Source organism: Xenopus laevis, chromosome 1S (assembly GCF_017654675.1).
Source record: "Xenopus laevis strain J_2021 chromosome 1S, Xenopus_laevis_v10.1, whole genome shotgun sequence".
Lineage (NCBI taxonomy): Eukaryota > Metazoa > Chordata > Amphibia > Anura > Pipidae > Xenopus > Xenopus laevis.
In genome coordinates this window covers 89,049,383-89,303,632 of record NC_054372.1, presented here as the reverse complement: position 1 = coordinate 89,303,632, position 254,250 = coordinate 89,049,383, and the positions used below count along the sequence as shown (strand labels likewise).

Genomic DNA, 254,250 nt, shown 5'->3' with positions numbered 1-254,250 from the left:
GGAGCTGAGGCAATAGCACATTTCTCACACAGAGCTGCAGGCATTAGGCATTTCTCACAGAGGAAAGGTCTCCATTAGGCATTTGCAGTATTCACACACATTCCCTCCTGGAAGTTGTCAGGAAAGCAGCTTCTACCCTACAGTCCCTCTTCACTGAGGTCCCTGACTGGAGGCAACACACAGAGCCTCTGGGAAGCTACTCCCTTACTGCAAATCCTTGTTGGAGCTTCAGCTGCTCTTTCTCTCTCACCTCTCTGCCTTTCTCTCCTAGAGAGACTATGACAAGTCTGCCCTAGTGCAACTATTCCTCATTCACGGGGTTACCTGGTCCCCGACTTCTTCTCCAAAGCACATGGGCCTTTATGGGCCTAGCTGTGCCCAGGCTCTCCTGAGCACACCCAGCTGGATCACCATCCACAGGCCAAAGAGGAAGTGGCCACTCCCTACACACACTATATAGCAGTGTAGCAGGGGAGTGTCATTGTCTCCTGGCAGATCACTCTAAGAAAAAAGGTGGGGGCCTTAAAGCTGCAGGGCAGATTACCCAGTAGGGGCCCCTACACTGACATAAGGTAATTCTTACAGATGCCCATAATCTACCATTATTACAATGTAAAAGCAAATAGTAAAAACATAACAGGAACACATCTAATTCTATTTTGGGAATAATATAACATATATAGGACTGATTTTAGCTGTGTGTTTCTGTTGTTTATTGTTTATCAATCATTAACATCTCTAATGGAAGTTGGCACAGGCATAAGATCTATTATCCAGAATGCTTGGGACCTGGGGTTTTACAGGTAAGTGTTTTTTTTTCCATAATTTGGATATTCTTATCTTAAATAAAACATTTCAAGATTATAAGGAACTGAATAAGGTTGAACTTGATGGATTTAACTATAGGATTGCTTCTCCACCAGTATGGATTTATGCAGCTTAGTTACCCTAAGATACAAGGTACTATTTTATTATTACAGAGAAAAAGGGAATAATGTAAAAAATTATTTTCTTAAATTGGACTCTAAGGGGGAAATTTACTAAAGAGCGAAGTGGCTAACACTGGCGAAAATTCGCCAGCATGGTGTCATTTCGGCACTTCGCCGATTTACTAGCGGTAGCTGGTGTAATTTCGCCAAGGAGATAGACTCTGGCGCAACTTTGCACTCTAACGACAGACAAATTTTCGGTCTGGTGAAAGAGCGTTACTACGCAAATTCACTACATTTTTGATTTTACTGACCGTTACCTCTATCGCCAGACTTGCCTTCGCCACCTCAGACCAGGCAAAGTGATAGACTGAAAAAGATCGTAAATTTTTTTTTTAGGGTACCCTCCTTCCCCCCTACATTTGCTAACATATGACACCTAAATGTGTAGGGCATTAAAACAACTTTATATAATTTTGTTAAGGTTCCCTGGCCTTGTGTAGTGTAATGTATTTGCTGCAGCATATACGGCCATTGTACTTTAACTGCACGCCGTATGCTAATTAGCCAACGTTAGCGTAACTTCGAACTGCTGAGCATAATTTCGCTGGCGTAATTTCGCCAGCATCCGGTACCCTTTGCGCAACTTCGGATCTTCGTGAATTAGCGTTGTCCAGGCGAATTTACGCCTGGCGAAGTGTTGCGATGTACACGAAGCCAGCGCTGGCGAATTTTCGCCGGTTAGTGAATTTGACTCAAAGGGAGATGTGTTCCCATAATTTGGAGCTTTCTGGATATCAGGTTTCCAGATAGGAAAGCCCATATCTGTATGTGAATCTGTCACATCCAACTACTTTAAATGCTTGCCCTACCCATACATCCTTATACCTGAAAAGTATCACATTATGATTTGTAGATGTTATGTTTCACTGTGTCATGTCAAGTGTGCAGGCTCCCTGCATGGATCATCAGCCAGAAGCATGCGCACTGGAAACCAGGGCCTGATCATCAGTTAAAAGGTGAAATATGACACCATAGTATATGGCATTACTGTACTCCTCTATACATTATTCTACTGACAGTGAAATGTTTAAATGTGAACAAGTCACAAAATAGTCACTGTTATCTAACATACCAGTAAATTGGAGGATAAGGACTAAACAGAAATCAGTCTCTGCAACCTGGTATCTGCTTTTTAAACAAAGATTTGTAGACTTTGACTTATTACTTGCACCAGGGTTGTTCCGGTTGTACCTGGGACCCACCAAGGAACTTCACCACAGGGACTAAAACTGCAAAATAAATGTGCTGGGAAATTGAATTACAGTGATGGAAACTCCTATATATTTTTTAAAGATTGTTTTTATTTCCATTTTTCAGATCATGTATTATAATAGTGGTGCGAAAATTTTACGCCGGTGAATTGTAGCCGCAGTTTTGCAAATTAATTTGCTTGCGGCAAAACACGGATATTCGCTGCAAATTTGTGTCTAGCATAATGTATTCACCCATCACTACAAGAGAGTTGTCAGTAATATGTTTGTACGGTGACTCTTGGGGGTAAGTAGTATGGATTTCCTCTTTCTTAGTATATTTATATATATTTATATAATAAATTGGTATGCTTCCATGAGGAGTGGGTATCCTTTTAGGATTTATTTTCTATAATGTTAGTTGAGCAAAATAAACTTCACTTTACACTACAGTATATTTATTATTTAAATGTTGTTTCCTTGAATCTTTCAGAATTACACAATAACACCAAGCAGGCAGGTGCCAAATTGTGTATCATCATCATCATTTATTTATATAGTGCCAACAAGATACACAGTGCTTTACCTTAGTTATAACAAACTGAACAAAAGGTGGATAACAAACAAGGGTTACAGAGTACAATAGGATTAGAGGGCCCTACAAATTATTTACAAACAAAAGGTTAGGGTACAATTGAGACATTAGGATTTTAGTTATTTTTGGATCAGCAATGATTGATTAATTAAGGTACATTGAATAAGCTTCTTTAAACAGGTGGGTCTTTAAGGAGCACTTGAAAGTTTGGAAAGAGAAGTGAGGTGAAGGTCAGAAGCAGAGCGAAGGTTTTTTGGAGATCAGAGATTAAATATAGGGAGGGGCTTCATTATTAAGGGCCTTGAATGTGTGTTAGTAGTTTGAATTTGATTCTAGAGGAAATTGGGAGCCAGTGAAGGGACATTCATTTGGGAACAGCTGATGTTGAGCGGTGAGACAGATGAATGAGTCTAGCAGCATCATTTAGAACAGATTGGAGTTGTGAAAGGCGACTTGTTGGAATACCTGCAAGGAGTAGGTTGCAGTAATCAAAGCGGGAGATGATGAGAGACTGAATTAGTTTTTTAGTTGATTCTAAACTGAGATATGGTTTTATTCGGGCAATGTTGCACAGTTGAATAAGAAAAGATTTTGCAAGTGTTTGAATGTGTGGCAGAAAAGACAGATGCGAGTTTAGGATAACTCCTAGGCAAAGTGCCTGTGTGGTAGAATGAAAGGTGGTGTTGTTTACTTCGAGTGATATCTGAGGGACAGGGGAAGATCTTGGAGGAAATATACTGAGTTCTGTTTTTGAAAGGTTCAGTTTTAGGTGGCGCTGTGACATCCAGGAGGAGACAGCAGAGAGACAGTCTGTAACTTGGGAAAGTACAGAATTAGAAAGATCAGGTATCAGATAGACAAGTAGAGTTGGGTGTCATCAGAATAAAGATGATACTGAAGTCCAAATGACTGAACATGTTTTCCTAGTGAAGTTGTATAGAGCGAGAACAGCAGGAGACCTAGAACAGAGCCTTGAGGAACTGCAACAGAGAGAGGGAACCTAGTAGAAGTAGAGTTAGAGAAGGCAACTTGAAAGGAATGGTCAGACAGATAAGATGTAAACCATGAAAAAGCAGTGTCACGAATGCCAGCTTAGTATGTCTAGGAGGAGTGTGTGGTAAACTGTGTCAAAGGCTGCAGAGAGATCTAGAAGGATGAGTATGGAAAAGTGACCTTTAGACTTTGCCAGTTGAAGATCATTGGTTACTTTGGTGAGTGCAGTTTCAGTTGAGTGTGTTGGGCGGAACCCAGATTGCAAGGGGTCAAGAAGGGAGTTGTGAGTGAGATGCTGGATCAGGCGTTTGTAAACTAGTCTTGGATGCGAATGGAAGAAAGGAGACCGTACGATAGTTAGCGGGAGAGCTGGGATCAAGGGAAGGTTTTTTTGAGGATAGAAGTGATTAGTGCTTGTTTGTATAAGGATGGAAAAGTACCAGTAGAGAGTGAAAGGTTGAATAGGTGGGTAAGTGCAGGAGAGAGTGTATCAGAGATTGGATAGAGGAGGTGAGAGTGTATGGGGTCAAGGGAGCAGGTTGTGGGTTTTGAGCAGGCTAGAAGTTTGCTAACTTCATTTAGTGTTGCAGGGGTGAAGGAGTGCAAAGTGGATGTGAGTGGACTGCACGTTAGTCTGAGATTGTTGTCAGATGGTATGCTCAGCCTAATGAGACTGATTTTTTCATTAAAGAAATAAACAAGTCTTTGGCAGTTACATTAATGGGTGGATGGGGGCATAGGAGTGAGTTAAATGTGGCAAACAGTCGCTGTGTTTTACAGGACAGAGTGGAGATTAAAGAAGAGAAGTTGTTCTTTAGCTAATGATAGAGCTTGATTGTAGCAGGAGAGCATGAATTTGAAGTGGATGAAGTCACGATCAGTTTGTGACTTTCTCCACCGTCGTTCAGCTGATCTACTACATCTTCAGAGGTACCGAGTTACACTAGTGTGCCAGGGTTGGGGTTTAGCTGGTCGGCTGGTAGAGGGAGCAAGGGAGTCAAGAGCTGTTGAAAGAGCTTTAGAGAGAAGCTGCCATATTGGGACAGGAAAGATTGTTAATATGAGAGATGGGTTGTACTGATACCGTTTATAATTGTTGTGGATCAAAGTATCACCCCAAAATCTTGTGTATGCATCAGAATGGGGGACACATGTCCATGTGCTGTGCCCTACACAATTTTAGAGTGTGAGGAGGGAAGGGGGAATGTGAGGAAGGCAGTGACATCTATTGTTGTTGAATGGAAAAGTGAAAGTAAATGACTGCCCCACTTCTATGCCTCAGGCGGTGCAGGTAATATTTGATTGACAGCTCAGATTTGTAAATACCTTTGTAACAGGTATTTATGCTTTAATGAAAAAAAATAATTTAGGCCCCATGTTTGATTTGCAAAGTATTTTTATTATACAGCTTTTTATTGCTTTTTTTATTGCATTCGTTTTTTTTCCCTGGGCTGGTGCCAATTTATTGTATACAGAACCAAGCAACAAGAGCTGCAGAGCGTCAGAGTATCTGGCTATGGGATATGCACTGCGCTGGGTCCTCTCTTTATAGGAGAGCAAAGGACAGAAAAGGACTGAAGGATAGAAAGTGCAGGTAAAGAGATCTTAAATAGAAAAGTTGTTATGAATAACATGAAATTTAAAGGTGAACTAAAACTATAATTTGCAATGCTGCACCATGGCACAGTGCAACACCACTCCTGTGTCAGCCAAATCTTCCTGCAGATCCTTTGCAGTCACATGAGGGATTCTCTTTGCCTTTCTGGCCAGCGTAGGAGCAACTCTCTCTGGAGGTCTCCTTGGTCTTCCAGATGTTTTGTTGGCTTCCACAATTCGACCTTCCTGTCATTTCTTGATGACATTACAGACAATTGCAAGCTGGAAGAAATATTTCTATAGCCTTCCCATGCTTTGATGGCATCAATTAACTTCATTTTCAGAGCTTAGTTACTTAGAGGAGCCCATGGTTTGAGTTACAGCCCAAAGTTTGGAGTATTGAAGAATTTATGATGCTCTGCTGTTCTCAACAGGTGACAACTCCTAAAGACCTAATTAGTTAATTAGGGTCAGGAACTTTGCAAAAACTGTGCTTATCACTGGGCACATGGAAGGGTGCCCTATGTTTTAAAGTTAGTGAAATAAAATTTAAAATTCATGTTGCTGTCTCAGCAGTTTTTATCTGTCTCCCAAGTTACCGCTATTAACGTAAGGTTCATCAGCCCACATGTCTCATCAGGCACCATATTTTACTCTTCATAACAGCGGCTACAGGTCAAAGCTAAGGTGGCCCTTTTCATGCTGCTATACTCCCAAGAAGTTTATTGCAAAGATAAAGATGTTTGGTATATTACATTTCCATAATACAACTGTTACTGCCCCCCAATATCACGCTCAGAAAGGGAATATGGGTCCTGGCTACTTCCATTTGCACTTACAGTGCATATAATAAAGGTGTTTTGACTCTACTATTGTGGTGCAGCCCATTATTACAGACTGTATTGACTTGAGCAGTCAGAAAAATTACCCCACACCATTCACTTAGTTGTATATTAAAGCACTATATATCATCGTGATTAACTTTTGACAAAATGGGAACATGAAAAAGCTGTTACATGTGTGAAATGATAAAAAAAAGTTCCCTAAATTTGTCAACATTTACATACATTTGTATTATTTGAGAATGTGCTGATAAATACCTAGAATAAAAAGAAAATCATAGATATACACTATGAACTCACTCTTTAGAAGCGGCCAAAGGGATAAATACCCTAAATAAAAGACCACTTTTTATTGTAATAAATGTATCTAAATATAAAACAGAGCTGCCTGACCACGTTCCTTGCCCCATTAAGTAGATTCTCCTAAAAGACCTAGTTATAGCATTATAGAAGGGTTTAATAACCACCAAACAAAATGTTTGTTATGCACCTGGCCTATTTAGTAAAGGGGTATTCTGCCCTAGTGGTTGACTTTCACTCTGCTTTTTAATTTTGACAACAAGGGATGACAGCTCAATGAAACCAACCATGGTGAAAAGAACTACCTCATTAGCTCTTGTGTTACCTCAGGGAATCTCAATTAATGCAATAACATCACAGTAAAAATGTTTAATCCACAGAAATTAAGGTGGAAGAATGAAAACCATGTCTGAACAAAACCATTTAATAGACCACGAGATAACAGAATAAAATAAGAATAAAAGTGTTTGTGGCAGCCAAAAGGAAGCATTCTCTTGCCCCAAATCCAGCATACATGAACATTTGCAAGCCACAGCCACCTACTGAGATGAATCTTTTCTCGGAAACAAAGTTAATTAACATCTTAATTGTAACAGATGAGAAGTAGAAGATGTCAATAATTGATAACTGTCACAAAAATGCATACATTGGAGTAAAGAGCTGAGCATTACAATGCTCTGACACTGCAGAGAGGTACTCAGGAGGTAATAGGTAAGGCGGGAAGCCTGGTGTATACCCATAGATGGCAGGAGAGAGTCTTGAAGCCATAATAACACAGTTTAATAAAAGAATAAACTTACAGTAACAGTGCATACCACAGTACATGTAGTGATGAAGAAAACAACAGGAATAGTAGTCAGAAACAGGCCAAGGTCAGAACCGGGGAATCCGCAGCAGTACAGAATTGAGTGGTGAGAGAATAGTCAAGGTCACAGGCTGAGTTCAAACACACCAAAACTCAGTACAAAACCAGGATTCGAAGAATAGTCAATACACAGGCAAAGGTCCACAAATGTAGGGATCAGGACACAGGAATACCAGGAAAACGCAATGACCAAGCGCCAGGCAAGGGCTTGGCTTATAATAATCAGTTAGGATACATATAACTTACATCTCGTGGCAAACGCGCGTTTCATCTTTACTCGCCTCTTATATCTTATAGCTAGATATTTGGTGAAATACATAACAAAGAGTTAAAAAATTTTAACACCTTACATGCTGCTTTTCAACCTTAGATATCCTGAAATTGCTATTATTAAAGTTGCTACTTGGTGCTAACAAATATGAATATACATCAGCAGATATGAATATACATCGACAGGAGATTAACGATTCACACTTCATGTGCTTAATTCATATTGTTAAATTCAATACGAGTGGTTAAAAACACTTTCATTAGACATTTGGTATCATATGAACTATAAAAATACTCCAAACTTACCCATTTAGGCCATTAGGCCAGAGGGTATTAAGTTCATACATCCACCTTAATTTTATCGATTTCACCCCCTCTAATTCCCAATGACACCTGTTCAATTCCAAACATCTTAATTTGTATTTCCACCATGCACATTTTTAAAATGTCTTGCCACTGCGCTTTTTTGTACTTCTCGATTTATGTCATTAACATGTTCTAGTACTCGCTTCCCTATAGTTCTAAATGTCTTCCCTACATATCTTAAAGGGCAACTGCACTCTATTACATAGATTACTGCAGTAGTTTGGCAATTAATAAACCTATTAATGTTGTATACTTTGCCATTTTGCAAATGTGTAAAATTATTACATTTTTCATATATTTGCAGCATTTGCAATGTCCACATTTGTGCATTCCTTTTGTTGGTTCTGGAAGCCATGTTAACCTTTGTCTTTGATTTTTATCGACAAAGTGGCTGCTAGTTAACTTGTCGGGAACATAGTTGAACAGTTCAGGACCAGCCCCAAGAGCCTCCAGTGGCTCACAAGGTAAATGCAACTGTCCCAGAACCGCACACCAGTGTTCAACCAATATCACAGTATAAACAATGAAAAATAATAAAAACAGATAAGGTTTCAGCAGAGGGTTTCTGTGAGACTAGAAAGGAGGAACTCCTCTACCTTGGTTATGCTTTTGTTTCCCATGCTTCTCATTTCCCATGCTTCTTATGCTCCATGAATATATAAAAGTCTGACACCATGTTTTAGTATAGAGGTTTTAGGCATCATTCCAGTGAAGGAAGACTTCTGGAAAAGATCATTATATCAGAGTTCCCTAAAGCAACAATCAGTGGCTACCCTTTATTTGCCATAAAGCCAGATGTTTTAAATGGGAAGACAAAAAAAGAAGAAAGTAGCAAAGGCACATGCCAGTATGGTGGTGTCTGTGGGACAAAAGGAAAAGACTAAAGGAAGTTATGTACTGTATATGCATTTGAAAAACATTCTACTATATATACATTTTTCAAAAAAGAAAAGCTTAAATGCTACCTATAAGATCAGTAATAGTTAATACTAAGTCAGGGCCAGAACTAGGGATAGGCAGAAGAGTCATGCGCCTAGGTGGGCACATGTACTAGATCTGGTCCAGATTTAGAGACACAAGTTGTGACTTAAACTGGACAGTTCCTATTGTTTTAGGCCCTAAGCCTACAATCAAATCACATTAAGTGCCTGTGCATAGCAGTTGGGAGAGCACCACCGTTAAGCAGGGTTGGACTGGGGTCCGGGGCCCACCGGGGTTGCTGTTGCAGGGCCCCACTCCGCAGCCACAGCCCCCTCCGCTGCTGTTGTACCCCCCTGTGTGCGCCGTGCAGCTCCGTGCATATGCACTTGCGTGTAAACGCTCAAGCGCACTGTGTTGGGACGGTCTCCAGCTGCAGGAAAAGGAAGCTCAGGATGTGGATCTGGGCCGGCGGGCCCACAAGAGCCTGGGGCCCACTGGGTTTTTTTTTCCTGGTGTCCCGACAAATTAATTAAACATGTTTAAAGATTTTTAGGATTCATGTAAATATAATTGCTATTGAAATCATTATGCCACTTATTATTGCCTCACTGCATGTTTTGAAAACTCAGACCAGTGAAACATTCTATTCGTAGTCAGCTCTAATCCACCCAAGACTCCAGTTCTAACAATGCCTTGCATTTTTCTGTGATTAACAGATCTGATACAAAGAATCACTGAAGCGTGGAGGAAGGTTTTACTGGAATAAGAGTCTTGGCAGGAGGAGAGCTAATTTCTGCTACATTGTTACATTAGTCAGGCAAATAGTGAAGAGAATAGCAAACGATAATCAATAGCAACACCAATAGTAATGACTTTCAAAATGTATTATTATTAAATATTGTTATTGATTAGTATTATTAGTGGTAGTAGTACATGTAGTAGTAGTGATTATAAGAATATAGTTTTTGTAGAGATCCCCTCTAATGATTTATCAATGCAGCACAAAAACAGGGTATGGTTTTACTGGCCTGTTTGGAGTTAAAGACAATACAGAACAACAACTCAGGTTGCACTCTTTGTTGTTGGTCAATTCAGATTGTACAGTTAAACATTCTGGGCAGGTACAAGAAGAACAATAGCCCCCTTAAAGCCAATGATTTTGCTGATCATCCACCTCTGATAAACCTATATTTGTGCTGAACTGATTCACTGAACAGCATGGTGTTCCATTTGGATATTACATATTATAGAACAAAGTCTTGCCCATGGTTTACAAAGCTTTTTTCAACCTGTCCTTTACAAAATAATAAACCCACTGTCTCACACATGCAGTAACTCGGTTAAAACAAAGAAAACTGCTTTTTTAGCCATCATAGTGACGGCAACTAAAAATAAATAAAATAGTGAATAAAATAAAAAAAAAAGAACAATTACAGTTGGGTTGGGTAACTATTTCCTGTAAGCAAAAGAAAAAAAGAACCCCAATTGCCTCCCACTCGTACCGCAGTTCCTCAGATATTACACTACTTATAAAGTATTTTGTGATTGCGTGAGGGCAATCGCTGAACGTTAAAAAAAATACTAATGTGCTTGGTTTGCACAAATTACAATTTATATTAAAGTGCCAGTGCTATAAGAATTAATTCAGTTAAATGTACTTAGACTTAAAGGTTGATAGATACTCAATACAATTAATGCTTTACACAAATAAATAACCTTTTACGCCAGTGTATTATCCAATACCTTATATTATCACCCACAATTAATCCAACCAGGAATTAATGAGAATAAAAATACTAAAGTGCTTTAAGTGCTAAAAGGTTTATTGTAAGGTCGCAATTACTAAAATTTCATAATTGCTTACAAATTAATTAGTTGTAAAGTGCTAAAAAGTGCCAAGTAATTAATGATCAATAATAAATAGTGTAGTTGATATAAAGAGGACCGCAGTTAATGGGATAAATAATTTAAAAACACAAATTGCTCAGGTTAAAAAGGTTTCAAGTAGGAAAATAGAAAATTGGAGAGGGTGGAGCTGTCCCAAAAGCTGCTACCTAAATTGTTTTCTATCCCTGGGACACCACAAAGATAAGGAGGCAGAATACCCGGGACTTGTGGTCTTGAGTTATTAACTAAATCCTGTTCTATAAGAGAGCTAAATAAGCCTAAAAAAACCACGAATCCACGGGCTCTTGTGAGCTTTAGCAACAGAGAAAGGAGATACCCGAGCACTAATTAGAAATAGATTTCTTTTCCCACCCCTTCTATTCCGTTTCCCAAGGACTGAGAATATTCTAAAAGTTATAAGTTAAAAGGATTCCAAACGCCGACGCGCGTTTCGCAGTGATAGCTTTATCAAGGCGTAATGAGAGCGTACCTCCAGCGTCGGGTTTAAATCACTTCCTTACGATGCGTCACTATAGGAAATATCGCGAGACTTAAACCCTATTCGCAACGGCCAGTGTATCTATCGCGAGGATTAGCTACAATGTGTTGTCATAGATACCATGTAGCGTATATGTAACGTTTAATGCTCAGAATCATAAACTTATTGCAACTATTTAACTTATATAACGCGAATCAAAGATATCACTGCCAGCATTCTTAATGACTCAGGAGGACTGTTCTTATTATATGAACCTATTATTATTAACCTATTGGCTTCCGATGAATTAAATCAATTAATGTACATATATATAAACTGTGATTATTTTAAAATATCATATTTATTAAGTATCAATTAAAACTGCATATTTTATAAAATATATTTATATATCATCAGAGCATCAGTTAAAAATAAACATGTTTCTTGGTTTCTAATAATTAAATGGATTATAATTGATTAAATAAATGATGTGAATAAATTATTTTCATTTATTCCTGTAGGGGATACTGTATTCATTCTGAAGATCCAAAAGCTCTCCCTTTTTAACAGAGCTTGTTCCAGGTTTCCTTTACGTATTCCCAATTCGACTTTCTCCAATGCCCAGAACTTCATAGTAGAGGGATCCTTGTTATGTAGTTTTTTAAAATGTTGAGCCACGGTGGAAATTGTTTTATCACTTTTGTTTTCGTTACCAGCGGTTCTAATTGTACTGCAATGCTGCTGCATTCTTGTTTTCAGCATTTGAGTGGTCATTCCTATGTATCGTTTGTTACACGGACATTCTATGCAGTATATTACGCCTTGGTTCGGCAATTTATATAGTAGTTGACATTATGAATAGTGCCGAAACGATCCTCGAAGTTGGTGATTTTAGACATCTTACTGCACATGTTGCAATTGCCACAGGGGAAGCACCCACAGTTTTTCTGCCTTTTATTTCGTGATATTTGGAAATGACTCCTGGTCAATAAGTCCCTCAAATTCGGACTTCTCTTGTAGCATATTGATGCACGTTTCTGTAATAATGTTCCAAGAGTATCGTCTTCCAGCAGTATAGGCCAATGTTTGTTCAAATAGTTTGTATCTGTGAGCTATCAGCATTGTACGTGGTTATGAATCGAACCGGATTGTTCGATTGCGGTATTTTATCTTTTGTTATTAATAAATTATTTCTATCTGTAACCAATGCTCTGTGGTATGCTTTTTTGACTATCTTGCCGGAATAACCCCTCTGTTTGAGTCTGGTTTTCAATTCAGTAGCCTGTTCTTTAAAATATTCTATTGTAGAACAGTTACGTTTGAGTCTTAAAAATTCACCAGTAGGAATCGATTTTTTTACAGAGTGAGGATGAAAGCTAGAGAAGTTTAGGAGTGAATTAGTAGCCGTGGCTTTTCTAAAATTCTTAGTCACCAAATTCCCTTCATGTGTGACTTCTATCTGTAAGTCCAAGAAGGAAACTGATTTCTCAGAAAGTTCCATGGTTAATCTGATGTTACGATCATTAGTATTCAATAAGGTGACAAATTCTATGGCCTCCTCCTTGGTGCCATCCCATATCACTAGTATATCATCGATATACCTAATCCATTTTAATATTTTGGATTGGTATAGTGGATTGATATTCTTCACGATAGTTTGTTCCCAATGCCCCAAAAAAAGATTAGCATATGAGGGAGCACATGATGTTCCCATGGCTGTCCCTTGTGTTTGAAGATAAAACTTATTATTGAATGTGAAGTAGTTATAGTTCAACACAAACTTCATGAGTTTACAAAGGAATTCTATCGTGGATTCATCCTCCCCCAGGTACTTGGTTAAAAAAAATCTCAGTGCCTCTATTCCCAGGTCATGTCTGATCGATGTATATAGAGATTCCACATCCATAGTCAAAAGTAGCACAGATTTGTTATTCGTTAACTTCTCTATCTGGGACAGAACATCTAAAGTGTCCCTAGCATATGACTCTAGATTCTCTACCATAGGTCGTATTCTCAGGTCTAGGTATTGGCTGGCCTTTTCAGTAAGATTTCCATTTCCCGAAACGATGGGTCTTCCTGGAGGGTTGGATATGTCCTTGTGGATCTTAGGGAGAAGGTATAGTGTGGCTATCCTCGGACTCTCTACTGTGAGAAATACTTTTTCTTTTTTGGATATTAAGTTATCTCTAAAGGCTTGTTGTAAAATCATATCATAGTTTGTTTTAAAACTGACCGAAGGGTCCCCCAATATTTCTTTATAGCTAGTGGAAGACAGTTGTTTCTCTGCTTCTTTTAAATACATGTCATTCGGCCACAGTACAATATTCCCACCTTTATCAGACGGTTTGATCTGTACATCATTCCACCCTTTCATATCTTTGATTGCTTTATATTCATCTCCTGATGTGTTATTCTCATAGATATGAGGTTGTAAATTGAGGATATCCTTGATAACCATATTGAGAAATATGCCTACATTAGGGCATATATTGGATGCTGGGGTGAATACAGATTTATTTTTTAATTTTGCTTTCCAATCATCAAGTGGAAGAACAAGATTATCATCTCCTATGTCCTCCGCCTGATTTTCCTGGAGTAATTCCTCCAGATCTTGTAACACTTTTAAATCCAAATCTGTAAACCCCTCTACTTCCTCACTTGAATCTCTCCCAAAGTATTTCTTCAAAAGTAATTTTCTAGCAAATAGATTGAGATCCTTAATAGTCTCAAAAATATCCAATTCGAAGCTAGGTGAGAATGATAAACCTTTACTTAATATATTTATATGTGCTGGTGTCAGAATATGATTGGACAAATTGATAACAGTTAATGATTGCTCTTCTTTTGGTAACTCCTGGTGGTTGAGTAATTTATTTTCGATTTCTCCCTCAGTTGGTTTTTTCCTTTCCCCCACGCTTGTTCTTTTATGGGGTAGTTCGTGGTTTGAGAGGTGTCTAGTAAGTTCCTCCCCTGTCCTAAAAAAATAGGATATTGGGAAGTATTGGGCCCCCCCTGGGGTTTGGGGCCTAAGAGGGAATTATCTGGACCCCTCAGATTGGTCCCAGGTGTATGGGAGATAGGGACAGGTTGGGACCCTATTTCAGGGATATTATCAGCATGGGTTATTTCCCTTCTTGGCCGTGGGGTTATTCTTTTAGTATAATGATTCTTATTTCTATGCGTCCATCTATATACTGAATTAGACGAATAATCTTTGATGTCTCTGGATAATTTTGTTTTTTTAGTGTCCAATAGCGATGTTTCGAACTGTTGTGTACCTTTCATTATGGAATCATATTTGGGTAACAATTCTACCTGGTTAGCCATTTTATCTATCTATGCTAGGGACACTTTAGATGTTCTGTCCCAGATAGAGAAGTTAACGAATAACAAATCTGTGCTACTTTTGACTATGGATGTGGAATCTCTATATACATCGATCAGACATGACCTGGGAATAGAGGCACTGAGATTTTTTTTAACCAAGTACCTGGGGGAGGATGAATCCACGATAGAATTCCTTTGTAAACTTATGAAGTTTGTGTTGAACTATAACTACTTCACATTCAATAATAAGTTTTATCTTCAAACACAAGGGACAGCCATGGGAACATCATGTGCTCCCTCATATGCTAATCTTTTTTTGGGGCATTGGGAACAAACTATCGTGAAGAATATCAATCCACTATACCAATCCAAAATATTAAAATGGATTAGGTATATCGATGATATACTAGTGATATGGGATGGCACCAAGGAGGAGGCCATAGAATTTGTCACCTTATTGAATACTAATGATCGTAACATCAGATTAACCATGGAACTTTCTGAGAAATCAGTTTCCTTCTTGGACTTACAGATAGAAGTCACACATGAAGGGAATTTGGTGACTAAGAATTTTAGAAAAGCCACGGCTACTAATTCACTCCTAAACTTCTCTAGCTTTCATCCTCACTCTGTAAAAAAATCGATTCCTACTGGTGAATTTTTAAGACTCAAACGTAACTGTTCTACAATAGAATATTTTAAAGAACAGGCTACTGAATTGAAAACCAGACTCAAACAGAGGGGTTATTCCGGCAAGATAGTCAAAAAAGCATACCACAGAGCATTGGTTACAGATAGAAATAATTTATTAATAACAAAAGATAAAATACCGCAATCGAACAATCCGGTTCGATTCATAACCACGTACAATGCTGATAGCTCACAGATACAAACTATTTTGAACAAACATTGGCCTATACTGCTGGAAGACGATACTCTTGGAACATTATTACAGAAACGTGCATCAATATGCTACAAGAGAAGTCCGAATTTGAGGGACTTATTGACCAGGAGTCATTTCCAAATATCACGAAATAAAAGGCAGAAAAACTGTGGGTGCTTCCCCTGTGGCAATTGCAACATGTGCAGTAAGATGTCTAAAATCACCAACTTCGAGGATCGTTTCGGCACTATTCATAATGTCAACTACTATATAAATTGCCGAACCCAAGGCGTAATATACTGCATAGAATGTCCGTGTAACAAACGATACATAGGAATGACCACTCAAATGCTGAAAACAAGAATGCAGCAGCATTGCAGTACAATTAGAACCGCTGGTAACGAAAACAAAAGTGATAAAACAATTTCCACCGTGGCTCAACATTTTAAAAAACTACATAACAAGGATCCCTCTACTATGAAGTTCTGGGCATTGGAGAAAGTCGAATTGGGAATACGTAAAGGAAACCTGGAACAAGCTCTGTTAAAAAGGGAGAGCTTTTGGATCTTCAGAATGAATACAGTATCCCCTACAGGAATAAATGAAAATAATTTATTCACATCATTTATTTAATCAATTATAATCCATTTAATTATTAGAAACCAAGAAACATGTTTATTTTTAACTGATGCTCTGATGATATATAAATATATTTTATAAAATATGCAGTTTTAATTGATACTTAATAAATATGATATTTTAAAATAATCACAGTTTATATATATGTACATTAATTGATTTAATTCATCGGAAGCCAATAGGTTAATAATAATAGGTTCATATAATAAGAACAGTCCTCCTGAGTCATTAAGAATGCTGGCAGTGATATCTTTGATTCGCGTTATATAAGTTAAATAGTTGCAATAAGTTTATGATTCTGAGCATTAAACGTTACATATACGCTACATGGTATCTATGACAACACATTGTAGCTAATCCTCGCGATAGATACACTGGCCGTTGCGAATAGGGTTTAAGTCTCGCGATATTTCCTATAGTGACGCATCGTAAGGAAGTGATTTAAACCCGACGCTGGAGGTACGCTCTCATTACGCCTTGATAAAGCTATCACTGCGAAACGCGCGTCGGCGTTTGGAATCCTTTTAACTTATAACTTTTAGAATATTCTCAGTCCTTGGGAAACGGAATAGAAGGGGTGGGAAAAGAAATCTATTTCTAATTAGTGCTCGGGTATCTCCTTTCTCTGTTGCTAAAGCTCACAAGAGCCCGTGGATTCGTGGTTTTTTTAGGCTTATTTAGCTCTCTTATAGAACAGGATTTAGTTAATAACTCAAGACCACAAGTCCCGGGTATTCTGCCTCCTTATCTTTGTGGTGTCCCAGGGATAGAAAACAATTTAGGTAGCAGCTTTTGGGACAGCTCCACCCTCTCCAATTTTCTATTTTCCTACTTGAAACCTTTTTAACCTGAGCAATTTGTGTTTTTAAATTATTTATCCCATTAACTGCGGTCCTCTTTATATCAACTACACTATTTATTATTGATCATTAATTACTTGGCACTTTTTAGCACTTTACAACTAATTAATTTGTAAGCAATTATGAAATTTTAGTAATTGCGACCTTACAATAAACCTTTTAGCACTTAAAGCACTTTAGTATTTTTATTCTCATTAATTCCTGGTTGGATTAATTGTGGGTGATAATATAAGGTATTGGATAATACACTGGCGTAAAAGGTTATTTATTTGTGTAAAGCATTAATTGTATTGAGTATCTATCAACCTTTAAGTCTAAGTACATTTAACTGAATTAATTCTTATAGCACTGGCACTTTAATATAAATTGTAATTTGTGCAAACCAAGCACATTAGTATTTTTTTTAACGTTCAGCGATTGCCCTCACGCAATCACAAAATACTTTATAAGTAGTGTAATATCTGAGGAACTGCGGTACGAGTGGGAGGCAATTGGGGTTCTTTTTTTCTTTTGCTTATAGAATTAATTTAAATCTCTGACTTAGGTCAGACCTCTGCCTCCGCCGTGGGTTAAATTCACTTTTGAAAGGATCACCTTGTTTTTGTATCTGTAACTATTTCCTGATCATGTGTAAAAGTGTGCTCCTGGTAGTTCTATAGCTATAGCTATTGTATGAAAGGAAGAAGCTAACAGGGCTCACTTTTTTTGAGTAGAAAGGTGGGAGAAGGTTATAGCCTGGGCGGAGTGGCCACCAACACCAATGGATGTCTCTCCCATTGTTCCATTAAAGGCATTGTGAACGATACTCTATGTTGGGTCTCCTTAGTATCTAAGAGATGTTATAGAGATTCTCCCTAAAGCTAACCCTAACAGGGTTCATGCTGAGCCACTACAGCCACTGTACTGGGCCACCCCAGGAAGGCCAACCCTATTAACTGGGCCATAAGGCAGCTCATCCTGTCTTTCCAATTCTGTATTGTCTTCACTTTTTCCATTGCTTGTAGTCCAACTCTTCTATCTGAATGGTATGGTGAGAACAATGACATCTTTGAGAAGAAGAATGCTGAGGCTCTGCTTCCACACAGGCCATATGCTCACCACGTTGACCTTATCCTTTATCAGTTTCAGAAACTGCAGCCATGAAGGACTAAATGACATAGAACCTCATCATGAAGGACTAAATAACATAGAACCTCACCAAAGTTTTTATCAGAAAGTCTACTTCTTTTTTGTCCAAATGAAGGATGGAGGGTTGAGACCATGCAGTGATTACTGGGGTCTTGGTAAAATTGCTTTAAAAATCACTACCCACTTCCTTTATTCCCTAAACTCACTGACAGATTAAAAGAAAGATTTTGTACAAGATAGATCTTCATGAAGCCAACAACCATATTCCTATTTGACAGGTAGATCAATGAAAGACTGCGCTTCATACCAGGGATGGTCATTATGAGTATTTGGTCATGCTATTGGGGTTATGTAATGCCCCTGCTGTTTTCCAGGATTTTATTAACTACATCTTCTGAGATTAAATCCTGTACCATACTCTATATAGATGATATCCTGGTGATCCTTTTGGTTCACAACACCAAAAGGGTGCCTGCAGAGGTCTCCTGCTTTATTAACAAAGGTTTCCTTAAACAAATTTAGGGCCCCTGCTTTACAGACCGTAATAGTTCTAGTTTTTCTCCACTGCCTGAACCCTTTTGGTGCCATGATATTCCCCTCTTTCCCGTAAATTAAGATATCAACAATAATTTCCATACAGAGAGTCATCAACATGCTGCCGCTGTAAGAGATTATATAGACCACCTAGATTCTCAAAGAGGATTGTAGATAAAACTAGATCCAGCAAAGCTTCAGGAAGCCATGACAAAAATCAGGATCCCCTATGTATTGAATAGGTGCAGGCATATTAGGTTCAATGCGGCTTAAAAATTGGTACTGGGGGCCTGATATTGAGGAACTGAACTGACATAAAGTTGACAGACTTGCAGAATATCCAGACAAGCTGTGATATTTTAAAGGATTGGCGAGAGGTACATTTGTTGAGCTCTCCAGCAGTTTGACAGGCAGTCAGAATGACTTCTGCAAGCAGCCTCAGATAAATCAATATTCCGCCCAAGCTTCTGACAATTTAGGTTATATTGATAGTGTGGTGATAGATGAGTATATAGAGACCAGAACCAGGGTCAGGAAAGTCAATAGGTGTTCACAAGACAAGACAGTCCAAGGCAGATAGAAAGTTTCAGAATCAAGGTCTAAATCCAGGGCAGAGAGCAAATGATAAAAAGTTTTGGCATAAGTCAGAGTCTGGTAGTCAGCCATAAGACATAAAAGGCTTAGTTTAGACATGTTCTGCTGTAAAAGAAGTCAGCTTGGGTTCAAAGAAATGTTAGGTTTGTCAATCTGAATGCAGCATGGTGTCAATAAACCAGCATATTTGGCAGGAGTGTTGCCATGCGTGGAGTGTCAATAATTATGACTGCTCCTGTAGGGGTTAATTTAATAAATGGAATTAAGTGTCAGGCTCTGCTGGGATTTGATCCTGGAATCTCGTGGTTGCTGACTGCTTGCCCTGACCACTGGGCCAAGAGAGCAGCCAGTGAATTCTCATTTGCTTTTCTGCTATGTCTCAAGTTTTTCACCTCAGCATCCTTATTGGTGGATTGGGGTCAGCCAATCAGGGCTGACCCTGCCTATAAGGCCAGCCCTCCTCACTGCCGGTGCCTGCGCATTGGTTAACATTGAGCAGTGGGGCATTGTCCCAAGCTATTGTTCCTGCTCTGTCTCATGTTCTGATTCTGCTCTTTCCCTGTTTTTGTCTTGTTCTCTTTTGGAATTTTATCCTGGACCTCTTGGTTGCTTGTCCTAACCATCGGGCCAAGAGAGCAGCCAGAGAGTTCTCACTTGCTCTTCTGCTTGGTCTCAGGCTTAGCTATTTCACCCTAGCATCCTTATTGGTGGATTAAGGTCAGCCAATCAGGGCTGTCCTTGCCCTATATAAGGCCAGCCCTCTTAAATTCTGGTGCCTGAGCATTGGTCAACATTGAGCACTGAGGCACCATCTCTAGCTCTTGTTCCTGTTCTGCCTCCTGTTCTACTCCCTGTTCTTATCTTGTTCTTGATTCACCCTTATCCTATACATGTCTTGCTCTGTCTATCCCTGGTCTTTACCCGCTCTGTCCTGCTCCTGTCAACACAGAATCAGCTCCTGCCTGAAGGACTCACCTCCTCTTTAGTGTCCACTACCTATCCATGACAATAAACAACTGGTAACATTTACTGGTTAGTTGTTTCTAAACAAACATCTGATTGGTTGCTATGGGTTACTAGACACGGGCAAAATTTTGAACTTTTTTACATTACCCCAAGAGCTATGGCTTTAGAAGAGAACGTTCCATTAGTTGCAGAAATCTAAAAATCATATTTTGAAAGATTTGCAAAGCTCACAGGGCTATTCATCTGACAATAAACAACTGGTAAAATTTACTGGTTAGTTGTTTCTAAACAAACATCTGATTGGTTGCAATGGGTTAATAGACACGGGCCAAATGTAGACCTTTTTTACATTACCCCAAGAGCTATGGCTTTAGAAGAGAATGTGCCATTAGTTGCAGAAATCTAAAAATCATATTTTGAAAGATTTGCAAAATCTATTCGTCCGAAAGTAAAAGTTCAGTTCAGATAACCATTAAAGTGTAATCTCAAAGCTAATTCATCTGTGACATCTGTAATTCATCCCCAACTCATTCAAATCCCTTAGTGCAGCTATTTCTGTAGTAGAGCCGGATACACAGTATATATATGCCCTTTTTTGATGAGTGTACTGTAAGAGGTTTTCTGCTTGCAACTGCATACTGCCAGTGAAAGAACCATTGTAGCACAAAATACTATTTTGCAGGTATGTAGAGAAAAGATGATCCCTTCTAAATATTTCCATCAGATTGAAAACTGGGACCCAACTGATGCAAAAATAAACCCCTGATCTAAGCCAGTCTGATATTGAAGCTTGTTTATACTTTATAAAAGTAAAACGAAAAAAAAGGAAGAAGATTGTGCACAGCATAAACATTACCACACATGCCTACACTACATATAGTGAATATCCATCAAAACATTGTGCCAAAGGGGGAAATAAAATGTGTTATTTTACAAAGGTTTATGTGTATTGCGTATTTTACATGAATGCAAAAATTATGGCCCGCTGGTTTAATTTTTTTTTTTTTAAATTCTGTGAAGCACAAACCCTGGTTTATGTTCTGGATTTTTTCCCATGATTATTTTTTTCCCCAAAAAGAAAACAACTTACCAGCTACATTGATAATCTACTATATAGTCATGGGGACTAACATGTAAGTTGCAATAGGACTTTGAGGGTGTATTTGATAGCATATAACAGAAAAGGTTTTAGAAAAAACTGGTTATATTGCTTATAAACAGTGATCAAATGTAATTTATGGTTCGGTACAGAGAGAACATATCTCTTATAATATTGAGCTGCTGCTGCCAATACATACAGTATTTATTTGCAGCTGCTAGACAAAGATACATAACCTTTACATGTAAATAACTTCTTTTCATTTTTTGTTGTTGCTGACCCCCACATATTCATTTATATGAATGTGTGACAATGCTGCATAATGCACTGCAGAATTATTTATTAAATGTGTGTTGGTGAAATACTAGATAGCTGCACAGAGGAACAGTAGGCATATGTTGTTACTTACTAAAGGTTGATTTCTTTTTTCTGGTGAGAAATTTAAAGGGGCAAAAAAATTTTGTAGAAAAAAAAATTAAATATTTTGTGATTTATTAAACTCCTATGCTAAAAGTCAGAATAAAAAATGACTCCATCTCAAACCTGCCAAGGTCATGTAGAAGTCAAAGGTAGATGTCCTGTTTACAATTGGAAGATATTATGATCTGTGTTGGGTTTCGTAAGATAATACAAAAAATATGTGGTTTTTGGTTGATAAAACAAATAAATATGAGTTTTTCGGAGTAATAAAAACAAAATATAAAATAGAATAGGTAAGAAAAACACACAATTGCCTAATTTAGGATATTTGAATTGTGGTTTTATTCTTCCCTCATTAAACATGGATTGTTTTACAGTTTACAGGTATTTCATATAATGTTCAAGTGCAAATGCAGTTTGCATGTACCCCAATCCAATAACTTGAGTTATAGCACTTAAGGTATATTAGATTTAAGTTATGTTGTGTAGTACACACTTCAGAAAGGCTGATGGTCAGAAGAGTACATCCATTGTCATCAAGTAAGGGTAGGACTACACGGACGTTTTCGGAGCGATCCGACGCACTGCAACAAAACGCCGGCGTTAAATTGCATGCAACGGAAATAAGGTAAGTGAATGCCTTGTCGGATGAAGCGACACGACAGTCGTGCCGCGTCAGATCAACGCTGCGACTTCATCCGGCATTTGACGCCAGCGTTTTGCCGAAGCACGTTAGTTCGTGCCGAAAACATCCGTGTAGTCCTACCCCAAAATGTAAAATTACATTTAAATATCTGCCTACTGTTGAAGCTGGAAGCAAGTGCCTTGGTTGTTACTCTATATAGCTACTCAGAATCTATGCTGTAGTAACTTGCAGCTTTGATTTTCATGGCAGAATTATATCACACTGGATCCAACTCACTCACATCAGACTTAGAAATCTAAGGACCCTGTACATCTGAGATCTGAAATTACATTTACGAAGCTGATTGTAAAGCAGTATGAAATTTGACTCTTTGTTTGTAGTGTGCACAAAGCGTATTTATGCACATGTTCTGCTTCTGACAAATAACAGAATAGTGGGCTATTATGCACCCAATATTAATGCTAAATATCTTTTATTAGCTACCATTATTTTTGCAAAATAGAGCCTGGATCCTACACACGTAAAACACAGTTGCAGAGGTTGAAAAAAGACACACATCCAATGTTTAACCTTTTGGACAAAAATAACCTGCTGAAATCTAATACATAAGCAAGTATAACTGCTTCAAGAAGCAGGGTGATGCTTTTCAGCTGGAGAGCTCATAACTATATTCTTGTATGATAGCTGGTCTCACTTTGCCTCCATTAGTCTTTCAGACAATTCCACAGCTCTAGTATACTTCTTGATAAAGACACAGTTTTACCTATACAGTGTAGCTCTATTAATATAATGTCAATTACTGAGGTTTTTCTGATTCTACAAGCTGAATGCTGAGGTCTCATCCTAAGATGTGAAAATGTTTTTTTTATAGTAAGAGCTGTGAAGTTGTGGCATTCTCACTCTGAGCTGGTTGTAATGGAAGATACATTAGATAGCTTCAAGAAAGGGTTGGATAGCTATTTAGCCATGAAAATGCATGATTACTGAAATTAACTTTTAGCTTAAAGTAGGTGACAGGACTGGTTCGAATGGAGTGAGGAGTGATATGTATCTTTTTTCAACCTCATCTACTATCTTTGTTATTAACACTATAGTGGTGACTTACTTACCACACCACCATTGCTGCCATTCCGCCTGGCAACCACAATGATGCTAGCATATAGGGATAAAATGGTACATTGCTGGTAAAAGGCATGGGGAACTGCTTCCAAAAGTTCACTTTATACACTACAGTGTTGTAAGTAAATAATATTATTATTTATTAGTAAACCATTTATTTTAAATGATTGGGAAGCTGTGAAAATTAACAGTGCAATACAATACAATTCAATACAATTCTGTTATTATGCTGAAGGATAAACACATGGTCATAATGGAAAAAAGCAACTACTGTGGAAAACTGATAGCTGTAATTTTCAGCTGCAGCCTAGTACCCATAGTACATTTTTAATTTAGAGCTTGCACAATGATTTAACAGATGCAAAGCCTTAAAAGAACATGCTTTATCTTCTATTACAACGCTTAACCCCTCCCTTAATAAACAGATGTAAACAAAAAATGTCAAGGTATCAAGCAATAATAGTTCAATAGATGGAAATTGCTATTTTGTTGCTAGTTGTGTACAGTTGTTGGAGCTACACGTCAATCTCAGCCTGTTATTGTCCCTGTGGCTACTGTCAGCCACTATTGTTTTTCCCCCAATCCCAATTCTTCATGTCTGCGTGCAATGCTCTACTCTTTCTTTATGTGCCAGTGTCACCTCCTTTCTTTCCTCCTCTTCTCCTTCTGTTTCCACATTTCAATGTCTCCTTCTGTACCCCACTTCATTTGGGCCAATGTACATCTCTCCCTTTCTCTCATCCCACATTAAATACTCTCCCCATCTAACATGTGCCAATGTCTTCTGCTCACAGTGACACTGTGTCTTTATACTTTTCTTCACCATATTTTCCATTTACTACCTCTTTACCTTTTCACCATGTTCCATTATTTCTCAGCATTCCAAACTCTCCATATGGAATTTTCTCCCATTCGCTTTCTTCTCAGATCTCTTCCCTTCTGTCTATCCTTGTTCACTTTAGGTGTCTGTTTCAATGGCACCCTAGCTGATCGCTACATTCATGCAGACAGGCCTTTTAACCATATACTGCCTGTCTTATCAGGCATATGTTGCGAATGGATTTGGGCTGATACAATTGGTGTCCGCGTTCCAATTCTATCTCATTAACAGTTACTAACTGCATATCTTCGCGCTCCTCAGCTAATTAACCCTTCGGGTAATTTACAAGACTGAATGCAGTGAATCCTCAATATGATGCTTCTCATATGATATTTGCAGTTCTGTACACAATCAATTTCCAAGCATCGGGGAGACACTACATAATTCAGCCACAATGTGCTCCTCCTGTTTGTAATTTTAATTATTTGATTTTCACCCTGGTGTCATTTTAATATATACCAATAAAGGTTAAGTTTTACCTTATGTTCATGGGACTTATGGAATAACAATTGGGATGGTGCAATCTAGGGGGCATTCTTTACTCTCTATAGAACCTTCATTACATATTACTTGACCCAGCACACCATTTTGTTTGCTGATAGGTGGAAGGTGCTTCTTACTCCATTTTCTTTGCTTGTTCACTTTAGTACAATCATTTTTACTTCCTTCTGCAAATTTCTTTCATATTTCATTTGATCTTGTTCTAATGGTATAAACTTTTTTTAAAAACTGTGCACCAAATTCAGTATGTTCAATTAAAATGGTGTTTATGTTTGGAATTAAACTAAACTCTTAATAGCGACAAAACATTTCAGAAGGTTCAGTTATAAAAGCAACAAGTTGATGGTTGATGCCTCAACAGTTACATTGCAATTAGTGTCAGACAGGCCTACTGGGATACCAGTAAAGCTGTCCCACCTAAGGCTGTTCCTGTGTGATTGGTTTTCACCTTGGCTGTTTTACTGACCATGTCCTTAGCTGCCTGCCAAGATTTGTTGCCTGTACTTTGGCTATACTTTTCCTTCCATTTTTGTCTGTACCTGATATTGGTTCTGCAGCAAACTACTTAGGGTTCCAATGTAACAGTATATTACGCCGCCATTACTAATGAGCAACCACAAAGCCATAAAATAGGCTACACACAAAAAGGTTTTTCACATTACTAGAACACTCACCAGAAAATAAATAAAAATTCATAGTAAGCAAAAGTGTTGAACCATAACTGCCTTTAATACTTATACTGTAGATTACATGATCATTATGCAAACAATGTACATCTGTTTGATGATAACATGCTATGTATAACTTTATTTATAAAATGCAACTAGGATATACAGCTCTGTACAATATAAAAAATGACAAACAGGAGAACAAGCATTATAATAAATAATAAGTATAAATATACAGCGATTAATTGGTTGGCTATGCAGGAGGAACCGTTAACTAGTAAATTATTATTCATTTTTACAGGCTACTTAACCCATAGAAAACAGGAATAGGTGGGACACAGCATTGGATAATTGAAGTGATATGTTCAATGAATTTTAAACACTGTGCCTAAATAATAAATAAATGAAAGAGTTTATCTGTATAAAGCGCTAGCTTACAACTACATATATTTGAAATAGACAACAAACGGTCTTATTGTTTAATTAATATTCTGTCACTCAGGGTGTTTGTTAACTATTTAAAGAACATTTACATAGAACATACATTTTTTTAACCTCATGATTAATATGGTTTATAATAACAAAACTGTTGTAAAGGAGTTCATACTTGCTGGTCTAACAGAAAATCCTGAAGTGAAATCTTTTCTGTTTGTTCTGTTATTTATTCTCTCACCTTGGTGGAAAATTCAGCCCTTATCTTAGTGATCACTTCAAATGAGAAATTGCACACTCCTATGTATATTTTTGTGGGCCAGTTATCATTTATTGACATCTGTTATTCCTCCTCCATCTCCATCAAGACACTAATCAACTTAATGTATAGGAAAAGGTCCATCTCTGTAGCTGGCTGTGCCCTGCAGTTGTTTACATATGCAGGACTGGGAGGAACTGAGTGTTACCTTCTGGCTGCTATGGCATATGACAGATATGTTGCCATTTGCCACCCACTAGCATTCTTAAAAATGATAAACAAGGAAACAATCCGTATACTACTTTTAGTTTCTTATGTAAGTGGCTTCCTGAACAGCTTTATTCATATTTTTATGTCATTTTTTCACCTTGACTTTTGTGAATCTGAACAACACATCAATCATTTCTACTGCGATATAATGGCACTAGTTAAGGTTTCCTGTGGAGAGACACAAATTAATGAAAAAATTATTTTTTACTTAGGTGGATTCATCGAAATTTCTTCTCTTGTTGTTATTGTTGTGTCGTATATTTTCATTATCATCGCTGTTCTGAGAATTCGTTCTTCTACTGGCCGCAAGAAAGCATTTTCCACTTTTACATGTCATCTCACGGTTGTATCACTGTTTTATGGGATTGTCATTTTTATGTACCTGAGACCTTCATCTTCCTACATCCCAGATCAGGATAAAGCAATTTCTGTCTTTTACACAATTATTATTCCCTTTCTTAATCCCTTGATATATAGTCTAAGGAATAAAGAAGTGAAAGATTGTGCAAGAAAATCACTTACATGTGTCACACGCAAGTGCTAAGAAGACTAGTTTTAATAAAATGTGCGTATTCAGTTTTAAAAGTCTTGTGTCTCATTACAAAAACACAATATTACAGCACACAATTTTCTTTCTTTACCTCCCACTCGTTTTCAACCCCTGCCCCCCATAATTGGAATATTTAGGATAAATGAAATGTATGGGTAGTACTAGAACCTAAAGCAATAACAAGGCAGTTAGCTATGGGCCCTTTGTCTGATTTGATGCTAGATAGCAAGCAGTAAATCAGAACATCCATATCTGCCAGTGAAAGCACAGGTGGTGATAAAGCATTCCAGTGTTGCATTGACTTAATAAAATAAATCTCTAAACATAATGAACTCAACTTGAAATTTGCAAGGTTTGTTGCAAGCATGGTTTGTATCAGAAGACTATCATTGAAGGTTAAAGAGATACTGACACCAGAATTTAAACACTTTTTACATCTATCATAATATTGCCTTTGAAAGCCACTTATAACCTTGCCATAAAGTATTTGCACAATGCTTTTACATTACCTGTCTGATGCCCCATGTTCCTGTATGAGGGATGCTGCCATATTTGTGCATTAGAAACTTTAACTGACAGGCTGAGATGGGACAGTCAGGTTGGCAAAACAGTCAGGTTTATAAACTTCAACTAACAATTACTTACATAAACAAACCTCTCAGCAAAAAAACAACATGACCTATAGGTAACTTTTAATGTACATTCATATTTTAAAAGTCGTTTTTTAGTGTCAGTGTCACTTTAAATACCATTACTCATTTAGAATCTACTTGTGCCTGCACTCATCAATACCAGTTATGCTTTGCAGAAAACACAGTGATGTATTGTGTTCAGGCATCTTTCATGTGCTGTCTAAATCAGGGCTTTTTAACTGGAGGTCCTTGGGCACAATATGTGTTTTTATGGTTTCCAGTATGCCCACCATCTCTATAAACGTGTTTTCTAGTTGAATAATTTATATAGCAAGCAAAGTTTGTTTTGTTCGACAAGCACAATACAATAGTATTTTAAAATATTTCTTAGAATGACAGGTTTCCATTAAAGTTACCAGGAGTGGCTTTTTCCCTAGCACCACAATGTAGCTGTGCTGTGTCTTGGAGCTCCCAGTGACGTCTGCATTTTGTAACTTCATCAGAATTCCGTCAATCTTGAAATGTATCAGCAGCTTTTGGATGTAATAGTTTGTATAGCTAAGGCCAAAATCCAGGCTACAATGATCTCAAGGGCCATGGGAATTAAATTTGTCCCAACAACTCCAATCTGTTATGTTTATGGTATCTGGGAGTCTATTTTTATCACACCATTTCTGTCTTCAGCATCCAATTTGGTCACCTGGAGGCGCTACATAAACAACTACCTGATTACATGAAACAGTTCACTGGAGGATTTTAAAAGCTTTATAGCTCTTCTTCTTATTATTATTATTATTAATAATAATAACTATAATTTACAGTTCACATATTGTTACAGAAGTAAACTTTTTAGGTCTCAATATCTATGTTGAAAATGTATGACATGGCTGTATAAGAAGGAAATTGAGTCTAATAGATATATTCAATTTACTAGCTGTCATCATAAACAAAGGTGAAAAAACATACCCATCTTCAGTTTGGTGAAATAAAAATAAATTGTTCGAAAAAAGAATATTACATTAAAATTGGGAATTATTGGAATAACAGTATAAGGCAAAGTGGTATGAGCTAATTTGATCAAAAAAGCGAGAGAATCAGTTAAAGGAAAACTATACTCCAAAAATGAATACTCAAGCAACAGATAGTTTATATCAAATTTAGGAATCTTACTAAACTGGAATATATATTAAAGTAACTATTGCCCTTTTACATTGTCTCTTGTCTTGAACCACCATTTCGTGATGGTCTGTCTGCTGCCACAGAGATCATCTGACCAGATATATTACAGCTCTAACTGTAAAAGGAAGAAGTGTGGAGGCAAAAGACAGAACTCTGTCTGTTAATTGGGTCATGTGACCTAACATGTATGGTATGTTTGTAAATATATATCCATTGACAGCACTCCCAGTTTTCATTAAAACCGCCTTCAATGTATGCAAATCTTTGCATAGCAGTACTGCAACATAGTGCCACGTTTCGAGTGGCAATCCACTCTTTATCAAGCATGTTTGTGTGCACTGTGAATCCTAGGATCCCAGAGGGCGGCCCTTGTTTTGTAAAATGGCAATGTTCTATTCATCATTACCCAATGGCACATAATAGTAAAAAAAACATATATTATAATGAAAATGGTTTATTTACATGAAGCAGGGTTTTACATATGAGCTTTTTTATGCAATATATATGTTTATAGACACCTACATTGTTGGGGGGATAGTTTCCCTTTAATAAGCCCTGCCCTGTCCACCTGTTGAACTTTAGTTTGGTGGGGGTCATGGACACCAGTGTTTATTTTTTTTAACATGTAATGGACCATGCCCTGTTTACCACTGAACTTAAGTTAGGCAGGGGAGCCTGGCCACCAATTTTTTTTTAAATTGTAGGGATCCATGTCCAATGTCCACCAGTGTTCCTTGGTTAGGTAGGGGGTCCTGGCCACCAACAGGTTTTTTTAATATATTAACGGGTAGGTGGCCCTGGCCAATAATTGTGCCAATGTATACAGTGGCAGGCTTAATAATCCTTTGGTCAAAAGTGTTTATTTACTGTTTTAGCACTCATGTCTGTGTGGCCTTTTCTATAGGGGTGGGGCCAGAATACTTTGTTATACAGGGCCCCATGATTTCTGATGGAGGCCCTGGATATGAAAGATGTTAATAGGGAATCAACCTCTGGTAATATTAAAGGAGAAGGAAAGCTACGGAGGCATTTTATTGCCAATAGATTAGCTGCAATAGTGCAAGTTAGAATGCTATATTTATTCTTGTTTTACCATACCTGAGTAGAAGCTCTCTGTATGTTTATGATAGCAGCTGCAGTATTAGCTTGGTGTGACATCACTTCCTGCCTGAGTCTCTCCCTGCTCACTTATAGATCTGGGTTCAGATTACAGCAGAGAATGGAGGGGGGGGGGAGAGGAGCAAACTGAGCATGCTCATGCCCGGGGCAAGTAGGTTTAAGCGGAAAGCAGGAAGTCTGATACAAAAGCCCATGTGTACACAATAGAAGGAAAGAAATGCAGTGTTTCTTTTGACAGAGGACTCAGGGTAGCATTACTTTTTTTATTTTTTACTGGTGTATTTATATAGACCTTTCTGATAAAGCTTACTTAGTTTTAAACTTTCCTTCTCCTTTAACTTGAACAAAATGACAGCATTATAAGCAAAACATAATAACATGGATATTCCACATAATATATAACTATATTCATAAAAATATATAAAACAGTATTATCAGCATATAAGGAACTATGAATACTGGCTGACTGGAAGAACACTCCAGGGGGCTGCTATATTTCCCACACAGTTATTGACAAAAGAATAATGACATTTTCTTAATAACAAGAGGCATTTTAGTGTAAATCAGAATGAGGCACATGACCTTTAGCAAGTCAGCCCATCAGTATTGACTGATTATTTGAAGAAGGACAGACGGGAGTTACATTTCAGAAACAAGCCACTGTAAAGAAGGTTCAATTAATTACACTACCTTTGAGGCATTATTTTATTATTTTATAACAATTTATCTGGTTTATATAATTTCATACTGGTGCCAGACTTCATTTGGGGGGGGCATTGCATTAACGCCGATAAGATTCATGCAGAAAATGGAGTTAAGCTTTTTCGTTAAAGGAAAACTATACCCTTGAATAATGTAGGTGTCTATAAAATATATTGCATAAAACAGCTCATATGTAAAACCCATCTTTATGTAAATATTCCAATTCCATAACAATATACTTCGTTGGTAGCACAGGTATGGGACCTGTTACCTGGAACCCGTTATCCAGAAAGCTTCAAATTACAGAAAGGCTCCCATAGACTCCAATATAATCAAATACTGTAATCCAAATTTTTAAAAATGATTTTCTTTTCTCTGTAATAAGGAAACCATTCCTTTAACTTGATCCAAAATAAGATATTATTAATTCACATGGCAAGCAAAACCAGCTTATTGGGTTTATTTAATGTCTACATGTTTTTTTAGCAGACTTAAGGTATGAAGATCCAAATTACAGAAGAATCTGTTATCCAGAAAACCCCAGGTTCCAAGCGAAACGTGTCAGATTCGCCCATCACTATTGTAAATAGGCCTCAGGTCCCTGGCTGGCCCTGGAGGTTGGTAACTTCTCCCAGACTGGATTCCTTCAGATGCACCACGCAGAGTCCAAGCATTTGAGGCAGAGTTGCAATTGGTGTCTGCAGCCCTGTCTCTTTTTGTCAGTTCTGCTGGCATTTCTCCCACTCGTCTTGTCACCTGCTTGCTGTCTGGTATGACGTCTCCTTAGCTCCAATGTAAGGCTGCCACCTTTTATGGAAAAAATACTGTCCTTCTTATATTTTTTAATAACATTGGTATAATGCATCACTTTTGCCAGGTGGCAGCCATACTACCATCTATGAAGACGCAGTGGGGTTCATTTATCCATACTGGGCAAATTTGCCCATGGGCAGTAACCCATGGCAATCAATCAAAGTGTTGCATTCATTGTTCTCCTTTCAGCTGTGTCAGGGCTCAGCAGAACAGCTCCGGGTTGAGCTGACGTCACCTCCTGAATCAGCCGGTGGCTCTGCGCCAGCGACTGTTGTTGGCGCGTGTGCTCAGGTGCGCGTCATGACGCAGGCGCACGTTCTGACGCAGGCGCGCGTCCTGACGCAAGCATGCGCCCTGAGGTTAAGAGGACGCTCAGGCCTAGGCTCAATGCGAGGTGATCGTCTCTACTGACACTAAGCGTTTTGACTTTGATGATTCTTCTGATTACGACCACGGCTTGTTCCTGACTACTCTTCTGATTACCCCTGGATTTTGTGACTGATACTTCTGATTCCGACCTCGGCTTCTCCTGACTACTCTACTCGTTTATTCCCTAACCGGCTCCAGCTTCCTGATTGTCTCTAGTGTATGACCCGGCTTGTTCCTGACTTCGTCTCTTCGTTTGCAGATAAGTGCTGAGTCCTTATTCACAAACTGTTATTTTCTGTGGGCTCTATCGGCACTCCTGCTATTCCTTATCTGGGACCGTCCTGTACCAACCCTCAGGGCGCAGCTCAGTGGGAAGCGTGGGGGAGGCTTATACCTTCAGACTCGCCCTGATACCTGACAAGTTGGCTTTAAATAGCTAAACACTGATTGGTTGCTATAGACAAATTTGCCCAGTGTTAATAAATGAGCCCCAGTGACTTCCATTAATGAGTCATTGAGGAGCAGGCACATGGAGTAAAATTATACTTACAGTGTGATCATCTCATTTTTGCACATAAATGCCCTCCTGTCAAGCTTTTGTAAATGTGATTGTTGCTCAGCTTCTTGTTCCCTCTTTTGTGTTCACACTCCAGGCAGCATCCTCTTCTCATTGATTTTATTCCAGCCAGCTTCCCTCTGGCTCTGTTGCAGATTTGATGGTTACTACAGGACGCAAACTTTCCCTGAACACACATTTAAAAATAAAACAGAGGCCTAATGCTTTTCTTGCAGTTCACTTGCACTTTCACAGAGGCTGACAAATTGTTAGAATCACCTGCAGGATTCTTAAACAGTTTGTAATTGAGTCACTTCCTACAGGATTGATTAGGTCCCTTCCTGAAAGATTTTCAAAACAGTTTGTAGTTAAATGACTTCTTTTGATGCAGTTGATGATCTACTACACTCTACATTGAAATATTATTTTTTTTAAAATACATATATTTACATCTATATACACAATACATATTACTGATATATTTGATCTTAAAGGAGAAGGAAAGGTTAAAATTAAGTAAGCTTTATCAGAAAGGTCTATATAAATACACCAGTAAAAAAAAAAAAGTAATGCTACTCTGAGTGCTCTGTCAAAAGAAACACTGCATTTCTCTCCTTCTATTGTGTACACATGGGCTTCTGTATCAGACTTCCTGTTTTCATCTTAAACCTCCAGGGCTAGGGCTTGAGCATGCCCAGTTAGCTCCTCTCCCCTCCCTCCTCTCCCCACAGCAGTAATCTGAGCCCAGAGCCATGAGCCAGCAGAGAGAGACTGGCAAAAATTTATTTAACACCAAGCTAATATGGCGGCTGCTATCCTAAGCAAACAGAGAACTTCTAAAGCTGTTTACCCAGGGATGGTAATACATTCTGCAGAATAAATAGAGTGTTATAGCTTGCACTATTGTGGCTAATCTATTGGCAATAAACTGCTTTGGTATCTTTCCTTCTCCTTTAAGAATTATTTTCTCTTGTCTGGGTTTATAGGCAGATTAGGAATCTTAAATAAGCAGCTCAATAACTGAGGTCTTAACCTGAAGAGAAAAAAAGGCACTTATAGTCAGAAAAGTATGCTAAGACCAGACTCCTACTACACAATTGGCCTTAAGTGACATTAAAAATAAAACTTAATAAAAGTATTCTATTTTTACAAAAATAAATATTATTGTATTTATAACTCAATTGTATGTAATAAACTCTATTAAAAACAAATCCATGTGATGGGTGTCATTCAGTTAGATACTGCTGTGTCAGTATTCCGATTGGAATACTTTTTGAATTAGCCAGGTAAGAATTATTCTTGTGCAGATTTCGCCATGATGAGTTTCCTAGAGATATGTCTATAAAAAAATGGAGGCATGCAGCAATAGATTGGAATTATTAAATGTTTTTGTAAAACAGATAAACTACAAATAAGAAATAGTGGTATTTTATTGCAGATATATTATCCCTAAATCAATGGCTCGGGCTTTTCAAATGAAAACGTAATTTTCCAAATAAAATGTGTGACAGTAAAGCCCTTTGTTTAGACTCAAGGTCTTTTGTCAATAAACTGTATTTTCACCAAAATATATGTCCAAATTTTCCTGAATAATGCCCAAGAAAACTTTTTCTATACCAATCAACTTTATACAGCCTTAATGAGAATTGAAAAATTCTTTATGTCTGTGTACGTACCCATTTGTGGCGTTCAGAAAAGGTATTGCCTATATATAATTTGGGGCAGATGTACTGAGTACTATAATAAACTCCCTTGGTTTTAAAAATATGTAATTGATAAACCTGACCTGTTACTGGTTTTACACTCCATCAGTGGATCTGTGTATTTAGGAGATTTCCATATATAACATTTGTTAGGGCCTTTTGTAGAAGTAATAATCTTATTCTAAGCTCTTGGTTCAGTATAATGACTATGAACTAAAGAGTCATGTAAACTTTCTCATTCCTTGCTGTTATCCCTGGTGATAATTTCTACCAAGTCACCCCTCAACACAATGTTTAGAAAATATAGATTTTATATCCTGCCACTGATTAATAAAAGAGACTATACACTAATGACTCCATCAGCAGTGTTTTCCTTTTTGTCCTGTTATCGTTCAATCTTGCTTTCATTAAGAGCTCCCTAGTTTAACCATTTATTGGGATAGCTCTGAATCTCCCATGTAAATTTTTCAGAGATTGCGGTTGTAAATTTTCAAGTAAAGTAATGTAGTAATGTATTAGTCAAGGTGGACTTTCCAAAAACACTAGAGCTTAAACTGGCCCCATCCAATTTCTCTAATAGTAAATCGAAAAACAGTAATTCACTTTGAAGGTGGATCTGAGTCCCAGATCAATGTTGTCATTATTGCAGTTATGGCTATATACAGGCCCGGATTTGTGAAGAGGCCACAAAGGCCCGGGCCTAGGGCACAATGTTGAATGCAGAGTTCCCGAACCCCATGGTGCATTTGTTTGCGTGTGCGGGGGGGGGGGGCAGGCCCTAGGACAGTGAGGCCTCAGGGTGTGGAAATCTGGCCCTGGCTATATATATATATATAGATATATATATATATATATATAAAACTGATCTAATTTCCAGCCCCGAAGACAACTGAATCACATGTGGGCAAATTTACTAAAGGGTGAGTCTTTGCCACTCCTCTACTGCTACCACTACACTAATTCACTAAAATGTGAAGTTATGTCTAAGCAGCTGAACGCTGGCGAAGTTTCACTAGCGTTAACTCGTCAGCGCCAGAATTTCATAGCAAACGTTTGCTAATGTTCATTACTGCGTAGCGAAACTTTTTTAGTACACTTGTGCTGGGGCAGGTATTGGAGCAGGTACATATAGTCGATATATGTCTTTATTAGAGATGTTGGTACAAAGGCTTAAAGTGGCCACTTATTATTAAGAATGTTCAAGGAAGCAAAATAAAGACAAAAGAGATCCTCTAATGCCCTAGACATGAGCCCACCCTAAATCAAATGTGGCATACCCCTCAAATGGTTAAAACAAAAATTTGTAATAGTTACACCTTTTAAACACAATCCTGCTTTAAAATATGAAAAAAATTCAGCATTTTTTTATCATTTTAATAACTTTTCAGCATACAGGATATGATGTCACTGACATAAGATTTAAGAGGGTGTAGCTTCATTTTACCAGGTCCAAGATAGCGAAGGAAACTCTGGCGAAAGAGGAAACGTTCTGTAAAATTTGCACTTTTAGTGAATTTGCGGAGTAACAATCATTCGCCTCAGTAAAAATTCACCTGGCGATAGGGCTAACTACGGTCTCTTTCGCTAGTGAATTGTCCTCTAGTAAATTGCCGATGTCCCTGCTGATGGGATTTCTGGCAAATTTTCGCTAGCGATGGCCCCTTTGCCCTTTAGTAAATCTGCCCCATGCACTGCCTAGTAATCCCATCAGGAGAGGACTGCAAATTTGCTGAATAGGATTTGCAAACCTTTTTGTTCAGATCCCACCAAGCTCCAATTAGATATCAAATGGAGAGACCTTTATTTTAATCCCATAATAGCAGCCCAAAAGACTTGTTGATTGAATGGGCAGCTAATATCAGAACACATTTTCTTCGGCACACCACTTACTTTCTTTCCATAGGGTGCATTCAACTCCTCCAGCTACTTCCAAGCCAATTTTTCATACAAGAATTCCCATAGGGAGGAAGCACACCAAACACTTGGCTTTGCCTTTTAGAACATTTTATTCCAGCAGAGTTGGCACAAGCTTTTGGGGTCAACCCCTTCCTCAGGTGCAGCTAATATCAGTCCATTTTTAGCCAGCTTTAGTCCTTTTAAAGGAGACTCTTTGGACATGTGTATGCCATTACATTAAATTATTTTACATACTTAAAAATGTGCTTAAAAAATATTTGTTTTAGGCTGCTTTATTGAAAAATTCCCCCAAAACTCGACTAGCCCCACCCATCTGTTTCACTTCTTGCCAGCTAAATTCTCAGACTGTGCAAGGGAGCCAGCAGCACTCAGCACTGTAGCATAAGAAACAATCAGAAGCTTGGTGGACCTAATAGAGAACTGAAGACTGTCTTTGCTTGCATGACTGCAGGGCTGTGATTGGCTATACCTCCCACTGTGCTTCTGGCAGGGACTGTTAAGACACACCCACTCCTTATTTAAAGCATGGACAGGGAATGTAGCAGATCTATAGGCAGCTTAAATAAAGGGGCAATTTTTAAAGAAAGTATTAATTTTTACAAGTATCAATGAACCTATTATTAATACCTTTGTTTACAAGAAACTTAGTAGTCTATATGCTAGGTTTTTAACTCTCTTGTATGAAAGGTAGGTGATCAATGTAACTGACACTTTTATTACACGTATGCCAGTAATTTAGCTGCCTCATATTGTGTATGAAAAAAATATTATTAAATCACAACTGATTGTGCTTAACAACTTTAAGCATGTTAGCTGCCTACTACAGGTCTTGTTGAAAGTATAGCAGTAGTGCAGCATCAGTATCAGATTGGCCTGCCAGGTTGCCGGGCCTTTTTTCTTTCTTCTTTAACTGGTACTAATTCACTTTAAAGGGGTTGTTCGCCTTTAAGTTAACTTTCAGTATGTTCAAGAATGGCCAATTCTAAGTAACTTTTCAATTGGTCTTCATTATTTATTTTTTATAGTTTTTGAATTATTTGCCTTTGTCTTCTGACACTTTTCAGTTTTCAAATCAGGGTCACAGACCCCATCTAAAAACAAATGCTTTGTAAGGCTACAAGTGTATTGTTAGATACTTTTTATTAATGGTCTTTCTATTCAGGCCTCTCCAATTCATATTCCAGTCTCCTATTCAAATAAATGCATGGTTGCTAGGTTAATTTGGACCCTAGCAACCAGATTGCTGAAATTACAAACTTGAGAGCTGGTGAATAAAAGGCTAAAGAACTAAAAAGCCACAAATAATAAAAAATTAAAACCACAGACAAATAGTCTCAGAATATCACTCCCTACATCAGTGGTCCCCAACCAGTAGCTTGCGAGCAACATGTTGCTCCCCAACCCCTTGGATGTTGCTCTCAGTGGCCTCAAAGCAGGTGCTTATTTTTTAATTCCTGGCTTGGAAGCAAGTTTTGGTTGCATGAAAACCAGATGTACTGCCAACCAGAACCTCATGTAGGCTGGCAGTCCACATAGGGGCTACCAATAGCCAATCACAGCCCTTATTTGGCACCACCCAGGAACATTTTTCATGCTTGTGTTGCTCCCCAACACTTTTTACATCTGAATGTTGCTCACGAGTGAAAAAGGTTGGGGACCCCTGCCCTACATCATACTAAAAGTTAACGCAGAGGTGAACAAACCCTTTAACTTTCTGACTTGCTTCAAATCAAGTTGCCTTGATCGAGACAAGAAGTGTTCGTGTTTCTTTCTCACGCCCAAAAAGCGCCATAATTCTCATGCATAGTCCACATGACAGGAGCCCACTGGACCCGGCCTCCATAAAAACATAATGCCGTATATAAAAATGAGCCGCGTTATAGAAAATTAGTTAACATCTACATGATGATACGCACTGATGACACTCATAACTCTTAGTTCTTGAAATCACTAAATGCATTCTCGATTCAGCCTAGTTTTGTGGTTGCTACGTATCCGTTACGTCACTTTAGGCACCTCCCATATTAAAGACCGGCTCTTCCTCTACCAACGATGTTCCATTTTCTGATCTGAACCAATAATAGTCTTTAAACCGCGCGTGAATGCCTGAGAATAATGCAGTGGAATAACAAATTACAGGCAGGCATCCAACCCGGTTGTCAATAGCAACTCATAGCTACTGCTGTCGTACCGACGCCATTACGTCACGTTGGCGCGCAAGCGCGTTCCTTCCTGTGCTGCTACGACTGACGTCATCTAGGACGGAGGGAGCTTGGTCGGAGGCAGTTCATATTTATTCTTTTTACCCGTGTTTGGTGGATATTACATAAGGGCTTCGTGGTAGTATCGAAGCCATAGGAGTCTAAACGCTTTATAGGGATTTAGAATTTGATCGGTTTCCTGTCTCTTCGGCCATTACAATGAGCGTGGAGGCGTACGGGCCCAGCTCGCAAACCCTCACCTTCTTGGATACAGAGGAGGCCGAGTTGCTCGGGGCCGACACTCAGGGCTCAGAGTTCGAGTTTACAGACTTCACGTTGCCGAGCCAGACACAAGGACAAAGCCAGAGCCAACTGGACGGTCAGGTGAGCGCTATGGTTGCTTCCGGGGGCGGGAATGTGCTTGTCAGGCCTCGCGTGTGTCGTTCCCACTGCCCGTTCCAGGCGGCATTATGCTAGTAGGATGGAGTCCACTCGAAATGTGCTACTCTCATAAACCCGATATGGCCGGTTTTCCGAACATTTTTCCACAATACGTCACATGTTCACGACTGTGTTATTGGTCTGGAAAACAGACTTAGTTTATTGAACTGCGAGCTGTCAGCTTTGATTGACTCTTAGCTTTACGCCTCGTGTCGTGACTTTCACATAGTGTAGTTTAACCATCTGTACCTGTGGGCATTTTGTACATTACTATACATAAGGAATCGTAGCTTATTGGAAAATCGAAACCACTGCTCTCCTTGCTGAACTTGCACATATTGTCTACTCCTTTCTCCCCTGATGGTACTGTTGCTTTCACGTCCTCAGCCCTAGGAGCTCTTTACATAGAAATAGATTGTATGCTTCTGCTGGGACAAGGTCTAATGTGAATGATGTATAATATCTGTGGGATACACAGTAGGATGTGGGATGATATTCAGTTCAATTGTTTTCAGATTGTTCCCCAAGAAATAAAGACCTTTTTCAAATCTTTTATTTTTTTTTAATTCCCCCCCCCAAAATCCAAGTTTAAAGGCGTTGTTCACCTTCAAACAACTAGTTGTTTTCTGATAGATCACAAGAAATAACCTTTTCCAATTCCTATCTATTTTCTATCTGTCACCGTTTTTCTAATATTAATTATTACATTTATAAAAGTGTATTTTTCACCTTCTAAAGCAGCTCTTGGAGGGGGGGTCGCCGACCCTGTAAACTGTTCTAAATGGATACATTTAGTTGATACATTTCTTATCTTTGTCCCTGCTGAGCAGAATCTCTGGATTTCATTAGAGGCAGCTGTTAGGGTCAGGCCACACTGGGCGTTTTGGGGAGATTTGGTCGCCTGGCGACTAATCACCTAGTTTTTGTGGCGCCAATCTCCCCAAACGCCTTCCCTCACTCTGCGCCGGCTAAAATGAAAAAACGCCGGTGCTAATCACACGCTGCGATTCGTATACCCAAAGTCGCCCAAACTCGCGTGTGATTAGTGCCGGCGTTTTTATATTTTTAGCCAGCCCAGTGAGGGATAAGCGTTTGGGGAGATTGGTCGCCGCAAAAACTAGGCGATTAGTCGCCAGGCAACCAAATCTCCCCAAAACGCCCAGTGTGGCCTGACCCTTAGAATTGATACAATAGTTGCTAATACTCCAGAGATGCTGCTGAGAAATGTATCAACTAAATTTTGCAAAATTTGTAACAGTTTAGAGTCTGCGCCTGAATTACTGAACTGATAGACTCAAACACCAGAGATATTCAACCAGAGATATTCAACTTCAAACAGATTTTGAAAAATAAAGTAATTTTGTATCAATTCTAACTGCTGCCTTTAATATAACACAGAGATTCTGCTCAGCAGGGACAAAGATAAGAAAAGTATCAACTAAATGTATCAATTTAGAACAGTTTACAGAGTCGATGACCTACCTCCCAGCTCTGCTTTAGAAGGTGAAAAATAAGCTTTACACTTGTATATTAGAAAAACAATCACACGTATATAATTGAAAATAACTTAAAAAGTATTTTTTTTCTGGGTAACTATCTGAAAGCAATTGGATTGAAAACGTATTGGAAGGTGAACAAACCCTTTAAAGGAGAACTAAACCCTAAAAATGAATATGGCTATACATGTCATATCTTATAGGCTGAACATATTGCACCAGCTTAAAATGTCAGCTTCTCAATAGCAGTAATGATCCAGGACTTCAAACTTGTTACTGGGGGTCACCATCTTGGAAAGTTTCTGCGACACTCGCATGCTCAGTGTGCGTTGAACAGCACAAATTATCAAGCTGAAAATTAGGTTGGCATGTAATATAAGATGATGCAACAAGGCTGATTATTTAATTCTGATGCTAATTGCACTGGTTTCTGTGCTGCCATGTAGTAATTGTCTGTATTGATTACTAATCAGCCTTGTTTAATAATATTTATATTATCAATATACAGCATATTGTGCATCTGTCATGTGCAGTGAATCAGAAGAGAAGATGATGGGGAGCTACTGGGGGGATCTTTAGGGGCACATATCTTTACTGCTAAAGGACTGTGGTTGCCTTGGGCTTGTACAGAAACCAAAATTATAATGTACAACATTTATAGCCTACTTCTTTAGTTAAGCTTTAGTTCTCTTTTAAAGAGGATGGTGTAAAATTGGGAAATCCTAAATCTAAAAAAATGAAACCTATGTAAGGCATAAATCTGATATTCAAAACCTTAATATATTGGTTAAAGTGAAATTTGGGCCAGAAAACGGCTGCCATATATGTTCCAGGTATCATTGCACAGCTGCAGCAGGTAATTTTTTTTTTTTTATTTGCGATCTTTGGCTTCTGGGAAACGACACTTAAAACACTATGCTTTTTACATAACATGCAACATATTTACTACACAGATGAGTGTATGTTTCATTTATGGCCAGACCAATATCACATTCCAAAATCAAGGTTATAATTGTGAAGTTTGTAACAACTTCTCTTCTGAAAAGTTTTTCCATTAGATGGTAAATCATTGTTTGAGGTATTTTCTTCTTTTCAGCCACAAGCAGTCATGGTTTAAGTTAACCTTTAAGCTGGCCATAGATGTTGAGATTTTTAAAAGATCCGATCTTCATCGTGAGACCACGATTATCTCGGAACGATCGTACGAATTGTCCATCAACTGAAAAAACCAATTTGCCAGGAAAACAAAGGGTAGCTACCTGCTTGGCCCTGCAAACATAGATAGATTGCACTGGGATGACAAAGATTTTTTTAACCTGGCCTATCAATTTTATGACAGATGTCGGCCGAAAAATCGTAAGCTGTTCGATCGTTCGAATCCCACTAACCACACGATAATTTCAAAGGATTGGTCGGACTTCGGTTGTTCGGCAAGATAAATCTTTGCGTCTATGGGGACCTTTAGTATGTTGTCGAATGGCCAATTCTTAGCAACTCTTGAATTTTTATTTCATTTTTGAATCTTCTGTCTCTTTCCAGCTTTTAAATGGTGGTCATTGAACTGCACATCACTAGACTGCTCTTTAGAAGTCTCAACAATTTAGTTTTTTTAGAAATCGTGTCAAATTATGTATAATTACATAACATGGTGCATATGACATGCCATAAAGTACAGTCAAGCATAAAAGAATTGGTGCACTCCCATAATGTTAAACCGTATAAGCACTTTTACCAGTGTAGAATGTAAAATAACATTCATCAGTAAAAGCAAACCCAATGAGTTTTCTTGGCTCCTTTTTAGTGCTGTAAGTTGCCTTAAAGCGATACTGACAAGTTCCTATAAAAATCGTAGGAACGTGTCAGTATCAAGTAATTTCTTCCCCCTGAAAAATTTTCCCTGAAAGTCCCCCTCAAAGCTGCTCCCACAGTCCCGCGAACCTTTGCGCAGCCGACCTGCTCACATTGCGCCGTCCCCAGCCCAGTGTCACTGAAACTGCACAGAAGGTCTTTTAGCAGTGTCGGAGTGTTGTGTCAAAGCAGGTTCGCAGGGCTGGGGGCGGCTTTGAGGAGGGCTTTCAGTTCAAATACTCCTGGTGCAGCAACTACCGTACTTGATACTGACACGTTCCCATGATTTTTATTGGAAAGTGTCCGTATCGCTTTAAGTGAAATGTGTGTTTTGGCATCTAAAGCTTTTGAATGACAACTACATCCTGAAGGCTCATGTGTGCTTGGGTTGATATTTATTCAGAGTACCGGAGTAGATGAATTCTAAGGTAAATACTGGCTTCTCTTAGCCTAAATCAGTAAACTGGCAAACATTGCTTATTTAATACTTTAAAATTGGACTGCAGTTTAAATATAAAAGAAAAAAATCTTTACCTGCTTTTTTTCCCCTTTACCTTTAAAATTTCCAGCTGTATAACCTTATACCCTAAGTAATGGTATGACCTCTGTTTATTATAAATGTATGCAAAGCACAACATAACATGCTGGCACTATATAAATAAATGACGATCAAATGGGAACCTGCAAAAAATTTAAATACGGTTTACAAAATGAAACGGTAGGGTGTGAGGGACCTCCTTGCTGTGCTTACAATCTAAGTAGCTGCAAACAATAAACACACTTGGTTGTTGTAAAGAATTCATTATGGCATAATCATTTAGGATTCAGAGAAAGTACACCCATAACGTTGGCTCTGTTGCTCTCAGCCTTTGTTTTTTTTATATTTGCAAGCAGAAATGAGCAGATCCTCTCTCTTCTGTAGCTCTGTGTATCTTCACTAAAAAGTACAGCTTCTGTCTAAATGCATGTATGGCACAAAAATGCCAGCTTTCACATTTTTCAGTCTATCTGGCTCATGTACCTTGGGTCGGGAAGAAGCTGTACTTTTCAGTGACACAGTACATTTATTCTCTTCAGTACACAGTACTGAATCCAGCCATTCCCAATGGTAGACTGGATAATACCACATCTAGAAAAGCGTAGCTTTGAACATCAATTCAAGCAGGTGTCTGACCATTATCCAGAAAGTTCTGAACTGGAAGGCCATCTCCAATGGAGTCCATTTTAAGCAAATACAAGTATGTGGTTCATTTTACAGAAACCTGTTATCCATAGAGTTCTGCATTTTAAATTGCACTTTTCTCTGTATTAATAAGTGTTTTGCATTTGATCATAACTAAGAAAAAAAATAATCCTTATTGGAGGCAAAACAATCGTATTGGGTTTAATTAACATTCAAAGAATTTTTAGCAGGCTTAAAGGGGTAGTTCACCTTTAAGTTAACTTTTAGTATGTTCTATAATTGACAATTCTAAGCAACTTTTCCATTGGTTGTCATTATTTATCTTTAAGGGTAAGTCCACACAAGGCGTTTTTGGGTGATTTGGTCGCCTGGCAACTAATCGCCTCATTTTTGCGGCGACCAATCTCCCCAAACGAGTCTCCTATTCATATTCCTGTCTCTTATTTATATCAACCTTTGTATGTAGAACAGCAAGTTTCACAGTCTGGTGCTGTTCTACATACAAAGGCTGTCGTGATATCAGTGGAAAGTGGCCACTGAGGAACGTGCACCAAGTCTCTACAGGAGAGATAATCGTTGTGCTGACTACTTTTCCAAGATTCTTATTTATATCAATGCATGGTTAATAAGGTAATTTGGACCCTCAAAACTTTATTGCTGAAATAACAAACTGGGGAGCTGCTCAATAAAAGTTTTAAAAAAAAAAAACACTCAAAAACCACAATAAAAAAGATTGCAAATTGTCTCAGAATATAGCTCTCTGCATCAGACTAAAAGTTAATTTAAAAGCGAACAAGCCCTTTAAGATATAGTGATCTAAGTTCCAGAAAAATCCATTATCCAGAAAAAAACCTAAGTCTGTTTTACTCTCTCACTGACCTCATCATGCAGATATCGTTGTTATTTGCAGGCTGTGATGAGTCATAAATTCAAGAAAAGAAAGTTACAAAAAAAGTTGTTTATATTAGGAATTACCTGTGACAGCACTAACAGGACAGTGAAACCCCAAATCACTCATTATAATCTCTAACATCACTAAGGGTAGGTTCTGCAGAGAGTGCCTCTGCCATTTTTGTTTGTCTCCCCAGTAGACATTTATGCTGCATAGAATTTCCTAGATGTTTTCTGTATTGCGCATGTGTATGTCTTGTCTGGCCCAGTGTGTTTGTTAAAGAAGACAGCTGGCCTGGGTTCCCAGGTTAGGGATTTGAGTCATCAGAAGATGCCTAAGAAATTGGCACACCCAGTAGTTTCATTATTATTTTGCTGACGGAAGAGCTGGTTTATACTGGTAGTCTTAGAATTATTCAGGGATCTCTAGTGGCATGGTGGCACTCCTATGTAATAAATATGCATACTATAAATACATATCGTTAAACATTAATGATTCAACCAGTCACACAAGGGGATCAAACCTCCATTTATCGGTACAAAATTGCTTTGTAGTTACTCAAATTTATGCCAATTAGTCATTCTCCCCCCCCCTTGCAAGCAAATGTAGTTTTCCCTATAATAATGTGAATCCATCCCAGTGAATATGTTGTTTAGATACTTAGAAAACATGCCTTCCAGTTTCTGTTCACTCTTAAACCACTAGTGGTCACTGAAACTACCATGGTGCTATATCTCTGCAGACCAAATTTAAATGCTTACCTACATGTATATTTGATGCTGCAGTCAAATGCCACTTAAGTGAATAAAGTCAAACAGCACTGGTGGTGAAGATATCCGGGACTTGGAGAAAGAGATGCGGAAAGATGCCCTAGCATTCGTACCACAACTTACTATCTCTAGTAGGGGCAGATACATACAGATCAAGTTCATTAATAGAGTGTACCTCCCCCCCACAAAGATTAGCTAAGTGTTACCACTAGAGTCTCGGACCAGTGCCTCAATGCTGTGGGTACCTTCCTCCGTGTCTTTTGGGAATTCCCAATAATACAGGGATTTTGAGAGAGAGATATTCAATTATGCTAAAACCGCCTTAGCACTTAATAATATAGTCATCCAGCCTCCCGTCTGGGTATCGCGGAAACACTACCACTGACATCCCCGGCTAAACTGTTACTCGCAATTGTTCTATTATGCAAAAAAGGCAATATTGCTACATTGGAAGTCCATGAAGCCACTTGCGTTGTACGTTTGGAAAAAACGTATTAATGACTCCTTACCCAAGCAGAAACTTGTGTATTAGTCCTGTGGATGACCTGATAAATTTGAAGCCCTCTGGGAAGTGACTGGAAGTGAATGTATCTCTTTAACAGTGACCCATACATTAGAAAGAAATGCATGTTGGATGCCACATTGATGTCTATGTAATGTTTCAACTTGGTAGCTTCCTCCCAGCTCACCTCGTTTTTTTCTTTTTTCCTTCCTCTCATAACTAAAGGGGCTATTGCCCCTCTGTATTGTTAAAATTTGAAATGCAAAATAAAATCTTACTAAAAAAAGAAATTTAAATTTAAAAACAAAATACATTGAAAATATATAACCATAAGATGCCTTGCAGTTGCATCAGCAACATGTTTAGTGTGTTAGTAGTTCATGTACAGATGTATAATGTAGATTTTGAATGTTTTTTTCAGTGAGCATCCTCAACCTAACATTCCAACTGCTAACCATTCACTGTCACTGTGAGTGTTAATGATAGCAGAAGCAAATGTTTTTAGATGTGAAATTTATGTTAAAGGGGATGTCAAAGCACAAAAATAAAATCCCATTTTTACTTTCGTTAATGAAAAATAAACCTATCTTCATTATACTTTACAAAATTTGTACAGTTTTTTTTAAAAAAAAAAACTGATTATATGCAGTGAAAAAGTGAAATTCCCCCTTTATTTTACTTTCTGTAACTGATAGGAAACTTTAGATGCTCCATAGCTGCTCTGCAAGGAAACGATCGTACTTTCAAATGGCAGGGAAGCCATGTGCAAGGTTATTTTATATTTTGTTTGCATAACCTGGCTAGCTTTAGCTAATCTTTATGCCAATCAACCCCTACACCTTCCTTCCCAGCCGTGTAAAACTTGGACCATTCTGTTTGTTTCCATGTAGAGCAGCTTGTGACCGTGTAGAGATTGTTATCCACAGCAGTCGAGCATGTCAAGGGAAGGAGGAATTTCACTGCATACAATCGGGTTTTTCATAAAAAACTACAGGTTTTTTTATTGAAGTATATCGGGGATAGGTTTTTTTTTTTTCACGAAAGGAAGTAAAAATAGGTTTTTACTTTTGTCTTTACATCCCCTTTAAGGCTGCAGGTGTAAGTAATTTCCCTGACCATACAAAATTATTCCATCATATTGATTCGAATTGTTTGATGTAGGAAAAAAGTAGAAGGTAGACAAAGCACATGACTGCTTTAAATCTTCCCTTCGCATTTGTTACATTTTTATCACTTTAGCATTTTCCTTTATTTATTTATTTTTAAAGCCTATCATTTCTGTACTTTAAAGTTTATGGTTGAACTTTTCTGCACTGCCCTAGGTAAACGGTCCTGATGGCATGCTTCAGAATGGCACAGTGGATGATGGTGTTGGCAAAACTAGCCAGTTGTTGGGTGAACTGAACTTTGAGGAAGACGAGGAAGACACCTATTATACCAAGGATCTTCCAGTGCATGCTTGCAGGTAAGCAACTTGAAGGGTGCTTCTTATGGTCAGTGCTGCGAAATAAGTTGGCGCTATATAAATACATGTTAATAATTGTTCAAGATCCCAGTGTTGCAAATTTTGTAAAGCAAGATATTATCTTTTCCACTGGTAATAAAGTGAATCGCTGGTAGTAAAACATGCAGTGCAATGTTTTTCTGAAGTCGCTTGAAGTTTCCTCTTGAGTTCTCTTTATATGTGTATAAATTATTATACACCTACATACTGGAAACAAACCTTGCTAGAGATGTCAAATCTAATTGCTGATTGGTTGCTATGGGCAACATCACTTCTGATGTTTGTCTCCAATGCTAATAAATATGCCCTGTCATTTTAACCTAATTTACACAGGTTAGGTGGCTAACGGTAAAAACAAAGCATGTGCATGTGCTGCGGGGGTTTAAAGGTGGTTTGTGGCAGAGGGTGGTCCCCCCAGTCCAACCCTGACTGCTACTAGTAGCTCCATGTGTCTTCACCCTATAGAGTGACTAAAGTTTATCAGAGCACAAGTCACATGACTGAGGGCACCTGGAAAACTAACAACATGTCTAGTTATGTCAGACTTAAAAATTAAATATTAAAAATAATAAATCTTTCCACTCTTTTGAAAAATGGATTTCAGTGCAGGTTTCTGCTGGAGCAATGCGATTAACTGATGCATCTATTAAAAAAAAACATTTCCCCATTAAACAATGCCTTTAAGCAAACGTGGGACTTAGTATAATCTTTTGTTACATAAATACCTCTATTAGAAGTGTTGCGAGCCCTCAGCCTCTTGTCGGGTAGCCAGTGTTAGATGAGCAGTGTTGTAGCATTGCTATGGTAGATTCACAAGGGCTGTGCTTTTCTCTGGCAGTGTGTCTGATTAGGGCCTACATTCATATCTATATAGACTCCTGCCCAAGGTACTTGAATGGACTCACATCTGCTGTGTGCAAGAATACTGGTGTGCACAACTCCTTCCTTTAGGTTTTTTCCCCCCAACTTTGTGCAGGTATATCATGGTGTTCAGTCATGAAGTTTAGTAAATCTGATTCTTTTGCAATATTTTAATTCAAAAGTATTTTTTATAGTCTTTTGTAATAAATACTTTCTCTCCTGTCAGCTATTGTGGTATCCATGATCCAGCCTGTGTTGTGTACTGCAACACCAGTAAGAAGTGGTTTTGCAATGGTCGAGGAAACACTTCTGGCAGGTATGTAATTGTCTGCATAATATTGTCTGCAAGTGGTATAAATGTGTAGATTTGTATCATACCACTATACAAAATATTCTTTTGCTTTCCCCTCCTCCCCACCCTCATTTTTCCTACCCGCACTACTGACAAAACACATGTCCCTCTTCTTACAAACTAAGGCATAGGCAGGAGAACATAATGTACAATGGTTTTTTAAACCTAATTAAAGAGGATTTAGTAAAAATGCCTGCAATTTGTAGTATATGCTTTCAGACACATGAATCATTTACACTAATAAATGTATCCATAGATAATTAAAAGTTACACATCTGCTTTATGCATGAGACTTTAACACTGCATTCAGAAACATGGAAAATTTAGTTTCAAAAGATGAGACAAAAAAGACATTTTTATTTTCTTTATGTTTAAAAACCCTGAACTTTTTAAACACTGCAAGATAAGCACATAGTTTTGAGTCTCCACAACAATGTATGTATTCTTTATTTTTGTTTTAGCCATATCGTAAACCATTTGGTCCGGGCTAAATGTAAGGAGGTAACGCTCCACAAAGATGGACCTTTGGGAGAAACCGTTCTGGAGTGTTACAACTGTGGGTGTCGTAATGTTTTTCTTCTTGGATTCATTCCTGCTAAAGCTGACTCTGTGGTTGTACTACTTTGTAGGTGAGTGAAACACTGTAACAGAATTGTCCAGTAAGAGTATATTTACTGATATATATTTACTCTGTGTATAACAACTGATCATAACAGCAGAAAGAATGTGTAATACTAGGTACGCAAGACTATATTGGGAACTGCCATGCTGGGATACTTTGCTTGTTTTGGGATCTATCTGTGGCACATAGAGTTTTTACTTTTTGTAAATTTCTAGGTGCTTGTTGAAGTCTTGTAGATAATCCACTTTTACAGGAAATTGTCATTACAATAATAATTTCAGTAATCTGTTTAAAAAATACCCTTTGATGAGAAGATAGAGGGCTGAACAAAAAAGTTATATGCTGATGATATGCTGATATTTTTGGCAGACCCGGCAGCTTCCTTAGCCAGACTCCTCCAAAAGGTAACCACTTGGGAAATTCTCCAGTTTGCTTATAAACTGGGAGAAATCCCATATATTCCCTCTGGATGCTGATTACTAAGAACCATCTACAATACTTGTGAACTAATCTGAATCATATAATTACCAAAATAACTAGTCAGATGAAGCATTTTTCCTTGCCGCAACTATTGTATTCATTTGCAAACTCCCCAGTTTATATACCCATGAAGGTGTTTTTCCCATTAGATTCTGACACTAAAACATTTGTTTGGTCAGCATTGCATCTCCCAAGCTTGCAAGGTGGGGTGGCTTTTCCAGACTGGTGATCCTAAAATTTAGCTTCCCAATTCCGGCATCTCTTACTGTGGATTAAACAATATAAATGATGCTTCTTACAATGCCCTCAGTACATGTTTGGGGTAGTGAGGCAGTGCCAGCACTGGTATTCGTATAAACTATAGATAACTTTACATGTCCACTTCCCATCATAGGAACTCTCTTTCGAGTATGGTATGCCCCACTAATAAAACTTGTCCAATATCAGGGGATCTCTCCAAATACTGTTGTCTGAGAATAAGATTCCTAATTCTAAAAACCCAGATCTGCAGAGCTTTTGGCATCCACAGGGGATGGAAACGGTTGATGATCTATATGTAGATGTTCTATTTAAAACTTTTGAACAAGTCAAAGATGACTGATGTAATGGGCAAAACTTGGCTACAATACTGCCAACTTAAGCATGCTGCCAAGGCTCCATGGACATCACCCCCTGTCTTGATATCGAAATCACCAGTGGAAAACATACTAGAATGCCTAACAAACTTTTATAGAACCCACCTGCTATCTTGGATTTATTCTACTTTACTTAAAAATAGAAAACAGTAGGTTACTTCAGAGGTAGATGGGAGCTCAGTGTACCGGAATTGGAACGAGGAATGGGGGGAAGCTTTGGCCTGTAGCTTGGTGTCCTTCAACATAAGGAGTAGATTTTCTCAAACCCTTATTTTGCACCAAGCATGTATTACCCTTGTCCAAATGTACAAGGCAAAAATAAGGCCAAACAACTGCTGTCCTAAGTGTTAATTGCCTGGTGCAGATTTTCTTCACTTGATGTGGACAGAGGTGTGTTGGTGGTCACTGCAGTCACCATGATACAAGTCTTCACATCTCCCAAGATATGCCTACTCCGCATTATTTCACATCTCACTAAATCACATTACATATTAAGTTCTCTGAGGGAATCGCTATGCCTAGCGTGTAAATACATTGCTCTCAAATGGCTTTTTGGGAACCCCCCCTACTATTGTAATGTGGGAAAACTCTTATGCGGGAGCACCTTACACTGGCCTGCTTATTGTATATTCAAAGGGATGCACCAAACAAATTAGATCTGGAATTGCAAGGCTGGATAGATGCTTTGTCTGGAGAATGTCCCTTCTTGAGAATACTATTTCATTGTGTACCCTGATACTATACACATGCTTTTTTGTATAACTCTGCTAAGAACTACACTGTAGACTTATTCAGTGGTCGAAGGCATTGTGAAATGATCACCCACATGTCTTTGTTTTATTTTTCTTTTGCAATTGTAGTTTATCTATTGTTATTTTGTTATTTTATATTTTGTAGTTTTGTTCTTTTAAAAAAAAAAAAAGACTTAAAAAATGCCCTTCATTTTTTTTCATTTTATGTTTTTTTTTTTTTGGGGGGTGGGGGGGCTCCTTCAGTCTAATGTAACTGCTGCACACAGCTGAAAAGTGGTCGTCTGTGATGGACAGAATCTTTTACTTACTATAAATTTTAATTTATGAAAAATGAAAATATATAAAATTATGGTAGATTTTTAGATAAGGAAGGGTTTTAAATATGTGTTTGTTTTAAATATGCAGACAACCTTGTGCCAGTCAAAGTAGCCTGAAGGATATCAATTGGGATAGCTCCCAGTGGCAACCGCTCATTCAAGATCGGTGCTTCCTTTCTTGGCTGGTAAAGATACCTTCTGAGCAGGAGCAACTGAGAGCCCGTCAAATTACAGCCCAACAAATCAACAAACTGGAGGAACTGTGGAAGGTGGGATATTTTAGACTCTTTTTAGTGCAATGTAGATTTAGACAAATTAGCTTCTTTTGCCTATTTATGCAAAAACAAAATTTCTATTAGGCTGAACTATAATGCTATTTATCAATTTATACTGTGAGGCGTCTTGCAACTATATTCTTTGCCTTTTTGTTCTGTTTCTAAACTGAAAGATTGTATCTAGTTTCTGAGCAATGCCTGCCATCCAGGCTCTCATACTCTAAATTGGAAAGATGGGGGAACAATGTATTAATTGATTTTCATAATTATTACTGTCAACAGGAAAACCCATCAGCTACTCTAGAAGACTTAGAAAAGCCTGGTGTCGATGAAGAACCACAGCATGTCTTGCTGAGATATGAAGATGCCTATCAGTACCAAAATATCTTTGGGCCACTTGTCAAACTTGAAGCTGATTATGACAAGAAGCTTAAGGAATCTCAGGTAAGGAACCTGCAAATGCACTCTTTTTTGAGCTACTTCTTGGAAACATGATATCATTTTTGCTAACATTTGTCCTTTTGCTATATCTTTTATTTAGTTTTGTTGTTTAATTATATTAAATTATATTTTTTGTCGCCAGCACCCTGCTTTCATCAGGTCCTGAAGATTCCATTTATTGAAAGTATTTGTGTCTCTTTCAACTCAATTCTTGAATATGTGTTAAGGGCCTAAAGAGGAAAAAATTTAATAACTTTTTGATTTTCCTTCCAAGGTGGTAAATATTTAGGGGTTAAGGGGTTGTCTGGCTGGCTTCTCAGTTCTGAACTGAACTCTTTGTCTGATGTTTGGACAGTGGCACTGAAATTTGTTTACCTACACTGTGGTGTTTAGTGAAATGTGAAAAACAGTATTGTAGTATGCAGTGTAGGAAATACTTGAACTTGCACCAGGTTTAATTTTTACATTTGTGTTATTTATTTTAGACCCAAGATAACATTACAGTGAGGTGGGACCTAGGGCTCAACAAGAAAAGAATTGCATACTTCACTTTGCCCAAGACTGATTCAGGTAATCCGTTTATTACTTATTTTCTCTCTTTTGATTCTATGTAAATATCACTGAAGTACTACAAATGTTACATTACACTTTATTACTTTGTTAATGAATACATCAAATTTTAAAAAAGTAAATTTTTAGAAATGTATTGCATTTGTTTAGGAGAAGGAAAGGTGAAATAACTGGCAGTTGCAAATTATAGTCACCCCCAGTGATCACAAAACTTAACTGACATCCCACGCTGGGGATCCTCTTGGCAGAAAACTGCACCAGCACAGTACTCGGGTGTGCTTCTGCAGTAGAGTGAAATAAATGGTGCCGGTTTTGGCTAACAGGAGCTCTGGCCCAGAATAACTAGTAAGTGATTTGAATCACTTGCCTAATATTTGACACCACCCAGTGATTTCACCTTTTCATCTCTTATAATGCATGCCTTAACAGTCTGCTTAGATAGTATTGCTGTTTTTTTTCTAATGTAAAAATCTTAACAATTTTCATATAATTTTCAGATATGCGCCTAATGCAAGGTGATGAGATTTGTTTGAGATACAAAGGAGATTTGGCACCTCTTTGGAAGGGCATTGGTCACGTTATTAAAGTTCCTGATAGTATCCTTTTTCATCTGTATGCGCTTACTTTTGGGAAAAAGACTAAAGCATAGAATAGGAACTAGATGTACCAAAACAATAAATTGCACATGTTAAAGCCACCTGTACTTAAGGGGTCCTCTACCCAAAAAGTAATTTTTTTAACATAATGACAGACGTGTAATCCTAAATAACTTTCCAATATACATTTATTAACAATTGTGTGTAAGGTTATTGATTGATTTAAGGCTATTTGTAAGTGTAACTGATATTTTAAAAGCCCCATACCATCTTTTCTTGTGCTGGGCTGTCCCTTGGTGCTTAAGCATCAAATGCAATGGCATTTAGGCTATTAAATGGTTTCTAAACTCAAGCAAATAATTCATGTCACCTTTTTTGCGTGCTTCTCTTGTTATTTACATTCATTTTCCATTTTCAGCAGTAGCCTGAGGACTAACTGTAGATACAGGGTCACTGATATATCTTAATTTCCAAAGACTGAATGAAGGATAATTCAATTTGTTCAGTCAAACTGTGTAGACCCAAATCGAAAATAATGAAAAATGTGTAAGGTCCTCGAGCTCTTTTTGTTGTGATCCCAGAAGTAGTAACTTCTTGGAACAGAAAATTACAAAATTAAGCCATGAACAAGTGATCTTGGTGTTTTTATTATTCCAGTGCATGTCTATGTTTTGTTTGAAGTCTTAACAGATATGTAGATTATGGTGATGAAATTGCCATTGAGTTGAGAAGTAGTGTTGGTGCACCAGTTGAAGTCACTCACAATTTCCAAGTTGACTTTGTTTGGAAATCAACCTCATTTGACAGGTATTTGTATTTTTTTATTTTGTTTTTACTTGTTTTGCTTTTTTTATTGCTTTGCCTCGAAAAATTCTCTTAAGTAAAACCGTTTTCATTTTAAAATGCTTGGGGGTTTTTGTTATTTGAGCAGTAACACCAGAACATGAAAGCGTTTTAAAGTAATTAAAATATAATTTCTGTTACCCTGCACTGGTAAACTTGTGTGTTTGCTTCAGAAACACTACTATAATTTATATATAAATAAGCTGCTGTGTAACAACACATTCCCTTTTTAATTTGTCACAATGCATGTGACACAGTTTAGGTTTTGGTCTGCTTCCAGTTAGTTGCATCTTCCCGTTACTGGGGGCATCTGACAATGTGCATCTATATTTATTTTACAACTAGAATGCAGAGTGCTTTGAAGACCTTTGCAGTGGATGAAACCTCAGTTTCAGGTTACATCTACCATAAGCTTTTGGGACATGAAGTTGAAGATGTGATTATAAAATGCCAGCTTCCAAAGAGATTTACAGCACAAGGGCTTCCTGATCTTAACCACTCACAGGTTAATATACTTTCTATTTCCAAAATACAGTTTCCAGTTTTAAGTATTATACTTACAATATAACATTACTTCTAGGTTTATGCGGTTAAGACCGTATTGCAGCGCCCACTTAGTCTTATTCAGGGCCCACCTGGAACTGGTAAAACTGTAACATCAGCCACCATTGTTTATCATCTGGCAAGGCAAGGAAATGGGTGAGTATGCAAACTATTTTTTTTAAAACTTAATGTAGCACAAGAATAGAGGGACATTAACTGATATTTTTTTGAATTCCCTTCTCTGGGAACATCTACTTTACCCTAATTGTGCATTTATGTATATGTGTGTGTTTTTATACATGTGTTTATGTAGTCATATGCATGCACATGTGAGTGTGTGTAGATATGTGTATGTATGTATGTTTATACAGGAGTGGGGTCCCTTATCTGGAAACGCATTATCCAGAAAGCTATACAATTACAGGAAGGCCATCTTCCATAGAACCTATTATAAGCAAATTATATTTTTCCATTTTTTTTTAAAAATGATTTCTCTTTTTCCTCTGTGATAATAAAACAGTACCTTTTTATTTTAAAATCTCTAAAAAGACACAGTAAGATTATTTTGCAACCAATATGGATCAATGCAGTGTAAGTATAAGGTACTGTTTTATTTGAAATTGGAAATAATTTTTAAAAATCTATTTGCTTAAAGAAAAAACTTTTTATTTTCAAATCGCAAAAAAGTCCCTGCACCAAGTCCCAAATGACATCCCTCTCTACCAACATTGAGTCGGATTTTCTTTCTAAGATAGAAGTTTAAATCTGCAGTGATAAAAAAAAAACTTCTTTATCTAGATTGATGCATAGCAGTTATGTATGTTAAGTTAGTTTGTGGTAATGTGCCAATACACTGAATTTGTGATACTGTGGAAATCTCTGTTGTATGGCTTGTGTTAATAGCTGACGCATGCATAACATTTATCCACTTCAGCATGTTTAAAATCTTCATTATTTTTATTTGATTAGACCTGTCCTGGTTTGTGCACCAAGCAACATTGCTGTAGACCAACTCACTGAAAAAATCCACCAAACAGGACTCAAAGTTGTTCGTCTCTGTGCGAAGAGCCGTGAAGCTATTGACTCACCTGTTTCTTTCTTGGCTTTGCACAACCAAATTCGCAATATGGAAAGGTAGGCTTCCTATATATTTTTATGATAAAATGTTTTTAATAAATGCTTTAATTTAATGTTTCCCATTAACATTTGTAATTTGTTCACCAAACATGAAATTTGGCTCTATCAAAAGTATACTTTTGAGCGGACATTTGTTTTTCTCACCAATATAAAATGTCAGAATTGTTTCACTCTTTTTTCTTAGTATGCCTGAGCTCCAGAAGTTGCAACAGTTGAAAGACGAGACTGGAGAGTTGTCCTCTGCTGATGAAAAGCGATATCGTGCCTTAAAAAGAACTGCTGAGAGAGAGCTACTTATGGTACTAAGAAATATGCATTTTTCATTATATATTATATAGGCCTATCTTTACTGTATATATCCAACTGTATTCTTAAACTGCTGATGTTGGTAGACAAAATTTACATTTTAACATGTTACACTTGCATTCTTCACATATATTTAAATATGATATTTGGTTACAAAACCAAATAAACTTCACCTCAAAAAACATTCTGTAAAACGTTAAGTCTCAGGTTAAAAAAATGTTTTTCCTTTGGCTAAATATAATTTAGATGTAAAACAATATATTGTTCTTTTAGCTTCATTATTTTGATATTGTTTGCTACAGCAAGCAAGTTTTTTACCTTTTAATTTGATTGGGGGCATGGTTAAATGGTCAGTCAAAAGATTTTACTTATATACTGCCTTTTCTATTCTAGAATGCAGATGTGATTTGCTGTACTTGTGTGGGTGCAGGTGACCCTAGACTTGCAAAGATGCAATTTCGCTCTATCTTGATTGATGAAAGCACTCAAGCCACTGAACCAGAGTGTATGGTACCAGTTGTTTTGGGAGCCAAACAGGTGTGTTGGTTTGTTCTTGTAAATCATTAAATTGTTAATTTTTTCACAAAAGTATGCCTATTCAGACATTTAGTATTTCTTAAAAAAAACTAATGGTAGGGATTAATTTATTCCCCCAACTAAAAAAAGTTTTTTTCCCCATCCTTGACATTGCCCCTGAAGTTCCTTCAGAATAAAATTGGGAGAAAACCTTAATTTACAGTTACTGGTTAAGTTTTGAAAAAAAGTTTCCTTATGATGCAGGCACCATAATGTGCCAAATAAATCAAAATCCATACAAATATGAAGACCAGTTAAAAAATAAGGATTGTGTAATACCTTTCCTTAGCATCTTATTAGTTTACTGGAACACCGTAAAATTTAATTCATCTGCCTGTGGTTGACTTTGGTCTTCCCATACATTTTTTTTGTATGCTGGTCGCATTGGGCACTGACCTGTTATTTGTCATTGAATCTGTACTAACATGGTGCTAACACCTGTGGCAATCATGGCACACATTGTTACAGCTTGTTACAGGACTTGTATACTTTACCAGCTTTCCCCATTCAAGACTATTCACAACACCAAATACTTTATACAAATTGACAGGCCTTGACTTGTATACTTTACCAGCTTTCCCCATTCAAGACTATTCACAACACCAAATACTTTATACAAATTGACAGGCCTTGGCACACCAGCACTAAAGTTGACACTTAGCATTACACCCAGGCTAAATCGTCTCTCCTAAGAGAGACACGAAATACAGCTTTAAGTGTACTACAGCTCACAAACGAGCTGATTTTCCTACATGTATGCAACTTTTTTTGTAAAACAACACATTTTTCATAAATTGTTTTAATTGAAGCCTTTTTGTTTCTCAGCTTATTCTTGTGGGTGATCACTGCCAGCTTGGCCCAGTTGTATACTTGTATACTTTACCAGCTTTCCCCATTCAAGACTATTCACAACACCAAATAATTTATACAAATTGACAGGCCTTGGCACACCAGCACTAAAGTTGACGCTTAGCATTACACCCAGGCTAAATCGTCTCTCCTAAGAGAGACACGAAATACAGCTTTAAGTGTACTACAGCTCACAAACCAGCTGATTTTCCTACATGTATGCAACTTTTTTTGTAAAACACATTTTTCATAAATTGTTTTAATTGAAGCCTTTTTGTTTCTCAGCTTATTCTTGTGGGTGATCACTGCCAGCTTGGCCCAGTTGTAATGTGCAAGAAAGCGGCAAAAGCAGGACTGTCTCAGTCTCTGTTTGAGAGACTTGTAGTTCTGGGCATCCGACCAATTCGCTTGCAGGTGCAGTACCGGATGCATCCTGCTCTAAGTGCATTTCCATCAAACATATTCTATGAAGGATCTCTTCAGAATGGTGTTACTGCAGGTAAATCATGCGAGAGAAAACATCATTTGCCTACCTGTGTTAAAAAGATGCGGGGGAAAAGAAAATTTTTTAAACGACAAGGAAACGCTTATTCACTGTGAGATGCCAACATGTTTGAAACTCCTCAGTATATTGAATAACAATTATTTTTCTGGGTCATTGATGAGGGCATAAAGTAGCACAGCATTTTACTTAACTTTTCCTAGACATCCCTAACAGAGTTAGACTATTTGATGAACCTAATATATTCCTAAAACTGTTTGGTGCATGTTTATGATCATTGTCCTCAGAGAAAACAAATCCTTGTCCAGATGGGATGACCTGATTTTGCTGTATACCATAGACTATATCTCTGGTCAGTTAAGTCATTCATCCAACTCCAATAGAAGTAAAAAAATTGCAGCTCACATATACTTCTGTCACCATATTTGATTGTAAATTGGATGCATGGTTCATTTTGACTTATCCGTAGACTTTACTCCAGTCTTTGACAGTGAAATTTAAATTTTGTGTAGATTATGCTAAACTTTTTTTCTCCCCATCCTTCTTTTTAGCGGACCGTGTTAAAAAAGGATTTGACTTTCAGTGGCCTCAGCCAGATAAACCAATGTTCTTTTATGTGACCCAAGGACAGGAAGAAATTGCCAGCTCTGGTACCTCTTACTTAAACAGGTAATAAGATCATATTCCCCAGGGTCAGGTGTAGGGTGGGACTGATTTACCAGATGCATCCATAAATAGCCCTAAAGCTGCACCTTCTTTAGTAACAAGTGCAACTCTGAGTCTTTTTTTCAGGCTGAGTGGCAGTTTATTGGTCTATATATGGGACCCACCAACAGGCCTGCCCCACTGATCTCTAATTGAAAATCAGCCTGACATAAATCTGGCAGGTTTATACTATGAACCGCTATAGTCATAACTGCAAAATCCAATCATTGGTACCAGATCCAATGACTGGATCAGCCCAATTTGGCTCTGTGTGAGGGTGGCCAAATTCAATTTGTCACCAAATGAGAGCATCTGGCAGCTCTATATCAAAAGATATACAGTATATATTTTAGTTAAAGATATTCATATAAAAAATGTAGCCGAACTTTCCATCTTTCTCTGATAGAACCGAAGCTGCTAATGTGGAGAAGATCACCACGAAGCTTCTTAAGGCAGGAGCTAAACCAGATCAAATTGGGATAATCACACCATATGAAGGCCAGCGCTCTTACCTGGTTCAATATATGCAGTTCAGTGGTTCCTTGCATACAAAACTCTACCAGGTAAAGTACTTTTAAGATAATACCAATAATTAAGCATAGTCCTTTGTCTTTATAGAACAAAATTGACAGCCCATCTGTTTGAAGTGCACAGTGATGGCATTCTTTGTTAGGACAGCATTCCTTTGTTTATCTCTTGGCATTCCAAACAGTAATGTGATATCCCATACATTTTGCATGAATTTTTCAGGGTTGGTTAAAGGGGAGAAAAACATGATGATTGGATGATATGACATGATATCACTTGCCTTAGTCTATATGGAGCTGGCATTTGGTAATTATGCATTTGATAAAGGAATCTATTACTGTACTCCAAAGATTGCATTGCAGTAAGTGATATAAATAAGAGGCAATAAGATAATAACAATGAGGCCCCATATAGCCTAGCCCTTTGAACCTCCTACTCCTAAAATTGCCAGCATCATTTTTCCATATAAACATTATAGTAAATTTGTTTCTTTGTTTTGCTTTATAGTTAAGTCCATGGTTTAATTGAACATATGTCTGCTAATGTGTAAAAAAAAAAAAAAAAAAGCAAGGAAATGTCCTTTCTTGGAAGAATTTAAGGTGACCGTTTAGCTAGTAAATGTGATCACTGAGAATCTTTTCTGTGTAAAGAAATATAATTTTCTACATTATGCATATTTTTGTAATCCCACTAGTAATTTTTTATTTATTTATTTTAAGGAGGTTGAAATTGCAAGTGTGGATGCTTTTCAGGGGCGTGAGAAAGACTTTATTATTCTTTCTTGTGTACGAGCCAATGAGCATCAGGGGATTGGATTCTTAAATGATCCCCGTCGTCTTAATGTGGCTTTAACCAGAGCAAGGTAACGACAGTACATTCATCTGGAGGCTTACTGTGATAGAGCCAGTTGTACTTATTTAACAGAATAGACTTTTTTTCCAAACACTTTCTATTTGTGACCGTTTTTCTAATATCGAAGTGTAACGTTTCATTTTTTCACCTTCTAAAGCAGCTATGGGAGTTGGGGGTCGCCAACTCTTTAACTGTTCTAAATTGATATATTTAGTTGATACATTTGTTATCTTTAGTTACAATAGTAAAACATTTTTATAGACTGCAAGGAAATGCTTTATTTATTGGCACCTTTTAAAATTGATCTTTGTGTACATAGTGACATGGGATTGAACTCAGCTGTTATCCAAACGAATGAAAATTATGAACTGATGCAACATGTCTGCCTATGTAAATAAATGATAATGACAATACAGTTGGGCTACAGGTTGAATTGTGTTGACGTTTTTTTGTTTGTATTTTTTCTTTTTATAGGTATGGGGTAATTATTGTTGGAAACCCCAAAGCTCTTTCAAAGCAGCCGTTGTGGAATCATCTCCTGAATTATTACAAGGAACAGAAAGTTCTTGTAGAGGGTCCTCTAAATAATCTAAGGGAGAGTCTCATGCAGTTCAGCAAACCTCGCAAACTTGTCAACACCATTAATCCAGTAAGTGTTACTATCTCCAGATATCCGCACTTCATCTCTTAGTATGGCTGTTAATCAATGAAATAAAATGTTGTATAGTGTCCTACTTCGTTGACTGTGATGCAAAGAGCCAAACATTAAGCAAGGCTGCTGTTTTTTAAAGTGCCGTGTTTGCAGAAGGAAAATTCGCAACTTTTAATAGGTGGCTTAGCCGGCTGGTCAGCAGAATGAATCATGTCAAAATCCTTTTAGTAATACGCAAGGTATAAATTATCTGGCATCTACTATTAAGCGGGGTGTCCGCCCTTTTGTATTGCATTTTTTTAATATAATATTTTTTAATATAAGTACAAAGGACCTACATGTTTGCTTGGCATGAGTATTTAATTTTATGAAACCTTTTCCTGAACTATCAAACATAACACTGTCATAACATATCACTGTCTTATTTTTTGCTTCCAGGGTGCCCGTTTCATGACAACTGCAATGTATGATGCTCGTGAAGCCATCATCCCTGGGTCTGTTTATGATCGAAGCAGTCAAGGTAAGACCCAAAATGTTATTTGAATTGGTCTTTCTCTTGCAGATATCTGTGGGACACAGGGACCATGGGGTTTAGCTTCTACCATCAGGAGGCAGGACACTAGAAGAAGATCTGACTCCGCCCACTTAAGATATACCCCCTACTCACCGCAGGGGAACTGTTTTTCTAGTGTCCTCAAGGAGACAGGATGTTAATCCAGTCAGGATTATTCTGCGGCCAGACCTTGTGTTTGGCACCAGGGGTTGTCCTCGAGTTCTCTGCTTAAGAGAATCTCCTTTTAGGCTTCCCCCTTCGTGGGATATCTGCACTGGGGCTAATAAGTCTCCTATGGAGCGAGCCACACAGCATTCAATGGCGTCATGCAACATGAGCCGCAGCTGTCCAGAGCAGAAGACTGAATGCGGACATCCGGAGATATAGTGGATGTCCAGGGTCTGTGAGTATTGGCGTTTACGCTGGAGCAATAATTAATGGCGTGTACTGGTGCCCTTGCCCCCCTCAACCTCTCCCCTGGTCGTCTAGCGTCTAAACCTGGGTTTACTTAACTTTCCGGAGTTGGCTGCAGTGAGTTCTGTTGGGCGCGTGGTGAAGTGCACACTAGGTTCGCGTTCTGTGAGACTGCGTTCCACTGCGGTTGGAAACATCCTAGCAGTGGTGCGGGACTCGTTCCATTGCTGTTAAGGCAAGCCGGTTCTACGCTGACACAGCAAGAGACAGGACAGGAGTTCTTTCACGGTCAGACACAGGGGCCAGGGGCTGGGAGAAGGTTCCGAGGGGGGCAGGCACAAGGGTCAGAGCTACCTCCAGAGTTTTTAAAGAAAAAATATATAAAAAATATATAAAAATTAAAAAAAAAAAAAAACAAACAAAAAAACATAACTAAAAAAAAAAAAACACAATTTTTCTTCATGGCGGATAAAAAGTCTGAGGGACCGTTTGCTAGGACCAGTCATGCTGCTTCTAAAGTTAGATATTTAGCATGCTCCAAGTGCCGCAAACGCCTACCAGCCGGTCATAAAGAGGCTTTATGCAGTAGCTGTGCTCCGCCTTCTTCGGCTGAGTGTTCACTGAGGGCTCAGGAACTGCAGGAAACTGCTGTTACAGACAATAGGGAGGATAATTCTCCTCCGCATACACCAACGACAGCCAGTGCTCAAACTCACATAGCCACTGACGTAGCCCCTCCTGCATGGGCAACCCAGTTATCTTCCGGCATTCCTAAATTAGCGGCATGCTTAGATAAACTTCTAGACAGACTGGATCAAGGTGCAGTGGAACCTAAGACCCGTGCTCACAAATGTGCAGTTCCTTCAACATCTCTGGAACTCAGTGAGGAAGAATCTATAGCTAATTCTCCTACAGCGGATGATTTTTCCCAAAGTGAAGAGGAAATATCAGATGACCTAGAGGATAATGAGGAGCCGACTAGATCCTCAGAATCTATAGACAAGTTAATTTTGTCGGTAATCAAGTGCTTGGATCCCAAGGAATCTGAGCTTTTGTCAGATTCTTCCCAGTTAATGTTTAAGCGTCAGAAAAAATCTGTACCAATTTTTCCTTCTCACCCACAACTAGACAACATTATTCAGTCCGAGTGGGAACAACCGGAGAAGAGATTTCAGGCTAATCGTCGTTTTCAAAGACTTTATCCATTTCCAAAAGAAAATACTGACAAATGGGGTTCTCCTCCATCAATAGATGCTCCGGTTTCTGGACTATCTAAGAATACAGCTCTGCCGGTTCCAGATGCATCGTCCTTCAAGGACTCTATGGACAAGAAGTTGGAAGGACTGTTGCGTGCCATTTTTTCCTCCTCGGGAGAATCCTTAAGGCCCATTTTTGCAACAGCATGGGTGAGCCGAGCTCTTCAAACTTGGATATCATCTTTGATGGATGACATTGCTTCAGGAAGACCTAGACAAGAACTTCTTGACATTACTTCACAAATTAAGGATGCATCCGATTATATTTGTGAGGCATCTCTTGATGCAGCCCAAGTCGTAGCTCGCACTTCAGCATTATCGGTGGCGGCACGCAGATCTTTATGGTTGAAGCTCTGGTCAGCAGATCTATCATCAAAGAAATCTCTTACCACTCTGCCATTTAAAGGAAAACTTCTGTTTGGGTCTGATTTGGATAAAATTATTAGTCAAGCCACAGGGGGCAAGAGCACGCTCCTTCCCCAAAATAAACCTCGGTCCACTTTTCGGAAAGGACGATTTTTTCGTTCCCCACGCTACACCAAGACTTCAAATTCCAGGGACTTCCAGTCACAGTCTTCATGAAACAAAAGTCGATTCCAGAATAAATTCAAGAGCAACTGGCAGAACAGACGCAACCAGTCTAAGCCGTCAGACAAGTCATCTTCAGCATGACTACCAAATCGATCTCAGTCTGCAACCTACAGTCGGGGCCAGGTTGCTTCACTTTTAAGAGGTTTGGCAAAGAACCACGCAGGATTCTTGGGTACAAAACATCGTATCCCGAGGGTATCAGCTGGAGTTTTCTTTCATCCCACCAGCTCGTTTTTTCATGTCAAGAGTGCCAATAGAACCACAAAAGAGACGAGCCTTTTTTGCAGTAGTACTCAATCTAGTACAAGAAAAAGTCATTGTTCCTGTTCCCCCAAAGGAAAGATTTCGAGGGTTCTACTCAAACCTCTTCATTGTGCCAAAAAAGGATGGCTCCTTCAGACCAGTATTAGACCTAAAAAAGCTCAATACATTCATTCGACCAGCTCATTTCAAGATGTAATCCCTACGTTCAGTTATTGCCAGTATGAGACCGAACGAGTTCATGGCCGCACTAGATATCCGGGACGCTTATCTTCATATCCCGATTTTCCAAGTCCATCAGAAATACTTGAGGTTTGCCTACCTAGGACTACACTTTCAATTCGTAGCACTACCATTCGGTCTAACCTCGGCACCACGGATCTTTACCAAGGTGATGGCAGTAGCGGCGGCATCTCTCAGAGTACAAGGGATATCCATTACGCCCTATCTGGACGACATTCTTCTGAAGGCGCCATCTCACCAAGAAGCACAGAACGATCTGGCCCAAGTAATACAATCGCTGACAAACTTAGGATGGATCATCAATACCACAAAGTCAAAATTAGTTCCCAGCCAAAAACTAAAGTTTCTAGGTATGATTTTCGACACAAAGAAACAAAGTTTATCTGCCGCCGGACAAGATAGAGAACATTTTATCGTTGGTACGACGTCTCACCAAGACTCCGAACACTTCTGCTCGGTTTGCCATGAGAGTGCTGGGATCCATGGTGGCTACGATAGAAGCGGTTCCCTTTGCGCAGTTCCATCTCAGGGAACTACAATGGAATATTTTAACACAGTGGAACCGAACAAATCTGTCTCAGAGAATAGTTCTACTTCCCAAGACCAAGGTGTCATTGACATGGTGGCTGAATTGCAACAACCTGTCCAAAGGGAGGAACCTTGCAGACCCTCAATGGCAGACCCTCACTACGGACGCCAGTCTAAAGGGCTGGGGGGCAGTGTTCGGCACACTCACAGCTCAAGGGATTTGGTCATCAGCAGAAACTCAACTGCCAATAAACATTCTAGAACTAAGAGCGGTGAGGAGGGCTCTCAGTTACTGGCAACAGATAATGAAGGGAATAGCCATCCGAGTTCAATCGGACAATGCGACAACGGTGGCTTACTTGAATCACCAAGGAGGTACTCGCAGTCGACAAGCACTCCAGGAAGTAAGCCAAATTCTGTCTTGGGCGGAAAAACACAATGCGACTCTATCCGCAATATACATTCCGGGCCTCGAAAATTGGGAAGCCGATTATCTGAGTCGACAGACATTGGATCCAGGAGAGTGGTCACTAAAGCAAGAAGTGTTCACCCTGATCACAGAAAGATGGGGAATTCCGGAAATAGATCTTATGGCATCAAGAGTAAACAGGAAGGTACAACAATTCATGTCTCGTTGCCGTGATCCTCTGGCCCTCGCAGTGGATGCCATGACGGCTCCATGGGAATTCCAACTAGGCTACGCATTTCCCCCTCTTCCTCTGCTACCCAGGTTAATTGGAAGAATTCAAAGAGAAAATCACACAGTGATTCTAATAGCACAACACTGGCCTCGACGAGCATGGTTTTCCGATCTGATAAATCTGACCAGAGAGGATCCATTGCCCTTACCGAATCTACCAGATCTACTATCTCAAGGCCCCATAGTACATCCCAACTCGAAGATGCTCAGTTTGACGGCATGGCTATTGAGACCCTAGTGCTTAAACGAAAGGGTTTTTCTTCAGAGGTAGTAAAGACCATGATAGCAGCAAGGAAACCAGTCTCGTCGAAGACTTACTACAGAGTTTGGCGTTATTTCAAAGATTGGTGTGTTCTAAAAGGAATACCTTTTGAGGACTGTTCAATTCCGGCCATTTTAGAATTCCTTCAAGTTGGGTTGAATAAGGGACTGTCTCCGGCATCATTAAGATCCCAAGTATCAGCACTTTCGGTTCTGTTTCAAAAGAAGCTGGCAGTTAATGCGGATATTCGAACATTCTTACAAGGAGCAACTCATATAGTTCCTCCATATAGAGATCCTCTTCCTCTGTGGGACCTTAATTTGGTGCTGTCGGCATTACAGGGTCCACCGTTTGAACCCTTGGCTTAGATTCCTATGGCGTGGCTTTCGTGGAAAGTGGCTTTTCTATTAGCTATTTCATCAGCGTGCAGAGTATCAGAACTGAGTGCATTATCATGTCAACCACCCTTCTTGACATTTCATCAGGATCGAGCAGTTCTACGCACCATTCCTTCGTTTGTACCCAAGGTCATATCAGATTTTCATATCAATCAAGACATCACAGTACCATCGTTCTGTCCTCATCCTAAATCAGCTAAGGAGACTGCCTTGCATGCCTTAGATCCTGTAAGAGCCATTAAGTTTTATCTAGACAGGACCAAGGAATTTCGTAAATCATCTTCATTGTTCATCATTCATTCAGGAATACGCAAAGGTTTTCCGGCATCTAAAACGTCCATATCCCGATGGATAAGAGAAACTATTAGACGCGCCTACGTGGCCAGAGGAAAAACTCCTCCAACACTCATCAGAGCCCATTCAACGAGAGGTATCAGCACTTCATGGGCCTTCAGGAATCACGCCTCAGCCGAACAAGTTTGCAGAGCCGCTACATGGTCCTCCATCCATTAATTTACAAAATTCTATAAATTTGAGGTCTTTGCGGCATCGGATGCATGCTTCGGTAGGAAGGTATTACAGGCCGCGGTAGTTTAAAGACTTCGGCCTCGCTTCCTCCCTCCCTAATAGTTGGGACAGCTTTGGTATGTCCCCATGGTCCCTGTGTCCCACAGATATCTGCAAGAGAAAAGGGGATTTTGTGTTACTCACCGTTAAATCCTTTTCTCTTCAGCAGTCTGTGGGACACAGGGCATCCCTCCCAGGAAGCGATTCCTCAGACTGTTATTCGCCATCAAGTGGTTGTTTATATATAGTTATGGAGTTCATTTTCCTTCTTGGTTAATTCAAAACTGAGTTCCCCTGCGGTGAGTAGGGGGTATAGCTTAAGGGGGCGGAGTCAGCTCTTCTTCTAGTGTCCTGCCTCCTGATGGTAGAAGCTAAACCCCATGGTCCCTGTGTCCCACAGACTGCTGAAGAGAAAAGGATTTAACGGTGAGTAACACAAAATCCCCTTTTCTCATCAGAGTATGAAATATTGCATTATATTTTATCATTTTAAGGAAATGTAAAGTATTTGATGCAAGTGAGGAAATTATTTTCTTCATACTTAAGGCATGTTTACTAAAGTGTGTATTGTTCAACTTCATGTCAATGCTTAGGTTTTTGAGTTGACCATGCACATTTACTTAAAATCATAATTTCATCATTGTTTATTTTCCTAGATGAGATGTTCCCAAAAATGTTTATTTCTCTTAAATCTATTTTGTTTATATTTCTTAAATTAATCACTCCTGTACCAACCACAATCTATTTTATCATCTTCTGTGGTACTCCCAACTAGTCTGTCTGAAGATTCCACTATTTCAATAATGAAATCTATAAATTGTAAGCAAGTTTCCAATATGTGCAGGCATGGGATAGATTAATCCAGTCATCTTGGGACCTTCCCCCCCCCCCCCCCCCGATAAGGGGTCTTTCCCGAGTTATCATACCTCTTAAGTCTGTTACAAATCATTTAGACTTTAAATAAACCCAGTAGGAGGTTTTGCCACCAATATGAATTTATGCAACATAGTTAGGGCCAAGGAAAAGGTTCTGTCTTGTTGTTACAGAGACAGGAAAGGAAATCATTACATTGAATAATTTGCTTATAATGGAGTCTATGAGAATCTGTACAAATTATTTGACCAGAGATGCAACATTTATGGGGCAAATACATTTTTTTTTTTTTTAAATGTTGTGCATTTATGAACAAATCATTTTTCTCGCCTCTAGGACGTCCCTCAAACATGTATTTTCAGACCCATGATCAGATTGGCATGATTGGCTCTGGACCTAGTCATGTTACTGCTATGAACATTCCGATACCATTCAATCTAGTTATGCCTCCAATGCCACCTCCTGGCTATTTTGGACAGGCAAATGGACCAGCTCCAGGTAAACTTCTTTGCTAGTGCAGTATGAAGTGTCTTTCTGCGTGTATATTTTGTTTTTAATTGTGTATCTACCAATGGGAAAAAACCTGAAAAGTAAAGGATCTATAAAAATGTAAAATACCTATTCCATTGAAATTAACAAATGAGTCACAAAAAACTATTCTTCCCTTACACAGAATAAATCCGAACACATCTCTGCACTTTGGGGTTATTTATCAAAGTCAGATTTTCTCTCAACATTTTCTGCTGCAAACTTTGATCAAATCCGCACGGGTTTGTTACACTTATTTATTATTACATTTTCCCGAAAATAATCAGTTTTTCAAGTTTTTTTTGGATTTTTCATCTGAAAACTCTGATTTCTTATGTTTTTTGCACAAACTCCGCGCACATCAAAAAATCATTGGGACTTCTCCCATTGACTTATATGCAACCTCGACAGGTCTGAGATGCCGGATTTTCTGATTCTGACTTTTCCATCCTCAGGGTTTAATAAATTCAGAAAAAAATCGTGATTTTTTTTAAAAGTCAAATTTTATAAAAATCCGTAATTTATTAAATACCCTCCTTTGTGTGATCAGCAGGCTATTTCTATTGTAGTTCTCAAAGCAATGGCTTCTTCCTAATGTGAAGGCTGGTTTATTGCAATAGACATGGCTCTGTATAACACAGGAACAGCGATTTCTCGACTTGTTATTCCTAGCCAGCTACTTTTTTTTTGTATGTTTACTGCCGCACACAAAATATACACAAGTTGTAGCCTCGTCGTTTAATTCTACTCCTAAATCATTTACTTTTGATGAATCTGTATTTTGGGCAAAAGCCAACTATATTAATCCCATATTAAAGAGGTTTGAAATTTAAAATCTTATTTCAAGTTTGTATAAAATCCATCTTTTGTAAACCTTGAAAACAGCAGGGCACCCTTTCTGTTCTGTAATCCACACAATGGAAGCAGAATGATGATTACATTCGTTTTGTTAGAATGCAATAATGTCAGTGTTGGCTTCTTAATATTTTTGTTCCCGCTAGGACGTGGTATGCCTAAAGGAAAGTCAACACGTGGTGGACGTCCGAAACAGCGAGGCATTGGGTTTCAGGGCATGAGTCAAGGAAATATGCCAAACAGTCAGGCCAGTCAAGATGTTGTGTCCCAACCATTCTCTCAAGGCCCTCTAACCCAGGGTTATATTTCCATGAGCCAGCCATCCCAGATGAGCCAGCCAGGACTCTCCCAGCCAGAGTTATCACAGGTATATTGGGAGGCCTTGCTTGAGAATAATAAAAAAAAAAAAAAACACAGGGGTCTGTGTGGGTGATATTGGCCATTTCCTGTATCATAGCAGAATCATAGATTTACAAATCTATATACTTAATAACACAAGTTAGTACTATCCAAATACAGCTTAAGGCATAGGCCTGTGGTAAATAGCCTTACTCACTTTAGAGGCAACTCATTTTTGCTCTTTATCCCTAAATCCTCAATATCAGACAAATAATTTAAAATGAGGAGTCCAACTTGCTCTACATTTATAAATTCTTTACCACCCAGACTGCCAATCCCCCAATGGTCAGTAAAAGGCTACAACATAATGCTGGGCACCTTTCCACTGCTGAAAATGAACTGCATTCATAGTTTGATGTGTTTTGCGTGACTTTTTGAGTATAGATATTATTATTTTTTTATATATTTTATTTGTTTTTAATCCTCAACATACTTAACTAACTTTGTACACTGATTTCAAATCTATTTTTTGGCTTCCCATTTTAGGATAGCTATCTTGGTGATGAATTTAAATCTCAGATCGATGTTGCATTATCACAAGACTCTACATACCAGGGAGAACGTGCGTATCAACATGGTGGTGTGACTGGGCTATCCCAGTACTAGCATGTAAGTAAATTGCTTGTCTAGGGTGTTTAAAGGGATTCTTAAAGGGATGATTTTTATGATGTAGTTTTTATTTCTAAATTAAAACTGTTTACACTGCAAATATTTCACTCTACAATATAAAATTTCACTTCTGAACCAACAAGTGTATTTTTTTTAGTTGTAAAATTGGTGTGTAGGCAGCCATCTCAGGTCATTTTGCCTGGTCATGTGCTTTCAGAAAGAGCCAGCACTTTAGGATGGAACTTCTTTCTGGCAGGCTGTTGTTTTTCCTACTCAATGTAACTGAATGTGTCCAGTGCTGGATTTACATAGTCTGCGCCCCCAAGGCTCACTGCCGTGTGTCGCCCCTGTCCCCTCCCCTTTATTCATGCAAATTTTCATCATCTGGACCGGAGCAATGGGGATTTCAAAAATGAAAGCATCCCCAGTGTTTTTGAACCAATGTGGATGTTGTTGGGCAGCATGCGCCCCCCTAAAATCCTGCCACACTAGGCCCGTGCCTAGGTGGCCTTTCCACAAATCCGGGCCTTAATGTGTCACAGTGGGACCTGGATTTTACTATTAAATGCTGTTCTTATATCTACCAGAGAGCTGTTATCTTATGTCAGGAATTATCTGATTACCTTCCCATTGTTCTGTTAGGCTGCTGGGGGGAAAGGGAGGGGTTGATATCACTCCAACTTGCAGTAAAGAGTGACTGAAGTTTATCAGAGCACAAGTCACATGACTAGTGGCAGTTGGCAAACTGACAATATTTCTAGCTCCATGTCGGATTTCAAAATTAAATATAAAAAAATCTGTTTGCTCTTTTGAGAAACTGATTCAGTGCAGAATTCTGCTGGAGCAGCATTAACAACTATTAAAAAAATGTTTTCCCATGACAGTATCCCTTTACGTGTTTAAATGCAAATAAATACATTCCCAGAACTAACTTGTTGCGTTATATGGCCGTGTGTCTTGATTCTCCTGCAAGGCACAGTAAATGTTTCTAAGGTTTGAGTCAGCCAGTATTGTATTAATATATATTTTGTGTTTTTCTTCCCAATGTAAAGGTTGAAGAAGAGCTAAGCCTGCGTGGAACTTAGTTCATCCACATTTTATTCTGAGTAATAAAAAAATAAACGGATACCTGTTTTCCACTGCTAAAACTGAAGCACCACTGTGAGAGCAACAGGAGAGAGAGGAACGAGAGAGGGACAAAAAACAAAAAATAACGAGAACGAGAAAGAAAGCGAGACCACTGCAAGCACACTGAGACGAGGAGAACGGCAGGAGAAGAGGCTGTACATCAGAGGAGCAAGTGCACCTCAAAGGGATGGGTAGTAAACTGGGAGAAGCTTAACATCAAGTTGCCCTGTTTAACGAGCGGCTGACTAAGCATTTGTACCCTCTTGGGCAGGTACAAGAGAGAAGCATATTTGCTCTTTTTCTCAATCAAGTGAGTTCTTTGGCACCATTTTATCAAAGCTGGAGGAAAACAATTTCTTATGTCAGAGTTGTTTTATCCTATAGACTCCAGTAGATGAGTCGTCTTTTTGTTTTAATGCAAACCGCATCCCTTCTAGATTGTTAAACATAAAGCATAAGATTACTGACACATGGAGAGGCCAACTTTGAGATGCAGGTTTGATTTTCAAACTGCCTTTGATTGTGAACAGGATGGTCAACTTTACACCCTTCTACTGAAAGGTTCTGTCACTACCCGATGGTTTACAGAAGTTTTCTAGTTATATGGAAGTGCTGGATTTTTTTTCTTAGTTTGTATCCGATTGCGGTGGACCTGAAAGTACTTCAAAGCATTGTGGTTTGTCAGTTAGGAATACTGCCACCTGCAGGGATGTTCAGTGTTAAGCAGCAGTAAATAACCTAATGACTAGCCTCTCTTTCCTAAAGCAGTGTAGCAGAGCAATGGAGTATGCAAACTCCCTTAAGGAGAGGGTTTTTTTCAGTGTTTTTCTGTATGCTTTGATTGGCTACTGTCTGGACTCTATGCCACAAAACAAATCTTTGTTTAGACAAATTCATGCTTGAAAAAGGGAATGGGATTCATCTGCCCTTCGGCCCCCACTTAACAGGAAAGCGACAAAAGTTAGCCTGCGATGAGCTCCCCTACCAGCAATGGATGTAGTAGTGGAAACTGGGGATTATATTGGTTTGAAAGTCAAGTTTTTCTCAATCACTTTTGCAACTGGTTGAAAAAATCAGAATGCAGGCAAAGTGGAAGGTGGCCCACAGTTAGTGTATGGTTGGAGGTATATTTTATTCTTTTCGTGAGGTCCTAAGTAAATGTGGCCTTGCACCATCGGGCAAGAAATGTACTAGCTATGCCATTCATTTCCAGCTCCCATGTTCTGTTCCAAAGGGACTAAGGGAAATCGACCCATTTTATAATTTCTACCTATAACAGAAGGAATTCTTACATACCTCTTGTCCTAAATTAAATGTTAAGTTCCATATAATTATTTTAATTCTCTTGAAGCACCCACAACATGAGTTAACTTTTCTTAAAATTTCAATCACACCCAATGTTTATATTTGAGCAGAATGTTGCAGTCAATATACTTATCTTGTTATATTAACTGTGCTTGAGTGTTTCCCTTTTGTAAGGCTTATTTCAAATGCCAGTGGCCTTCCTATGAAGGCAGGGTTTGCAGAAATACCAAAACTCTTTATATAGACCTCACTAGAGCTGCACTGCTTCGTCTTGTATTGGCTCCATTCTGTGCCACGAATACATGTAACTCTGGCCACCTTCCTTCCTGAGAGATGGATTTTTTTATTTATTATCATTGCCGAAGGGCTCTTTTAAAACATTTTGTTTTCCCGTTATTCCCCCCTCCAGTTAGATTTAGTAGATGCATATTTAGCTTCTGTATCCTTTGTGCAAATGCTGATTATGAGTAATATAACATTCTCCAATCTATTTCTCTGTCTGGAATGCTTCTGCAATTTTTTTTTATTTGTTTAGCAGTTGATTGTATGTTTTAATACCCCATAAACATTTGTGATTTGTCTTTTCCCCCTCAATCTCACCCCCACCATCATTTTGGTTTGTCTGAACTTGTTTTAAACCTTTGTCATGAATAAAATGATTAAGAAACAGTCCTTGCACTCAGTTTGGCTTATGGTTAAAAATAACTTATTATGAGTTTTAGAATACTAAGAAGACAATACAATCAATTGTCCATTCACAACGGTGTAGTAATAGAATAAAAAGGATGCAGTTACAGTATTTGTCCATGCATTGGTTGGTTAGTGCATTCCTTTATTGTTTAAAAAGTAACCTATACTTGTTTCCAGTAGTCCACATACCTACTAGCACTATTAGAAAGGTATTTGTCTTATACAGCATTATTTCTTAACAGAATAGGATATATCCCTTAAGCTTTAAAGAGAAGCAAAAACCGGACAGGGCATCCTGTGGTGAGTCCAAACTAGTAAAAAGCCCCAAAAAACCTTGTATATTGCACTTTGTACTTTCTCAGCTTCAACTAGACAATATCGATTGAAATGGTCTTTTTAGTTGATGTACAAATCATGCATTTAAATGATTTTCTTAATAAGCTTAAAATAACAAAAAGATCTTTGTCTATGGCCACCTTTAGATTTTTTTGGCCTCTAGGGGCTTGCCCCTGCATTTGAGTACCATTTTTATAAGAAACCTGACTGTATTCAGTGATATTTTCCCTTCATTTTCTGCTGTGTATAGGAATTGTAAGACTGTCCCTAACTGCTCTGCAGGGGGAGCCCCTGCCTTACTTGCCAGCCATGCAGAACTTGAGCAGCTTTGTTTGTTTACCTGTAGAGCAGTCGGCGACTGTGTAGATATTTGCATTGGATTTAATTTTTGCCCTTACATCCCCATTTACTGTTTCCAACTCCAGCTGCAGAGACAGATAAACTGGGATTCCATTTGGAGAACACTGGTTTTGCAGAGTTGGAGAAAGTTTGTATTCAACAATACAAAAACTATAAAATCCACATTAGATTAGATGACAACACAGGACAGGACAAGATGTTTAACACATTTACAAGATGGTGACCCCCTGTGGCCAACTTTCAAAGCATAAATCATTAAGCCTGAACATACACAACAACTTGATGGGCGTCTGAATTCCCATTCCTCCAAGACTGGGTCCACAACATTTTTTTTTACCAATAAGCCCCACACTCTGATATAAAGAAAATTGAGGATCAGCTCCATCATGAAAACAAGTCCTTTGTGCTTTTACATTAAATTTTTGGAATTTTGTTTATGGACTGCTTCATTAGTGACTTGTTTATTAATAATAATCATGTTGTAAAAATGAAAAAAAAAATGTTACTGGCAGACTATAGGGAGCTCCATTTGGCAGTACACATGGCCTTTATGCCTGCAAGTCAGGAATTCAACATCAGCACCTACTTTGAGGCTACTGGAAAACATGTGCTGCTCACAAGCCACTGATTGCTGATCCAGGAGATAGGTATGCTCATTTCCTTGTTTGTATAATTTGTTTCATCCAGACAAACAATATCTATTAGCAGAAGTTATCAGGAGGGGACAGTCTAAAATCCTGCTCCTTTTACATCCTGTCCACAAGTTAAATGACTCAGGACTGTCTATAGTTCTATATTTGAACAGAATGCAAATCACTAACACCCGTTTTGGAATCTCAGACTTTTCTTATAATTTCTTATTATGTTTACTATTTATTATATTATTACCTCTATTTCTATAAGAGGTTAATAAGACCTTATATTAAATAATTGTAAGTGGGGGGGCTCGTTTTTTTACAATGACCCTTTGTTTGTTACTACTTTATTATTGTTTTGCTGTACAGTGCTTTGCCCTCAAGGAGCTCTATACAAATAAAAAAAACACATTGTCTAGAGCAGTGATCCCCAACCAGTAGCTTGCGGGCAACATGTTGCTCTCAGTGGCCGCAAACCAGGTGCTTATTTTTGAATTCCAGGCTAGGTGTACTGCCAAACAGAACCTCTGTATGCTGCCAGCCCACATAGGGGCTATCAAATAGCCAATAACAGCCCTTATTTGGCACCCTAGGAAGTTTTTGCATGCCTGTGTTGCTCTCAACTCTTTATTTTTGAATACGGCTCAGCCTTACCAGAAGTATATGCAGTGATGCATATACTTCTGGTAAGGCTAGGGAATGTTTTGTTCCTATTGATTGGTCCATTTTAGCTCGCTGACAAAGCCATCAAAAACAGATAAGGCAGTTAACTTCAGAATGTGCAGTGTTTTTGGTGGTTGGCGGTGTTTAATGGAGGAACATTTTAGTTATAGCAAGCACTTAAAGTCAGGGTCTGGCTAAGAAGGTTAATTATAAAAAAATATTTACAAATGAAATATAAGTCAAATCAACCGGACTTGATGTATTTTTTTTTTCCTTTTGACTTATTACTATAGAATAGATATACCATGGCTTGGATGGATGAGAACCTCCACAGACTGAATTTTTGTTCTTGCAACATTTCTCCACACATTCTTGGTCTGGTGTCACTTAGTTACTTATGATTTATTCCTCACCTATTAATTATTCTTGGGTTAAGTGTTATAGGGTTATGAAATACATGCCTACTACTCCCATACCATGAGCCTACTGCTATCTTCTGATGCTTATTTTGCTGGTTTCTGAGTGGCCATGTATCAATAAACAGATTTACTAATCAGCCTTATATTGTGATCTTTATATATACTTTGATTAAAAAGTTGATTGGAGAGGGGAAAACATATAGGAATGATAGGCTGCTCAGCTACAATCATCTCAAATGCTTTAAAATGGCAACCAAAAACTAAAAGACTTGGAAGAAAATGGAAAACAACCTTTTCGAATAGATAGAATTGCTAATATGGCAAAGACTCAGGCAGTAATCAGCTCCAGGAAGATCAAAGAAAGTGTAAAGTTACCTGTGAGTACTGTTACAATTAGCCTATATTGTCAGTGGGTCCCTAAGCTCAGAAAGTGAAAGCAGCACAGAGCATGTCCAGTGAATCAGCAGAAAAGAAGATGGGGAGCTACTGGGGGGGTCTTTGTAGATCTTTATTGCTAAAGGGCTGTGGTTGCCTTGGGCTGGTACAGAAGCCCAAGATGTAATGTACAACGTTTTCTAACCTACTTATTTGATTCAGCTTTAGTTCTCATTTAAGGCAGCCCTGCCTTTTGTCCAATATCCCAAAGCATTTTAGAAACATGATTTCCTGTGTGCATAGCTATTACAGAATATCAATAAAAAAAGAATTGTACTAGAGAGTACTTATCACTTTTGAAATCTATTCATTTTCTGCTTTTAGAGATTTTCAAGATTAGCAGTTTTAGACCGTGTTATACTGCTAGGCAGGCTTAAGCTGAACAGTTCTTTTTGAAAGTTCAAAGTATCAGCGACCCAAACACAATCTATGCACTTCCTGGATTGTTAACCCAGGGGTTGCTAAATTCAGCCAAAAACCTGCTATTTGCAGTCTAAATGTGCAAATCAAGTATCTCAGAAAAGGCTAAAAATAAAATGAATGAATGTGAACAGCAAAAGTGTTCAGAGAAGCACCCTGAAGTTTGCCTCAATTTCTCTTCAAATTGCAAAAGAAATGTATCTTTTATTCTAAACTCAGCCAGAAGGTACCAATATGGATGTACTGTGATACTACAACTGAATTATTTCCTCATGGCCAGAACAAGATACAACATCCTTACAGAATCTTTTGATCCTGAATTTCATTACTCAAAATAAACACTATCAAATGAAAGTATATAAAGAACATTTAATCTGTTAGAGAACTTGATGAGTCTTACAGGTCTTTCTGGTAAGATCACAAGCAATGAATTCAGACTGGACCTGGGAATGGCGCAACAGACAACAAACACATTTACAGAAAGCGGAGCAAATCCAGCAGATGCGGTTACCAGATTTTTTTTTTTCCTGTATTGCATATGCGCTGCATACAATGGCAGGATCCAGGTTCTTTGCATTTGGCGGGTTTTCTTTAATATTCCACAGAACAAAATCAGATTGTAGAATAATCAGTTTAAACTATATATATATAACTATGTATCGACCAAAACTTTTCGCTTTACTGTGTTCGAAGTTGATAATCTAGAAAAAGAACAAGAAGTGATTATAAATATGATTGAATAGAAAAATAAAACAAATTAGAAGCACAGAGGTTTGGCTCTTTCCAGGCATATATTGGCAAAACAGAGGTCATGAGTTTTGTGCATGGTTAAACAAGGATATACATACAAACATTTCTCTGCATTTTTGTCTGTGGCCCAGAGATATGTACATGCTTTTATCTCCACTGCATCCATATCAACATCAAATACAGTGTATAAAATAACATGTACAGTGTTTATTGCTGCATAATTGGTTGGTGAGCTGCATAAATGCCACCATCTGAATGTGAATGAGTTACTCTACGTCTCTCTGGCACACAAAACAAAAAGAGCTTTGATAATACACCGATTTATAAATATTCCCCTTACATACTAGATCAGTGCTGTTCTACCTCTGTGGTACGGAGGGCAGGAATTTTTCTGGCCTATGTGGTGAACGCCAGATAATGGAAGCCAGGGTTGATCATGCCCTGTTTTGACAGGGAGCATAGGGCAGGCGAGTATGACACACACCCACACACAGGAAGCCTAAGGAAGGCAGAGTATGACACACACAGGGAGCATAGGGCAGACAGAGGGAGCATAGGGCAGGCGAGTATGACACACACCCACACACAGGAAGCCTAAGGAAGGCAGAGTATGACACACACAGGGAGCATAGGGCAGACAGAGGGAGCATAGGGAAGGCAGAGTATGGCACACACAGGGAGCATAGGGAAGGCAGAATACCGCAGGAGAAACAGGGAAACTTATCAGGACTATAAAATGAAGAGTATAGCACACACACAGGGAGCATAAGGAAAGAGTATAGCACACACACAGGGAGCATAGGGAAGGCAGAGTATAGCACACACACAGGGAGCATAGGGAAGGCAGAGTATGGCACACACAAGGAGTATAAGGAAGGCAGAGTATGACATACACAGGGAGCATAGGGCAGGCAGATTATGACACACACAGGGAGCATAGGGCAGGCAGAGTATGACACACACACACACACAGGGAGCATAGGGCAGGCAGAGTATGGCCCACACAGGGAGCATAGGGCAGGCAGAGTAAGGCCCACACAGGGAGAATAGGGCAGGCAGAGTAAGGCACACACGGAGCAGAGTATAGCACACACAGGGAGCTTAGGGCAGACACAGGAAGCATAGGGAAGGCAGAATACCGCAGGAGAAACGATGCATGTGCCCCTCCAGCAGTTTTTTTGAGATGTGAACAGGTGAACAATGTGGGCAGTTTCAGTCTGGGTCTCAGGTGTGAACAGTACAGGGCATTAGGGTTGTGAGGTGTTACAGGTGTGAATATGAGGTGTAAAAGGGGCAGTTAAACTGTATAGTGATACCTTTTAATATTTACACAAGGTAAGCAGTCACAGCAGCCACTCTTTCATGTGTGGGGCCACACAAGGGGGGGGGGGGGGTGATTGTGGGCCGCCAGTTGGACAGCACTCTACTAGATGATAAATGAAAAATGACACCCTATATTTGTAAACTGGTGTTGTGGACATAATTGATGGCCAGATATACAAAGGTTATCAAGTCCTGTTTTCCTTTTGGCATTTTATATGTTTAGACACAGACACTATATTTCTGCTTTCATAGTGTATCACATTTTCAGTAATACCGGTGGAAAGGAGGTTTTGTTGGAGCAGTGTAGGTTCCTTGTAAGTCAAACCCTTCCTACAAGATTCAGCTTGTTCGGACAGCAGTCAATCATAAAGCAAGACCTTGCAGCTGCTGTAGAGCAGAAGACTCGCTCGGAGTATCAATTAAGTGATTAAAATAGCTGGGGAGAGGGTCTAACATTAGGCACCGCCCAGTGATTGCGACTTTATATCTCCTTTAAGGGTATTATCTATCAAAACCCTTTAACTACATAGCCTGCTACATCAACATGTCAATTTGCAGCAAAACAGCTTCTGCACCTGCACAAATTCTTACCTACACAACAATAAAAAAAAGCTAAAATTTTAGGGTTTTTTGCCCTCTTCTATGTATCTTTAGTGCGTTAAACCAATGTAACGGCTCATTCAAAGATGTATAAAAATGTTAATCAAAACTGATTTTACCTCCATTCTGGGTGATATACCGCACCCATGGCAAGGCCTGGTACCCACTTTTCTCAATGATTTTCAAGTATCGAACCTATAATTTTATAAAATATTTAAAAAACGATTAAAACATTTAAGTATGATACATAATAAAATGCAAAGATATAAATGCACAATGCGTTTCATGCACATTCCTACCTGAATTCCAGAGGTTGTAAAATACGGAATCTCAAACTTCACACTGATAGGAGGTTTTCCTTCTTTGTCTTCTGCCTCAACACTTGGGAGGCCAAAGTGAGCTCTCATGAGATACTCCTTGCCACCCTATAAGAGTGCATACATGACAATGAGCACAAGACACGGGTAATTTACATCTGCAAGTGCAATTGTATGTTTTTTCCCCGCAATGCAGCATTTTTCCCCAGAATTCCAGCATCACTGAGGTTACATGTCCTGGCGCATCACATTTACCAAAATTAATTGCACACACATGCTTGGGATACTTTAGGCCCAAGTGTGCTGCACCTATTTACAAAGGGTGCAAAGGGAACCCTAGAGCAACTGCCTGGTAAGGAGGTGGCAGTAGCTTCAGGGTTCCCCTGTGTCAACAGGCACACCAGTGGTCCATTCAGAACAGAAGGTAGAAAATGCAGAATGCAAAGAGCATATTTTGACTCAAGTACTTTAAAGAATAGGGTTTATAGACAACTTCTGTTTGAAAGTTTATTCTTCAATTCAGGAGCTTTGGAGTCTTACCGGGAAGGACTTTATCGACCACACAATTTCACTATTTTCTGGAATCCATTTGACACTTCCTACTGTGGTCTTGAACTTGGGAGAATCGGCATCATTTGGCACAGGAATGTGAATCTCAACATTGTTGGCAGTAGATCTGCGCTTGAATTGACTTTTAGCCTATAGAAAGTGGTCACAATTATTGCATGCCACGTATAGGTGTGTAAAATGAAGTAACAGTGCTTAATAATTTGCAGCCATTAAGAATCTGGAGGCAAAATAAACCGGTAATGTCACTAGAGCCATCAAGAGTATACCTTATACATACAAGTCTGCTCGCATTACCAAACTAATATTGCTTTGCAGATTTCTAGAGAGAATAAACTGATCATCCTTGTAGTTCCCTAGCTGTGGGGTATGTAGAGACTCGTTCTGCATTAAAGATGAAATTTTTCACCTAGATTTGGAGGCACATTTATCAAAGGTAGAATTCTGAATCCATGCGAGTTTTCAAAAACTCCCCTAAACGTCCATAAATTTTCAAAATTCGATCGAAATTTGTATTTTGTAGGGATGTACCAAATCCACTATTTGGGATTTGGATGAATCCCCGAATCCTTGGTGAAAGATTCAGCCGAATATCAAACCGAATCCTAATTTGCATATGCAAATTGGGGGCAGGAAAGGAAAAAGTGGAAAAAATTATTCTTTTGTGACAAAAGTCACATGATTTCCCTACCCGCCCATAATTTACATATGCAAATTAAGTCTAGGATTTGGATTACGTCCGACCAGGCACGAATCCTGCTGAAAAAGGCTGAATCCTGGCCGAATCCCAAAAACCTGCCATTGGTTTTCCCCTGTATTAAGCACATTATTTCTGGAAATTTGAATGGTAAAGTGTCCCTTTAACCTTGTGGTTCCCCCACTGAGGATGCTTCCTTTTGGGGCACTTGGAGCAGTGACAAGTACAACCCAGAAGGCCAGTTAGGGTAAAAAAAAACAGGTATTTTTTATAAAGCCCAGTTTAAATGTCAAATGAGGATGAGATTTGAGGTGAATATTTATTTGCTGGCCTAAATATTCTTGGAACTATGAGGAGTGTTTCCTGATTCCGTACTTTTATGAGCTACCAGGTTTCCTAACCAAATGATTCACCTTCAAGGTGTATCCTGGCCAAATTCTGGACTGAAAAAGTTAAACCAGTGGAATGCATGATCATGTGACTATTTAGTAGACACCAGAAAACCATTCCTTGCGATTGCACATTGAATTCATTGGTTTACTTACAGCTTTTACAATTACACCCTATCAGCAGGAAGATATATTGTGCCCCATTTATGCACATAGCGACTAATTCAGATCAGATATTACAAACCTTTATCATGTATTCAACACGACTGTGGGAATGTTTTTCTATTACAGATTCAATCCAGATTAGAGGCTTAACCTAGAGACAAGAATACATTTCAAAATTATTAATGTTCAATGGTTTTAATTTTCACATTTGATTCTTCGCAAAAAGAATTAAAAAAATATAAAACAAATTCTTACAATAAATTTAACACTAAACCATTCAATAAGGGGAAGGGAAATTGTATTCTCCTGTGGGACTTTACAGCAATCAAGGCAGCCACTAAGTATGTCAGGCAGGGATGGACTGAGAATTAAATAGGCCCTGGCATTTCAGGTACACAGAGGCCCAATTAGCCCACACAGAGGCCCAAACAGCCTCCACCAGCCCACTAAATACTGACTTTCTATGGCACCTTATAGCAGCCCCTCTGGCATTTGCCAGAACCCACAGATTGCCAGTCCAGGCCTGATGTCAGGACAAAGAGTTACCATTGACCCATTGTCTCTAGCATGAGATCCAGCATCAGAGGCTGATCATTTACCTCTAGGCCAACCACTTCAAAATGCAAGTCTTACTCTTATAGCTCTATACAGCTGTACAGGTCAGAAAGCAAAATCACAGCTAACATACATGCCCTAGCTTGGCCAACTAACATGTTAATGTAAGGAGAGAAAGGCAAGACACTATTAAGTACACAGCAGCGCAATTGCCTTAGCAAAGGAGTTGAGAATCCAGTAGCAACATCATCAAATTGGTTGTCTGGGCAGCTGGAAACATATATAGACAGTATATTCAAATCTTGCCCAAAAAACAATGGCAATCCATTTGTAACATGTTAATTTGAAGATATACACATTTATAGTAGGTTTAAACTAAAAGGCTATGAGATGGACCAGTTGATGGAATGGATTCTGGTTGGTATAGAAATGGTTAATAAGGTCTGGTCAGAGTGACCGCATGGCAGTGAGATGGGGTATGGTCTCTAGAAATTGAGACAAAGGAAATATGTCACTTTCCAAGGAATGTATAAACCCTCTGACAAGCTGCAATATGAGACCAACTTCATTAGCACATATGTCTTCCATGAGGCTGAGGAAGGTCTTTTGTCCCTGGACAAGAAATCGGATATGACGTAAAGTGAATGGGTAGGGAGAAAAGCACTATATAGTGCAGGGAATTTGGAACATCTCTCTCTTTGGATCTGACCTCTTACAACACAGGACACTGCAACAATTCTAGTATTTGAGAACATTGCAGGTAAAGTTAGTGGGGCTCATTTATAAACACTGGACAAATTTGCACCTGGGCAGTAACCCATAGCAACCAATCAGTGAGTGGCTTTTTTCAGCCAGCTGCAGGTTGAGCAATGTAAGCAGGCCTCTGATTGGTTGCTATGGGTTACTGCCCAGGTGCAAATTTGCCCAGTGTTTATAAATGAGCCCCAGTATGCCTTAAGACTATTTGAATAAGTTGTGTCAGATGCGTTATCCAGTAATGTATTTATGGATGTTGTGTATTATGCCTTATTGAATAAAGTAGTGGTTGCAGAAAGCAAGAAGTGTGAACTCAGTACTAACACTTATTTTTGAGTTATATACATATGAATATTTAACAGTTATCAGTATCAATTCAAATAACATATAACTTCACTCACATGTGTGTTCAGACGGTAAGACATGAGCTCAAACTCCCCATCTGGAGGAATGAAGGAAATTGTCCTGTCATTTTCGAATCTTGACAGGCGTACACATTGGTGAAACTTGACATCTTCCAGTTCCACAGATTTGCTCTTTCCACCTAATGGGATTCAAAATTTAAAAAGTTATAGAGATCTAATAAATATGTACCGAATGTAGCCCAGAGCATGAAGGTAAACCATTTGTAAGATCACAGATGTAGTGTAGCCATGAACTGCAATGTATGCAATGTAATAATATATTTCTCAAGGCTTAAAAACAAAACTACCCAAATAACATTGACATTTGATCCTTGCTATTGCATATGTAGTTTCCTAAGCAAAGCAAGTTGTAGTGTTATATACACTGATTAGAATATGCAAAAAAGCTGTTTAATTAAATGCAACTGTAATACAACTATGAATAGTCTAAATATACCAGATATTAACAATAATTAAAATAGATTTAAAAAAAAAAAAAAAAAACTTACGCCCAGTATTGTCAAATAGAACTTTATCATTTAATCCAAGACGAAGTTCGGGCATTCCTGAAAGAAACACTCGCATTTTGATGGACCCTACTATCTCACTGCGTAACACGTTTCCATTTGCACTCACCTAGGAGGAAAAACAAAAGTTATTTTCTAACAAGGTCTAGAGCGGAGTGGTTTGCTAATGACAGTTTAAATAAATGGTTTAATGCCAGGCTACTTTGAAAACATAATGCTGGTAAATATTCACAAAGGTGCTTGTAACATAATGTAGAGAAAAGACACTTTTTGTATGATTTTTTTTTAATGTTTAATAGTATTTGTACAATGCAGACAATCTTTTCCGTTTCTGTGGCCTGAAATCACACCCACTAAAATCACACAGCCAAGACTTGTTAAATAGCACTAAATTCAAATGCAAATGGTTCTTATAAGTGTAGTACAGTGTGCATTACATTACATATGCCTTAAATAATTGATAGTATGGAGAATCCTTAATAGAGAATGCCTATAGATAATAAACTGTCCGTAAGATATTATCCTGTTTTAAAGGGATACACATAGATAAATAAAATAATGAGAGTCCAGAAAAGAAAATTAACTAAAATGTATACAAGATCTGTGAAGAAGAAACGCTCACGGAGACATGATGTCTAAATATATACGGATACCATGGAATAAACAGTCTGGTTACTTATTCACAGCAGAACAGCACAGAACAGGCATTGGGATTAGAATGAAGGTTTTTGGCAGGAAAGATAAGGAGCTTTAAAATTATTTGTACTGGCAGATTTAGCCATGAAGCACTGGATGAAGCACTGGATGAAGCACTGGATGAAGCACTGGATGCGTTTTTAGCAAGTGAGAAAATACACTGCTGCTTAACACGTTAAGTATTAGATTGGGAAGAAAACACATTTTGCCCCATGTGGGTAGTAAAAGGCATAAACAAGAATCAGTCTTTCTGAGAACATATTAATTTGAAGCTTTCTGCTCTATTTGGTCCCAGTATTTGAATATACAAAAACGATACTGATGTTCAATCTCATTTGCCTAGCCAGTAATGCACTTTTCAGCCAAAAAAAATTGGGAAATAAGCTACAGAAGAAGAAACCTAAATGCAAAAGGAACAATGCCAGTCTTCAAACTCGCAGACTTCTGTAATGAATACAAGAGACATGAGTGCTTGTATGCATTGCCACCAAATAGAAAAAGGAAGAATTGAAATGCAATAATCAAAAATGTAACGTAATTAAAAAGAAAAAAAATAAATAGTGAAGACCACTTAAAGAACACTAAGTTGAATAACCTTTAATACAGTCATATGAAAAAGTTTGGGAACCATTCTAAATTCTTTGGAGTTTTGTATATCATTAGCGGTGCTTTCAAAGTGGACCATTCGTCCATACAAAATCTGTCCAATTCAGTTAAATTTGATGGCTGCTGAGCATGGACAGCCTGCTTCAAACCATCCCATAGATTTTCGATGATATTCAAGTTGGGGGACTGTGACGACCATTCTTTTTACTTCTTCCTCTGCATAAATGCCTTTGTAGATTTCGAAGTGTGTTTAGGTCATTCTTTTGTTAGAATATCCAACCCATGCGTAACTTCAACTTTTTGACTGATGCTTGAACATTATACTGAAGAATTTGTTGATCTTGGGTTGAATTCATCCAACCCTCGACTTTAACAAGGGCCCCTGAACTAGCCACCCAGCCCCACAGCATGATAGAACCTGCACCAAATTTGACAGTAGGTGTTTTTCTTGGAATGTGGTGTTTTTCCGCCATGCAAAGCGCTTTTTGTTATGACCAAATAACTAAATTTTTGTCTCATCAGTCCAAAGCACTTTGTTCCAAAATGACAAAATGATGAGTGGCTTGTCTAAATGAGCTTTTGCCTACAACAAGCGACTGTTTGTGGCGTGAGTGCAGAAATGGCTTCTTTCTCATCACCCTGCCATATACATGTTCTTTGTGCAAATTGCGCTGAATTGTAGAACGATATACAGATACACCATCTGTATCAAGATGTTCTTGCAGGTCATTGTAGGTGATCTTTGTGTTGTCTGTAACCACTTACAATCCTCCGCATATGCCGCTCCGGTATTTTTCTTGGCCTGCCAGACCGGGGTTTTACAGCAACTGTGCCTGTGGCCTTCCATTTCCTGATTACACTCATTACAATTGAAACTGACAGTCTAAACATCTTATATAGCTTTTTGTAGCCTTTTCCTAAACAATCTTTGTTTTTAGATCTTTTGAGAGTTGCTTTGAGGATTCCATGCTGTCATTCTTCAGAGGAGAGGCAAACAGAAGCACAACTTGCAATTGGCCACAACTTGCAATTGTGTCATGATTGGACACACCTGCCTATGAAGTTCAAGTCTTTACGAGCTAATCCAATCAATTTGGTGTTTTCTTTTTTGTTGAAAGTGGAGTCAATTATTATGCAGGCTGAGAGGGGTTCCCAAACCTTTTCATATGACTTTACATACTAGAACCCATATGTAATAAAAAGGCACTAAGTTTACCCAGGAGCAGTAACCAACAGCAACTTAGAAGATGCATGTTTTAAAACAGGTGACCAGTAAATGCTACCTGTTGATTGGTTGCTATAGTTTACTGATCCGGAAGTATTTTATTACATAATCCCCTTATACGTTCCTATTTTTTTTGTACAGGTATGGGACCTGTTATTCAGAATGCTCTGGACCTGGGGTCTTCTGGCTAATTGATCTTTCTGTAATGTGGATCTTCATACTTTAAGTCTACTAGAAAATCCTTTAAACATTAAATAAATCCAATAGGCTGGTTTTGTTTCTAATAAGGATTAATTGTACAGGTATGGGACCGGTTATCCAGAATGCTCGGGACCTGGGGTTTTCCGGATAATGGAGCTTTCCGTAATTTGGGTCTTCATGCCTTAAGTCTACTAGAAATTCATTTAAACATTAAATAAACCCAATAGGCTGGTTTTGCTTCCAATAAGGATTAATTATATCTTAGTTGGGATCAAGTACAAGCTACTGTTTTATTATTATAGAGAAAAAGGAAATCATTTTTAAAAATTTGGATTATTTGGTTAAAATTGAGTCTATTATTCGGAGCTTTCTGGATATCGGGTTTCCGGATAAGGGATCCTATACCTGTATCTTAGTTTAGATCAAGTACAAGGCCTGGTTTTATTTTTACAGAGAAAAAGGAAAGAATTTTTTAAAATGTGGATTATTTGGATAAAATTACAGCCATTCAGTAATTCAGAGCTTTTGTATTCAAACAATAAAATCCCAACAGTAACTTGGATGAATAGAGAAGTGAATGAGCTGATTCAAGTTTAAATACAGCTCCGAGGTTTGTAATAATAGAATAATACAGATAATAACATTTGCAGTTTGTAATAATTGAAAAGAAATGTTTTACTTTGTAATATTTTCAGAATATAATCAGAAGAGATTAAGGGTTAGGATGGGGGTTGCACTAAAAACCTTTACTGGATACTGGATTTAGAGACTTACAAATGACTTTCTTTCTATTGTTATTCTATGGGTAGGCTATTACATTTTCTTTTACTTCTTCATGAAATACATTGACAATAACAAGATTAATATGATTTTAATAACATCAGGATAAATAACTACTGCTCAGTTTAAGGTGCAATTAAGTTGTTAGTTGCAAGTATAAAGTATAACTGAATTTACCAAAAGATTCACAGATTCTATGACATCCAGGAAAACTTCATTCTTCCTATATTTAATGCCTTCTGATCTCCACGATACAGCATTTGTTACTGTGGCAGGTGGACGGGGTGCTCCAGTTTCTAATTTATGACCTTCTTGAGTGATATACCTAGAAACATATATGTGTATACTGGTCAGTGGTAGAACGCTTTCTGAAACATTCAAAACATTCAAAACATTGAAATATTTGTTATTCTCAATAAGTCAACACTGTAGGGGTCATTTACTCTGATCCTGGACGCAAGTGCAAAAGTACTTGAGAGCACAAACACATGCCCCTTACTATTCAAAAAACTTTCTGTATGGGCTCTAGCAGTCCTCTGCACCTAGCTAGATTTGTGTGCTAGAATGGAAAGGTGCAGAGTGCAGCAATAATAGACAGATAGCATAGCTGTCCTTGTTTTAAACCTGTATTTGATTCAACATTAAATTTTTGGACTTTGTTTTACACTGACTTATACACACTTGAAAAAGGGCCCCTGGTGCCTGAAACCCAATAAAAGCTATTCGGCTATTCTGCACCTAGTGTGTGATTCCCAAGTTTACAAATGTACTACCAATACAATCAGGAGGCCAGGAACGGAGCTTCCAGGGAACCACCACTACTACCTATGAATCTTCTTGCATTTCTTGCAAAAGTCTAACAGCAGCTATTGAAAAGGAGGGCATGGCCCTAGCACACTTACACTTCTATTACCTAGCCTCCCAAGTCTATTACATACATTGGTGCTTTTCTCCTAACCCCTATAATCCTAACACCGCACTCCAACCATCCATCCTCCATTCAATAGAAGGCCTGAGAACTTACCCTTAAAGGCACCACTCAAATATGGCCAACTTACTGGACACCCTACTGACTCCACAGCTTTGAAAATACTGCACCACCCTTTGCCACTTCTCTCGCCCCAACTTAAGCCAACTCTCTCCTATACCATCTATGTGAACTACAAGATTTTGTTTACTGGCCATGGCTGGACTTTTAAAAAATTTCTAACCTTATACCTGGCTCTCAGTTCCCACACACCAAGAATTGCAAGAAATAGTCTCCGGCCAACAGGTGCAACTTTACAGATATCTCCAAATCAGGCACGCCTTTCCTGCGCAGTTCCATAATCTCTCTCCTACTGTGGCCATGATAGCTGTAGAAGGTACCCTCTAATCCCCATCCTCAGCCAAACTCTTATCTAGACTTTATAGAGGAATTATGGGAACAGTTAAGCCACCTTTTCCCCGAGCTTATCTCCTTTGGACAGAGGCCATTCCAGGACTTGAATATAATCAATGGGAGGAGGCCACAGACAATACCTATAACTTCCTAATCTCAATAAACTTTTCAAGCAGGGCCAATAAACAAAGTGACCAATATCCATAGTAGATATTTTTATCAGGATTGTCAGCCCACCATCATCTATCTGTGTGTGGCTAGTGTTCAGTGTGTTAAATATTGTTTAGACAGAAAAGCCCATAAAGACAGGAGGAGACAAATGAACAGAAAAAACTTCACTGGACACTTACTCTTGTAAAATTTTGCTGTCTGTGGTTTGAGGATAGCCAAAATCCATTAGCTCATCTAATAACTCGTATATAATTACAAAATTATCACGGATACTTTCCTCTTCTAACTCTTTAAAGTACTCAGAAAATACCTAAAAAAAAACAAAAACACAATAAATTTCTCTTTCTTCTTTATACACAGAAAGTTGAATTGATTTCTGTCCTAAAGTATGCCAGATTTAACATATATAAACAATTTATCATAACCAATTGAAGAATACAGAACATTATACAAAGTGTTAAATGAAGCTATGATTAGATACAAGGTTACACAAAACATCTCTTTCTTAGAATTATCTAACCTATATGTATCTTGTGCAACTAATAACTCAAACTGACAATAAAATGCTTTGCTGAAAATTAGATTGCAAACTGGCTTTACCCAGCATACAAATATTAGCATAAGGAGCCGTTGGTAAGGAGCTGATTTCAACAACTGTTTGCAGTTGGAGTAGTCACCTGCTTTGCAAACAATCTGCTAAGGAGCACACAAATTCAAGTACACCTTTAAAACAGTAATATTTATCACAGTACTTATGGGTATAAATTAGTACATTGGAGACCTGTTAGCTCTCAGAAAACTAAGTCCTAGCAATGTACTGAATTTAAGCATCCCATACAAATATAGGACACAATTATTTTGTATGATATAACATGTGTGTAGCATCTGCAATTATCAGAACTGATTGTTTTCCTAGAAGTTAGCACAGTGTGGTGGTATCTGTTTTCCTGTATTTCTAGCACCATCTAAAGGCATCAATAATTCTTTCCTTTTGCAGAATGTGTGATGGTTACTGATGTAAATGCTCCAAATACACACCTGGACTACTTTGTACAGAAAGGAGAATACCAACGATACACAGGCGTTCTTTTTAGACGTTGCAACAACTAAATAATGTTAAGGTGAATATAGCATAGAAATACAGATATACAAATGTTTCAGTAGTTTCAGGCTGCAACTATAACCCATAAAGGATATCCCAGAAGTGTTAGAAAACATTTTAATACAGTTATATTAGTATATTAATCTTGGGGGTAAACTTGTGGGTGGGTGTGTGAGGGGTAATTTATTATATTTTAATAAATCTCTTATTACATTAGGAGATCTCAAGCCTGAATAAAGCATCTCCTAATCTGTCATTCGGATTTCAAGTCACTTGCATACTGAGCAAGTGTCTGACTCCTGAATTATGAGACACTTGTTCAGTCTGTAAAAACATATACCCCATGGTGACTGCCTCCACATCTTCGAAGTAGTAGTATTCTATACCTATCTGGAATGTGAACAGATATAGTTTCTGTGGGGGAAACAAATGTTTAGCAATTGCTACCCTTTAGGTCCCCATAACAGAAGGTAGTACTCCTAAGGCCAGCGTTCTTTTCTTTAAAAACTCACTAGCTTGGGGTGCTTTCATGCACAGCACACCATTACCATTTTTTTCAGTGCTTCCTGGTATTCTCTGAGCTGGTTCAAGCTGGGCATATGTATAGTACAGTAATATATGAAAAAATGTACCGCACATGCACCTACTCAGGGGAATTCTTAGGGGTTCTGAAAAAAAAAAAGACAACAGCAGTATGCTCTATGTGAAAATACCCAAGGGAAATGCAAAAGAATAATCAGTAGTATAAATACAACTTGAGCAGGTATATTATAAGAAGTACTTTTATGATAATGAATGGTATAAATCACTTATTGTCTAAAATTCTTTGTGGAAATAAATGTTTTGATTGCAGTAAATTAACTGTGGAGTGGCACCAAAAATAAAGACGTGAACAATCAAATCAGATAGGATACGATATAGATTGTTGTGTTTAATCCACATGAACCGGACACCTCCATGGGCAAGTATTGGTGAGAGTGCTCCCTCTTCTTCCTTTTCCATCAAAATTGGCATAAAGTGCTCCACTTCTGACATGTCCACATCACCACGGTAATTCCGGCAAATGAGGACCTTTAAAACAAATAAAAATGGTGAATAAGACTCTACCTCCTGGGTTGGTCAGTATTTCTATTAAGGCCTACACCTATCTGTTGAACAGCCCTACAGATAAAAATAATGATGATAATATGGTCATCATATTACAGAGGGGTTACATAATACTTAACTGCTGCCCCACATGCTTTTGCTCTGGCTTTCTAGGTTCTATTAGCAAGTATGCTTCTTTCTATTAGATCAAAATAAAGATCCTTATTTATTCTACACTCCACTGATTACAAATTTAAAATTATGAAATAGTATTTGATTGTAAATCATTTTACGCAGTAGCATGGGGAAATTAGTGGATTAGGTTACTCTCTCCTCCACTGCTCAGTAGAGATTTGGCCATAAAAAAAGATTTCTCCTATTTAGCATTCTTTATGGATGCACATTTTTAGAAATGCTTGTTGTCCCATAATTACAATAATGTTGGAGGTATCTACTAGTCATGTGCGGGTCAGGGTTTCCCTGACTCGCACCCGACCTGCTAATACCCGTGCCCTCCCCCGCTTCCGGGGGTCCTTTTATAGATCCGCACCTCCCCGCCCCACTGATGACATCATAATGATATCACAAAAGAGGCAGGGTGAGCAGACGCGACACTATAAAACTGGAACCCGGAAGTCGGATGCCGGCATTTGAAGGTGACGGGCGGGGAGAGCAGGAGAAGAGCTCAGCCCGCCACCCGCGTGGAGCACTGCGAGGTCGGGTCGGCCCACACATCACTAGTATCTACATATACAATGTGCCCAGTTTTTGACTAACCACAAAATAAGGTAGAGGAAAATTACTAAATAGCCTTCATTTTGTGTGGTTTTAGAATTATTTAAATTTTTTGTTCTACGACTCTTCAGTTTGGAATTTCCAAAGCTTTTTTTGTTGCTAGGGCCCCATTTACCATAGCAACCAGACAGTAGTTAGGAAGATAAATAGGAGAAGAAATCTATCAAAGAATAAGTACAAGTATGTTATCCAGAATGCTCATGGCCTGGGGCATTCTGGATAAAGGATCTTTCTGTAATTTAGATCACTATACCTGTAAACATTAAACAAACCCAATAGTTTAATTGTTTTGCATTCAATAAGGATTAAAAATACCTTAGTTACAGGTTTGTTCAATGTATGGTTTTTTTATTACACAGAGAAAGGTGGTCAATTTTGAAAATTGGAATGAATTGTTTAAAATGGTGTCTGTTGGAGATGACCTTCCCTTAATTCAATCTTTCTGGATAAGGGGTTTCCAGATAAGGGGTTTCCAGATAAGGGCTCCCATAACTGTTTCAATAAGTAACAACTAACATAGCCTCTCACAGGTCATCAGTTATTTGGTTGACCAGGTCAAGTAGTTTTTTCTGTGCGCAGAGAATTGGTTTCTCCCTATAAATTCTCTGTGTGCACTGGCCTCAGAATTTATGTGTACCCGTATGGGTCTATGGCATAAACAAATTAATGAAAATAATGTAAATAGCCACACAAAAACAGCAATATATAGAACAACATATGTTTCCTTCTTTTTATTTTGGCCCAATAACAGCTTGCTTGCTAGAGTGGACAAAGTAAACTTTTACTCCATAAGCCACAGCAATATAGCCTTCTTTTGGGTCTGCCATCTACAATCAACGACATACAAAAAAAAAATAATTGTCCATTATACAGTTTAGGAAATTATAAAGATTGCAAATGAAAATAAAGAGAAAAATTGTAGATACTGAATTGTTAGATACCCTGCAGTACTGTTTTGTTCATTATTCCATAGGTTGTAATGTGTATGTGGTTTAATATTTTTTTTTTCAGTTGTTATTTCTGTTACACACACTGATCAGTTGAAGTAGTACAGGGCCTGGGTCTCTTGCAACTACACTTTGGACCAAGTTTTGTACTGAACAGTTAGTGGGAAATAAGGTGACATGTGGGGGAAGGGAGCAGAAAGGGTAAGAACACAAGGTTCAGTAGGCTGGTTACACACATAAATAAGTCTGTGTATTAAATTGTTAATTCTGTTTCAATGCTATAAGTCTTTCTGGTATGAGCAACAGAAACAGCAGCCAAACCTTAACATACTGTAAAAAAAAATTCAGCTGAGTTGCTCAAATGGTAAGCAGTACAGAGAGTCTTTTTCTCCCAGCCCTGAAAACACAATGGTCATATTGCTTGGAGCCAAGATTGGGACAAGACAGATGCTTTTTGTGCTTAAATGGGGTCAGAACTGTTGTGAAAACAACAGTTCTGCAAAAGCTCTACTTGCATAGTCAGCAGGCACTGTATTCAAACTGTGAGCCCCATACTGATGATGGTTTTTACAGGAAATAAGTAAGAGCAATATCTAGTATAGGTAATAAAAAAAAAAACTAAAAAAAATTGGACTTGTTGAGTAATCATTGAAGATGTTTCACTACTCATCTGAGCAGCTTTTTCAGTTACGGGTTTTCGCCCAGAATAACATACCTTTCTCCCTGCAGTCTGTTTTTCCTTTCTTACAAACAGCAGCTCATTAGCTACTTCCTTCCTTGGCTATACTAAAGCTCTGCCCCCTTTTCCTTTCTGAAATCTTTCTTTCTTTTACTAACATAGCCATAGAGAGAAAGGAAAAGGGGAGAAAAAGAACTCAGATAGGAAAGGGGGCAGAGCTTTAGGCTAGCCAAGGAAGTAACAAAGTTTTTTTTAATAGAGAAACGAAAGAAAAAAATGGAATGCCGGGAGAAAAAATATTTTTTCAGAAAACTTAAATTAGAAAAAAAGCATAAAAAGCCTTAAAATAAAAAAAAAATGTTACCAAGGCAACAAGGGCCATTAAGCTGTAGTCTACATAGTGCTTTATGCATGCTTATTTATGTATAGCTTAATAACATTACTGCTGAAAAGTAGTTCACCTTTTGACTAAGGGCAATTGGGCAGATTTCAGTCAGAAAACACTTGTGTTCACATTTCTAGTCAAAACCGACCCCATGGGTACCATACCAGCTGGATCTAATTCATACCTTGCACTACACACACACAATGGTGTGGGATATCTGCCAGCATTTTTACACAAGTAGGGAAAAACAGTGTGAGCCATTCTCCTTAAATGTAATCAGTGAACAGCATATTTGAAATAATTACACAACTGCCACTCTGGTTGTTAAAAGGTTAACAGTAATGCTGCAGCATCTCCTTAATCACTTAGGAATCCTTCTCCTCCTATATCCCCCTTAGACCACTCCCTCGGGAATTTACTTTGGCTGTTGGCTCATGAGCATGCTCAGTTCTTCTCAGCTCAGATTACTAAACACACCCTCCAGTCTAACAGCCAATGAAGAGATAGCTTTGCTGGTTCCCTTAGACACTCTGCTCTAGCTGTCTGATCCTATTTTTTTCTCCTAAGCACTTCTCTTGAGCTCAGCTTAACCATTACAGCGCTCAACCCCAGCAGATCTTTTTATCTACTTTTTAAGTCGGTTGTGCCTGTGTAAGCTTGCATTGCATGAACTTTACAGCATACATGTCCTGTTTGTAGATGTCAATGTTACTGATGATTTTATTCGTAGAAGTAAAATTTAATTCTTAAACTTAATACGTAAAGATACCCAGACTCTCCAGACACTCGAGGAGTATAATTACAATTTAGAAAAAGAAAACAAACCTTGTTTGTGACCGTATAAAATTCACCAAACCTCCTATACTTTGTACACACTTTCCCAGGTATATGTTTGTCACAGTTAAAATTGCCACTTTGTTCTAGTTTGTTTAGCAATTATGTGATTGTCTAACAAGTAACCTTTTCTGCTTCAGGTATCCAATTGATACTTTGTTACAGATCCCAAGGGTAAACTGATAGCATTTAGTTACATGGAATGTATAAAATAAACTATATTTGATGTACTTTTTTATGAAGAGTCTATTATAACCTACAAAACCGCAAACCCCACAGTCCTTAGAATAGAAAATAGATTAGTAAAAGAGTCTGTGGGACTGTGGGGTTTGTGGTTTTGTAGGTTATAATAGACTCTTCAAAGCAAATATAGGAAGGTAAAATTTGAGACCGCATCCCTGCAGTTCCTGTCCTTCTCCAGCTTTGTGGTGCTCATAGGGACCAGAAAAAACAATTAGCTAGATCTTGGGAGCAACTCCACCCTCTATACAATTTCACCTTTCTCTATCTTTATAGAAGGAGGAAATCCTGAGTGTATGCTTAAAGATCACAGGGAATTTATTAACTTTAAAACTACTAGAATCAACTAATTGCACAAGTCACTTTATATATTGTGCACTATTTATTTATATTCAAGTTTGGAATTAATTAACTGCATAACTCACTTTATAATTCATGAATTAGCCAATTGGTTTAATTGAGAAGTTTAGAGCAAACATATACGACTGCTAATTAATTGGAGAGTTTTACAGTACCGGTACTTGGAATTAATTAAATAAGGTGATTAAATCAGTATTAAGAATTAATTTTGAGTATTTTCAAGTGTTATCAATTGATTAAGGCGCAAATTTAAAATTGTTTTAGAATAAAAGAAACAACTAACTATTCGAGGAATTTTAAAACGTTTTATTTGAAATGGCACTTTATATTTATTTATTATATAGCTGGTTCTAGTTTAATTGAGTACATCAAGTAATATAGTTTATATTATACATTCCATGTAACTAAATGCTATCAGTTTACCCTTGGGATCTGTAACAAAGTATCAATTGGGTACCTGAAGCAGAAAAGGTTACTTGTTAGACAATCACATAATTGCTAAACAAACGGGAACAAAGTGACAATTTTAACTGTGACAAACATATACCTGGGAAAGTGTGTACAAAGCATAGAAGGTTTGGTGAATTTTATACGGTCACAAACAAGGTTTCTTTTTTTTTAAATGTTACTGATGATGTGTCAGAGGGAAAATGGCAGCCGGGTGAAAGCATGTATTTGCTTTAGGAAAATGTGATGGCGCTGGCAAATGGAGGGGGTATATGCAGTACAAATGATGTGGCTTGGGTAGGGAATATATGCCCAATTTATATACATGGAAGCAAATGTAGGCTTTACATGCCCTTTAAGAAAAACCATGCTACAGTTATGTGTCTTTTAAAAAATGGCCCAACAGGCATTACAAAAATATAAGCACATACATGTAGGTAAATAAATATGTAATTTTAAAATGTACGTTACACTGTTCATTTGTGGATTTAACTTAACCAGGTTTAAAAACCACCAAGCTTTAATTAATTTTCCAATAAGGGTGAAATCTCAGGGAGAATTTTGCTGCCATAGGTATGCCTGGAAGTCCATCTTATATAATATTCTTGAGACAGTGGCTGTATTACTGGTAAACTGATGTTTTCCAACATTTGTAACATTGCAATGAGTCTGGGCAGGGGCCTAGCCATACCTGGATCCCCAACAGGGGCATAATGAACAGAGGAAGCTGACCCTGCGGTTGCAGGGGGTCCAGGAGGTATAGGGGCCCCAGAAGGCCCTAAATAATTAGCAATTTCTACATATATTTGAAGAAGAAAAAAAAAGAGACAACCCCTGGTTACGTTGGGGGCCCTAAAATTAATTTGCAGTGGGGCCCAGTAACATATAGTCACACCACTGATCGCCAATAGAATATTAGAGGAAGCCTCTGGTTATTTGACTAATGAGTAATATTTCATGCCATGCTTGGCTGCTGACCTTCAGACTGTCCTCGAATATGTAGGTAAAGGTTTGGTATCCAAGTGATTTGCACACGGGGCACCTGCTGCTCTCACACACTCCCATTAGCTAATGAATGGCAGCCAAAGAAGCAGCATTCAGAGCATCTGGTACAGGGCGAGGGCGTACAAATCACCATGTAACACATTTATAGTAATCAGTTACAGGCAGTCAGTGCTGTAATCTTACCACACAAAGAAGAGACCCACCAGGCCCTGAATAAAGAATTCAGCGACCTCCGCGCGCACACACAACCTATTATCGCGTAATAATACATGCAGGTGCTTAGTTCCATATTGTCGCAACACAAATGTATATGTAGCGCTTCATTCAATCCGCCTTTCTCATACAGAACAAAAGCATTCCATTCCGCACCATAACGCTACACCATGGCCCTGCCAGCACCGGCTCATAGCGAACAGCTCTGCCCACCGCATTCATACTCTCCATCTCTCACCTTCCCCTTTAGGTCTAGCACATACACAGCGCTAGCCGACATCCTTGCGGCCGAAGATAGCCCTTCGAAGGCAAGCTAAAATGCTGGCCACTGGCCAAAGCTTCCTTATCCTCAGTTCTCTCACAATACCATCCCCGTTATCCACCTCAATAGCGGTCCGCTAAGGCAGGAAGCGCAATACAACTTCCGGTTAGCCCTGTCATTGCGACTTAACATTCCCCAACTAAGATGGCGGCTTCAGTAAACCAGAGGGGTCTGCCATGTTGTATGTTAGCTTATGCCCTGTACATTCCCTGCTTAAGAAATGTCTGCGACATGTTCAAAAAAATAATGTTTATTGTTATACAGACATTTTACAAATTCCTTAGATTGTAATGTAAACGTGCTCAGTAACTAAAACAAATCACATGTCACAGATTGCAAAGACCTGTATCTCTCTTCCTATGTGAAATTACAAAAGGCAGTTCCACTTAAGCGAATGGGGCTTGTGCTGAACATTCTGTTGTAATGAGGTATAAAACATATTCCTTGATAAGGAGGCACAGGACACATGGGGAAATTATGAATCTATTTCTTCATGTTTGGTCCTTGTGAGATAGATAATTTGACAGTTATTAGTGCACATATAACCCCTTTGCAGAATAGATTCCTGCTAACAAAACAGTCACAAAGATGGGTGAATGGAGAGTATTGTATGTGGTAATCTAATTATCTACATACGACCAAACATTGAGTAGTTTCAGTTTCCCTGTTTGTCCTGCTTAGCTCAAGAAATAACAGAAACCATAGATTTTACATGGTTAAAACACCTGGTGCAAAAGTATGTTTCCCACAAACCCTATTCATTGAACTCCTGTTGAACAAAGGAGTGTACTGTCCCTTTAATCGTTGTCACTGTGTATATTTATAATCATTTCTAAAATGTTTGCACCCTCTTTGTCCAGTTCTTGTACTTAGGGTTGCCACCTGGCTGGTATTTTACTGGCCTGGCCTGTAAAAATGTTGCTTGACACCAATGTTATTTATAGGGAAAACATAAAAATACAAGACGGCCCGGTATATTTTTCCAGAAAAGGTGGCAACCCTCTTGTACTGCAAAAGTTAACGTTCTGCATATATACAGTAGAACTGTTAAAAATACATACATTTGAATTGGCAAACACTTCTATTATGTAAACATAATTATTCACATAATTATGATTAACAAGCAGGGTTTGTTTTTAGTTGGAGTATCCTATCCTATATAATAAAGTTCAAGTGTCTCTGCGTCCAGTCCCTGTGTCCGTGGAATTGCGCTACTGCGCATGTGCCCCAGCAGTAGACCGCCTCCTGAAAGCTCTGCCAATCACATGTTCGGACACATACCGCATACCCTATCATCTGCCCTGTCGTCCAGTGGCATCGTAGATGACATTCCCCGGTCCCTGGCTGGACCACGTGGTGTGCGCGCTGCGGGTAACCAGGTAAGCGAGCGGCGGAGACACAGGATGCCGGGGGTGGGGGGAACCGGAGCTGACAGCGGTTGCCTTCCTGGGACAAAGACACAGGTAGGCACAATGAAGCTTTCTTTGCGTGGCGGCTTTCAGGCAGGCTCAGTGGTGATGCTGGAAAAGAATGTAACCTGGTATGCGACTGCTGAGCGCTCCCCACACACACACAGCAAGGGAAGCCGACGAGTAGCACAGCTGTATATAAGGGAGACGCTCATGGCTGTGTCACAGGAGATGCCACTCTCCAGTGGATTTTTTCAATACATTATGAATTTTGCATTTGACAAAACCCAGGTGCTGTTTGATGAGCCACTTGAACTTCACTGCTACATACAAGGTGGTGGAAAAGAGCTATAGAAATTCTTCTTTGGGATACAACTGGAAGTTGATAGATGTATTTCCAGCCTTCTTAACTACTTATCTGTTGTTAGGACATGATCACCTCAGCAGCTGCTGAAAGCTAACTAATTCCAGAGATCAAATAAGACAAGAAAGAATGTATTTGGTTGGTTTAAACTATGAAGGAATTGGTGCATAGAACTCTCCCTGAGTGTTTAATGCTGATAGGAAAGTTTGCTGAAGGAGGAATAAAGGGCTGGGCTGTTTCTGGCGTTTCCTTCTCTGTGGAAGATCCTTTATTGTCTCTTCATCCTATATCCTAAGTGTCTATGCGTCCAGTCCCTGTGTCCGTGGGATTGCGCTACTGCGCATGTGCCCCACGGACCGTCTCTGGCGAATGTTTGACTACATATGTTCTAGCACCCATTAATTTAACAGGCTTAATGTCTAGTGTTTAATATTTGCGCTACTGTGTTCAGTAGCACAGATTATATACATCAATGAAAACCCCCCATAACCCTGCCATATAAAACTACATTTAGTTATAATGAACAAAAATTTATATTCTAGAATGGGGGCAGAATTTTGTCTTTGCCCTTATAATTTTGTATGTGCAGATAACGATATAATACACAAAAGCCATGAATATCCTGTAAATTATATCCTTATAAACGGTGAGTTCTGATGTCATCAGTTATAAACGGTGAGTTCTGATGTCATTTCTGTCACATGACTCATTGAAATTTGTGTATTATAATAAATAAAGTACCCCAGTTGCAAAATATGAGGATATTAGAAGTTACCTCGGAGTTCCATGACCTGTATAAAAACACTCGGCCTTCGGCCTCGTGTTTTTATATGGTCATGAAACTCCTCGGTAACTTATAATATCCTTATATTTTACAAGAGGGGGTAATTTATTCACTATATAATGTATTTTTCAAATGCTTTGACAGATTTCCAGCTGGGCAGAATATACAGATCAGTGCTTATTCTTATCCAGACAGTCCTCTGCACACAAGAATTCCAAACAGAGTTGCCAGCTGGCCAGTATATTACTGACAGAGTTCATAATACACCAGTTGACAGTTAGGGGCCCATTTACTTAGCTCGAGTGAAGGAATAGAAGAAAAAATACTTTGAATTTCGAATGGTCGAATATGACTACTTCGACCATCGAATAGGCTACTTTGACCTTCGACTACGACTTGGACTTCGAATCGAACGACTCAAACTAAAAATCGTTCAACTATTCGACCATTCGATAGTCAAAGTACTGTCTCTTTAAAAAATACTTCGACCCCCTACTTCGACAAATAAAACCTACCGAGGCCAATATTAGCCTATGGGGAAGGTCCCCATAGGCTTTCTAACAATTTTCTGATCGAAGGAAAATCCTTCGATCAATGGATTAAAATCCTTCAAATCATTAGATTAGAAGGATTTAATCGTTCGATTTTTCCTTCGATCATTTGATCGTAGGAATTGCGGTAAATCCTTCAACTTTGATATTCGAAGTCGAAGGATTTACATTCGGCAGTCGAATATCGAGGGTTAATTAACCCTCGATATTCGACCCTATGCCTTGTGTGATTTCGGTTACATGTGTATGGAAGGGAGAGTGTATATGCACAAGTACCTTCATGCCCAAATGCTTGCAAATTTGCACCTTGCATGTGTGTTAATAAATGATTAATAATGATTATAAATGTGTTAATAATGATCCCGAGTGTACTTTTCACACTGGTAAAAATTAGACAATGCCAAACTTATGAATGGGGAAAAGAAAAGACATTTAGAAAGGCCAATATGTATTTTCTACAAAAATATCCAGAAATAGTGCTAGCCATAACCTTGCATTGTTAGAAAGATTTACTTTTTCCACTGGTGCATTAACCAACAGCAACTATGCAATAACCAGATTTGCTTGGGTTACTGCTATTAAAATAATGAAAGTGAAGTTATTGTAGGTGATTAAGTCATATGGGCATATACTGTATATTGCAGTGTTAACCATCATAACCTGCAGCATTTCAGATCCTCCTATTTGTCTGCTATATTTCTGTCACTTAGATTGTAAGCTCTACAGGGCTGAGACTGCCATCCTTCTGACTCTTTGACAATTAGCTCTTTATGACAGCTGCCTGCCTGAACCTGGAGAAATTTCTCTTGGCTAAAATGTATTTGTGTGCTCTTGGTAAATTGGTAACTATTCATTGGAAAAAGTTTACCTGTAGAAAACTTGTCAGTGTTCACCAATTCAGAGTATTTTCACTAATGCAAAGTTAATTCTTTAGAGTGGGGAATGTTTAATTTCTGGTGCCCCAAGGTTTGAAGATGGGCAAAATCACAAGTCAGTGAAGTCAGAAATGTGGTGCTGAGTATTGCATTTAGCAGATGGTAGTACTGTATACTGACAGAATGCATGGTTAGATGAGAGCAAGCTTCTCTAAAGCAAAGTGTTTTAAGAGATAATTTAAGGGCAGAAATATTGGGATAATGTTGGGTAGAACATGGGATGTAATTCTAGAGTAGGGGTGCACTCTTGAATGTGTGTATGTGAAGAGGTAGTGAGTGAGAAGATGAGAAGCAGATCAGTAAAAGAGAGACACAAGGAGTTTGGTGAGTAATTGAAGATAAGTTCAGAGATGTAGGGTGGAGCATAGCAAAGTTGTGAACTCCATTGGGTTATTAGTTTGAATTTACAGTGACAGTAGTTAATACACAACATGAGAGAGGGTAAATCAGCATTTTGGTGGCATCTTGAGTGATAATTTGTTTTTATTTACTGGCTATGAGGAGTAGAATTAAGAATAATTCCAAGGCCTAGAAGATGAAATGATAGTTAACTATAATATACACTTCTGAGATGTTATAGAAGTTGAACAGTGAATAGCACTATTTCTGTCTTAGTGGAAAGTGAAATTACATTATAAAATATCCATTAATATGGTATACTAATAGACTCATAAATGAGGAAGAACTAGATCATGATCTATAAGTAGGTATATACAGTAGACTAGCCTCTGATTCAGATTGAGGGCAACCAGATAGGAACAAAAGTACAATTTGCAGGTCAAACAACTTTTAGGAGACAACAGGCTCTGATATTCAGGAAAGCAGAATTAAAACAACATACAAATATCTTTTATTCAACATATGTCAGATACAGGAAGATAAGCATAAGGAAGACTGAAAAGAAAGTAAAGACCTATAGAGTGTAGGAATTTTAAATGCTGCAAAATCTTAAATAAGTTCGAAACATAAATTTGAAGAACTACTTCTGACCACTTGACAAAATTCTCCCGAGAGTGGCCAGTGCAGTGTAGTTACGTTACTGCCCCCCACATGATCTCACAGTTTATAGGAATAGGTGGAATTCTGATATTAAAGTTTCATTCTCTTGAATTCCTGTTAAATGCTACTTGCATAAAAATAATCTTTTTAAAAAAACAATACGTAAAAAAAACAAAATGTAGTTAAATTTCACAGTTTTTATGAAATTGATGTTCCTGTCTTGGTCAACTGACAAGGGCTCAATATAACAGTGATATAAACAAAAAAATTCACTTCTCTTGCCTGAGTGCTTCTTATTAAAAAGAGGATTTACTACCATTTGGAGAAGTTATAGCCAATCCTGTGTATACATAGAGAGTTGCAATTTGGGTACACTAATGCATCTTTATCATGCTTTTCATTATTTTCTTTTATATTTTCTTGTCCCATGCTCAATTCTTAACATTTTTTAAAAAATGAGTTTCAAATGGTGTCCTCTAATTAAGACTACTGTACATATTTCTATTGATATCACTTTTTTAGTCTCATTACACAGAATGAGTTTCAAATGGTGTGTTCTCTAATTAAGATATCACTTTTTTTTAGTCTATTATGATCTGCAAAACTTTAATTTTTTCTGTTGGATGACCAGATAAAGTATTATACTTTGATAAAAGCAGGAAGAGTTTATCACATCTGCAAGTCTTCAAAACCCTCAAAAATATACATGTGGACTAAAACCCATGTTTTTCCAAAAGAATATACCATTTTATTTCTCTGTTACACTGGTTTTTAAAATTTATGTCTTGAGTGAAAATATACCCTGTTTTTATCTTTCTACAGTACCTTGAATAGCACTTCCTATTGACTCCTATAGTAACCTGACAGGCTTTTAAGTGGCAAGATTTTTATTTTAAAAAATTCTCACACTTGGCTAAATCTTAAATATTCTTGGGTAAAAAAATTTTTTTCCCTTTTGAATTTAAATTAAAAACAAAAACAGTACGACATCCCAAACAAACAATTCTTATGCTACTTATAAATCAGACATTATGTGGAATCCAAAACCACTATTCAGACAAATCAATCCCTTGCATATTTTGAAAATATGTCACAGACATTCTTACCCTAATCACCCAATCTCATTACTATACTCTCATCTAGCGACCAACACCACAACCATACATGTCCAAATGAGAAGAGGATCTTAACATCAACATATCAGAAAAGACCTGGGCAAACATCTGGGACACGGCTAGGAGGACATCTACTTGTGCAGTCTCTAGTGAACGAGCATATAAAATTATTTTCCGGTGGTACTATACTTCCTCTCGCATTAGCAAACTCAGTGGCAATCCAAATCTCTCATCCTGCTTTAGGGGCTGTGGGGAAAGGGAATTGTTCATACACACATAGTGGACTTGTACAGTTGCCAAGAAATTCTAGAAGACAGTAGCAACCCTGCTCTCTGAGGTCCTACACTGCACCATACAAGCAACTCCTCACACATTCTCGCTAGGTATGAAAATAAGAGTCATACACTCAAAGCAGTCCCACAAACTAGCCACTCACATCCTTACAGCAGCAAGATCATTATTAGCAGCATTGGAAAAAAACACAAATACCAGGACTACAGACACTGATCAGAGCGATGGAATCGATTAGAGAGCATTTACTAGAGAGGAGCTATGAGGGAGAGCTGGAGTGGCTTCCGTGGACCCATCATCTGGAAAACTTGCAACAGGGAACCAATAACTTACCTTAGGATGCCCAATATAAAAAGCGTATCCCTTTTAGACAGGATCAGAATAGAACCGGTGCCTAAACTCTTAACCTAACCTCTATTTTTTCTTCCCCAATTTATCCTACTTTTCTATAAGTTTGACAAAAGAGCTAAACTGTGGTGTAATATGTTACCAATGGGTACAATACCTAATTCTAAATGTCTTAAGAATCCACTGTAGCAAATTGTGTCAATGTGACAAAATGACTATGTGATACGATTATATGTACCAAGTTATTAGTAGTACCAACTATTCTTTAAAAAAATCAATCTAAATTTTCAAGTGGAAAAAAAAAACAGTGATTTAATTGCTGTGATTTTCAGGAATCACCCAAACTTTTACTACTACAACATATGCCCAACAATGAATGATTTATGTGCAGAGCTGGGTACAGTTTACCTCATTTAGCTCATCTTCTTTTCTTCATCTTTTCTATTTTCTTGTACATTGCTAAGTTCATTTAAATAAAATATATACCTTTTCTTTATGAGAGTGAGTGACAAATAGTGAAGTACAATAATTAAAAGTTATTTTCCACCAATTAGATTACATAACTAAGGGGGTTATTTATCAAAGGTTGAATTTCAAATTATGTGAATTTCTTTAACTCTAATAAATTCGACGTACTCATTTATGAAAAAACTTGAACGTCTAACATTCGATCAAATAGCAACAACCGAAAAAATCTGAAAAAAACTCAACGTCAGGAAGGCTTTTAACAGGACCACTCCTGCCACAAAGCAAGGTGAGACCCTTGCCTCAGGCAGCATGGAGAGGCCAGTTACCAGGGGCGGAAAAATAACTATTTCCAGGGCTGAGGTGTGATAAATCTTACATACAAATTCAAGTTGGTGGTTTTAAATTCGAAATTATGAGTTTTGACCAAAAAATTACCAAAAAAAAAAAAAATTCAATCCTTAGTAAATCTAAGACTGTTATTTGAGAAAAAATAATGTAAATTATTTAAAAAAATGTATTTAGAAATAATAATACTAGCACATCTTATGCAAATTACAGTGGGAGGCTGGGGTTTTCTATTTCTGTAACTGAATTTGCACTACAAGATGCATGCTGGTGTTGGTGTGATGTTGGGTAGTATTCTAACAGATCTAAATTCCATCCGTTGTTATTATTGACTTTCACAAGAAAAAAGGGAAAAATAGTGTCCATTGGATGATTTGTAGCAATATTTGCTCATTATCTAGAATGCCTGAGGTTTTCAGGGTTTTTTTCTGTAACTTGGATAACCATCCCTAAAGTCTAATAAAAATATTGAAATATTAAATAAAACCAACAGGATTTTTTTTACTATTAATACTGATTTGCAGCTTAGTTAGGATCAATTACACTGTACTATTGAATTATTACAGAGAAAAGGAAATCCTATACCTGGATATAATTCATGAAACTAGACAGTAAAGCTTCAAATTGTATTTACACAGATAACTGAAACAGAGTGGTTTTATTACTTTTTATTTAATGGCTGTTATAATAAAATATTTTTACAGAGACAAAAAATGTCCAAATTAGTGCAAAACTGTTCCACATGCACTCAGGGAGCAGGGATGAAATAGAGGTTCTTTATGTACAGAAAAGGAGGAAATTAAGGGAATATTTGTGGCATCTCTCCATGAACACAACATGCCACAATAGAAAAAAAAATCACATGGGCTCCAATCCCTTGTGCAGTGTGTGAGGGACTGAAGTGGTTGCCTTTCCTACGCTGGGATGGAGGACTTGAGACTGTAAACTATTCAGTGCTGGATGATTTGGGCAGTTTCAGGGAAAGGCATATGTTAATATCTGGGCAGCCGGCAGTGTCTACTGCTCCATGTTGGCAGTTGGCATTTTTGTCCATAGCATTAAGACAGGCAAAAGGTGAATGGGTACTACCAAAAGCTCTGGAGGTTGGTTTTAGGTGGTTGTCATAGAAAACAAATACCCATGCAGCACCATTGCACAGAATAAGACACTGGTACAAGGGAATTCCTATTTACACAGCAGGTTGGGATGCAGGCAATTTTAAAGGATTAGTCTTTAAGGGGAACATGGTCTCTCAACATTACCACTGCTAGGGGACACTTAACCTCCCTACAATGTGACTCAAATAAGTAGTTAAGGCTCCTTCGATTACTGTGCTTGTGTGAACCAGCAGGGAGAACATTAACACAATGGCACATTTGAACGCAGCCCTTAATGTGTGTTTTTGTGTGCATGTGTATTTGTACAGAACATGAATCGGCACTGCTACAAAGGTGTAACAGAGCAATAGGCAGAGCCGTACACGTGCCTGTAAAGTGACAGGGATAAACACGTGTTTTCAATTCTAGCTCATCTATGTACAGTCTGGACCTGGGGTGCAAGGCAGTGAGTGGGATATTCTTAGGAAGTGGAGTAAGGTATTATTTATGCTCCACTCCCTAGCTCCCCTCCTCTGGAGAGCGGGTGTCAGATTTGAGTTTAACAAACTCTTTGGCCACCTCGTCATTGTTTCTCTGTGATAATATGCGCAAGATGGTCAGTCCTGTCTCATCCATATGAATGCGACGGCCAAGAGGGAGCCAACACGCACAGCTACCTCTCTGTGCCAGATCTTTCAGTTGCATGACAGCCATTCCCACTGTGCGGTCTTCCCGAGCAAAACAGTAGTCTTTCACACACACTTGTAGCTCATAACTCTCTGGACCAGTTTCATTACCCAGGGTACTGTAAAACATGAAGAGAATACAGAATCAATTAACCAAATACTTTTGGCTTGCTGTGAAGGGTAACTGACTAAGCACTGTGTAGGCACACCCCTTTAATGCTAGATTCCTTCTTTGTATCTTTTTCTGACCTGTTTCAAAACCACTTTTTCTCCTGTTTTCAATTCCCTGGTAAATGCCTTAATGTATTTGAGATAAAATAGCATTTTAACCAAATGACACATAACCCTGTCTGTAGGCACCTGGCTTTATGTAATACCTGTACACCTAGGGCAGATTTACCAAGGGTCGAATTTCGAAGAGCAAAAAACTTCAACCATCGAATTGCATTACTTCGATATTCGAAGTCGAAGTTTTTTTTAATCGAATTCGGCCATATTCGGTTGAAGTCAAATCGTTCGATCGTACAATGAAATCCTTCAGATCAAATGATTCGAACGATTTAATCGTTCGATCAAATTATTTTACTTCGACTTCTAAAAACTTCGACTTCTAGGAGGTCCCCATAGGTTATTCGGCAGGTTTAAGGTGGCGAAGTGTCGAAGTCAAAGTTTTTTTTAAAGAGACAGGACTTCGATTTTCGAAGTCAAACTTTTTTACTTCAAATCGAAGTTGAATTTAGGCCTATTCGATGGTCGAAGTACCCAAAAATTAGTTTGAAATTCGAAGTTTTTGAATTCGAATATTCACTTCGAATTCACTTCGACCCTTAGTAAATGTGCCCCCTAGTTTTCCATTATGCAATGTCTTTATCATAATTTCAAAACACAAATCCCCTGCTAATATGCATTTAAACAAATAATTGCTCATTCTGTTTGTTGGACCAGCCAACCAGTGAGATTGTAAACTCTTTGGAGAAGGGATTTCTTCGTCACAGTTTCTTGTTGGTGCTCTTATAGTTATACTTTCTGTAGTGTATCTATTTTTTTGTGCTGATTATGATTTATAAAAGGGGTGGTTCATCTCTAAGTTAACTTTTAGTATGTTATAGAATGGCCAGTTCTTAGCAACTCTTCACTTGTCTTCATTATTTTTATTTAGTTTTTCAATGATATTCCTTCTTCTTTTTCTGACTCTTCTCAGCTTTTAAATGGGGGTCATTGACCCCATCTAAAACCAAATGCTCTGTATGGCTACAAATGTGTTGTTATTGATACTTTTCTTTGCTCTTCTAACTTTTCAGGGCCCCTTCTACTCATATTCCAGTCTCTTACTCAAATCAATGCATGGTTGCTAGGGTAATTTGGACACTAGCAACCAGATTGCTGAAATTGCAAACTGGAGAGCTGCTGAATATACAGCTAACTAACTCAAAAAACACAAGTAATAAAATATAAAGAGTAATTTCAATTTGTCTCAGAATATCACGTTTTATATCATATTAGAAGTTAACTCTGCATTTTCTGTGGCACTATTTAAAAATGATAATACTTATAATGCATGTACAGGTATAGGGAAAATGTCTGGCCATTTATAGTGCAAGATATGACTTAGATTATACACACAATAGTATACTATGACTATAGTTCACTTACAATTGGAAGCTCTCGTTATATTTTGGGGCCCAGCTGTTATTCTTGGACTTGGTTGTAAATTTCCTTTTCTTGTCATTCAGATTCGGACCAATCATGTTTACCTCAATAAAGGGACGGAAAATCCCTGAGGTCTGCCATTTAAGGTCATTAGCCGCCACAACTGGAAGGGGGAAGATATTTTGACATAAGAACAAAATATGGAATCACATACTGTATAAGACCAATATGGAATATTTAATTTTTACATGGTTTGTTTTATCCATTCCCCTCCCAGCCTAGTTAATTTGGTTCTACCTGAATGCAGTCAAACTTCTCTTACCCTTTACGCTGATCTTGTGCTCTCCTGTTCCTGGGTGAGTAAATAATTCCACATGGATAGAAACTTCCCCAACAGAATCATCCACCCCAGATCCTAGTGAAAATAAACATCCAAAATTACAATGACAACTTAAAAACATAGATCACCCAATCATCTGAATGCAACTGATGGCAGGGTTTGGACTCCAGAATGGGATAAGGAATAGAATGCCAGCTACCACCAAAAATAATTGCTTCTAGTCTGTGAACATTGTTAAACCATTTTAACTCCTGCCAGCAGTAACAAGCATTGTGAGAGAGTATTGGGAAACCTGGGTTTTGCATAACACTGATTTTATGCAAGCTGAATTTAGGGAATGCTTTGGAGACCCTATCATATCTGCATGCACTTTGGGTGCAACATGCAGTGCATAATGTATCCTTCCATATTTTATTCCCAACAGAGAGAGAGAGGGGAAGAGAGAGAGAGAGAGAGAGAGAGAGAGAGATAGAGAGAGAGAGAACCCATAGATGTGCTTGCCAACACATCTTTGATGGATAGTAAGAAGCATGGCTATGAAGAGTCTGCCTCAAGTCTCATTTACTACAGTGCCTAGAAAAGGCTATGACATTTTCAGTTATTAATAATTATAATAAGACTGAGTATCTCTGCCATAACCAACCTTGCTGAGTGCAACTGAAAGAATAAAAATAAACAATCAATATCAGCAGCAATATTTAAATTGGGTGCATTCGGCTGTATTTCATGCTTTCTACAGGCAGAGGGTACTCTTGCTTAGTTGTGGGATCCATGAATATAGTCCCCATTCCATGGCTACCAAAGGGGCCCATGTAGCATGATCATAAGGCATATCTGGTAGCTTTAATGCTTCAGTCTCACTATGGCAGCTACTATATAAGAAGTTGTCTTGTCAGCACCAGATTTGTTGGTGCAACACAGGTAATGTATTGCGCCATATTAAAATGATAGTTAGACTCATTTACCTGAAACACACTGTCACAGAACACTCCAATATCTATGTTACAACAGCTCTTACCAGGGCATCAGAATAAAATTTGGAGAAACTGAGGATTTGTGATCTTGCAAAATAATATTTCAGGTAGGAGAAGAGAAAGAATTGATGTCAGCATTAAAAATTCTTATTTTTCAGACTCTGGTACTGGAAGCGTGTAATCTTTAAAAAAAAAACTCTCGCTATTATTAAAAATCATTAAACTGTAGTGCATGTTTAATAAATCGGTCTCACAAACAGTGTAGAACAGGAGTGCCCATACTATATTAATGAGTGGTTTACTTTTAGTGATGAGCAGGGGCGATTCGCCAATGAGGTGAGTTGTCGCCTCAGACGGCAGCACCCCACTAGGTACCAGGGGCAGCAAAAATGCTGCTCCTGGTACTTTAAGAGCAGAATTTTCAGTTTTCAAACCAGAAATTCAGCTCTTCTAGAGCAGAGAGCAGTTAGGCTCTCTGCACTAGCGTACTGGCCCTATCTGCCGTCCTTGTGGACCCCCCTGGACCCATCTCAGGCCCATTATGACCTACATCCATGAAAGCATTGTTAGCATTCTGTTCCAATGAAAACTTTACTGTTGTGTTGATTTATGAGCATGTGGGTATATTGCTAGGTTTAACTAACAACTTTTTATTATGTAACTTTAATAAAACTGTAATAAATATCTGAATGAAAAGCATGAAACAGGAAGGTGATTTAGACAAGTGTCTTTAGATCTACTCATCACCAGCTAAAGGTCTACTGGTAGATCCCTATCTACCTTTTGGTGTAGAATATTTTGTATTTTTGTTCAACCTGCAACTAAAACACTAATTCTGTGAGTTACTAACAGATTTTTACAGCTTAATCTCTGATTTATAAATGACATGGGTGAGCTGTTTGCAGCAGGCAAAACTGTTAGGTTGACGAAGCATCCTTAAAAACCATTTCACCCTTAAAAACCATTTCTATATTAAAAACATTTTTAAAAATAAAGACCTGCTTGAAAGAAGAATGATTAGGCACACACTACAGTTTAGTATTTTTCTTTAAATTGACAGCTCCATGTTGGCTGCCAAGTGAGACTGGAGTTTTAACATGCTAACCCCATTAAATTCTCATTGATCATAATGTGTTCCAAGCTTGAGTGGAGTTAAAGGAACTGTGATATGACAAGGAAGGGCATGCTCCTGGAATCCTTTGCTCCTGCGACATACCCTTTTCTGGATAAGTCTCTTCATTAAGTGTAAACCTAATACCTTTACCACCATGAACTGGGGTGGAAGGAAGAAGAGACAAAGAGAGAAAAGAGGGAACAAGTGTGAGGAAGGGGCAAGGGATGTCAGTTAGGAACGAGAATATACACATTTATATACATTAAGTTTACATTTTCATCATATATTAGCATCAAGCCCGGACGTTGTTTGTGCCTCTGTGTCCTTCAAATGCCAGGGCCTATTTTGACTTTCAGCTCGGACCTGATCATCATATCATAGTTCCTGTTATTGTACCCATCCAGTTATAACAACGTAAAGCAGCAGTAAATATCCTGGAAATATCCTTTTACAGTTGTAGAAAATAATACAAAAAATTCAAGATGAATACAGTAAATATTTACCTCACATATATACATCCTTTACAATTTTTATCTGAGTTTGCCGTTTTGTGTAAACACAGCTTTGTATGTAGCTCCATCCTACAACACTGGGCCAGATTCAATACAGTGAGAAGGGTTTATCACGTGAAAACTTATCTCACAGTTTATTGTGTAAAAAAGCTATTGAAGTCTATGGGAAAAAAATTTGGAAAGACTAGTTTTTTTGCTCCCCGAATTGAATCTTGTCCATGAGTTTAACATGATAAACCATGAGATAACTTTTTCTCAATGAATTGAATCTTGGACACATTTCTGTAGCTAGTTTGTGTCCTGACAAGAAAAGTGTTGTTTCCCTACAGTAAATGTAATTGTAAACAGCGAGTTCTGGGTACTATTCCATCAAGCACTGTGCCACTGTTCTGTCATTTTCCTTAGCTGTCCAGAATCAGGTAAAATTGGCACCTCAATGAATAACCCTTTCCTTGTCCTTAAAAGAGGTCCACTACCCAAATACATTTTTTGCACAGTGAAGTAAAATGTTATTCTAAGCAACTTTCTCATATATATTTATAACAAATGTTCACCGGTGCTAAAGTTATTTGTAAATGTTATTGTTATTAAAGGCATTATCTCTACAGTTGATTAAATTCTCGGCACTCCTGGCTTTGACTCCTTTGACCAAGTTTGCAAGCCAAAGACCGAGAAAAAAACTGACTCGTGTTACACTGTTTTGAGAGTCAGGCCCAGAGAACAGTTATAAACAAACACTGCTTTCAACTGCAATAATATTTAAAATTAATGTTAAAACCACTACAAATATTTCATGAATATATCTTTGAAAGTTGCTTAGAATTATATTTTCTTTATTATGCAAAAAATAGTTTTTAGAGGGAGGATAATGTTTAATGTATAGTGAAGGAAGCTTCAATATTAAACCACCTGCTATAAACAGCATGTTCTTCTGTTCCACATTTCTACTACTTGCCTGGCCTTTCTGCTATAATTCTATAAACATATTTACACAGCCCTATACAAAAAATTATATTACTAATAATCTAGCACTGTGCTAGTTCCACTTTGCACAAGTCATATTAGATAGAAAACAAGACCTCACCCTGAGCAGACTGTGTCTGGACAAAGGTTTTGATTAGCGTATCGGTTGCTTGTGTATAAAGAGAAAGTGCATAGCGTAGAGATTGTAGGTCTGGACTCTTCTCCAGGAAAGTCTTCTTGAGACCGACACCTCCAGCATGAAAATATTGCTGTCAAATATTAAAACCTCAAGTTTATATAAAACAAAACACATACAAAAATATAACAACTTGGACATAGTATCTGTTTTTTATGTAGCCACTTCGAATCTTAGGGGCAGGTTTATCAAGGGTCACATTTTTAAATAATGTGAGTTTTTTTGAAGTCCCATAACTTCTTAATTCGAATTAAAAAAGACCAATCCAAATTTATCAAAAAATCAAAGATTTTTTTTTTAGCCGAATAGGTCAGTTTTTGATCGAATAGGTCAGTTTTCAATCGAATTCGAATCATATGAATCAAAGTTTTTCCCCAAAAAAACCTTTGAATTTTCAAAGTCCACTTATTGACTCTAAATAGGTTCTAGGAGCTCCCCCATAGGCTAAAACAGATTTTAAATGGTGGATGGTCGACGTTGATTGTTTAAAGAGACAGTATATAATAAATTTAGATTTTCAAATTTTTTTTTCAAATTCAAATCGAATTTGGACTATTCCCTGGTCGAAGTACACATTAAAAATTAGCTCGAACTTCAAATTTTTTTAATTCGAATTTTCACTTCAACCTTTGATAAATCTGCCCCTTATAAATATAACACTCCAACCTTCAGCCTGCAATTCTGTTTTGCCCAACCAAATCAAGAATACAAATTTATTTCACATGAAACCACATTTGGTTCTAAAGTCATTTAGAAAGTGCAAAAAATGAAAGCAGTACTGTGGAGAGATAAAAACATTATAATAACTGGACAAATATACAAATATTGCAAGTTATTTCAGATATCTTTTACCAGTGGGTTAACTTGTTTCTTATGAACTTGACCCTTTATGATAGGGACTGAGGTGAATGTACTGGGACTGATGTGAGCATTCAATCTCTGCAAAGTGTAAATATGTCAGTGCTATGTAAATAAATGGTAATAACAGGAAGAGGTACATTCAGGGCCGGGCCAAGCCCCGCCCCCAGCGTGCGCACGCACACCATAACATAGGTGCAACTAAGGGGAAGCAGAGGGGCATTTTGGGGAAGGGGAGGGAGGGGCAGAGGAGGGAGGGACAGAGGAGGGAGGAAGGAAGGATTGGAGAGAGGGGGAGCAACAGAGGGGGTAGGCGAGAGCTGCAGAGGGGAGCGAATCCAGAGTAGGGGTAGGCAAAAGAATCTTGAACAGGCACCTGCCCATTGCCCCCCTATCATTGCGCCCTAGGCAGGTGCATCTTCTGCCTACCCCTAGTTCTGGCCCTGGGTACATTTTTCTAGAAGAGCAGAATTCTATTGATTTCTGTAAATGAATGTTCTGGTGACAGATGTTTTACCTTAATTGTATCAAGTGCAAGCTCCACCACTGCACACTGCTTAGGGGTGAGACTCTTGGCTTCTTCCCGCACCATGTGATCCTAAAATATAGATCTCCAAATTAGTACTTTTAGCATGCCTTACTACTCACACGACATAGGTTTAACTACATTTGCAAACCTTCATCATACCTTTAGTTTGGATAACTGGCCCAGTTCCTTGGCTGCATTAATGATAAGATGGGTTCCCTGTATTAAATAAAAGATATCACAAAATTGTTGCTATAATGTGTCTGTGGGAAGTATTCATATCCCTATAAGGAAAAACATGTTAGTAAGTGCTGCAACTAAAGAGTTCTGTAAGCTCATGCAACACCTCCTCCTAAATTATGTCTACCGCAGTGTACAGTTCGAGTGCTGTCCATCTTTTTACAACTAGTGGGATGATAATGTCTCATATATTGTGTTCAAGGCCAGATTAAATTTATGTCATACAGTGAAGTATGTGGAGCAGACTGAGGGCCAAAAAAAATCCTTTGGAGGACCACATCCAGCAAATGGGGTTCAGTTGGGCAGCCCTGACCTAAACTATATCTGCTTGAGCTTTCTCTAATACTGCTTGCTGTACCCTTTGCGGATCCCATTGCCCATACTGCTCCTACTCTTTAACATGGAAACATCTTCCTGTAAGAGAAGAAACATTTCCTAATGGAATAAATACTAAAATATAAATAAAATCTAAAATCTATTTTACATTATTTCCTAAACATGTATCCATCTCTGTATTGTAGGTTTTCTTCTTCCCATATCATTATAAAGCAGTGTTAGACAACTTGCTTTGCAGAACTACAATTCCCTGAGCCTTGCTCAGTCAGTAACTGGTTAATCATACTTCATGATTGAGGGCTGGAGTATATGAAATGGTGATGTCATATAAAGAAGTCAGTGAAGCTTTTAAGCAGACTGTGGGCAATAAAAATCCCTTTATTGCTGACATCTGCCCTTTAGGCCTTCAGTTGGACGACCCTGCTCTAATACTTCTGTTCCTCTTAATAATGTAGGTCACTTCTCTGGTGTATGTCTTTATATAAAACATACCATGCCAATTTTATTCTATAAACTTTGTTTGTTAAATCATTTTTGGTATAAATCAACTAACACTATATAAATATATTATGATGATGATGACAATGGCAATGTGTAAGCTTTAAAATATAGTAAAGACCTTTTGTAAGGCATTCCAACTTATGCAGTACAGTAACAGTTATGCTTCTAATCACTCTCTTTACATGTACAATTAAGCTGAGCAGCATCCCATGATTTCCAGAAATGAATTTTCTGTTCCATATAGTAGCTGTATGACAATTGCCAATTTTGCAGTTCTATGTTGTGGGAAGTCTACTGTTTCCATTCTAGTACTACACTGAATAAAAGCAACATTATATGCTGGTGCACAAAGAAGATATTTAGGGGACACCACAGAAAGGCAGAACTGAGAGTCAAAACTGTACATAGAACAGAGGGAGAAAGGCAGAAGAAGAAAGAAGAGCAAGTGCAGACAAACAAACAGACACACACAGTGTCCTTACATCTGCGTGGTACGGCAGCTTCACCCTGCTCTGGAGAGAGAATTGTGAGATTAACATATGAGTGTGGGTGTGAAATAAGAATTCATTGTTCATACACAGCACAAACAGAAAATACAAACTAAATACCTACATGCATACATACTGAAACCAGAGCACATACCATGACCACACAAGTCTAATCAACCAATAAACACTTTCCATTCATAAAACACTTTCCATTCATAAAACTTTAGTTCCTACACTTCAGATTTACTCATAAGCACCCCATCTACACTGCTATAACATACACACACACATATATAATACACAACAGCCAAGGATAACCTGTAAAATATATCCTTATAAAAGGTGCTTAGTGCTATTATCAGTAAGAGTTAGTGATGTCACTTCACCTGAACTCAACATATAAAAAAGATGTACCCTATTTTGTAAAATACAAACAATCAAGAGTCACTCTGGCCTTATGTTGTTATATTGTCATGGATATGGGATGCATTAATCCTGAAAAATAAATGAATGTTTACTTATAGAAAATCTTTACCAGGTGTCTATAAAAGTCTAACATTGTGCTTTTAGGGTACAAACAGACTAGCCTTAGTGATCAATAAACTGGACTTTTACAGGCACTTCAGCTAACATGTCGCTTAAGGGCAATCTATGTATTTGAGATATTAGAAAGACTTAAAGAATGGTTTTCAACTGGAAATCCTATCAGCACAATTAATTCTGCAGTGATTCCGTGGTTGTAAAAGTGTTCTGGAAAAAGTAAAAAATGCTCTGTAGATTTCCGAAACTTGCAATTCTCGTTTCCTGCCCATCTGGTGTCCCTCTGCAATCTGACAATGCCTGGGTACACATTTACCTTCTCTATTCCCTTGCCATGTTTTCTCAGCAGCGTCCCCTGCAGAAACATGTCAGAGTTGGTCACTAATTGGGACAACACATACATACTGAGTGTCAGTAAGTGTATTGCAAAGTATGTATGTGATATGAGACTATGGGCATTTGTTGAATATTAGGAATATGGAATGTGTGAGTGAACAGGCACTATTGGTAGTAGAAGTGCTTTGCTAACAGCAGGATTTCACTTTTAACAATATTAGCATGCTTCCTATTGTGTAGAAAATAGAATATTCACCAATACTAGGTTTGAACACTGATAACGAGAGTTCACGCAAGACAACGCAATAAGCAAGTGACACAGACATTGTGTGTATTTGAGAAGCACAAGGAGACATGAGGAGCACAAGGACCACAGTCAGGCTGGATAACTTGTTATTTTTTTTATTAAAGGTAAATTTTATTGTATTAACGTGTGGATAATTTGAAGAAACGCTCTAGAAAAATAGGGCTTTGTTTAAACCTTTCTATTGATACAACATACGTAAATTGTCTAGTACATTTAGGTAAGGGGATGTATTTTTAAACAGTTTCCTCACAGGACACAGAGTATTTTACCAGAATTACAGCAATTAAGGCAGGCATCATGGTATTGGGAGTTGACTTATCAAGGGTCACAAGGAATTTCCACAAAAAATTTAACCAGGCTCTCCAGACTACAGATCAGGATCCAGCATCAGTGGCAGATCACTTGACATTTAGGTCAACCTCTCCTTACATAGCATAAGATCACTTTGTATTAAAGGAACAGAAATACCAACATATCAAGGGATTTTAAAAAAATTAATATAAAATATAAATATAACAATTAATATTAAATACAATGCACTGTTGCTCTGCATCAGTAAAAGTTATGTGTTTGCTTTAGAAAGACTACTGTAGTTTATATGAGAAGGCTGTTTTGTAACCACCAGGGGCAGCCATTTAAGCTGAAAAAGGAGAAAAGGAACAAGGTACTTAGCGGATAACATATAAGCTCTTTAAAGGAATACAATGGTATTTTGCAGAGTGCATCTGTTATCAGCTATGTAACCTGAGCCTTGAATGGCTGCCCCCATGGCTACACAGCTGCTTGTTTATATAAACTATGGTAGAGTTTTTGAAGCAAATACACCAGCTTTACCAGTGCAAGGAAAAACTTTACTTTTTTAGTGTTACTGTTCCTTCAAACGGATACTGTCATGGGAAAAAAATTTTTTTTCAAAATGAATCAATTAATAGTGCGGCTCCAGCAGAATTCTGCACTGAAATCCATTTCTCAAAAGAGCAAACAGATTTTTTTATAATCAATTTTGAAATCTCACATGGGGCTAGACATTTTGTCAATTTCCCAGCTGCCCCAAGTCATGTGACTTGTGCTCTGATAAACTTCAATCACTCTTTACTGCTGTACTGCAAGTTGGAGTGATATCACCTCCTCCCTTTCCCACCCCCAGCAGTCAAACAAAAGAACAATGGGAAGGTAACCAGATAACAGCTCCCTAACACAAGATAACAGCTGCCTGGTAGATCTAAGAACAACACTCAATAGTAAAAACCCATGTCCCACTGAGACACATTCAGTTACATTGAGAAGGAAAAACAGCAGCCTGCCAGAAAGCATTTCTCTCCTAAAGTGCAGGCACAAGTCACATGACCAGGGGCAGCTGGGACATTGACAAAATGTCTAGCCCCATGTCAGATTTCAAAATTGAATATAAAAAAATCTGTTTGCTCTTTTGAGAAATGGATTTCAGTGCATAATTCTGCTGGAGTAGCACTATTAACTGATGCGTTTTGAAAAAAACATGTTTTTTTATGACAGGATCCCTTTAACCTTATGACTGTGCTAATTATGTGCGTCACCACTCTAGTTTTTTGCAGGTGCCTCTCTGACCTCTGCCAAAGTTTCATCCCAGCAATACACTTACTTCATTTAGCTTTGTGCTGCTTATGGTGAAACCACATCATAGCAAACGCGAGGGTCTTCTCTGGCAACGTTACTGAATTTCAAAAATATTACTCTGATTTTCTACACTGAAACTGGCAGATCAATACATTCCCTATTCACGCCAGTTGGTTGGCTGATACTATGCTATTATGCTTTTCTATCACAAGAAGCACAATCCACATTTGGGGTGCTTTGGGGAATTTCCAAATGGTATCACTCGAATACTGTACAATGTCTGTAAAGAAATGCACAGCAGTTTGTGTGTATATATATATACATATATATACATATGCATCTATATTTTTTGGATTTTTCTATTTATGGCATCTGTGGATAGCACCTGGGTCAGCTAACGTTGAAGGTGTGCTGGATGAAATTGGGACTATAGTTTATATATATATATATATATATATATATATATATATATATATATATATATATATATATATATATATATATATATATATATATATATATATATATATATATAATTCTCAAATGAGTATCCGCACTCCAAGGCAATAAGGATAAGGAGGGGTGCACGGTAATTTTAGCATACATCAATAGTTTCCAAACCAGCACTCCCTTTTGGTGAAAAAGTATAATCTTTTATTGTGATGGAATAAGATACCATGTCACAATAAAAGATTATACTTTTTCACCAAAAGGGAGTGCTGGTTTGGAAACTATTGATATATGATATATATATATATATATATATATATATATATATATATATATATATATATATATATATATATATATATATATATATATATATATATATATATATTAGAGAGTCGGGAAAAATGACTGCTCCAGCTCGCCACTGTTCGCCTTGGCCAGGTGCTCTGTCAACAGTGTCCCCACTGTAAATACATCGAAACACTCCACAGGCAGACAGCACTTCTGGACATTATTTATTTTAGTAAACTGCAGCAGTTTACGCAAATAAATATTGTCCAGATGTGCCGTCTGCCTGTGGAGTGTTTCGATATATATATATATATATATATATATATATATATATATATATATATATATATATATATATATATATATATAGGATAATAACTATACCTCCGGAATATTAGACTCAAATCATAATCTGCTGTGCATTGCAGCTCCTAGCATTCCCAGCCAGTTCCTAACAGCTGGAACGATACAAATTTACCTGTTCAAACTTATACCACCAGCAAACCAAAAACATAAATTATTACAGCTGCAACACATACCATAACTAATATATGGGTTTGTTTTAAGCCTGAGCAACACAAAGGGGAAGGTGTGGGGGATACGCAAAAAATGGAATCAACAAGTGTTAGAGCTACAAGGTATAGCAACACATATAGAAGCACTGAAAAGATAAAACATGTATAAACCAGCTGAAACAGACATGGGGTAAGACCAGAGCAAAGGGAATGCCAACAGGGCACAAAAGAAGGGACAGTAGAAGCTTCACAGTTGACAAACGACTAGCCAAATTAAGGCTAAACAGGAAAACATTATATCTACTTACTATCATCTGCAAGAGTGGCAAGCAGAAGGGAAAGGAAAGTAGTCAGACATTCATTACAGGCATTTCCATATAGCTAAGAGTAATACAACCAATTTGGCTTTGTGCATCTGCTTTGCTGTTCTTTTCTGCATAAATAAGGTTTTCTTCTTTGAAATATAATACCGTAAGTAAATGAATCTATCAATCTGCATATTTTTTTCCTTGACAAGGTCTATACTGTGACCTCTCTGACACTGCTGAAAGAGACACTTAAATACACCCTACGTATTGTACAAAAACAAACCAAAAACTGGAAATCCATTGTAATTAAATATAAGAAATCTTAAATATACCTGTATATCTATGTATATTAAGATCTTTATTATGCACTAGCTCTAATATGCCATACATACTTAACTAGAATATCTCTAGTTTCTGCTTATTCAGCTCATATGACTCATATTTCCATACACAAGGTATCACTTCTAATAATTAACAAGCTTTGTCATCAGTTGGGCTTATTGTCCAATTATATGTGTGGATCTGTTTTTGTAATTTATTCTCATCAATTCAATATTTTAGATATCAACTGTCAGATAAATAATTCTAGATAAGAGTGTTAAGAAAGATGCAAACATTAAGGGGCAAATTTACTTAAGTTAAATCCTTCGACTTCGAATATCGAAATCGAAGGCTTTAGCGCTATTCGTTCGATCGATTTTAATCCATCGATTGAACGATTTTTGTTCGACCAAAAAATACTTAGAAAGCCTATCGGGACCTTCCCTATAGGCTAACATTGACTTCAGTAGCTTTTAAGTGGCGAACTAGGGGGTCGAAGTTTTTTCTTAAAGAGACAGTACTTCGAATATCGAATGGTGGAATAGTCGAACGATTTTTAGTTCAAATCGTTCGAGTCGAAGTTGTTATCGAAGTTCGAAGTAGCCCATTCGATGGTCGAAGTAGCCAAAAAAAACCATTGGAAATTCAAAGTGTTTTTTCCTCTATTCCTTCACTCAAGCTAAGTAAATGGGCCCCTAAAACATTCTTTAAGATAGCATGTACAAAATGTTAACATTTGCAAACAGATCTGAAGTCTAAAGGTCAAAGAGGGGACTTTATTATTTATAAATTATTAAAATTAAAAGTCTTTTAAAAATGAATTATTTAGGTAGGAAACAAATTAATATAAAGGCAGGATCTTTATGGTAACAAGGAAAACAATATTTTAGGTGACAGTCTAAAAAAATTCAGGCTCATTCTGAATTTATACAAGAAACACAGAAAGAAATTGCCAGCGCTCGATCTAACTCACGCTGTGGCATTGACCAGCTACTATACTCTGCCTGCGCTTGGTCTAACCCACATTCTGGAGTTGACCAGCTGCTATAAACGATAAAAAGCCAATATTTGTACACAAAAGAAAGAAAAAATTTGCCAGCACACAGTTTGCCTTTAAAAATAATTATTACAAAAAAGGGTGTTAGTACCACACTTTGCCCAAAATATGTAAGATCACGTGCCATGTCAAGGCCCCTCATTGTACGCGAGTCCTACACTATGTGAGCATTATACGTTTGTAGTGCATTTAAAATGAAGTCCCCCAGCGACCAATGTGACTGAGTAGTAAGACCATTGTGCTTTTACCCTTAGTTCAGGAGCTCTAGTGGGAAAGCTCTGAGCTTTTAAGCCCCAGCCAACAAACATACACCTGTGTCACATTGTCTACTGGGGGAATTGGTTTTAAATGCACTACAAATTTAAAATGCTAATAGTGTAGGAAGGTAATTATTCACAGGTGTATGTTTGTTGGCTGGTGCTTAAAAGCTCCCTCCTTTCCCACTAGAGCTCCTGAGCTAAGGGTAATTGCACAGTGGTCTTACTACTCAGTCACATTGGTTGCTGGGGGACTTGATTTTAAATATATAAATACATGTTATTGATGATAATAATAATAATAATAATAATAATAATAATAATAATAATAATAAATTCACTACAAACTTATAATGCTCACATAGTGTAGGACTCAAGTTCAATGAGGGGCCTTGACGTGGCACGTGAGCTTACATATTTTGGCCAAAGCGTGGTACTAACATCTCATTTTTTTGGTAATTATTTCAAAAGGCAAACTGTGCACTGGCAAATTTTCTCTTTCTCATTCTGAATTTATGTTTTAAGTTGTTACAGGAGATCGATTTATTATATTATTATTATTATATATTATTATTTAAACAATATGGTTGGTTATTTACTAAAATCCTAAAATTCTCACTATTTTCTTAAAACCTCCTGACTACATTTTTATCAATAAATTTACTCGAATAAAAAATTGAGGTTTTTTTTTAAAGAAAAAATTGTGTTTTTCCCCTTTAAAACTCTGATCAGAAAAAAAACGGATATTAGTAAATAACCCCCATAAAATGCTGAACAATAAAGAGCATAAATAGTAGCAAATGAATGAGGGATTCTTGTTAAGTAATATATAAAACACACAAAGAAAACCAGGGTACATTCCTTGGCATAAAGATGGATTTTTTTATCATAAAATCTTTACATCCGTAATAAGGTGATATTTAATTAAAATTTTATTATCCTAGAAGTTTTGCTGTTTTTGGTGAGATTAAAATATTCAAAAGCAAAAGTAACTAAACATTTGCCCCAAGGCAATACAAGGTCCCAATACCACCTAAAATTTAATAAGACAAACCACCTGCCTAAATAGGCCCTAAGTTTGAATTGCACTTATAGGGACAGCATCAAGTTGCTTATTGAACGAGAACTTCAGAGTGGGGGCACCAAAAAAGCAACCACCATGTTTCCCTTACCAATGAAACAATCTCACAGAAAAAAATGGTTGTTAGACATGACCTTTTTCTGTAGTGTATCGGTAATTACCACTAACTGAAGTTAAAAATCTAGAACACATGGGATAGTATGCTGGAACCAAGTTTGCCTGTATAAGGGCCCTGGATTATAGTACAGAGGTTTAAAATGATTGGACGTCAGAATATACAGCTATGGGATCCCCTATCTCTTTCTCTGTAATACTAAAACATTACCTTGTATGGTTTCGAGAGCACAGATGCAACTACAAAAAAGCTTGTAACAAAAATATAAATCAAGATTGATCTGCTTTATACAAATATTTCTATATACTGTATTACCTCTTAAAAGAAAGTACCATATGTTATATGTTTTGTTATTTATTTATTATTTCATTTGACTGAACCTTCTAAAATCTTGAAAAGTGCTCTTTAAAGGGCTAGTTCACCCAAATGTAACAGTATGATATAGGCCAGGAGTGTCCTTACTTGACTAATGTGAGGTCTACGTTTAGTGATGTTGTCCCATTATGATCTACATCCATAAACGCATTGTTAGCATTCTGTCCCATTGAAAATATTATTTAAACATTATATTGATTTATGAGAAAATGTATATTGCTGTATTTAACAAACAACTATTTCTCATGTAACCTTAACAAAATAAATATCTGAATGGAAAGCATGAATAGGAGGGTGATTTAGACCAGCTGTTTGTTGAAATTTACTGATCATCAGCTAAAGGTCTACTGGTAGATCCCAATCTACCTTTTGGGCACCCCTAATATAGGCTTTTAGGTATTTTAGGGTATTTGCCGTTGGTCATCACTTTATTTTTTTGAGCTTTCTTAATTTTTAAACAATGTTTGCAGCTCTATGGTTTGGCAAACAGGTAACAGATTGGAAGCTAAAGTGTAAAATTAAAAAATAACATAAAATAAAGACCAGAAAGGCCAATGTAGGATATTATAACTTTAAAAAAGTTAATGTTCTCTTAAAGTTGGCTTTTGCTATAGATTCAAATCTGGCTTGTCTTTGATTTGATTGCACCTTTCACATTCTCATCATCCATTATGATTGATTCGATATACAATTATTACATATTCTTTGTGTTTACAAAGACTTTTAGCATAAAATATTCTTATATACAGAGAAACAAAATATTCACCATGCAAAGCATGCACACACTAATATTACACAGACTATAAACAGTAGTACAGATTTATAACTATTACATAGTTTGTTGATGATTATTCTGGTTTTGTAAGTAATTGCTACTAGAAGTTCCTAAACCTGACTGTTATGTCAACCTGGATGGACAACTGCTGCACAAATATGGCAGCCCCCTCATAGAGGAATATGGTGGTAAGAAAGGTAAAAGCATCAGGCAAATATTTTTATGGCAAATTATAAATAGCATGCAAGCACAATGTTATGATAGAATAAAAAAAGTTTATTTTAGTATCTCTTTAACATATTGTAGTTAGTGACATATTTCCTTGGTAAATTGTTGCATTTTTCCTGTGTTTTTTTTTAAAACATTTATTAAAGCTTCCCTACAGTCTAAAAGTTTGCACTACTGTTCTAGAATTCAAAAGATTTTTTTCATTTGGGGGGGGGGAATTAATCCCCATACAGATCTATAGGAAATTCCTGCAGCATAGTATTTTTTCTTCTCACTTAGGAAAGAATGCTAGGGAATGATATAATATAATAAAATAAAATAAAATTTGCTGATAACTAAAAATGTATCTTTCACTGGTGAAATAGAGGAATAGCGAAAATAATTTCCCCCCCAACTTTTGATAAATAGTCCTCTTAATCTTTATAACTCTGTATATTTCTATTTATCTATTGCAAACATTTACCTGTTTGTATTGTAATTGTATTGTAAAAATGTACAGTGCTGTGTATACAAGTAGCTATATATATATATATATATATATATATATACACACACACACACACACACACAAATATACATACAGTTGGTTTTTAAACCAGCCCTGTTCTGTTTTCAGAAAATCTATACAGTTCAATTCAATGGGTACAACTGTATCTCACCTTAAACAAAAAGGTATTGTTCATCCCACGGGTTAATCTGTGTTAGTATCCCAAACGATAAATCGAATAAATTTGTGTATTTGTGGGATAAATCCAGGCAGTCAATTGAAGCTGCAACATTTTTTATTGGGGAAGTGTTCCACACGACATGTTTCGGTCTATGCCCTTTATCAAGTGTGTGCTCAATAAAGAATTACCCAATAAAGAATTTTCAGCTTCAATTGACTGCCTGGATTTTTCCCACAAATACGCAAATTTATTAGATTCAGAAAATCTATACCTGGATATCTTTATGTTTCTTACAGATTAAACTGTTTACTTAAAGTTTTGGCAGTGAAGCAGGCACTCATTTAGGAAGAATAACATTTGCTTCAGTATAATATGTACAGTCAGTTTCAATATACAAAGTTCCAGCTGGCAATATATTTATAAAGTCACTAGTTATTAGAGGGGGAAAATATTTGCAAGAGCTTTTTCTAAATTATTATCACTTGCCTGGCACCTCGGGTATTAAATAGCAACCATATATGTCCTGATAATTACTGTCTTGGTTTCTTTGCAATCAGTCTCAGTTACTTATAAAATCTGGCCAAATGGCAAATGGAAATTGTGGAGTATCTTTTTCTGTCTGCTTGACTACAAATTAGAAAATACTGCCAGGAAGATACTGTATTTTCTCACTACTTACTAGGTGCTGTTAATAAGATTCATATGTCAGTAATGCTATTGCACATCCTTAAAAAAGTAAATGGCAGAATATTAATATTCTCAGTTCAAAATAAAAAAATCTGCAGATTATACTCACTGTCTGGTCTGTCAGTGGTGGAAGGACAATAGTTTTCTCCATTGTATTCACCACAAGCTTCCAGAGTTCCTTCAGCACACGCTTCAGGACTGTCTTTTCACAGATCTTGGCAAACAGTGTCAGGCTAAATTGTAAAAACAAATAGATATAAAAAATAGATATTAATAGACTAAACAATGTAGTTTAACATTTAGTAATAATTTTTTTCTCATTTTCATATATAAATGTATGTTTAAAGGGATTATGTCATGATTTTTATGGTGCAGTTTATTATTTATAAATTACACTGCAAATAATTCACTCTACAATACAGTATAACATTAGTTGTAATATTTGTCTGTAGGCAGCCATCTCAGGTCATTTTGCCTGGTCATGTGCTTTCAGAAAGAGCCAGCACAGAACTGTTTTTAGGCAGGCTATTGTTTCTCCTACTCAATGTAACAGAAGGTGCAGTGGGACATGGATTTTTACTATTGAGTGTTGTTCTTATATCTACCAGGGAGCTGTTATCTGGTTACCTTCCCATTGTTCTGATGATGGGGGGAGGGGAGAAGGGAGAGGAGGTGATATAACTCCAACTTGCAGTGCAGCAGTAAAGTGTGATTGAAGTTTATGAGAGCACAAGTAACATGACTTGGGGCAACTGGGAAACTGACAATATGTCTAGCCCCATGTCAGATTTCAAAATTAAATATAAAAAAAAAGTTTCCTCTTTTGAAAAATGTATTTCAGTGCAGAAGTCTGCTGGAACAACACTGATGCATATTGAAAAAACATGTTTTCCCATGACAGTCTCCCTTTAAAATATATTGGTGAATAAGATACACATGTTTGCATTATTGGTAGTTATGTGTTTATGTGAATATTTTCTCCCAATCCTCCTTGCTGCTCACAACAATAAATCTTAAAACATCTTCGTATGCTCTCTTTCTATACATATATCAAATATCTCTTTCTAAAGGTGGCCATAGACGCACAGATATCATCATACGAAACAATTTTTCGTACTTTATTTGGTGAGTGTTTGGTGGGAAACAAGCCGACTGATATCAGCAGAAGACTTGAATATCGGTCGGCTCGTCGATCGGGCTGGACGGAAAAGCAGTAAATGCTGGTACAAACAGTGATTTTTTCTTCAGAGTCTGTTTTTATTTAATCGAGGTTTCAATCCACCTCTGGGACCTTACTTGCTGTCCAGAGGATCCAGGATAGGCTGCAACACATTATCTGCATCCTGAGCCACACTGCTGCAGTTACTGGCTGGTACATTTCCGGTTCCTTTCACCTGGCTCAGGATGTCACCCATCTGCTTCACACATTCCTCGATTTGTTGCTGAAAACTATAACAAAAAAAAATTCCTTAGGTCAAAAATTTGAATTTTACATTCAAACCTTAGTAAATCTGCCCCTAAATAATAACTTGAATAATAATAATTTGAATGGTAAATTTTTGATTTTTTGGGTCAAAACTCACAAATTAATTTGAATTCGAATGTGAGATTTAACACACCTCAACCCAAAAAAACAGTTCTAATTCGGCTATTCTCCACCTAATGGCAGAGGTCCCTTGTACTATTAGGGGCAGATTTATCAAGGGTCGAAGTGAATTCGAGGGAATTTTCGAAGTAAAACAATTCGAAGTAATTTTTTGGATACTTCAACCATCGAATAGGATACTACGACTTCGACTTCGATTTGAAGTAAAATAGTTTGAATATTCGACCATTCGATAATCAAAGTACTGTCTCTTTAAAAAAAACTTCGACTTCAATACTTTGCCAAATTAAACCTGCTGAAGTGCTATGTTAGCCTATGGGGACCTTCTGGAGCAGTTTTCTAAGTTTTTTGAAGTCGAAGAAAATCGTAGAAAATCACTGAATTCCTTTGAATCGATTCGAAGGATTGAATCGTTTGATCGAACAATTTTACTTCGACCACAAATGGCCAAATTCGATGAAAAAAAACTTCGACTTCGATATTTCCAACTTCGAAATTCGACCCTTGATAAATCTGCCCCTTGATGTTAATAGTAGTGATGTGCCAAATGTTTGCCAAGTTCTGCCTCGAAAATGATGCCCCATAGAATCTAATGGTAGGAAAAAAAATTGTAGTGCATCAAAAAAAATGTTGTGCATCAAAAAAATTTGACACACAAAAGTTGCTTTTTTTTCAGAAGAAAACAGGATTTGAGTTTGATTCCAGTTTTTGGGTCAGGATATTCATTCAAATGTTTTCATAAATAACATACCATTCGGATTATGAATAAAATCAAATTTATTAGAGTTTTAAAAAAATTCACATTACTCTAAAATTCGACCTTAGATAAATAATACCCTAAATAAGAAGTTGTGTTCTGTAATAAACTATTCCTCATTGTCACTAGGAGCAAATATTGACACTCCTATTTCCTTCTAACTGTAGTAAAATGAAATGTTGTTTTACTTAAATTTAAAATAGCTATGCCTCACTTACCTGGTGGTAAACACTCTGCTTAGCTCATCTAGAACATTGTTGAGTTTCACCTGCAGTTCTTTCAGAATTTCACTGGTTTCTGCATCCAACTGGACACACATTAGCAAATAAATTGGGGGGAAAACAAAACAGTATTAAAATTATGTCTAAAAATCATATGAAATGTGTGCAGAAGGCACATTATCCACATACCCTAAGGGGCAGATTTATTAAAGGAAAACTATACCCCCCTGAACAAAGTAGCTCTCTATAAAAAGATATTGCATAAAACAACTCAGGTGTAAAACCCTGCTTCATTTAATAAACCATTTTCATAATAATATACTTTTTGCCAATTTAAAAAATCAGGACCACCCCTGGTATCGTAGAATTCACGGTGCACACAAACATACCATACATGTTAGGTCACACGAGCCAATTAAAAAGAGTTCTGTCTTTTGCTTCCACACTTGTCCTGTTACAGTTAGAGTTGCATTATTAATGGTCCGGTGATCTCTGAGGCAGCCCAGAGACCATCACGAAATGGTGGTTCAAGGCAAAAGATTTAAAAGGGCAATATTTACTTAAATATATATTCCAGTTTGGTAAGATTCATTAATATGTCTCTTAATATGATATAAACTATCTGTTGCTTAAGTTTTTTATTTTGGGGGTAAAGTTTTCCTTTAAGGGTCGAAATTGAAAATTCAAATTAGATTTTCAAGATTTATCATACTTTTTCCCTTTAAGAATTCAAATTCGACTATCGCCACCTAAAACCTGCCAAAATTACTGTTTAGTCAATGGGAGAGGTCCAGGGATGTTTGCAGCCTTCCTGACATTCAAGTTTTTTCCGGAGAAAAAACATGAATCGAGTTTGATCGAATTTGAATTGAATTTGATTCAAGTTTTCGGGTAGTTTAAATTCGTCCGAGTTTCAATAATTCCATTTTATTAATAAAATTTGAATTTATGGGAGTTTAAAAAACGCACATGAATGGGAAATTCGACCCTTGATAAATGTGCCTCCCCATGTGTATTTAGGTGGCACAGAGTGGTGTTATGCCAGCAGAGAAACACTTCAAGCCATAGGCCTTTTCCCCAACAATTTAACCAAATCTGTTTTTTGTCACTGTCTCAAAATAGAAAGTAGAAAAATGAAGCAATACAGAAAAAACTTACATCCTTTCCACCCATTGCTTCGAACATTTTTTCCAGTTGCACTCGAAGTTGTTGGATGTTGTTCATAAGAATACAGGGCTGGAGAATACATAAGAATACAGGGCATATTTAATGAAAGTTTTAACTTGTGGATTTACATTTAGGCCTAATATCATATATGATGTTTTATTGATGAAATTTCCTTTGTATGACAAAGGAAATATTGTATGAAAAAGGAAATTATTAAAGAAATAGCAAAGCCACACAGGCAAGTTCCTTCACAGATGTAAATGAGAATAAAGCTTATCCTGTTGTCTTTTGTGAGATGTTTACTATGGTACATGGGAAACAAGAGATTATTATTAGTAACACAATCATTAACCTAAATAGTAAGGTTTACAGATTTTCAAAGCAAAATCTAGTGACACATAAGGGTGTGTGTAGCACGTACTTTGTGACTACTCCCTTTTTAACCTTACCCATTTATTGTCATAGTAAAACAAGGTTTAACATTATTTATATTTTAATTATATATATTATTAAAGTACCACTTTCTCCTCTTTTTTCTCTTTGGAGCAATGAGATGCAAAGTCTTTGGAAATAATTTCAGCATACTGCAGCAGGATATTACCGATCGTCTGCAGAGAAAAATGATAAAAGAATGAAAAAATTGTGTGTTATTGGAAATAAATATCAAGATAACTTTCTGGGAACTATATAGCATGGTCCCTGAGAATCTACAAGCCTTTTTGTAATCTATCTGCACAATACTATAAATGTTAGTTCACAGGAATTTAAATGCATCAAGAATGTAAAAAACCTGTATCTCTTATTCTGCAAATTTCTTTATGGTCTATACAGTTTTGGAAAAATGAGGCTGTATTTCTAGCTTCCTTAGTAACTACAATTGCTGAATCAATAACTTATGCTGTACAAAAATTTGTGTTAGATAAATGAACTTGTATATGTGTCGGTAGCGCACACTACTATTTAGAATTATAGAAGCTTACAAAGCCATGTACGGCGGTGCGTAAGATAGATATAATTAGTTGCAACAACAAAACATTTTTAAAGATCTTATTTTCCGCACGCTGTAGATTACTTCTAATCTATGGTGTGGATCTTTAAAAATTTTTTGTTGCTAGATAAATGAACCAAAATAGTACCATAACGATTGGAATGCATAAGACAAGGTGATTTAAGGACACAATACCTTGGCAAATCTGCGCATGTAATGCCCCACAATTTGTGGGTCTGGACACTCCAACTTCTTAATGATCTCAAAGCTCTGGTTAAGCTGTGAGAATACATCTACTACAGAGCAGGAGAACAGGGCATGTTCAGAGGTCTGCTGGAACTGTAAGAGATTAAAGGAACAACTTTATATTTAATACATATTTATGAAATGCCTTTCTAAGGCTGGTGCATAAAAACCATAAGGCGGGGAAACTTTAATTTCATAGATGTAGAAAATCTAGTGAAAAACATTTTTTTTTACTTTATAACTCTGGAATAAATAATGCATGTAAATATAAATCTCCTGGAAATAAATTTAAATAAACTAAAGTACGTTAATCTTTCTTAAACCTTAAATATTTTTAAGGTGGACATTTGAAAGGTACAAAATTGTACAACTATTATAGTCAAACAAATTTCCTTCTGTCTTCTGAGCCTCAATCAACTTTTTAAAGCCACAAGGAAAAGACTAAAATACTAAAAAAGTAAATGCTCCTCTTTCTCTTTAAATTGAGAAGGAGACTCAATGGATGCTTCTTTGTTTAATAAAATCACAAATACATATCTGAAATGAGAGAAAATAATATACTGGTGATTAAATGTTATGGCCTTACCCCATCCTTTTTATCTCTCTCAAGAGCTCCATGCAGGAAATCCCTAGAGACCTCTTCATTCTCATCCAGCCACTGAATTACAAAAGGCTCAAACCAACTGTAAGATACAAAAAAAGGAAAGGCCATTATGGGATTCTCCTGTAAAATCTTTGTTTCATTTAACCCATTATTAATTTATCTACAAAAAAAAATCAAAAGTTGTTCCAAGTTAGTTTGCAACACAAAGAGGTCACTCACGCAGGATATTCTGGAACCTTGCTCTTAAAATATGGTAGCTCAGTTACATATTCATTGTACAGCCACTTGACCTTGAAATGCAAGTTCATGTAGTCAGCACTCTTACACAGGCGGTGTTTGTCATGTTCTATACAAAAGAAGACAGGTGAGTGCAACCCATTATCTATATGCATGCCACTTTAAAATTGAGCTGACCAGTTCCAAACATGAAACAAGGAAAAAATTAAAACAAGGGTGATGTAAAAATAAAATGGCTATTGCAGCTCTCAGAGGTTAGTTACCTTCCATGGCATATTTCATGTCTTGAGCAAAGAGACTCCACATGACCTCAGCGCTAATCTTACCAACGTTAAGCTCCTGAGGAAACCTACGATAGAGTGATACAAATAACAAAGATGTGTGTATGAAAATAAATCAAAACTAAAAATGGCATTAAGAATTTAGGTTATTCCTCTGTTTTGGCCATTCTGTATTTCTTAAACTCTGTGTACCAACTAATCAACAAAAATACTCACTGGTTTAGACAAGGTGTATATGAGTTCTTATCTTCCTCTATGATAGACACAATCAATGTTATTAGTTTGGACCAAAAATCTAGGTTCTTGATACTTGGCCCCTGTTCTTCTGGGGGTACCTCCCCTTTTTTAGCCTGCCGGGGAAAGTAAGACCAAGATATGAATATTATCAACAGTAGCACTTACATAATTAATAATAATTAATGCTAACAGCACACCAAAGGGAAACAAGGGAAAGTTGTGCTCACCACTAATTTTTAAAACCATTAAAAATTAGTGGTGAGCACAACTTTCCCTTGTTTGTTATAGTTATACAGGAGAAGTGACCAGCTCCATGTTGTAGCTCCCACCCCTCCCAGCTATAGTCAGGTGATCCCACTGGTGTCTAATAAAAGGGCAACCAAGTTTGGGGTTTTACTTTGAAAGCAGCTAGTAAGTTGCAGGTAAAACTTAGTCCCTTTGTAAAATGTATAATGAAGCAATAGAATTCTTAATGAATCAGATGAAAATTGAACATAAGACTGGCCAGATATGGGATGACTTTGACGTAGTTGGCCAGCTTAAATATATTGCAATATATGGACAAACAATCCCTGTTTTGTTTAAAGGGTAAGGCATTTTTCAGTAGCAGTATGCACAAAATGTCTCTGTCTTAAATATATTGATAATGGGTTGAGTGCAGAGGACTCTTGTATTTGTCTATATGTATTTTGTGGTCACAGCCTCATTGCACCCCCGCCTAATGGTTTTAAAAATTAGTGGTGAGTACAACTTTCCCTTGTTTTTATATATATATATATATATATATATATATATATATATATATATATATATATATATATATCTCAGTATTCAGAAGCTTATATTTTGTTACAGAAGTGACAAAACTCAGGTAGATTTAGAAAGCTCAGGTTGTCTTGAAAAAAAAACAATATATATTTTTACTAGGTAAATATTTCCCCCAGGGGATACCCTGGGGACAGGGCACAAAATTTTCAAAAACCGCCTGGAGTTGAGTGCAAATGAAATGCAAAATTCTGATGACACTTAAAGGGTTAATACATATTTCCTTCAATACAAAACAGAGATAAACACATTTGCTGGAATTTGAAAACACATATGCGTCGAGTTTTAGTCTACATTTTCTGAAGAAAATAAAAGTAATAATAAACATTTACATAGTAAAAAAATGTACGACTTACAGGGTCACTTTGATATTCCCGACTATAAAGTTCATGGCAGTTGTTAAAGATATATTCATAGGTTGAGTTCAGACATGCCTTCACACAATCCTTAACCACCTGGCTGGCTCGTGGCGGGCTCTGTAGCTCTTGCACCTGTATGGAATGAAATAGACAATGGATTAATGAGTGAAAAGAAATATGTCTGAAAACTTAAGAAAAGTAGGAGTAGTAAGCATGAGAAAGACAACTTAAATATTTGCAAATTCATTCTGGTAGCAGACCAGCCTTAAAGTGATACTGACACAAAAAATTTTTATTTCAAAATATTAATCTACATTAAAAGTTACCTAGAGGTCACTTTTTGCTAATAGTTTTGAAAGTAATTGTCACTGGAAGTTAAACCTGACTGTTTTGCCAACCTGACTATTCCTTCGTAACCTGTCAGTTAAAGTTTCTAATGCTAACAGACTACTGCTGCACAAATATGGCAGCCCCCTTAGAGGAACATGGGGGTAAGAAAGGTAATGTAAAATCATCAGGCAAATACTTTTATGGCAAAATTATAAATAGCATTTAAAGACAATGTTATGATAGATAATAAAAAGGGTTATTTTCTGATGACGGTATCTCTTTAAAGGGGTGATTCACCTTTAAATAACTTTTAGAATCGCCAATTCTAAGCAGCTTTTCAATTGGTCTTCAGTATTTAGTTTCTATAGTTTTTTTAATTATTTGCCTCCTTTTTCTGACTATTTCTAGCTTTCTAATGGGGGTCACTGACCCCATCTAAAAAAACAAATGCTCCATAAGACAATTTTTTTGCTATTTTTTATTACTCATCTTTCTATTCAGGCCCTCAAGTCTTTTAGGTAAATCAATGGACGGTTGCTATGGTAATTTGGGCCCTAGTAACCAGACTGCTGGAATTGGAAACTGCTGAATAAAAAGCCTAATAACTCAAAAAACACAAATAATGAAAAATGAAAACCAAATGCAATTTGTCTCAGAATATTGCTCCCTACATCATGTTTAAAGTTAACTTAACCCCTTTAAGCCTTTTTCTTGTGATGATAGATATATAACTGAGCAATTCCTAGCAGCGAAAGTTATAGCTTATTGTTACCCTAAGCTGATTTGAGAAATTACACATACCACATTCTACTGTGCCTGCTGCCCCTTTTTGAAACATTTCCACAGTCTCTATGACTCTCACCTTCATCCGGAAGAACGTAATGCTTGTTAGTAAATCTACAGTAGACTTGAGATCTTGGAGTCTCTCAGGGCTGCTGGCAGGGAAGTTGTTCTACAAAACACAAGTAGACAGCAATATAGGAGTAATCTAAACTTCTAAGCTCCTGAACTAGCTACCCAGAAATTAATACAGTGCAACAACTAGAAGGCATGTACATTACATGCTTATTTACTGCATCCATGCAGTGGGACAGACTATTGCTTTGTGAACTCCTGTTTTTTACTCCTTTTTTTCCTTACCCGGTACATGGACAGGTCAATGCGCAAAGAGTTGTGCAACTGGTCAAGCAGCTTAACGAATCTCTCCTTCTGTTAAATAAAATACAAATTAAATGTTTAATCAGTATCTTTGCCAGCTCAGCATCATTATAAAGCATTATGAATCAACACAAGAGTAAAGATAAGTGGTGCTATGATATACAGAACACATTGCTGCTTATTTACTTCAGACGTCTAGAATTGAGCTTACCCCAAAGTTTGAAGCAGAGAATCGGTCTGAGGCAGACACATTATTAGTTGATGCAGTTGTGTGTGCATAGTAAGCATTAATGTTGGCAAGGAGGGTACTCATTACAGCTGGTACTCCAGGACACATGTATTTAGATGAAAGGCAGGCGAAATGCCTAAATAAAAACAGAGGAAAACCATTAGAGACAAAAAAAAACCTCCAACAATTTGTGAAATTGTGAGAAACATATTTTTAATTTTAGACCCAGTTTTAAAGAAATCTTTCCAGATGTATCCCCTATGTTTTAATTCCAGAGTTTGTAAAGTACCATACCTAGAAGATATTAAGATATTTAGCCCAACTTTGAAACTTCAAGTTTAAAATGATGCATATACACCTCTGTTCAGCATTGTTGTAATTGCATGTGCTAGTCATATTGTTTATAACAAAAATCAATTTTTAAAATTTAAAGAAGGTTACATTTTCAACACAAGGCATATTTATTTTGTTGATGTTGAACACAGGTGTATTTTTGCCCTTTAATTCCTATACTATTGACTCCCTTAAATTCAGTTTCCACTGTTCCTCACGTCATGGCCTGGTATATGGACTCCACTCCATATCTCATTGCAAATTCATCCACAATTTCTTGGGCTGTCTCATCAAAATAAACTTTCCAGGCGTCGTCTCCTTTTGCATCTGGGATCTTGACAACACCATTATTCTGCACATCCGTCAGGTAATGGAACAGATTCTGAGAAAAATATAGTGTGAAATAAGATAGAGATAACATTTTGATCATTGTATGGCATTCCACTGCTTTGAGTATACACAAATAGGGATGTCGCGGACTGTTCGCCCGCGAACTAATTCGCGCGAACATCGACTGTTCGCGTCCGCCGAATGTTCGCCTTAGCTGGCGCTTATTTTTGACCTCTCACCCCAGACCAGCAGATACATGGCAGCCAATCAGGAAGCTCTCCCTCCTGGACCACCCCCACACCCCCTGGACCACTCCCCTTCCATATATAAACTGAAGCCCTGCAGCGTTTTTTCATTCTGCCTGTGTGTGCTTGGAAGAGCTAGTGTAGGGAGAGAGCTGTTGAGTGATTTGAGGGACAGTTGATAGTAACTTTGCTGGCTAGTAATCTACTTGATACTGCTCTGTATTGTAGGGACAGAACTCTGCAGGGATTTGAGGGACATTTTAGGTTAGGTAGCTTTGCTGGCTAGTAATCTACCTTCTACTACAGTGCTCTGTATGTAGCTGCTGTGGGCAGCTGTCCTGCTGCTGATCTCTCATCTGCTGACTGCTGCCTGTAACCCAATAGTCCTTGTAAGGACTGATTTTATTTTCTTTTTTGTTTTTTTTACTTTGCTACTGTAAGAGCCCAGTGCTATTAGTCTAGCTGTGTTGGGGAGTGGGACTGGTGTGCTGCTCCTCCTAGTAGTTCACCACTACCAGCACCAACCAGAGTCAAAATTGTTACAAATATCTTATTTGCACCTGTTAGCTGTTCTGAGCTCTCTGCCAAAAGCTAATTAAGTTAGAAACTGTTTTTTTTCTGGCTGTTCAGTTCAGAGAAAAGAGGGACTGGTGTGCTGCTCCTCCTAGTAGTTCACCACTACCAGCACCAACCAGAGTCAAAATTGTTACAAAGTATTTTATTTGCACCTGTAAGCTGTTCTGAGCTCTCTGCCAAAAGCTAATTAAGTTAGAAACTGTTTTTTTTTCCTGGCTGTTCAGTTCAGAGAAAAGAGGGACTGGTGTGCTGCTCCTCCTAGTAGTTCACCACTACCAGCACCAACCAGAGTCAAAATTGTTACAAAGTATCTTATTTGCACCTGTTAGCTGTTCTGAGCTCTCTGCCAAAAGCTAATTAAGTTAGAAACTGTTTTTTTTCTGGCTGTTCAGTTCAGAGAAAAGAGGGACTTTCCAGTACAAAAGAGGGACAGGGGGTTGAGTGGTCAAAAGAGGGACAGTTGGGAGGTATGCAAGTGCCACCTAGCTGTGTGAGCTTTTTCACATTCTGTCTAAATAACAATAATAATTCCGTGTCCGTAAACATCACCTGAGTGATGTTTTTACAGCAGCAATAATATATTCTGTACCCACTACTGTATACGTTGCCCTTGCAGGCATTGTTTGCCCAGTCTTTAACCAAGTGCCACCTAGCTGTGTGAGCTTTTTCACATTCCGTGTCCAGAAACATCACCTGAGTGACGTAGTGTGATTTCTGCCCTTTACAGCACAAAACGCAGCGCTGTGTCAACAATGTATTTTTCAGATACATTTTTGCCCTTGATCCCCCTCTGGCATGCCACTGTCCAGGTCGTTGCACCCTTTAAACAACTTTAAAATCATTTTTCTGGCCAGCTTTTAAAATTCGTCTTCCCATTGAAGTCTATGGGGTTCGCGACGTTCGCGAACCGTTCGCATTTTTGACGCAAGTTCGCGAACATTTTTTCCGCCGTTCGCTACATCCCTATACACAAAACAAGATCTTTCTTTTGTTGAATTAAGATCCTTCTTTAATAGCCAGTTTTTGTGGAAAACTGCATACTGGGTAGGTCTAGAAACCTGATCTAGTGTTCTTCTAACGACTTACCTCATGTAGACATGTGTATTGTACATGATATGGAGCCACCTTTTCCTCTCCCTTTATTTCCACACTTATATGAAGGCGGATGGCCCCAGAGACAGCAGATTTATCCGTTCGCTTATCTAGAAAGAAAGCATATGTGAAAATGAAGAAAGGGGGGCCATTTATGAGTGCTTGAGCCTTTCGATGCTGAACTTTTTCTTATTCAAGAAAACCTGCTAGGGGAAGAATACCTCAACTAACAAGGTTTTTTTCCTGAACTCACTCAGGGTTTCTGTAATGACTGCTCAGTCTTTTAGAGTCTGAGCAACATAAACTGGCTGATTAAGATTTTTTTAACCTACCCAAGTTATACCACACATCCATCTCTCCGCTAAGTGTCCGGACCTCAATAATTGTTTGCCCGAGGAAGTCATCTGATTCCCTTTTAAATCTTTGCTTCACACGAGATTTAATATCATCATCTTCATCCCACACACGAACTTTAATACGGTCTGAAGAGTTGTGACATTCGCTGAGAAAGATAATAAAATAATCATATCATCCCCTTAATAGAACTTTTTACATTCTCTTCATATAACATCAGTGTTGGACTGGTGCCGCAATGGCCCACTGGGGCTGCAACTTGATGCCCCCCCCAGCTTGAGGTACACACCTCCCACCCCCGAGCAAGCATGTGCATCCAGGCATCGCATAATATTCGCCTCCTTACAGCAATCCATTAAATGGGCTGTGCAGGTAGGGGTGTGGGCCTGGGTTGGCTGGGTTCTATGAGGGCCGGGACCCAGCCAGGCCCAGTCCAACCCTGTATGACACACTCTAAGATAAAATCTTGAATCCATTAGCATTAATTTTAGTGGGAACCAATACAATAATATTCCTCCCCAAGTCTCACCAATCCCCACAACACGCACAAGTGAAAATTCTCTTCCCAGACAGGATTAAGGTTTCCATAGATTGTTTTGGTTCTTTTCTTGGTTTTCCCAACTTGAACAGTAACATATGGGTCACTGGAGCCTGTCTTATCTTTGGCCTGTAGACCCTGTGCACATACAACTGAAAAAAAACAATAACAGCACAATGTAAAATATAAAATAATATACATATGATACACTTCTATGATTTCCTTCTACCTCTTTTGTTTCCTATACTCGATGTATACTGTAGGCATCTACTTCATTCCCCCCTGTACATATATAGCTCCTCCTCTTTGTATCAACCATCATAATACCAGCTCTTAACACTTACCAGTTATGCTAATCTTTGCTGACCATTTGGAGGTCCCATCCAGCACACTCTGTTTCACAGCCTTTATCTGCTGAGCATGTGTGGCCTTTAATACTCCAAATACTTCCTGAATCAGCTCAAATATTTCTGGCTTGTTCCTCTCCCGGATCTTCATACGATCCTTCAAGACCATAATAATATTCTGAGTCCGGTCTTCTGCGCCATGTTTCGAGCTCTTCTCTGCTGCTCCTGAGGTGGGCATTAATCATGATTGTTTTAGTGAATAATTTTATATCATTTAGCTATACTGAAAACACACTTGCCTGTACTGAACAAGTTTAATGAAGCCCAGCAATTTTAAGTAGATTCTCCAAGTTCTCTCAAATTTGGATACTTGTATTATATTTTGTCTGAGCCTCATTCACACACTTGGACTATCTTGTGTTAAAATACTGAAGGCTTCAGCCTATGGTCTGTCCAGTTAATGTAATATCTCTTTGAGAAGATTGACAGTTTTTTCATTTATTGGCAGGGAAAAGCCCCTTGATCTATAAGGTTTATCATATTTAATTTTAAATAATAATTTTCTACTGCTGTTAGAGCTCTGGTTAAACGTATACAGAATACCGTGTATATAATAATATGGGACAGGTGGCACTTTTATTATTATTTTATTATTAACATGTATTTATATAGCGCCAACATATTACGTAGCACTGTACGCTTGGGGAATACTGATGATTTTGGTGTCATTCCAAAATATATAATTGTTTGTAGATTTATAGATGATTATGTACAGTATATGTGTGTCCAATTTTAGTGTTATGGTTGACAATTGACACACATATTTGTCTATGTTAGACACAGTTGTAATATATGTGATACTGTCATTTACTTGATGTAAACAGAGGGCAGTCTTATAAAAGGTCCAAAGTTTGCTATAGTTCTAGTCACATGTCTTAATTTTATATAGGTTAGGAAATGGAAAATGGAATGAAATGGAATATATCAGGAAATGGATAGGAACCAATCACTTAAAGGAGAAGGAAAGGCATTTTTGCTTGGGGGTGCCAAAAGTTAGATTGTATTGTATTTACTTACCTGACAACCCTGGGCGGGTGCTCCTATCAGCAGAAAACTGCACCAGCCCAGGGTTATACCAGTGAGCACCACAGATCGATCATCTTCCTGCTTCTTCTTTCTTCAAATTTTCCAGGGCAGACGCATGTGCAGTAGAACGAAGTAGCCAGCTCTGTCGTTAAAGTTCGGCTTTTCGCTCTACTAAATAGGAGTACTGGCCTGGGGTATCAGGTAAGTAAACTCAATTACTTTGGGGTGCCTAACTTTTGGCACCCCCAAGTATAACATGCCTTTCCTTCTCCTTTAAAGAAGCATGCAAATCAGTAAAACAACAGCATGCACAGCTACAATTGGTACAATTTACATCATAGTTCTTACTTTGAAGACAATCTGCATTTAGCAGGTCCTGACATTTCTCATGACACTTGACACCACACTCTGTGCAACGCATGCCCTGACGAGCAATTCCCCACAGAAGCCCTTCACATTCATAACAATAGGTAGGAGTTGTGGCAGTCCAAACTTCAAAGTTGTGAGGAGTAGTGCTGGATATTGGGTATATCAAAGCTTGCAGGGTCTTTTTAAAAACATGGTTTTTCTGAAAGTTAGACAAATTAATGTCATTACTGTTCTTTAGCGTTAGCTTTACTTAGCTTCAATGTGTGGCATATTATTCATGTACTTACTAGCTCTTCATTGTTTAAGGTGCTTGAAGCAAGAGCAGAAGTAATCCCAGCCTTCCGTGACTGAACCAAAGACTAAGGAGAGAGGAGAGATTAAAACCAACAAGGCATATACAGTAAATGCCTATATTTGAAATATAAAAGCAATAAATAATGAATCAACTTAAACATTTGCCTGCAGGAGAAGGTCATGGGCAAGCTGAATACACCTCGATTGACATAACCCAGCATTTTTGTATCTTCAATTTCTAGTTTTAAAAGAAAAATACTACAACTCAAGACTAATCAATGCTGTTTTTTTTTTCTTACTGATTGGATCTTTCAGGAATAGAAGTTTTCTGCCTTTTTGTTGTGATGAATATTGGCCTATTTTTTTTTTTTTGCTTGGAGACACGAGGTGCATGCAAAATGCAGATCTACAGATCTGGCCTGTCTCTATGCAGAGCACATGCCACTGTTTTTGGGTCCTGCTGTATTGCATGTCCAGCTGCCCACTACTAAATTTAAAATAACTAACCCTAGACCACCCATATAATGTTGTTAATCTCTCAAAATCTTTTTGTTATATTTCTCATGTGCCACAGCTACAATGCAATTTAACCTGCAACATGTATATATCATTATATGCACATTTAGGAGCCTCTTAGTACCTCAAGAACATCATGTCTTGTATACGCTGAAGTAAGAACTTCAAAGATTCATCCCTCCTATACACACATGGCTTAATAAAAAAAATAAAGAGGCAAGAGGGATGCTAAATACCAAGAAATGTATTACTAGCCATAATAGCATCATATGTAGCCCTTTGTATCAAGGCTGTTTCTACATATGTAATGTAGGACACTATGTTTGCCCAAGTGCAGTAACCCATAGTCATGAATAAGATGTTTGCTTTTAAACAGGTGACCAGTAAATACTACCTTCTGATTGGTTGTTATATTTATTCTTTTGTGAACATTTATATGCATTTTCATTTTAACAGTAATTGTTGGGAGTGCAGGGAAAATGGCTACAAAGATATCCTCTACTTACCATTGCCTTGGAACATTAAAGGAAGCATTAAAGGGAACAGAATGATTAGAAAATTTTCATCAATAAGATTTATGCAATTAATATCTTTATCTTTGAAAACATATATCTCCAGTAACAAATAGTAAGTGGTAAAGTAACAATGCAGATGTATGAAAAGGTAACTTTCCCCATCCATTTAGAAAGCTACATTCCATTCATTGAATTGGTACACTATAGGAAGCAGGGAGAATCTTCACCAATAAGGGAAGAAGGAATGATCAGAAATGGGTATGTTGATTAATATCTAATGCCACCTGGTTCCTCAGTTAGTTATAATGCATTGTTTTTGCACTTTTATCCCTTCATGCTTTGCAGAGTGCCAACGGGCACCTTTTACAGAACTACTGATGACACTAGAAAAGATGTTGTGATACAAATAAAAATTTTTATTCTACAAAAATCCCATATGCAGTTCAGCTATAGCTTTATTGTAACAGGGTGGCATCATAGTTGCACATGGGGAGGCACATTTATCAAGGGTCGAATTTCAAATTCATGTGAGTTTTTTTTAAACTCCCCTAAACTCCCATAAATTCGAAATTTGACTAGTCTAAATTTATTAATAACACCGAATTTTTTAAACTCAAATAAATTTAAACGACCCGAAAAATTTAATGAAATTCGATTGGAATTATAAAAACTCGATTCAAATTTAAAAAACTCAATTAAATTTTTTTTTCTCTGAAAAAAACTGAAATGTCAGGAAGGCTACAAACATCACCAAATTGATCACTGGACCTCTCCCATTGACTTATACAGTAATTCGGCAGGTTATAGGTAGTGAATAGTCGAATTTGAGTTCTTAAAGGGTCAGAGTATGATAAATTTCAAAATTGAAATTAAAACTCAAATCGAGTTTAGTTAATTCACAATTCAAATTTCAGAGTTTTGACCAAAAAAATTTAGAATTTTCACTTCGACCCTTAATAAATCTGCCCCATAGTGTTGCCTCTCTACGGATCCATTTAACCAAAAAACACCACATCTCCCCAAATTTATTAGGGAAATACAGAATAACAATTTGGGGATTTGGAACCACTTCAAAAGAATACCAGACCAATTCTGAAGTCTAATTTGCAATTGTTACTGCAATATAGTTATGTAGCCTGACATCTGCAAGATGCTAGGTGACTCTGTTCCCATATCTTGTTTCCAGTCACAGATTAACAAATCATTTTAATCTTGACAGAATTTGACTAATAATGGCAAGTCATCAGTGAGCTGCCATTTCCCAAATTATGTTTTGCCTGTTACTGCCAGAGTAGGATTCAATACCAAGAATATACTTACCAGATCACTGACCAAAGGGATGGGTTTCCTCTTTCGTATGTCTGGCATACTGTCTATAATAATAAGACCACCAGCTGGCCTGTGGGAGAATATGGAAAATACAGGATATTGACAGAGATAAATATAAAAAACTATAGATGATGATAGCTTGATAGATGATAGATAGATAAATTCATAGAGAAAGATAGATAGAGAAATTCATAGAAATACAAAGTATAAAATACACAGATGCATATACAACATGGTTTATAGTATGCTGCATTGTTAAACTAAAAATGTTACTTACCCATCCCAGAGGGATTTGGACTCACCACTCCCTTCACCTCGTGCCTGTTAAATAAAGTGGCAAATATTTGTTATTATAGTGCAGTGTGATGTTTTTTTTTTATCGTACCATATATATTACATTTCTTGGAGTTATTTTTTTCCATTCCTTCACTCCTTATATGTAAATGATGTTACTACATTATTTTTACTACTTGGTTTCTAATATGTGACATCACAGAAGATAACACCAAAATTCACTCATTTATCCTGTCTTGTATCAAGTACTGTAGCTCATTGTTAATTGGTCTTCCCTTCCACAGATGTCGTTGCCATGGTTACATAAACTGCTAATTGTCTACCACAGCACTTACACAATCCCTAAACTGGATTTCGCTTAAATGTCAAACTTCTGAAACTATGGCAAATATCTTGTTTTTTATTGTAGTATTTCTTGCATCGGTCTAGAAATTTCATAAATATGTATCGAAAGCTTTATTGATACAACAGACTGGATGGGGCTTGGATAAGATAGAAAATGGCTGAGCAGAAGAATTAAAACCAGGACATTTATTTCAAATAAATGATTTTTACATCTCCAGCTACATGGCAGACAGATGTGCACTTAGTTACATGTTGCAGACATCAAACTTCCACAAAATACTGTGCCTACAAAATCATCTACTGCTGACATTGTGAAACGTCACCAAGCCAATGCAAGGCTTATACTGACAGAAAACGTGGTGCAAGAGAAGTACACTTTCAGCCTGGATCTTTAGTCAGAATTAAGAAACCAGGAATACTGAAACAAGGATAATCTAAATTTACTACACCACTTGAATTGAGATGCCAGCGAGGACTATACACATACGAACTGTCTGATGGACGCATATGGAATGCAAGTCGTCTTGCTCCTGTTAGGAATAACTTTAGAGAAGCTCTATTTGATGAAGGACATTTTCCTACTACTGATGCCAAATGCAATAGGCCTGAAGAAAGTGAACCTATAAGGTGTACTGAGAGAATCAGAAAACTACCTGCATGGACCAAGGACTATGTGATGTGAAGAATATATATTATTGCTTTAAAATGCATTGTTGTTGTTTAGTACATTTGCCAAAATGCTTTCCTACTATAGGGGGAATATGTGGTGTTTATACAAATGGCCTGTAGGTGTCACTATGTTCAGACTAATACTGTGCATGCTTCCTGGACAGCTTAAAAGTGAAAGTTACTGTTGTGTAATGGCTGCAAGAATCTGCTAATAAAGCACTTTTATACTCTACTCATCCTCGGCTACCAAAACATAACATATGTGATGTACACAAACAAAAAGTCAGGCCTAAACTCATGACACTCTGACCGTGCAGACTTTCCTTTTGGCCAAAATGTTCAAAGTGAGTGTTACTAAACCCTTCTTACTTACAGGACATCTTATGTAATCACACTGAAAGTAGGTATAAGTGCTGTTTGTTTATCTTTTTTATTTTTATTGCTCATCTCACAACTAGTCTCATAAGTTATTGGCTGGGATGACTTAAAGGAATTGTTCAGTATAAAAATAAAAAACTGTAAATAAATGGGCAAAATAAAAAAAAAATGAGGCAAAAAATGGGAAAAATAAAAAATGTTTCTTATATAGGTAGTTAGCCAAAAATAAAGGCTGATGTGACTGGATGTCTAACATGATAGCCAGAACACTACTTCCTGCTTTTCAGCTCTCTTGGTTTCCACTGATTGGTTACCAGCCAGTTACCAATCAGTGACTTGGGGGGCCACATGGGTCATAACTGTTTGCTTTTGAATCTGAGCTGGATGATGAGGATCAATTGCAAACTCACTGAACAGTTATGTTGTGGACCCCTTTTAGTCACTGACTAACTCAGAGTTAGAGACCTGAAAAGCAGGAAGTTGTATTTTGTTCTGTTCTGTTAGACATCCGCTCACTCCAGCCTTCATAGATTACATTTTTGGCTAACTAACTGTATTAGAAAATGTTTTATTTTATTATTATTTTACACTGAACTGTTCCTTTAAAGAAAAGTGTTCCAGTTGTATGTCCCCACAGTACCGTACAGGAAGCTAATGTCTTACAATTTATAAATTGTCTGATGGCATAGGTCTTATCTGTCGATGGATTTGTTTACTGTTTTTGTGGTCTCATAAAACTGCATGGCTCACAGTTTCATAGTCTTTAAAAGTATTAATATTAAAGTTACTTAAACTTATCTTAGCTTTCCTTTAGACAATCTTAAAAATCCTTCTATCCTTTTTGTTAGCTCCGCATTAAATTTACAAGCCGGTACTCTTAAATATCACAGACATAAACAAGCATCCATAAGGTAAAAGCTATTCATCTCCACCTTGCACTATTTTCTGGTCAAATTTTAAAATTAAGTATGTAAAGCCAACAAGCAGCATAACTAATGTAGTAATGCAGATGCATGCTGTGCCCTATTTCAAGTGCTACAGAAATGCTACTAATGCTACTAAATTAGTTGCTAATTAGCCAGCCATGATACAGATATAGCAAAGGCATTGAGCTTTAGACCATTTCTCATACATTGGCTTGCTCTATTTCATGCCAATGACTTGACTTCCTAAAATAAATATTCTGAAGAAACAATCAAACATTTGAAGGGATTTGGCAAGGGGTGGCTGGCAAGCTGGTTATGCACAGTTTAATTTACATCATTTTATCTGACTGTATTTCAAATAATAATTCTAACCAATATATCAGCATACAGCTGAAATGGGAAAACGTTGTTTTTACTGATGAAGACAGAATATGAATAATTATTTGCATTTTTTCTATACAAGTACCATGGAAATGTGTAAATATCTACTTCTATGCTTTGGTGTATTTCAAACACAGAAATAAACTATTCCTCTGTGCCTTAGCATTTCCCTGCACTACAGAAATACATTTTCACATACTGGGACAGAAAACATTATTTTATCGTTTATCATGAGACAACTTATGTACTTGATTCAATTTGAGGAGAAACAACTTTTTTCCTATTCCAATTCCAGTTTTTTCCCATAGGCTTCCATGGAGTTTTCATGTGATAAACTGTGAGATTTCATTGAATTGCATATATATATTGGCTATATGGGGAAATCTCAAACTAGATTAGGAAATAAACTGTTCTCATCAAATTGAATCTGACATATAATTTTATTATCCCTTATGGCAGTTTAATGTATAATCAGTCTACTACACAGAACAAGTTGGACAATAATGCATTATTTTATTTCCACTGAAACAGTGATTAGGTGGAAAGAGAGCAAAAAAAGCACATTCCCTACCTACCTGCTTGCGACATCTTGAATGTCTGCCCACAGGACTGAGGGATGTTTGGGAATAAAGTGTGTGCAAGGAAGGGACTGAGTGGGGAAGCCTCTCTGAATAAAAAACATAAAAATGACACAAAAGCATAAAAGTAACCAGACAATGTAGAAAAAAAAACAACAAATAAATAAATAAAAACATAAAATGACAATCATGGTGCTGAACAGAAATGAAAAAAAAAGATACAAACACGGGCTATTTATTATTTTCTGGTTGAGTTTTTAAGGGGAAAAACCAAAGTTTTTAGAGGAAAAAAAAACCCACAATTTTTTGGATATTTATTATGGTCCAAAGCTGCTAAAAATCCAAATCTGAAGATACTCCAGCTAAAACCTGTAAAATTCATGTAAAAGTCAATGGCAGATGCCCCTTTTACAATTTGAAGATGTTTTTTGGGCAGCCATTTGCAAAAGTCACACGATTCAATTGTAGCAATTTTTTATTTCATATTTTTTAAGTAACTTAAGCCACATGGTTAGGAGTTTAGTCAAAAAAAAAATTATAATAAAAATGAGAAAAAATGAGTTTTAATTAATAACCCTCAAAATGTCACCATGCAAAAAATAAGTAAAAAAATATCTTAAAATGTGTAATGATTTAAATTTAAAGAGACAGATGGTGAGATTTATAGTGAGCAGCATGTGTATTAAGGTTATTCTGGGCACACAAATTAGATATACTGTTACAACTGACCTTTTTAATATTTAGATATATTTATATATTTTCTTTAGGGATTTTGATGCAATATAATGTTATACCTCTTGCAGCTGCAGGCACACCTTGTTGAATGCTCGTAACCAGTTCGCTTTTGCCCTGGACATACCAGGCTCTTCTTCTCTATAACTGTAGAAAAAAAGTTTATTTACACACTTTCAGCAAAGATCAACAAAAACAGTTGGTTAAAATAAAACTACCCTTTTAAATAGATATCATGTATCTATCCTTATTATGAAAACTGCTTAAATAAAAAAGACTTACCATATAACTCTAAATATACCATGTAAATATCTCCACAACCATTATTTCCAAAAAGATGTCTTCCTAGTCTTAACCTAAAGCACACTTACTGAACAATAGTATAATGTATTGGATATTATTTTTTAACTGTCCCACAACTGGAACTCTTGTAATGGTAATACAAATTAGTTAAGTGCACTACACTGAAATAAAGCCAAATTATGAATACAGGGTATAAACAAAATTGACATCAAGTTAGGATCTATTGTATTGGTTTACAAGTTGTGGGAAAAGGAATTGTTTTGTAACATACTGTGAGCCAATAAAACTTTTTTTCAGCTTGGAGTGAAATTTGTTTGCTAATGTTAACAGGCAATGGGCTTATACTGTAAATGGACCGCTGAGTTTGAATATGAAAATTCCCGATGAGCTGAAAAAACGCATACAAATCACCATTTTATGGTTATTATTATTTTATTGTTGACATTTAGGGGCAGATTTATCAAGGGTCAAATTTCGAAGTGTAAAAAACGTCGAAATTCGACCATCGAATTGCATTACTTCGATATTCGAAGTCGAAGGTTTTTTAATCGAATTTGACCATATTTGGTCAAAGTAAAATCGTTCAATCGTGCGATGAAATCCTTCGAATCGAATGATTAGAATGATTTAATCGATCGATCGAACGATTTTACTTCTAAAAACTTAGCCAAATGTTGCCTATAGGTTCTAGGAGGTCCCTATAGGCTAACATAGCAATTCGCCAGGTTTAAGGTGGCGAAGTGTCGAAGTCTAACTTTTTTAAAGAGACAGTACTTCGATTTTCGAAGTCGAACTTTTTACTTAGAATCAAAGTCGAATTTAGGCCTATTCGATGGTCGAAGTACCCAAAAATTAGTTTGAAATTTGACATTTTTAAACTCGAAAATTCACTTCGACCCTTAAGTAAATGTGCCCCCATAATTCTTGATTTGCGCAGTATATGTATTAGTGCAGAATTCTTGCACAGCATATGCACAAACATACAGCATGAGAAAAATACAATATAGTACTATATAATATATATAAGCACAAATATTATGGGAAACTAAATCTATCCCAAGTATCCTAAAATGGACAGATTGTGCTAATAAATATAAAGGTGGTAGAATTATTTTAATAATATTTTTTTATGGGATACAATGGATTTTTTAAGAATACTTTGACACCCACCTCTCTGTAGCTTGAGGAGGCTGGACTGTTGGCACTGTTGGCTCTACTACCTCCTCTGGCACAGCTTCTGGTGTCCTGTCCTTCTTCAATGGTGTATCAAGGGGTTCCTTCTCCTCAACTTCCAATGACTGATAGATGGATTCCTCCTGTCCATATGCCAATCTTCCTCGTTTTTCTTCTTCCTCAAGTTGTTCATCATCATACAGTTCCTGGTCAGAGAGCTGCCCCCTACTATCAGGATATTCTTCCTCGTCTTCGCTATAAACTTCAGGTTCTTCCTCTCCTTCCCAAGTTGGCGACTCTTTTCGGCAGCTGACAGAACTATGACAGGAGTGATAAGAGTCTCTATCCCTTTCTTCCTCTATTTCTGAACCCTGCAAGCTGTCATCATCTGGGTCAAAGTCATCACTGAGCTGTGAGGAGCCACGACTGATCTCCCCTGATGAAGCATATCGACTACTTCCAGTGGGGCTACAGAACCAGGGTGCATGAATAAAAGCATGACATAAGTAGGGTTAAAAAAATTTTACATCCTACTGTGATGTTACTAATTCCCAGTACACAATTAAAACCAAAATATCTTCTTCTGGGTGAGTTGACCTCCAGATACATGGGCTAATGTAAATATTTCTATGGAACAATTATAATATTCCTAGTTACAATTAAATCAAATGGTGCATACATGTCATCTGAATGCTGACTGTTATCATAGGTAAAAAAATTAGTTCACTGACTTTTTTGAGACCCGCACCTTGCTCAGATGCATACCCTGTGTTTGTTTATACTAGATTGCTGCATAAATCTTACATTACAAGCCTGGCACTGCTATATATTTCATACATGCTTTAAATAAATTCTCTTAAATAAATACAGATTAAAATGCAGAATTAAAAGTTGTGACTTTGTGATTGCTGAAAAATGTCTGCTCTAAACCTCATTATTATTTTGAGTATTTTAGTGGTAATATAAATAAGGGACCAGGAATAAAGTAAAAAAAAATAACAGAATATTCCTTGTACACATGAATGGAAACTGTCATTTAAATGCTTTAGGGACAGGGACATTATGTAAGTTTTAAACAGCAGTACCACCCACATACTCTTGATCTATTTCGAGAATGCTCTTGAAGATATCAATATGGTATTTCATTTCACTCATATAAATGGGATAAAGCAGGGGAGACAGGAAGGTGAGGGGTACATTTTTCTTTCAAGTAGTGAAATTTTTTAAGGGGCAGATTTATCAAGGGTCGAATTAAAATACTTGAAATTCGAATATCGAATTCAAACTTTTTTTCATCGAATCTGGCTATTCTGCGGTCGAAGTAAAATCGAACGATCGAACAATTAAATCCTTCGAACGATTTTAACGTACGATCGAACAATTTTTACTTCGACTTCAGAAATTTAGAAAAATGCTGTAGAAGGTCCCCATAGGCTAACATAGCACTTCGGCAGGTTTAATTTGGCGAAGTATTGAAGTTGAAGTTTTTTTAAAGAGACAGTACTTTGATTATCGAATGGTCGAATATTCTAACTATTTTTACTTCGAATCAAATCATAGTATCCTATTCGATGGTCGAAGTATCCAAAAATTACTTTGAATTTTGAATTTTTTTTCTTCGAAAAATTCCCTCGAATTCACTTCAACCCTTGATAAATCTGCCCCTAAATGTTTTATCTCTCTAAGAGTGTAGACCACATGGTGGCACCATGCCTTCTCGTGTGTTTTAAGTAGCCTTTTATAGTCTACAGATTGCATACATGTCATCTGAATGCTGTCTGTTATCATGGGTAATAAATTAGTTCACTGACTTTTTTGAGACCCGCACCTTGCTCAGATGCATACCCTGTGTTTGTTTATACTAGATTGCTGCATAAATCTCACATTACAAGCCTGGCACTGCTATATATTTCATACATGCTTTAAATAAATTCTCTTAAATAAATACAGATTAAAGATGTTCTCTTAAAATGCAGAATTAAAAGTTGAGGCTAGTTGTGCTAGCCTCAGTTCTCCCAAGAGACTTGTTTAGCTTAAATAGTTGAAATAGTATCTTTGCTTATCTTAAATTGCTAAAAATGTATCCAAGTTCAGTTGCTGGGTGTTCTGGGCTCTCTGTCAAAAAGCCTCTTATTTTAATTGTTTCAGAAACGTTATATCTATTTCTGGGGTCAAAGAGATACTCAGAACTGTTTAATAAAAATCCAGGACTGCAGGCTGCGCTGTCAAAATCGGGACTGTCCCACAGAAACAGTATGAAGTGTTGCAGCACTTGAATTAAAATGTAACACTATTTCTTCAACTTATCATGTGAAATAATAATATAATAATGTTTTTTTCAGAAAGGAGGATTTCAGATAATTTGTGAAAAAAGAAGGGAATTGGCAAGGCCTAATATGGAAGGGGTTACTGTAACGTTACAAAATTAGATCCATACTGGATACTAATACAAGAGACAGTTCTTTCTATTTAATGAAAGGTTATGTGAGAAGGGTTCACTGGTGGTATGTTTAATGACATACCTAAAGGGTCATCATCATCTACAGGAGATTTTTATAAGCCCAGATACTTACAGTACCAAGCAGATATTTCTGAACCTGTGACATGCCCCCAGTGCACAAAGTATAGTTTGGAAATTATACTTCAATGTTACTGTACAATTGTTTACAGTTGTGTATATATAGAAAGAGAGAGAGGTATGTGTGTGGAGAGCATCTCATCCCCCCTTAAATTAAACACCAGATTGCTTGTAAACACCACTAGACTGACATGTACCTTATACACCATTTTCTTTGAAGTACAGGTATAGGATCCCTTATCCGGAAACCCAATATCCAGAAAGCTCTGAATTACGGAATGGCTGTCGGAATAGACTCCATTTTATTCAAATAATCCAAATTTTTTAAAATGATTTCCTTTTCCTCTGTAATAATAAAACAGTACCTTGTACTTGATCACAACTAAGATATAATTAATCCTTATTGGAAACAAAACCAGCCTATTGGGTTTATTTAATGTTTAAATGAATTCCTAGTAGAATAAGGCATGAAGACCCAAATTACAGAAAGATCCATTATCCGGAAAACCCCAGGTCCCGAGCATTCTGGATAACAGGTCCCATACCTGTACTGCTATTTTCAAGCATTGTTATTTTGCATAACTCACAATTTACTGAAAAACAGAGACCATAGAAGAAAACTGAGGTTCCTTAAATATTACAACAAACCGTATGTGAATTTAAGTGAAACCTTACAGGCATAGGTAGAATGATAAAGATTATCTAGTTACTAAGCAGAGCTTGCTTTACCACCTGTATTATTCCATACTTGTATGGACCCTTCTATTGCACAGCCTTACAGAATATGTTGGTGCTTAACTAAATATGAATTCATAAATATATATATAGATATAGATATATATATATATATATATATATATATATATATGTGTGTGTGTGTGTGTGTGTGTGTGTGTGTATTCACTATATAAATAATATTAATGGACACAAGCAATAGGATGGTTACCATACATATATGTACAGTTCTAGTGCAAAGGGTTCATAAATGTAATCTCTAAATATTTAAAATGTGAAAGCTCATATACCACCTTGCACTGCCATATAAGATTAGAGATTGACAAATGCACTTTTAATGAGCAAATTCTTGCTCCCTATACACCTCCTCTGATTTGTGTTTTAGTATACTTGTGAAGTTAACTTAGACCTCTAGCTCTTATCTATCTCCCCCTGCAAATAAGCTGCATATTCCAACCAACAAAATATTTTCCAGATCCATAGCACAAAGCAGTAAGCTGCTGACAAAATACCCTGCATGAACAAGATCCCCACGTAACACAAGATCCCCCCTTAAGCGCACATGCAGACAGAATTACAGAGGCACACCTCAGGACAGGCCAATACTAAACAAGTCCTACACCCAATAAATATAGTGGTGCTGAATTTAGAATGTTGGTGATTATTTCCACACTGCTTCATACCTCATCATGATGTATACGACATATTCCCAGCTTCCATCCTACATTAAATCCTAGTGTTTTACATATTATTTAAATTATGTAAAATGTATTGCAGAGATGATGTCAGAGAGTAGTACGTTTTTGAAAGTCTAGTAATGCTTGAAACGGACTTCCAGGATTAGAAGCACAAGGAAATATTCTAACCAAATGTAAATGTATTTGCTATGAATCCAAAGCAAAATATATCACTGCCCAGTTTTGTCCAACTTTTTAAAGTTTTATCTCAAACATAGCAAACTGAAAATTTCTTCTTGCCATTTATTTGAAGAGTTTTTGGTTATTTGGAGTGGAGCAACTAGCTGAATCATCCTTTTAAGGATTTCGAGTGTTACGGTAGAATAGTGAATGGTTCCTCACTGGCTTTTTGCAGCAGGTATATGCCTTTATCCATATACTGCAATGACTGGCACATTTTTCCCAATGTGTTGTAAATTTTATGCATTGAGTGTCCCCTGTTAGCACCAGCCTGTCCTGATGTGTGCATACCACGAGCACGCCACTCTGCAGCACCCACACTGCAACACCCCAGGACTGACCCACCTATCGGACAGGTCTAAGGACTGCCGGCTCTCCAGAGAGTGCTGCCGGCTGGTGAGGCGGCTCGAACCGGAGACAGACTCCACATCACTGCGCCCGTTAGTGGCAGAGTCTGCGCTATCGTAACGCCTGCCATCCAGGGAGAGAGGAAACAGGTCAGAGGGGGTCACACACACCCCTCCATCCTGCCCTCCACTGGTTTGTAATAGTGATATTACACATTAATATAAAGCATAGAATGTTTAGTATAAAGACTATAATAGCATCAACTTAGTTTGTTCAGTACTGTTTCTTTGTATCAATATTTAGATTATTACAACCATTTTTAATTTATAGATTGTAAACATTGGTGTAGATTCATTGGATGTAAGTCTGCACCTGATTGGACGATGGTCAGAGAAGTCCAATTCATAGCTGTGCACCGAATCAGTGTATGATCCATGAGAGCTGTGTTGCTGTCGTACAGGGTACTGGTGAACTGAAGCATTAGGCTGTGAGGTGGAGTAGTAGGGGGGTGGGATACTGTTGCTGGTTTCACTGCGGTAATCACTATCCCGATCATCCACTGCACTATCGGGATCCTCATCTAGAAGGGGTGAAAAGAGAGCATCAGTGAATAAACCATGAAAACTGCATATTTATAAAGCTATGGAAAATGTTTTCCACCAAATTGAGTGTTAACTTCAAAGTGGTATTTATCAAGTTGTATTATTCTGTACAGCGAAGGATCACATCAGGCCACAGCAGCCCTCCTCCAATAGAACTGCATAGGCCCCTATTATGATTCACCAGGATGGCCAAAATGGGCAAAAATCAGCTTGTATGGTGACCTCAATAAATGAGATAATATTTACATTTATGGCCAGTTTTGCTCTTTTTTATATGCCTCTATGTTTAAAGTACTTCTGAAAATAAAAGCTGCCAAGCAGGCAGCTTATCTGCCTGTGTATGGAACTGACAACAAGCCTTCCCAACTAATATCTGGCCAAAAATCATTTATTATCAAGATATCATTTTGAAAATCCTGTCAGAGCCAATGATCAGATCTGCCTGATTTGACCCTGAACAGTGACCAGATCCACTAACTTGTCAATCTCACCAAATGTGGATCTGGTCATGTCCACCAGACTGAATACAGCCAAGAGGGAATTCCTTTTACACATCCAATGAGAATGGGCTCAGTATGCTTGGAAGATGCTAAAAAAAGGAAGAGCCAAAACTTAAACCAATAAATACTGTAAACCTGCTAAATGCTTTGCTCTCTGATGGTTAAATTATATGTTAATTAATATGTTATGTTTCACATATGCTGCTGTTTTGTTTCTGCATTAGCCTCTATGTTTATTATGTGCCCTGTTATAATGCTGTTTTCATTACCTTTGTGATTTATTCTCACTTATAAGGTATTGTATGCTTTAGAATTAATTATTTTTATTTTGTTGAGATATTGAAGAGTCCTCATTTATATTATGTCCCCTGTGGTTATGCATTCCATGGGGCTAGAGTTAATGAGCCCTCTGAAAATAGTGGTTTACGTCAGCGATGGACCTTTGGATGTCAGTGGGATGCTGAGACTGATTTCAGTATAAAGGCAAAAAAGCTACAGAACAGACCTTCAAACAGTAATTATATTTCTGTGATTTTTTTCCTTCCACATTGCCTTCCCAATGCTATCCTATTTCCCTTCATTTGTAGTGTTATTTTATATCATCCCACACTCTTTTTCTCCCAAGCTAATTCTGTTAGCTTCTCTTTCTTTTATTTCATCTTCAATCTTCACTGCCTATTAAGCCTCCATTTTTCACCCTCCATCTTTTTTTACCTGTTGTTGTCTGTTCAGCAATGCTCCACTGCCTTCACAGATTTCTACCTACATGGTTTTCAACTAAATGTCTTATATCTAAATCATGTGCTCAATCTGACATCAAACAATCTTTTTCCTTTAATATTTAATTTTTTTTATTACTGAGCTAGTTTCTACCACATCTATGGAAATTATATTTCATATATTTATCACCCCATGTGAGGTTAAAGAATTGTCTATGAATTACACATTTAATTTTTGTCCTGCAGTGTCTCGTTGCTTTTATTTTGCTTACATGGGGATCTGTTCTATACCTGCACCTGGATAGAAAAACATATATATGTATAAAACTGATATGAGAACACATATAAGAGCGCATTTTTTATTTAGATTCTGCTCTTTGTCCTAACCAGTAAATGCCAAGAGGTACTGCTCTATCATTTGAACTGACAGTTACAGCAACTGATATATTTATTAAACATGTGCAACTTGCACCTGTAGGCAAGCAGTAGTGCTCTGAGCTCCATACAGCTATCAAAAATATCTTTTCTTTTAATAGCAGTTCTAAATCCTCCTATCACATGCAACAGCAAACTGTGCTCAGGGCCACTCATCCCCACTGCCCTTAAAACCACCATAACAAATATACCACAAGCTGGAACTGCTTCATGGCACCTGTGCAAAACAAAGAGAAATGCCCTTACATTTGTAGAGATAGGTAGCCATTGAGATTTCTATAATTTCCTAACAAAAGGTATTTATAAAAATACTTAGTTAAAAATGGCAAAATGCAATCACAGTGTATCATCAAAGATATTGTTGCAGATTATTACATATGAAACTATTTGCTTATAAAAAAATGGGTTACATTTACACAGATAAAAATTTGTATACTTACTGTGCTGCTCCCCCCAGCCAAAATAATTCCAGTTACCTACAAATTAAAAATGGACCAACATAAGAACAAAGTTAGCCTTATAAATTTCCACTTATATGTGGAGTAGACTGCATGCACAGGGACAGTAGGAACCACCAACAAATGGTTCATATTATAGTGTGTAATTTGACCTACCGTCTTAAATTGTGTTCTACATCACTGGCTGTGTCTCCCTTAAAGGGATACTGTCATGATTTTTATGGTGTAGTTTTTCTAAATTCTTAAATTCTAAATTTCTTAATTACACTGTTTACACTGCAAATAATTCACTGTACCATGTAAAATTGCATTCCTAACCCAACTCAGTTTAACTGAAGGAGTCACAGTAAGACATGGATTTTTAGTATTGAGTGCTGTTCTCCAAGGAGCTGTTATCTTGTGTCAGAGAGCTGTTATCTGGTTACCTTCCCATTGTTCTATTGTTAGGCTGCTGGAAGGGAAAGGGAGAGGATGATATCATTCCAACTCATGTGCTTTCAGAAAGAGCCAGCACTTCAGGATGGAACTACTTTCAGGCAGGCTGTTGTTTCTCCTACTCGATGTAACTGAATGTATTTCAGTGGGACATGGATTTTACTATTGAGTGCTGTTCTAATATCTACCAGGGAGCTATTATATGGTTACCTTCCCATTGTTCTGCTGATGGGCTGCTGTGGGAGGGGAGGGAGGGGTGATATCACTTTTACTGCAGCACCTGCAGTACTGCAGTAAAAAGTGACTGAAGTTTATCAAAACACAAGTCACATGACTGGGGGCACCTGGGAAACTGACAATATGTCTAGCCCCATTTCAGATTTCAAAATTAAATATTGAAAAATCTATTTGTTTTTTTGAAAAATGGATTTCAGTGCAGAAGTCTGCCGAAGCAGCACTATTAACTGGTGCGTTTTGAAAAAAAAACATGCTTTCTCATGACAGTATAAAATATCCACACTTGTCTGTCTCAGCTGTCATCTGTCAATAGTGAGTGCATGTAACAACATACTACAGGACTCAAAAAGTCAAAAATACAAAAAGGGCAAAAGCTTTACAAAACTTAATAGTCACCCCACCAGAACAACTGCTGGTTCAGTCTTATGGTGGAAAGCAGAATTTCTTTCCATCTCTAAAAGGGCAACTATATACCCATGCTAATTGTTAAATAGTTACAACTAAATATATTATTTTTTAGGCAAAACAAAATACCCAGTTTCACTTATTATCTACTTAATCTACTGTTTTTAATTCTTCCATGTTTTATCTCATTCTGTTTACCTTTCTCCAACATCTTTTATCCCAACACTTTAACCCATACTCACAAAATACTGCACACTCTGCACACTTATGGACCAAACAACTGCAAGGCAGCCTTTGAATTAATAACTATTCATGTAAGTCTGGCAAATGAAAATGACTTTACATTACTTACAGCATTGAGATCGGACAGGAAGAGGATTCTCCGGAATTTCTTCTTGAAGAACATACTGAAGATATAGGGTAGAATGAATGAAAGTAGATTACCAAACAATAGAAGCAGTGCACTTTTTATGATCCAGAAAGGCACACTGCATAAATTAAATTCTGCAATAAGGGTAAACTAATAAAACCACTTACATCATCCTGGTCCCTCATTGCATTAAGTTGCTCAAGTTTCTTTGCCCAGTATCGAGCTTCTTCTTCTGGTATATCTAAGTTAAAAAAATAATAATAATAATAATAAAGAAAAGACTGCAAACCACAAACCAACTGTTTTGTTCTCAATTTTTTGCATGGAACCCTAAACCCACTTGTTGCCTCTCTAATTGGCTGCAGAAGCATGTCTGTAAATGGCTATGAATACACACAGGGAACTAAGTGAGCATAACACACATAACAAAGAACTTCTCTTCTTCACATAATGACACATTGCTCGTGTCTATTTCTGCCTAGCGAAACTTCGCTAGCACTCTTGCTCTTAGATTAATTTGAATAGGGTGGGTAATTAAAAGTCATATGGACGTCTTTAATAGTAATGTTGGTGCAAATGCTTGAAGTGGCCACTTTTTAATACAAATGTCCAAAGAGCCAAATTAAAAACAGAAGAGATCCCTGAATGCCCTAGACATGAGTACACCCTTAACAAATGTGGCATGCCCCTCAAATTAGTTTGAAAATTTTGTCTTTAATAATTTGGACTTTTGAAGGCAATCCCGCTCTAAAAAAAGAAAAGTCACCAGCGTATTTGATGCATATGATGTCACTGACATAGGATTGAGGAAGATGTAGCTTCATTTTATCAGTTCGTCTGGTCTGAGGTGGCAAAGTAAACTCTGGCGAAAGAGGTAATGTTCAGTAAAATTTGCATTTTACTGAATTTGCAGAGTAATGACCATCAGCCAAAGCGAAAAGTTGCCAGGCGATAGAGTGTGAATAAACACTGGCGACGGTCTCGTTTGCGAGTGAATTGTCCTCTTCACCTGTTATTAAATTGGCGAAGTCCCTGCGGATGGGATTTCTGGCGAATTGACGCTTTCTTTTCAATTGTTTTTATTAGCATTTTACGAATTGACGCTAACTTCGGCGACTTTGCCCTTTAGTGAATCTGCCCCACATTCTTATATATTGTTAATGATCCTGGAGGAACTTATCAGTTCAACTATTTACCCCTTGCAACAAAGCAGAAATATCCATAGAAGGGTAGATGTCTGCTTGTCATATATTACTGCATGTATAGCAATTCATAATAGGGCTCATTAAGTCCGATACTGCAGTAGCATTTACGCAAATTTCACTGCTGTCAGTTGCATGTAACACCCCATTCATTAAAGGTACATTTGTCATAATATACTCCTTGTACTTCCGTGTACTTGTTCTCAGCTCCTCTCATTCTGAATCAAGTACAGTTGTACCTATTGACATAGAGCAGTGATCCCCAACCAGTAGCTCATGAGCAACATGTTGCTCTCCAACCCCTTGGATGTTGCTCCCAGTGGCCTCAAAGCAGGAGCTTATTTTTGAATTTCAGGCTTGGAGGCAAGTTTTGGTTGCATAAAAACCAGGTGCACTGCCAAATAGAGCCTCAAAGTAGGTTGCGAATCCACATAGGTGCTACCAATTTGCAAATCACAGCACTTATATGGCAGCACAAGAATATTATCCATTCTTGTGTTGCTCTCCAACTCCTTTTACTTCTGAATGTCGCTCACGGGTTCAAAAGGTTGGGGATGCCTGACATAGAGGAACCCTGGAGCTACCATCACCTCTGAACCAAGTGGTAGTTCCAGAGTCCCCTTGGTGCCCTGCATCAATAGGCTCGGCACACTTCTAAAGAATTGAAGCATGCACGTGCAGTAAATCATGCCAACCAATTTTCAACACACAACTGGCCAGACCCAACGGCCCTTTGCTATCACATGAACGCCAAAATTCTAGTGAAAAAATGCTGCATTATGGGTAAATCATAGGAATTGTGCTCGAAATTACACTTTGTCAGATGCATTTACTGACTTAAATTAGTCCTTGTACTTTGGTCTAGCATGTCAGCAATGGTATTCTACTGGTTAGCCACTGCTCTTCTGCTGTTCTTCATTATAGTACATTTAAAATTTGACATCTCGTCTCATTATATCTGGCACTAATTTAAGTAAGTAGGACAATGGTAGGTAGACTAGTTTGATTTCTTGCTGAGGGATTTCTTACCTAGAGGAAGCTCAAATCTGGTGTCTAGTAAGATGCAGTGGAAGGTTGGATCTTTGGTACCACAAATCTCATTGTCTGCCATTATGACCTGTGAATCAAGTGTCAGCCATTCCCCAGGACCCTCCTAAGTGTAAGATGGATAGAGAGAAATATATAAAAAAGAAAGATAGTAAAAACAGAGGAAACGATGCTGTCGTTTTGGAAGAGTCTAGAAGTGAACAATTGATAAATGAAAACCAACCAGACATTTAAATGTCTGCCATCTGCCTGGACCCGCCTATGCCACCCCCACAAATACTTTTCTAATAAGACAAAATAAATCATATAATGGCTTTTGCTTTAATAATGAAGAAAACAATTACAGCATTAAGAGAATTTCTGAATCGTCAAAAATGATTATAGATCAGCTGAAGACTGATAAATCGTAAGACCTATTTGCTTATACTATGTGAAGCATAATGAATATGACACCATCAGGGGCCAACATAGGAAGCAGTCTATTTGTGGGTACAAGTAGTACCAGACCAACTATTTTATTATGTCTATGAAACAGGTCATCTGTATAATGCTTTCAAGGTGCCCTAAATGATTATGCCATGGTGCCCAGTAACTACTTACTTCATTGAACATGTTATGGGCCTACATGGGCATGGAAAACTAAACAGAACTTTAAATGGAAACAACCTGCATACATGAGCAGGAGCACCATTCTTACTGCTTTTACTGAAATGTGAATATATAGCAACACATGTTTTATGGATATGGGGACACACCTTTTCACAACAACTGCAGGAAAATGTGAGCTGTAGTGGCCCTTGAATACCAAAATGAATACAAAGCAAGGATTACTGATTGATTGTATTACAAGTGTATATAAAAATTAAGATTGCATTTAATTCTTCTACACAAACAGGAATATTTAAACTGCAATGTGCACAAGCCTGTTTACTGAGCAAATTAGGTTGCACAGTTTCCCCCGAGGAAGTAAATTCTATGAAATGCTTCGGACTGATGGTACGGTGGTACTGAGCTAAATGATCCACCTTTAAACTGCAAGTTTGCTTTTAATAAATCACTTGAATAGTTTTACAGTATAAGCACATACCTTTATTTTGTATTTATATTATGAGACATGTATTACCACCACTAATGTCTTTCAAATTTGCTGCACATTATTTACTAAACTCAGCAGCAATTTAGCTGATTTGTTATGGATGCATGTGTAATGGTTTTGTACATTTCTTGAAAACTAATATAGTTGTTAAGGTTTTGCACTGGAGCTGTACATTCTACTTGCCATGATGCAAGTATTAACAACAATCTATGCCTCGGTTAACTCTAATTGTACTGTATGTTCCATAAATATCCCATTTGATGTTGCAGTTGCATGGACATAACTGGAAAAATTACAAACAAGAAGAACATAGCAAACTGACCACAAACACTTTGCATACCACAGCCTTAAGCCCTCTATGTCTTCTAAATGGATAGTTCACCTTTTAGTTTACTGTTAGTATGATTTATCTGGTGGCTAGGGTCTAATTTCCACTAGCAACCAGGCAGTGGTTTGAATGGATCACTGGATTAATGGAATGGAATTCATGAATAGGAAAATAAGTAGTAACAATGTAAAAGGACAACAAACATTACTTATAACTTAAAGTTGAACCGTCTACACCCTAAATTCAAGGAATTGCAAAGCAGATTACCTCATTAGATTGTCGGATAGTCCTTAAAGGGATCCATACTGTTCCCACCATAGTGTCCCAAATCAATCCTTTGTTCCAAACTTCCACTGTTAGACCAAGGTCTAAACGACTAATCTCACTGTATAAAAAGCACATTGACTTAAAGTTAAATCTTAAAGGTTAGTATCCCTGCAGTCATGTAAACCCTCGTAAATATCCATGCAGACAGTATAAAAAATACCTTCCAATGCAGGCAGGCCCGTCCTGGCAAACGCGAGAGGGGCTGCTGTAAGACTGTCATTATTTAGTGGGCCTGTGGGGGCTGTTTGGACCTTGTATTTGATATGCCAAGACCATGTTTGATTGTCAGTCCAGACCTTGATGCAGAGTTTACCAGTCTGAGTGTGAAACGTTTGCTGTTATATCATGGGTGATGCTGCATGTGTCCTTGAATGTAAATTAATTCAAAGAAGAAATAAGGCCTAAAAAGGCTGTTTTATATACTGAACTTTGTACTGTACTATCAACCAGGTTCAAAATTGCTAAAATACTAAGATCTAAACTAAAGAGATTCACATAATTGCCCCATCGTGTATCTTATTAGGTCATCTTTTGAATATCAGGTGATACTCATATCCTCTGATTCTATAGGGCTGATTATTAAATTCTGAGCTGCCATGTGATCTGAATGAGTTACTAATTAACAGGGCTTATAACCTTTTAAATGTACATTAATTTAAGAGACTAATGTTTTAGGGTAGAACCAGGGGCGATCCTGCCCAATTTGCCGCCCGAGACGGCCTTTGTTTTTGCCGCCCCCGCCTCCCCCACGGCACTCACCTTCAGCACCGGACGGGGGTCGGGGTTCCACGTCGCTAGTGCAGGGAACGCTCTCTGCACTAGAAGAGCCGAATTTCCGGGTTGAAAACCGGAAATTCGTCTCTTAGTTACCAGGAGCGACATTTTTGCCGCCTCTGGCAACCAGGGGGGCACTGCCGCCTGAGGCGAGTCTGGGTAGAACTACACAATGCGCTTCCGTGCTGATTGCATAAGACAAGACTGTCGGATGAAGACACAACATGCATCGTTTGCATCTTACAGTAGTATTGTGTCGGATGCAATCAGTTTTTACTAGTGATGGGCGAATTTGCGCGATTCGCCACCAGTGAATAAATTTGCGAAACGCCCGCGAAAAATGGGCGCCGGCGTCTCGCCGTTTCGCAAATTTTTCACCGCAAATTCGCCCATCACTAGTTTTTACATGGGACATTTGTATTATTTACATTAGATTGTGTAATTGTTCTGCCCTTGATGAATGCATTTCATACTCACAACATGAAATCCTGTTCCCAGCAGGGCTGGTCTCCCCGCACTGCTATTGTTGTGCTCTTCACATTTTGCACCTTCAAGGTAACGTAGGCATTGAACTTTTCTGTCACGAGAAAAAGAAATCAGAAAAGTATAAAATGGTTTCATGACACAGGGCCCATATATGGGGGCACACAGGAGAACAGGGAACAAGTGAGATGGGGTCATCCACAGTTTCATGCAGAGGTTGGGGCCAGGGGAAGGACTCCCTAAGTTTCACCACTGCCTGGGCTGGAATATTTACATAAATGCACCAAAGTCAGGTGTTCCCAAATGAAAAGCAATTGATACAAAGGGCAATATTTTGGCCCTCAGCCTAGTGCTGGGCACTTGTGACTAAATGCGGTCATGGGGGTACCCCTCTCTTCTGTAAATGGCAATAACTGTGAAAAAAATGTCCTGCACGTGCAAGGATTGGAGAGCAGGTGCTTAGGAAAGAACTAGATATATATTTTTATGGTGTCTACATTTCAGCCACCAGAAGTGCTCACTCAGCAGGTGTCCAGTACAAATCCACACAGTGGTGCCCCATGCTTGCTTCAACCAAACTCCCATCTGTAATTTTGCCTTATTTATCAATAAAATAACTTGAAAAATTTGGTGCGGGAAAAGACTTTATAAAATCGTGAAAAAATTCAAAACGTATGAATTTATTAGATTTGACGCCCGAAACTTCTGACTTTTTTGGATTATCTCCCAAAACCCACAAATTTTTTGAATGAAACCCAGTGCAGATCATGAAATCTTCCAATTTTAAAAGGCACATCTGCCATTGACTTTTAGCAGCCTCGCAGTGTAATAAAACTAAAAAAAATTGAGCATTTTCCCCTTTAAAACCACAACTTGAAAAATGTGGGTTTTATTAAAGAACCCCCGCTAATGTACAAAATAATATTTCCTAAAAAATAAATAAAAAGTTTAAAAATGCACATGTCCATCTTACCTTGTGCTCCATCAAACTTGGCCTTTTTCACTGTGAAGAGAAAAGGGAGAAAAAAAATATTTTATTGCTCAGCCTAAAATTAATTTTAATATGGCATAGATGACATTATAAGAGACTTTGCATTTTCTGGGGAAGAGTAATATGTTTTGTTAGCTTAAAACACTTTCTCAAACACCTTTGCGAATGTTACCAACCATGTTTGCATCCTTTTTGACTGATTACAGACCTCAACGACTTCCTCGCAAAGTGAACAAATGGCTTTTGCGAACATGCGTAGTGTATGTAATAAAATTTCGCACAGCATTTTTGAGACAAAATATTTAACGAACCTCCAAAGCAGGTGTTAATGCTAACCTTTGCTTAGTGATAATACAAATAATAATATATATTGCCAGCTGCGCTAAACATTTGCAAAAACGCCATTTTAAATAACGCTTGCGATTTTAAATTACATTCCCCCTTTGTGTTTTCATTATTTATGCATTTATTTAATAATTTTTTTGGTGTACAGTTTTCCATTATGATATTGAAACTACAAGGTACTTTTCTGAATTCTCAGAACAAGTGATGAATAGAAGACCAAAGGTGTAATTTACAACCCTGGAGCAGGCCCCTTAGTACTTAATTATGAGCACTTGCACCCCTATTTTATAATTTGGAAATTGTCATCATCGGGACTGGAGCAATGGGGATTGGCACACAGGAAATTTTAAAAATGTTTGTATCTCCAGCGAATCCCCAGTGTTTCTGAACCAATGTGGGTGTGGTTGGGCAGCATGCCACCCCCTAAAATCCTGCAGCCCTAGGCCTGGGCCTTGGTGGCCTTTCCACAAATCTGGGCCTGCAGGTGAGAAAAAACTCTGAAAACCTCTGATCAGAGTGCAATTGTATTCTTATTTCGCAGATGACTTCAGAGTGGATAAGTTTCATTCAGCTACTTACTTTCTACTGAAAGAAAACAGTTCAAGATATTAGGAGCATGCTAAATGAGGTAAGGTTACTTCTTATAAATGCAAGTCATTAGCTATACATATAGATTGAATAGAAAATAAAACATGAAAAAGAGTGAAACATAAACATGAACAAACATGCACAAGTGTTTTATAGATGAACTCATTGTCTTAAGCACATTCTAACACTTCGATCCATTATATGTAATATGACTGTAAATGAGTAAGGGATATGTCCTCAAAAAGTGTCCACCTAGCCAAAGATATTAAAAAATGTGGGAGAACAGAAAAAATGCAGTGTATCGCAGCAGACTCTAAGGCCCAATTTATCATTCATACTGAAGAACAAAGGTAATTCCATTCTCATCTTAGAGAAGGAAATGCTAGCAATTGTATTTATCATTTTCCCCCTGAGGCCTTAACATTAGAGAAGAAAACACAGATGAAGGTTTGAGAGATATACATGGCTTGGGCAGCATCCTTTCATCCTTCTAAGCTAAAAGTACTATCTTCTGTAAATAAATTCGCTGAAGCTGGCCAGTTCCTTAGCACTTGTAAATACTCCATTCATTATGTATAAATTATAGGCTTTAACAAAAACGGAACTGTGCTGATTAATCAACAGAGCACCTCCCCTCTGTAATTGAAATACATAAAAAATGAAGAATTGCTTATATAAATTGGACAAATGTTAAATGGTTATGCTTTATTTCACAGCTTTCTCGAAAAAAGGATTCCAGACAAGATAGATCTGTATATGTCCATTCACTGAACTTCTATATAGAAAATACATTGAATCTGAGGCATTTGAATATACTCCCATACGGCAAGGCTCATTGGGCACTGCTTTCTCCCATAGACACATTTCAATGTGTGATCACATTTTTACTATAATGGCAACAAAATGTGATCACAATTATTTTAAAATTTGAGTTTTCCAAATGTGAGTTTTAACAAATGAGAAAAAAAAAAAAACACGACTACGTTTTTATGATTCAAGGTTTTTCATAAATTATATAGCAATTTGAGATGTTCAATATGTTTGAGGTTTTTCAATTATGAAAAAAATCCTCAAAAATACATTTGCCTCCCTAAAAGCTTACGATATACTCCCAAATTAAATAGAAGATTAGTGTGTAATTCAGTGTGTAAATATATCATTCTGTTTATAACCACACAAATACAAATCTTTGCTAAATTAGTGTTTTTTATTAAATTTCAAAAAAATTGGCATCCACTTTACTGCATCTTATTTCCCATGTTTGATAGAAAAATAAAACATCATGAAAACAGATTGAATTCCAGGGGCCTTCTGAACAGATTGATGTCCAGTATGCATAGGATTAACAAAGTACACGGCATGTGGGAAAATAATGCATGTGAATTTTCATGGCTGACTACAGCTGGTTCAAGAATATACTGCTTGCTTTTTTTAAATCCCAGAAAACCATGTATTTTTGTATTCTACCAAATTCAAAATGATTAAAGATGCATTTCTACAAAATAACAATTAACTTAAAAAATATGTTTTTCAAAAATTTCCTTAAAAATGAGTGCCAGCAGTTTTCTAAAGAGTTTGAGTTCAATATGTAAACCGTGGGACATGTAGATACCCCAAGATGAAAAAAGTAGACAGAAATTATATCTCAAAAAGAACAATGCAGAATACAATAAAATAGCTAAAATGAGATAAAAGAAAATCATAACATAAATAAATATATAAATATGTGAGGCCAATGGGCCAAAATTAACAGCAAACACAGTTTCTACATATCTACTCTTGTTCTGGGGGACTGGAACAATAATACCCCAGAGGTCATCCACTCATTGACAGTGGTCTGTGAATTGAACTGAAATATATGAGAACTGAAATGGGAATGGAAATATGCCTGTTGATTGACTGCCAGTGAAAGGAGATTTCATAACCTGTCATATCCTGGCACTCAGGCTACATATGTGTCTATAATTTATAATTTTACAATGAAATCAGTGGTGACAATTTATGTAGGGATCAATCTAACACACACATTTTTCTAAAACCTCCAAGAATAAATTGGTTGCAGGTTTGTGTTTATAGCCTTCTTTGCCAACTGTAAGTACAGTTATGGGACCGATTATAAATACAACCCTCTGTTGTACTAACTCGGGAAGTAACAGCTGGAGAGGTTGTATAGAAGTCAGATGGAATATCCTCTAACAACTTCATTGAAAATTAATGGAACAATGCATTTCCCACTGGCGAATTTTCCTGCAAAAAAAATGCACATGAAAGTTTTTTTGCTTTTTTTCCCATTTCCAATGAGCGTTTGAGGAAAAAAATTGCACACGTTTTGATGTTTTTGTTTTCTTCACAAACTCAATTTTTTATAAATCTGACCCTTAATCATTAATGTGCAAAATGATATGATATAATATATAGTGATATATGATTTGCTTACAGCTGAAAAGCTTCATCAGCTGTCCAGTCCACCCTCACAGTTTCAAAACCTTTGGTATAAGGGTTCTGAGCACATTCATGGCCTTCACATCCATAGCTTCATATCTTCAATTAAATGAATGAGTAGATGACTTTAATTCTTAGCAAATCCGGTATGTAATGCATTTTAGTGGGTTCGCCATATTGCATCTGAAATGGTTATAGATCATGCTAAAAATATCTTAAAAATACTTTTTATGTCAAAGCAAGAAGGAACAGCAACAACCATCTTTATCAAGTTATAGGCTAATAAAGATATACAATATATTTATATCTCTGCAGAGGTAAGCATTTTATTTGCTATCTGCATTTCTTGATTTCCCACCTACTGTGACCCACACTGTATGTACATTGCACATTATAACGTAGCTTCCATGAGGCATTCATCACATTGTGAATCAATGAATAATTAATTAAAAATATATACTTTATATACCATTCTAAGCTAACAAAAATAGTCATAATAATATGTATTTCTCCCAACAAATCCATGGCAATGGGAACTTCAGAAACCCCCCTTTTAAAACAGAATTAGACTTTTTATTAACCAGGAAACTGAAAAGTATAACAAACACTGTACTTATTGCCCAATTATAAGTTGCCCCTAGCAATGGTTGGTGTCTGGTTGCTGTCATGATTTTCTGTTTTATGCACTGCTGCAGTAAGCATTTGAAAGAAAAACATGACCTATAATCGCAGCAGCTGGGTCAGCACAATTACCATTTTTATATATGGAAGGGATTTTTCCAGCATTTTGCCGCTCCCAAGAGATTGTTCCTGAAAAACCAGACTAGTAATATGTACAGGTTATATGTACAGGTTATATGTACAGTTGTACATCTGAGCCAATTGATATTAACAATTTAAACTGGAAAGCCTAAAACTCTACATATATTTAATTTATATTGTGTATCTTAGAATGTCAGGGATAGCCATTCTGCCAAATTTAATGAATGCTCTTTGCATAATATCTAGGTATTTTCTAGGATTAAGGATTACAGTATGTTTTAAATTTAGGAACAGGCACTCAATGCGCAGGAAATGGCAGGAAAGTAAAAGTCAAATAGATTTCTTGAAGTATCAGAGCAGCAGAGGCAGCCTTATGCTTTTTGAGTTGTCATAACACTCACACTCAAGTCTATGACAAAACAAGCCTAAGGCTGTCTTTTACTATCCTTCCTTGAGGACTGCTCATTGAGTGCCTGCTTTTATACATATAGTGGTTTACTCTCCCCTAGCTGAAGGCAGAGGAGCGAAAATACACATGAGAAATGCTACTTTATACATTTGGATTATTTTATTATAGTATTATTTTTTAATGCAAGTGGAATATTGAGCCCTAGGATTCTGTGTGTCTTTTGCAATAAAATTCCTGATGTTTTTATGGTGTTCTTTAATTCTTTCTTTTACTGGCTGCATGGTCTCGCCCCTATAAATATATCTTGCCACAAGGACAAGGATTGGTGTACTACATAATTGACATGTTTCATATATTCTTAAAGGAATTTTCTTGCCAGAGTACAGGTGGGTAATAGGGTCACCTTTGGTAAAAAAATTACATAATACACAGTTGAAGCAGGGAATATACCCGTCTTCAGTGTTCCTAGGAATCTTGTACACTTTTTTTCCCCTTTATATAAGACCTGCATGTCTGTCCCTTTGTCTGGGCCATGCCTTTTTTATATAAGAACAAATGTGTGTCTGCAATTTCCCATATTCCTTGTCTTGCTGAATAATGGGCCAGAACCTTTCCACTACCTATTCAGTTTTTTTTCCTTTTATGGGGGTATTTACTAAAACTTGACTTTTTCTCAATATAATTTAAAAAATAAAACCTTTCCACTACCTATTCAGTTTTTTTCCTTTTATGGGGGTATTTACTAAAACTTGACTTTTTCTCAATATAATAAATAATATTCAACCTACCACCCAAATCCAAATTCCCTTAATTTACCTATTAATCTCCTTGAAAAAATTAATGTGGGAAAAAGTCACAACAAAATTGCATCTATCAATTCAAATAAAATTGTCACCTCGACAACTAGAATTTAGCAGAATATCAAATGAAAACCAGCATCAAACTGCCGAAAATATCAAAAATCCTGCAGGTAAAAAAATGTTCCAATTGTTAAAGGGACCATGTGCCGTTAAAAACGTGACCATAAAATTTTGAGGTTTAGTAAATAGGCCCTTTATTGTCATAGCATGTAATCAATAGTTACCTTAGTGATTTTTCTACCTTATTTGTTCCAGTAATGATTCCCTATTGATCTTATCCACCCTCTTCTGTATTTTCTCTAACACTTCTCTATAATAACATTTCTCTAGGAACCTTTGAGTTAATTCCTAAGACTGCAACCAACAGATTTGTCCCATCTTTCTAATTATTAATACAAAATAATCCTACCCTTTCATTAGTAATACCAAAGTCTTGAGCAAAATAATCCTAGCCTTTCATTGTTAATAAAAAATTCCTGAGCAGAAACTTAATGGCGCTCTGAGCTCTTGCCATAAGATCTATCAACAGAAAACCAAAACTGCTTCTGGATCAGCTCGGTCTACTCACATCTGGTCCAAATATTTTTTTACCTGACAGACTAGTAATACATCTGTCAGGTGCTATTTCTTTGTTCTCTTTTAGTTATTTCCCATATTGGATTGAAATCTGTATAAATTAATCAAGACTGAAAAGCTACTCAAGAGCTGCTTCACTCTATTTGTTCTATTGAATGCTATCAATCCTGTTTCATCTGATGTAAAAACGAGGCTGCAACATTAGTATGTCATTAGTATGTCATGATAACAGTATCAAATCTGCTGAAGAAATCAATGCTTTTCTCTTGAGAGAGGACTTAGCTACTCTTTTGTGTCTCCTTCAGAGTTAATATACATATGAACGGTTTCATTCATTCTGGTCATTGCATACTGTACATACATTGCATTACCTACAGTAAAGTTTCTTCAGTACAATTGCTAAACTGAAGAAGCCACTTGGATGAGCTTTTTGCTATGGACATAATGGAGTCCACAATTCCATAAATTAACTCAAAAATTCTGAATTCATGTTTATTTGTAAACAAGTGTCCCTTTATAGCAATGATTTTTTGATTTTTTTTACTTTTAGGCGTATAACAATGCAAGAGGATATATGAAAACATGTTGTCACAGCTATTCCGCTATAGTTTCCCATTATTTATGGTGGAAAACACGTATTTAACTAAATGTAACCCTTTTTAACATTCAAGCTGGTATAAACTTTGAATACAATTTAAACTTAAACTTTGGATACAATGTTCATCAGACACACGCCCTTGCTTCAGTTATTATTAATACATATTTATAAAGTGCCAACATACTCAGAGGCACTGTACAAAAAGACATAGATATGCCATACAAATACTGATGTTAAGGAAAGTTAATATCATAGCAGGTGCCAAATATTAGGCACCCCATTTTTTAAACTGTGCCAGCCTGGGGTAGAGCACCATGTTGTGATTTTCTTAACTTCTGCTCAATGGCTGTGCATGCACACTACAATGAAAGGCTTAATTGTAAACAAAAAGACACCTTTTTCACGCTCCTGATCTTGTGCTGGCCTGGGCTAAAGAAGAAACGGAAGAGGATGATCACTACATAGTGCTATTATAGAAGTACCTTGGGCCTGTGAAGTTTTCTGCTAACAGCAGATTCCCTGGGGATCAGATAAGTGATTATAATTACTGGGGCAGCTAACATTTGGCACCTCCTATGATTTTAAATTTCTTTGCCCTTTAAAGGGTAAAAGATAAGAGAAAGTCCAATGAAACAGAACTCAAGAAAAATTACTATAGCTTTACTAATCTTGTTTATGTTTATTTAAAGTGTTAAGGAATGATAATTAACAGGATAATATTTGAAGATACGAGATATAGGGTAGGGCAGAACTGTGAACTGCCTTGTATGGAGTAAAAGACTTATATCCCAAATGTTTGCAGAATCCAGTGTTAGGATTGGCTGAGTGGCATGGCAGAGGATGAGCTCCTGGTGAGTTGTATGAGTTGCAGCTGAATTTATTTTGGTCTGACAGTCTTTGAAAGGATAAGCTTGTCAATAGAAACAGAGTAGTTTCTGCCATGAGGCAAACAACCTGGCTTTATCAGAGGGGCAAAAGTTGAAATAAATTTTTTCAATCAGAAATTTAGCAACACTACACTTGCAAACCCACACCCCTTGCCCTGGTTTGAGCACTGAAATTAAGCGCGGCAATGGGTCTGTTCCCTCAAGCAAATACAGACCCAGCCCCCCCCCCCCCCGAACTGAGAACTGAAGTAGTTACTACATAACAATATGAGGGAGTGAATAAGAACTTGGTGGCATCTTGTATGATGAGCAAGTGAAATGCCTTATTTCAGTGCTGTCCAACTGGCAGCCAGCAACCCCCTTGTGTGTCCCTCCACATGAAAGCCTGCCTACTGTGATTCCTTAACTTGTGTAAACTTTAAAAATTATCAATACTGAGATTAACGGGCTCCTGCATACACCTCAATTCAGACTGTAAACTCCTGCATTGTTCACACCTGTAATCCCCACCTGAAATGTTCACCCCTGTAACACCTCCATTCTTCACACCCCTAATGCCCTGTACTGTTCACACCTCAGACCCAGGCTGCAAGTGCCTACTTTGTTCACATGGTCACACCTTTTAGAAACTGCTAAAGGAGCACTAGCATTGTGTCACTGTATCTAGCACAGTATGAACTGTTCATCTTAGAGTGGTAGGTTTCCCTGTCTCCTACTATATTCTGTATGTATATATATATATATATATATATATATATATATATATATATATATATATATATATATATATATATATATATGTGTATCCCATGCTTCCTGTATGAGCCATACTCTGCCTGCCCTATGCTCCCTATGTGTACCATACTCTGCCTGCCCTATGCTACCTGTGGGACGTGAGCCTGGTAGTGTTTGCTAGCATTTGGAAATTGGTGTTAGGGACCCCTAAGATATTTATTATGTGCTGTGTTATCCACAGGGGTGGAGGAGGCATATGTTTTAATATGACTTACATTTTTGATGAGGGATATCCCTGCAGTGAGCACCAATCATTTGGTGTTTTTTGTGTGCCACCAATACCAGTGTGGACATGGTCTCAAAAGATCTTGTGATAACATGGGTGTGGTATAAAGTAGGTGTGGTTTAAAAACAGGGAGTGGTCAACACTGGCTTCCATTATCGGCCTTGCACCTTGGTACCACAGAAGTTGGACAGCACTGCCTTATGGTATTAATGATCACCCCATTAACTGCCTTGACAGGGTAAACTTCGGTAAAGGTTTGTTCATAATAATGCAGCCAGGCCCGGCTTTGTGGAAAGACCACAGAGGCCCAGGCCTAGGGCAGCAGAATTTTAGGGGGGGGGCAAGCTGCCCAACCACACCCGCATTAGTTCAGAAGCACTGGTGATTCGCAGGAGATACAATAATTTTTTATTTTCCTGTGCATCAGTATTTTCCAGTACTCCGGACCATATGCTGAAAATTTGTGCATACGTACAAAGGAAGAGGAGGGAGAGGGGATGATGAACAGCAGAGGGCCTAGGGGCGCCTGCTATGTAAATCCAGCCCTGAATGCAGCCATGATCTGGATTACCCTTGTCGTTTGTTTCTCCAGTGGTTTCTTTTCTTCTGCTTTTGCCAAAAGCATTTAAATGATGTCTAAATGCCCTTATGACCAACATAGTCTTCAGAAGCACTCTTGTTAATGTTTTCAAGCCAAAAATAAAAACGGCAACATTGCAGATGCTTTCCTTAAATTAGAATTCTCAAATGCTTCCTGTTATATTTGTGAGAAAGGCACATTTATGTCATTAACTTAAAATGTGTCAGCTTCTATCAGTGTAGGTGGGATATTTTTATCTTCTAGATTAAGTGTGCATGCACATATCTTATTTTTTCTACCTGATGACAAATTTACATTTTATGTTCATGCTTATCAGCTTTTCTGGTAAATAAAACTTTGCTTAATGATTCTTTGATACCTGTGGTAGTTGAGATATTAAGAATTCAATAATTCAATAGCCAGTATACCTTATTTGCCCCCATGGATACACATCAGTATATATATATATATATATATATATATATATATATATATATATATATATATATATATGTATGTATATATATATATATATATATATATATTATTTTTTCGTTTTTAGATGTTATTGTTCCTTTAACTAAATAATTGATAGTTCAGCATGAATAAATTAATAAGGTGCCCATAATAAAATCAGTAAATCCAGATAGGGCCCATGGGTATTCCTTAAGATTAAAACAAATCTTCAAAGGCAATGTAAGTGTTTTTGTTTTGTTTTTTTACAATGATAACGGTAGTTGTATGAATTTACTCCATTTTCACACTAGCAGGTACAATAAACTATTTAAATGAACTTAAAAATAACAGAATGTATTTTATGCAATAAGAAAATACAAGGTTGTTGTTATTATGTATACTGAACATTGCTGATCCATGGACCAAGTCCCAGACCCCAAACAAACAGGCTGTAAAGAACAGTTGAAAAACATTTTATGAGTTATCACAAATAGACATTGTATATGTATGTCTTTAAGACATGCTATACAGTTTATCAGTTAATGTTTAAAAACCTGCATACTGCCCTCATCAACGCAAAACTGCTTTTCACTATAAGCAGGGTCAATTCTGGGGCTGCTGCTGCCAGAGGCAGATACTGCCCCCCTCAGTGTCGGACTGGGGTCCCTGGGGCCCACCAGGAAACCTCATCTCAAGGGCCCACCCCTGGTACAAAATAGTGTCCACTAATATCAAAATTAATATTTTTATTTTAAAAAAAACTGTAATGGCCATAACAATATTAAATTAAAATAGCAGTTTCATAGTGCAGCACTCGCTCTTTCTGAAAGCACATGACCAGATGGTAACCATCAGCTGACCGCCGATTTTCTACATTTTCCCTTCCCAATCCGCATCATGGTTGGTCACACAACACAACCACATTCCCAGCAACAACAAAAGAAGATTCCATTGAGCAAAGCGAAAACCCACAGATGGAGTGAACCCGCAGAGTGGAAACTTGTATTTTAGGTTTTGCCCCTTTAAGGAAGTTTAGTCATTTTGCAGGTCAGGTAGCTGCCAGTACATGCATAATCTAGTATGTATGGTGAAACTTGTCTTATCCTAAATATTTAAGGGAAAATAGAGAGTAGGGAATTGTAAATGTGAAATGAACATAAGTACTGTGATCAAGAGACAGCAGTTTCTTTTAATTTATTTATAGACAAATATTCCTGCCAATATAGAATAGATTATCCTGCATTCAACCCTGTTTATTTACCCATACTGCAGGAAGAAATGCCACTCTAATGAATCATTAAAACCTAATTTCAGATACAGTAGCTTGTCAAATCTAAAAATCCAATAACTTTCTCTTTGTAAAATCGCTACATCTGTATGAAAACTTCAGCTACCATGAGCTCCTGTGACACAGGAAGGAAGGCAGAGACAGAGAGAGAGGGAAGAAGGATTTAGTTGCCATCTCTAGCTGTCAATGTTATCTCTAGTTGCTGCTAACAAATGGTGCTGTGCTGATCAGACACGCTGCCAACGGGAGAGAGGAGGACAGACGGGAAGAAGGAGGGAGGCGACAGGGGGTCACAGGGCAACACAGTACTTGCAATTTCATGGTCAAATGCAGTGTTTTAAGGGGGGCATCGGAGGGGAGAAACAAGGGGGGAGGTAAAATGAAATACCAGAAATACTTGACTGTGCTGCAGATGGCGATCGGAGTGACTCCTTCCAATAGAGGGTATGTGCTGATTGTGGAGCTGCTTTTGCTGGAGACTTGTGCGAGGGAACAGGACGGGCCAATGATTGTCAGGGCAGCCCTTACACTCGGTTAATCTAAAGCCGCACCTAGAATTATGCGGGAGGGACTCCGACTCTTGGATTGGCTGCCTCCTGCCTGAAACGTAGAATTTACGTGCAGGCTGCAGCCAGGCACACCGCAGACAGTCCCTAGCAGAGCAGGGTCCTCAGCATGCAGGCAGCTGAGGGCGGAAGTGATTGAAGCGGGCGGCGGTGGGCCCTATGGCAAGTACTTACCGGTAACATTTGTGATTTAATTTAAGTGGAGCCCACGCCGCCCACATATGTGTCACTAGGACCGCACAGTCAGGGGCCCACCGAGGCTAGGGCCCACCGGGACTTTTCCCGGTACCCCGGCAGGCCAGTCCGACCCTGGCCCCCCTTCCCGCTCCGCGCTTAGAAATCAGAGTCAGAGCAGGCCAAAGGGGGACAGCATCGATAGTTCAATGAGCGCAATAGTTCTCTGCACTAGTGGAGCCGAATTTTTGGGTTAAAAAGTCACATATTAACTATTTAAGAAAACCTTGCCAAATGTGTTTTTTGTGAATGTTTGCCCCTTCTGTCAATGAGTGGATATGTCACAATACATGTACCACATTATGTAGCACCTAGCCCTGCTGAAAAATGTGCTTTTAGATAAATGACAAGGACAGTCTCATACATGGTGAGGCTTAAATTTTAGATATCCCACATTAAATTGCACAGTGTTTACTGAAAAAAACTGTAACAACATGGGAACTTTCTAAAGAATGCAGCATGGGCATCTTATCTGATTCTGGCAAAGAATTAAGACTGTGCATGTACAGCAGTGTACATTTCACTGGGAATTACCGAACATTTTGGCAACGCCAAAGAATTAGGTTTCCTTGTACTTTATTATTATACTCAGTCAGATACTAGGACTCCCATCAATCCAAGATTTCCTGGCAGTGTACCAATGCATCATGGCCAGGCTTTTACACTACAGGAACAGTAATACAGCAAGTGTTGGTTTACCCTACAGGAACTGTAAATCAGGATGATTAGAAACTGATTCTATTGCAAAAGACAATCCCCTCCAAATAAAGTTTAAGTACATTAACAGTAAACATATGTGGGTTGATAATGTAGGTCTATGAAAGAATTTAAATATTTCAATTACAGGGAATAATGTACAGAACTAACTCTGCAGTATTACAAAAAAGAAATCGTCAGTGGATAACAGTACATGGTACCCAAACATTTAAGCAATGTTACTTTGAACAGAGATCCTGGGCCTCATTGAATCTACATGTATGAGACCTGTTATCCAGAATGCTCAGGACCTGGGGTTTTCCGGATAACGGATCTTTCCGTAATTTGGGTCTTCATGCCTTAAGTCTACTAGAAATTAATTTAAACATTAAATAAACCCAATAGGCTGGTTTTGCTTCCAATAAGGATTAATTATATCTTAGTTGGGATCAAGTACAAGCTACTGTTTTATTATAACAGAGAAAAAGGAAATCATTTTTAAAAATTTTGATTTGGATAAAACGGAATCTATGGGAGACAGCCATTCCGTAATTAAGAGCTTTCTGGATATTGGGTTTCCGGATAAGGGATCCTGTACTAAGTACTAGTACTAAGAAATATGTTCCATTTTTACCTGGCTGCTAATTTTTATTTTCTCAGATTCTCAAAGAAGGATGCTGGACATTAGGAATGTTCTCTAAGTGCCCTACTGTTTAGTGGTGTACCACTAGGATCTGTATGGGGTTTAATTTTATTTATTTATTTATTTATTAATTAATTTTATTATTTTAATATTCTTCTCATTTACATAGCACTGGTAAGGCCCCATATAGCAGTTAAATTGGAGTCTCCAGTATTCAAAAGGGAAACTAATTAAAAAGAGAAAGTGCAAAGAAGAGCAGATAAAAGGTACAGAAGATATATAAGATATGTGAGCTTGGCTACAAACTGGGAATTACCTTTAAAAGTGAACATGGTCTATACAAATTTCTAAGACTAAAATAATAATTCTTTGAATATGTCTGGATGCCAACACATCACACAGAACTGTCTGTAATAATTCCTAAATCTTTTGCATCAAATAATATTAGATAGATCACCTAGGGTCTACACATAATTTGCAGTCAAGAGATTACCACTACATTATATGTACACCATTTTTTTCTGTCTATGTGGTGTACTGGCATTTAATCTCTTTTAGAAAATTGTGTGAGCAGTTGTTTTATTTCACGGCTCAGCTGATGCTTCAGAACCCCAGGGAGGAAGAGATAAAAAGGAGAATGGGGGAGGGACGCCAGCTTGCCTCCTATTATTTAAAACATCCCCAGATCTCTACAAGAAATCAATGCATTCAGTGGAAAGCAAGACAGTGAAGGAAAGACTGAATGGAGATTTATATAAAACTAGGGATAAATATAATTCTGACTGAAATACAACACAGACAAGATGCTCTGCCTCCCAAGTATATGGACATATATATATATATATATATATTAGGATTCGGTTCGGGATTCGGCCAGGATTCGGCCTTTTTCAGCAGGATTCGGATTCGGCCGAATCCTTCTGCCCGGCCGAACTGAATCCGAATCCTAATTTGCATATGCAGATTAGGGGCGGGGAGGGAAATTGCATGACTTTTTGTCAGAAAACAAGGAAGTAAAAAATGTTGGCCCCGTTTGTACCTTTGGGTGATTCCTATATTAGGGACACGTCACATTTCCTCAGGGCAGTTCATGACCTCGATTTGTGGGATGAGCCAGTACTATTGGCAGCGTTTGATGTATGTAGCTTATATACGGCAATACCCCATGCCCTGGGAATTAATGCGGTACACAGCACACTTGAACATTCGGAATATAATCCGACGCAGGTGAGTTTCTTTATGGAACTCCTTACATTGATTTTACATAACAACTATTTCCTGTTTCAGGACACGTTTTATCTCCAACTACAAGGGACAGCTATGGGATCCAATGTCGCCCCTACTTATGCCAACATCTTCATGAATCGGTTTGAGACGGAATATGTGTATCCACATTTACTCTTTAACACGCATTGTGTACAATGGTGGCGCTACATAGATGATTTGTTGGTGGTGTGGCGGGGCGACATTGGGTCCCTTCTGCGATTTAAGACATATTTGGATGAGTGTATTCCCAGTATAAAATTCACACTTGAATATAGTGAGGAAAGTGTCACGTTTCTTGACACAAGGGTTTATCGTAAAGGAAACTCGCTATTTACGGATTTACATGTTAAATCCACCGATCGCAACAATTTGTTGCGTTATGACAGTGCACACCCAAGGGCTAACATTTCCTCTCTTCCTAGGTCACAACTCTTGCGAGTTAAGAGGATAGTTACAGAGGAGGATAAACTTACTTTACGATTGGACGAGATGTCTTCTAAATTCATTCAGAGAGGATACCCTAAGGAGATGCTTGCACATGAAGTGGAAAGGGTTAATGCATTGGATCGGGTCTCTACTATACAGAGCAAGGCACAGAAACCCAGACAGCAAGCCCGTATACCTTTTGTACACACATACCATCCATATGTACGGAAATTTCATCGTATTATACATAAACACTGGCCCCTACTGAGGAAAGCATATCCCGATGTTCCGCAGTTTCAGGCACCCCCACTCCTTTCCTATAAGCGCCCTCGGAGTTTGAGGGATAGATTAGTGAAGGCTGATCTAGGCACCACACGTAATGATCCACAGAGAGTTCTAGCACCCTTGAGGAATGGTATGCACAGCTGTGGTAGATGTAGTCAGTGTTCAAGCATCATACGCACGGACACATTTACCCACCCACATTCAGGGAAAAAGTTTTCCATACAAGGCCACCACACATGCAACTCGGAGTATGTGGTGTACATGCTCAAGTGCCCGTGTGGGTTGGCATATATTGGAGAAACGTGATAGGATTAGCCAGCATAAGTCCACGATTAGGAAGGAGGTGGTGAAGTTACCAGTACCTGCACACTTTAAGATGGCAGCATCCCTCAGGTTTCTTGTCATAGAGTCTGTTGCCCCCCCACGTCGGGGGGGCAACAGACTCTTACAACTCCAGAAAAGAGAAAAATTTTGGATACATACATTACAGACCATGCACCCTAGGGGTTTGAATAAAGAGTATGACCTATATGCATTTACCTAGTTTATATTATTCTGTAAGTTATTGTGGAATTTAGAGAGTTAAGGGATTGGGACAAAAAGATGTATGGGCACACAACCGAGCAATCTTTGCAGATCACCAAATATTTCACATGTCGATTGAATTTAGTCAGGTCTTTTATCCTGTAACTAATCTTTATGAGATGATGCATGTTGTTGAAATATACTAAATGCTGTTTAACTTTCTAGATTGAATTGATCTGGAACATAAGGGCACTAATTTGCATAATGACGAGAGGCGTGTACTGCCTATGCTTTAAATGAGGTTGTGATGTCATGGCAATCATTTATGCTTGAGAAAGAAGTGGGAGCTTCGAAACGTTGCATGTTTGCTGTTACCTGTTGGTAAAGAATTTTTTTAATTGCACTGAGTTGTCTTGACTTTTTTGTTGGTTATATAATTTGTCCACGAACGTGGACTAAGTCATGGACTAAGGGTGAGCTCCACTCCATTTTGTACAGATATATATATATATATATATATATATATATATATATTTGGAATGGTGTGCAATTGCACTCGGGTTCAGTGTGCCGCAACCAACACACACACATATACAGTATATATATATAAAATCACATAATTTCTGCATATAACAAATCCAGAAAATGTTGATGCAACATTATTTAAAAAACATTTAACTAGTTATTACAATGCAGTATATATCTGTAGCAGGTATAGCCAGTAGCAAATGCTGGTTTTCTACAGACATTTCAAATATGCTTTATATTAAAAAGCAAAAGTTATCTTACATCATAAAGCCACTACTAAAGCTGCAAGGTAAACTCTCAACCTCAGCAATATGCATTAACCGATGGAGTAATTTACAGAAGTTATACAAAAGCAATAAGCACACGCACACACGCACACATATGTGTGCTTGTTGCTTTTGCTTTTGTACTTGCTCACTATATCTTCACACTTATCCTCTCCATTTTCTATTACAAAAAACTGCTCAAAGACATAGTAAACGCAGCAGAATCAGCAGTAAATGAAGGCTGCATAGTGTATGTAGAGGCTGCATCAGGAGAAAATGTTTAGATAACATGTAGATAGCATGTAATGACTGTGCAAATAGATTGTTAAAAGTTTGAGTGTACACTGTCAATGTACAGAAAGGTTGTAATAATACAGCAGGTAGTTAATATGGCAGTAAAGCACACTAGAGAGTCTGTTTACAGCTTATTTTAATGGTGTATAGGACAGGGCTGGCCAACCAAGGGGCAGATGTAGCCAGCCATTTTCTATGGCCCAAAGTCTGCCCATCAGTTCACTCAACCATTTGTAACACACTAGGATTTCAACATAATCCAAACCAGAAGAATTCTGTATATTATTGTAAAAATCAGCCCACACAGCACTATTACAATATTGTGTTCACATGAACAGTCTGAGTGCTAAAGGGCAGTGCTAGAGTACAATAAGAGTGACAGTATATTGAGTGGAGGAAGAGTGGAGAATTATTAATGATGTGTATCTTACCAATACTAAAGCGAGAGTGGTAGTGTTATAAGAGTACAACAGAGAAGGGTAGTGCAATCTCGACACACACAAATATAGCTACCAGTGGTCTTGATATGTGGCATGGACAGACTGACTTTGCATTAGGGATATATGTATTGCACAGGGGTGTCTTTTAATTGGAGGACAGTGCCATTCCCAAAATGTTGTACTTCTTGGCAAAGGTTCTGCATAAGGGACTCTAAAATATTCCAGTTGAGTGGAGTTTTTTGTGTATTCAGTCAGGCTAAAACAGGGGGTTTACATGTTCTACTTTTGGATTTTAACACTGCTGGATGAGTTAGGGCATCACATATGTATGTTTAATGATGACCAGAGTAACAAGAGAGAACAGGTCAGGAATCGTGTTTGAAGATATGCATAACACTGGCAATGTTGCAGAATCATCAAGAATGATTGACTAAGATTTGTGAGCAATTGCCATGTTGCAGTTATAATATGGATGGTGTGATAGTGTCAGGGAGAAAGTGACAAGTATAAAGTTAAGTAAGCAGAAAAAAGAGCATGTTTTAAATGAAAGTATTACAGATATAAAAGTAATGGGTACATATCAAGAGCTAATATAGGGATATTTAATATTTGCTTGCTTGTACACCAACTACTTACCAAATAATAATAAATTATATACATATATAACATAATTAGCACATTGTTATTGTGTATATGTGTGTGTGTGTGTGTGTGTGTGTGTGTGTGTGTGTGTGTGTGTGTGTGTGTGTGTGTGTGTGTGTGTGTGTGTGTGTGTGTGTGTGTTGTGCAAACATAGGCTACCTAATATTGATGACAAAATAATAATAATAATCCTTTTCTGAAAAACACAGGCGACCCTGGTTCAGCTATTTTCTGACAGAAATAACCTTTCCAAGCACCACACTCAGTGAATGCAGAAGTGGAATGTCATATTTACAGAATTTCCATACACATTACATGACTACCTTCCTACATTGATGATAATGGCCAGCCTACAGTTTTCTGATGGATGCTGGAGATTGTAGTTCATTAAAAGCCAGAGGGCTGCAGTGTGCTAATCCCTTATCTATCTGCCTGTTTTACCAATAACACTGCATACTTAACATAATATAGCTTATCATTCCCATGCCTCTTGAGTGCTTTACATGTATTTGTGTGAAAATCATTTTCAAATGCATTAAACACAACAAATCTAAATGTCACATCCTGTTGCTAATAGGTACAGGACCAATGCTATAGGATGGCAGATAGTAAAGGAAAATCTCCAGCCAACACCCACCCAGTTATGAGTCTTACCTCCCACGCAAAGCAAAGACATGGTACCCGGTCCCGAGCAGGCAAAATGCCCACTCCTTCTTCAGCAGGGTTAGCTGGTCAGTGCCCTCCTCCGGCTACAGCTGGACATTATGACTGTCACTCCCACTGCACTGAGTCTTCCATCTTTCTGCTTCAGCACCAAGGCTATGGAGAGCTCCTTCTGACGTCACGCTGGGAGCCGAGGAGAAGGGGGTGGGGGGAGGGAGTGAACACACCTGATTTGCAAAAGAGGAGGGAGCGTGGGTGAGACGGGGCGTCTGCTCAATGTTACACGTCATTGAGAAAAGTGGCGATGAGGCTATTCTTGCAGTACCTCGTTGATGAGAAAAGGGCTATCGACCTAGGACAAAATGGATGCTGTATACATGGCTGGATTAATGAATAGGTATCTTACAATAACTGTAGCCTAGGGGCCTGGCCCATGTAGCTTGAATGTAAAGATTCATAATAACAGAGCTTTTTTTTGCTGCTGCCAATTCCTGCTTTCTGACTAAAAAGGAAAGAGCTTTGCTTTCTCTGTAACCTGATCCCCTTCCCTTCCTCCCTTGCTTTCTGCATGACAGGGAGCCATCAGCTGTAACCCGACCCCCACCCATTTCAAAATTCTCATGCCTGTTCTCCTGATAGCAAGGGCCAAAATGACTGCCCTACAAACTACTGCATGTTGCTGCTCTGCCCCTTACATGACAGGTAAGGGATCTGCACTATAGATTGTGGGGCTGCAGTGACTGTTACAGCTGGTTCCTTCCTTCTGTAATGAACTTTGGTGGCTAAGTTTAAGTGTGTTGGTAGCAGACAGTAAAGGGCAGTGAGCAGGGAAGGGAATCTATGCTTGTTCAGCACCTTTGCTTTGTCGCTCTAATATCCCTCAGCCTGCAGCTGCTCTTCCTACCCACATTTTCTCTGGAAGGAGGAACATTTCAAAGCTCCTTTTTGCTGTTTTCTTGTGGTGGATGGTTTTTCAGGGACTTATAAGATTAACAAATATATGATCCATGGAGTTGCCAACTTGTCATCCTGCCATGGGTTCTGGTGGTATTTATACATGTAAGTGCTGCTGTGTTGTCCTGCTATGAGTGCTGGGGATCTTTATATATACATTTACCACTGTCAGGGGTGTAAATACAGAGGAAGCAGACCCAGCAGTTGCAGGAGGGCCGGGGAGTGTAGAGAGCTTAGTGAGATTTCAATTAGTTTGCAATTTAAATATATTTTGATAGATTAGGAGTAGGTCAATTTACAAATGTTTTGGAGCCCTACACTGAATTTTTGGTAGAGCCCAGTAACGTCTACTTACTCCTCTGGCCACTGTTAGTTCTGTGAGTATTTATAAATTAAATTGAAACTGTGCTGTCCTGCTAAGAGTTCTATGGGTCTTTATATATGGATTTGCCACTACCAGGGGTGTAACTACAGAGAAAGCAGACCTTGCGGTTGCATGGGGGCCTGGGAGTATAGAGGGCCCAGTGATATTCCAATTAGTGAGTCATTTTAATATAATAGGGGCCCTAAACTGAATTTGCTGTAATGCCCAGTAACATCTATTACTTCACTAGCCACTGTGCCATCCAGGAAATTGCCAATATGTCATCCTGCTATGAGTCCTGGGGGAATTATAATTGAAATTGCCACTCCATTTGTTTATGTGTATATACACATAAACAAATGGAGTGGCAATTATATTATTCACTGATGGTGTATTTGTAAAATGGGGATTGGTTTATTAGGTTGCATGCCACTTGCACAACTTCATCTGGCTGCCTAATCTTCTCCCAGCAGGTACCTACTGGACCCAGGCCCAGCATTGCAGATAAAAATAAAAGAAACTATAAATAATAATTGAAAAAATCGAGATCATGGGCCCCTTGTGTCTCCAGGTATATCCGTGACCCTGATTAATTGTTGTATATTTCTAAACTTTTGGGAGTGGGAGTAGGCCTCAAATCTCATTAATCTGTAACTGGCTGTATAATAAGCATATCCGGACAGGCCACCCTCCAGCTATTGTTTTGTACTTCCAGCATCTTTATGCTGAACAACAGTTGAAAAAGTGCAGGTTGTATTTTACAACTATACTGATTTCTAATAACCCCATAGGATATGTGTTTTTATGTTTAATGGAGTAGTCATATACGTTAAACGAAATCTTAAGATGCTTAAAGACATGTATAAACAGGCCTAATGGTAGTGTTGAAGACTTGTGACTTATGTACTGATGTCTCCTGGCTAGCTCTTCTAAGGTTATTGCATATATTTAGCTTATCATTTAAAATCATTCTAAAAGTGTAATGGTATATTTAGTGAAAAGTGCAACTTTTGCTACTAGTCTAATCATTTTTCACAACAGGAAGTGTTTATTGGTCACCTTTTTAAAGTGATTGTTATGGGTTACTGCACCTGAGCAAACCTCAGCGCTGTCTTGGTATGCAACTGTATTTAAAATCAAAAATAGCTTGTGGCCAGCAAGAGTGTTGCTGCCATGAGGCTGTCATGAGCATGCAAGTTACATGGGGCAGGGCTCTACCTTCAAGTTATATATAACAAAAAAAATGGTGACCAGGGCCCCTATAAATTATAAAAAAAAAATGGTGGCCAAATACAATAAGTTATTAAAAAACAATTTGTGGCATGGGTCTCTAATTAAAAAATAACAATCCCCCCCCACAATCTTTATATAAAAAAATGTTGGCCAGGGCCCCTACAAGTTATACAAAATAAGACATTGGTGGTCAGACTACAAGTTATTAAAAAAACATTATTAGCCAGGGCCCCTACAAGGTATTAACAAATAACTTGTTGGCCAGAGCCCCACTACAATTTATATATAAAAACATTTTTTTTAAAAAAAAAAGAAAAAAACATTGGTGGCCAGGGCACCCCTTCAAGTTATATATTTAAAAAATTGTTAGCCAGGGCCCCTACAAGTTATAAAAAAAAATGGTGGTCAGGGCCCTACAAGTTATATATAAAAACATTGTTGGCTAGGGCCCCTACAAGTTATACAAAATAATATTGGTGGCCAGACCCCCTACAAATTATTTATAAAAAAATTGGTGGCTAGGGCCCCAAAAGTTATATATAAAAACATTTGATGACCAGGGCATCTACAAGTTATTAAAAAAAACTTTGTACTTACTTCAGCTGGGCTCGCTGTGAGTGAGCTGCAGAGTTTGGGGGGAGCTCCAGTGCCTGCATCTTAAGCTTTCTGTGCTCTGATTTGCCAGGGAAGTGTAAGTCCCAGTAAAGTCACATGAGGATAGGATACGCTGGAGGTTCAAACTTCACCTATCCGATCCCAATGTGGCTGTACTGGGATTTACAATTCACTGGAAAATCAGAGAATATAGAAAAAAATATTCAGACACCGTAACTCCTGCCTGCCCTCCCTTCTGAAGTCTGGAGCTCACTAACTACCCCCCCTTAACACCCAAAACCATGCATTTGCACTAGCGATGCGCCCCTACCCTGAGCCCGCTCCTGCACATTAATGGTAAGCACTGGGGTGTGACATCGTAGGAGTGATTATCACTATTAGCATTATCACTATTACCTACATAAGCAATGCATAGGATGATGTTCCATCAAGACTAATGTTTGGGAAGTGAGCCATATTGCAAGTCATGCAGATGCTTTGACAATCATCAGGTCTGTGATGTGGAGGGACTTTATAAACTTTCAATATAACAAATTTTTCAATCACAAATTAATACTCGAAGAAAAAGTACAACAGTAACAACCAACTTTTCCCTTCTTCTCCCCATACAAGGGTTGCCACCTTTTCCCGCCGCTAACTCCAGATGGGGGCGGTGTGGTGACGTAGGGAACAGGTCAATTATGCTATGATGTGGAGCCCTTCAAAAAATGGTGGCAACCCTAGCCCACCCACAGAACTCAGCAGGCCTTTGCCCATAACTAATTAGCTATAAAGTAAAGTTGTCTAGGCTCTGAAGTTTAGTTTGTGAATTGCTTAAACTGCCAATAAGAGTAGCTTGTTGCCATCTTAAAATAGAGTTGTTCGGTGGGAATCAAAGTACTTCAGGTCTGGCCCGGCACACGCTCATAAAGTGAGTTTTGAATGATTAATGTCTTTGTGGGATGTAGAGCATGGCATCGATCGAGAACAAAGTTCTGTGTATTCAGATTCCCCGGAATAGCCCCAAATCAAAGAAAGTTTACTGTTTACCTTCAAACTGATTTGCAGAAAAAATAATTTGCCAGTTTTCTTGTATACACCTCTGCCGTGGATGCAAAAGTAGTATCCAAGAAAATAAAGTTTACAAGAAAAAGGCAATACAGCAGGAGTTAACTGCTCAACTTCAGTGTTTATTAGTTATTGTGTTCTTATGCTAGCCTTGGTCACTACTACGCCGGCCTTAAGGTAAGAGCCACATGTTTGGCTGTAAGAGCAGTGCTTTGTTTTTCTGTGCTGTGAAGAGATACCGCTATGCTCTCCCACGATAACTCCTTTTGAAACCCTAAAGGAACAGTCAAGGGAGGATTTCCCTCGGTGACACCCTGAGGCTGCTTGGTCCTTTGCCCATGATTGCCTTTACACGCACACCCCTGCCCCCCGCGAGCGCATCTTTGCATGCGTTAGCTATGCTATGCGGCTAAGCAGCATGCCGCCTCCTAAAATTATCCCACCGTAGGCCTGGGCCTTTTGACAGTTTATCAAAATAATTACAATATAATGCAGTGTCGACATGCACTGGGAAAGTTGTGTGTTTGCTTCAGCAAGACTACTGTAGTTTATATAAACAAGCTTCTATATAGGCATAAGGGGCAGCCATTCAAGCTGGAAAAAGGAGAAAAGGCACAGGTTACATAGAAAACAACAGATAAAACACCATTGTATTCTACATGGCATATTTGTTATGCCATGTACCATATGGTTATACATCTTGAGAAAGGTACTAGACCATGAACCAAAACGTTGATGTGTTTATAATGCTGCTTTTTGATTAATAAACAGCAATTTCTTCAGGAGTGCGTGCAATACCAGTATATATATATATATATATATATATATATATATATATATATATAATTACTTATAATAATGCCGAACATATTATGAATCCTCATAATGTATTCTCACCTCATTTTTCTCTTGACTTTAATTGAGTGCATTCATTGTGTTGATCTGGGTAGTTTTTGCTTTGTTCTGTGAATGGCTCATGTGTGAAAATAAAATGTAGCATCTGCAGAGGTTTAGTCAGAAAGAACTTGCCATAATGTGTGATATTTTTTAATTACTTACTTCTAGTTTTTTAATGTTATCTTGGTACGCACACCACATCACTTTTGGTTTGTGACATTTTAGCTTTGCATCCAGCAGATACTGTTTGTGAAAGGATGAAGACACTTTTGTAAATGTCAAGATGCAGTCTCCCCCAATTATTAGAATAGCTTTATTGAGGCCTTACTTTTGGATTTGAGTAAAGAAATTAATCAGTGACTGAATGGTTATACTTGATTGATGCAGCCTAATACCTACGTATAACCAGGGCCGCCATCAGGGGGGGACAGGGGGGACAAGCGTACCGGGCCCGGGCATGAAGGGGGGCCCGGCAGCGCTGCATTTTTTTGAAGATCCGGGCCCCCCTTACGAGCGCCCGAGCCGTACGTCTTGCCTCTTCAGTGCCGAATGCGGAAGTGCCGAAAAGCCGAAGCCGATGCGATGAAAAGACCCGAAGTCACGGAAAAAGCCGAAGTCCCGAAGTCACGAAGCGCCGAAAAGACCCGAAGTCACGAAAACAGCCGAAGCCGAAGTCCTGAAGCAGCGCAAAGACCCGAAGTCACGAAAACAGCCGAAGCCGAAGTCCTGAAGCGGTGAAAAGACCCGAAGTCACGAAAGGAGGCGAAGTTGAAGTACTGAAGCCATGAGTTCAATTCTACTGAACACCAGTTTGTGTTTTTTTTTTTTTTAAACCCCTGGCCACCAATGTATTATTTTAATATTCTATAGGCCCCTGCCACCAATCTTTTTTTTAAAACTTTTGTTTTTGGGGCCCCCAATTTTTTTTTTAACTCGTAAGGGGCCCCTTGCCACCATTGTTTTTTTTTTTTAAAAAAAAAAATTAATTTTCTTTTTGGTGGCCCCAAATTTTTTTAACTTGTAAGGGGGCCCCTGCCACCAGTTTTTTTTTTTTCAAAAAAAAATTATTTTTTTTTTAAATTTTTTTTGGGGCCCCAATTTGTTTTTAACTTGTAAGGGGGCCCCTGCCACCATTTTTTTTTTTTTTCAAAAAAATTTTTTTTTCTCCAAATTTTTTTTTTGGGGCCCCAATTTGTTTTTAACTTATAAGGGGGCCCCTGCCACCAATGTTTTTTTTTTTTTTTCAAAAAAAAATTAATTTTTTTTCAAATTTTTTTTTGGGGCCCCAATTTGTTTTTAACTTATAAGGGGGCCCCTGCCGCCAATGTTTTTTTTTTTTTTCAAAAAAAAATTAATTTTTTTTCAAATTTTTTTTTGGGGCCCCAATTTGTTTTTAACTTAGAAGGGGGCCCCTGCCACCAATGTTTGTTTATTTTTTAGTTTTTTTTACATTTTTTTTTGTTGGGGCCCCAAGTTTTTTTTAACAGGGGGCCCCTGCCACCAATGTTTTTAAAAAAAAAAAATTTTAATTTTTTTTTTTTGGGGCCCCAATTTTTTTTATAAGGGGGCCCTGACCATCAATAGCTTTTTACAACTTGTGTGGGGGGGGGGGTTACTTTTTTAGCGCTGATGTCTGTGTGGTCTTTTAACTGCGATGTGGGCGGGATATGGGGTGGAGCTTGGTCGTCAGTGTGGGCGGGGCCCAGGGGGCCCCAAAAATTTTGTTGTACGGGGCCCCGTGATTTCTAATGGCGGCCCTGCGTATAACTATGTAGTTGTCACGATCGGCACCCTAAATCCAGAACAAGTGCTAGGCTCCCTGGTCTCGGCTCTGCTTCCGCCTGTAGCAGCTGCCTTTAATAGTGATGGGCGAATTTGCGAAATGACGCTGGCATCTCATTTTTGACGCCGGCGCCCGTTTTTGATGCTGGCGCCAGTTTTTTTTACACCGGCGCCCGTTTTTGACGCTGGCGTCCGTTTTTTCGAAATTTTCGCGGGCGTTTCGCAAATTTATTCGCTGGTAGCGAATCGCGCAAATTCGCCGTGAATTCACACCTGGCGAATAAATTCACCCATCACTAGCCTTTAACTTCAGGAGGAGCCCTCCGCTAATCATATGCCGCCAGGTATTATTAAGAGAGGAGCTGAGCAAGAGTTCTGGACGAGCAAAGGGGCACAATTGTTTTACCAAGGATTTAGGACAGAAGGCAACACAACCCAGGAGGATCCAACTGAATAGCGTGGTCAGACAGGCCGGGTTAGTACAGGCAGAGTTCAAGCAAGGTCAGACAGGCTGAGTTCACAGGATAGTCAGACAGGCAAGGATCAGGATTGAAGAGTTCAGAATAGTCAGGCAGGCAGGCAAGGAACAGGATTAGAGAGTTTAGAATAGTCAGGCAAGAGTCAATACCAGTATAAACAACCAGGATTCACAAGGAATAAGCACCTAGGAACTAAACAAGTTAGACCTGGGGGGCGTGTCCTGCATGGCGTCCGGGTAGGAAGCAACAACTGCGCGCTCTGTGCGGGGGTGCCAAATACTGCAGATATCCTGCGATTAAACATACTTTTTTCGAGCTACCAAAGCGACCACTATCTTGCACCTGCCCTGGCAGTTTCTGACGATGCGGAGGTCTAAACCGAAATATACAGTGCAAGATCAGAGTACAACGCACACCATGCTTTCTCAAAATGGCGCCGAAACCTGAGCACACCGCACTGTAGCTGCAAACTCACCGGAGCAGGGGACAAGTGCGGCAGGGAAGCTAGCAAAGTTTGCTAGGGACCCATTACCCCAACATGATTCGAGAGGCACTCCACCTGCATCACAAAGATCACCTTCACGGGCGCCTGGCGGCTACAGACAGGCAACTGGCCATTTTGGAAATTAAAGCGGATGATTTAGAAAATCGCTTAAGGCGTAACAACATACGGATACTGGGTCTGCCAGAAAGAGCTGAAGGGGGTGAAACTAAAAAAATTCATGGAACACTGGTTAACATCTACATTTGGTCAATCGGCTTTCTCCTCCATATTTGTAGTGGAAAGAGCACACAGGGTCCCAGGCAGACCACCACATCCTGGAGCTCCCCCAAGACCATTAATAGCACGTATGCTAAATTACAGAGATAGAGATGCAGCCCTGGCGGCAGCTGGAAAGCAGGAGACATCATTTTTGAAAACCAACGAATTTCTTTTTACCCTGACTTTTCCACTGAGGTTAGGAAGCAAAGGGTGAAATTTACAGAAGCGAAAAGGCAGACAGAGGAAGAACCCTTTTTTTCTCATCACCGGAGGAAGTTATAACGTGGATGGAAGAGAGACCCAGGCCTTCACCGAGGAGAGATCAAGAAATTTAATCACTCCTATCTACTCTATTAACACTCTGGTCTTCTGCAACTGCTCTTCGCTGACATCAGTGGGACGTGGCTGCAACTGTCTCTTTACATCTATGGACAGTCTCTCCTGTGAATCCTCTTCAGGCCAGGTAACAACATGTAACATTGACTGTATGCAGGACTTTTGTGTAACACTTCCCCCCTGTACAGGGGTAGCAGGTTCTTGTACAATAGTTGCAACTGATCTGGACTTGGTGGGTACACCAACCCCCAAATAGTTAATTGTTGGCTAAGGGTGTAAACTCACTCCAAGTAGGTATATGGAGTGGGTGGGGTGGGAGCGGGTACAAGTTATCAGTCTCCAAACTGTTTTGCTTACACTTATGAGTATGTTTTTTGTTAAGGTTATTGGATGTTATGGTGTCTTGGAATCCGAGAGCAATGTATGGGTGAACAAAGGGAGGAGTAATCCCACCAACTCATTTTTTTTCACTACTGTTAGTCATGTGTCCTCACTGCACAATAGCCTCAGTTGAGGTTATGTCATGGAACGTGAGGGGGCTGGGTGACGCAATAAAGAGGCGCCTTGTTTTTGACTTTATACGTAGACACAAGCCCCAAATAATTTTCCTACATGAGACTCATCTGGTGGGTGGAAAGGTAATGGCACTAAAGAAACCCTGGATAGGTTCAACGTATCATTCACTCTACTCTAGCTACTCCAAGGGAGTCACCATATTGCTCAGCAGGTCTTGTCCTTTCATAACGGAACAAATTATCTCTGACAAGGAGGGGAGATATATCCTTCTCCATGGCATGCTACAGGGGAAAAAACTTACTTACTCATGGGGGACTTTAATGTAATATCAGATGCTGTCCTTGATAAACTGCATCCCCCTAGAGCAGGGATCCCCAACCTTGTGAACCCATGAGCAATATTCAGAAGTAAAAGGAGTTGGGGAGCAACACTAGCATGAAAATGTTCCTAAAGTGCCAAATAAGTGCTGTGATTGGCCATTTAGTAGCCCCTATGTGCATTGTCAACCTACATTGAGGCTCTGTTTAGCAGTGCACCTGGTTTTTATGCAGCCAAAACTTGCTTCCAAGCCTGGAATTCAAAAATAAGCAACTGCTTTGAGGCCACTGGGAGCACCATCCAAGGGGTTGGTGAGCAACATGTTGCTCACGAGCTACTGGTTGGGGATCGCTGCCCTAGAGTGTCCACAACATTTTTTAATAGATGGGCCTCCACGTTTAATCTGATTGATTTATGGAGAGTACGTAATCCTGGGGCTAAACAGTTTACTTGCTACTCCCAAGGGTATAATAACATGTCAAGGATAGACCTGGCACTGGGATGTGTAGAACTTAACAAATGGGTTAAGTCTGTGGAAATACTGACCAGAGGCATATTTGATTACTCCCCACTCCTACTTACTTTAATGCCCCGCTCCAGAGGACAGAATCTGGAGACTGAGCCCCTTTTGGGCCAAACATGCTGTTATACAGGAAAATATTCAATACAATATTAAGAACTTTTGGGATCTCAATGCAGAACTTAGCCCAATCAATCTTACCTGGGATGCATTTAAAGCACACACACGGCGTGAATATATTAGTAACATTGCAGCAATAACAAAAATCCAAGAAGCAGATATATCTCAAAAGTCACAAAGGGTGCTAGATCTGGAGGCTGACTATGTAAACTCCCCAACACAGCAAGCCCAGCAAGCATGGCAACATGGTCAGAGGGAACTAACTTTAGCTCAATTAGAACTTACAAAGAAACACATATGATACCAACAGGCTAATATCTTCGAATATGGTGATAGAAACGGGAAACTTCTGGCTATGTTGTCAAAAGACAAAGCAGCAGACATGACAATACCAGCTGTGAAACTGTTAGACGGCAAGGTGGTCTCTGCCCCGGTTAAAATTAATGAACGATTTGCAAACTACTACTCAGAATTATACCACTCCAAACTAGAGGTTTCCCCTACAGAGATAAATAACTACCTACGGGATACAGATATGTTTGAACTGGAGCATCAGTGTGCTGCAGCGCTAGGGCAAGCCATAACACAAGCTGAAGTGGAGACAGCGATAACAGCTTTCCCAAGTGGGAAAACACCAGGCACAGATGGCTTGCCCATAGACTGGTATAAACAAAATGTGAAACTCTTAGCGCCCATCCTCACACAATTATATAATGGGATAACAGAGGACGAGCCCCTACCACTTTCTATGAGGGAGGCCCTAATAATTCTTATCCCAAAGCCAGGAAAAGACCATCTTGACTGCTCCTTGTATAGGCCGATCTCACTAATTAACGTAGACGCCAAAATCCTGGCGAAAGTTCTGGCTACACGGTTGGCACCTCACCTATCTAACATCATCAAACTGGCTTTATGCCAGGATGCACCACGGACATAAATATAAGGAGGCTATTCACTAACATCGCCACGACTCATGACAACCCAGGGACTAGGTTGATAGCCTCTTTAGACAATGAAAAAACATTCGACTCGAATGGGAGTACCTCTGGGCCACAATGTCTAGGGTTGGGATACACCCAACATTTGTGAAATGGGTTAAAGCATTGTACTATCTCCCAGTAGCAAGGATTCAAACCAATACAAACCTATCAGGCACTTTCAAGATCACTAGAGGTACAAGGCAGGGTTGCCCTTTATCTCCTTTTTTATTTGCATTAGCCATGGAACCCTTGGCCTGCCCTATAAGATCCTTGCCTGATGTAATTGGCCTAAAACTTGGCGCCTTGAAAGAGGTAATAAGCATGTATGCAGACGATACCCTCCTGTACCTGGCCAATCCGCAACAAGACCTCACACACGCACTATGCAAAATTAATACACATACGAATTCTCAGGTGTAAAGATAAATTGGTCAAAGTCGGTGCTTTTTCCACTTGATCCCCTCCCGATTATTGTTCCTCAGCACACTCATGGCCTGAATTGGGTGGCATCTTTCAAATACTTAGGTATATGGATACACGCCGACTTAACTAGGTTTGAGGAACTTAACATCCTGCCTGTTTTACGAACTATGGAGACAAAAAAGGAACTGTGGGCCAATCTGCCACTCACTCTACTAGGTAGAATAAATCTCTTTAAAATGGTGCTATTACCCAAGCTCACGTACATCTTTAGACAATCCCCATTACTGATATCATCCTCAACTTTCATAAAGCTAAAGAGTCACATGTTATCTTTGTTCTGGGCTGGGGCTGCTCCTCGATTAGCACTTAATACCCTGCAGTTACCAACCAGCCAAGGAGGCCTTGCAGACCCCAACCTATTCCTATACTACCTGGCAACACAAATGTCAGTGGTCAGAAATTGGGCTCTATCATCCCATACAAATGCAGCTACAGTACTGGAAGCACAAGTATTGGGGTCATTTGAGGAACTCAGAAACCTACCATATAGAGGTTATAATACACTACTAAGGCCTCTCCTCTTATGGGAGCAACCGTTAAGGCCTGGCAAATCGTACGAAGGTTCTATCCAAAGCCACCACAATACTGCTCATTGTTTTCCCCATTGTGGGGAACCCCAAACTTAAAACATCTATCCGGTCTCCCAGACCCACAAGCCTGGGCTAGGCACAGTATCAAGTATGTCGTAGATCAGGGATCCCCAACCTTTTGAACCTGTGAGCAACATTCAGAAGAAAAAGGAGTTAGGGAGCAACACTAGCATGAAAATTGTTCTTGGGGTGCCAAATAAGTGCTGTGATTGGCCATTAGCCCCTATGTATATTGTCAACCTACATTGAGGCTCTGTTTGGCAGTGCACCTGGTTTTTATGCAACCAAAACTTGCCTCCAAGCCTGGAATTAAAAAATAAGCACCTGCTTTGAGGCCACTGGGAGCAACATCCAAGGGGTTGGAGAGCAACATGTTGCTCATGAGCTACTGGTTGGGGATCACTGTCGTAGATGTTATAACTGAGGGTAAGCTTTTGAGTTTTCAAGAACTGAAAGAAAAATTTTCTCTCCCTAATGCCATGTTTTTCAGGTACTTGCAACTAAGGCATGCTTGGGAAACCCAATTTCAACCTGGAAATATAGACACGACTCCAAATAGTTTGGAGGTCGGCATACACAATACAGATTTAATTAAACCTCTCTCTCATTTTTATGCGCAATTGTCTAGAGCAGGAAATGCCAAACTGTATAAACTGAAAGCCTCATGGCAACAAAATGTATCAGAGATTATGGATGAGAGCTGGGAAGATATTTTGGACAATGCTCTTGTTGGGGTAATTGGTAGCAAAGACAAAATGACGCAATTAAACTATTTGCACCGCACCTATGTTACCCCACAACGGCTACACAAAATGAATCCTCTTCTAAGTCAGGAATGCCCCAGGTGTCAGCACTCCCCAGCGGATTTCTTCCACATGACTTGGGAATGCGCCCTAATTCGACTGTTTTGGAAATCAGTAACACAGATAATAGAACAAGGTAAAACAGACATTTTTCTTCCATTGGAGCCCAGGGTTCTAGTACTTAACCAGGTGGAAGATATCTCCCCGGGCCGGGCCCAACGCACATTAATAACTGTGCTTTGTATGTACGCCAAGAAAGTGATTGCCATGCACTGGAAATCCAGGTTGGGGCCAACCGTAAAAATTTGGGAGCAGTTCATTGAGAAATATATACCCTTGTATAAACTCATTTACATGAGAAGAGGCTGCCTGGAAAACTTTAAAAAGATCTGGGAATTATGGATTGACAAAGACCCTGATGTAAGTTCTCCTAACCGGATATAACTATCACACATGTAAGAGTTGGTTATAGCAAAATATGACCAGGGTGGATGGGTACCCGCTCCCACCCCCCTCTAGTGCTCGAAGGTTGGGAGGTAGTGGGGAAATAACTAAATAAATAAATGTATAACAAAAGAGAAATGGGGGAAATAAACAGAAACACAGAAAAAGAAAAAGGGGAAGGGGTAGGCTACTTGGAATCATCTTTTACTTCCTCCATTTTGATTGTAATTTCTTTATGCTCTTACTCAATTCATTACTGTCTAGAAATAAAGAATGTTAATATGACACCATTTTGTTATGTTTTTTCTTTATTTAAAGTTTATTGAATATGCAGCAATCTCACAAATAAGATACTTTCTTACTGTTTATATGCAATGCAACTTGTACAATTGAGATGCTAAATAAAAGAATTGTTAAAAAAAAAAAAAAGTTAGACCTAACAACAGGCATCTACTAAAAATACATTTTGAATTTTGCGCCAAGCGCGATGATGTCATCACGCTGGCGCCTAAAACCCAGAAGTGCGCGCCACGCACACCATAAAGGAACCAGCAATGGAGACAGAAAGAAGCACGTAGTGCACGTCCCTCGGTCTAACCCACATTCTGGAGTTGACCAGCTGCTATAAAAGATAAAAAGCCAATATTTGTACACACAGAGAAAAATTGGCAGCACATGGTCTGCCTTTAAAAATCATCATTACAAAAAATGAGTGTTAGTACAATACTTTGGCCAATTGTTTCAAAGTGGACAAAGTTTTAGAGTCTAAAATTAGATCTTTAGTATTAGGCGCAATAGTATGCAAATAACTCGTCCCGATAAAGTTACTTCACAGCTGTCTCACTCTTTGCTATTGTTTGACAGACTTCCTGTGGCAGGCATTTCCCCAGAATGAGGGGCTCTTGTGTTGCACCCGTTGTCAGGGCTGGATTTACATAGTGGGCACCCCTAGGCCCACTACCATTCATCGCCCCTGTCCCCTCCAAGGGGACAGGAGCAATGGGGATTGGCGCACGGGAAAGTTAAAAAATGATCTCCAGCGCATCCCCAGTGTTTTTGAACTTATGTAGGTGTGGTTGGGCAGCATGCCACCCCCCTAAAATCCTGCCGGCCTAGGTTGCCTTTCCACAAATCTGGGCCTGCCTGTTGTGCTATCATTGGTTCCACTGACCTGGGCAGAAGGTACATGTTCCTCTGGAATTTATAAAATATGTCTGCAATTCCTACGCAGGATCTGCCCTGTATCTGTACGAACCACATACAGTGGGCTCAGCCTTTGAATCACACTCAAAAAGTGGACGTTATCTGGAATGTTTGGCATGAACTTCATTTCTCTTGGTTATAAAATTAAAGGGGAACGTCACACAAACATAATTTAAGCTTTTTGAAAAGTAAACATAATTTCAAGCAACTTTGCAATATACATCAATTAAAAAATATGCAGACTTTTCATGATTTTTAAGGGTTTGGAACAGTTCCCTAACCCTAGCCCCTGCTCTCCTGCTGATCTGTCTGACTACTTTGCTGAGCTTTCTGACTACTGTTACTTTGTATGAACAACCAGCTGCCCTCAGCCTGCATCCTCCAAACCCCACAATTCCCTGCACACATAATTTCAATTAGGAACATAACATCACAGTGCAATGCATTGTGGGTAATATAGTGCTTGCATGCTGTCTGTAAGCTGTGGAGAAGTTGTAACAATTTGTAACATCAGTATTTAGTCCCTCCTTTCCGCCAGGATTTCAAATGATGCAGAAAGAGTAGAACTGTTAAACAGCTGTATTTCAGCATAGAAATTTGCATTTATTTATACTTTTTATAGAAACCGATAACTTGCATGGGTATATTAGGGGGTTCTGTGTTATGTGGGCCTCTTTATCAAATTTTGGTTTGGAAGCCGGAGTTCCCCTTTAAGCTTTTTGTACACCAGTGTTTCATCTTGGTATGTTGGCTATGGTTGAGTGGTTGGAACACTAGTGACAATCTGACGCCCAAACATAAGTTCTGCTGGATATTTTCAAAGCTTTGTGGAGCTGCATGGTAACCCATCAATGCCAAACAGGGGTCTTCCCTAGATTTTTTTGAGTATAGTTTTTAGTATACGTACTCCTGCTTCTGCCAATCTATTTCCCTCTGTATACTCTGGACTTGAGGTCTGATGTATGAATTCATATGTGGACGAAAAATCCTTGAATATTCTGCAGGCATATTTTTTTTCATCAAACTTTTTATGTTTGATGAAACATAGCTCTTGTTTTTTCTGAACAACTAAGTCAAACATTTTCTTCCATAAACTTACTCCAATTTCAAGCAAGTGCTTTCCATAAAAAATTTTTGGACACCAGGAATTCAAATCTGTCTGTGTACTGCACAGTATTCCTTTTTATTTATTCTATTTTTTTTTATAATTATTCTTGTTTGATTCTATAATTTACATATTTGCTGCTCTTATTGTTTGCAGTCCCTTATTGTACTTACCCTAGTCCTTTCTCTTCTTGCCTATTTTCTGTGTGATTTTGCATTTCTCACCTCCTCTGCTGATGTTCATATTTATGAATAGATTATACACTATATTTGTAAAAGGCTGTGAAAAATCCAGTGTATTATATAGATTTTTGTGTGGGAATTGTTAAATTGCTTGTGTCTGCCGAAGCATTGTCTTTAGAAAGCTACTGCAAATGCATCAGATTTACTGATCACTAGTGGTACTGTTTTAATACTAATATGATACCAATACTCATGCAAGTATTTTTTTAAACCAGGAAGACTCTGAATTTACTGTATAACAGTAAAAAAGTTAAAATCAGCAAGTATAAGCTGAAAAGGTTCTATAGTCAATGTGAATAGTTTCAAGCAAATGTTATTTATGTATTTAAAACATTTCTATTCTTAGCAAAAAGACAAATGTACTTAATTCCCACATGCACCTACATGGGTGCTTGTTGGTTTTGGAGAAACATCTTGAAACATCATATAAAACAGTTGTGGCAAGTTTCAGGAGAACTGGTACTTTAGTTTAAGCATGAAACTGCTGTAACCCCTTTTTGGCCACCCTCCTGCGCCACAAGTTATACACCACATTGTCTTACCAACTGAGGTCCTGAGTCCTCTTTGCAAAGTGAAAGGGTACTGGAAATCACCTCTATGGCAGTGCCTCTACCTAATGGGATCTGGGAATACACCTGCGGGTGGCTCCATCAGGAAAACAACATAATAAAACACACCAAGTGCTGTATAACAAATAGAGACTTTATATTAGAAGGGAAATGCAGATTAAATATACATTCATATAACAATGACCTACTACCCTGGGGAACTTGTTGCAGTCCAATCCTGGCATATCCCAGCCAGGCAGAGTCTCACACTTCACACCTAGTGGATAAAGAATCGCAGTCCATTTTCCCCAAAGAGCATTACTTTCCTCAGTTAGTGCTACCTGCCCAAATACCTCTTCGGCTGAACAGAGGTAATTTGCTCCCACGTGGCAGGCACAGCAACAAAGCCTGTTCACAAACAGGAGACACGCTGGTTCCTTTCTAACTCTACCCTCCCCCAGGCAAACTCACTCGGGGGCTTCACACAGAGCTAGAACAGGCATCTACAACAACGACATCCTCAGAGGCTCCAAGCTCTCTTGGCTGAGCGCATAACATGCTGGAATCTTGGGCAACCTCCCAATACAATTCACAGTGTGAGGACAGCAAAGCTTATCCAACTGGCAGCCATCTCCAGGAATCTCTCTCTCATCCTGGGCAGCATCTCTCACGAATATCAGGGTCCTTTTATCCGTGAGCCCACACAGGGCATCACCATTTATGTGGTGTCTCTCCATAGCATGAGGTCTTCCCTGCAGCACCCCAGCAGACAGTCACTCCATTAAAAGTGAAACTAGAAATGGCAGTGTGTGCACATGGCTCTGCATATATCAAATAGTTGTGCAGCAGCAACACCTTGTGACACCCTCCAGTATCTGCCAAACACCCGCACAGGGACAAGGCTCTTGCCCCTACCTTTACTCTAAGTTTAACCTATAGCTGAACAGTCAGGGGATTTCCCCACGTGTGGTTTCACATTTTAAGGACGAGAGGGGAGTTAACCCTCTGGACCCCTACACTGCCCAATGGGGGTATGGTGGCTAAACCACTCCTCTCCTACTATCTGTCTTATGAGGACACCTTTAAGAAGTTTAGTAACTGTCCACAGTGGTTCCAGCTGGATCCTTGGTTGAGTGACAATATCCATAAAGGACTTCATCTATTCAATTCTCAGGAACTCACCCCTGAGATTTCCTTCTGTTTAACAAATGGACTCTCTCGTCTGAGAGTTGGGAAACATTTAAGTTAACATTTCAGTTACATTTACATCTTGGCCCCAGTGATCATGGAGCCTAAATCCTCAGAACTTTTGTTTGGGACTTGCACCCTGTACATAGTTGGGTTCAAATAAAAGACTGTTGAGCCCCCACCACAACTCTTCTACCTCTATCTACTTGGCTGAGTAGGACTTATTTCCTAATGCTAACTATCTTCAAAGTGCATAGCACACTTTGGACACTAGGGAGGGGTGGGATAAGATGGAATGAAATAATGTTTGGTTATTGATGTGGCTTTACTAATCCAGTTTTTGCCTTAAAAATAAGTGTTGCACTATACAATGGGTCAAAAAAAGACTTTAAAGGGGTGGGTTCAAATAAAAGACTGTTGAGCCCCCACCACAACTCTTCTACCTCTATCTACTTGGCTGAGTAGGACTTATTTCCTAATGCTAACTATCTTCAAAGTGCATAGCACACTTTGGACACTAGGGAGGGGTGGGATAAGATGGAATGAAATAATGTTTGGTTATTGATGTGGCTTTACTAATCCAGTTTTTGCCTTAAAAATAAGTGTTGCACTATACAATGGGTCAAAAAAAGACTTTAAAGGGGTGGTTCGCCTTTGAGTTAACTTTTAGTATGTTATAGAATGGCTAATTCTAAGCAACTTTTCAAATGGCCTTAATTTTTTTCATTTTTAGAGTTTTTAAAAGATTTGCCTTTCACGCTTTCAAATGGGGGTCACTGACCCCTATCTAAAAACAAATGTTCTGTAAGGCTACACATATATTGCTATTGCTGTAATACTCCTTTCTATGCAGGCCTCTGCTATTCATATTCCAGTCTCTTATTCAAATCAATGCCTGGTTGCTAGGGTAATATGTACCCTGGCAACCAGATTGCTGAAATTACAAACTGGAGAGGTGTTGAGTAAAAAAAACACAAATAATAGAAAATGAAAACCAATTGCAAATTGTCTCAGAATATCACTCTTTATATCATACTAACAATGAATTAATTTAAAGGTGAACAACCCCTTTAAATGCAAGGATATATAATTTTCTTTACAGCTATGCTTATGCCTGGGGTATACTGAGCAAAGCAGGATATTCCATGTTTTTTCTTTCTAAGCTTGTGACTGGGTACTCCTGTATATGAGGCAGGTTGTTCTCAAGTATGTGCCTGGGTATCCCTAATAGCAGGGCAGGATGCAACTGTTATTTGCATTTGAAAATGTCTCCATTATTGTATGCTTTCACTGTTTTTTTATTCACAGCAACCATTGTCACCCGGTAATCCTCAGGAGAGGATACCAGAAGAGGATGTGATGGTTCTGATTTCATATAGTTACATAGTTACATAGTTAAATTAGGTTGAAAAAAGACAAGGCCCACAAGTTCAACCCTTCCAAATAAAAACCCAGCATCCATACACACATACCTTCACATAAATGATATATACCCATATCTATACTAACTATAGAGTTTAGTATCACAATAGCCTTTGATATTATGTCTGTCCAAAAAATCATCCAAGCCATTCTTAAAGGCATTAACTGAATCAGCCATCACAACATCACCAGCAGTGCATTCCACAACCTCACTGATCTCACTGTGAAGAACCACCTACGTTGCTATTCTGAAGGGGTGGCCTCTGGTGTGGTGATTCTCTTTATGGGTAAAAAGGTCCCCTGCTATTGCTATTTGTCTATAATGTCCTCTAATGTACTTGTAAAGTGTAATCATGTCCCCTCGCAAGCGCCTTTTTTCCAGAGAAAACAACCCCAACCTTGACAGTCTACCCTCATAATTTAAGTCTTCCATCCCTCTAACCAATTTAGTTGCACGTCTCTGCACTCTCTCCAGCTCATTTATATCCCTATTAAGGACTGAAGTCCAAAACTGCACTGCATACTCCAGATGAGACCTTACCAGGGACCTATAAAGAGGCATAATTATGTTTTCATCCCTTAAGTTTATGCCCTTTTTTATGCAAGACAGAACTTTATTTGCTTTAGTGGCCACAGAATGACACTTCCCAGAATTAGACAACTTGTGATCTACAAAAACCCCTAGATCCTCAGTTACAGAAACACCCAACATGCTGCAATTTAGTGTATAACCTTGCATTTATATTGTTTTTGCCAAAAGTGTATAACCTTGCTTAGTCAAATCACTCTGCAAATTGGCAGCATCCTGCATCAAACCTATAGTTCTGCACAATTTAGTATCATCTGCAAAAATAGAACCAGTACTTTCAATGCCCACCTCAAGGTCATTAATAAACAAGTTGAAAAGCAAAGGACCTAGTACAGAGTCCTGCGGTACTCCACTAACAACACTGGTCCAATTAGAAAATGTTCCATTTACCACCACTCTTTGTAGTCTATCTTTTAGCCAGTTCTTTATCCAGGTACAAATACTATGTTCCAGGCCAACATTCCTTAATATAACCAGAAACCTTCTGTATGGCACTGTATCGAATGCTTTAGCAAAGTCTAAGTAAATCACATCCACTGCCATCCTAGAATTGAGGTCCCTGCTCACCTTCTCATAAAAAGAAATTAAGTTAGTCTGGCAAGATCTATTACACATAAAACCATGCTGGCACATACTCATAGTATTTGCTACGAAGTCCAGTATCTTATCCTTTATTAACCCTTCAAAAAGCTTTCCTACCAAAGACGTCAGACTAACTCGCCTATAGTTTTGAGGCTGTGAACAGCAGGGCCGGCCTTAGGCCTATTGGACCAAATGGGCCCAATAGGGCCCCGCACCTCTGGGGGCCCCGCACCACAGGGCAGCACAGATATTTCCCTCAGCACATGATGCTGCCTGGCCTGCCCCCAACTTTGAGAGTCCAGCCCATCCCCAAATCCATAGGTCCAGCCCACCCCCAACTCTGATAAGCCAGCCTATCCCCCAACTCCATAGGTCTAGCCTGCTCCCAACTCTCATAGGCCCAGCTTTCCTCAACCTTGATAGGCCCTGCCTGCTCCCAATCCAACCAAGCCTGCTCCCAAGCTGAATCGGCCCAGCCTGCCCCAAACTAATTGGCCCAGTCCACTCTCCTATTTCCTCCCTCTCTCTCTTACCCTGTGTGCCCCTATTATGTGCCCCTATTTCATCCCTCTCACTCTCTTACCTTGTCTGCCCCTTTCCTTTCTATTTTGTGCCTGTATGCCCTTATTTTCCTAAATACTTGGTGTGTCAGTAGCCAGCAACACTTTGTCTAGGGGCCCCGCCAACATGGTCCCAATTGGGCCCCACATTTGATAGGATCAGCCCTGGTGAACAGGATCCCGTTTTGAACAATAAATCCTAAAAAATTAAGTAAAGAGGTTTGGCAATCACAGAGCTAAGCTTGCCAAGTACCCTGAGATGAATACCATCTGGCCCCGGACCTTTGTTTACCTTAACATGTTTTAGTCTCTTTTGAATTTCCTCATATGTGAACCATGCATCATTAGTTGTATTAATAGAATTGGAACTATTACGAAGGAAACCCTCATAAATTGGTTCCTCCTTTGTGTAGGCAGATGAAAAATATGAGTTCAGAATCTCAGCTTTTTTTTGTTTTGTTCTCATCAATCAGCTGACCCCCCCTCTGATATTAACGGTCCCGCCCCTTCCAGCTTCTTTTTTTTACTATTTACATATTTAAAAAATAATTTGGATACTTTTTACTTGTTTTTGTTTTGAGAATATGTATTTATATTTTGCAGCATTGTCGGGATGTAACATTCCCCCCCCGAGTGTTTATAGGGGCCCATTGGTTTACTAAGTCCCTATGGCTTTAAATCTCTACACTTCCTTATCTCTCTAGTTGCTCGGCAGATGTCCATGTATCTAGTTATCTTATTTACATATTTTTACATATTATGAGCGTCAATCAGGTGTGAGCGCTGCGCCCAGTCCAATTAGGGAGATAGTCAGCAGCACCATAGATTTATGTGAATCAACTGGTCCACAGAATAAGCAATAAAAAGTTCCTGGGTCAGGTGCGCTATTTGATATAGAATCCCCAATGCCTAAATAAAGATAAAGATCTAATAGCGTATTACAGTTTTTTTCAAACAGGCAAATCGATAATCGGATCTACTCACAGAGTACTTTCTTGATTTTCCGCTTATCTCGGAAATCTAAGTAGTAGAGGCGATACCCAGTACACGTGTGTAATGCGCCTTATTAGATGAATCGCTGTCCGAAGAGGTTGTCTGTCAATCTGCGATGATTCCAAGGAGATTTCAGAGGCTATGATCACTTCCTGTCACACTTTAACATAGTGTCTGCTTAGGGGTGGATCTTCCTCTTTGGCCTTTGGTTGCTGACCCAGCTGGATCTGTTCCATTGGGCCTGGGATCAGCACGACCCAGTAAAGCTGTTCTGCTCTAGAGGGATCTGTACCTTTAGTGAAAGTCTGGTAGCAGGGATCCCGTGAATGAGGCTTAGCCAGTGACAGGTTAACTCTTTAATAGCACTCTCTAGGAGTTTGAGATAGTGAGATTAAAAAGCACGAGCAGCCTGTGCACCAACCAGGATTATAGTAGGAAGTAGCTCTCCCCTAGGCTCTGAGTCTACCTAAAGTAAAGGGACCGAAGCTGGATAGGGAATCAGGCTTAGATTTGTTCTTTCTGTTCATTCTACTGTATGGGATCTGGACCACGACAGGGCATTCCAACCTAGAGGTGCACCTTAAACTTCCCTAGCCACATCCGCATGGTGTCACAGTGTACTGCCTTTGCTGAACTGTCCTGGCAAATTTAACATCTGCTAATACCTTGCCTCTGTGGATCTATTTTTTTATTTATTGATTTTTTTTTTAACACAGCAGCCTATATGATTTCTAGTACAACTACACTCTTCCTTCATAACTTCCACATAGCGAAAGCCCAGCCTTGTGTGTTGGAGTCAATTATAGCCCTTGATCTACTGTTTAGCTGGACATTAACCTTTATTGGTTAATTTATTGGTTAAAGGGCAAATTTAGAATAAAAGCTCAGGAAACACCTGGAGCAAATTCATATCAAATATTAACAGGATATGGTTTTCACAAGTAGGATCAGATTTATTATGACTCTAGGATGATTGTCATAAGAAAAATAACTAATTTGCACCAGGCCCCCCTGCAAAAAAATCTTCAGGTGGGCCAGTGACACATTGGCATCCCTAACCAGAATAGCCCACCCCCTGCCCTCCTGGCTGTTTGTGTTTGCAGTTTCCTGCCAGCTCTCAAGTTGGAGAGTGGCAGAAGAGGGGGATTACTATTCTACAGAGGAAGCTTCATCCCCCAGGCCCCCCATGACTGTGGGATCTGCTTCCTCTATAGTTAAGGCACTGGTTGTCAGGCAAAGAAATTGCAGGTTGGTACCTTAAAGATAACAGGGTTCATTTACTGTATAAACTTAAAGGTACCAACACCTTTAAATGTTTCTTAACAACTTGATGCAACTGGCCAACCTATAGCAAATATACTTTATGGATTACGCGTCTAGCGCAATAATGGTACGCTCCGCGGACAGACAAAACTTCAGGGCCGTCCGTGTTGCCTGGAAGGTTCCTAACCAGGGTATGTAACTGGGATAGATTACCGGTCCCAAAACGCTTCCTGGGAGCTTCAGACTTCTAGGAGGTTGGCCCGTAGTGGACATAATGATTTACTTTCTCGCAGACATGGGAGGACTGATGGGGCCTTCGGTCGATCTGCAGTTCACTATAAAACATATGGTCTTATGGAAGGGGACGGTGTAGTATTACACTAGGGGATATCCATATAGCAAATATACTTTATGATCCACACCTATACCTTGGAAGATGGACCGGTGGACCCTATATCCACATATGAACTTTTACGGGTGTATCATTTTATCTGATATGTGTACAGACACCAGATAACGGCATATTTATTGACTATCAATTACTCCATACACTTATTAAGGGGTTATATCGATTTTTTTCACTTTATATATTTTTCCATTAGTTTTTAATTTAGAATCTTTACACTATTATTGTTTGTTTTATATTCTATACAGGTCTTCTATAGGATGGTATTATAATAACTAACTAAATTTATTTGAAGATCACGGTGTTAACATTTATGCAATGTGTGATGTATTTTAAATGTATTACTAGATATTAATTCACATTGATTTTCTATCATCACAGTGGTGTTATATCTACTATATATATATATAGATTGAGTAGGAAACATTCCAATATTATGGTTTCACATAAACGTAGTGACGGATTACACACACATGGGGTAATCAAGGAATACGCATAATGGTCGATTACCAATTAGTGCACATGGGAAATGAGCGATTACAACATGAGTGTGTCCTCCACATGCAGGCTTCCAGTGGTACAATACCATTTAAACATTGAAACTGATCATCTGATAAGTAGAGTATGGGTAATAAAGTTAAAGAATAATAATAAAAATAATAATAAAAAAGTAAAGAAAAGATAATAGTTTGGCAGTATTTACGTGTAAAGGGGATGTGGATAAGCAAAGTGTAGTTGGGCAACAATGACCTTTTGGCAAATAGAGAGATCTGGGACCTTGAGATGAATACCCATGAGCCATTTATTAGATCTTTTTTCTCATCTTCTAACATTTTGTAACACAGGTCACAGAGTTTAGCAACATTAAGTGATCTTCACGAGAATGATACAATATTACCAACTATTAGTGATAAGAAAGTTACATTTAGGTTTGTTTTTACTCTGTAACCTGTAACTATGATACATGTAGAAATTCATTGTTTTATGTATTTATGGGTAAGCTTTTAACTATTTATGGATTGTAAGACTGCAACAGTTTGAGTCGCTTAGTTTATGACGATGTATGTACGTAGTCATTGCTGTGTTTTCCCGCCAGTAAGTGTATTTAAACATCCTTCACTGTTTATTTGGCTACTTTGAGAAAGGCTCTGGAAGAGCCGACACGTCAGTTCATAACTCTTTAATAAGTGAGTGCTGATCCTTTTTTGGTTTATATATATATTCAGCATGGCATAAATCCAAACAGTCAGGAACTTTCAATGCCTCCTTACAAGCCCCAGTACCTCTCCCAATGAGTGTGACTGGCTTGGTTTTAGGGAGCCTGATCTCTCCTCTCAGGGCTTCCCCCTTCTCACTGTTCTGAATTGTAACACTCCTTTTACCATTCAGTCAGCTGAACATGCTCCTGGCACAAAATCCGTAATGGACCTAGGAATGGAAGCTTGATCCCACCCAATGCTGTACAAAGCCTCCGGACTCCAGGACCCAGACCAGAGATTCAAAACAACTCGGAGAAAACCCATAAGCTGGTTTTCTCCCTATATCTATTCCCTATTACCTCACCATGTATAGGTAAGAAACCTAGGTGAAATATAGACACCATTTATTACTTTTCCAGCTGGTGTCTCACAATATATATATACATATAAACAAACATAGGCCGCACTCTCCCAAATGTCTCTCAGGTGATGTCGGGTGCTGCACTTAGTTGTATATTCACACCAAAATCCAAGAAGATGTGCGCACTCCGCCAAAAATTGAAGTCTTTATTACAAAATTTAAACGCGCCCTAGGCACGTGCCTACTCTGCCTACCCCTAGTTCCGGCCCTGCATTCAATTGAGACAAGATTTCAGTCCTATAATCCACATAATTCAGCAGCACAATCCCCCCTCCCTTATCGGCAGGGCGGATAACTATAGATGTATCATTAGTCAAAGTTTCTATAGCCTGTCTCTCTGCTATTGTCAGATTCCCATGTGCCTTCATATGTTGTGCTTCAATAGTATTAATCTCCTGAATCATGGCATTTTTAAATAATTTCACTGCCGAATTTGTTGTTGGGGGACAATACTGACTTTTTAGTTTTAATTCACTCCTAATTTTTTCCACCTGTTATAACAATTATGCCACTCCGCTACAGCATGCATTGAAGACTAATTGGAAGATTATACAGGCCGATGAGACATTGAGGAAAGTGTGTCCAGATCCACCTACAGTATACTGGGTTTTCGAAGAGGTCAGAATTTACGTGATTTGTTGGTGGTTAGTGACCCTATCAATAGCTATAAGAATGAAGTCTCTGGTGCCACGTGGATGCCCCCTAAAAAAATGGGTTGTTTTAAATGTCCAATGTGTACATCGTGTAGATATATGTCTCCTGGCACCACGTTTGCGCATCCACAGACTGGAAAACGTATGCAGATACGACATCATATTACCTGTACCACCACTCACGTGATTTATTTAATCACTTGCCGTGTGGACTTGCATATGTTGGCAAAAAAAGGATCTGACCCTGCGCCAGCGTATGGATGCCCACAGATCAGCGATTAATACAGCATATCGCGATCAGAAATCCAATAAACCAGTTGCGAAACATTATTTAGAATTGGGGCATAGATTACCGACATTTAAATATATAGCAATAGATCATATTCCTATGCCCAGACGTGGAGGTGATAGATCAAGACTATTGTTACAGAGAGAGAGTCTTTTTGGATCAAGAAACTGCGAACACTATCACCGAAAGGCCTCAACGAATACTGTTCTTTCAATTGCTTTTTAGACATCCGTTAGCTTTGGTGTATTTTGTGAATTGGGGCTTGTAATGCAGTGGGCTATGGTGCAAAATAATTCCTAATATTTGATATTTATTAATTGATATAAACCTGTATTATTGATTAGTGCCTTAAATTTGGGTTTTTGTGGTTCTCTTGTGTGTGTGTGTTGCATTGCTTCACACCTGCTTCTCTGGGTCCCAAGCTAATAGGTTGCTATGGCGACGTGTTTGGCTTGGGACCCAGGGGAAGTGATGTGGGAGAGGTGGGGCATATTATGCTTTATATTGTGTAATTAAATGGTTTTTTAACGGTGAACATTTTGAAAAAGGTTCGAGACCAGAACCGAAACGTCAATGTAATCATTTAAATTTTGTAATAAAGACTTCAATTTTTGACGGAGTGCGCACATCTTCTTGGATTTTGGTATATATATGTACATACACACACATATATATATATATATATATATATATATATATATATATATATATATATATATATATATATATATATATATATATATATATTTGTAAAAGGAGAGCTGTTGCACGGGACTCTTATCTGAAGGTAAAAAATATATTTTATTTAGATCGACGTTTCGACCCTCAGTGGGGCCTTTATCAAGATACATACATACACATTTATAGTCACACATGTGCACCTCCCCCACAAACCACCCCTACCAGAAAGTGTCCAATTTCAAGCCAACAAGTCCCTTGATCCTCACTGGGACGGTGATCAATGCTGCCACCTAGGGGTAAAAACATAGAAATGTCCCGAAATCTATAAAAATAAATACTTCAGATAAAAACAATTTCAACGTTCATCCAAATAGGATATATAGGAGCAGTATTCATTTAAACCCTTAGGGGAAACGGTATTGAGTTTCTTAATCCAAAAGGTTTCTTTTTGCAATAGTAGGCGGCAACCGTCGCCTCCTCTCCTTGGGGTGGGGTTGGTGTTTATACCCATGAAACGGAATGTAGGAGGACCATGACCCTTTTCTAAGTAGTGTTTATATAGGGGAATGTCAGTATGTCCTTTTTCAAAAGCAGCCCTCCGAGATGACCTATGGTTTCCCATACGTTCTCGGATGGTATTTTGAGTTTTACCTACATAAGTTAGTCCACATGGACATATTATAATATAAATTACATGTGTAGTGGTACATGTTATGCGATGTCTAATCTCTGTCTGCCTGCCTGTATGTGGATGATAAAAATATTTACCTGTAATCATATTCCTACAGGTTGTGTAACCTGCACATCTGTAACATCCATTTTTAAGTGGTGCCAAACGTAAAGGGGTCACATTATAAAATTTTTAGAGGGTCTGTGGGCATCAAAATATCTTTAAGATTCTTCCCTCTTTTAAATCCCCACATTGGTTTTTGTTTTAGAATGTTTGGTAAATTGTTATCACTGGCTAAAATCGACCAATTTTTGTTACCAATATTTTTAATGACAGGTGTGGCAGAATTATATTGGGTAGTGATTACCATTTTTTTTAGACTATTTTGTGTTTCTGGTATGTCTCTAGGCGTAATTCAGGGCTTTATTCATTGCTCGATCTAAGGTTATGTGGCTGTAGCCCCTCTCTAGGAAGCGATCATATGCTTCTTGTAACTGTTTATTGCGCCATTTCCTATTTGAATTATTGCGAATCAAAAATTGAGAAAAGGGGACACTATCTTTGGTTGAAGGTGGATGAAAGCTGTTATAATGTAGAATGGTATTTCTATCAGTGGACTTACGATGAAGTTTATAGCCTAATCCACCTTCTTCCATTAAAATAGAGACATCCAGAAATTCTATTTCTTTGTCACCAATTGAAAGGGTAAATCGTACCGGTGTGTCCAGACTATTTAAGTCTGCCACCATGTTTTCCAAAGAAGTCTGGTCACCCTGCCATAAAATACAAAATATCATCGATATAACGATAATAGCTGATAATGTTCGATTGATATTTAGCCATTATGTATCTGTTTTCATATACAGACATGTAACAGTTGGCATAAGCGGGTGCCATGGCAGCACCCATGGTTGTGCCCTCTTTTTGTAGATAGAAATAATTTTCAAATCGAAAATAATTGTAATTTAGAGTTAATTCTAATAGATGACATATAAATTCTACAAGTGGACCTTCATATTCCTCAGATGTCTCTAACAGTGATCTTACTGCCTCCACACCATCATGGTGGGGAATGATGGTGTACAGGCTACTAACATCTAGTGTAGCCAAAATAAGATTTTTGTGAGTAAATATAATCTTGTTAATAAAAGATAAAAATTGAGGAGTATCCTTTAAGTAAAATGGTAACATTTGCACAGGCTTCTGGAGATAGAAATCAATGAAAATACCACAGAAGTAAAACAAACTATATCTTGAGGACACAATTGGACGACCCGGTGGGTTTGTAATGCTTTTGTGGACCTTTGGGAGACAGTAAAAAATTGGACATATTGGAAATGATGGTAATAAAAAATTATAAGTGTCTCTGGAAATCCATTGAAGATCTAAAGCTTGATTTAAAGTATCCATCAAAATTCTTTTGTATTCTTTTGTATTCATTAACTGGATCACCCTGTAGTTTCTGATAGATTTTGGTATTGTCCCATGGCCTCATTATGGTAATCTTTATAATCCAATATGACCAGTACCCCACCCTTATCTGTGGGTCTAATAATGATAGAATGAACTTGTTTGAGGGTAGATATAGCCACACGTTCTTCTTTGGTTAAATTTATATGTCCCTTTTTATCTTTACCCAGTCTATCGTTGGTTTCAAATTCGACGGTTTGTAGAAAGGATTTAATACTGTTGTTGTTTGAAATAGGATCATAATTACTTTTAAGTTTCCATTTGTTAAATGTGACATGTGAATTAGGGTCACCAAATTCTTCTAACAGTCTTAATTTGCGTCCCAACTTGTATTGTTCAATAGACCAATCAAATTCATTGTATCAGACACTAGGAATAAAACTAGCTCCTTTAGAAAGCAAAGAGAACTCACCATTTGAAAGCATGTGGTGCGAGAGATTGAAAATAGGTATCATCGCTGACTGCGTGGTGGACAGCCTCTTGCTTTTTTGCCCTCTGCGTGTCCTCCTCTTTGGCCTGCGGGGCTGAATATAGGCGCTGTTATCACACGTTCCTGGGAAGGCGGCTGGTCGGAAAAAAGACCCCTTTGTCTTGTGGTCATCTGTGTTTGTATTTGCGGAGCCTCAGCACCGCTTGCTGTATTCGGTTCAGCTTCCGATCCGGAATCCCCGGAAGTGACATCACTGTTGAACGTCAGCTGGCGTCTGCGTGCACCATCATATGGCCGGTTGAAGCGGGGTTGCCTTGGTTCTCCTCCGCCATTGAGCCAACCATAAACTCTATGATGGCTATAGTCTTCATCCACAATGCACATTTTTTCTTTTTTGAATCTCAATAAATCCATTCTATAGTTGTCCACTGTTTTCTTTAGGGTATTGAGCATTTCAGTATTATTTGTGTCATTGATGATCGTTTTATTGGAGATTTCCACCGCTGTCATTTCCTTGTGTACTTTTGTTTCCGACCTCTTCAATGACTAGAACCATTAAGTCTAGGGAGCATCTATTCAATAACCTGATCCACTTGCGGCAGAAGTCTGGATTCGTGCGACCAATAGTGGGGGTGTTCTGTATCCGGAATCCACGTGGTATTTTCTTTGCACGAAAATAATCAGACAAAAAGAGACCAAATCAATTTCCCGTTCCTTTAGGTTTAATAGACTTTTGTAAACAACCTTCAAAGAGGTAACAAATGTTTCTTCAGTATGCGTATGTTGCCATAACACTTTTTCCGCTTCCGATTCTGAAATATGCCAGGTTTCTGCATATTGAAGGTTCTGGCCTGATCTCTCACAGAAATCTTCCATATTGGTAGGATATCCTTAGGTTTGGAGAATAGGTGCTTCAGTAGTTAAATGTCGTGGTGCTATATATATATATATATATATATATATATATATATATATATATATATATATATATATATATATATATATATATATATATATATATATATATATATATATATATTCTTTTTTTAGTGCTATACTTTCCCTTTAAAGGTAAAAATGTGGTCCCTTTTTAGGTTCCCTGCTAAGAAATCTATTTCCAATTTTTGAGGGTTCGCATGAGTGCTAATATGTTAGGCACCCTCAAATGAATTTAATTGCTTTTCTTCTCTAGGTGGTGCTCCTTTTAAGAAAAAAATGCACTTCAAAAAACCGGGCTGTCCAGGTCAATAATGGACAGGTGGCAACGACAGCTGTTACCAATTTATTGTAAACAGAAGCAGGCAACAAGAGATGCAGAAAGTCAAAGTTTCCAGCAAAGAGATAAAGGGGAAAAATGAAGAGGACTGCTAAAGCGATCTTGAAATATAATGTTGTTAAAAATAGTCTGTTTTGTAACATGCTAAATGGAATTTAAAGGGGACCTGTCACCTAGACATAAAAAGCTGTATAATAAAAGCTTGTTTCAAATTAAACATGAAGCCCAAAATTTTCTTTTTTATTATAGCATCCATCCTGTTATGAACAAGTTTAAATGTCTCAGCTGTCAATCATGTATTGCCTGCCCCTAGGCATAGAGGTGGGAAGCTAATTACTTTTACTTTCATTCTGTTCTTTTTATATGTCACTGCACTCCTCACATCCCCCTTTCTCCTCACAATCTAATTGTGTAGCCAGTGCATGGCCATGGGCATTGGGCATAGGCAGAGGGTGATTTTTTTGTTTGGAAGGCTAAATATGGGCCATACATAGACTGGCCTAAAGATAATACGAGAGAGTGGATTTGCAGTTTTCATGAAAATTAACTCCCCCAACTACCTCTAGCAGTTCCCACTGAGCACCAGGAAACTGTGCTCAAGATGCAAAAGTATTTACACAAGAACTCCTTGGGATCCAACTGAGATTATAGGGGTTACTGAGATTATAGGGGTTCTCCATCTTTTTGTGTTCACAGATATTCCCTTCATTTTAACAAAGGGGTGATGTTTTTGTGGAGTGTTAAAAAGTGGTAGCTTTGTTTTTTTCAAAATTTCTAAATCCAAAGCAAACATTGCTCCAATCAACCCTGAGGGATAAAAAGCATACTTTGATGAAACATTGAATCATGGTGTGTCCTAGATAAGTCACCGTAGCTTAAATCTGGCAGGGCAGTGGGTACTGGCTCTCCTGGCACATTTTATGCAATTAAGATTGCCAGGTTAAAAAATGATCTCTTATATCAATGTTATTAATAGGGCAAAAAGTTAAACATATAGGAAGGGCAATATTTTTTTCCGGAAAAGTTGCAGCCGTATATGTAGTGAGCTGCAGTCTCTATTTGCAAAACAAATACATTATATGCAGTGTGTAGTCATATCAAATTTCAGGCATGCCCCCACACTTTAACATGACTGAAACACAAAATCAGGTTGTTTCCCAGCCACCTAAGCTAACTAAAAATGAACAACAGCAGAAAATAGTAAGAAAAAAAACTACTAGTACAAAAACAAAAAAGCACAATTAGCTGCACCCTGATTAGATCTTTTTCCTTGTGACTTCTCCAATCAGAGTGCATCTCTCTCTTGACGGACAGTAAAATTATCCAATCAAGTCACATATGTAGGCAGGGGGAAAGAGTTAATTCAGAACTGGTGCAAGGATATTATAGATGGCAGTTGTCAAAAACTATTCATTCCAGCTAGTGAGTCAGCCTTTGAAACTTACAGAATAGTACCTGCAGGAGTGGGATGAACTCTGCAGGAAATGTAAGGATCTTAGGTAATGGTTACAGCCTACAGATTCTTCTTGTGAGCCCTCATTTCTGCAGTGCATTCAGTATGTAGTATCTCCCCACCCTTGCCTACATCTGTGGCTTGATTGGATAATTCTACTGTCTGTCAAGAGAGCTACACTCTGACTGTAGAAGCCACAGGGAAAAAGATCCAATCAGGGTGCAGCTAACTACAAGAAAACCAGAGCTTGCATGGAGGCAAGAAGCTTTTCAATATGTCAAAGGTACCAGAGCAGTGCAAGTTAAGGTGGCCATAGACGCAAAGATCCGCTCGTTTGGCGACATCGCCAAACGAGCGGATCTTTCCCCAATATGCTATTAACGAGCCTGGCTATATTGGTGGTAATCTGAACGTTAGGCCGTATGGCCGGACAATCCGATTACGATCTGCAGTGGGCTCCGGCGGGATCGGTCGGGTCAAAATGAAACCTGACCGATCTCCGCCGGATGAAAGATTTCGGCACGCTCCACACACAAGCCGAAAATCGTACGAATCCTCAATTCGTACGAATCCTCAATTCGTACGAATCCTCAATTCATACGATAGGATCTGTGCATCTATGGCCAGCTTTTGAAAGGAGTGAGTTGTTTGTTTATTTTTTAAGGTGCCAAGCAGATCTGGGGGAGTTTAGCCTTCCCTAGCCTTATTGAAAATGCTTTCCTAGCTTTGATGCAAATGGTGCCTGCCTGCTTGTCGTGATTCTAAATTCCAAGACTGAAAGAAACAAGATTTAAATAATTTATATAGTAAAAGTGAAGTTTCTTTTGCTTGACTGATATCCTAAAATAGGATTTGGAATTATACTAAAACTATTACTTGTTACTTATTACTATTACTTGCTTTTTTTATTTATTTTGAACACCACCTGGCAATGAAACCTCTTTTTTTTTTACTTTTTCTTATGGTTTTTGAGATATTAGGGTTTATTGGTGTGCTTGCTTAAGCTAACATGTTTTATTGCTGCATATAATTTAACCATGTTGTTTGAGAGAAGTGTAATGCTAAAGGCTGTCTCAAGCCAAATAGCCTATTACAGCATGTGCAATCTGCCTGGCTAGGTTGACAAATAAATTGTTAAATGTGTAAGGAACTGTAAATAAAATATTATAAAGTCTATTTTATAATATAGAAACAGACAAAAAGCCACTACAGTTTAGTTTACAGATTTTTTATAATAGAAACAGTTAACCTTTAAGCTAGGCATTTATATGGGTTTTGCTCTAGGTACACTGGTTTCCCCCACACTTCAAGAGCATACAGGCAGGTTCATTGGCTCTAGAGTTTATGTGTGAAATATGAACAGAACATGAAAGTGACCTACGATTGCTCAACTGGTTTAAGGACTGATTTGAATGATGAACATTCTCTGTATACCACTGCATAAATGTGTCAGCCCTGTATAACTAAAGAATAACACATTATTGTTTAACAATTATTATAGCAGGTGAGTTGGCATGTTGTGAAAGCAATACATATCAATGCATTACAGCATGTATTAGTAATTAGCAATGTAAGATGGAGAATAGATAAAGTGAAAACCTTGCAAAATATTTTACCAGTAAACCAGCAAACTAACAATTCAGATTAATAAATCATCACTTACCTAACAGGATCTAGTTAGTATTACGTACCACTTAGATTAGCTGGTAAAGTGTGATAATGCCTAAAGCAAGTGTTACAAACATGAAAATCATTAGCTGTATTGGTCATTCAGCAGTAGTCCCAAGAATATTTAGGGTAGCGATTAAGTGTTCAATCCAAATCTTACCATAAATAATATTCTATCAGAACTCCCTGAATCATATAGGAGATGAAAAGGAGATTTACTTACCTGGTAAAGCTCTTTTGCATAAGCCTGTACTGTCAGTGCAGGACAACTGGGGTTAAGTTCTCCTCTTTGGAGGCAGGACAAACAATTAATGAATTCTTAAGCTTCTCCTCTTCCTGTGTCTCCTTCCACCCTGAGTTGGTTGTAAAGTCTGTGAATGGAGACACTCAGAAAACATAGAACTAACTCCCTAACTAGCTAAAGCTCCTCCTCTTCCTGTGTCTCCTTCCACCCTGAGTTGGTTGCAAAGTCTGTGAATGGAGACACTCAGAAAACATAGAACTAACTCCCTAACTAGCTAAGGAGCGGCAGCAACCGGCACCCTCACCAGAAATACAGGGCGGGATGCTGCACTGACAGTACGGGCCTATGCAAAAGAGCTTTACCAGGTAAGTAAATCTCCTTTTATGCATACGGCCCTACCTGTCAGTGCAGTACGACTGGGGATGTCCCTAAGCCGTCCGAAAAAGGGTAGGGCAGAAAAAAACTTGTAACATGTGTAACAAAAAAACACTGCAATTTTTGAACTAAAGGAAGCTATCTACGTGCTACTGCTGCTTGTAGCACCTTCCTGCCAAACTCTGATTGGCTTGCATTAAATAAATCAAACTTGTAGAACTTTGAGAATGTGTGTGGTGAAGCCCAAGTGGCTGCCTGGCAAATTGTTTCCAAAGAAGCGTCATTATGGAAGGCCCACGAGGTACTGACTTTTCTAGTGGAATGTGCCCTTAACTGAATTGCAGGGGGCATTCCTGCCTGTGTATACGCTACAGAAATGTATTCCACTATCCATCTAGCTATGGTTCTCTTTGAGGCAGGGGAACCAGCTTTATGTCCCCCGAATAAGATGAACAATACTTCTGATTGTCTAAGAGACTGAGTTCTCTGCACATAAGTCTTTAAGGCTGTTACTGGGTCTAAGGAATTTGCGTTCCCAGATGGCTGAGATAAGTCCTGAGTCTGTAAGGTAGGAATGTCTTGGTTCACATGAAAGGCTGAAACCATCTTTGGCAGAAATAAAGGATTGGTACGGAGAACTGCTTTGTCTGGATGAAACTTGAGCCATGGGGACTTACATGATTAAGAAACTAATTCTGATACTCTCCTTGCTGATGCTATGGCCAATAGAAAAACCGTTTTGAGAGTCAAAATCTGACTCAATGGGTTCAAATGGAGCTGACTGAAGCGCCTCTAGGACTAAGTTCAAATCCGAAGGAGGAATAGGGCTTTTAGTTGGTGGTTTGAGATGGTATAACCCTTGAAAAAATAATTTAATAATAAATTAAGTAATGCCCATTGATTTTGAAATAATGCAGCTAGGGCTGATGTCTGCACTTTAAGTGATGTAATACCTAACTGCTTGTCAAATCCGGCTTGTAGAAATTGTAGGATCTGAGGTGACTGACAGTCCTTCCAAGCTAAATTGTTATCTTCACACCAGGAAATGAAAATACGCCAGATTCTATGATATGTACTGGCAGTTGTTGGGCATCTGGCAAAGAAATTAGTCCACCACCCACAGTTTTGGATAAAACGGCCTTTATTGGACCAAGGGCATTACAGCAACGTTTCAGACCAAATGGTCTTTTATTAATCAACCATTTGGTCTGAAACGTTGCTGTAATGCCCTTGGTCCAATAAAGGCCGTTTTATCCAAAACTGTGGGTGGTGGACTAATTTCTTTGCCAGTATTGCCAGTGGAAAGTGGCCATTGGAGGACGTGCACCCAGCCAAAGAAGGGAGTTGAAGTCGTGCGGACTACTAATCTGCAGTTGTTGGGCATCTTGCTGATAGCAAGGTATCTATCACTGTCTGTGGAAATCCTTTTTGTTTCCAGATACTGGATTCAAGAGAAAAGCCGTTAAACTCAGTTTGTGCACATCTGGATACCAAGCTGGACCCTGGGTCAGTAGATTCGGTGTGATAGGTAACCGAAAAAGGTTGATCTGCCAGCATCACTTCCGCAAACCAGCTGTGAGCTGGCCATTGTGGTGCCACCAGTATGGTTGGAATTCCCTCTTGACGAATTCTCATGAGTGTTCGTTGTAACATTGGTAATGGTGGAAAGGCATAACCCATCTGGAAGGCCCATGGAGTAGCTAACGCATCTACAGCCTCTGCCATTGGGTCCCTGATCCTGGAGAAAAATCTGGGTACCTGACAATTGTGTCTGGATGTCATTATGTCCACACAGGGATTAGTTGAAAAACTGACGCTTTGAGTTGCCACTCGCCCGGGTCTAGTGTGTTGCAGCTGAGATAGTCCGCCTGCCAATTCTGTAGTCCCGGAATGCAAATGGCTGTTATGGTCGTTGAATGATTCTCTGACCAATTGACGATTTTGGATATTTCCAACATTGCTGCTGTACTCCTTGTACCCCCTTGTTTGTTGAGGTATGCTACAGCAGTACTGTTGTCTGATTGAATTTGGACATGAGATGTTCTTAGCAAGGTTGACCAATGAGTGAGGGCATTGTAAATTGCTTTGATCTCCAGTATGTTTGTGTGGAGTTTCTGCTTTTGCTGGTTCCACAGGCCCTGGCATGAACGGTGTTGCCATGCTGCTCCCCAGCCTTTGAGACTGGCATCTGTGGATATGATGATTGGAGCTGGAAGATGCCATGTTTTGCCTCTGGCAAGACTGTCTTCCTTGGTCCACCAGCGAAGGCTTGTACGAACTGTCCCAGATAGAGATTTTGTCTGAGAAAGATCCTGGTGATCTTGTTCCACTGCCGAAGAAATTCTCTTCGTAATGATCGCATGTGGAACTTTGCAAATGGAACTTCGTCTATTGTTGATGCCATGAGACCTAGTAGTTGAAGTATGGAGAATGCTGTTGGTGTTTGCTCTGTAATGAAACTATTGCTGACTGAATATGAAGAATCTTTTCTGCTGGTAGGAAAAGGCTTTGAAGTGTGGAGTTGACCACCATGCCTAAAAAAGGGAGAATCTGAGTTGGAGTGAGAATGCTTTTTTTTGATAATTTATTATCCAGCCATGCTGTGTTAGTGCTCCTAACACTTTTGTGAACACTCGTGGTGCCGAAGTCAAGCCGAAGGGCATTGCTTGGAACTGAAAATGTTGTTGGTTCATGAAAAATCTCAGATAGTGATCTGGGTGTATTGTATATTTGATACTTGACAGACTTGTTGAGTGGATGTAAGTTTAGAACTGGTCGGAAACCACTGTCCTTCTTTGGTACCAAGAAGAGTTTTGAATAAAAACCTCGGAAGTGTTCCTTTGGTGGTACCAAAGTTATCACTCCCTTCTCTTGAAGGTCTCGAAGAATTGAAATGGTGGCTTCCACCTTGCTAGGTTCTGATTGATGTTTTGAAGGTACAAATTGGAAGGCTGGTGGGAATCTTGTGAAAAATATTCTGAGGCCTGAAGAAATTATATTGAAGACCCAGTGGTCTGTAATGGAGGCTTGCCAAATTGGTGCAAAATGTTGCAGTCTGCCTCCCATTCTTAGATTCTCGCTTCCAGGGGAGTCAGGAATTCTGACTTTTGGGAGGTCCCCCTTTCCTGACATTCTTTGATTGTGATTGCTATGGCTTGAATCTTGTTAGAGGTATTAGCGTTTGGTCTACCTCTGATGGATTGTCTGGAGTAGGATCCCCAAGATCTATGATGGTAATTACGCCTGTGCTCTACTTTGTAGATTGTCTTACCCTGGGGAAGGAATGTCCCTTTTCCACCTGTAACTTCTGCAATGATTTGTTTAAGTTCTGGATCGAACAATTGTGTTCCTTCAAACTTTAAGGAAACCAATCTGTGCTTAGAAGCTGTATCCCCTGACCATTGTCTTAGCCAAAGTGCCCGTCTGGCTGTTATAGCTGCTGCCGAGGCTCTAGCGGCTAACTTGGTTATTTCACAGTGAGGCATCACTGAGAAAAGATAATGCTAGAGAGAGCTTATCTAAAGCTGTTGCTGAGTCAGATTGTTTGATAAATGGGGACTTCTTTAGCTCCTGGCACCAAAACTTTGCTGTGCGTGCTATGCTAATGGAAGCTGGTGCTGGACGTAAAACTGCAACTGAATGGATAAAGTCCCTCTTGAGAGCTGACTCCATAGGGTCACGGAAAGAGCCAGCATCTTCAGATGGTAGCGTAGTATTCCTGGACAAACGCACTATGGTGGAATCAACTTTTGGAGATTTGTCCCCGAAATGCTTATGTTCATTCGTAATTGGATATTTAGTGTGAAATTTCTGTGGAACAGTGGTACGTTTGTCAGGTTAAGACCATTCATCTGATATAATCTGCGGGACAGATTTGCTTGTGGGAAATGCTCTGGTCTTTTTGTGGGTGTTACCCAAAACCTTGTCTACCTTGGAAACTGGCAATGGGGCCTCTTTAATCTCTAATGTATCGCAAAGATACTTGAGGAGTAACTTTATATCATCAGGTTGCTTAGAAGTAACCGCCTCTACTGATTCAGCAGAATCTGAATCAGTAGAATCGCAAGTACTGTGTTCTGAATCTGAACCCACATTAGACTCTGAGTCTAATGAATCAGACAGGATAGGCACTGGTATCTTAGGTCTGGCCTTGGGCCGAGTCTGGATTTGTACTTGGCTGGTAACTGCCTGCTGGACAGAAGAATGGATTTGAGATTGTAACCAACCTAATAATTGTTATATTTGCTGATTATTAGCATTGGATGGCGAAGAATCTTGAGGCACAGACTGTGCGTGAGAAGTGTGTGCAGGGCTGGATGGGCCCGGTGAAAAATGAGGGGAGGTAGGAGGATCCTGACAAGCATGCACCATAGCAATGGTAGAAATAGGCACTGGTTGCTCTAAATCATTATCTGAATCTGCATATTGAGTAGCGTTGGTTATTTTATGTAGAATAGGGGGAGAGGGTGAAGCTGAAATCGCTTCCTTTTTCTTTCCCCTTTTCCTTGTATGTCTGATGGGACTCTTTGGATTTTCAGACAATTCCTCAATGAGGTCAAAGAGCTCCTTTGATTGTACCATAATCTGTCAGGTTAACTCCCAATTATTCCGTAGAAATTCGCCCTTAACAATACACCATATGCAGAGAAATTACTTAGCTGCGAGCAGTGTGTATCTGCCTGTGCTGCGCTCCCCGATGACGTCACTGTAGTGAGCGGTAATTTGGCCATATGCATAAATATGTATCCTGTGCAAATTTCACCCTAACTGACCTCCAGGCCAGTTTTCTCTAAACACTGACTTTTGGGAGCCAGTTTCACAGTTTAGGGAGCTAAATATTTAGTGGATTTGCTCTGCCTTAAGTCACAAAGACTAAATTCTTCTTCTATTGCTTCATTTAAATCTGTTTGTGGAAGGATTGTTTTTCTGTTTGAGGTATTATATAAATACTATTTTCTACTACCAAACATTTTGTTACATGGTTAATGTATATTCTAAACGATATAATTATCAGAGTGATCTTATCTGCACTTAAATGTCTTATAGAAATCACATTGACAGTCGCAACACAATTCCCCCGTGACTGGCAGATCTAATGCTCTCTATGCAAATCAGACTACCGTAATCTGTTTTTCATGTCTATTTATATTTGTTTGGCACTCCAGAATAGAGAGAACACAATCAGGAATGTGTTTTAAGAAAGTTGTAAATAGACAGGCAGAAATACTTATACAGAGAAATTAGTAAAGAATAAATCTAAGTATATGCTTGCACTGTGTCAGCAAAAGCATTAGATAACATATTATCATGGAATCCCTTAGAGATAAAGTAAGAATGATGTAGAAGTCCAATGACAGCTGGGGCATTAAATAGAAAATGATACAGAAAGGGACGAGACACAGACAGGTATGCTTAGGTGGGATAGAGCAGGTGAATGTCAGCAGAGTTTGCAAGCAATGTACAGAACAGGCAAATGTCAGAGTAGGATGCTGGGAAGTGCCAGTGCCAGGGAAGATCAAAGAAGATAGCTAGGGAAAGAGTGGGCAAAAGGTCTGAGGAGAATGCTGAGAAGAGATGAAGCAGGTATGGGTCACAAGAGGATGCTGGGACAGAGCAGTTAAAGGTCTATCTACCATGCTTGGATAGGGATAGGAAATGGTTGGGCAGCCAAACAATAACAGATTGAAACTTGAGCAACCAGAAGATAATTAGAAACCAACTCAGAACTTGGGGCAAAACAATAACAAAAAATGTGAGAAACCAGGCAGGATGGGTACCAGAACTTGGCACGATATAACATGAATCAGGGAACCCAAAGAGACACTAGAGCAACGGCCTCAGTACTCAAGCGTCAGAGTAGAAGGTGGAAGTGTTTTAATAGACAAGGGCCTGATAAGAATAGGTTGTACCTGATTTGGTAATTGGCTATATATATAGCGTATACTTGGTATTTATCTTAAAACTTCTAAGTTTTGTGACTAAGAAAAGGCACCATGAACAGAAAGGATCCCTAAATCAGATGACAGCAGTTCCTAGCAGATACATTATCAATGATAGGGCAGCTAAATACAGACTTTGTTTAACCACAGGGGGATGCTGGAACAAACGTCTGTGTGTAAGGGTAACCTTTTGGTGTCACAAGGACGAGTTCAGACAGAGAAAAGTGGTGAAAAAATCTTGGCGGGCTCCAGTCCAATTTTAATAATATACAGCAGGGCTGTCCAACTGGCGGTCCGCAGGCCGCCCCCCTTTATGTGGTCCTCCACATCAAAGTCTGCCTGCTGTGTCTGCTTACCATATGTAAACTTTAAAAGGTATCACTACAGAGATTAACTGGCCCCTGCATTGTTTAAACCTCAAATTCAGACTAATCCCCTGTATTGTTCACACTTGTGACACCTCTATTGTTCACATCCCCACAGCCCTGTACTGTTCACACCTAAAACCCAGACTGAAACTGCCCACATTGTTCACCTATTCACACCTCATACAAAATGCTAATGGGGCACCAGCACTGTGTCACTGTAAGTAGTACATCTTAGACTTGTCCTGATTTTCCTGCTCTGTTCTGTTTTCCCTATACTCCTGTGTGTGTCATACTTTGCCGGCTCTTTGCACCCTGTGTTTGCCATACTCTGCCTGACCTATGATCCCTATGGAACATAAGCCTGGTATTTGTTCTGGGGGTTTGTTAGCATTTGAAAATTATTGTTAGGGGCCCCTGAGGTGTTAAATCATATACTGGGGTACTGTATTATACACAGGGGAGGAGGAGGTATATGGTTTTAAGGGTATGTCATAATATGACAACTTTTTTCACATATGAGTGGCATCCCTGCCGGTGCTGGGCCAAGGTAGTTTGGCACCCTAGGCAAGAGCTTCAATCAGCACCCCCTGTCCTGCATTACCATTTACCTAAAAACAATATATAGCTTACAGATGTAGCCAATTAAAAAATGTCAGTCTCTTAGATTATTTCTTGCCGACCCCTTCACAGTCTCTCAACTGTATATAAGTCCAAAATCAAGAGTATATATACTCCCAAAGGGGGTATGTATAGGAAGAGATCAGCGCCTGTGGCAACAGAAATTAAAAACAAGCATAGCGTAATACGTTCATAGTGTAAAAATCACCCCGTGCATAAACTAGATGTTGGATAGGTGTATTCTCCTTTTCCTTCAAGTAGCTAGTGATAGGGGTATAGATTAGCGATAGAGGTAAAGGAAGGATGGTGCCTTTCTTGTAAAATAAAATATATTCCAGCGGTGAAGCACCTCCACCTTCTATATAAAATGCCTACTTACAGACCACTACTGTGGTATTATGCATATAACAAGGCGCCCTTTCTGGTCCCTCCTTCAAGGTTCGCCGCTCCTTCCAGGTCCCAAATCAGGAATAAAACCAGTAATAGTGTAATACCATTTATTATTAAAAAATAATTAAAATCAATTAAAAAATGCACACTCACATTTACCCTGGCGGGTTTTGCGCATTGAGTCCAATAAAAAGTTTGTATGGGGTTCACAGGGATGGTCCTGTCAGCTCACTCCAGACTCCCTTGTGGTGCCTTGCTTCTGGGCTGTTGTGTCCCCCAAACTGTGCCTAACGCGTTTCACTGTGTGTTATCAGCTTCCTCAGAGGCGTAGTTTCCATACTGGTTTTTGTCCTGCTTTTTAAAGCTCTTTTCGATGCGTCCGGTCGACTTCCGCCTTCTTTTCCGGTTTTGTGCGTTCCACCTGATGCGTTCCAACGCGCTCACTTCCTCTTTGGCGCACATAATCCTGGATTTTCTTTCTTTTCACATATTGCGATGAAGGCAATATCTTTCTCCTTTATACTGTCACTTGATTGGTTTAGCACCTTGTTTGGTTGATAATTTACAGTCCAATAGACCAATTTTGTGTATATATATATACAATGCATACTTTTTAACAACATGTACAGACATCGATTAGAGGGGATCATGGGAAATGTAGTTCCTCCTATTTCTTCTAATTTCAAAAAAAAAAAATTTATTTCACACATTCCTTTCTAGTGTTATATATGTGTATTCACCTTATGTTATTCCTTTACTCTTCTATTCTCTATTTCCTTTATCTCTTTTTTTTTTATCTATTTTTTTTATATCCTATAGAGAAAGGCATGTAGTCCTTTTCTTGTGATATACCCATAATTAAAATCTTACTCACAATGTGATTGTGTATTTTTCTCCCTTTTCTTTCTTTTAGATCAGAAGGAGAGGGAATATCTATATATGAAAAATCCCAAGATTCCGGTCCTTTACTCTCTGCTGAAAATACATAAAGATATAAAAAACCCGCCCGGTAGACCAATTGTGTCTGGCATAAATTCAATATCATGCAATATTTCAGAATATGTCGATAAAATATTACAAAAATATGTAGTAAGCTTGCCCAGTTACCTAAAAGACTCAACTCAAGTAATCAGAGATTTGCAAAAAGTACAACTAAAACAAGGAACATTTTTATGTACCTTGGATGTTAAATCCTTGTACACTTCAATTCAACACGAATTAGGAATAAGAGCCGTGTCACACTACCTAGAAAAAGACCATGACATGCCGACCAACCAGAAGGAATTTATAATAGAGGCCATCTCCTATATACTAAACCATAACTATTTCTGGTTTGAGGATAGATACTATTTGCAGATATGGGGCACCGCCATGGGAACGAGATTCGCCCCCAGCTATGCAAATTTGTTCCTGGGTCACTGGGAACAGCAAAATATAACACCTAAGCTGGGGGGTGATCTCGTCCTATGGCGAAGCTTCATAGATGACATAGTCTTTTTATGGCAGGGATCGGAAGTAGAAATGTTAAAATTTGTCAATGACATAAATAAAAATGATCAAAATCTAGAATTAACTTCCACCTACAGTCAGGAAACAATAAATTTCCTAGACCTAGAAATAAGAAAGAATAAAAACAGTGATTTCCTGGACTTTAAAACCTATTTTAAAAAGGTAGATGTCTGTAACTATGTATTAAGTACTAGTAATCACAACCCTACATGGCTTAAGAACATCCCATATGGACAATTTTGTCGCTTAAAGAAAAATTGTTCTAACCCAATAGAGTTGGAAAATCAACTAAATCATGTGTCAGAGCGGTTTAAACAGAGAGGGTATAAAAATAAACTCATTCAAAAAGCAAGGAAACAACTAACGAAAATAGATAGAACAGATTTATTAAAAGAAAAAATGAAAAAGCAAATAACGAATAAACAACTGGGCCTATCTTTTATCACTTCATACACCCCGGGGGCACAAGAAATAAAAAGGATTCTAAACAGACATTGGAATATCCTGGAAGAAGATGAACTCCTAAAAGGAAAAATCCCCCAAAAACCTAAAGTTATATATAAAAGAGCAAACAACCTGAGCCAAATGATGAGTGCGTAATTTCTTTTTTTTTTTGTAACTTAAATTTTATTTGGTTTAGCATTTAAGTTTCCAAGCATAATAAAAGCACAAGGTACAGACATAACAGGAAAAAAAGTCATGTATATCGTTTTCACAAAGTTCTCAGTTGGTAAAAAAGAAGGAGTGTGGGAGTTAACATGGATGTCAGAGTAAACGTACAGAGTTACAGAGATGGTTGGAAAACATTGAACGACCAGAGGGCTTGAAGTATAGGTCAATGAAGCAATAGAGATGCAAGAGGCCTGCAATAGACAATCATCAGCAATACAATTATCAACATCCTTATTCTCATTCCCCCCTTCCACCATACGCGTTTGAGATACATAATAGACCCATTTCGACCAAACAGCGTCATGCTTAGGCAAGGATCCGCGATGTTTGGCCGTCATTTCTTCCATTAATTTCATATCCCTGATACGGGAAATTGTCTCGCCTATGGATGGGGCACGAGAAGACTTCCAATTGGAAGTAATAGACAATCTGGCCGCAGTGTAAATGAAATTCAGAAGCTTCTGTTCTGGGGGGGAGATGCCTACATGAGGTAGGCCTAGTATTGCATTAGAGGCCTGAATTGGGATCTCATAGAAAAAGAGTTTCGTCACCAGATCCCTAACCGCTTTCCAAAATGCAGATAGTCTCGGACAGGACCACAATATATGGGAGAGAGAGCCCTCCTGTCCACAAGCCCTCCAGCACAGCGCTGAGGTAGTTGGATACATTTTGCTTAATTTCACCGGGGTATAGTACCAATGGAAGATAGCCTTGTAAACGCTCTCTTTCTGTCTTACACAAGTGACACTTCTCCTGGCATTCTCCCATATGTCCTGCCATTGTTCCAAGGTGTAAGTGGTGGAGAGCTCTCTTTCCCATTGTAGCATATACCTATGTTTAGGAAACGGTTCCTCTAATACAGTGTTAAGTACAGAATAAATAGTCGAGATCAACGCTTTCTGTGGCAGACCCCGGAGACACGTCCTTTCAAAGAACGTCAGTGAGCGAGATGGAGGACGCCCCTGGAACACCCCCTTAATGAAATGTAGAATTTGCAAAAAGTCATAACACCAGGTCTGGGGGATTTGATACTTCTCTTGAAGTTCTGCGAACGAGTGGACTCTATTCTCCAATGGCTTGAGAAAATCATATATTCTAAAGAGGCCCTTGGAACCCCAACGGTTCTGGAAGGCGGGAGACATCCCCGGGATAAAGCGAGGATTAGCCAGAAGTTGTGCCGCTTCGTAGTATCTGCGGATATTGGGTACTGCCAATCCCCCCTGAGATCTATTCATAGACATTACCTTTCTGGAGACTCTGTGTCTCGACTTCGCCCAAATGAACTTAAAAAACATGGTTTGATGAGTGCGTAATTTCATCCCCACAGAGAGAACACAAATAAAGAAACCGAAGGGTGAATGGAAAGGCTTTTTTCCTTGTGCACTCTGTAAAGCCTGTAGGTATGGAAAGAAAGGGACACAATTCACATCAAATGTCACAAAAAGGGAATATAACATTGACCAATGTATCAAATGCACAACACAAAATGTGATATACTGTTTAGAATGCTCCTGTGGCCTCCAATACATCGGCAAAACTAATAGGAAACTAAGGGAAAGAATTAATGAACATGTAAGGAACATAGAAAGGGGAGTTATGAACCATAGTGTGTCAAAACACTTCAAAGAGCACCATAATCAGAAAGCTAAAGATTTAAAATTCTGGGGTGCAAGCATAGTACAAAGAGATTGGAGAGGGGGTGATCTAATAAGGAAAACATTACAAGAGGAGAGCAAATGGATTCACAAAATGCACACCTTCATACCACAAGGGTTAAATATAGACATAAACCTAAGAGCATTTTTATGAAAGTAAAACATATAAAAAAGAAAAACAAAAAATAATATAAAAAAACACAAAATTTATAAAAAAGTATTGAACACAAAAACTAACGAGAAAAATTAAGAAAAGGGAGAAAAATACACAATCACATTGTGAGTAAGATTTTAATTATGGGTATATCACAAGAAAAGCACTGCATGCCTTTCTCTATAGGATATAAAAAAAAGAGATAAAGGAAATAGAGAATAGAAGAGTAAAGGAATAACATAAGGTGAATAAACTAGAAAGGAATGTGTGAAATAAAATTCTTTTTTGAAATTAGAAGAAATAGGAGGAACTACATTTCCCATGATCCCCTCTAATCGATGTCTGTACATGTTGTTAAAAAGTATGCATTGTAAATATATACACAAAATTGGTCTATTGGACTGTAAATTATCAACCAAACAAGGTGCTAAACCAATCAAGTGACAGTATAAAGGAGAAAGATATTGCCTTCATCGCAATATGTGAAAAGAAAGAAAATCCAGGATTATGTGCGCCAAAGAGGAAGTGAGCGCGTTGGAACGCATCAGGTGGAACGCACAAAACCGGAAATGAAGGCGGAAGTCGACCGGACGCATCGAAAAGAGCTTTAAAAAGCAGGACAAAAACCAGTATGGAAACTACGCCTCTGAGGAATCTGATAACACACAGTGAAACGCGTTAGGCACAGTTTGGGGGACACAACAGCCCAGAAGCAAGGCACCACAAGGGAGTCTGGAGTGAGCTGACAGGACCATCCCTGTGAACCCCACACAAACTTTTTATTGGACTCAATGCGCAAAACCCGCCAGGGTAAATGTGAGTGTGAATTTTTTAATTGATTTTAATTATTTTTTAATAATAAATGGTATTACACTATTACTGGTTTTATTCCTGATTTGGGACCTGGAAGGAGCGTGAACCTTGAAGGAGGGACCAGAAAGGGCGCCTTGTTATATGCATAATACCACAGTAGTGGTCTGTAAGTAGGCATTTTATATAGAAGGTGGAGGTGCTTCACCGCTGGAATATATTTTATTTTACAAGAAAGGCACCATCCTTCCTTTACCTCTATCGCTAATCTATACCCCTATCACTAGCTACTTGAAGGAAAAGGAGAATACACCTATCCAACATCTAGTGTATGCACGGGGTGATTTTTACACTATGAACGTATTACGCTATGCTTGTTTTTAATTTCTGTTGCCACAGGCGCTGATCTCTTCCTATACATACCCCCTTTGGGAGTATATATACGCTTGATTTTGGACTTATATTACCATTTACCTCCTTACCATGATGTTTTTTAAATAAAGAAAGCAAGAAAATGTAGAACACTTTTTATTTATATTACTGCCCCCTGTACCTGTACCAGCAAGCCCAGCAGCCATCCATCATACAGCCCTCCTGTACCTGTGCCAGTAGCCATCCATTATACTGCCCCCCCCATACCTGTACCAGCAAGCTCAGCAGCCATCCATCATACAGCCCTCCTGCAGCCATCATATTGCCCCCAATCTTTAACTGTGCCAGCAGCAGCCAAAAATAAATTTGATCACATCATATTGCCCCCAAGTATTTTTGTACCTGTGCCAGTGCCCAGCAGCAACAGCAAACATATGGGCCCCGGCCCAAATCTGTACCTGGCTGTGCCAGCAGGAAGATTCACACTTTCACAGTAATAGAAAGAATGTCTTCAGTTCAGTGCAACTGTGCAAGGCTGTGAGCAGCGAGAGCGAGCCACACCAAGCAGGCTGCCAGCTCTCTGCCTCTCTCTGCCACCCATTATTACTATTACTTGCTGGCAAAAGGGAGAAGGTGAAGGAGGGAGATTCCACCTGCCTGAGTGACCATGATTACTGAAACAAATTATTAAATAAATTGAAAAAATGAAAAAAAAAACCCCCATTAAAAGTGCGCCCCTCAATGATGGTGTCCTAGACAGCCGCCTACTCTGCCTACCCCTAGTTCCAGCCCTGATCCCTGCAGTGAGCACCAACCATCTGTTTTTTTGGTGTGCTATTAATGTGGACATGGTCTTGTGGTAACATGCGTGTGGTTTAAAGTGGGTGTGGTCTAAAAACATAGAGTGGCTAACACTGGCTTCCGTTATCGGCCCTCCACCATGTAGATTAGAAAAATTCTGGCCCTCTGTACCGTATAAATTGGGCAGCACTGATATACAGAAATGTGCCATGCAGTGGATGTTATACATGACAACACAACTGTTAGTTGGTTTCAGTCTCCCATGTGGGTCTGCATCCATGTCAGCGAACAGTTAATTCTGAATACAGAATGTTTTTGTATTCAGTTTTGCAAATTTCTAGTTGCTATTTAAAGAAGTGTATATAGGTCAGCATGTGACAGTACTAATTTTGAAAAAACAGTCATAATGTACATGCTTAGTAACATGGTCTAAATGTTCCTGTTATCATTTTAAAATTCACTGGGGGGGGGTGACTGCCACACCCGTAATGAATATCACTTGACTTGTCCTTTAAGAGATCATTTTATACACTCACATCACTATACCTTGTGCAAGGAATACGGTTTCTAGTTGCCCAATATGCTGACAAAGCTGATCTCAGCATGAATAAATTAGTGAAATACAAGATTGTAATACAAAAAACAGCACAACTAATCAAAAAAAAAATAATAATAAATCATATATCAATCATGTAACACAGACAATCATATTTTTAAGTAAGGAATGAAGGAAAGGCAATACATTACTATAGCCATTTTTTTTTCTTTTTCACGTTTGTTTGTAAACCTGCCTTCCGGGACTTGCTGTATACAGTGGTTTTTAGTACCCAACCGAAAAGAGAGAATACCCAATTCATATAATATATCTCACTGGTGTTGCAGGTGTACAGGGAGTTGCACATTATGGCTACATATTTTCTTTTGCGGTGCTTACAGCAAACATAAATAAATAAATTGTGCAAGGAGTTTTAACTATAAGTATTTATTGTGCTTCCATCTAGATAAGATGGAAAGTCTTTATGGTGTCTCAAGTCTTTGTGCCGCCAACCCAATCTAGGGGCTGATTTATGAATGAAGGCAAGGGCAGTTCTCAATAGCAAATAACCATTAATTATTTTTTAATAGTCTACCACTAATTAGAAAATAAAAGCAAAGTGCTGACCGGTTGCTGTTGGCAACAGCACTTAGCAAATTAGCAACTAGATAAGTAAATGAACCCTCCATAGATTCGTTTGTGGAGAACTGGTTTAATATTTAAGCCAAGATTTTAGCATAGATTCAGGACCATTTAATTAAAGGACTATATTTGGCAATGTGTACCTTGCCTGGTTTTGAAAGGGTAAAATATGTGCCTTTGGGAATTCCTGAGATGGGATAGTATTTGGTGCTTGTCTTTCTTAATAACTGAGACTTTTCATACCAGCTTAGTTGTCTTTTACCAGCTTATAAACCCTTCTGTAGACCTTCACCAATTCAAAAATATTCTGTATGAGCACTGAAAAACTGCATATTCTAGATGGGGACTTACCAGCTCTGTATAATTAAAGAATGATCTCCTCCTCCCGCTAATTAATGGCCCTTATTTACTCTTGATGCTGCTGACTGGCATTGTTTACTACAGCCAAGTTTTTATCTACAAAGTCTCCAAGGTCCTTTTCCATTATGGATTTGCCTAGTGCAGTCCCATTAAGGATATAAGTGGCTTAGATATTTTTACATCCCAGGTGCATGACTTTACATTTATCAACATTGAATCTCATCTGCCACTTAGCTGCCCAGATTGCCAGTTTGTCAAGATCCTGTTGCAAGGATGCCTCATCCTGGATGGAATTAATTGGGCTGGATAATTCTGTGTCATCTACAAACATTGATACATTACTTACAATAGCCTCCCATAAGTCATTAATGAACAAGTGAAAGGTATTCTGTCATGTGAAAACATGTTTTTTAGAAAATGCATCAGTTAATAGTGCTCCTCCAGCAGAATCCTGCATTGAAATCCATGTGTGTATTTGGCTTTTTCACTAAACATTAAATGAGATTATGGTCTATTTCTTTACCCAGGGGTTCAACTATTAGCATGTTTGATATACATCCTGGGTTATTAGAAATTATTAGATAAAGTATAGCATTTGGTTGGCTTCTCAACAACCTGTGACATCAATTGGTTGTGCAACAAATTTATAAACTTGTTCCCATTACCTGACCTGGCTGTACTGTTGCTCCAGTCAATATTTGGTGTAAGCTGCGGGATCCACAACAGACACGTTTCTCCTTTTTAAGGCAGTTTATTTATACACAGGGGTGACCATTTCAGGATACAAAACAAATCATAAAAATAAATCCTGCCCACTGGGCTCTAACTTCACACATAAAGCGTTCCCTTACTACACTGGGCCCCTTGCGGACTACCAGTAAGCAAACACATAAGTAGGGGTCACCCCTGTACTCAAATCTCCTGGGGGATTGCTCAGCCTCCTGGCTGTAACACCCGCCACTGGTTTTGAGCGCCAGCGCATTAGCGCAGGCATGCATCAACTTGGGTGCCGGCGTCGAGGCGCCCGTGTACGTCAAATCAGACGCCTGCGCAGGAATGGACGCTCGCATACTTAAGAGCAATGACCTCTAATTTGGGTGCCTGGCTTCCTATTGGTCCCTGATGTGTCTGTCTTCCTCAGCCTGCTCCTGATTGGTTCCTGTTCCCTTAAATACCTTCCTCTTCCTCCTCACATTGCCCAAGCTGGCTCCAGTTCCTACTGTTCCTGCTAAAGCCCTGGTTGTTCGAGTTTCCTGGTTTTGACTCTCTGCCTGTTTTCCTGACCTCCGAACCTTCGCTGCCTGAATCCGACCTCTGCCTGCATTTAACTACGCCTTAGCCTGACCCCTTGGTACTTCGCTTCTCTGAAACCCGTCTTCTGGAAACGACCTTTGCCTGCACTTCACTACGCCTTGCCTGATCCCTTGTTACTTCGCTCCTGGTAACTCGCCTGGCTCCTCTACCACCTCTGCAGCGTCGGTGAATACCGGAGCCGTAGAGAGGTTCCTGTTACCATCAGTTCTCCTGGATCAGCTACCTTCCTCCGGGATCCGAGGTAAACGGATCGTTATAGTTAGCATGGGCCAAAAGGATGGATCCCTCCCAAGCCGCTGTTCGTTCTTCCTCGTTGGAGACAGTCTTAGAGGCCCTTATGAAGTGTCTCGAGGACTCAGAGGCTTCTCAGTTGCACCTTGCTTAGAGCTTGCAGCACCTCTCAAATCGCCTTGATGCCTTGCAGGCTTCCCAGACTCCGCTGCCTCCTGTCTCTGTTGCACCACCAACCCCAGTTTTGGTTCCGGCTCCATTGTCCAGCGGGGAGAGTTTTTCCTAGAGACCCAAGATCTCAGCTCCTCTTAGCTATTCTGGTGATCAAGAGACCTGTCGGGGTTTTTTTAATCAATGCAAGATTCATTTTGAACTCTCACACTTCCCGAATGAGAAGTCCAAAGTGGCCTACGTCATGACCTTGCTTCATGGGAAAGCCTTGGCCTGGGCTCCTCCTCTTTGGGAACGGGATGATCCGTTGGTTCACAACTCCACGGCATTTCTTTCCACTTTTCGTGAGATTTTTGATGCCCCCGGCAGGAAGGAGAATGCCTCTACTCGCCTCCTGAAAATTTCCCAAGGGGCACTCTCCGCAGCTGAGTACGCCATAGATTTCCGTACCATTGCCGCGGAGGTACAGTATCCTGGAACAACGAGGCCCTTGTAGCTGCCTTCTGGAACGGTCTCAATGAGTCCCTTAAAGATGAATTGGCTGCTCGAGATCTTCCTCCGCTGTTTGAAGACCTGGTCTCTCTGGTGATCCGCATTGATGTTCGCCTGAAGGAGAGGCTTTCGGCCAAGTCACAAGCCCATAGACTGCTCCTCGACTCCAACATCCCAGCTGCTCCGGCTGATTCTCTTCCTGTGCCGGAGGAACCCATGCAGCTGGGGGCTACCAGACTTACTCCTGAGGAAAGGTTTCGTCACCGTACAGCAGGTCTGTGTCTTTATTGTGGCCTGTTAAGACCTGTCCTAATAAGCCTCAAACTCATCCAAAGGGGAAACTCCAAAGCCTAGGTCGGCGGGTGGAGACCATCCTGGGCACTGCCACTTCTTCTCCATCAAGAAATTTCTCTCGTCTGTTGGTTCCCTGCTGTATTAAACATCTCTCCAGGACCATCCCTTGTCAAGCCTTTATTGACTCAGGTGCTGCTGGGAACTTCATTGATCTCTTTTGACCGAGCTTCTTCCCTGCCTCTTGTCCCTCTTCAAGTGCCTCTGGTGGCTCATGCAATTGATGGTCATCCCCTCTCTCATGGTCTTATCACCCACTCCACTTCTCCTCTGTATTTGCAAGTTGGTGACCTCCAAAAAGAAGAGATCTCGTTTCTGGCCATCTCCTGTCCTTCGACCCCTATCATTTTAGGGTAACCCTGGCTCCAGCTACATAACCCTATGATTGATTGGTCTTCTGGAAAGCTGTCATCCGGGAGTTCCTCTAAATGTTTATCCTCCTCATACTCTTCTCCAGTCTCCATTTGCTCCGTCTCCACGCTTGAGTCTCTTCCTTCCTGTTATAGAGACTTTTCTGACGTCTTCGAGAAGAAGAGTGCTGAGGTTCTTCCCCCCCATCGGCCCTATGACTGTCCTATTGACCTGATCCCTGGAACTGTCCCTCCTAGGGGAAGAACCTACCCTCTGTGCCTGAAACCCAAGCCAAAAAGGAGTACATCCAGGAAAATTTGGCTAGGGGGTTTATTCGGAAGTCCAACTCGCCTGCCGGTGCTGGATTTCTCTTCATCCAGAAGAAGGATGGGGGTCTTTGACCGTGCATTGATTACCGGGGTCTTAACAAGATTACCGTTAAGAACAGGTATCCTCTTCCCCTTATCCCTGAGCTGTTCGATAAACTCAAGGACGCCAACATTTTTTCGAAGCTGGACCTGAGGGGAGCCTATAGTCTGATTCGGGTTCGTCAAGGGGACGAATGGAAGACAGCGTTTAACACACGTGATGGCCATTATGAATATCTAGTTATGCCATTTGGCCTCTGCAACGTGCCCGCTGTCTTCCAGGACTTTATGAACGATATTTTTCGAGATCTCCTCTATTCTTCTGTTTTTGTCTATCTGGATGACATTTTGATTTTTTCTTCTTGTGAGTCTCTCCATGCTTCTCATGTGAGGCAAGTCCTTCAACGTCTCAGAGAGAATCATTTGTTCGCCAAGATTGACAAGTGCGAGTTCCATCAGTCGAAAATTTCTTTCCTTGGTTATGTCATCTCTCCCTCTGGCTTTGAAATGGATCCGGCCAAGGTTTCCGCAGTCCTGAATTGGGTTCCTCCCTCTAATATGAAAGCAGTCCAACGCTTCTTGGGGTTCGCCAATTTTTACAGGAAATTCACCAAGAATTTTTCCGGCATTGTCCTCCCCACTGCTCTTACCCGGAAGGGAACACGATTTGTCTGGTCTCCTGTGGCTCAGAGAGCGTTCGACGATCTGAAGCAAGCTTTTTGTTCTGCTCCCGTCTTAGTTCATCCAGATGTCTCTCGACCTTTTGTTTTGGAGGAGGAATTACGACGTTGGCAACAGGGAACTTTTGGCGGTTAAGCTGGCTCTGGAGGAATGGCGTCATCTTTTGGAAGGTTCGGTTGAACCCATTACCATTCTTACAGACCATAAGAACCTGGAATACATCTCTGCCGCCAAGAGACTGAATCCTCGTCAAGCACGTTGGGCCCTCTTCTTTTCCAGGTTTAACTTCATTATCTCCTATCGTCCTGGTTCAAAGAACTCCAAGGCTGATGCTTTGTCCAAATCATTTTCTACTGATGAAGTTTCGGTTCTTCCTCCCATTCCCATTATCCCTCCTGAATGCATCGTTGCTCCTGTATCCGTTATTCCTCCTGAGTGTCCTCCTGGGAAAACCTTTGTGCCTGCTTTCTCTGTTCCTCAAGTCCTGGGCTGGGCTCATTCTTCAAAGTTGGCAGGGCATCCTGGTGTCGGTAAGACCTTTGACCTGGTGTCCAGATATTTTTGGTGGCCCTCCTTGAAACAAGATGTCTCTTTGTTTGTATCTTCCTGTGTTATCTGTGCCCAACAGAAGATTCCAAGATCTCTTCCTTGTGGCCTTCTTCAACCTCTACCTACTCCCTCCCGACCCTGGGTTGACATTGCTATGGACTTTGTGGTGGACCTACCCAAGTCTTCAGGGATGACTACCATCTGGGTTGTCGTGGATAGGTTCTCGAAGATGGCACATTTTGTCCCCTTGAAGAAGTTGCCTACCGCCTCCACTCTTGCTCAACTTTTTGTCAAGGAGATCTTTCGTCTGCATGGCATTCCTGCCTCCATTGTCTCTGATCGTGGCGTTCAGTTTGTTTCGAAATTCTGGAGGGCTTTTTGTGAACTTTTGGACATTCACTTGAACTTTTCCATGGCTTACCATCCTCAGAGTAATGGCCAGACTGAGAGGACGAATCAGTCTTTGGAGCAGTTTCTCCGATGTTTCATCTCGCAATCAATTGGTCGGATCTACTCCCTTGGGCTGAGTTTGCACATAATGACCTTAAGCATTGCTCCTTAAACTGCTCTCCCTTTTTCTGTGTCTATGGTCTCTCTCCTTCAGCTCTTCCTCCAACTGCTGTCAAGGTGGATGTTCCTGCGGCTGACTCCCTGTTTCGGGACTTTCAGAAGATCTGGACAGATGCCCTTACTAAGGCTTCTTCGCGCCAGAAGGTGGCTGCCGATAAGCATCGTCGCCCTGCTCCCAGGTTCAAGGTAGGGGACTCTGACTCTCTTCCAGAAATATCAAGATCAGGCAGTCCTGCCCTAAGCTGGGTCCCCGCTTCCTCTGTCCTTTCAAGGTCAAGGAAATCATTAACCCGGTGTCAGTGAGGTTGGACCTTCCTCCCAGCATGAACATTTCAAGCTTGTTCCATGTTTCTTTGTTTAAGCCTTTCGTCCAGAATGCATTTTCTTCTATGGAAGCACCTCCTCCTCCTGTTCTCTTGAATGGTCATCAAGAATTTGAGGTGCAAGACATCATCGATTCCCGTAAGTCTAGAAGGGGAGTCCAGTACCTGGTCCACTGGAGAGGCTTTGGTCCTGAGGAGAGATCTTGGGTGAATGCTGCTGATACACATGCCCCCCGATTATTGAGGTCCAGGGGCCTCCTCACATTGCCCAAGCTGGCTTCAGTTCCTACTGTTCCTGCTAAAGCCCTGGTTGTTAGAGTTTCCTGGTTTTGACCCTCTGCCTGTTTTCCTGACCTCCGAACCTTCGCTGCCTGAATCCGACCTCTGCCTGCATTTAACTACACCTTAGCCTGACCCCTTGGTACTTCGCTTCTCTGAAACCTGTCTTCTGGAAACGACCTTTGCCTGCACTTGACTATGCCTTGCCTGATCCCTTGTTACTTCGCTCCTGGTAACTCACCTGGCTTCTCTACCACCTCCGCAGCAGAAAGCCCGGGGCCCCAAAAGGGCGTCGGTGAATACCGGAGCCGTAGAGAGGTTCCTGTTACCATCAGTTCTCCTGGATCAGCTGCCTTCCTCTGGGATCCGAGGTGAACAGATCATTATACTGGCTTTCCTCAGTTAGAAAGACCCTCTGTCACTTGATCTTCTCTCTCTGCACCTTGCAGTAGAAAATGACACCCCCAGCGCCCAGCCCCTCTGGGAGTTCCACACACAGGCAGGTGTCCTTCCTGCTCTGTGTCCTGCTCTAAGAGAGTTTCCTAATAAGCCCACTAGAACTAAATACCTTTCCACAGGACAGCCTTCCTGTGGAAGGTGAGCTCTAATCCATAAGCTGGACTACTGGATCGGAACTGGCTTGCCTGCTCTTTCCAGAATACTCCAGCTTCCAGGACCTGGCAGCCAAAGCCTTTAAACAGAGAACCTATTCTCGCTTTATGAACGCCCTTCCTGGTGCCTACCTCTCCCACTAAGGAGAACTTAAAGGGAAAACACACATTTTCCCACATTGTTTTGGTCACTCTACCACACTGGGTACTTGCCCCAAACAGGCAGCCTTTTTTTATTACATGAGGAGCTTAGCCTCTTCCTTTGTACTTACATTAGAGGGTCTATAGCCAGTAACGTAACTAGGTGGGGCGGGCCGTGCAACCGGGCCCCCCTCCCGTGCTGATTTTTTTGCGGCTGCAGCAGGGCGCTATCTAACGGGGGGCCCTGCGGGGGTACGGGCACTAGTCCAATCGCACCCCCTGCTCCTGCAGTAGTTACGCCACTGAATATAGCATACTCTGAAATTATTTTGCTTATCTCTTTACAATCTGTGAAAAGCTCCACTCATAAGGCTTCAGCCCCCTCATTTTCTAACAATCATCTCTTCCTTTTAGATCCTGCTTAACAAACAGACATACCCCCCCCTCCTCCTTTTCTATTTCCCCTGTACCTTTGAAACAAAGTATAGCCTCCTAAACCTCGAGAAACCTCAGTAAATAGTAAAAATTTTGCTAGATTTACCTTCTGAAATGACCATATTGTATGGCGTATATAGGCCAAACAGCAAGGACCACAAAAACACATATCAATGAACACAGTGGAAATATTGGTTATAGGGGACAGCCACAGACAGTACAGTGTAGATTCTGCTAACCACAATCAATCACAATTGAGGTAGCTATATGAAATGGAGACTGCTGCAAAGAAAAGCTTTTTGGATTAAGAAACTGAATACATTATAGCCTAGGTTCGAATTAGTGATGTGCAGGCCGGCCAGATAACTGTGGGTCGGGCCGACCTCGCACTCTTCTCTGCGGGTGGCGGGTGGGTTGAGCTCTTCTCCTGCTCTCCCACCGTCAAATGCCGGCTTCCGACTTCAGGGTTCTTCTCGGGTGTGGCTGCGCGGGTCTATAAAAGGAACCCAGAAGTCGGGCACGGGTGGTGGGCAGGTTTTAATTATAGGTGAAGTTTGAAATGTTTCCTCTATTGAGATACTTGTGTTATATGGCACGAATTATTAACTTTTTTCTTTGCAGATAAAGTTATTTCGGTCCAAGTAAGAAAATGTAAATTGTTTGCCATGCATTACGTATAGTCTCAAAATGGCTAATGGTAAGATACATTGAGCATTTTTCCAAATACAAATCTTGACAACATTCTGAAGACGCCTCCAAGCCAGCTCAAATGGAATGAAAAGGTAAGCTTGCAACCACCGTCCTGCGTGATGAAGAAAACCACCAATCAGCCCACACTAAAGAATGAACTTCAACTGTCAAAAACAGAAACTGTCACTGCACATTAACCCTGTGTATGGCAGCAACCCTCCCATGGACTATCAAAGTTTAATCAACTTTCATAATAGCATGGGAATGGTATACTGTAAAATTTTACACACAAATAACGACATACGAGTCAGAATTGAGTAGATAAAAAGTGGCCTCAGCTTTTATTATCATATCACAAATAACCATAATTAGCTCATTATTATAATTAGATAAGACAATCCCTAGCCGGCCTAGAATTATATTTCATTCAAGGTTGCCTATTGAAGATGTGGCTTAATCAATGCAAATATCCCCCGCCTTACACCCCAAGCCAGGTTAAACATAATGTAATACTTAATACCCTTGCATCGGCATTGGCTATATCATTCTGACAACCTGGAATATGCTTTGCAATAAGTCAAACATTATGCCTTAAAGCCAAAAACAAAATTTGCCTCATTACCCTCACCACTTAGCAGACAAATTATTAATAACCTGCACAACCCCCAAATTATCACAAAAAAGAAGAATGCATCTATTACCCAATAAAGAACCCCAAGGCAACTGACACTGGAAAAATTTCCAATAAAACTATATTGGTATTGAAATTACACTCCACTTCACCGGCGTTGTCCCCTTTAACGCCCGACTCCTTTGGATTACTGGCATTACTGAGAACTTTCTCGCACAGTGAAATACCGGATGCGCTCCACTGCAAACAGAGCATTCATGTTTATTTCGGCCATTTACAAAGATTATCATTAAATGCCCAACAAGCACTATGCTTAGATGATGTACTTGTTTTTTTTTTTTTTAAACTTTTTTTTATTCGAGCAACATTCAGATACAATTATATCCATCTCAAGGTAGTGACACATAGTTCCTGTACAACTCGGTACACTGTATCAGTCAGGAGTACATGGCAACAATAATACAAGGTAAGATAATCATACATAGGTCACATAAGGTATATACAGAATACCGTTAATTTAATTGGATGCATAAATTGAGTCACCAGTCAGTCTCGCATGTAACGAGATGGAGGTTCAAAATAAATTGTTAAGTAGCAAGAATGGTCAGTATGTTGCGGTGTAAACTTAACAACATAAGTAACATGTTAACTGTCGTGTTTGTCATCCTCTAACCCATATCACAGTGATAACCCGTCCATTTTCTCTTTGCTTGTTCGCTGGTTACATTATGTCTCTGCCGCTGCCGTGCCGGAGGTTACAGCTACATTGTGCATACGTTCAGTCATAAGTTAATCATCATCATCATCATCATTTATTTATATAGCGCTGTCAAGATACGCAGTGCTTTTAAAGTTAAAGTTAAAGTTAATAGGGGGATCCCCACATACAATTCTCGTAACATACCACTCATTATGTTGAAAACATTCATGCAATTTCACCTTCATTGTGTGTGGTATAATCTCAATAAATGTCTCCCAAGTATCAAAAAACCTTTGAATTATTGAGTTTTTATTTAAAGATGTTTCTATCCAGTCCATGTAAAAAACTCGAACCAGTTTCTCCAGGAAGAGTTTGATAGTGGGAGGGGTGTTGGATATCCAGACTTGTAATATAGTTTTTTTCGCCACTGCTGATATAATCAGTAGGAGCCTTCTAGCCCCCCTCGAAATTTTGGTATGAATGTATGGGGTGACGCCCCAGAGCGCCCACGATGCTGAGAGTGGAATATAGTTAACCAAGTGTTTTGTTGCATAATCACGTATCTGACTCCAGAATCCCCTGATGAACGGGCAGGCCCATAGACAGTGCATAAGATTAGCTGCGGTTTGACCACATTTCGGGCAATCGCTACTATCCCTCCTATTCATTTTAAAAAGTATTTCTGGAGTCAGATACGTTCTGTGCAGTAGATTGAGAAACATTTCTCTATAGATACTGGAAGGCAGAGTATACCATAGTTGCTTATACATCCTGAATAAGACCTCCATTGTTATTTCCGGTATATCAATAGTCCACAAGTTTAGGTCCTGTGAGTAAGCCAGTATAGTCAATGTCGTCCTGTAGAAATTTATAATTCTGAGATATAGCTCCTCTAGTGGAATTAGTTCGTAAGAGGAAATTATCTAAAGAATTATTCCAGTCTGTGTCCAACAAAAGTCGTATGGTTCTGCTAGTGTACATCTGAGCTTGTAGGAAGGCAAATATATTGTGTTGTAGGAACGGAAATTTGGTTTGAAATTGTGTAAAAGTTAAAGGTTTATGACTGCTACCGTCAGTCAGTAGATGATGTACTTTTAAACAAAGCATTAGGCACTTGAGGCTTAACAGCCAACATACCCATGCGCAAATCTATATCTTTGGAACCCCAAGACAGCTCTGGAAGCAGCAGAACCAAATGCCAAATTAACCTAGTTATCAGGTAGAGGATGGGCTCCTCTGTAACACAATTGGGCAGATTTATCAAAATGTGAGAGCAGATTTTAATAAATAAAAGCTCACCCACTTTCTGATCATTCTTATAGGATTTTTGGAAACATATTTATTAAATGGTGAGTTCCGATTTTTGCCCATTGATAAATATCCTTCTAAAAATCCCATAGGAATGAATAGAACATAGATGAGCTTTTAGTTATTAAAATCTAAACTCACAATCTGTCCCTTAATGTTGGAGGAAAGGCTTTCTTTGTCCTTTAGTATACCTTTCATATAATAGTATTAATAACACACATAAAAACATAGCAAACCCCAGTGTTTTATTTCCCCATATATTTTTGCAACAATAATGTATTTCCACCAGCAGATAAACACCTGGGAGCTCCAGATAGCTGTTTCTTACAGGATCAGTGTTATCGTTTCATAGTTCTATTGATACATTGACCAGAGTAAACCATTTACATTACATAAGCTGGTTCATGTCATCGCTTTAGTTTGCAAAGCAGCTGCACAGAGAGATTGCAGCATATCAAAGCACAATGCAGAAGGATAAAGGGGACATGGGAAAACCTGATGCAAATCAATTTTTACAAAATCGATTTGCTCTTTTGAAAGATTTCAGTACAACAATATCACAGAGGAACTCTATTAACTGGAATATTATGAAAATGGCTTGTGTAGACATCCTAGTATCCAATTAAATTCCCACTGCTAAACACGATACATTAATAACTGCCTTCTTCACTACTATAATTGTGGTAATTACAACTCCTTGCATTCCAGATGTGTCACCCATCGAAGACACGTGGTGCATTATGAAAACTATAAAATTCCTCAGTTTCAACATTGGATATGTTGTTTTTCCACTATGTGCAATTAAATATAAAGTATAAATGATTAGAAAATTACCCCATTCTCTGTTTATTTACATATTACACAGTGTCCCAACTCTTTTTGAAAACCGAGTTGTAAATTGTCTTGGCTATCCCACAACTAATCAATGCCATCTCTATAGCATATATACCCATAAAAGTATTTAAAGCAACAGTAACACCAAAAAAATAACAATTGAGCTACAGTTTCAAACAACACCACAATTTTGTTCGGGAAAATGAAATGAATCTGCACCAAATGCCTTTTATGTTCCAGAATAAATAAATTTCTACCTTTTGCTTTTTCATTACTCTCCAAAGTATAAAGATAACTCTCATGCTTAATATTAGAAAAAGCACCCAAACAAACTTCTTATCGGCAGGCAGCAAAGTAGGTAGTAGCCATTAAATTGAAAAAATGTAGCATTCAGGATTGGCTGGGAATAACTGATCAGATATCACTTATACACAACAATGCGCCAAGACAATACTGCTATATTAAATCAAAAGCAAAGTGGAACAGCTCATGATCCAAAGCATACCACATCATCTATAAAACATGGCGGAGGCAGTGTGATGGCTTGCGCTTGCATGGCTGCCAGTGACCCTGGGACACTAGTGTTTATCCATGATGTGACACAGGACAAAAGCAGCCAAATGAATTCTGAGGTGTTCAGAGACACTGTCTGCTCAAATCCAGCTAAATGCAGTCAAATTGATTGGGAGGTGTTTCATAATGACCCAAAACATACAGCCAAAGCAACCCAGGAGTTTATGAAAGCAAAGAAGTGGAATATTCTTGAATGGCCAAGTCAGTCACCTGATCTGAACCCAATTGAGCATGCATTTCACTTGTTGAAGACTAAACTTCAGACAGAAAGACCCACAAACAAACAGCAACTGAAAGCCACTGCAGTAAAGGCCTGGCAGAGCATTAAACAGGAGGAAACCCAGAATCTGGTGATGTCCATGAGTTCAAGATTCAGGCTGTCATTGCCAGCAAAGGGTTTTCAACCAAGTATTAGAAATGAACATTTTATTTTCGGTTTTTTAATTTGTCCAATTACTTTTGAGCCCCTGAAATGAAGTGATTGTGTTAAAAAAAGGCTTTAGTTCCGCACATTTTTATGCAGCTGAAAGTCTGCAGTTCAACTGCATGTGAGTTGTTTTATTTAAAATTCATTGTGGTAATGTACAGAACCAAAATTAGAAAAAAGTTGTCTCCAAAGATCTATAGACCTAACTATACACTAGCACAACTAAGGTTTTGGAATGTTATATAAAGAGAACAAAAAAAAAATGTTCATGCATTATCTCTAAGGTCTTCTCTGCCGCTGACTGCCATTTCTGAACAATATCTGCCAGATAGTACAAATGCTATCATAGACAGTTCATTTTCCATGTGAAGCGTCTGTCTGCGCAGACAGGCATTTTGATCTCAGTTTTTTCTCTTAGAGGATTGTGACAATCACATACTGCTGAATGGCATGTTCATGTCCTTTGTATCGTGGCCTAACTGGTACATACACTTCACAGGGATCTGTAATTAGAGGCTTCCCTGTGAGGATAGCATACTGTGGAGATCTGGTCTGCAAGGCCGTGTATTCATTATCCAGTTGGTTGCAAGAATTTCATTAGGTGGTGTTTCTTCAAAGTTTTTCACTAAAAAGTAAGAGACATGGAATCCTCTCCTTGCAGAGAAATTTTATTTTATTACTATTCTACTATCCATTTTTCCCGGGAGAGAGGGTACAGCGTGTGCACTTGCAGAAAATGTATTGGTTAAAACAGGAGGTTAGCATATGTCCATATGTTATGTCCAAGGCAATTTTACCCAGGTCAATGGCACTTTTATTATACTTTACCCTTGAACTGCTTCAACAACCCCAATTGGCACTTTGTTTGTCTTAACATAGCATTTATTTTTTTTTCTAAATCTCTTTTATTTATACATTTTAATAAAACAGATACAGTCATCATCTACACTTCTACACATTCGCAATGTCTTAATACATACATTTAAGATGACCATTTGAGTCACAACTTTAATATTGCAAAGTAGAAGGGAGGGGGAACCTTATTACATAGAAACAAGGTGAAGAAGGAAAGAGAACTAAAATAAAAATAAAAGAGGAAGAAAAAAAAGGGCCGGTATATATCTTTCATACTGATGCATTCGTTTCTTTCAGTTTGGATTTAGAATGTCTGCCATGGGGACCATATTTCTGTATGTTTATACATTTGGTCTGTTAATAAAGCATTTAAGTATAATAAATTTTGTGTAGTGTTTATTCCTCCCTCTAATTCATGAGTCATAATGGTGTTTTGCAGCCATTGTTTTGCTAGAATAATCCTGTCAGATGCTAGAATCTGAGATAAGAGTTTATTTTGCAGGTTTATTTAACACCTTGGTAGGGAGTGTTAAAAGGTCTAATCGAATATCTTTCTGTAATGGCTTCTGAAATACTGTATGTATTAATTTAAAAACTTCTTCCCGGTATGTATTTGCAGCTGGGCATGTCCACCAGGTATGAAATTACCAATTGCACCACATCCTCGAAAGCACATTGGGGAGATCTTAGAGATGAAAGTAGCATTTATTTTTACCTTTCTGCGCAAATTTATTTTTACCTTTCTGCGCATATTTATCTTTACCTTTCCGTGCTCCGCAGTAGACAACACACACCAGAGGGGATTCGGGAGGTGATTTATTAAAGCTAAATGCTAATAAAGGCCGTGCAAACCACAGTACATTACAGTAATAGCCTCTGTATGTACTGTAAGTATAAGTTGTATGTAAATTGGTGTATGTTACGCAAGGACTCCCTGTATCTGTAAAGCGTAATCCATAAAGTTCTGAATTACAGAATGGCCATCTGCAGTAGACTCCATTTTAAATAGTTAAAAAACATTTCCTTTATCTCTGTAATTATAAAACAGTACCATGTACTAGTAACAGTCCTCTTGAGTTTGATTCATGTTTAAAGATTTTTTTTTATATCTTTATTTTTTTAATTTTCATAAAGTTTAAATGCAGTTGGGACATTTGGTTTAGTGTCTTGCTGTATTCAGCAGTCTAATCATACAGTTGCTATATTGTTCTTATCTGTACAGCTTGGTTAAATCCAGTCAAGAAGGAAAATTAAAAAACAAACAAACGGACCAGTAAAAGATAAAAAAGGAAGAAAAAAATAAGTACAGGATCAGGAGGGCAATGAAACAAAATAAACCATTTGTTATATGGGTAAACTACTAAGCAGATCAACCCTCAGCGAAACAATAAGTCCAGTTATTTCATATCTCATAATTTGTAGGCATCATTCTATTACTCAATGCTGAAAGGTATTCCATTCTTTTTACTTCCTCTATTTTATTCTTTAGTTCCCTTTCTGTGGGGATAATTGATTGCTTCCATTTCTGACAGAGCAATCTCCTGGCTGCTGTTAAAATATGGTTCATCAGTTTCCTTGCCACCTTTGTGTATTTAAGTTTGGGTTTCCCTACAAGAAAGGTACATGGTTCCTTCTGTATATTTGTTTGGAGGACCTTTTGTAAAAGCTCTCCCCAATAGGGGGTAATCATGCGGCAGTCCCAGAATATGTGGGGAAAAAGCCCCCAACTGTCCACAGTTTTGGCATCATCTATCTGAGACTGTAGGAGTTGAAATGATTTTTTAGTAGACTTAAGGTATGGTGATCCAAATTATGGAAAGACCCCTTATCCAGAAAACCGCAGGTCTCGAGGATTCTGGATACAAGGTATGCATACCTGTAGCAGTTTTCTCTGAGCCATATAAAGGATCAAATGATTTTGGTTCCACATGCTTTGAATTAAACACCAGTTAATTACACTTTAAGCGTTTTAAATCCAAATGTTAGAGAAATTTCTTCCTTGGATGATATACACAATTAGCACAATTAGTATTGACAACATGTCCTAGAGAACTAATGTGTGATGTAAAATGTCAACATAAGTGCCCCCCATCAGGGTTTGGAGGAGGGGTTTCTAAATTCTAGTTAGACCATTGCACAAAATGTTCAATTATGAAGCACACAGATTTATAGCAAATTGTATTTTATTAAAGAAAGATTACAAAAAAATAAAACTCTTCATGCACTTTACACCTAACAGGGGTCTGTAGATGTAAACAGATTCCTGTTAAGGTTAACAATGCTTGTTTCTTTTACAAATAAAATATATACTTTATATTTTAATATATATATGCTTTTTTAACCTTTTTATTTAAAATGTCTTTGAAAAAAATCTATTAATCTAACAGAGGTGAGGGAATAAAAAAATAGATCTAAATACAAAAACAATAAAAAAAATAAAAATATCACAATTAAAACACAGGTGGAAAAACTAGATCTGTTTTACCACTGGAGGGGGAACAAGCTATAAGCCCCTCTGGCAGTGGATTGGTTGATTTACTAGTTGCTACCGGATATATAGTGAGGATTTTCACCTTTACTTTCACTGTGTTCGTTCCACAAAAATAGTGTTTCATAAGTAGGAACTGAATTCCTTAAAGGGATACTGTCATGGGAAAAAAAAAATTCAAAACGTATCAGGTAATAGTACTGAAATAGATTTCTCAAAAGAGCAAACAGATTTTTTTAATATTTAATTTTGAAATCTGACATGGGGCTAGACATATTTTCAGTTTCCCAGCTGCCCCAAGTCATGTGACTTGTGCTCTGATAAACTTCAGCCACTCTTTACTGCTGTACGACAAGTTGGAGTGATATCATCCCCCCTCCAGCAGCCTAACAACAGAACAATGGGAAGGTAACAAGATAGCAACTCCGTAACACAAGATAACAGCTCCATGGTAGAAAAAGCCAGGTCCCACTGCGTCACATTTGGTTACATTATAGCCTACCAGAAAGCAGTTCCATCCTAAAGTGCTAGCTTATTCTGAAAGCACATGACCAGGCAAAATGACCTGAGATGGCTGCCTGCACAACAATATTACAACTTAAAAAAAAAATACACTTGCTGGTTCCGGAATGAAATTTTATATTGTATAGTGAATTATTTGCAGTGTAAACAATGTAATTTCAAAATAAAAAATACATCATAAAAATCATGACAGAATCCCTTTAAGTCAATATGGATCAGTTATTTTGAATCCATTGTTATACCTAGAAGTGTTAAAGGGCCCTGTCAGCTTAATTATTTCTGTGCTTGATCATGGGAATACCACATTGGTATGACATTTTGATGGCCACGCTCATTTAAAATCTAGCCTGAGATAAAGTATCTACAGAAGAAGAAGGTGACCAATGAAGTATATAACATTCTGTTCATGAAAGCTTTAGACTAGGGGATATCTTTATAAAGTTGTGTAAAACAATAGGTGTAATTATAAAGCTTTGGTTTTACCCTTCCTGAATTGGAGCAATGGCACAAGTAATTTGTTTCCTACTGAAAAATGCGGTGATCCTGGCTAAATGTGAGAAAATGCTTAAGAAATGTTTTCCATAAAATTCAAATGGATCCAGATAGCAAAGAATTTCAGGAGAAAATATGGTAAGCATAAATTCCCCATGGGACACAAATCTACTTGTATTTGATTGCCCTTAACATTCTACATTGCTATTGTTAATACCAGCAGGAAAGCTTCATTCCATGGTTAGAAGCAGCATATATATAACCTGTGTAGAAAGCTGTGCAGCTTTGCAGCAGTTATTGCACATCTCTTTTTTTACACCAGACTTATACTCGGCTACACATATGCCACATTTCATCACACAGCTTTATAAATGCAGGAAATTACAAAACATAGAACAGTGTTAACCTGGTGATATATATATATATGGCATATTCCAACCCCACTTTTTTTTTTTTTTCAACACTCTTTTGTCTTCAAAAACGATAGTGATACAGGAGTGAGAAACCAACATGTCTAGTTTCTCCAACTTTGTTTTAGCTCTGAATGTCTGAATCGTTTATTTTTCCTGACACTGGAGACATGATGATAGGTCAAACAAACTTTAGTCATTTTAGATTAAGGTCAGTATTGCTGTGTTTGCATCTTCAGTCACACTACATTCGCATCAAAGAGCAAACAGATATATTTTGTGTACTTTATGCAGGTGGTTGTAGTCTTCTAGGCCTTTTCTCTCTCATCACACATTAAAAAACAGAAACTGTGCATGTGTGCTAAAACAGATATCCAAGTCTGACAGGCAAGCAAACACATGTGTCGTAATACATCTTTAGTTGATGGCTATTGCTGCTGGAAGCACATAGGTAAGCTGTATTAAACAAGACACATAGAGCTGGAAATGCACTCCCTTTCTTTCAGTGAGCTGGGACGCCTTTTTAGTGACTTAGGAAGTGGCTTAAAATCACCCGTTATTGCTTATACAAACTCTTTTAGGTGATTCCAGTGCTGCCATGCATCCAAGTGACAATTACCTGACAAGCATTGGCATGTGTCCTAACATCAGTCACTGAGCTACTAAAAATATCAGCACAATGCAAAATCTGGGCGATACGGAGACTAAGTCTTGTGTTTTGCTTCTTACAAGAAATATTTGCAGTTTTCTACAAACTTAAAGCAGCATGAGCCGACTTGCTAATTAAAAAAATTACCATTTAAGTCAGAGGAGAGAAAATTCCCAACAGTTTGCTGCCGACCCAAAGCTGGAAATTGTGTTGACAGCAAAACGCTATGAATCACACGGTGTGCCATCATCCTAAAAGACAATTTAGTTCAGTTAAAATTGAGCGTACTACTAATTTCTCAAAGGGAACAAGTAATTAAATAAGGACATACATTATTTACTATTTTAATTTTGGCTCTGTTATAAAACCTTTAGCTTTTGTTAGGAAACATGTTTTTCCCCACAACTGAATAAAATGCAGAACGTAGAAACTCATTGGCACTGTAGTCTCCTTGCCAGTGTAGAGTCTACATCGTAAGCAGGGAAAGGATTCCTCCCAATGCTTGCCATTAGTAAGAATTTGTGCAAAATATGTAATGATCATGCACTATACATACACACAGCCTACATTCCCTACTGCAAGATAAGTGTATCGCATTTGCTTAAATGTATAACATGGCCTTGAAGTTTTCTCCATGCTAAGGTCACTTAAGGGTTAAAGATGGTTTTAACCCTACTTTTCTAAATGTTGGGAAATTTCTGTATTTTGTAAGCATGCAAATATTCTTAGATGTGTACACAATAAAATGTGTGATTTTTGCATGCAGTATATTACAAATTAATATACAGAAACCATTCTATATAGAATAGGAAACCTTATGCCTAGGAGAGTAAGTTGTTTTATTTATGGGTAATATGGATTTTTTCAGAATCACATATAAAACTCATCCCTGCAGTGCACAGAGGATATATATACCTAAACAGCTCTAAATTATAAACATATCCAGCACTGTGGGTTTAAAAATATTGTATTGTTTCAACATGTCCCTATTTTTCACCTAACAAAGCATAAAATGTGCAAACGTATTCTTCTCTTTCAGTTTATTTACTTTTTTAAATGGAATACTGTTCAGACTACTTGTGATCGGTGTTGTTTTTGGTGTTTATAAGAAACATTAAAAGCTTAGAAGGGGTCTACTTGTTTTGTAAACATCAGAGTATTTTGATTATGAGTTAACCCCCATCTCCCAAGACATCTTCTCTGTATAGTTACATGCCTCTCACTTTCCTCATATCTTAATTGATCAAAATATCTTGCTTTAAAAATTATAAATTGGTAACACACATAATCCAGACAATTAGTTTCAGCAATGCTATTTTTGTTGGTTTAGTGTTATTAACTGTTTCTGAGGCTAGGAGAAGATACGTATTGCTTGTGTTGCAGGAGCATGGCAGGATGGGCATTCGGGTAATTCTTGTTCACAGATTCTGATGGCACATTCCATGCAAAAAAGATTGTGTCCACATGGCACAAGGGCAGCAATTACCTCACTTTCACAGCACACAACACAATCCCTAACACACTTGTGTTGGCCTTCTGAGTTGCTTGAGTCAGTCGGAGAACCTGATGCAACAGAGGAGCTCCCAGGCAGTGAGGAAGACGAGGAATAGCCAGTGCTGCTGGAGAAGGAGGACAATGAGCCTTGGGGCGGCAGCCAGGAGACCCCACTGATTGGATCGCTATGTATGCGACGTGCTAAAGGATGTTCTAGTCCAATACTTGAATCAGGCAGGGTTGGTGAAAGCCGTGGAGTTTCACTGAAACTGTGCTTCCGCTGTACTGGACACACAGTTAAGCTCTGACATTGCCCTCCATTTGGTTCAAAGGATGACCAAATTGCAGTTGGTGTGCTAAGATCTAGCGCTAGGAAATCAAAACCAAATTCGGAATCCTCAGTGCCCAATGGTGGAGGAACCCTATGGGTTTCGGCAGCCACTGTAAAGCCTCCCCCTAGCATTGGTCTAAATAGATTATCTTGGCACTGTTCCCTGCCTGTTGTACCGCAATATAGGCTCTCACCAGACAAACTACTCAGACTTTCAATGCGTGACCCACTGGATCCTCGCCGAGGAGCTGATGTTTTTGCCCATAAAGCGGCAGAGCTTCCACCAAGCAAGTCCATGCAAACATCTGTGCCATTGTAGTGAAAATCATTATCTGGAACAATATCTACCATAGCCCCTGTCCTCATACTAATGTGTGCTTCTATTTCCTCCCGTGCTCGGTCAACATTCTCTGGCATACCTGTGACCTCAAAAACTGGTTCTTTGTCTCGGCTGGGTGTTACAATGTAGGTATGAGTACTCTGTTGGATCTTTTTTATGGTAGCCCCCTTAGGTCCCACTACCAAACCTACAACTCGGTAGGGAACACGAACTTGTATTGTGGTATGGCCTGGTAAGTTAGGAGGACTTTGTGTGGAACCTGCAATTCCAGTGGCTTTGTTGCGTGTGGCTCTTATGATAGAGAAGTGCTCAGCAGCTGCTAAAATCTCTCTTTTAGCCATTTCCACATCCTCCTTCCGGCCAGTCACGATAAACATCGGCTCTTCCCCTCGTAATGGAGTCTTGATGTAAGTATTTGTTTTGGCTCGCAAGGCTTTAATTTTGCAACCTATAGAAAAAAAATTAACTGTTAAGTAGAGTCAAATAAAGGTTTTTATAACTAATATTATATTTTGGCCTGTAATTTATGATATACGCTACATAGAAAAGTTAGACAGCAATGTTTTAACTAGGCTGTCACACATGGCATTTCTCCACCAGTGTAAATATATTGGCAGATTCAATTTAAACGCCCTGCCATTCAAATTTCAGCCCAAAAGTGCACAGGGTGGGGTAACAAATAGGTGTTTTCCTGGTGTAAATACAAAATAAGTGTGACAGTAGTCTTAAAGCTCTAAAGTTGTTTAATCTAACATTTTAAAATAATATTTTGCCTAATAATTAAAAGTTCATATCAGAAGTGGAATTATTAAAGGTTAGAGAGAACAAATATGCTGAAAACATTACAAATTTAAGAAATGATTCAATGAGGCAGAACAGCTAAAAAAAAAACATAAAAGAAAATGTGCGTTTTAACAATATTCCAATATAGTTTTTAGAGATTTTAGAAAGCATTTGGAAAGGTAGTTCTAATTACAATAGGCCCTGCCTCTTCTTTCTGACTCTCATTAACTGCATCACTAAAACAATGTAGCAAGTCACCCTCCTCCAGCAAAGTTTCCAGATCCTGCAATGCCTTCCATGTTCTGTGATTAATAGACTTGTAAAGGTGGAGAATTACAAAAGCATGGAAGGCATTGTGCCAATATGAGTCTTAGCTGAATAGTGCAACATTGTTTCAATGACCAAAAATTAGAAAAAAGAGCTCCAGCAATATTACTGCAAATCAACTTTTATTCCGAGTAGTGGCAACACAACATGTTTCGGGTTCAATACCCTTTATCACTTGATAAAGGCTATTGAACCCGAAACATGTCCTGTTGCCACAGAGAAAAGAATAATAAAGTCAAACAAATAAGCTTTTCAATAGCAATTAGATTTACCAATAGCATTTAAATGATTGCAGCTTTATTGGTGTATAATGGACATTGCCACAATTACATTTTCTTTTCCTATGCAAATGCTTTTCTTAATGGGTTAAGTAGGCAAGCACACATGCCTTTACAATGCAATAGTGTGCACTCACAGCAATACAGTATAATGCTACAATTTAGTGTACATATATTAAAGAAATGTTAGAAAGTTGCTAAAAAATTGCTACAACTTTTTTTATTAACTTGGAAAAACTAACAGAACACAAACATTTAGGAAGATCAGTCAGCTGTGAGGATAATATAGATGCTATGTTGACAATCTAGAAGAAATCAAACAAAAAATCATATTATTCAGTCTCAGTCCGTAAGGTTAGTTGTTTTAGTTCTTTTGGAGGCAATCTAATATTCAGTGCCCACAGGTGGCACATTAGATCTTACAAACTTAACTGATGAGGATGCATAACTAAGAAAAATCTCAATCTTGCAGTCATTAAAAAAATCTATTTAAGGAGAGATTTCTTTGGGATAAACATGTTAATGAACAATCATTAGCAACTACATAAGTAATAAAAAAAGCAAGAGCACAATTGAAATTATTTACCATGAAATGTTATTACATTTTAATCTCATACATTTTTACACTTAATAAATTTAAGACTGGAGTATTAACCCACCCTGCCTTCCTACAATTTCAGCAACATGCTCTGAGCTCGGCACTGGCACCGCTTCTGTCATGTTGACTCCCCTCCTCAGATTTCCAGGCCCGAGTAGGATCTCTGCAGCAACCACTCCAAACCCATCCCCTGGTTCTGGACTTGAGGAAGATGAGATTGCATTGTCAGAGGCTTTGCCGTCATCTGGATCTTCCTGCAGTCCTAAAACTGAAAATGCATCCACAAACATTGGAAATTCTTCAGACTGGGGTTGATCCGGGCATAAGTGGGCACCCAAATATTTAGGAGGCGGCAAATGCAAAATAGAATCTTGGAGAGCAGTCTGGACACAGAGTTCATGGGAGTGGGTAGGAGTATTTGTTTTTAGGTGGTTCATATTGTGAAGTGGTACATCCTGAAAGGCCAGTGGGTTTAGCAAGGTCTCCTGCAATCCTGATGCGATAAGGTCCTCGTTAGAACTTATGTGCATCCATGATTTCTGGGAAGAAATATTCTGAGCTTCCTCCCAGTATGGCAAACTACTGTGACTTGACTCATTATCACTAATATTGTTAAAAGTCCCCCCTGTATCTGTTGTTGTGTTGGCCATCACCTGGCCAGGGCTCATATGGGGGTTTTCTATCTGGGACCACACATTGTAATTAATGGGCTGAGAGCTCCTTGTAGAAGGCGCCTCACAATGGCTCAGGTTGACATTAGCCTCATGAGGACTCTGGTTTCGAATGGGTTCTTCAGTTTGAACGGAACCTTGAGGTAACTGTGTCAGAGTGGGCTCCTGGTGGCCTTGCATATTCGATTGCTCTTGAGGGCTCTGGTTATAAACAGTCTCTCCATTGCCTGGGCAATTAAGCCGTTGTTCTTCTTGGATAGTTATTTCCAAGCCTATATTTAAATCAAGTTGATCACTGCATGCCGCCCTACAGTCAAGTTTTCCGCAGGACAGTGCCGATGTTTTATCACAGAGCCCAGTCCCGGATCGCGACTTAAACATCCCAAAACGCCTTTTATGTCCTGCCGGCATCCGCCGGACAGCTAATTCCGACGTCTCATCTCGCGAGATTGTGGCGTCAAGACTAGACGTCCAAGAGTTTAGTGACGCTGAACGTAGCCGCCACGGAGAGTGATGAGCAAGGAAGAACTTTACTAAAACACAATCCTGCTGCTAGTTATACGCTATTCGCTCACAATTTTATCTTTTGCTCGCACGGCAGCTCCCACTTTTGTTAGGGAACAAAAATTAAAAAATACATCCAGGGAAAAAGAAGAGTATTTTTATTCATGAATTTTGGGCACCTGTAAAAAAAATCACTGGTCACTGCTTCCAATAGTTCGTGTGACGCTGATTTTAAGTGCTGTCCAGCTGAAAGAAGGGTTGCCACCTGACCCCTTTAAAACTGAAAACGTGGAAACTAGTGATGTGCGGGTCAGGGTTTACCTGACCCGCACCCAACCCTAACCCGCCCTGCTGCAGCTTGCACCCACTTCCGGGGTCCTTTTATAGACCCGCCGTTGACGTCACAAAAGGGACGGGGCGAGCAGACGCGAGACTATAAAACTGGAAGTCGCATAACGGCATTTGAAGGTGGCGGGCGGGAGAGCAGGAGAAGAGCTCAACCTGCACCCGCCAGCGAGGTCGACCTGAACCCGCCCAGGTATCAGGTCGGCCCGCACATCACTAGTGGAAACCACAGCCTGCATGGATAACTAGCAATTCATTTAGATGCATGTAGGGTTGCTATCTTTTCTGGAAAAAAATACCGGCCTTCCTATGTACTTCTCTTTTTCCCTTTTAATAACATTTGGATCAACCATCACTTTTACCTGGCCGGTAAAAATGATGGCTGATCCCAATGTTATTAATAGGGAAAAAAGTTGAATATATAGGAGGACGGGTATTTTTTTTCCAGAAAAGGTGGCAACCCTAGTAGCCATGCATCTAAATTAATTGCTAATTAGCCATGCAGGCTGTGGTTAGGGTTGCCACCTTTTCCAGAAAAAAATACCGGCCTTCATATATATTTATTCCCTATCAACCATAGTTTTTAATGGCCAGGCCTGTAGCCTGTGATTTCCACGTGTTCGGTTTTATAGGGGTGAGGTGGCAACCCTAGCTGAAAGGCAATAGACAAGGCAGCTCTACACAGGCCCGGATTTCTAAATGGGCCGCCCTCTCCTCTCATACGCACGCAAGCACATATTCACAAACGCCGGTTCACGATGGAGCACTGGAGATTACGTGCGCAGCAGAGTTAAAGGACTGTGCGTCCCTAGTGCTCCTGGAAAAACTAGATTGCGGTCGGGCAGCACGCTGTCCCTAAAATCATGCTGCCCTAGGCCAGGGCCTTTATGGTCTTGCCACAAATCCGGGCCTGGCTCTACAGGGGATTCTAAACCCCCAACCACCTCCACCTACAGACCTGTGTCTGTAAAACCGTTTCCCTTAAGATAAACTTTATTTATTTTTTTTCAAAAAAACTATGTAATAGTAAGTTAGGTTGAAAAAAAGACACGTCCATCAAGTTCAACCTTTTAACTCTATATATAACCTGCCTAACTGCTAGTTGATCCAGACAGAGGAAGGCAAAAAAAAAAAACCCCCTCAGAGGGTGAAAAAATTCCTTCCTGACTTCGAAGATGGCAGCCTAGTCCCTGGATCAACTTGTACTATGAGCTATCTTCCATAACAAAACCGTACGGCATATTCTAGATGGGGCCTTACCAGTGCTCTATACAGTGGAAGGATGACCCCCCTCCTCCCAATGCCCCTTTTAATACGGCTCAAGACTGTATTTTCCCTTGATGCTGCTCACTGGCATTGCTTGCTACAGCCAAGTTTATTATCACCAAGGTTCTTTTCCATTATGGATTTGCCTAGCACAGTCCCTTTAAAGGTATAAGTGGTTTGGATATTTTTACATCCCAGGTGCATGACTTCACATTTATCAACATAGAATATCATCTGCCACTTAGCTGCCCAGATTGTCAGTTTTTCAAGATCCTGTAGCAAGGATGCCACATCCTGGATGGAATTAATTGGGCGGGATAATTTTGTCATCTGCAAATACTGATACATTACTTACAATACCCTACCCAAAGTCATTTATTAACAAGTTAAATAAAAGTGGACCCAA

At 38.6% G+C, this 254,250-nt stretch overlaps 6 protein-coding genes across 18 annotated transcripts; 3 read left to right on the top strand and 3 right to left on the bottom strand.

The window, feature by feature from the left end:
- Positions 1-38,340: 38,340 nt before the first annotated feature.
- On the top strand, positions 38,341-72,430 carry upf1.S (UPF1 regulator of nonsense transcripts homolog S homeolog). The gene is given in 24 exon segments (NM_001092393.1): positions 38,341-38,645; positions 46,716-46,858; positions 47,985-48,074; positions 48,572-48,739; positions 51,005-51,185; positions 51,474-51,635; positions 52,118-52,202; positions 52,700-52,798; positions 53,497-53,605; positions 53,987-54,146; positions 54,222-54,340; positions 55,154-55,318; positions 55,506-55,620; positions 56,021-56,164; positions 57,338-57,551; positions 58,106-58,223; positions 58,666-58,822; positions 59,507-59,649; positions 60,114-60,288; positions 60,730-60,811; positions 67,274-67,435; positions 68,467-68,687; positions 69,206-69,328; positions 70,381-72,430. Coding segments are annotated over 23 exon segments (3,297 nt in total). The 5' UTR covers positions 38,341-38,480; the 3' UTR covers positions 69,326-69,328; positions 70,381-72,430.
- Positions 60,850-65,085, top strand: LOC121399363. Its single transcript, XM_041579892.1, has 2 exons — positions 60,850-62,709; positions 64,017-65,085. The coding sequence occupies exons 1-2, from the start codon at positions 61,720-61,722 to the stop codon at positions 65,073-65,075; spliced, it is 2,049 nt and encodes a 682-aa protein (XP_041435826.1). The 5' UTR covers positions 60,850-61,719; the 3' UTR covers positions 65,076-65,085.
- A 3,644-nt stretch (positions 72,431-76,074) lies between the features above and the next one.
- Positions 76,075-96,297, bottom strand: ap1m1.S (adaptor related protein complex 1 subunit mu 1 S homeolog). Its single transcript, NM_001095980.1, is given in 12 exon segments — positions 76,075-76,420; positions 78,512-78,587; positions 78,692-78,817; positions 79,250-79,408; positions 80,607-80,678; positions 82,240-82,382; positions 82,752-82,878; positions 86,455-86,602; positions 88,009-88,139; positions 88,868-88,935; positions 89,846-90,002; positions 96,161-96,297. Coding segments are annotated over 12 exon segments (1,272 nt in total). The 5' UTR covers positions 96,203-96,297; the 3' UTR covers positions 76,075-76,397.
- Positions 96,298-104,506: 8,209 nt separating this feature from the next.
- Positions 104,507-180,651, bottom strand: LOC108706831 (protein unc-13 homolog A). 12 transcript variants are annotated; one of them, XM_041579881.1, is made up of 46 exons: positions 180,454-180,651; positions 162,159-162,188; positions 161,180-161,279; positions 159,869-159,986; positions 158,160-158,283; positions 156,096-156,169; positions 155,911-155,965; positions 154,464-154,499; positions 152,140-152,347; positions 151,765-151,890; positions 147,187-147,657; positions 145,776-145,860; positions 141,688-141,731; positions 141,402-141,480; positions 140,073-140,078; positions 139,044-139,115; positions 138,736-138,955; positions 137,299-137,526; positions 136,965-137,106; positions 136,395-136,564; positions 136,057-136,172; positions 134,038-134,201; positions 133,469-133,622; positions 133,240-133,308; positions 132,962-133,051; positions 131,767-131,901; positions 130,565-130,698; positions 130,331-130,416; positions 130,050-130,176; positions 129,813-129,909; positions 129,176-129,319; positions 128,511-128,600; positions 127,984-128,061; positions 126,823-126,911; positions 125,538-125,690; positions 124,351-124,474; positions 118,678-118,683; positions 115,191-115,229; positions 114,329-114,358; positions 112,932-112,988; positions 112,761-112,841; positions 111,311-111,458; positions 109,817-109,873; positions 107,609-107,701; positions 107,290-107,449; positions 104,507-105,755 (listed from the first exon to the last, which is right to left on the bottom strand). In XM_041579881.1, exons 1-46 carry the CDS (start codon positions 180,473-180,475, stop codon positions 105,470-105,472), a joined length of 5,217 nt encoding a protein of 1,738 aa, XP_041435815.1. In that variant the 5' UTR covers positions 180,476-180,651; the 3' UTR covers positions 104,507-105,469. The 12 variants fall into 12 exon arrangements, with proteins under 12 accessions (XP_041435815.1, XP_041435818.1, XP_041435816.1 ...); XM_041579884.1 differs by lacking the exon at positions 109,817-109,873; XM_041579882.1 differs by lacking the exon at positions 115,191-115,229.
- A 24-nt stretch (positions 180,652-180,675) lies between these two features.
- Positions 180,676-226,242, top strand: LOC121399362. Of its 2 annotated transcripts, none has more exons than XR_005964955.1 (2): positions 180,676-180,859; positions 210,813-211,099. XR_005964955.1 is itself a non-coding variant. In XM_041579891.1 (2 exons), exon 2 carries the CDS (start codon positions 222,891-222,893, stop codon positions 224,058-224,060), a length of 1,170 nt encoding a protein of 389 aa, XP_041435825.1. In that variant the 5' UTR covers positions 180,676-180,859; positions 222,865-222,890; the 3' UTR covers positions 224,061-226,242. The 2 variants fall into 2 exon arrangements, 1 of the variants encoding a protein (XP_041435825.1); XM_041579891.1 differs by lacking the exon at positions 210,813-211,099 and adding an exon at positions 222,865-226,242.
- A 20,050-nt stretch (positions 226,243-246,292) lies between these two features.
- On the bottom strand, positions 246,293-251,505 carry mex3d.S (mex-3 RNA binding family member D S homeolog). Its single transcript, NM_001095650.1, is given in 2 exon segments — positions 246,293-249,520; positions 251,120-251,505. Coding segments are annotated over 2 exon segments (1,323 nt in total). The 5' UTR covers positions 251,181-251,505; the 3' UTR covers positions 246,293-248,258.
- Between the last annotated feature and the right edge of the window lie 2,745 nt (positions 251,506-254,250).

What these genes read in the sequence shown, in the direction of transcription:
- LOC121399363 (XM_041579892.1), top strand. Translation starts at nt 61,720, where the DNA reads ATGGCGGATAAAAAGTCTGAGGGACCGTTTGCTAGGACCAGTCATGCT. An exon ending in TATCATCTTTGATGGATGAC is followed by an intron (nt 62,710 to 64,016) that starts ATTGCTTCAGGA and finishes AAGATAGAGAAC; the next exon opens with ATTTTATCGTTGGTACGACG.
- LOC108706831 (XM_041579881.1), bottom strand. Translation starts at nt 180,475, where the DNA reads ATGTCTTTGCTTTGCGTGGGAG. An exon ending in TGGGAAGAGAATTTTCACTT is followed by an intron (nt 136,565 to 136,964) that starts GTGCGTGTTGTG and finishes TATCTTTCTCAG; the next exon opens with CGAATGTCACAACTCTTCAG. An exon ending in AAGCAATGGGTGGAAAGGAT is followed by an intron (nt 126,912 to 127,983) that starts GTAAGTTTTTTC and finishes ATGTGTGTCCAG; the next exon opens with TTGGATGCAGAAACCAGTGA.
- LOC121399362 (XM_041579891.1), top strand. Translation starts at nt 222,891, where the DNA reads ATGAAAAATCCCAAGATTCCGGTCCTTTACTCTCTGCTGAAAATACAT.